Here is a 288,358-nt window from a genome sequence, read left to right on the forward strand (position 1 = left end):
CACACACATATACACACACACCTGCCCACACACACACACACCTGCCCACACACACACACACACAATTGCCCACACAGACACCTGCCCACAAACACACACACACCTGCCCACACACACACACACACACACCTGCCCACAAACACACACACACACCTGCCCACACACACATATACACACACACACATATACACACCTGCCCACAAACACACACACCTGCCCACACACACATATACACACACACACACCTGCCCACACACACACACACCTGCCCACAAACACACACACACACCTGCCCACACACACACACACCTGCCCACACACACACACACACATATACACACACACACACTTGCCCACACAGACACCTGCCCACAAACACACACACACCTGCCCACACACACACCTGCCCACACACACACACATATACACACACACACATATACACACACACACCTGCCCACACACACACACGCACACCTGCCCACACACACACACGCACACCTGCCCACACACACACACGCACACCTGCCCACACACACACACACCTGCCCACACACACACACACCCACACACACCTGCCCACACACACACACCTGCCCACACACACACACACACCTGCCCCCCCACACACACCTGCCCACACACACACACACCTGCCCACACACACACACACACACACAATTGCCCACACAGACACCTGCCCACAAACACACACACACCTGCCCACAAACACACACACACACCTGCCCACACACACATATACACACACACACATATACACACCTGCCCACAAACACACACACCTGCCCACACACACATATACACACACACACACCTGCCCACACACACACCTGCCCACAAACACACACACACACCTGCCCACACACACATATACACACACACACACACACATATACACACACACACACCTGCCCACACACACACCTGCCCACAAACACACACACACACCTGCCCACACACACACACACCTGCCCACACACACACACCTGCCCACACACACACACACACACATATACACACACACACACTTGCCCACACACACACCTGCCCACAAACACACACACACCTGCCCACACACACACCTGCCCACACACACACACATATACACACACACACATATATACACACACACACCTGCCCACACACACCTGCCCACACAGACACCTGCCCACAAACACACAGACACCTGCCCACAAACACACATCTGCCCACACACACACTCACCATCCCCCGGCTCCATTCCTCCTGCCTGCTCTGTCTCTTTTCCGGTGCAGCACTGCAGGCCGGGGCGCACTGCGTGACGTCACAGCTAGTAGACACAGCCGCGCACAGGGCCGTGTCTCCTAGCAGTGACGCGGCCGGGCCAGCACAGGGAAGTTAACTGCTGCAGTGCTGGCCCGGCCGATGAAGAAGTAGCAGCGGCCGCTGCTGGGGGAGCGGTCCGGGCCCCCCCCTCCCGCCACTGCTACCGCTATGTGCCGCGGCGGCCTGCACATATAATGAGGGCAATCCGGCATTACACACCCCGCCTGGAGCCGCAGGCCCCCTGCCGGCTCGGGGCCCCGGGCGGTCGCCCGGATTGCCCTCATTATAATCCGCCTATGTGCTATGTAGTCACAAGGGGTTTATCGGCCTGGATAGGGCCAGGTCTTAATATGACCAGCTGAAGAGTTAAGGCGGGATGGCTGCTCACCATATCTCCATCCCTGGGTGTGGTTCACATTGTAAAATGAGACCTGTTTATCTCACACGTGGTTCTGTGTATGGAGTAGTGTAGGCTCCCCTGGATTGTGTGGCTTTGCTAAAGGACTGAGAAGCTGGACTCTAACCTAAGCGGGAAAACCAGCACTATTGTATGGACTTTTGATTTATGTTTCACTTTGTGCCGGACAAGGGCTGTATTTAAGTTTTCCTGTGATGTGGTTTATGAGGACTGAAATAAACCAGCCGGATTTTTCAATAGAAATGGTTACTGTGATACCTCATATTGCTCTTAAGTGAGTAGCATTGCTACAACATACATAAAGCATTGAAACTTCAAAAGCGCTATATGTTCCTATGTGTGTAATTATTGTGATTTGAGTTTTAAACACAGTAGTCATATGGTTAGAACTTATTTAGTCATATGTGATTTCACTTGGTGTTTATAAATGGAACTAATACCCAACTAGTCAAAAAATTGACCTGAAGTAAAATTTTATTTTAATTGATATTCAAATGTTTTACATTTCTTTGAAGTCAGCACCATCAACTACAAGTATAGTCTTGGTCATAAATAATTTGAAGTGTAACGTTAAATTGTTGTTTTGCTTCTTATGAAGCTACTAACATCAAATGGGACAAAGTTCAGCTCAGTGATCAGCACTGTTGCTTTGCAGCACTGAAGTCCTGGGTTCAAATCCCACCAAGGACAATATCTGCAACGAGTTTGTATGTTCTTCCGGGGTTTGCGTGGGTTTCCTCTGGATCTTACAGTTTCCTCCCACACTCCAAAGACATACTGATAGGGAATCTAGATTCTGAGCCCCAATGGGGACAGTGATGATGATGTCTGTAAAGCTCTGCAGAACATGATGGCGCTATATAAGAAGCGCATAATAAATACTAAATAACCAAAGGAAAGTGCCACATGATATCACCTCTCTCTTAAAGGTGTTTGGATCAATTTCCTTTTGTTTTTATATCAGTGTGAAAAGAAAAGGAGATTGGTCCAAACACCCTTAAGAGAGAGGTGATATCATGTGGCACTTTCCTCCCCTGTAAAATACTTATAGAATTTTTCACCATGGTTGAGATGAACAGTGCCGGTCTTGTTACTTTTTTGTTTGAAGACACCAGCAAAGACTAGAAGAAAAATAGTCTATTTCAGTCATGGAATAAACAGCTCAGCTCTCCAGGCTAAGGGTGGGGATGGACAAGAGAAGAGTGCCGCTGTAAAATAGGACACGTCCTGTCAGTCCCTGTATAGTTGATGAACCTGTTCCCTGACATACATAGTAGGAATAGGAAGAAATCTAGAAACACTCTGATTTTTGGACCAAAAAACGAGAAAATGATATAAATGGGCTCAGCCTGAAATTAGTGATCAGCAGGCTCAGAGACATTGCTGTGTCATGGAGGAGGAGGAGGCTTTCCCAGAGTTACAGGAATGCACAGCAACAGCCAGGGTGTGTGTCTGCTGCTCACTGACTGACACCCAGGAGTCTATGGAGAAGTGCGGGACAAGCGGCAACCTGTGACATGAAAAGGTGAGATTCTTCAAAGCCTAAATCTAACAAGCGCCATTATTGTGGAATGCAGTTCTGATTCTTTTTTAACACAAAGCCAGAAGTGGATCCAACATAAGGAAAAGCGTAAGTCCTTCTTTTATCTCCATATTACCTTTGTCTCTACCTATGGCTAAAACACTGCACCAAAAAACTGCCCCAAATAATGAATGTGTGATCCAGCTTTATATATGCTGAGGGTAGGGGGTGGTATGAAGTTTTTAACATTACTTTTAAAAATCACAGCTTATTCTAAAGTTCTCACTGACTGCGGAGGAAGTTTTATAAAATAAAATGTAATATTCAGAAGTGTTTTTAAAAAAATGTGTAAAAGTCACTTTTGGCCTCTTTTTCGCCAATAGTATTGTCTGAAAGTGGTGATGATTTGCACCTTATTCATAAATCACATGTGTATTCTCTCCACTGAAAACACCGCAGCGACTAATGCCTTCCACTTGTATGATAACAGCTGACACTTCATTCTCCAAAGCTTCAGTCACGACCTGCAAAGTAAATATAAAGGGTGTATTCTGCTGTGACAGGTACATTGGAAGGAAGTACTCATACATACCTTCCATGCTTAGTAGAATAATTATTTGATAACTTGTTAGTTACACGTGTTCTTTAATTGCAATGTTCAGTGTCCTGTATCTGAATTATATAAAGTGTTTGGCTCCAATTCCCATATACCTATGCTTCGTTTTGGTGATTGGACCCTGAAATCGACTACGGGGATTCAGTTAATTGACATAATTGACTGCAGCCTTGTAGCGCTGGGGCCCTGGGTTCTAATCCCACCAAGGACAACATCTGCAAGGAGTTTGTATGTTCTCCCCGTGTTTGCGTGGGTTTCCTCCGGGTTCTCCGGTTTCCTCCCACACTCCAAAGACATACTGATAGGGAATCTAGATTGTGAGCCCCAATGGGTACAGTTCCCATAATGTCTGTAAATTGTCTAAATTGTAAAGCGCTGCGGAACATGTTGGCGCTATATAAATAAAAAGATTATTATTATTGTTAACTACTGTAAGGCTACATTCACACATGCTTTTTCTCATCCATGTGCTTTCTGTTTTTAAGACAGAAAGTACACTGACCCATAGTCCCCAGAAACATTACCAAATTTTTGCGCAACTTGTAGTTGTTCAAAAATGTTGCGAATTTTGCCATTTTTACACAACTGTTTGAAAAATGGTCAAATCTTCGCGGGGATGAGATGTGGCCGAGTGCAGCAGACAAATTCATTATAATTTATGCCACAAACTGGAGTAAATCGCAAAAGAAATGTACTTTGGTGACTGATGGCACATGGCAGCTGAAAGATGCATCAAATTGATTAAGAGGTGCATGCTTCATAATGAATTTGGCACATTTTAGTCGAGCGCACTGTTCATCAAGAGTCTTGATCAGTCGGGGCCACAGGATTTAATAGAACCATTCAGCCATCTTTTTTTTTTTATAATGGATCCATGTGTCTGTTCTGTTAATCTCAAAGCACCAGCTATTCTCATCTGTTTTCATGGCTGAGACTCGGCCATTCAAGACTATGGGTTAACGTCAAAAATGGATGAAATACGGGAAACATCCTTTTACCAGTTTTCAATCTGATACTTGGATACATTGCTAAGTGTCAATGGGAAAAATAAGTTCAAGCAGCTCACCACCTTCAGGTTTTAAAAAAGTATGAGAAAAAATGGATACAAAATAATTGGGAAAAACAGATGCAAAACAGATGACACATGGGAGAAAAACTGGTTTTGATGGATATAAAAATGGAAACAGATGTGTGAATGTAGTCTACCTCTGCCCACAGCAACATCTTTTAAAGAATGAGATTATCCTAAAGCCTAGAAAACCCTTCTCAGAATGAAGTGGCTCCAATCAGCTATTATCGCAGGAGAAGTTGCTTGTAGATACTCTTGAAGTATTACTACTAGTGATGAGCGAGCGTGCTCGTTAAACCCTTTCATTGAGCACGCTTGGGTGCTTGCTGAGTATCCTCGGCGTGCTCATATATTATGTTCGAGTCCCTGTGTCTGCATGATTTACAGTTGTAAGACAGCCTGAACACATGCAGGGATTGCTTGTTTGTTAGAGAATCATCACATGTGTTGAGGCTGTCTTACAGCTAAAAATCATGCAGACGCTGGGATTCGAACATAACATACGAGCACGCCGAAGATACTCGGCAAACACCCAAGAGTGCTCGGTTAAAGGGTTAAACGAGCATGCTTGCTCATCACTAATTACTACCATATTAATACCATGTTACCATATACATCATAGGGCTGTGAAGCCTGTGTGCACAACTGCAGAGATAAAATAATTGCCCATTTATGGGTGCCATCTAATACTTCATGAGTGACTGCCCAACAGTTCCCACAACACCCAAGGTAACAAGCTTTTATCACCAGATGATGCTGCAGGCAGTCAATCATGTGAGTGGAAAGGGGCGTAGAGATATTCCACACAGACTAAACCTATTTTATTAATTTAAAGAACGCCAACATATTCTACAATGCAGCACACAGATTGTCATAACTCATATCGGTCTCTGTCCCCATTAGGGCTCAGAATCTACAATAGAGAGATAGATAGATAGATAGATAGAGAGAGATAGATAGATAATAGATAGAGAGAGAGAGAGATAGATAGATAGATAGATAGATATCAAGCCTTACAGAAGCTTGAGTAGGAAAGTTCACGAGCAATACAACCTATACACCTTTGCCAATTTTGGACACAGATATTAACTGAGGGTATTTTGCTCTCACAATGGCAGCATTAACCGTGACTTGATTATCCCTAGTAATCATACTATGACTCCAAACGTATGTGTGTACAGCTTAAGAGGTTTTACAATGTACTGAATAGATCAGGTATAGGTATATATAATCTACTGGATCAGTAACAAAGTTCTTTACACCAGTCTTAATGTTTACTGTCATATTATATTAAAAGCACATCAAATTGCCATTAGATGAAGGAGCAGATGTAAACTATGACTGGCATGCCATTAGTCATGCAGGTAATGAGTTCAGTGCACTTATAAGGCCAGTAAACATGTATTTCTACGATAAACTGTAATAGGCCTCTCCTGGTTGTAAAGTAAAAAGATTAAGCTGGGTGTGATGTTTGGATGGCAACCAATTAAGTCATTCTTTTTATGACTGCTAAATGAGGTGTATTATATGCTGTAAATCTGCATCTTGGAGGATATTGCAGCCGTCAGAACTTTCTTTTCTGTGAGAAAGAAATTTTCTTTGTTGGAGGGATTATGTAACGTAATGGTCTCTTGTTGAGGCATAATGTAAGTCACTGGCGGCTTTTGATCTGCTCTTGTTATCATTGTGATGATTCTACGTTTGACAATAAAAAGAGTTAGTTCTTCTAGGATTCATATAACATTTACACTATTGTATTTCTAAGGCGCTCTATCTGATCCCAAGTAACTGGGGTTTAGGAAGGAGATGAGAAAATCTGTGGAGTCAGACAGTGGCATGGCGAGGGCAAGCACCCGTGGCACGCAAAGTCATTTTCACCTCCTTAACCCTTCAACCATTAGAGTTCCTGGAGTTCCTTGCACCAGTGTTGTAATTTGAGGAAAATACTGAGGTAATTATAGGTTGCGCTTTGACCTCCTGGATTTATTATGCTTTTTGGTAAAATATTAAAAATAACAGTTATATTTTTTTTGTTTTTTTTAAGTAAGCATAATCCCAGCACTAAGCCCATCCCTAGCCTTAACCTTAAACCTTACCCAAGCCCTAAGTCTAACCCTAACTCTTAACCAATTGCGAACATTAAGTTCAATTAAGGATAAAAAAAAGTGTAAAAATATAAAAGTAGTTCTTAGTAATGAATGAAGAAAGTACCGTATTCACTGCACTTGGTTCAAATTTTTCTTCATTCATTCAGTACATAAATGCTAGCCTTCTGTCATGTCATTTCTCTTTTTTGAGCGCAGCAGTGAAGTTTAGTTTGTGACTGAGATGACAGCTCACTTCATTATACTGAGCTTTGTTATCTTGCTCGCTGGCAATGCCGACCACAGCAACTGATGAGAAACTCCCCTTGCCTGTTGCGATAGCACTCACTGCCTGGGGAAGGGGTGATAGGGTGAAATTGTGCACCCCTATGGATTGCAGTGCACAGGGCAACCATCCTTCTACCCCATGTTTGCTACATTACTGAAGTTAGGTAACCAATACACCTACAACTCTCTAATTACTATACAAAGGTCAGCTGTCCCCATTCATTTCAGCCAATGATGCAATAGGTATGGAGTATCTGAGGGCATTTTGATCCCTTTTTCATAGGCTTATTCCACTCTACCATTGAAAAAAACATGCACACTTGAACAAGTAAGCATGTATAATTATGGTGGCATTTAGAGGATCAGTTGTTAGATAAATTAATATTTGGCCAACAGCTAATGTATTTAGCCAGTTTTAATTGAAAACTACTTTTAGACTTTTGTAATATCGACACATTTTAACATTGGAGAATCTCATGTAGCTCTACCAAACTATACTTAGATCACCACCATGAGCTTTTTAGTGAACTAAATGCCATTTGGTTAAACTGGAATAAAGGTCCATTTACACAAATTGACTGGTGGCACTAAATAACTGCTGATTAGAGACTTGTTTGCTGATTGACAGCCATTTAAAAGCCTGTTTACATAGGCAGGCCGCTCTAACAATGCACACTGAATGATCTGTAAAAGAGCGTTCAGGAGGCATACTGTAGGCTGCAATTGTTCTCAGCAGCGCCGAGTCCTGTTTACACAGGATGATGAGCTACTGAGAACCATAATCTTTTTTGTAGCACAAACATAATTTCAGCAGCCTGTTTAGACACTAAAGGAACGTTTCTACATGATAATGTTGCAGTGTAAGTGGACCTTAAAGGAGTTGTCCGGTCAAAAGTGATAAGTCTGCAATCACTCTGTGTGACTACAGACTTAGGCCTAGTGCCCACAAAGCAGAATGCCCCAGCGCAGGCATTGTGTGCGGCTGGGATTCTCTGGTATGAGACCCGATAATGGAGGGCATGTATGTGTTATATGTAGCACCCTGAGGATTCGGCTGCTACAGGGGTATTGCACCTCAAGCCAGAGGTGTGATATTCCACTCCCGGGTAAGGATGGAGTGTGGAACTGAGCTCAGTAGGCTGCATGCACTACACACATCCCATTTCCGAGGGACAGACCAATGGTACTCCCACTAGAGAAATGTGCAGGTACGACAGTGTCTGTCCCTGGCTGGAGTGGGAGGGGGTTGGAACATCCCAGTAGTGTAGGGGCAGATAGGGGGAGCAGTCTGGGTAGTGCTAGGAGCTCATTGGGTGCTGGTCACCTGAGCTCACACATAGAGGGAGTATATAAGGTGGGAACCATCTTAGATCAGGGTCTTTGTAGAGGTTTGGTCAGTCAGTCTGTCAGAGTGGAGTCAGAGGAAGAGAGCAGAGGAGAAGAGCAGCTCCAAGGCCCAGAGAGAGAGAGAGGAGAAAGAAGGACCCAGAGGGGGAGAAGAGAGAACTCCAAGAACCCAAGATTAGATCAGAGGGTGAAGAGTTGGCACAAGGGTACCGGATCCCAAGCTGGTGGAGGGCACTAATCCTCAGCCAGAGACCGGAGGTCGTGGGCAGGATCTGCCACGACCACCCACTAAATCCACCCGGAAGGCAGACCAGGAATAGGGTCAGGGAACCCAGAGACAAGGGTTTACCAACAAGAGGCCCGAGGGAGCCGGATTTAGGTGGATCCCTGGTGGGGAAGGCCAGAGAGAAGGAACGTCAGAAAGGGAGCTCAGGATCACGCTCCAGAATTACTTGGGAGTTGGCCGAGTCCAGGACCTGGTGGACGCAGCACGGCTCGGGCGGTCACTCAAGGCCGGAGTGACCAGCATAACAGCAGTAAGTAAAGACCCTGAACTGCACAGCCCGACTCTGAGTCTCATTACCATCCTCCCTGCACCTCCACAACCACCATCCTCTACACCTGACCCCCTGAGGCTATACCCCTCCCGTTGGGGGTTATACTACCTGAGCTGCACACACATCACCAGCCTCAGCGGACCCTGCTGCAGCGGCGGCCGTATTGACCATAATTCAACGGGTGGCGTAGTCGACATAAAAGAACATCTAGTAACATCTATAAGGACTGCCACACACTGAGCTTGACACCCTGGGCACGGACCGGGTCACCGCCACTCGGAGACTACAACCCCCATCCGATCCGGCTCCGGGTATCCCCCAAACAACACTGGCCCAGGGGCCGCGTCAACTTTGGCGTAGTCGGCAGGATAACGTGCCCGCAACAACCGGGTACTGCGTGCCTGAAGAGAAGTTCACCGTTACCTTAAAAAGAAGTCTCCCGCCGGTTCCGGAGGGTCCCCGCCAACGGACCCCATCACAGGTCGTTTCCCGCCGGTTGTCCGCCATTTGCAGCTTTTTCCCGCCATCCATGGAGTTTCCCGCCACTGGGAGACGATTCCCGCCATTTCCAAAGATTTCCCGCCTTGGAAGAGCGGACGCCATTATGGGCGTGCCAGAGGGTGGCAAGAGGCCACCTCCCATCGTGGGCCAGGTCGAAGAATGGCGCCAAAAGCGGAAACCGCGCCTACCAACAGAGACTGTGATGCTGGAAGTGTACATCAGTGTGAGAGAACTGCCCCTGGAACTGACAATCAAAAAGTTGCCCCGGGACGACCCTCAATGTGGGCGGAGACAGAACAAGAGAGCAAAGATGGGTGTCGCCTGGAGCAGTCTGGAGAGAGCGCACCCGGAGACAAGAAGTCTGGAGAGTAGTCCAGAGAGAGCCTACCCGGAGATGGAGGGAGAGACAGGCAGCACCGACCCAGTGGTCAGGAGCCTGCTACAAGCCACAACTCCACTAGGCCTAGTGGAGGTCCTGGCACAGCTCCCCCGAGACCGGGAGTGTGCACAGAGTGCGCTGGAGAGCCTCGCACGGAGGATGGCCCGGGTACAGCGAGAGACGTTGGCGGAGTGGAGCCGAGAGATGGCCCAGCAGACCGAAACCCGACAGCGGAGCACGCCACCCGAGACGAGGAGACAGACCGCCTCTGAGGATGGTGCAGGAGGACTGAAGGCCGGAGACGGCGCCGAGAAGGGAGCTGAACGGACGGAGGCAGGTAAAGGGGACGTCTCTACCCCGAGCCGGGAAACCGCGTGCCTGCCCCAGCTCCCCGTCGCAGAGCCCGAAGTTCCCCCTGCCGTGCCCGTCGCTGCATCGTCACCGCCGCCGACTAGGCCTCAACCGGAAACCGCGGCCGCGACCCCTGTGACGTCACACGCCTCGACCTCGAGCGTGGCCAAGGAGGAAATACCATCAGCCTGGTCGCAAGGCCCAGTACCCCCGGTCGCCGCAATTCCAACAGCGCCCCCTACCTCCGCGGAGCCACCGGCCTGGTCGCAGGGCCGAATAACCCAGGGCGCCGCCGTTCTTACGGTGCCCTTTGCCTTTAAGGTGCCCCAGGCCTGGTCGCAAGGCCTGGTCAACCCGGGCGCCGCTACCATCAACGCGCCCTCAACATCTAGAGTGCCGCACCTGGGTGAAAATCTATTTGCCCAGCATACGTGCCCGGATGGGCAGCCCTTCATATGGCCCCAGGAGTACATTCAGCTGGAACTCCAGAGAGCAAGGCCCATGTGCGAGCCCCTGATTCCGGCTCCGAAGCCTGTAAAGAGGACCTCACCCCCGCTAGAGGAGGCACAGTTTGAGTGGGACCCCACCGGAGAAGACCTCATGGGGTTCACTCAGGAGACTCGGGCGGCCGCAGCGGAGCGTGCAGAGTGCTGCCGCCAGCAGCTCGAGGTCTTCGAGAAGGAGCGGAGAGAGAGGCGGGTCCGGGAACAGCAAGCACAGATAAGGAGCGCGGAGCAGAAGAGCCGGACCAGGAGGAATCCCCGTGCAGCTCATGGTCCCCGTACCACCGGGACTGTGATAAAATTCAACCTGCAGCATGGGTGGGGCTTCATTAGAGACCATCATACCCCCGGCGACGTCTTTGTGACCCGCAGAGACGTAGAAAGCCATCTGCCGGAGGGACACAGAGGTCGTGACCTGTATGTAGGGGACGAGGTCACCTGCACCCGGCACAAGTGTGCCAAAGGACCCTACGCCCTCCATGTACATCGCCTGACGGAGGAGGAGCTGCGGTGTGAGGAGGAGCAGGAGGACCCGGACGGGTCTAAATCCAAAGGAGGAGCAAGAGGACCCGGACGGGTCTGAAACTGAAACCAACCAACAAGAAAGAGCAGGAGGACGCCGTCGTTGAAGTACGGTAGAGAGAGACTGTATAAGGTTGCCCGTCGGGGTACCAAGAACTGTTGCTGATTTAAATATGTCCCCGTTGGGACAAGAGTGAACTGTTAACCCGTGTGTTCCTATTCCCATTACCTGGCCGAGGACTGAGAGCGGCCATACCTCCCCTTGTATATAGTTGCGCTTCCTAAGGCGCCCCCTACCGGTTTTATAAGGAAACCGTTTTTCTAAAGAGACTGTCGCGCTTTTCCCGGTCACAAGTTGCACCGTGGCCGGAGGAGCAAGAGTGTTTACAAGGACGTTATTTATGAAGAGTTTTTATGAAAAGTTTTATGTGATGTTTTATATGTTTATGTTTATGAAAAAAAAAAAAAAAAAAATGTATGTTTTGGATGTTTTTATATCTTACAGCCCGAGGACGTGCTGTGATTTACCAGGGGGGAATGTAGCACCCTGAGGATTCGGCTGCTACAGGGGTATTGCACCTCAAGCCAGAGGTGTGATATTCCACTCCCGGGTAAGGATGGAGTGTGGAACTGAGCTCAGTAGGCTGCATGCACTACACACATCCCATTTCCGAGGGACAGACCAATGGTACTCCCACTAGAGAAATGTGCAGGTACGACAGTGTCTGTCCCTGGCTGGAGTGGGAGGGGGTTGGAACATCCCAGTAGTGTAGGGGCAGATAGGGGGAGCAGTCTGGGTAGTGCTAGGAGCTCATTGGGTGCTGGTCACCTGAGCTCACACATAGAGGGAGTATATAAGGTGGGAACCATCTTAGATCAGGGTCTTTGTAGAGGTTTGGTCAGTCAGTCTGTCAGAGTGGAGTCAGAGGAAGAGAGCAGAGGAGAAGAGCAGCTCCAAGGCCCAGAGAGAGAGAGAGGAGAAAGAAGGACCCAGAGGGGGAGAAGAGAGAACTCCAAGAACCCAAGATTAGATCAGAGGGTGAAGAGTTGGCACAAGGGTACCGGATCCCAAGCTGGTGGAGGGCACTAATCCTCAGCCAGAGACCGGAGGTCGTGGGCAGGATCTGCCACGACCACCCACTAAATCCACCCGGAAGGCAGACCAGGAATAGGGTCAGGGAACCCAGAGACAAGGGTTTACCAACAAGAGGCCCGAGGGAGCCGGATTTAGGTGGATCCCTGGTGGGGAAGGCCAGAGAGAAGGAACGTCAGAAAGGGAGCTCAGGATCACGCTCCAGAATTACTTGGGAGTTGGCCGAGTCCAGGACCTGGTGGACGCAGCACGGCTCGGGCGGTCACTCAAGGCCGGAGTGACCAGCATAACAGCAGTAAGTAAAGACCCTGAACTGCACAGCCCGACTCTGAGTCTCATTACCATCCTCCCTGCACCTCCACAACCACCATCCTCTACACCTGACCCCCTGAGGCTATACCCCTCCCGTTGGGGGTTATACTACCTGAGCTGCACACACATCACCAGCCTCAGCGGACCCTGCTGCAGCGGCGGCCGTATTGACCGTAATTCAACGGGTGGCGTAGCCGACATAAAAGAACATCTAGTAACATCTATAAGGACTGCCACACACTGAGCTTGACACCCTGGGCACGGACCGGGTCACCGCCACTCGGAGACTACAACCCCCATCCGATCCGGCTCCGGGTATCCCCCAAACAACACTGGCCCAGGGGGCGCGTCATATACATACCCCGGCCAGTGAGCGTTGCCTCGCTCTCCATACACTTGTACGATCGAGGCCGCGCCTTCTAGTCGGAAGTGCCCACTGGCCGTCCACGTCACTAGATGGGTCGTGGTCTCGCTTCATACAAGTGTATGGAGCAAGGCGGCTCTGTATGGCCGGGTCTCATACCGGCGAATCCCTGCAGCGCACAGTGCCTGCGCTGGGGGAATTCATATGGCTACAGTCACAAAGAGTGACTGCAGACTTTTCACTTTTGACCGGACAACCGCTTTAAGTTAATTTTTTTTGTCCTTAATGCAGATTCTGAATTACACCCATGTTAAAGCACCACATTGGAAACTGTAATCTACAATTACTTACCATCCATGGGATTAACCACATTCATTTTTTTTGCAGGAAAGTAGACTGAGCTAGGTGAATCTTTTTACACTTACTGTGACAATAAAGATAATTAAGGATATGCAAAGTGTTTTAATGCCATGAACTTGCAATGAATTTACTTCCTGCATTAATGGATGGAACTTTATCCAATTGAGACCCATACAGTATATAAAACAATATTGCATGCAAATCATTAACAAGAGTTATAATGCCATTTGTTAATATTTGCTTCTTAAATAATGTAAGTAAAGCAGGCGTAATGTGTGTACAAATTCTTAAATCCATATTTATATATGTTAGGATAGATGTGTGTGATTTACACAGATATGGGTGAAATACATATAGAAAATGTTAGGGTTTGCTTACTGTGGTTAACTTACGGCATTACACGACCACCAATCGGCTACATGTTTGCTAAATAGTGGTCGTTTAATACACTGTTTATACCGGCTGACTATGCACAGAACAATCAGTAAAAGTGCAAGCCACTCTGCTTAATAAATCCAAGGTGTTTTCCTGTCCTTCATCCTTTAAGGATCCGGACTTACGCAGAAAGCCCTGAAGTGGGGCCTCAGAGCCAACTGATGACTGGTGGAGCAAGCTGGCAGCAAAAAGGGTTGTCACGCAGGGTCGATACCAAGAGGTCACATCATGGTCAAAATCAGAATGATTTATTGGCATCAAAACTCCCAGGAATAAAATAGGACTGAAGCTGTCATGTGTAGTCCGCAATAAAGGCGCGGCGCTGCCCGGTGGCCGAAACAGAAGCTGAAGGGGACAGGAATCGGCACAGATGTTACACTACCAATTATTAAAACAAAGAAGCAGAAGCTCTAAGTCAAGCACTTTTCTCCTTCGCAACCAAAGGCTGTGTCATCGACTTTATATTGAGCCTGTCTCCAAATTCAGGGAGAGCAGCACTCACTTGAGGGATTCAGCCCTTCTGTTTTATTGATTAGTACCAGGCTGCCTCTAATCGAGTCTCAAGAAATGTAGGGACATTCCTTATAAAAGGATAATATTGTAACAGTTGAGAATTTCACATACATATTGTGATTCTTTTCATACGTTTCTCCCCTGTTAGACTAATGGGAATATCACATCCAATGTTAGCAGACTACAGTAGGAATCATATGCTGGTTTGCATGAGACTAAAAAGCACATGCTAGCACTGCAAGGCATGTTAGGAATACAAATCATAACTGCTGATGGTATCAATATAGATAAATATATGGCTATGGGGGGAAATACACTCAGAAAAGGCAATCAGGCACCAGGAGAGACAAAAAGTAGGGGACAGGTAGACATAGGTTAAAATACAAACTATGAAGGTAAATAGACACCAAGTGACTCAGTGTCATTAACCTAGACACTGACATAGAAAGACGTTAGAAGGAGTGATAAGAATTAGATAACGCATCCAGAGTGCATTCTACTTGTAATTGAGATAACCAAATATGCTGCCATTTCTAGAAATCTTTAAAACAGCCATCAGATTGTATAACCCAATATGATAATGGGACAGGTATGAGCAGGAATATTTGTATGATGTAGCCTAAATTTGACATGCTGTTCTCCTTCCGATCCATAAAAAATTCCTTGAGTCAGTTGTGCATAAGTAATAGGTAGATTTTTAAAGAACCTATTATATTTCCAATTTGCTTATGCCTAGGAAACATCCTCATTGTCAGTGTGGTGGCTGAGATAAGATCTCTGGGATTACATTGTATGCATATGTATGAATATCTTTAGATATGCATGTTCATACAATAAAGGTTGGTTAAAATCACCCAACTATCCTCATTAGATGACCTCTGATCTGTAAATATTTGTTTATTTTATTTTACTCACTTATATAGCACCATTAATTCCACAGCGGTTTACATATATTACAATCACTGTCTCACAATCTACATTCCCTATCAGTATGTCTTTGGAGTGTGGAGGGAAACTGGAGAACTCGGAGGAAACCCACGCAAACAGGGGGAGAACATACAAACTCCTTGCAGATTTCCCTAATGAAATACTAAATATTTACCAATTGGTGGTTGTTTAAAAGCCTATTTACACAGGCAGATCATGTTTAATGATGAGCACCGAACAATCTGTAATAGATCATTAGGGGTGCATAGTCTATCATTGTTCTCGGCAGCACAGGTCCTGTTTACACAGCATGGGGTGATGTGCTGCCAAGAACTATGATCATTTTGACGCACCCCCTGGGCCGTGGGGTACTCGGCAGCCGGGCCTCTGTGTATGCCGGTGGGGGATATCACGGTGGCTGGCCCGGTCCGTAACCCAGGGCGGTCAGTAAAAAGGGAAATTTATAGTTTATAGGGGATTTGGAAAGTTCGTGACGCCACCTGTGGAATGCGGCAAAAGGGTGCCGACGCGGCGGAGCAGTCCTCTGGAGCTGGTGTTACGGCAGCAGGGTTGGTGTAGCTCTCCACAGGTAGAGCTAGCTCCAGGGCAGCGTGGGGTGTAATGGATGGTGGTGCAGGGGAGAGACGGCAGGACGGTCCCGGAGGAAAGACGGACACTCACACGGGGGTAAGCTTCAGTACCTTTACTGGTGATGTTGCAGGCACGGTCCAGGGCACTCTGGGCGAAGGGCTCACTTTTGGACTCTCCCCAGTGAGCGGGTATAGGGCCTCCTGATCCGTGGTTTTACTCGCTAAGCTTCTGGCCTGCCTGGAACTAGGCCTAGCTTGGTTACCGTCTCTCTCTGCACCTGCTGACCTGGTGGTAGGGCCTTCTCATGGAGATCACTCTCCCTGGACGCTGGGGCCTCCGTGACTCCTAGCCCTGGTACTGTAATCAGCGTTTGGTGAACCAGGGACCTGTAGTCCTCCAGGGGTTCCGGTGGTTCCTACTGGGTGTAAAGGGTCCCTGTAGGTGCGGAACGGTGTCAGGTATATATCTCGGGGTGAGAGGGTATGCTCCTCTGCCCCCTCGCTACTTCTTCCTTCTCCTCTCGCCTTCGGCCCACTCAAGGCCCTCACTAGGCCTTCACACGTGCTGTAGGCCTTGGCTCGCCTAAGCACAGCAGCCAGCTTGCTGCCTCTTCGCTGCTCTCTGAGCGTCAGCACGCTCTCTGCTCAACCCTGAGCTCTGTCTCTGAACTCACTGACAGACTAAACACACTGAGCTGCCTGGCTCCACCTTCCATTTATATATGTCCCTAACTGGCTCCCTCTGCTGGTCTGAGGTGGTAGGGTAGAGGTGTGTGAATGTGTGAGGGCCTCTTGTGGAGAAGTCCATCCATGAACCCTTCTGGGATCTGTGGCACCAGTGCACAGCAGGGCGCCACAATTTCACCCAACGAACAAGCGTTTTGCACATTCATTGAGTGATTGGCAGCCTATTTGGACTGAAAGAATGTTGTGAAATGAGTGTTCATAAGAATGGTCGTCCATGATAATATTGGAAAAGTCAATGGATCCCAAGCCTACAATGTTCTGCGATAGTTGACTTCAGTCCATTTTTGCATCATTTAACTCACAGTAAGATCATTCATACATTATGAAAAAATGTACATGGCCAAAAACTATAATCCTTTACATCTCCAGGGAATCCAATTCCTGGACAGTCCATAAAAAAATAGCACTTTTCTGCCCTGTCCGTAAAAAATTTAAGACGTCTGTGATTTGTTTGAAGTTGAAGAAACTGATACAGATTATTTTTTCTGTAACTATCATCATTTTACAGTGAATGCAGCTAATGTCTTCATATCAGAATTATGGGCATGTATCACTAATAATCATAATGATTTATCATGGTCTTCCAATGTGCCTGTAAAAATATTGTCTATCCGTGATTTTTTGATAAGCTGTCCAGAAAAAAAATAAAAAGTCAGGTTGGCAACCCTGATCTCAGCTTTGTCACTGAGATTGCCTTATATATTTATAAGGAATACAATTGTTCAATTGAAGACTAAGACATGTGAGATTGTGTTAAATTAACATGACGTCTAGACATAATTCATTTTAATATAAATTATATTTTCCTTTAACTATGTACTGAGGAATGATTAAATTACACAATACTAAAGAGTCTTTAGATTATATTATAAGATTTACAAACATCATCTGATCGTAGAAATATTCAACTATTCTGAAAAACAGAGGATTTGCTGTTTGGCCACTTACGTAGAATATGTCACAAGATTGGCAATGTGCTACAATGGAGCATGGATATATCTGCAACTGTGTTCACAACAAGTCTGTGGTGCCGAGAGGCTGGGGAAGTCTCTTGGCATATGTGTATGAATATGGAATTCCATTGCACACAGTGCTACTGAGTCTCATTGTAAGGCCACGGCCCCACTATCAGTATTTGGTCAGTATTCGGTGAGTATTTTTTCTCAGGAGTGGGAGCCAAAACCAGGTGAGGAACAATCAGAGAAAAGGTAGAATAGAAACAAGTCACCAATTCTGCATTTATCACCCACTCCTGGTTTTGGTTCCCACTCCTGAGAAAATATACTGATCGAATACTGATAGTGGGGCCGTGGCCTAAAAGATAAAATGTTTACGGTGAAGTATATGTTTCATGTGGGACCTTCTTGGATTAAAAAGCATGGCAGATCATGTTGTTCAATATAGTTAATAAAGTAAAGCATGGTTTTGTATGCCAAAATAACCCTCTTTAATTACAGGCGTAGATACATAAAATACATGGTGGAAATTAATCCTAACACTGTAGTTAATATAGTATAATAAAAAAAATACCTTTAATGACAAGGATGAAAGTAGTTGACTTGAAAGATTATGGAGTTTGTAGGACGACTGATTCTCTTCATCAATTGTTATCCAGAAAAAATTGAAATTTGCTTTAATGGTTATTGGATTTTTTGTTGCTTTTTTATACAAATAATACAAATAAGTTTCTTCCCATTTAGCATGAAGACTTTAATTCAAATTATTCTCTTATTTTCTTAAACTTCTATTACACCAGACATCATGGAGTACAGTCCTATACCTTTTTCTTGGTTTTATATAGAGCTATAGCTATATGGTACACTAAACAATATTCTAGAATAAGGAATCTGCCAGTATGATTAACCCTCCTAAGCCATCTTAATGGACATGTAGGTCATAAAAAGTCGTAAAAATCGTGGATATCTGTGATCTGATGTCTTAGTCCAGAGAAAACCACTTTTTTTCTGAATATGTAAATGAGCTGTTAAGATCTATGGGTCACACACAGAGCTGTGTGAGAATCTGACTCCAAAGCTTAGCTTAAGTGAAAGGAGGCATTACTAGTGAGACATGTAATGACTGACAGTCAGCTCTCCTGATCTACATGTCTCACACTGGAAACTTCCCTTTCATTTAAATTAAGCTCCAGAGACAGATTCTATGAGAGATCTATGTCCGGCCCATAGATCTTAACAGCTCATTTACATATAACAAAAATGTGGATTTCTCTGGAATAAGACATCAGATCACAGATATCAAGGTGCCATTTTATTCAACTTCCCATGACCTAGGCAGCTTAGGAGTGTTGATCCTACTGACATATTCTCTTTAAATCTTCTTGCAGGTATATCTAGACAGCCAAGTTATGTAGACAGCCATAATTACTCTACACTTCTAAATAGGATATGTTTGTGAAATGCTAAAAATACTACTGGCTGGTGGACATGTTTGACAATTTCTCAGGCATTAATTACAAAGACTTGCTTGTTATACAATACTAGATTAATCAATAGTAATGCACACAATTGCCAGTAATATATACTGTTGATATAAATAGCAAAACACAACTTGTCTTTTGTCTTGGCCTGCTGTCATCATGCTCTTTCCAATTAAGACTTAAGTGAAATATGCTTCTTATTGCTGACTAAATAAATCCAGCGTTTAGTCTATTGTAATTATTATAGCATGTATGAAAGATTTGTTTCTCTATATATGTGTGTATATACAGTACAGACCAAAAGTTTGGACACACCTTCTCATTTAAAAATTTTTCTGTATTTTCATGACTGTGAAAATTGTACATTCACACTGAAGGCATCAAAACTATGAATTAACACATGTGGAATTATATACTTAACAAAAAAGTGTGAAACAACTGAAAATATGTCTTATAGTCTAGGTTCTTCAAAGTAGCCACCTTTTGCTTTGATGACTGCTTTCAACACTCTTGGCATTCTCTTGATGAGCTTCAAGAGGTAGTCACCGGAAATGGTCTTCCAACAATCTTGAAGGAGTTCCCAAAGATGCCTAGCACTTGTTGGCCCTTTTGCCTTCACTCTGCGGTCCAGCTCACCCCAAACCATCTCGATTGGGTTCAGGTCTGGTGACTGTGGAGGCCAGGTCATCTGGCGTAGCACCCCATCACTCTCCTTCTTGGTCAAATAGCCCTTACACAGCCTGGAGGTGTGTTTGGGGTCATTGTCCTATTGAAAAATAAATGATGGTCCAACTAAACGCAAACCGGATGGAATAGCATGCCGATACAAGATGCTGTGGTAGCCATGCTGGTTCAGTATGCCTTCAATTTTGAATAAATCCCAAACAGTGTCACCAGCAAAGCACCCCCACAGCACCACACCTCCTTCTCCATGCTTCACGGTGGGAACCAGGCATGTAGAGTCCATCCATTCACCTTTTCTGCGTCGCACAAAGACACGGTGGTTGGAACCAAAGATCTCAAATTTGGACTCATCAGACAAAAGCACAGATTTCCACTGGTCTAATGTCCATTCCTTGTGTTCTTTAGCCCAAACAAGTCTCCTCTGCTTGTTGCCTGTCCTTAGCAGTGGTTTCCTAGCAGCTATTTTACCATGAAGGCCAGCTGCACAAAGTCTCCTCTTAACAGTTGTTGAAGAGATGTGTCTGCTGCTAAAACTCTGTGTGGCATTGACCTGGTCTCTAATCTGAGCTGCTGTTAACCTGCGATTTCTGAGGCTGGTGACTCAGATAAACTTATCCTCAGAAGCAGAGGTGACTCTTGGTCTTCCTTTCCTGGGGCGGTCCTCATGTGAGCCAGTTTCTTTGTAGCGCTTGATGGTTTTTGCAACTGCACTTGGGGACACTTTCAAAGTTTTCCCAATTTTTCGCACTGACTGACCTTCATTTCTTAAAGTAGTGATGGCCACTCGTTTTTCTTTACTTAGCTGCTTTTTTCTTGCCATAATACAAATTCTAACAGTCTATTCAGTAGGACTATCAGCTGTGTATCCACCAGACTTCTGCACAACACAACTGATGGTCCCAACCCCATTTATAAGGCAAGAAATCCCACTTATTAAACCTGACAGGGCACACCTGTGAAGTGAAAACCATTTCCGGTCACTACCTCTTGAAGCTCATCAAGAGAATGCCAAGAGTGTACAAAGCAGTCATCAAAGCAAAAGGTGGCTACTTTGAAGAACCTAGAATATAAGACATATTTTCAGTTGTTTCACACTTTTTTGCTAAGTATATAATTCCACATGTGTTAATTCATAGTTTTGATGCCTTCAGTGTGAATGTACAATTTTCATAGTCATGAAAATACAGAAAAATCTTTAAATGAGAAGGTGTGTCCAAACTTTTGGTCTGTACTGTATATGTGTGTATATATATATATTTATAATGAGTGTATTATTACTTTTACCAAATTCACTTATGGTGATTTCCCTCATTTAGGAAGGTGATGGAAACGTGAGAAAGATGTTGGAGCCAGTTCACATTTGTTTCCAGAACATGGACGAGAAAGACATTTTAATTACAGAATACACAAATGAAGATAATAATGTTGACGTTTTTGACGTCAGCTTGTCTTCTCCTTCAGAAGCAAAGACAGATGAATTAAATTTTAATAGTGAAAATGATGGACCCAATTTAAATAATGAACAGGTCATATTGGATAATCCCAAGACTACATTAGAGAAATTGCACAGAAAAGTAAATATTCCTCCACTTATTTTAATGGAGACAGATGGAAACTACAGTACACCCTTTCAATTTGATAGACAAGCACCTGGCAGGATATCTACTTCCCCGACTTTGAGGAGGCTAAGGAAAAACACTATAGGATATTACACGTCATTGCAGGATGTTTTTGATGTCTCCAGGTTTCCAATTCACAAAGAGGAAAGTGTTGTGGTAAGTTATTCGGAATATCCTTGTGAATGTACACTGCATCTCTACCACTTTACCGTTAACGTGGTTATGTCATCTCCTCAGGACAATGTTTCTTGTGTGTCTCCGGACGTAGAAGACAGTATAAACACCTATGATCATTTAGTAGACCCTGCTCTTCACACTAATTATACGGATGATGAAAAGTCTCCTGATAACAACTACAATGGAACAGCTGCAACGGAAATCAAAGAAGATCCAGAAATACCAATCCATTGTGCCAAGGTAGAACATATTCTTTATTTAAAGAGAATCTCCAGATTTTTGGTACCCCATCAGAGATCAGCATGAAGTAAGGGCAGAGACCGTGATTCCAGCAATGTATCACTCACTGGACTGCTTGCTGCAGTTTTGATTAAATCACTGTTTTATTTGCTGTAGCTCTACCAGTTCTCTGAATGCTGTATAACCCCAACTGATTGGCAGCTTTCTGTGTACACTGTGCATAGGCAGAAAGCGGTTAATCATTGGTGGGGTGGAGTTATACAGAGCTTATCAATATGGAGGACTACATGGCAACAGGAGTACTAGTACTGTAGTGATAATCTCCTGCTATAAAACAGCAATTTTATCAAAAATATATTAAACAGCCCAGTAAGTGATACATCGCTGGAATCAGGGTCTCTGTTTGTACATTATCCTGCTCTCAGATCAGGTGGGAAAAACCTGGTGGCAGATTCCCTTTCAATTATGTTACACAGCTATACAGCTTTCATCCTTAGTGCAAAAATTTTCAGAAAGTATAAGAAAAAGTCAGTTTGGTATTAATTAGGCTTTGTTCATATATATCTGTTATTGGTACATTGCCATACCAGTTTTTGGTTACAATATATATGAGGACCGATCCAATTGATTTTATGGGATTTCTATGTTAGTGTCCCAATTCACATACAATTAAACAAATTATGACATTAGAAACAGATGCATTTAATTCTGGAACAATATGACAGTGAATGTAAAAACAGATACAACAGAGCAGATTAATTGTTATTTGCGTCAGTTTTTTTTACATCTGTCATTTTGCTGTCTTCAATATAAAGAAAAAGTCCAAATACATTAATTTTTAAATAGAAGTCAATGGAGACGATAACATTTTGTCCATACTGCCTTGACAGGCGCCATTCTGAGCCTCCATCAGAATTCCTAAAAAATTTATTGGGAAGGATAGTGCTGCATGCAATAGTGTGTAATGGAAGAAAAACCCTGACCATACCCCGAATAAAGTTAAAATTGACGATAGCACCAAAGTTGTACGGTTTTGCTAATAGTCTTACGTTTAATACTGCTGTTTCAGAGTATTGAATTTGGGTGATATTGGGTGGTGGTGGAGAGTTTACCTGCCAACATGGAGTTGGGTGGAGACCTTCACAAAGAGAGGCAGCTGCTGTTCGCAGTAATGCCAGGTCATCTGCCAAGTAAGCAGGGCTTTACAGAACAAGAGACCACAATTTAGTGTTGTTTTCCCTTTTTTTCTATAATCAAAATTGTAAAGGCTGTCCCTGTTTGTAGCCGGTCTGCATGTATCTCTGGCTCCTTGCCACTTTTTGTTGGAGCCCCTTATTGCTCACTGTTCAGACTTTATGCACTACTCCCTCCCATAAAATGTTTAAATACAACAGCGGAACATGAAATACTCAATTGTAAGTCAATAGGGTCTGCCAGCCTCCTTGTCCTGTGATGGAGCTGTCCATGATTCTGTTATAAGTGAAAACCATGATGGAAGTGTGAATAGAGCCTACCAGTATCTTAAATGACAACAGTATTTTTTATCATATTTTTCAGTTTATTATCTGTAGTTGAAAAAAAGTGTTTGGTGACAAGTTGTAGTAGATATGCAATCTTGGCACTCATTCAGACAAGTGAATGGTATCTGACTGCAAGAAAACGAACTTATTCCAGATGTAACTCGTAGACTCGCCAAAGGTCGACTTTACTGAACTTACCATACCTTACGGATCCATTATGCTGTAAGTTCAATTAGGTAAAACCAAATGGAATTCAAGAGTTACATCAGAAATATGGAAAGTTAAAGGGAATGTTTAGTACCTGTCATTTCTGCATTGGGTAACTGTCTTACCCAGGACCAGCACATAGCAACGTCTCACTGTGTCCAATGTCAGATCGGGCAGAAAAATAAAGTGCGGCCCACCAATTTATCTGCTTGAATAAGACGTAATATGCACAGAAAACACAGTTTGTATTCACTACTGTACGTTGGGAACACTTGCCAAGTGCAAAGTGCTACTGCAAACACCAAGAATAATGCAACCTGTACCGGTCCATATGTGTATTATTCCCCATGTTGCGACATATGGAAATTCAGTGATGATTGGGTCATCTTGTCGGAGACAGAAGAATGAGACCAGGTACTGCTCAGTAATTCTTCCACCGATCCAATTTCTTAATGCCAGTTCTATTTCACTTCTTGGCCAGACTGCAAAAAGCCACAACAACTTCAAATACCTGGCCACATAATCATGTCATAATGATTCATTGTGAAACCGAACCACAGTAGCTTTACCATAGACCGGTACAGAAAAGTCAAAGGAACGAGTAATGAATAGAGATAAACACATTCCTCCAAATGGTTTATCTGGTCCACTATCGGCAGAAAACATCTCCCCTGTATCTCCTCCAATACTATTGTCCTGTTCTAGCTCTGATGCCTTAAAATGACCAATATTTCTGTACCAACAAGTCAGACATGACTAAATACTTTATGTTTGCTTTGTTTTTCAGTTGAAGGCGTTCCACCAGTCACGGTAAGTGGGAAAAAAAAAATACATTATTTTTGCTCCATGAGTCACAGCACAGCTGCCAATTGTACCTGTCACTAAATGTTTGTAAGGAGATTCTGCAGTCAAGCTGCATTTTTCTCTTTGCCGAAGGTTAGAAAATGAAGTTGAAATCTGGGCTTGTGGAGCAATATATATAGTACTAATATTTAGTACTGTCCCAAACAGACACAGAGCACTCACACCAGACCCTGTCCCCAATGTGACTCACGATCTGATCTGGCTAAGGCCACGTTCACACGTTGGGTCAGTATTTTCCCTCAGTATTTGTAAGCCAGGAGTCGAACAATCATAGGAAAAGTATAAGGCGCTAATATCTGATAAGTCTTAATGCTTTTGTGCAAATCACTTTATCTGCGGAAAAAATTGTACTTGTGAACTACCCTATAGACTATCATAGATATGAGTGCTATCCATGAAAAACACAGAGAGCATTCATATGAGAAAACTAATATCTAAATGAGCCCTAAGGCTGGGGTCAGGCAAATGTGTAGAAAATCGCAGAAAGTTTCATATAGAAAACTCGGACGATTTTCATATTATAATCTTTATTTATATAGCGCCAACATATTCCGCAGCGCTTTACAATTCAGAGGTGCATATACAACAGTTATAATTAATAAAGTTAAAGATAATACAATAATTAAAGCAAAAATAATGACGACCCTGCTCATAAGAGCTTACAATCTACAATGAGGTGGGGGTGACACAAAGTACAGGGGCTTATTTACAATGATGGTCCAGCCATCTTCAGGGAATCTGGGATAGATAAACCCTGCATGAGCTCATCACCAGCCAGTATCTGTAGTGCTTTTGGGTGAGATGGAGTTTGATGGAGAATTATGTTCAGGGAAATAGTGATTGGGCTATAAAAATATAAAAGGACTTTGGTTAGGGAACGTGATACGTCACCCTAAACAGGTGTGGTTTTAGGGGGCGCCTTAAACTGTAAGTTGCGGTTCGTCCTAATTTCTTGGGGTAGAGGATTCCAAAGAATAGGTGCATCTCGGAAGAAGTCTTGGAGCCGGGAGTGGGAGGTACGGATTAATGTGGATGTTAGTGGAAAGTCGCTTGCGGAGCGTAGAGAACGGGTAGGACAATAAACAGAAATGAGGGAGGAGATGGAGGGGGTGCCGTGCTGTGGAGAGCTTTGTGGGTGAGAAGAAGCAACTTAAATGGGATCCTATAATGTATGGGCAGCCAGTGCAATAACTGACACGGAGCGGCAGCGTCCAAGTAACAATTAGCCAGATAGATGACCCTGGCTGCTGCATTAAGGATGGCCTGAAAAGGGGAAAGTTGAGTGAGGGGGGGGCCAATTAATAGAGAATTACAGTAATCAAGGCGGGAGTGGATCAGGGCAAAAGTGATGGTTTTTGTTGTTTCCATGGTGAGAAAGGGTGGGATTCTAGAGATGTTCTCCAGGTGCAAGCGACAAGAGAGGGCAAGAGATTGTACAATGGGAGGTGAAGGAAAGATTGGTGTCAAACACAACACCCAGACAGCGCGCCTGCTGGCTCGGCATTATTGTGGTGTCACACACGGAGAGGGAGATGTCAGATTTAGGGAGGTGAGTAGACGGCAGGAGCAGAAGAAGTTCAGTTTTGGAAAGGTTGAGTTTCAGATAGAGAGCGGACATGATGTTGGGAACTGCGGACAGACAGTCACTGGCGTTCTGTAGCACAGCGGGGGTGATGTCAGGGGATGAAGTGTAAAGTTGTGTGTCATCAGCATAAAGATGGTATTGAAAACCAAATTTGCTGATGGTCTGTCCAACTGGGGCTATTTAGAGAGAGAAGAGAAGAGGGCCAAGGACTGACCCCTGAGGGACCCTAATAGTGAGAGGAAGACATGAAGAAGTGGAGCCAGTGAACGATACACAGAAGGAGCGGACAGAAACATAGGAGGAGAACCAGGAGAGAGCAGTGTCCTTTATGCTGAATTTTTGGGGTTGTTGGATAGTGAGGAGATGAGGGTGGTGAAGTAGCTCAGTTTAGCGAGGTGAAGGACAGAGTTATAGGTTCTTAACATAAATTTTCATCCATATTGTCACTCGTGTGACATCCATTTGACATCTATGCTTTTACATCAGCATTTTAAAATGTACATGATCAAATACAGTTTCCAAGGTAAAGAATGGCAATGCATCCTTAAAAATCGTATGCTACACAGATGATCCGTATGAGAGCCGATTTTTTTGTGTGGGCCACACCCATAGACTTGTATATAAGATACTTGGAAGATGATAGTGCATGCTCCAATTTTTTCACACATCTGTATAATATGCTTGTCTGAATGAGCCCTAAGACTACATTCGAACATTTTTGAGACATATCCTAGTGCTGTCCGTTTTTTTCTTGGATGGCACACTGGCCCATAGAGTTTCCTTGATCCATGCACACATCAGTAATAAAAATAGATCCATATCTCTGGGCCATGAGACTTGGAGCGTCTCCCATTCTCATCCATTTTGAAGATCAGACCATTAAAGTGTATGGGGATCTGTGTGTATCGGATAACACACTGCAACAAATCGCAGCATCCGTACATCAAATCGCATTTGTCCATGCAAGTCAATGGCTCAGTCAAAAAAAATTGGAGAGCACTCGGATGTCATCTGAGTGTGGTCTGATTTTCACTGACAGAATGAAATTTTTTTTCCATCTTCTCAACATCTGAAAAATTGGATCACACGCTGATCAGAATGTGATTATCATAATCAGCTCGGTCCTCTCAGGTGAGAGAAAATACGGTTGTGTGACCCCCAGCCTAAGTCTGACTTTTAGAGCCTCTTGTAAGAACAGTCTCCTATCCCATTTATGGGAATCCAGAATATGAACTCTTGGTATAATTGGAACAAATATGTTGTTGGTTACAGGATCTGTGTGGACTGAATAACTGATAATAAACAGGCAACGCACAAACAGAAGTAAAATGGCAGCTTAATGTAGCATTGCAAATAAATTATCTCCCGTAATTCAAACAGATTGTATTTGCTGCTGATCTGTTGCCAGAATGGTAAAATACTGAGTTGCCTGAATGTGAAGTGGACTATCCAGTTATATGTGTACACAGCAGCCATATGTCTGCTAGAAGTTACATTAAGATTAAAATGATTTTCCTCTACCAAGAGCAAACAGTGAAAACAGCCCTCAGCCGCCACTTACCTCTCCATCTCCAGTGTCCGGGTGCCGCAGCCACTGATCCTTGGCATTGCTCTGCTGTGTACATCGGCATATACAGAATGCAGTGCAAGGCTTCCTGATAATCTGCGACTCACAGTATTTTATTTCAAGTATTTGGTGGTAGTTCTGCCAAATGTACGGCTCACTGCATAGATGATTGACTGTCACGTCAGGAAGGTGTTGTCTAGTTAAGAAAACCATTTTTATGACTCTATTTGAGCATTCTGGGTGAATAGTCTAAGTCTACTATACAAAACCCTTATTTTTAGACAGAATAAGAGAAAAAATGGCAGAGTAAGTGGCAACATAAAGTTTCCAATCTAGTCATACATTTCCAGGAGGAGGAGCAGAGAAACAACCCCAAGTAGAGTTCTAAACGATGATGCGATGGCATAAGAGCTGACTGGTCCCTCCTTGTTTAGGAAACCCTGTTGTTTATAAAGAAAATTTGCAGCTTAACCCCATGGAGACATCCGCTTACATGTGTGGTAGATCTGCGCCCGCTCCATACAACATGGGTGACAGTTGTGTGACACTGAAGGCAGCCTAGAGTAACTGCCTGTTGTTTGGCATCATAGGAGTTTGTGATTTATGCAATAGACTGCAATAGTATAGAATAGGTTCAAGTGCCCTAAAGGGACTAAGTGAAAGATGCAAAATAAAAAATCCTCCCCCAAAAAAAAAACTAAATAAAAAAATATAAAAGTTTAATCACCCCTCTTTTATGGAAATATAAATGTTTAATACTATATAGTGAAAAAATGACATATTTGGTATCAGTGAGTGAATCACTGTTCAATCTGGTGAAATATTAAAGTATTTATCTAATACTGTGAACACTGAAATGGGAAAAAAAATGAGATGGCAGAAAAACTTATACCACTGTCTCCCAAAAAATGTAAATAAGAAGAGAAACCAAAATGGTATAAATAAAAACTACAGCTCACCATGTGAAAAAAAGCCCTCATACAACTCTATCGAAAAAAAAATATATGATTCTCAGAATATGGTCAATAAATTACAATTTTTTGCAAGATTTTAATTATTAATGTCAAAGTGAGTCTTTCAGCCCAAACTGACAGTATGATTGATAGCACTGGTTTGCCTGAGCTTTCTCAGATAGTGTTTGCTCCAAGCTAGGGCAAAACTGCGCAGTGTGAACCTCTTAATAATAATAATTGTATTTATAAAGCGCCAACATATTCCGCAGCACTTTACAATCAAGCGGTGAAATACACAGACAATAACTTCAATACAAGGTATTAAACAGTTACATTAGGAGTCGGGGTTCAGCTCGCAAGCTTACAATCTACAAGGGAATAGGGGGAAAAATAGATGAAAAGTGCTTGCTATTTCAGGTCTGGCAATTATAATGAGTAGGGATTATCATTATAAAGCTGTATGATCCGGTCATCAGCCTGTATCTGTCTAAGTGCAGCTATCAAGTGCAGTTATCGTGTACATGGAGGGTGTGGAGACAGATTGAATAGGAGGATGCAGATTCTGAATAATATTTAGAAGGAGGGAACAGGGGAAAGTTAGGTTAGTGAGTTGAGGTGATAGTCCTGTCTAAAGAGATATGTTTTTAAAGTGCTCTTAAAAACGTGGAGGTTAGGTATCAGTTGGATCATCTGGGGTAGTGCATTCCAGAGAACTGGCACAGCACGAGAGAAGTCTTGGAGACGGAGGTGCGAGGTTCGGATTATGGAAGATGTTAGTCTCAGGTCAGTTGCAGAATGGAGCAGAGGCTGGAGTAAGATCTGTGGCGAGCCACACATAGATGCACCTTGCAATATGCGTCTTTCCTTATTCATTAAAGGAGTTGTCTGGTCCAAATCGATAAGTCTGCAGTCACTCTGTGTGACTGCAGACTTATGAATCCCATCAGCACATGCTCTGTGAGCTGTGGAGATTCGCCGGTTTTATAAGTAATACATACTTCCGGCCAGAGCCTGTAAAATGGGCGAGACCCTGCTCCATACACTTGTATGGAGTGAGGACACGTCACTAGTCGGGGTGTGGCCTCGCTCACAGAGTGACTGCAGACTTATCAATTTGGACTGGACAACCTTTTCAAGATGCAGACCTCTTAATGAATCAGGAGCTCCAACACGCCCACTCATCAAGACCAGCAAGAGGGGAAGAGAGTCGCCAGTCTTGATGATTCAGGGCATTGTGTCAACAGATCCCTCATATGACTATGTTATTGGAAAAACAAAAAGTTATGGATCTCAGAAGGCAAGAAGGAAAAAAAAAAACAAAAGCAAAAACAATTGGCTGCATTTCAAAACAGTTGATTAGTCAGTAATGTAGCTTTTTGGAATGTATGGGAGTACATATCTCTTGTCAAGTCATCCAAATAAGTGCTGCACCCATCTATTAAGTTAATTTTACATATTATTGCAAATCTGGTTTTACTAGAAAGAGACGGTAGAGAATTTGGAAGCAAATATTTCAAAATACATTTATTTTACTCAATTCCCTCGCAATTGAGAAAACATCATTCAAGTGACCAAAGTACAAGACCTGAGGGATATTCAGACATGGCGTGTTTGTTGCAGAAATCCACGTTCTTCCTATGAAAAAATAATAATGTAAATAGATGGAAGTCATTTAGGGTATGTGCACACAGAGTTTTTTCTAGGGAGTCAAAATAACAAGTTTTCTAGTGGAAACTGCTTCAGGAAATGTTTTTGAAGCGTATTAGGGCAATGTGCACACAACAACTTTTAAACTCAGGTGAACCTGACAAATTCTTCAATTCTGTTTTTTTTCCCTGAAGCCTTTCTTTCTTGCACCCTTTTCATTGGACAGTGCTTAGTTTGGAGTGGATTCCATCAGGATCTGCTTCTCATAAGTGACATGGACTTTCTTTTTTTCCACCAGACGTTTTTCAAAATCTGAAGCAGAAAAAAACACTCAAAACACTGAACTTATGACCAACAAAGTGGTTTTACATTAGTCATGAATAGAAAGAGACTTTCAAGCATTTTTTAGCAATTTTTCAGCAGTTTTTTGGAGCGGACCTAAATACTCCTCAGATAATGCTCTGTGTGCACATAGCTTTAAAATATATTCACACCACGTTTTTTTCATGGCAGTCAAAAACATACATTTTTCAAATGGTAGATGCTTCAAAAATTGTTCCTCATCTCTCTCTCATGATTTTTTTTAATCCTGAAGTATTTTTATAGCATTTTCTGTTGCTTTTTTGTTAACTTTTTTGTGTGTTTTTTAGGGCAAATTTCTGATTTTTTTTGGACATCCATTAAGTAATGAATAAGTTATAATGGGTTTTTTAAGGAAAAAAGGCTTAAAAAGCTCAAAAGGATGCCAGGTGTCTTCATTATGATTTTTTAACTTTCCCAGTGACTTCTGTTGTAAAGTATGGAGTGCCTTCCTAGTGGAAAATGTTAGAAGAACACGTTACTTTTTTTAAATGTTTTGAATTTTGAAAGACAGAAGCATTTAAAAGATACTGAAAAGTCTGCAAATATGAACAGCAAGTCATTTTTCCATAGAAATAAATAGGGCAAAACTTTTCAGAGTTTTGTGATCACTATTTCCAGCATTTTTCAGAGAGAGTCTGCTCAAAAACAGCCGGAAAAAAATGTACTGTGAACATACACTTATAGTTGCAGAAGATTCTGGAACAAAGCTGTCTCATGTGAAAATACATTGAAAGGTAACAGATTCCACAGATGACATATGTGACTGACTGAAGATAATGATTGCAAGCCCACATTCACATGCATACATCAGTATTTGTAAGCCAAAATCAGGAGTGGAAGAATCAGAGGGAAAGTATAATAGAAACAAGTCACCACTTCTGTATTTATCACCCACTCCTGGTTTTGGCTTACAGACACTAGAGTAAAATACTGACCAAATACTCAATGTGTGAATGTGGCTTAAGGTTGTTATTATAGAGGGAATATAAAAGTGTTTTTTGCTGTGCTTGTCTATACATATGGGGTGAACATAAGGTTCCTGATAAAGATTCATGTACATATAGTTTTGTCTTACTTGGAAGTGCGCTTAGTTTGCTCTAACATGTATGCACAAGTTTCTCTCCATTATATCTTATATTCAATACAACTCTTGTTCACACACATTTATCCATACAAATAAACGACATTGCAAAGCAAGTTAAACATACAATTGGTGTGGCATATTTATTCAACAAACAAGAAATATTGCATTATAATATTCCATCAATATTATGTTACATTTCTGCTATGTGTGTTTGATATGATATTTTTTTCAAGTTCCATTTAAAGGGCAAGTTTACACACCCCTGTTAAAATGCCAGGTTTTTGTCATGTAAAAAAACACCCCAACAAGAGTCATTTCAAAACTTTTTCCACATTTAATATCGCCCATAATCTGTACAAATCCATTGAAAAGCAAACTGAAATCTTTTCAGGTGGAAAAAGAAAAATAAAGATCTAAAAAATTGGGGCTGCATTACTATGCAGAATAGTTGCTGAAGTACTCTTTGAATTTATGACAGTATTCAGTCTTTTTGGGTAGGAGTCTATCAGCATGGCCAATCTAGAATTGGCAATCTTGCTCAATCTTCCATGTAGTAAAGCGCCAAATCTGTTAATGCAGGGGTAACTTCTGTGTACTGCCCTCTTCAGGTCACCCACAGATTTTCAATTGGTTTCAGGTCTGGCCTCTGGCTGGGCAATTCCAAAAGATTGATCTTCTTCTGGTGAAGCCATTAATTTTTTTTAATTGGAGGAATGTTAGGGTCATTGTCATGCTGGCAGGTGAAATTCCTCTTCATCTTCAGCTTATTAGCAGAGGCCTGAAGATTTTGATGCAAATTTGACTGATATTTCAGAACTGTTCATAATTTCCTCCATCTTGACTAAAGCCCCAGTTCCAGTTGCTGAGCCACAAAGCATAATGCTGCATCACTGTGGGCTTGGTGATCTTTTGATAACACTGTTCAACAAGGTTTTTGTTTCCTGCATGAAATTGGGTGAATCCTATCTGAATTGTCATGCTGAGTTCAGAAATAACTTCAGAATTGCTCTATCACGTAAGATTTTTGAGAAAAATGCAATCATATGTATGCACTATGCATTGAATACTGTCAAATTCGTAGTGGCATGTGATATTCCGAATGCAAAAGTCAGCAACAGCGATCAAGTGTAGAAATGTTTTGCCATCGATTTTCATTTATAATCACCGTCCGATGATTCACAGACAAGATTCCAACTATAGTCACCCAGCATCGAGGGACTCCACCTTCCATGGTACCGTTTCTCCATCTGGGAAATGTCTTCATGAATCCTTTCACCATGTTCATCACTTACAGTGCTGAGGTTTGGTGGGAAAAAGTCAATGTGTGAATGAAGGAAATGTATTTTAAGTGACATGTTGCACTTCATTGACTTGTAAGCCTGAAGAAGACTTTCAACCTGTTATTCGATAGGTATCAAAGGGTAGACATTTCTATTGTGTGTCAAGACAGCCTTCAAACTTAAGACCGATGAATCAATGAACAGTCGCCATTCCCTGGGTCATGGTCAACTCCAAGGACAGAAAACAATCCAGTAATATCACTGCAAAAAGTGAGACTGTCAGCTCGACTGAAATATATTTGGTCAAATCTTCATGACGACTGCGAAATGATGAAATTTTTGTACCTGGCTGCACCAGATTCCAACCTTGCAACCTTGATCCAAGAAGTTCCGTCTGACTCTTTGATAAACCCAAACCTCTGACCAGATCATTGAGTCTTGCTTGAGATATTAAACGTGGATCAGTTGATATTGATCTGAATCAGCAGCAGCTTCCATCTCTAATGAATCAACCGTCATTTCATCGTCAACATCTATTCTCCACCAGCGGTGGTTTTGGAACTGGCAGACTCTCATAGTGCGCCACTGGTCTAATTGCAGAAGCAAGGTTAGGATATTCAATAGATTTCCTGTTCTTAGAAAAAAAAACGGATACATTCGTCATACAGAAGTAACAATCTGTTATATGTTCCTTCTGCTCCTTCCAGATCATTGGAATGGCAAACGGTATCGATGGTTGCACACCCTTCCGCCAAAACCTCAAACTCGTAGCGCACGATGAGCAGCATATATGAGGAGCCCATGCTCTGTCTTGGTCAGCAATTTTGCATCCAATATATAACTCATACACATTCTTAACAACTGCAGTTATACTCGTTTTCTGGGCTTTAAGGGTATAATCTCCACATATATAATAAAAGAGGTCACTGCTAATGCGACATTGACGCGATATTCTGCAACTCGTTACTTATTAAACAGTTTCGCTCCTTATGAAATTTTCTGCAAAACAGAAGAAACACATGAAGACTACAGCGTCGTTACTGCTGCTATTATATAATGCTACTTGGAAATAGACCAAAGTCTGACAGTTGTGTCTGGCCATGCCTGAGAGTGCACAACTAATGCAATGGATGATTGGACAGAGCTTAAGTGCTGTATATTATAATAAAGAGAGTCCATAATATGAATTTAATTGGTTATTTCTACCAAAAATACACTTCTGAAATAAAAAGTTTAATATATGTGCCAATTTATTATGCACTATGTACAGTCCTTATCATTATAATCCTAAAATGAAAATATCTCGGAAATGGTACGTGCTACAGAAATTCTGATTACATTTCTGAAATCAGTGCCTAAAAATACATACAGTTAACATATTTTAAAACAGGAAACAGAAAAAAGTTAAAATTTGTTGGCCAGTGTATAATGCTTAGGGAGACTTTGCGCCAAACATACATTTTGCTAATGCTATAAATGACACAGAGTACGTCAGGGTGCTATTGCAGGCTCTTCAAGTTACCCTGCAAAATTGATGTGAAGGAGGCCTTGTACTGATATTCACCAAAAGCCTGTGTTATAATCCTGAGCTGCTGTCACAGTTAATCTGATTACTAACAAAACCAGTCAACAATTAAGCGTATGGATACATTTCTATACAGCGGCATCCATTACCCATAGGCTAAAATCCATATTCAACTATGCTATTGCATATTTTTTGTGTGGTATATTAATGTATACTGACCAGACAGAAGCCAACAGGAGACTCTTATGGCCTCCCTTTGACTTATGGACTTGACAAGACTTGTATTTTGGGAGAGATCCCGATGTGTGCATATACTCTGCTGTTACTATACTAGGGACTGGTCTCATGACCGTATCCATTAACGTACTAAACACAATGGCCCAAGAAATACACAACCATGTTTACCGTCTGTGGTTTGTGCAGGATAATGGAAGAATAATTGACTTACCATTGTTAGAATATAGTGAGAGTGGTTTCTGCCTGCACAGTATTTCATATTCAGGAATACTTTCTACAACAACATGCATTCAATATTTTAGACATAAATTTCAATTAGCCTATTTAGATCAAGCACTGCCTGAGGATTAGTTTCATAAATCCTACCCTTTCGCAGATTGAAGAAGACCGATCAGTTTTGACAAAAACAAATATGTCATAGTAGACAAAATTATACAAGTTACCAATTTTTGTTAGAGATATTTTCTGGATAAATTTCATCAAATGAAAATCACAAACATAGTGAATTAATTCACTAATGCAATCCAATGGCCACTTTTGGGATATGTCTCTTATCAGCTTTGCACATCTAGTGGCTATTTTTTTATAACCTAACCCTGCTTTGCTCTTCTCCACAACTTTATCCCTGACCTTCCTGGTGTGTTCCTTGGATTTCATGATGTTGTTTGATCCCTAATGATCTCAAACAAACCTCTGAGGCCTTCACAGAACTGCTCTAGTTATACTGAGAATAAATTACACACCTTTTAACTCAGTTTACTAATTATGTGGCTTCTGGAGGCAATTGGTCACTCAGCATTATATTTAAGGGCATCAGACTACAGGGGCTGAATACAAATGCACATCACAAGTTTCAGATTTACATTTTTAAAATATATAAAAAAAATGTATATTTCCTTCACACTTCACAAACACTTGATACCTTGTGTTGATATATCACATAAAATCCCAATGAAATATATTTAAGTTTTTGGGTGTAACGTGAAAAATGTCACGGAGTATGAATACTTTTTCAAGGCACTGTACATTACATTAATCTGCATCATTTAATAATTTTTGCTTAGATTTTGGTTGATTCTTAATTGCTTCACTTTAATCCATAATTGTGCTTGACTTATGAGAGCGTTGAAAATATTCACCTCTTGCTTCCCATCCAAATGTAATCAATCAGTTATTGTTAAAAGAATGTAAAAGAATTTAACCCCTTAATAACATCTGACGTACTAATACGCGTCTGTGCCCTGGGACTTAAGAGCCAGACCCGTATTAGTACGTCATGGCGATCGCGCGCGCACACAGGCTGTGCGGGCGCGATCGCCGCCGGGTGTCAGCTGATTGTCACAGCTGACACCCGGTACTATGTGCAGGGAGCGGTCACGCACCGCTCCCAGCACATTAACCCCCGCGATGCTGCGATCGAAGTCGATCGAAGTCGATCGCGGCATTGCGGGGGCAAGGGGAGGTGATCGCCGATACTCACCTCCTCTTCCGGCTTCCAGCGCAGTCTGCAAAGGCTTCCCGGGTGTTGCCATGACGACCCGATGTCGTCATGACAACATCCGGGTCACCAGAGAGCAGGAAGATTGCTTGGACATGCGCAGTGCATCTCCAAGCAATCTTCACACTGTGCACTTCTGACAGCCTTCATGGCATAGGGATGGTGCTCCATTCCTGTGCCATGCAGGCGATCAGAAAAAAAAAAGTGAAAGTCCCAGAGTGGGACAAAGTAATAAAGTGTATAAACTGTGTGAAAGTGGAAAAAAAAAAAAAAAAAAAATGTGCAAAAATATTATAAAAAAATAAAAAAAATAATACACCAAAAATAAAAATATAATGTACCCATCAATAAATATTATTATAAAAAAAATAAAAAAAAAACAATAAAAGTACACATATTTGGTATCGCCGCGTCCGGAACAACCTGACCTATAAAACTGTCCCACTAGTTAACCCCTTCAGTGAACACGGTAAAAAAAAAAAAAAAAAAACCAAGCAAAAAACAATGCTTTATCACCATACCGCCAAACAAAAAGTGGAATAACACGCGATCAAAAAGACGCATATAAATAAAAATGATACCGCTGAAAACGTCATCTCGTCCCGCAAAAAACAAGCCGCCATATAGCTCAATCAGCCGAAAAATAAAAAAGTTATAGCTCTCAGAATAAAGCGATACTAAAAAATATTTTTTTCTATAAAATAGCTTTTATTGTGTATAAGCGCCAAAACATAGAAAAATTATACAAATGTGGTACCGCTGTAAACGTACTGACCCGAAGAGTAAAGCTGCCTCATCAATTTTACCACACGCGGAACAGAATAAAAAAAAAAAAAAAAAAAAACAATTCCTGAATTGTTGGTTTTTGTTTATTCTGCCTCCCAAAAATCGGAATAGAAAGCGATCAAAAAATGTCACGTGCCTGAAAATGGCACCAATAACAACGTCAAGTCATCCCGCAAAAAACGAGCCGTCACATGACTGTCTGCCAAAATTTGGAAAAATTATAGCTCTAAAAATATGGCGATGCAAAAACTAGATTTTACAAAAAATGCGTCTTTTAGTGTGTGACAGCTGTCAGTCATAAAAACCCCATATGATTCTGGCATTGCTGTAATCACACCGACCCGAAGAATAAAGTCGTCTAATCACTTATACCGCACAAGGAACGGCGTCAAAAATAAACTCTTGAGTTAGGATTGGGCTAGGGTTAGGGCTGGGTTTGGGGCTAGGGTTGTGCTGGGGCTAGGGTTGTGCTGGGGCTAGGGTTGTGCTGGGGCTAGGGTTGTGCTAGGGTTAGGGCTGGGGTTGGGATTTTTTTCAAAAGTAAGAAAAAAAGATGACGATATGGCGACTAGTGTTGAGAGCAAGTGCTCGCTACTTGAGTTTGCATCGGGTGCTCTGGTATGCATTTAGTATCGTGGGTATTTGAGTGACATGCTCGAGTCTCTGCCCCATATGCTTCGCGGCCAAAAAACTTTACGGGGATTGCCTGCCATGCACGAGCGATCCCCGCATGTTTTTTTTTGGGTGTCTAATAACCGTGAAACATGCGGAGCAGGGACTCGAGCATGTCACTCGAGCACACGCTGTACATGGTGCATACCTGAGTACCCGATGCAAACTCAAGTAGCGAGCACTTGCGCTCAAGAATAATGAAAACTTATTCAATATGATGACCTAATGTAAACAAATAATGTGCCGTACCTCTGGGTTCAAAATGTTCACTATACACCTTAATAAAATCTTTGAGGGGTATAGTTTCCAAAATGGGGACACTTGTGGGGGAGCTCCACTGTTTAGGCACATCACGGGCTCTCCAAACGCGACATGGTGTCCGCTAACAAATTGAATGGAAAATCGGCTCAAATTGTTAGCGGACGCCATGTTGCGTTTGGAGAGCCCCTGTGTGTCCAAACATTGGAGCTCCCCCACAAGTGACCCCATTTTGGAAACTAGACCCCCCAAGGCACCTATCTAGATGCATAGTGAGCACTTAGAACCCCCAGGTGCTTCACAAATTGATTCGTAAAAATGAAAAAGTGAAAATAAAACACTTTTTCATTTTTATGAATCAATTTGTGAAGCACCTGGGGGTTCCAACTGCTCACTATGCATCTAGATAGGTGCCTTGGGGGGTCTAGTTTCCAAAATGGGGTCACTTGTGGGGGAGCTCCAATGTTTGGGCACACAGGGACTCTCTAAATGCAACATGGTATCCGCTAACAAATTGAATGGAAAATCGGCTCAAATTGTTAGCGGACACCACATTGCATTTGGAGAGCCCCTCTGTGCCCAAACTTTGGAGCTCCCCCACAAGTGACCCCATTTTGGAAACTAGATCCCCCAAGGCACCTTTCTAGATGCATAGTGAGCACTTGGAACCCCAGGTGCTTCACAAATTGATTCATAAAAATGAAAAAGTGTTTTTTTTTTCACTTTTTCATTTTTATGAATCAATTTGTGAAGCACCTGGGGTTCCAAGTGCTCACTATGAATCTAGATAGGTGCCTTGGGGGGTCTAGTTTCCAAAATGGGGTCACTTGTGGGGGAGCTCCAATGTTTGAGCACACAGGGACTCTCCAAATGCAACATGATATCCGCTAACAAATTGTCGGCTCAAATTGTTAGCGGATATCATGTTGCATTTGGAGAGTCCCTGTGTGCCCAAACATTGGAGCTCCCCCACAAGTGACCCCATTTTGGAAACTAGACCCCCCAAGGCACCTATCTAGATGCATAGTGAGCACTTGGAACCCCTAGGTGCTTCACAAATTGATTCGTAAAAATGAAAAAGTGTTTTTTTTTTCACTTTTTCATTATTACGAATCAATTTGTGAAGCACCTGGGGGTTCCAAGTGCTCACTATGCATCTAGAAAGGTGCCTTGGGGGGTCTAGTTTCCAAAATGGGGTCACTTGTGGGGGAGCTCCAAAGTTTGGGCACAGAGAAGCTCTCCAAACGCAATGTGGTGTCCGCTAACAATTTGAGCCGATTTTCCATTCAATTTGTTAGCGGATACCATGTTGCATTTAGAGAGTCCCTGTGTGCCCAAACATTGGAGCTCTCCCACAAGTGACCCCATTTTGGAAACTAGACCCCCCAAGGCACCTATCTAGATGCATAGTGAGCAGTTGGAACCCCCAGGTGCTTCACAAATTGATTCATAAAAATGAAAAAGTGTTTTTTTTTTCACTTTTTCATTGTTACGAATCAATTTGTGAAGCACCTGGGGGTTCCAAGTGCTCACTATGCATCTAGATAGGTGCCTTGGGGGGTCTAGTTTCCAAAATGGGGTCACTTGTGGGGGAGCTCCAAAGTTTGGGCACACAGCAGCTCTCCAAACGCAACATGGTGTCGCTAACAATTTGAGCCAATTTTGCGTTAAATTTGTTAGCGGACACCATGTTGCATTTGGAGAGCCCCTGTGTGTCCAAACATTGGAGCTCCCCCACAAGTGACCCCATTTTGGAAACTAGACCACCCAAGGCACCTATCTAGATGCATAGTGAGCACTTGGAACCCTCAGGTGCTTCACAAATTGATTCATACAAATGAAAAAGTGTTTTTTTTTTCACTTTTTCATTGTTACGAATCAATTTGTGAAGCACCTGGGGGTTCCAAGTGCTCACTATGCATCTAGATAGGTGCCTTGGGGGGTCTAGTTTCCAAAATGGGGTCACTTGTGGGGGAGCTCCAATGTTTGGGCACACAGGGACTCTCTAAATGCAACATGGTGTCCTCTAACAAATTTAACGGAAAATCGGCTCAAATTGTTAGCGACACCATGTTGCGTTTGGAGAGCCGCTGTGTGCCCAAACATTGGAGCTCCCCCACAAGTGACCCCATTTTGGAAACTAGACCCCCCAAGGCACCTATCTAGATGCATTGTGAGCACTTGGAACACTCAGGTGCTTCACAAATTGATTCATAAAAATGAAAAAGTGTTTTTTTTTTTCACTTTTTCATTGTTACGAATCAATTTGTGAAGCACCTGGGGGTTCCAAGTGCTCACTATGCATCTAGAAAGGTGCCTTGGGGGGTCTAGTTTCCAAAATGGGGTCACTTGTGGGGGAGCTCCAAAGTTTGGGCACACATGGGCTCTCCAAACACAACATGGCGTCCGCTAATTATTCAAGCAAATTTTACAATCAAAAAGTCAAATAGCGCTCCTTCCCTTCCGAGCCCTGCCGTGCGCCCAAACAGTATTTTTTCCCCAAATATTGGGTATCTGCGTGCCCAGGGGAAATTGCACAACAAATTTTGGGGTCCATTTTTTCTTGTTACCCCTGTGAAAATAAAAAAAATTGGGTCTAAATTAACATTTTTGTGAAAAAAGTTAAATGTTCATTTTTTTCTTCCACATTCAAAAAATTCCTGTGAAGCACCTGAAGGGTTAATAAAGTTCTTGAATGTGGTTTTGAGCACCTTGAAGGGTGCAGTTTTTAGAATGGTGTCACTTTTGGGTATTTTCTGTCATAAAGACCTCTCAAAGTGACTTCAAATGTGATGTGGTCCCTAAAAAAATGGTTTTGTAAATTTTGTTGGAAAAATGAGAAATCGCTGGTCAACTTTTAACCCTTATAGCTCCCTAACAAAAAAAAATTTTGGTTCCAAAATTGTGCTGATGTAAAGTAGACATGTGGGAAATGTTATTTATTAACTCTTTTGTGTGACATATCGCTCTGATTTCAGGGCTTAAAAATTCAAATTTTGAAAATTGCAAAATTTTCAAAATTTTCGCCAAATTTCCGTTTTTTTCACAAATAAACGCAAGTGATATCGAAGAAATTTTTCCACAATCATGAAGTACAATATGTCACGAAAAAACAATCTCAGAATCAGGGGGATCCGTTGAAGCGTTCGAGAGTAATTACCTCATAAAGTGACAGTGGTCAGAATTGTAAAAATTGGCCTGGTCATTAACGTGCAAACCACCCGCGGGGCTTAAGGGGTTAAACATGTCCATTGTTCAGTCTTATCTACAGTTAACCAACCAATCAAGTCCCAAAGTCCACGTTAATTTTTTTTGTTATTTATTAATCCCATATTAATATATCAATAGCATTAAACAATTTAAGATATTTAAAGCAGTTTATGAGATTAGAAAATGTTAACAATGCAATGTCAAAAAAGATTTTGTGTAGGAAAATTCAAATTTTTTTATGTTGAATACAACATAAAAAAATATTGAGTGTTGGAAAAACTTTATATCTTAAAAAGTATAATTTAAATTCACAAACCATGTCAAAAGGCTTTCATAGACAATAGTTTCAAATGACCTCTACATCCTTAATTATAGTTTGATTTCATATTGCAGTCCAGCCCAATAATTTCCTATGATAAATTCTTAAAATGATCAATGAACATAACCAAACCGTATATTTTCGGTCTGAGTGCTACCCATGGAAAAAACTGACCCCACATGGACAGCACTTGGACCAATATTAGTGAATTAGGCTATTCAGATCAACGTTTTTTTCATATGGACCAAATGTCCGGGTGAAGAAAACATAGCATGCACTACAATCTGATTTTTACAGATACATTGTAATGCTTAACATTGGAAACTGTTTTTGGTCTAGTAAATTTTATTCACTGCTGATGTATAAAAATGAATGACATAAAAATGGCATACAGATGAAAAATATTTTTGGGGGAGAAATTTTCTGTGCAAACTTAGGCTTACAAAAACAGGAAGATGGCTTACAAAAAGAGGAAGGGTCTTACTAATATTATAGAAATGAGAATGATTGTTGATAATTTAGTATGCATTGCTGGCAAGTTCTCAGCAGTTTGGAGGGTAGGTGGTTTACTTCCTTCCCATTCCTCCATCAATGTTGATAAGATATCTGGCTGGGTCAGAAAGCTAATGGTTCTCCAAATGAACAGAAAGTTACATATCACATTCTACTACAAATTTTCAATGACATGGTTGTGAATAATTTGGAAAACATCAGGAATTATACAGGCAGTCCTTGACTTACGAACATCCAACTTACGTATGACCCCTAGTTAAGAATGTCGGATGTTCAAAAAAAAATGTACTCACAATGTACTCTCCAGCAGCCCTCAGGTCCTCTTTTTTCTGTCGTCGATGGAGGTTTTTTAGGCCTTTTAACTATAGATCAAGACTCCCGGCCACTTAACTGCTGGAGCTCACTGCACATCATAATGTTGTATCATCATTCCAACCTTATGATGCACAATAAGCTCTGGAATGGACAAAGCATGGAAAGAGGAAGGCTAGACGGTGAGCAGCGGGGCAGCCAGAGAGGTGAGTATTGGTAAAAAAAAAAATAATAATACTCACATCACCTTTTCGGCTGACCCGTTGCCCACCATCTGGTCCTCTTCTTTCCTGTGTCATATCTTGCAACTCTAAAACAATGTCACAAGCAGGTGACCTTATGAACCACAGTAACCTCCAAAGGCTAGGCGTGTCCCTAAATCCTGGTCTATAGTGAAGAGGCCAGAGATGCTGCGTGCTATGGTGGAAAGAAGTGGACTAGATTGCGGGCGGTGATCATCTGGGTGGCTGGAGTGGTCAGTGGTGAGGTGAATATTAGTTTGTTTGTTTTTTCTGGCCCCGTTACAACCTACATACATATTCAGTTACGAATAAATCTACAGAACACATATAGTTCCTAAAGTAGAGACTACCTGTACTGATATGCAAACTCGGCTGATGATAAAATTATGTAACTTTGGTATGAAATTTATAATTTAAATGACAGGTACAGTAGGTACTCAATGTCAAGTATACAAAACATAAAAGCTTTCAAGGGAAAGCTAAGAATTCCAGACCTTTTCATCTTAGATGGAATTTTAATAAATAAGGAATACACAATAATCCCCATTCATTGGAATCTTTTGTGCTAGGAAGTATTCAGAGTAAAGCTTTCAAGTAACTGTGTTTAAAGTTAATTAACACATGTCAATCAGGGAGAATTAACTATGTAGAAATTACTTACAGTGTAAGACCTAGTGGAAAACCTGAACTTTTACATTTTTGCCTTGTTCCCTACTGTTACCCGTCGCTGACCAGATCTGGATAAAGGCATTTAGTGGTCCAATTTGGTAATAATAATATTGGTTTTACACCATTTTCTAGTTAAGACTTTTCCAAATTGTATACTTAATGCATGAACAATAATGATAATGGAGACATATCTGCTGGTTGGCTGCCGAAATGTAGTATATACACTGTAGGCTGATGACTTCCCTGTGGACAAGTGGGTCATACTATTTATTTTCAAGTCTGGTACAAGTACCAGTTTACGAGACTTTTTTATATAGTGAATTAAATGTGGATTTCATAGGTAATAAAAGTTAATGTGCACAATATATCATAGTAGACTTTTCATATGCAGACTGTTCTTTAAAAGAAATCTGTCATCGAGTTTTTGCCTCCAAATAAGACAGCAACATAATGTGGAGAAAGAGATCCCGATTCCATCAATGTATGATTTAATAGACTGCTTGCTGAGGTTTTGATATAATCACTGTTTTATCAGCAGGAGATTATCACTATAGGGCTAGCAAACCTGCTGCCATGTAGTCCAACCACGCCCCCACCACTGATTGGTAGTTTTCTGTATATGCAGAGTGCACACAAAAGCTGCAAATCAGTGATGTGGGCGGGGTCAGTGTTCAGAGAACTGATAGATCTGCAGCAGCTAAAACAGTGATTTTATCAAAACAGCAGCAAGCATCCCGGAAAGTAATACATTACTGGAATCAGGGTCTTTGTCTCTACATCATGCTGCTCTCAGATGTGGTAGAAAAATCTGGTGACAGATTCCCTTTAAGCATGATCCTCCAGTTCATATTAACTGATAATGTGAATATAAATAAGTGAAATATAATCTTCTTTTATTTTCAAAGGCAGAGTGAACGAAGACGTAGTTCTGTGGTATTAAGTATACCTGGACTGGAAGTATTCCCAGGAGATCTTTTGGTATCAGATGGCGCCTCTGACTACATGTATCAGGCTTCATGGCTTCCAAATAGTGGTATGAATATGTCAAAACTGAATCAGGTTATGGAGATTTATTTTCCACACTCATTGAATTGTGCTGACCAAGGAGCAGAGGAAATTGAGACAAATTGAGTTTTGGCTAATCATGATAGAGAACGCTTCAGAATTGCCCTAATGTAACCTACTTGCCCTCAGAATTTTTTATTATTTGCACTGATATGCCTCCAATTATGCTGACCATAGGTTAGGTTCAAAGTGCTGTGTGCGGCCCTCTCTTCTGCCAAGTCCATTAGTTCCTGAATATGTTACAGAACCCTACTTGATCTACCAACTCTATTCTCTATCCCTATAGCTTAATACAGGTGAAAAGGAAATTATAAATGCTGATTGTTTTTTCGCCATAAGCAAAAATATTATAAAAACATGAGCTCCTAGTTCTGCTATATCTGGGACGATCATCATAATGTGTTAGTTATTCCTGTTTATAAGCATTAAAGTGATTACATGAGATTTAAAACGTATAGATTTGTCCGCCAGTACTATTGTTGTCCCTGGGCTACGTCTATTATATGCTTATAGCCATTGCCTCCAAAATGGGTGGAATTGGCTACTTTGGACAATTCAACTATTGTGCATAATGTTACCTCTGAACCTACTGAGAACTACACATAACCAAGCATCAAGTAATGCAAGGGCTCTTATGGAAGGCAACCAACCATGTATGTGTGTGGATAGATACTAATCACATTTTATACACCTATTACTACTAGTGTAAAGTTCTCCATTGAAAAGCCAATATCGTAAACATATTCATGTCCATGTCATAGTACAAGCTGCTTTTCTTTTATTAAATAGACGCCAAGAAACCAAAGTGGCCTTTCTCTAAGAAAGCATCGGTAAGAATTTCATTTTTTGTCCATTTATATATTTTTCTACATTGCTTTAGGCCTCATTCAGACATCAGTTTTTCGTGTACGAGTTCTATCCATCGTTTTCACAAAACTCATACCTACTATGGTAGTCTATAGAGCTGTCCACAACCCCGAGTTTTCTGCGTTTTGAGTGGTCCGCACAAAATCACAAACCGATTTTGATTTGCGTCTCAGATCAATCTCACTAATGTAAGTCTATGTGTCCATGAAAAAATCAGACAACACTGGGAAGCCATCTTTGTACTGTCTGCATTTTATAGTCTGTTTGAAATGAGAAGCCTGAGAAAGCTTCACAATTTTTTTTATCATCTGAGAAAAATTGCTGAAACTCTGATGGTAATATAAGCAAAATAGCTGATGTCTGAATGAGGCCATAGTTCTCATAATGTTAAAAATACACTTTCTAGGCTCTTTGGATAATCATGGTTTTAGTTATGTGCTGGGAATCTGATCTCTCCTGACATAATTTAATTGATGTTTAAAGCTTATAGCAGGTGGTTGCAATTTCAATCTTTGAGCCACAAAACACATTTGTCCTCCTAGACATTATTGTGGCCTACCATGGAAATGCTTAAAGAGTAACCATTCTTATAATTTTCATTTTATAAATCTATAGTACACATGAAAATAAGAAACTTTGTAATATATCTTATCAGAGAAATCTGCTTCTTTCTCTACCAGGATTGATCAGTCATTATAAAAATTCTCACTTCTCAGGTAAAATCTGTATTCAGCGAAGACAGACTTTCCCTTTACTGAGATAGGAGATGGCAGCTGCTACGATTAGGATTATATTTGTAAGACGGGACAGAGCCTCTAGCTCCTCTCTACTTCTCTCTAAACTCTACATAAAATCTTATCCACAGGAACTGTCATCTCCTGTAATTTAACCCCTTTACCCCCGAGGGTGGTTTGCACGTTAATGACAAGGCCAATTTTTACAATTCTGACCATTGTCACTTTATGAGGTAATAACTCTGGAACGCTTCAACAGATCCTACTGATTCTGAGACTGTTTTTTCGTGACATATTGAACTTCATGATAGTGGTAAAATTTCTTCGATATGACTTGCGTTTATTTGTGAAAAAAAATGGAAATTTGGTGAAAAGTTTGAAAATGTAGCAATTTTCGAACTTTGAATTTCATGCCCTTAAATCAGAGAGAAACGTCACACAAAATAGTTAATAAATAACATTTCCCACGTGTCTACTTTATACCACAAGTTTGGAACAATTTTTTTGGGGGGTTAGGAAGTTATAAGGGTTAAAAGTTGACCAGCGTTTCTCATTTTTCCAACAAAATTTACAGTACCATTTTTTTAGGGACCACATCACATTTGAAGTCACTTTGAGAGGTCTTTATGACAGAAAATACCCAAAAGTGACACCATTCTAAAAACTGCACCCCTCAAGGTGCTCAAAACCACATTCAAGAAGTTTATTAACCCTTCAGGTGCTTCACAGGTATTTTTAATGAAAAAAAGTGAAAAAGTGGAATAAAAAAATGAACATTTAACTTTTTTCACAAAATTGTTACTTTAGATCCCAATTTTTTTATTTTTTCAAGGGTAACAGGAAAAAATGGACCCCAAAATTTGTTGTGCAATTTCTCCTGGGCACGTGGCTAGGGAAGGATCCGCATTTGACTTTTTGAATGTAAAATTTGCTTGAATAATTAGCAGACGCCATGTTGCGTTTGAAGAGCCCCTGATGTGCCTGAACAGTGGAAACCACCCACAAGTGACACCATTTTGGAAACTAGACCCCTCAGGGAACTTATGTAGATGTGTCGTGAGCACCTTGAACCCCCAGGTGCTTCACAGAAGTCTATAACATGGAGCTGTGAAAATAAAAAAAATCTAACTTTTTCCATAAAAATGATGTTTTAGACCCAAATTTTTTATTTTCACAACTGTACAAGGAGAAATGGACCCCAAAAACTTTTGTGCAATTTCTTCTGAGTACGCCAATACTCCATATGTAGGGAAAATACACTGTTTGGGCGCACGGCAGGGTTCAGAAGGGAAGGAGCACTGTGTGACTTTTTGATCGCAAAATTGGCTGGAGTTGAGAGCGGACACCATGTCACTTTTGGAGAGCCCCCTGATGTGCCTAAACAGTGGAAACCCCCCACAAGTGACCCTATTTTGGAAACTAGACCCTTCAAGGATTTTATCAAGGGGTATAGTGAACATTTTGAACACAGAGGTACGACACAGAAATTGATCACATTAGGTCATCATATTGAATAAGTTGTCATTAGTCTTAAGAGCAAGTGCTCGCTACTTGAGTTTGCATCGGGTACTCAGGTATGCACCGTGTATCGCGGGTGCTCGAGTGACATGCTCGAGTCCCCACCTCGCATGTTTCACGGTTGTTAGACACCCAAAACAAAACATGGCAGGCAATCCCCGCTCATGCATGGCAGGCAATCCCCGCTTGTGCATGGCAGGCAATCCCTGCAAGTTTTTTTTGGCTGCGAAGCATATGGGGCGGAAACTCGAGCATGTCACTTGAACATCCGTGATACTCTGTGCATACCCTATGCAAACTCAAGTAGCGAGCACTTGCGTTCAACACTAGTCCCCATATCGTCATCATTTTTTTTTCTTTACTTTTGAAAAAATCCCAACTCCCAACACAATGCTAGCACAACCCCTAACCCTAGCACAACCCCAACCCCAACCCTAACCCTAGCACAACCCTAAATCTAGCACAACTCTAACCCTAGCACTACCCTAACCCTAGTACAACCCTAACCCTAGAGTATATTTTTCATGCCTTACCTCCCAGGGGCGGTATAAGTGATTAGACAACCTTATTCTTCAGGTAGGTGAGATTACAGCGATGGCAGATTTATATAGGGTTTTTATGAGTGACACTAAAAGACTAGTTTTTACATCGCCATATTTTGAGAGTCATGTGATGGCTTGTTTTTTGTGGGATGAGTTGACGTTTTTATTTGTACCATTTGCAGGCATGTGACATTTTTTGTTCGCTTTCTATTCCGATTTTTGAGAGGCAGAATAAACAAAAAAACAACAATTCAGGAATTGTTTTTGTTTTTATTTGTTTTTTTTTTATGCCGTTCCGTGTGTGGTAAAATTGATAAGGTAGCGTTATTCTTCCGGTCAGTACGTTTACAGCGGTACCACATTTATATCGTTTTTTATGTTTTGGCACTTTTACACAATAAAAACTATTTTATAGAAAAAATTATTTTTTTGCATCGCTTTATTCTGAGAGCTATAACTTTTTTATTTTTCGGCTGATGGAGCTGTATGTTGGCTTGTTTTTTGCGGGACAAGATGACATTTTCAGCTGTACCATTTTTATTTACATTCATTTTTTTTATCGCTTGTTATTCCATTTTTTGTTTGGTGGTATGATGATACAACATTGTTTTTTTTTTGTTTGTTTTTTACCGTCTTCACTAAAAGGGGTTAACTTGTGGGACAGTTTTATAGGTCAGGTCTTTCCAGACCCGGCAATACCAAATATGTGTACTTTTTTTGTTTTCTTTTGTTTTTTTTCATAAAAATATTTATTGATGGGTACATTATATTTTTATTTTTTGGGGATTATTTTTTTCTTTTCTTTTTTTTAAAATATTTTTACAACTTTTTTTTTTTTATTTTTTTTTTCACTTTCTGACACTTTTCTTACCTTTACACTTATCCCACTATGGAACTTTCACTTTTTACATTCTGATCTCCTGTATAGCACAGGAATGCAGCACCATCCCTGTGCTATGCAGCCTGTCAGCGCTGCACAGGGAGAAGATACTTTGATAGCACACTGCGCATGATCAAAGTATCTTCCTGCTGTCTGGCGACCCGGATGTCGTCATGGCGACATCCGGGTCACATGACAACCAAGGGACCCGGCCACAGACACCGCGGGACGCCGGAGCGGAGGTGAGTATCGGCGCTTACCTCTTCTTGCCACTGGAATGCTGCCATTGACTTCGATCGCAGCATTTCTGGGGTTAATGTGCTGGGAGCGGTGCGGGACCGCTTCCAGCACATAGCACAGGGTATCAGCTGTGACAACCAGCTGACACCTGGCGGCGATCTCACCCGCACAACCTGTGTGCGGGCGAAATTGCTAGGGCATACTAATACGTATCTGGCCCATAAGGCCCAGGGCACAGATACATATTAGTACGCCTTGGGCCGGAAAGGGGTTAACAATCTGTCTTCACCGAGTACAGATTTTTGACCAATTTTGAAAATGAATGATTAGTCCTGGCAGATTTCTCTGATAAAATACATTGCAAAGTTTCTTAATTTCATGTGTACTATACATTTATATAATAAAAATTAAAGCAATGGTTACTCTTTAAAAGCAATTTGTCATTAGGATCAGCCCTCCTAAGCCATTTATATGGGCATGTAGGTCATAGAAAGCTTAAAAAAAAGATTCCTTAATATCTGCAATCCAGTGTCTTATTTCAGAGAAATGTATGTTTTTCTTACTATGTAAATGAGCTGTTAAGATCTATGAGCAAATCTCCATGAGCTTATTTTAAATTAAATGGAGCATTAGTAGTGTGAGTCATTTAGATTAGAAGAGCGGGCTGTCAGTCATTATGTCTTACACTGGTAACACTCCATTTCATTTAAAATAAACAATGGAGGTACACTCTTGGAGAGATCTATGCCCCACCCATAGATCTTAACAGCTCATTTACTTATTAAGAAAAATGTGGATTTCTCTGGAATAAGACAACAGATCACAAATATCAATGTATCATTTTATTCAATTTCCTATGACCTACATGCTCATATAGACGGCTTAGGAGAGTTGATCCTACTGACAGATTTCCTTTAAAGTTTTAAGCATCTGTCAAATGAATTATAGAAAGTGGTAATAAATTCAAGTGGAAAGAAGAGATGGATGAAAGACTGATAGAAATAGGGAGACTGTGTTAACAATAGTGAAGATTGACTTTGAAGTGGTATTTTGAGATTAGGCCTGATATATACATAGCAGCGGAACAGTTTTATATCCAACTGTAAGAATTTTCAGTTGTAATTTTATGTAATTGGTGGCCAAGTCAAACACTGAAAAAAAATTATTATTTGAATAGATTTTTTGAAGGAGGGATGCTGGTTTTAGTAGTCAAGACAGGATATAATGAGGTCAGGAGTTAGCATTTTAGTTGAGTCACGGGTCAAGAACTAATGATTGAATAATGTTTTATTTTTTATTCTTTCATAGTTCATCAAAGGCAAACAAAAGCAAAGTTCTGACTTGGAGAACTGTTTGTTAACGTTCAAGGTCTCAGATTTCACAGAATACGAATTCACTAATATTAAGGTATTGTAAGAAAATATTAACTGCCGTAGCCAATAGACAAGAGTGAATCGATTCAATACTAATCGAATTTGTGTCATATTTTTAACAATTTGCTGTACTGTGAATTTGAACAATTTGTGATTCATTTTTCTTGAATAGCCTGAAAACACCACTGCCTTTTTACACAATGCAGAAAATTGCATCAGCCAGAGAAGGCTCATATGAAATTGGTCATAGACGGGTGGGCTTCTGCATAATGACGTGCAAAAATCACATCACATGGTATAACACATCCAATCAGAAGGAACTATCATAGCCTGTATAAAAGCAGAGGCAGGAAATGCAGGAGCCATTTTGTGGTTAATCTGAATAATGAGAGGATGTCACATCTTAAGGACTGAAGGCCATAAAACAGTGATCAAGCTGTGCAGATAATTTATGATAGCACAGAATTGAAGAACAGTTATTAACTATTTACACATAGCCATATATGTTGAAATCCCTTTGATATTATTAAGGCTGTATTTGCGTTAAGGAGCTTGAAAGGAGTTGGATACAGTCCTCAGAGATCTCAGAGTGTTATATGCATCGTTTCAAAGCATCTTAAGTTCGATTCGCTGATGGTCTAGTTTTTAAAAAATATTTCGTGAAGCTGGTGAATTTAAATTTCAAATGATTTTCTCATCTCTAGCAGCCAATTATAAAAACCCTCTAAATTACTATGTAATTTTTATATGAAGTAGTTAAGATGTTACTTTCATATTAAACATTTAACTGATATATACAGCTTTTATTTTATGCTGTATGCCTCTATATAGTTTACAAGTGTATTTCCAGTCCATGATATCTTGCAAATAGGTGAGAGTAAACTTGGCACTCACCAATCTTCTGGAAATGTTTCTTTTATTAATTTAAATATTGCATTCAGCATGAAGGCTAGTGGTGGCTTCCTTCTTCTAATACGACATGATGGCCATTTCGCTTTGATTCAAGGGGAAAAAAAATGTCCTCTGTGACACAAAATAGCCATCGTGCCATAGTAGGAGAAGGAAGTTTGCTCCAGACCTCATGTTGAAAGCATAGTTTGGATAAATAAAAGAAGCATTTTCAGATGACTGGTGAGTGTCATGCCATGTCATGTCATTTCATCTATTTGCAAGGCATTCTCGACTTCTGTCTTTAGATTAGGCACCACCTGTTTTGTTTGAAAGCCACACTGACATCTCAATGGACCCTGCCCAATACTGCTGGTGTAATGCTGACTTCCTTGGTGTATAAAAAAAAGTGTTACACACCTGTCTTGGGTATCCTGGTCTCCGCTCCCTTCTCCTGAGTCTGCCACCCACAACGGGATTTGCTGGTTGTCCAGCATGGATCAATGACATTGTCTCCCTAGAACTATTTAGGGCCCATTGACGAACATCTGTGTCTTGGGATTGAGACTCTAGTGTTCCTTGTTTGGTCTTCTCTCCATTATCTCTACAACTGTGTTTTAGTTCACATCCATCCATGCAGGGTTCCACTACTTCAGTCTGTCTGCTCCTACGTTTCTAGCTAGTCCTAGTCCCCATGATTCCACGTGTCCTATGGAAGCAGCACCAACATCTGGGGACCGTGTGCCCACCCAGACAAGAAGCTTAACTGATTCACCTCACCTGGTGATCGCTTCCAAATTCTATTTCACGTCCAAGTGAAAGAGCAAAAAAGTAGTGTACATCTTCCTGATATTCAGCAAGTCTAGCTTCCACTTCAAAATTAGCAGTTCCTGTAAAACTTTTGATGTTAAAATATAGAACCAGTACTTAAAGTACAAGTACAAACAGGGCAAGTGGCAAAATATTACAGTATAATGCTGCCAATGCCAATATATTGCACACGTGTTTTGTTCAAAGTAATAGCCATGGCCCATATACAGAGTTTATCCTCAACATGCCCACATTAGTTTCTTTTTGCACTGTGACAAGTTAGTGATATCATACACCACTATGTGTGATTAGAGAAATAATGTATAAAAGTTCATCATCACCACCACAAGAGCTTTTCCAGATATGGTACGTTATTACTTAACTTCTAATTCTCCTCTTTCTGATCTATAGGATAAACCCTGGGATGAAATCAGAAATACACAGAACATCGAGAATAAACAGATAATAAGATCTTCAAACAGAAAAAGGCAAGAGGCAATATGGGAACTTTTCACCTCCGAATGTACTTACTTTTTAGAACATTTACTAGTTCTCAAGAAGGTGAGTTTGATGTAAGCTTGATATAATTATTCTGTGAGCGAGTATTCAGTATATATCGATTAGTGAGTTTACCTGGAACCCTAAGATTAACTGTTTAATCAAAGTTGGTATTGGTATATTTTACTCTGAAGCTGCAGTATTTCAGAGTACATATACTTTTAAAAGTTGACCGGGGACTATGTATCTCAGCTGACTGGTCTGAGGCAGATCCCCAGACAGCTTCTCCCCGTTCTGATCCCTTTGACTGACAGGTCTCTCCCTATGAACAAACATCAGGAGAGACCTGTTAGTCAAATGGAACAGGGTTGGAAGCAGCCGACGGGGACCTGCCTTGGACTGGTCAGCTGAGACACGTAGTCCGCGGACAGTCCTTCAAAGTATGTTAACTCTGAAACGCGTTTCATAGTAAACCATACCTGTCTGCACTCGCGCAGCTGGTGTCTGATTCATATTGCCCACGGTTTGAGCAGTATGAATGTGATGACAAGTTCCCTTTAGACCAATAATTGTATATAACCAATCTATTTTGTCAGTCTACTAAAGTCATTATGGCAGAGAGTCTGTGTGTCTCCTGGGTGACATCTTAATATTATAGGTATGTTATCACATTGTGTGATTTTTTTTATTCATTTATACATTTACTTTGTTACTTTTCTATTTAATATTCTAGATATTTTTTCACACACTAAGGCACTTACAGAGCAATGATCATCTGTTAGATGTGGATCCAGTTAGGCTCTTTGCCAATTTGGAAGAACTGAATCAGGTACCCTAATTTGTATTATTACATTGAAAGTATTCTTAAATGTGATTCACTGGTTGATGAATACTTGAAGTTGTTGTTTTACAATAGTTGAAAGTCATAGGTTGGAGAACGTTGTATTATACTATGAGGCTATTTTGGGTTTGGTCAAATATTCACTTCCTAGAATTGTTTGATATTTTACTTGGAATTTTTAATTATATATTTTTTTTCATCATTATTAGGAAAGCCTTAACTTTGCCACCAGCTTGTTTAACACTATTGAAAGCGAAGAACTTGGATATACAACCTCCTTCTCCTTATCACTAACAGTCTTACTAACAAAGGTCAGTTGAACAAGTGTTAATATTACTGAGCACAGAAAAACACAAAGCACAACTAAAAAGCGATGTTCTGTACAATGTGAAGGTGGTGACATGGACAATGCTCTTGATAACATTGGTACTTGAAGGGCTTGTCCAGACAGAAAATATTGATAGATCCTCAATATGAGATTGGTGGGGGCCAACACTCCATACCCCCACTGATCAGCTGAAAATAACTTTGGCAGTCATCAGATGCAAACATATTGAACAGAGCTGCTCAATGCAACTTCAGTGTGTAGCATTCACTGCATGGTCCTGCTGCACATTTCCCCAATGGAGCTGTTTTCAGCAGATCGAGGATAGAATGTCGGGTGTTGGACCCCCACTATCTCATATTGATTACCTATACTATTGAATATTGTTATTTTTTTTTCAAACAACCACTTTTGCAATCTACTGCCTCTTAAAATTTGCAGCTGTTCTTGAGATATTAACACTTTTATTTACATCTCATTGCCTGGGAGACCGACCACCTCTGCTGTCTGACTTGTAAGCACTGCACTGAAAATGTCCACAGGAGATAACAGCGCTCTACAGCATTCCTGGCTAGCTTGAAAACAGTGCTTACAAGTTCAGCAGGAAAGAGCTTGTAAGAACTGCATATGTTCTGCTGTCTAGCAGTGGGGGACTGCGAACAAAAGAAAAAAAATGAATATTTCAAGAATGGCTGCACATTTAAAAAAGCTAAATTACTTATATTTACAAGCACTATCTGACAAGACCCATTTATAAAGATGAAAATAACCCTTTATTTAACTTTTTTTTTTAACTCTTTTCTGATACAGAGGTCCAAGGTCCATTGATGTACAAAGGGTTAAATGCTAAAATTCTGCCTTCAGTGGGGGGAGCTTAAGAGTAATAATGCTATATGCTGTCAGCTTCTTCTAGGACTGCAAGTAGGCAGTGTTTCCATTCATATGCAAATGAGGCAATTGTGGCTGTGCAGCACCCGGCTGTGGCCACTATACATTTGATAGCACTGTACTGTGCAGCTCCGGAACTGATCACATCCAGCTGCCACTGTGAATTAGTTCATAAGCAAATGCAGCAACAGACAGAAGATGTAAAGGTGTCCATGGATTTACATGTTAAAGACTTGAATGTCCATATATGAGGTTGGGGGAATGATCTCTCTGTCAGAATCCCTTTATCATCCTTGTGATGGTAATGCTTTGTCATTTTTATGTCAGTCCACTCCTAAGTAGTAATAATGCATTTGTAAAATATACCATTGATTTGAATCATTTACCAATAATGTGACCAGTGATATAACCAAGTTTCATTTTTTGCTGTTGCAGTATTTCAAAGATAATCTCTGCTTGAGTCATCAAATTTACTGCCTGAATTACACGTCTGCAGTTATCTATCTGGAAACACTGAAGCAAAGAGATGATTTTGCAACATATCTAAAGGTAATGTATCTTTTAAATGTCAAAAATTATCATTGTGTCAGAGATGAGAGAAGGTAACAGAGCCACGGGCAAAATTGCACAAACTTGAAGTCAGCACTTATAATCTAAGTGATCCTCTCCACAGAGAACATTTTTTCTTAAAGTTCCCTCTGGGACTCTGCAACTGAGAAAAACCAGACAGGTCAGAACACCTGGCAGGTCCTGTTTAAAAGGATTGTTTGGTTTTTAGTAAAAAGATGTTTGCTGGACACCAGAAGCTGAATACCTTACTAGTTTGCTCTGTGCTCCAGATTTGACTCATGTTTTCATTTTCTGTCAGAAGCTGTGTATGAACGTATAAGCAGGGACTGATCATCTGGCAAATCTGGCAAATGCCAGACGGGCCTGTCCAGTCGTGGGCCACCTTGTCTGCTATGCTGTTAACAGTATCGGTATCCTCAAGATGCTGATACTGTTAACAGTTGTGATGGTGCACAAAGCTGCCAGCTCCATCACTTACCCCGGTAGGTTGCGGACTTCCTCTCCGTTCACGGCCTGCCGGAGGCCAGCACCAAGTAGGGGACGTCGGCTGTGCAGTGACATCACATCGCACCGCAAGCGTCCACTGTGAGAATAGATAGAAGAGGATAGAAGAGGAGACAGACGCTGAGGAGGACAAGGAGTCTGGATTAGGTGAGTATAAGGATTTTTTTTTATTTTTGGGAGTCTGTGGGGGACCATCATAATATATAGGGTGCTGTGGGTTGGACCATCATAGTATATAAGGGGCTGTTGGGTGGACCATCTTGATTTCCTCCAGGCAGGGTAATATTAGTAATATATCTCCATCTGGTGCTTGGAGACTGCATGGGCCTGTGTGCTTTCAAATGCCAGGGCTAAATTTCAGTCCCCGTCCGTTCCTGCATATAATTATACAAAAGGGTACACGCTAGCTGACGCTTTATCTGTTTTTTACTCTCTGCTGCTTGTACATACGGTGATGTTTGGAGCTTGCATCATTATTACACTAGCATACATACAGTATATAAAATATTGTTGTATCTCTTTTCACTTATATAATACACAGTTATAAATATAAACTGCTGCAGAAAAGGGCCTTAAAGGGCCCCATATACACTAGAGCATTGTCTTCTGTCTCCAGAAGTAGCCAATCATCTAATGAGTTGGCATTTGAAGGGAATCTGTCAGCAGGTTTTTGTTGCCTCATCTGAGAGCAGCATGATGTAGGGAAAGAGACCCTGATTCCAACGATGTATCACTAAGTTTACGGAGTGCAGCACTTGTGACACTATCAGAGTTCATAGATGTAGAATGCAGCTGAGCTAAGTAAGCTAACCCTGTCCACATCACAGCTCTCTGTGTACATTGTCCATTGACAGCGGCTTATCAGAGGAGGGGGCGTGGTCAGACCACTTGTAATAATCTCCTGGTGATAAAACATTCATTGTATGGAAACAACAGCACACAGTCTGATAAGTAACAAATTGGTGAAATTTGTGTCTCAGACCTTATCTCATACCTCAGATTACATAGCAAAAACCATCTGACAGATTCCCTTTAATATATCCCAACTCTTCCCCAACAGATGACATCGTAGCAAACAAGGCATGAACATGTTGACTTTTACCTCTTGATCCTTTGTTCTCAAGAGAGATAGCAACAACTTACTCCTCTCTCCCCAATTAGCCTTCAGCTGACGTCTGTTAAAGGCGTATGGTCACCTTTAGACCACGTTCACACGTTCAGTATTTGGTCAGTACTATACATCAGTATTTATAAGCCAAAACCAGTAGTGGAACAATCAGAGGTAAAGTATAATAGAAACACGTCACTACTTCTGCATTTTTCACCCACTCCAGGTTTTGGCTTACAAATACTGAGGTAAAATACTGACCAAATACTGAACGTGTGAACGTGGCCTAAGAGCAAAAGTGTCAATGACAATACAGTGCCTCTTACAATCAGCTGGACAAATTGCATACTGTGGACTACATGGCGGTGACCGGTAAAGATTTTATTTTTTATAATGCTAGAATGACAAAATGGAACATTTTATAATTATGCTGTACTCCGGACACCCATCATAACGGGGCATGGAGTACTGCCTGCTGTACTTAGAAAGAAAGTAAGACCTCAAAAAGTACATATTCCCCAGTAGGTAGGGGTCAGCCGAGCATAGAAAAAATCATCCGATATTGATCCAGAAAACTCGGAGGATTTTCATCTGTATTGTGCCCTCGGTGTATCTGTATTTTATATCCGTGTGACATCAGTGTACAATGTAAATTATCAAATTAAGTTTCCTATGTTAATAATGTCAATGTATCCATAAAAATCGGATGCTATATGGGTGCTCTGTATAGGATGTGGTTTTTTTTAGCATCCATAGACTTGAATGGATGAATTTCCTCTCCCAATTGGAAAACAATAGTGCATGCCGTGCTTTTTTCGCGTGTAGATGGTCCTTGTGAAAGAACTGTGGCTTGTACAGCAGCCTTATTGGATTACATTGGTCAGGGTGCTGTCTAATCCCCACTCAGACAGCAGCACACGTCTGCATATGGCCATGGTGAGTGTTTGAGGAGGTTTTTACATCAGTATTTGTAAGTTATAACCAGGAGTGGGTGATAAATACAGAAGTGGTGACGTGTTTTTATTATACGTTTCCTCTGACTGTCCCACTACTGGTTTTGGCTTACATATACTGAGGTAAAATACTAAACATGTGAACGTGGCCTACTACACTCATCTGAACGAGCCCTTAGTCATAGGTCCACTAAGTACTTCACTGGTACAAATGCTTTCAGCTCGACCCTACGCTTACTATGTTCCTTACAATTTTCCTTTGTTTTCATAGTGGTGTGAACAACAAGAACAGTGTCGGCGGCTGCACCTCACCGATTTGCTGGTAGCACCATTACATCGGCTGACCCGGTATCCATTACTCCTGAAGAACATATGGAAAAAAAGTAATGACGCTGCAGAGAAAGTGTCCATCTATTCCATGAAGGAGAAAGTTGAAAGTTCCATAAGTAAGTCAAGAATCTTTCTTGCTTTATGTAATTGTTTTATTGATTTCCCTGATATATAAAGCATGCATCACATACATAGCTAAGACCCTTTTTATTGATGTCGTCAATCCAAATGTAAAGCTCTGGCCATATAATGCTGCACATTGTTGGAGTTTTACTTGTAAATTGTATTATCAGAATACAACTATAATGGTTGATAAATATTCCCACATCCTATACATCAATGCATAAGCTGAGGCCATGCATGTAGCCCTCATGTAGGGGAAATACGAGCATGTGGTGGAGCCGTAATCTGGATCTTGGGGTATATTTCCACATCACAGATTTGAGGTTTTCTCATTCATTTGAATGGAGCTTGTAAAATTCATGAGCTTATTAGCATAGAAACAGCACAATTTAGATGAACTAGATCTTGCCTGAGCTCCTGTTAGCAATATGTAGAGATCTCCCGAGAGCCATACTCAGTAATAGACAGGTTCTGGCACATTCACTTCTATAGGAGCGTTTTCTAGGCTTGCTCTGTGATCTGTGCAGGGGTCACTGTACAGGGAGGAGGAGGAGGTGAGCTGTGACCATCACCTATTGTGACTGGTGTGATTTTGTGTTATCTAGTGTATATAGAGGTCCTATCTGTCTTTAGCCTGTCTGTGAGGATAATGAGATGGTTTTTGAAAAGTGATCTCTACAGAGCGGGAAGTGTCCAAACAGGGGTGGATTAAGAGTAGCCAGGGCCCCGGGCAGTTTGGAAGGCATAGGTCGCCAGCACCTGATGTATCACATGACATGTCACATGATCCCGTTTAATAGATCATGTGATAGGTCATGTTAGTAACAGATGCTTTGGTGCACATCCATACACGAAAACCGACAGATAGCTCAGCGCGCCACATAAATTTTTCCCTTATGTACAGCACCATACATAATAGAGCAGTGGTGAGAGACAGTGACTGTTCTGGAGGTCGAACCAATAGGCTGAAATTAATTCTGCTCAATATTACCATAGTATAAAAAATAATTATTATTAATAATTGTATGACTTAATATTGAGCAGAATTATGTATGCTGACATCCCCCTATATACAATATGAACCCCCACATAGCCCCCTCAATCAACAACCAAAGCGATCAACCTATGGGACCATTATATTGTACATGTAAACCATAAAAAAAAAAAAACTCGAAAAATTCTCTTTTTATTTAGTTAGTTTAAAAACCCCAATACATACAGACATAAATACACACACATAGCTCAGAAAAACAGTGATACAAAAAAGAACAGAAATGCTGGGAGTTGGGGACCAGTTTTGCCCTTCACAATTCCCTTCCTGACAGCAGATGTTGGCACCCTAAGCTGAAACGGTATGGCGCCCCCACTCCTCGTCGACTGCCCCTCTGTAGCCCGACCACTGCTCTACCTGACCAGGCATCCTCTATAAGTGAGCGGATAATATTTAATGAACATTTATAAAATATAGTTACTAGTAGCCCTTCAGATCATAAATGGCTAGTTAAGTGACAGTGCAATTAAATCACAAGACATCCATATACCTAACAATCAAGTTTCTATGGATATGGATTAATAATAATATAAATATATATATATATATATATATATATATATATATATATATATATATATATATATAGACCCTATATAGCCTGAACACTTGTGCACTTGCTTTAATGGCATCTTCTTCCGACACATTCTTTTCCTCCCTCTTTTGGTTATTCCGGGGGTTCATGAGGGAACTCCTTCAATCAGGACAAGAAAAGGAGACCATAAGCCATACTACAATGAGGATAACAGCTCACAGGCCCAGACAATATGACCCCACATAGCCCCTACATCAGGATCGGACTGGGGCACCGGGACACCGGCGAATTCTCCGATGTGCCCGGGTCCTCAGCGGGCCCACGAGCAGGACTCACAGGGCCCCTGGTAAACATGGCCGCCGGTGCTCCACACTGCAAGGGCCCGGAGGGTCAGGAGGGCCCTTGCATTGCGGCTGCTGAGGCTCCGGGGGGCCCATGGCCAGATTGCCCTCATCCTGTGCAATGGGCAGGGAGCAATCCCTCCATCTCCGCTGCTGACAGGAGGAAAATGTCAGCGGAGCTGGAGGGATCCGTCCTTACCTCTGCTTCATGCCCGCCGTTTCCTCCCTGACACAAGTTCGCGCCGCTTGATGATGTCATCATGCAGCGCGAGCCTGTGTCAGGGAGAAAGATGCCGGGCAGGAAGCAGAGAACGATGCTGCGGGGGAGCGTGCTGAAAAGTGTTTTTTTTTTTTTTTTAACTAATAGACTGGACTGGAGATGGGGAGAAATGGGGACAGCAATGGTGATGGAGGAGGTGGGGGAAGATGAGGTAGAGCAATTGTGATGGTGGAGGGAGAGCACTGGTGATGGTGGGGGGAGATGAGGGAGAGTGATGGAGGAGGTGGGGGGAGATATGCATGGCATGGTGATGGAGGGATATATGCATGGCATGTTGATGGAGGAGGTGGGGGGAGATATGCATGGCATGGTGATGGAGGAGGTGGGGGGAGATATGACATGGCACTGGTGATGGAGGAGGTAGGAGAAGATATGCATGGCATGGTGATGGAGGAGGTGACGGGAGATATGACATGGCACTGGTGATGGAGGAGGTAGGGGAGATATGACAATGATGATGGAGCAGGTGGGGGAGATATGGCAATGATGACTGAGCAGGTGGGAGTGATATGGCAATGATGACGGAGCAGGTGGGGGAGATATGGCAATGATGATGGAGCAGGTGGGGGGGAGATATGGCAATGATGATGGAGCAGGTGGGGGAGATATGGCAATGATGATGGAGCAGGTGGGGGGAGATATGGCAATGATGATGGAGGAGGTAGGGGGAGATATGGCAATGATGATGGAGGAGGTGGTGGGGGGAGATATAGCAATGATGGAGGAGGTGGTGGGGGAGATATGGCAATGATGATGGAGGATGTGATGTGGGAGATATGGCAATGATGGAGGTGGTGGGGGAGATACGGCAATGATGACGACGGAGGTGGGGCGATATGGCAATGATGATGGGGGAGGTGGGGGAGATATGGCAATGATGGAGGAGATATGACAATGATGGAGGAGGTAGGGGAGATATGGCAATGATGGAGAAGGTGGGGGAGATATGACAATGTTGGAAAAGGTGGGTGGAGAGCAATGATGGAGAAGGTGGGGGAGAGAAATGATGGGGATGGGAGGGAGCAATGATGGAGGAGGTGGGGGGAGAGCAATGATGGGTATGGGGGAGAGCAATGATGGAGGTGGGGGAGAGAAATGATGGGGAATTATTTGGATGCTATATTGTGTTAATATCTTGTCTGGTCATGGTGTGGTGGTATTTCTCCCTTGTATGTGGTATTATTCAGTCATTATGTGGTGGTAATATGTAGTCTGGTCATGGTGTGGTAGTATTTCTCCCTTGTATGTGGCATTATTCTTTCACTATGTGGTGGTAATATGTGGTCTGGTCATGGTGTGGTGGTATTTCTCCCTTGTATGTGATATTATTCAGTCACTATGTGGTGGTAATATGTAGTCTGGTCATGGTGTGGTAGTATTTCTCCCTTGTATGTGTTATTATTCGGTCACTATGTGGTGGTAATATGTGGTCTGGTCATGGTGTGGTGGTATTTCTCCCTTGTATGTAGTCTTATTCGGTCACTATGTGGTGGTAATATGTGGTCTGGTCATGGTGTGGTGGTATTTCTCCCTTGTATATGGTACTATTGGTGTTGGTATAGGGGATTGTGTTGCGTATGGGGGTCATTTCTTCTCTCTGATATTAATTAGGAGAACATTCTTTATTTCCATTAGTGATTAAATACTTGGAACAAGATGCACTTACAGGGGTTCTCCGGGGAAAACAAGTAATCACCTCTCCACAGGATAAGTGATAAATTATTGATTATTGGGGGTCTAACTGCTGGGACCTGCACCGATTGGTAGAATGTGGAGCTTTTATCCCCATTAGACTGGAGATCATGTGCGACTTGACCACTGATCCATTCATTCCCTCAGTGGCTGTTCTTGTTTTTTTTCTGGAAGCCCCAAAGAGAATGAATGGAGCTGCGGTCAGATGTCCCACCAGCTGCTGCATTTTAAAATGGGGATAAAACTTCCCCATTCTTCCGATAGGCGCATTTTCCAATGTTCGGACCCAAACGATCAATAAGTGATCACTGATCCTGTGGGTCCCATGGATCAGTGATAACTTGTTTTAACCAAAGAACCCCTTTAATGCAAACTACCGTAATTCTACATCCCAGTTATGGTGGTGCACAGTATATGTGCAGGAGCCTCCTGTGATTTACAGTCAACGCTCCACTATAACGGGGATATCGGCTAACAGTTATTTGCATATTGCTGTAGGGTGGGACCTGAGGATCAATTCCTTCTGTGGGCCCCAGACACCCCAGTCCGACACTGCCCTACAAACAATATGAGCCCCCACACAGCCCCGTACATACTGTATGAGCCTCCACATAGCTCCCTATATACAGTTTGAGTCCCCACACAGCCCCCTACATACAGTATGAGAGAAGGTGGGGGAGATATGACAATGTTGGAGAAGGTGGGTGGAGAGCAATGATGGAGAAGGTGGGGAGAGCAATGATGGGGATGGGAGGGAGCAATGATGGAGGAGGTGGGGGGAGAGAAATGATGGGGAATTATTTGGACGCTATATGCTGTTAATATCTGGTCTGGTTACGGTTAGGTGGTATTTCTCCCTTGTATGTGTTATTATTCGGTCACTATGTGGTGGTAATATGTGGTCTGGTCATGGTGTGGTGGTATTTCTCCCTTATATGTGGTATTATTCAGTCATTATGTGGTGGTAATATGTGGTCTGGTCATGGTGTGGTGGTATTTCTCCCTTGTATGTAATATTATTCGGTCACTATTTGGTGGTAATATGTGGTCTGGTCATGGTGTGGTGGTATTTCTCCCTTGTATGTGGTATTATTCAGGCACTATGTGGTGGTAATATGTGGTCTGGTCATGGTGTGGTGTTATTTCTCCCTTGTATGTGGTATTATTCAGTTACTATGTGTTAGTAATATGTGGTCTGGTCATGGTGTGGTAGTATTTCTCCCTTGTATGTGGTATTATTCTTTCACTATGTGGTGGTAATATGTGGTCTGGTCATGGTGTGGTGGTATTTCTCCCTTGTATGTAATATTATTCGGTCACTATTTGGTGGTAATATGTGGTCTGGTCATGGTGTGGTGGTATTTCTCCCTTGTATGTGGTATTATTCAGGCACTATGTGGTGGTAATATGTGGTCTGGTCATGGTGTGGTGTTATTTCTCCCTTGTATGTGGTATTATTCAGTTACTATGTGTTAGTAATATGTGGTCTGGTCATGGTGTGGTGGTATTTCTCCCTTGTATATGGTACTATTGGTGTTGGCATAGTGGCTTGTGTTATGTATGGCGGTCATTTGTTCTCTCTGATATTAATTAGGAGAAGATTCTTTATTTCCATTAGTGATTAAATACTTGAAACAAGATGCACTTACAGGGGTTCTCCGGGGAAAACAAGTAATCACCTCTCCACAGGATAAGTGATAACTTATTGATTAGTGGGGGTCTGACTGCTGGGACCTGCACCGATTGGTAGAATGTGGAGCTTTTATCCCCATTAGACTGGAGCTCATGTGCGACTTGACCACTGATCCATTCATTCCCTCAGTGGCTGTTCTTGTTTTTTTTCTGGAAGCCCCAAAGAGAATGAATGGAGCTGCGGTCAGATGTCCCACCAGCTGCTGCATTTTAAAATGGGGATAAAACTTCCCCATTCTTCCGATAGGCGCATTTTCCAATGTTCGGACCCAAACGATCAATAAGTGATCACCTATCCTGTGGATCCCATGGATCGGTGATAACTTGTTTTAACGAAAGAACCCCTTTAATGCAAACTACCGTAATTCTACATCCCAGTTATGGTGGTGCACAGTATATGTGCAGGAGCCTCCTGTGATTTACAGTCAACGCTCCACTATAACGGGGATATCGGCTAACAGTTATTTGCATATTGCTGTAGGGTGGGACCTGAGGATCAATTCCTTCTGTGGGCCCCAGACACCCCAGTCCGACACTGCCCTACAAACAATATGAGCCCCCACACAGCGCCGTACATACTGTATGAGCCTCCACATAGCTCCCTATATACAGTTTGAGTCCCCACACAGCCCCCTACATACAGTATGAGCCCCCACATAGCTACCCAGATACAGTATGAGAACTCACATAATTACCTATATACAGTATAAGCTCAACATAGCTCCCTGCACAGCCCCCCAGCATGCATCCCCATGTGAGTAACATCATCCCCTTCTCCATATAGGCACTCAGCATGCAGCCCTACATGAGTGACATTACCCCCTTCACTATGCAACCCCATGTGAGTAGCATCACTCCCTTCACCACACATCCCCCAGCCCCACGCAGTCACCTTGCATGCACCATCACGAGAGTGGCATTACCCCCTTCTCCACAATGCCCCTCATCATCACCCACCCCCTTCTCCACAATTCCCCTAATCATCATCACCCCTCTTCTCCACAATGTCTCTCATCTTCATTATCACCCTTCTCCACAATGCCCCTCATCATCATTATCCCCCTTCTCCACAATGCCCCTCATCATCATCTCCCTTCTCCACAATGCCCCTCATTATTATCACCTTACCCATGCAACCCTACTCAAGTAACATAAACCCTTTTCCTGTGAAAGCCCCCCAATAAGCAACCCCATACATGCTGCAGCGACCATTTCCCTGTACAACCTCCAACATGCAGCCCCCATATAGTGCCATCATCCATATTTCTTTGCACCCAAAATACATCCTCAGAGCCCTCACACCGAGTCCTGTGTCCTCGCTGCCAACTTCACACGGTTCCATGGTGCAGATCTAAGTCCTCTACTCTTCTCATTCCTTTCCATTCCAGCAGCAGCCTCAGCTCCAGCTCCTCCATGCTGCTTCCTGTTATTGGGTCTTCACTGGCCTGAAGGAGGCCCTGCCCCTTCCGGCGACATCACTCCCTCAAAAAATCAACTCCACTCTAGACAGCTTGCCGGGATGTGTGAGTGAGCCGCAGATGGCGGTGCACAAAAGATTATATGAGGGCAATCTGGCGATGGGCCCCCCACGGACCCTAGGGCCCTGGGGGTAGCCCAGATTGCCCTCATTATAATCCACCTATGTGTCCAAAGTAAAAATTTCAGAATTTTAGGATTTTGCTTTTAACATCGATAGTGATATGCGGAATACAAAAATGTTTAAAAAATATGTTTAAGAGGTTAATTGATCATTTTATGATGACATGTTCCCTTTAAGGGTTTGTGACCTATGTGGTCACACAGAGGGCAAAAGCTGGTGCTATAAAGGAATGCAACAGATTACATGCAACCAGGGTTATGACTTGGTTGGAATTATTTGGGCATCATTTTATATCAAAGTATTTTATTTTTGCAGTTTATGGAAGTAGCAGCACTGTATAGCAGTATTATTTATGTGACTATATGGAAATGTTATTTCTGCTCCATACTAAATGCACTTATGAGGCTCGGTTCAGACAAGGGGCATGGTTGTATCCTGCGGTTTAAAATAGCAAACACGGATAATAACATAAAAGTGTCAACACCCCTCACTCGCACCATGTGAACAGAGCATATTTATGTGCTGTATGGTAGGTGGTTTGTACACTGTATAGGTTAAGCACATGGAAATGGTGCCAACAGGAGGAATAGAACAGGGCATTATCCACTCTAAGGCCGGGTTCACATTAGCAAAGAGCATCAGAAGCTCTGCTGCGAGTGTGAGCCGAGTGTCAGTGCTCCGATCCTCTCTTTTGAAAGAATCGCCACACAGCTGCGGAGGAGACGGAGAAAGTAATTTCTCCATCGCCTCCATTGCCGGCGTCTGGCGGAATCGCACTGCACTCGGAGGACATCTGAGAGGAGTTTGATGTTTTGCATGCACCCATAGAGCTGTATGGGTGCGTGCTGTCCGATATACGCTGCCAATCTCAGCATGCAGCATTTTTTTTTCTCATGACGACTCTGCATGAGAAAATAAATGCTAGTATGCACTGCTCCCTAGTATAACATTGGAGTCAGTACTATCTGATGAAACATCGTATAGTACTAGTCCGAGTTATACGCTGGCAACACGCCAGTCTGAGCGAGCCCAAAGGCTGATGGCGGTGATTATTACCACTATGCACAGCAGAAAGTCTTTTCTGGGGCTCTTACTTACTGCAGCAACTAGAACAGCGGTGCTTAGGTCAATACGGCTAACATCTTAGAGCACCCTCCTTCTACATTGTCGCACACCCGCTTTCACTTGAATAGAGCTTTACTACATTATCAGATTCAACTATAAAGAAGTAAATCGATACAGCCCCATCATTCTGCTGATGATACATGGATAGGCTCTGATAAATCCCTATATACAGTGCTGTGAAAAAGTGTTTGCCCCCTTCCTGATTTCCTATTCTTTTGCATCTTTGTCACACTTAAATGTTTCAGATCACAAAACAAATTTAAATATTAGACAAAGATAACACAAGTAACCCAAAAATGCAGTTTTTAAATGAAGGTCTTTATTATTAAGGGAAAAAGAAATCCAAACATACATAAAAAGGTGATTGCACCCCCTCTTAAAACATAAATGAACTGTGGTTTATCACATCTTTAGGAAGCGGAGTTCAATTTCCCTAGCCACACACAGGCCTGATTACTGCCACACCTGTTCTCAATCAAGAAATCACTTAAATAGGACCTGCCTGACAAAGTGAAGTAGACCAAAAGATCCTCCAAAACTAGACATCATCTTGCGATCCAAAGAAATTCAGGAACAAATGAGAAAAAGTAATTGAGATCTATCAGTCTGGAAAAGATTATAAAGCCATTTCTAAAGCTTTAGGACTCCAGTAAACCACAGTGAGAGCCATTATCCACAAATGGCGAAAACATGGAACAGTGGTGAACCTTTCCAGGAGTGGCCAGTCGACCAAAATTACCCCAAGAGCGCAGCGACGACTCATCTAAGAGGTTACAAAAGACCCCACAACAACATCCAAAGAACTGCAGGCATCATTTATATCAGTTAAAGGTCAGTGTTCATGACTCCACCATAACAAAGAGAGTGGGCAAAAATGGCATGCATGGCAGAATTCCAAGACGAAAACCACTGCTGAGCAGTTTTGCCAGAAAACATCTTGGTGATCGCCAAGACTTTTGGGAGTTGTACTTTTTGTAAGATACATGTCCCATTACATCTGGCGTAGAAGTAACACAGCATTTCAGAAAAGGAACATCATACCAACAGTAAATATATGGTGGTGGTAGTGTGATGGTCTTTGGCAGTTTTGCTGCTTCAGGACCTGGAAGACTTGCTGTGGTAAATGGAACCATGAATTCTGCTGTCTACCAAAAAATCCTGAAGGAGAATGTCTGGCCATTTGTTCATGACCTCAAGCTGAAGTGCACTTGGGTTATACAGCAGGACAATGATCCAAAACAGACCAGCAAGTCCACCTCTGAATGGCTTAAGGAAAACAAAATTAAGACTTTGGAGTGGCCTACTCAACGTCCTGACCTTAATCCGATTGAGATGCTGTGGCATGACCTTAAAAAGGCGGTTATTGGATTGAAAACCCTCCAATGTGGCTGAATTATAACAATTTTGCAAAGATGAGTGGGCCAAAATTCCTCCAGAGCGTTGTAAAAGGTTCCTTGCCAGTTATCACAAGCGATTGATTGCAGTTGTTGCTGCTAAGGGTGGCCCAACCAGTTATTAGGTTAAGGGGGCAATCACTGTTTCACACAGGTTGCAGGTTTGGATTTATTTTTCCCTTAATAATAAAGGCCTTCATATAAAAACTGCATTTTGTGGTTACTTGTGTTATCTTTGTCTAATATTTCAATTTGTTTTGTGATCTGAAACATATAAGTGTGACAAACACGCAAAAGAATAAGAAATCAGGAAGGGGGCAAACACTTTTTCACACCACTGTATATATTCTTCTGCCTGGTTGTAGTGGATACCGCTGCAGGGTGACAATTGTTTTGAGACTAGATTAGTCTCTTCCATTAAATATGATCCACAATACCTGGAATCTGACAATGAAACAGAGTATTTTTTAATTTTAAATTGAAATTTTCTTCAAAATTTTGGCATAAAGTTCCCTTCCAGGGTACAGGAAGAATAATGGTATGAATAAGATGTATACAGGTACTTAAAGGTAATCTGTTAACAGGTCTTTGCTTTTTAATCTGAGAGCAGCATAATGTAGGGGCAAAAGTCTGATTCCAGGGACTTGTCACGTGCTCAGCAGCTTGCTGTAGTTTCAATACAATCAGTGTTTTATCAGCAGGACATTATCACTGCAGGACTAGGTGTCGCATGCCAGACAGTCCAGCTAATCAGTATAACTCCGCCCACCACTGATTGGCAGCTTATTGAAAATGCAGGATGTATACAGGAAGCTGCCAATCATGGATGTGGGTGGAGTTATAAACAGCATAGCGTTCATATCACTGCTACAGCTGTGGGGTGGGGAACCAGCTGTCAGACACAAGCGAGACTCCTTATGATGAAGATAAATACGGTTTATTACCATGTTTTCCTTCTCAATTTTTGTATACACAACACTGAACCAGCACTTGTGTATATACGGTAGATTAGGAAACACTGACTACACTAGTTCCTTTGGACCCAGTGACCATGGGCTCAGTGAGTGCAGGTAGGAAAAAGGAGACAGAAGGCTATATTTCCCCTGTAGCTGGGGCTAATATACCAACACCAGTTGAAGGGGAAATCAACAATAAAAATAAGGTATTAACATGTAAATACGCCCATCAAGGTCCAGTGGAGGGAACAGTGTGTGAAATAAATAAAAAGAAACTAAATAAATTAAGAAAAAAATTGCAAGTCTGAATCGCTGTTTCTACTCCCGCCCCTGTTGAAAAAAGAAACATGTAATATAAACATAATCATTTTTATAAAAAGGGAATGCAATTTAAAATGTTTTAAGTGGTCCTTTGTGGCTGTAAAAAATAAGAAGAAAATGTGAAAAAATAGACAAGTATTTTTGTTTTTCTATACATTTTTCCCCAACATTTAAATATCCAAATGAAAAAAAAATTACGCTGTTTAAAACAACATGTTCGATAAAACCCGAAATTGTGCCTGGTCAGGAATAGTTTAAAGTGTCCCGATCCTCAACTAATTAGAGTGAATCTGTAATAGTATTTCACAATAAAAACTGCATACATTATGACATAAATCTCAAACCTGATGAGGCTGTTGTGTTTACTTTGAAGCTACATGTCAGAATGGTTGAATATTTGTTATTTCTAGAGTTAGACTCATAAAATGCTCATTTGAGTATCCGGATTATATAGTCATTGTTACATGGATTTTCAAAGTAAATACACCAGTCTTATCAGGTATTAGACATCTGTTCATAATTAATGCAGTTTGTATCATGAAGTCTGGTGATAGATCTGCTTTAACATAAATTTCAATATTGCTCATGACAGAGGTAAATAATATCTGAATGATTCATTTGCAATTATTTGTTCTATTGTATAATAACGTGCTCTTAATAGGTAAACCCTTCCTGGGAAGGTTATGGAGTATTCATACCAGTTTAAAAAAAAAAAATCAGCACAAACCAGTATCTCAGGTCTGTGATGTGCCAGGGGCAAAGTGTCTGGCAGTGTTATTTACCCATGTGATAATGACAGACGCCCTCACAGATGGAGCATGTGCTTAGTCATCATAACCCCTCATGTAAATCGGGAAACAATAGAAAATAATGACTTTAATAAAAGCAGAAAAGAAGCATAAAATAGTGGAACAGACCAGCACTAAAACTACCTTAGGACACAATGCACTTTTCTTTTTAGAAGGAAGTAATATAGTGTAGCCCATAGGAATAGGGAGATGGACATACAGTACTGCCCACGTTTCTTCCTGAAGAAACAAGTTTAATGTTATGTGGTGTAGTGTGAAATGTGATGTATGATGTGAATTATAATGTGCCAAAAAGGTGTTTGTAATATTGATTGTGTGTGAAGTTTGACAGTAGGGATAGTGAGAGTTAATATTTGAGACTAGTCCAGAGTGGCAAGGGCTAAGTTGAAGGGAAAGTGACAATTTCCTATTAGAAAGTCTGATAGGGCCTGGAGTGCATAGAAAGAGGACCTAAGATCCATTGTGAGCAGTGTCGCATTCTGGGGTGTCCCTAAAGTGAGAGGAGACCAAAAGAAAGAGATAGCGAGATCCGGAGCAGAAGTGACAGAGAGACGGAGTGATGAATCGAAGACTGACAGAGGATGCCTAATAGTAAGGCCCAGAGCTTATAACTCCAAGAGGTAACGGGCCTAAACAGGACTGAGTACGTGAAACAAATAGATTGTATCAGGCGGGAGTTCCAGAGCATCAGCATCAGAGAAGATAAGTACCGACCATACTGGCACCCTAAGTGGAGAGAAAACATGGAACCGCGGGGCAAGGAAAGGACTCTTGCTAAGCAGAACTGTAAAGTTGAGCTGGATTGTGGTGAAGTAGTGAGAAACAGTGGAGACAGAGAACAAGTAGAGAGAGTAAAGAGGAAAGGTAAAAATAGAGCAAACGAAGGAAGGAAACTGCGTGGAAAATGCTTCGAGTTGTAAAGGAAACGTTCATAAGACTTTGTACCCGCTATTTCTTGTGTATAATCCCTACCAAGTTCCCATTAAGTAAAAAGTTAATTTTTAAATAGTGGTCTCCCTCATTGAAATGTGAAACATCTGGTCCTGGCAAGCCAGCAATATCAGTTACATGCGGCCTGCACAGGCGTAGCACCCTCACAGCACAAGTGCACACAACCAGTCTGGACCTCCACTTTCATGTAACGTCCAGGGGCATAAGAGACGAGTACCTCACCCACAGCTACCGTCCTGCGCCACGTTACATATCCTCACCAGTTCTGGAAAGTATCATGAATTGTCATTTCTCTCATGGTGTATAAAGAATTCCTTCTGTACAGAACAGTGGTAAAGCGCTTTTAGCTCTACATTACTCTAACATATGCCAGGAGGAGTATACTGTATATCTCTTTAATGGATTTTGATATAATATGTAGCATAAATTGCACATAGCGTATGACTGCAAATCTATGAAGGACAAGTCATTTTATATGTGTGTTGTAAATGTATCAGAGATGGTTAGGAGCCGCACTTTACACCACATGCAGTGTCCCAACCAATCTGATGGGCAAGCCACCGAAATATTAGTAGCTGGCATAATGCAATGATTTAATATCGCATTATATCTGGTTGAATAGTTTTGAAATGATCATTTTACTTAATGATTGTAATTTGGAGTTGTCTTTAATCTTTAGGAGATCTTGAAGGGAGAGTGAAATGGCTGGATAAATCTCAGAAATTCAGGCAGCTTCAAGATGTAATTGTGTGGCCTTGTCTATGGGAGAGAGATAAAAGATTCTTCATCCCAGAGGTAGGTTAATGTTTTAACGGGGTGGTCAGGTTTAGAAAAAAATATTAACAAATACCCTTTTAAAGGGAATCTGTCAGCAGGTTTTTGCTATGTAATCTGAGAGCATCATAATGTAGGATCAGAGACATTGATTACAGTGATGTGTCACTTACTGGGCTGTGTTTTGCAGTTTCAATACAATCAGTGTTTTATCAGCAGGAGATTAGCAGCACAGGACAACTGGTCTTATTACTCCTAGTCTATCCACATCCCCACTACTGATTAGCAGCTCTCTGTCGCTATACAATGTACACAAAAAGCTGCTAATCAGGGGTGTAGGTGGGGTCATGCACAGCGCAACATCTCAGCTCTGCTAGAACTGCAGCAGAGAAAACTGACTCTATTGTCACTAATCTACTCAGTAAACTAAGTGATACATCACTGGAATTGGAATCAGGGTCTATGTCCCTAACTCATGCTGCTGTTAGATTACATAACAAAACCTGCTGACCAATTCCCTTAGTGTTTTCCCTGCTTTACTAGTGCAGATTCCCCTTAAAGGGGTTGTCCTCTACTCTACCCTTTCTCATTCTTTATGTCCCCCCCATAAAATAACATCTACTGTATTTTTCGGACTATAAGACGCACCGGACTATAAGACGCACCTAGGTTTTAGAGGAGGAAAATAAAAATAAAATGTAAGCAAAAAATGTGTTCATGATGCACTTTTAAGGGGGAGGGGGTCTTCTGCTGACACTGGTATAGGGGTAATATCCCCCAATTCTGACAATATCCCCTATCCTGGTATATAAGCCCCCCCCTTCCTTTTATACGTGGTCCTCATTCCCATCCTGGTATGCCTGGCATCCCTCCATCCTGGTATGCATGGAACCCCTCCATCCTGGTAGGCATGGCACCCCTCATCCTTATCCTGGTATGTATGGCACCCCTCATCCCTATCCTAGTATGCATGGCACCCCTCATCCCTGTCCTGGTATGCATGGCACCCCTAATCCCTATCCTGGTATGCATGGCACTCCTAATCCCTATCCTGGTACGCATGGTACAGCAATCCCGATCCTGGTATGCATGGTACAGCAATCCCGATCCTGGTATGCATGGCACAGCAATCCCCATCCTGGTATGCATGGCACCCCTCATCCCTATCCTGATATGCATGGCACCCCTCATCCCTGTCCTAGTATGCATGGCCCCCTCATTCCTGTCCTGGTATGCATGGCACCCCTCATCCTTATCCTGGTATGCATGGCACCCCTCATCCTTATCCTGATATGCATGGCACCCCTCATCCCTAATCTTATATGCATGGCACCCCTCATCCCTGTCCTGGTATGCATGGCCCCCTCATCCCTGTCCTGGTATGCATGGCACCCCTCATCCCTGTCCTGGTATGCATGGCCCCCTCATCCCTGTCCTGGTATGCATGGCACCCCTCATCCTTATCCTGATATGCATGGCACCCCTCATCCTTATCCTAGTATGCATGGTCCCCCTAATCCCCATCAGGCTGCACATAAAAAAAATAAACACTCATACTCACCTTTCTTCTCTCTCCTCCATCGCTGCATCCAGTCTGCCCACACTGATCTCTCCATGTGAGTCACGCATGACGTCACTGCCATGCGCGGCTCACATGGAAAGATCTGCTGCTGGAAGTCACTGCTCCCCACGCCGGGACTGTGTGCGCGGGGAGCAGTGACTTCATGCTGCTTAATAGCCGGCACACAGCGTAGCCGCAACGCGGCTCCTGCTGCTGCCGGGCGATCGCGTGTGCCCGCTTATTAAAGGGCATGAATATTCACCCCTCTCCACTTTCATGGGCTGGAGAGAGGCTGAATATTCATGCCCTTTAACAACGGGCACAGGCAATTCCGGCAGCAGCAGGAGCCGCACTGCTGATACACTGTGTGCTGCTATTAAGGAGCATGAATATTTAGTGCTCCCCATGCCCCATGGGCGTGAGGAGCAGTAAATATTCATTTTCTTTAGCAGCGGGGACAGTGTAGGCTGCAGCGAGGGCTGCTGCTTCCTGTGCCCTGCTCCTCCACCGCTACCACTCCCCCCCACCCCACATATATATATATATATATATATACACACCCCCCAACATTCAGACTATAAGATGCACCCCCCATTTTCCCCCAAAATTTTGGAGGAAAAAGGTGCGTCTTACAGTCCGAAAAATACGGTAAACTTACCTTCAGTGCCAACGTCGTTCCAGCGGTATCGGCACTGGCTATCCCGGGGCTCATGTGACTTTGTTATGTCATGCGATCCCTGTTGCCAAAAAGTGCTGACTTCACTCACATCTTCTATGGATGTAATTGACATTCAGAGGAAGTGAGAGCTGTGGCTGCTCTCTCGCTTCTTCCCGATGTCTTATTTGTTCGAAGGACGGGAGGGTGAAGCCAGCACTGTTTGGCCGAAGTAAACATGTGACATAGCAATGTCACGTGAGCCCTGAGTGAGCCAGTGTCAACACTCCTGAAATGATGCCAGCACCTGAGGTGAGTATACAGTGGTATGAAAAAGTGTTTTCCTTCTTACTGATTTCTTGTTCTTTTGCATGTGTGTCACACTTAAATGTTTCAGATCACAAAACAAATTTACATATTAGACAAAGATAACAGAAGTAAACACAAAATGCATTTTTTTAAATGAAGCTATTTATTATTAAAGGAAAAAGAAATCCAAACCTACAGGGCGCTGTGTGAAAAAGTGATTGCCCCCCCCCCCTTAAAATATAAATTAACTGTGGTTTATCACATCTTTGGGAAGCTGAGTTCAACTTCCCTAGCCACACACAGGCCTCATTACTGCCACACCTGTTCTCAATCAAGATACATTACAAAGTTTATAATATTCACTTGTACTATTGATTTATTCAAAGTTTGTTGAAATTACAAATGTCCATTTTAAGATTAATGAGTGGGTAGCTCATCTTGGTATTCAGTCAGAGCTGTGCTAGGTGTTTTTAAGTCAACTGGACACAGGCATACATTGAGGCTGCAGAGCTTGTAGACCCATGGCCAGTCTTGTGCATTACGGTTCGTGCTTGGATAGAGTGTCACTGATGTCTGCATGAGGGAAAGAGGAACTATTGTTGGAAGATGAGGAAGCTGCTCCATTCCCCTAATATGATATAGTTCAAAGCTTCATGTTTTCATTTCTATGTTCACTTCCGGTCATAGCCATACTACATGTCCTGGTATACCACAGCTGTTGGACATTTCTGCCTTATCTACACCTAGTATTATATTGTACCAGAATTCTGTTTTTATATGTTACTTAGGGCCTGAAGCACTACTTTAAAGACACCAATGTAGAGACCATGCTGTCGTCACCCAACAGACACCTCCTCTATGAGGGAAGACTTACGCTCTCAGGTCTGTATTCTGGTGCATTGTACTCTACATAATGACATCATGTTAATTGGGTTTTTAACATTAGTACTTTTGTTTCTCTTCTTCCCAGAGAGCACACGTCTTCTGGATGTATATCTGCTTCTTTTTGATGACTTTTTGCTGATCACAAAAATTAAAAGAAACAAACGAGTATGTGAGATAAACTACTGCAGTAATCAACCTGATTTTTCATGGGTTATATAAATTATCATTATAGTGTTTCCCTTGTGATTGTCCAGCCTTAAGATGCAAGTCTGCAGTCACTCTATGTGACTGCAGACTTGTGAATAATCACATTGCACGTACTGTGCGCTGTGAGGATTCTCCTTCATCGGGAACGGAAGGCATGTGATGGCAAGTATGTGATTTGCATACATATTTTCATGTGCCGACTAGATGAGTAAGCACTCACTCAATGCAAGTGTATTGAGTGAGGCCGGACACAGTCTAGTCTGAATGTGGCCGGGAGTATGCAAACTGCATAATTACGTTCACTTAACCGCCTGCTCTCTGCACCAGAGGATCCTCACAGCGCACAGTACGCGCAATGTGAGGATTTAAAAGTCTGCAATCATATAGTGACTGCAGACTTGCCGCTTAAGGCCTGACAACCCTTTTAATACAAAACACTTACGGAATCATAAAAATTTGTCTTACAGAAATCATCAAATCTAGACGTTAGTACTATGTATCCATCTTTACACCCAGAGCTGCAGGCCATTATAAAAGATGGAGGTTATTGTAAGGTCCTGGACCAGCCAATTCCACTCGACAGGTTGACCATTAAAGGCATTGATCTTTTCCATGTGACAGGTAATATAAATTTAAATGTTTCCATAATTCCTCTATCAAGTTCCAAAATGACAAAGTTAAACTAATGATTAGTAAACTTTAGTTTGTATATTAGAAATAACATTTTTTAGAACTTCCCTGATATTACTATGTAGAATGTTCTCTTTCAAAAAAAGGAATGATTCATATAAAGGGGGAAAGCAGCTGCCAGGAATAGAAATCGCAGTTGGTTGTTTTACTGGTACTATCAGTAAAACCCAGGCTCAGGTTACAGGTGCTTTATTATGTTAGTGAACAGGCTATTATAATGTACTGACAGCCATTCATCTACACAATACTGGCACTGTAAATTGCAAGTTATTGTGCCGCTGGCACCAGAAAAGCATCCATAGGTTCTCTTTATCCCTTTCTAATAGAGGAAGCTGTGCTTACAAAAGGGAGTGATGCTAGATATACTGTAGGGAATTGTTAATAATGTAGTTCCTTTAAAAAAACATTTACTTTTTCTTGTGTTAGTTTCTTACAAATTAGGCACTGGCATCAAATAACAAGCAGGACTTTGTCTTGCCTATAATTGTGCAAGTTGACGTGTATAAAAGCACCCAAATTAGGAGCCCGCACTGTACCTCTTTGTGCCTCTCATTTTTCTCAGATCCTATGAGAAAAATGGAGGTTTACACCATTGCATACCTTCTCTGGGGGGACTATGGCTCAGTAGGGTGAACCATGGCGGCTTGGTGCCTCAATTAACAGGTCCACAGACGAGGCACTGGCAAGTGCATGAACCGTGACGCTGGCCATACATAATAGATGTATAGCTTCCAAAACCATTCATTTTGGCAAAACAAACTGATTATCAAATGTCAATGGGAGATTCCTGATTCTACCATGAGTTTAGGCTTTAGGGGAGATAAGCATAAGGCAGCTGGATTTCAACTGCTCCATCCTTGTGTTCTTAGGGAGATAAGTCACCAGAAGTATCACACAGCAGCCTACTACCCTCTTCCTATAGAGAACATATGCATGTTATGCCAAGCCAATTGTGAATATGAATGGGGGAGGTTGGGAGAGAGCTATCTAATGTGTATGGTCAACCTTAGACTTAATCTATAATACATTATAATACTATAATACATAATTTCACAATTTACTTGCCAATTATGAATTCATCCCTTGTCTCATGTCTTCCTGAGCAGTATATGGAATGAAGCATGCGATTCTGATCCAGCATGAGAATCGATATCAGCAGTGTATTGCTGCCTTCATTTTACAAGCAAATACTGAATCTGCTAAGGTTGGTTTCATGTCTCTTAAAATATGGAAGATAGAGTGTACTTTTTTGGCCAAAAAAAAACCACATCACTGTAAGGCCTCATTCAGATGTCTGATTTTCATGTGAAAGTGCTATCTGTGGTTTCCACAGATAGTCTATCACAGGTAGAGATGAGCGGTGTTCGACTAGAACTGTTCGCCAATCTCAAATTCGAGCTGTTTTGGGCGGTGTTCGAGTTGTTCGACGAACCCGAACGATTTGCAAAAAATTCGGCTGTTCGAGGTTATGTTCGATAACTGTTCGTGCACCAAAAGCTTGTCCTGCATGTCTGGCGCTATTTAGAGCACCAATCATGCAGGGATTGTCTGCCACTCACTGTAATGCCACAGCCATGGTGGTTGTGGCATTACAGTGATTGCCCAAATCGATGGGAACAGTGCCAACAGTGAAACATGAAAAGCCGGCAATTCAGCAGCGGCATACACCGGTACCCGACAATTTAGAACCGAAAGAATAGAGCTTCACACATAGATTAGATAGATAGAAACATGTCAGCCACATATATAAGAAGTACAGTGACAGTGTTGCTTACTGTACTTGTCATTTAGTGTAAAGGATTTATTAAAAAAAATAATAGTGTTTTCATGCACTGTCTCTTTAAAAAAGCCGGCCGGCAATTCAGCATCTGTACCCGACAATTTATAACAGAAAGAATAGAGCATCACACATAGATTAGATAGATAGAAACATGTCAGTCACATATATAAGAAGTACAGTGACAGTGTTGCTTACTGTACTTGTCATTTAGTGTAAAGGATTTATTAAAAAAAATATTAGTGTTTTCATGCACTGTCTCTTTAAAAAAGCCGGCCGGCATTTCAGCATCTGTACCCGACAATTTATAACAGAAAGAATAGAGCATCACACATAGATTAGATAGATAGAAACATGTCAGTCACATATATAAGAAGTACAGTGACAGTGTTGCTTACTGTACTTGTCATTTAGTGTAAAGGATTTATTAAAAAAAATATTAGTGTTTTCATGCACTGTCTCTTTAAAAAAGCCGGCCGGCATTTCAGCATCTGTACCCGACAATTTAGAATAGAAGGAATAGAGCATCACACATAGATTAGATAGATAGAAACATGTCAGTCACATATATAAGAAGTACAGTGATAGTGTTGATTACTGTACTTGTCATTTAGTGTTAAAATAAAGGATTTATTTAAAAAAAAATTGGCGTGGGGTTCCCCGTAATTTTAGTCTCTAGCGGAGGTTAAGCAGATGGCTGGGGCAGATGTTTGAAGCCTGGGAAGGGGGTAATACCCACGGAGCTTCCCAGGCTACTAATATCAGCCCCCAGCGGAATACCTAGCCTTTACTAGCTATTAAAATGGGGGACCCCCCCAAAAAAATGACGTGGGGTCCCCCCTATTTTAATAGCTAGCAAAGGCTAGGCAGACAGCTGGGGGCTGATATTAATAGCCCAGGAAGGGTGCCATGAATATTGGCCCCCTCCCAGGCTAGAAACACCAGCCGTCAGCCGCCCCAGAAATGGCGCATCCATAGGATGCGCCAATTCTGGCACTTAGCCTCGCTCTTCCCACTGCCCTGTAGCGGTGACAGTGGGGTAATAGGGCTGGGGTTGATGTCAGCTTATAATGCCAGCTGACATCAAGCCCAGGTTAGTAATGGAGAGGCGTCTATAAGACACCCCCATTACTAACCCCATAGTCAAAGTTAAAAGAAAACACAAACACCCAGAATAAAGTCCTTTAATTGAAATAAAGACACAATCCTTTATTGTTCTAAATTAAACCATACTTACCACCACGCCCATTCCAGCTGAAGCCAACGATCTCCTGCAATAAAAGTAAAATAATAAAGCAACCTCATCCTTATCTTTCCATGGTTCCCAGGACAGCTTCAGCTCTGCTACATTGAGATGACAGGCTGGACCGCAGCAGAACGCTGCCATCCATCCTGTCATCCCGCAGACACTGAGAAGCGCAGGCATGCTTGCGCTCCTCAGTGTCTCGCTGTGACGGCATAAAGATGAGCCGACAATGAACTCAGCTCACCTCATGCACGTCACTGACAGCGTGGGAGAATTCTCCTGCACTCAGCGCTTCAGCGTGAGAATTTTCCCACGCTGTCAGTGACGTGCATGAGGTGAGCCGAGTTCATTGGACATGAATGAGCTCACCTCATGCACGTCACTGACAGCGTGGGAGAATTCTCACGCTGAAGCGCTGAGTGCAGGAGAATTCTTCCACGCTGTCAGTGACGTACATGAGGTGAGCTGAGTTCATTGGACATGACCTCGGCTCATCTGGATGCCGTCACAGCGAGACACTGAGGAGCGCAAGCATGCCTGTGCTTCTCAGTGTCTGCGGGATGACAGGCTGGATGGCAGCGTTCTGCTGCGGTCCAGCCTATCATCTCGATGTAGCAGAGCTGAAGCTGTCGTGGGAACCATGGAAAGGTAAGGATGAGATTGCTTTATTATTTTTCTTTTATTGCAGGAGATCGTTGGCTTCAGCTGGAATGGGCGTGACGGTAAGTATGGTTTAATTTAGAACAATAAAGAATTGTGTGTTTATTTCAATTAAAGGACTTTATTCTGGGTGTTGTGTTTTTTGTAAATACTTTACTAGAAATTCATGGTGGTCATGTCTAATATTGGCGTGACCCCATGAATTTCGGGCTTAGGGCCAGCTGATAATACCAAGCTGGCCCTAACCCCTTTATTACCCAGTGAGCCACCGCACCAGGGCCCTGGATGAGTTGGGTACAGTGCCAGAAGATGGCGCTTCTATGAACGCGCCATTTTCCGGGGTGGCTGCGGACTGCAATTTGCAGCGGGGGGGGGGGCCCCAGAAAGCTTGGGTCTCCCTGCGCTGCAGATTCCAGCCCCCAGCTGCCTAGTTGTACCTGGCTGGACACAAAAATAGGGCGAAGCCCCACGTATTTTTTTTTTAAATTATTTCATGAAATAATTAAGAAAAAAAGGGCTTCCCTATATTGTTGTGTCCGGCCAAGTACAAATAGGCAGCTGGTGGTTGGGGGCAGCCCGTTCCTGCCTGCTGTACCTGGCTGTACTCAAATATAGTGCGAAGCCCCACGTCAATTTTTTTAAAAATTATTTCATGAAACTAGATGGTGGCCCGATTCTAACGCATCGGGTATTCTAGAATATGTATGCTGCAGACCCGGCGCAATCAGCAGAGCGGTGTTTAAATTTGGCGCCAAAATCGCTGACTGGTCGCGGCCAGCAACCGCGACCAATCAGCAAAGCGGTGTTGAAATTTGGCGACTATATCACTGATTGGTCACGGCCGGCGGTCGCGACTATTCAGCAGAGCGGGGTTTAAATTTTGCGCCAATAATGCTGATAGGTTGTGGTCGCGACCAATCAGCAAAGCGGTGTTTAAATTTGGCGCCAATAATGGTGATTGGTCACGACCTTAACCATTCAGCAGAGCGGTGTTTAAATTTGGCGGCAGCAATGTTGATTAGTCGCGGCCGGCGGTCACGACTAATCAGCAGAGCGGGGTTTAAATTTGGCGCCAATAATGCTGATTGGTCGCGGCCGGCGATTGCGACCAATCAGCAGAGCGGTGTTTAAATTTGGCGTCAAAATCGCTGATTGGTCGCAGAAGGCAACTGTGACCAATCAGCAGAGCGGGGTTTAAATTTGGCGCCAATACTGCTGATTGGTCGCGGCCGGCAACCGTGACCAATCAGCCGAGCAGGGTTTAAATTTGGCGCCAATACTACTGATTGGTCGTGGACGGCGACCGCGATCAATCAGCAGAGCGGTGTTTAAATTTGGCGCCAATAATGCTGATTAGTCGCGGCCGGCATCCGCGACCAATTAGCAGAGCGGGGTTTAAATTTGGCGCCAATCTCGCTGATTGGTCGCGGCTGGAGTCCGCGACCAATCAGCAGAGCATTGTTTAAATTTGGCGCCAATCTCACTGATTGGACGCGTCTGGCATCCGCGACCAATCAGCAGAGCGTTGTTTAAATTTGGCGCCAAGCTCGCTGATTGGTCGCGGCCGCTATTTAAATGTGTTTAACTTTAGCGCCAAGATCACTGATTGGTCGCGTGCGGAGAGCGCGACCAATCAGCTAATCGTATTGGTGAGGACCGGGGAGCGCCGCTGCCTGGTCGGATACTTCCGTTGCGAGAAGCCGGGAGATGAGCGACTGCTCGCAGCAGAAGTATCCCGACCCGCAGCGCCGCTCCCCGGTCCTCCCTTGACACCCTAGCCGCTGATGTGCCCACAGTATCCGCATGGTGTTACAAAGATCCGGACATTTGTGTTAAAAATCGCTGATTGGTCGCGGGCGCTGCCCGCGACCAATCACCGATTTGGGCGCCAAATTTAAATATCGGCCACAACCAATCACCAATCTTGGCTCCACATTTAAACACCGCTGTGCTGATTGGTCGCCGACGCTGGGCGCGACCAATCACCGATTTTGGCGCCACATTTAAATAGCGTCCGCGACCAATCAGTACAGCAGTGTTTAAATGTGGAGCCAAGATGGGTGATTGGTCGCGGAGGATATTTAAATTTGGCGCCCAATCTGTGATTGGTCGCGGCTGATATTTAAATTTGGCGCCCAAATCGGTGATTGGTCGCGGGCAGCGCCAGCGACCAATCAGCGATTTTTAACACAAATGTCCGGACCTTTGTAACACCATGCGGATACTGTGGGGACATCAGCGGCTAGGGTGTGAAGGGAGGACCGGGGAGCGACGCTGCGGGTCGGGATACTTCTGCTGCGAGCGCCCGCTCATGTCCCGGGTTCTTGCAGCGGAAGTATCCGCACAGGCAGCGCCGCTGACATCCATGCGGCTAGGGTGTGAAGGGAGGACCGGGGAGCGGCGCTGACATCCAATTGGTCGCGGCCGCTATTTAAATGTGCGGCACAAATCGGTGATTGGTCACCGTCTTGACCGCGACCAATCACTGATCTTGCCGCCAAAGTTAAACACTACTGTGCTGATTGGTCGCGGACACTGCCCGCGACCAATCACAGATTTGTGCGCCAAATTTAAATATCAGCCGCGACCAATCACCGATCTTGGATCCACATTTAAACAACGCTGTGCTGATTGGTCGCGGCCGATATTTAAATGTGGCGCCCAAATCGGTGATTGGTCGCGGTCTTGGCGCGCGACCAATCACTGATCTTGCCGCCAAAGTTAAACACTACCGTGCTGATTGGTCGCGGACGCTGCCCGCGACCAATCACCGATTTGTGCGCCAAATTTAAATATCAGCCTCATGCACGTCACTGACAGCGTGGGAAAATTCTCCTGCACTCAGCGCTTCAGCATGAGAATTCTCCCACGCTGTCAGTGACGTACATGAGGTGAGCTGAGTTCATTGGACATGAGCTCACCTCATGCACGTCACTGACAGCGTGGGAAAATTCTCACGCTGAAGCGCTGAGTGCAGGAGAATTTTCCCACGCTGTCAGTGACGTGCATGAGGTGAGCCGAGTTCATTGTCGGCTCATCTTTATGCCGTCACAGCGAGACACTGAGGAGCGCAAGCAAGCCTGCGCTTCTCAGTGTCTGTGGGATGACAGGCTGGATGGCAGCGTTCTGCTGCGGTCCAGCCTGTCACCTCGATGTAGCAGAGCTGAAGCTGTCGTGGGAACCATGGAAAGGTAAGGATGAGGTTGCTTTATTAATTTTCTTTTATTGCAGGAGATCGTTGGCTTCAGCTGGAATGGGCGTGATGGTAAGTATGGTTTAATTTAGAACAATAAAGAATTGTGTGTTTATTTCAATTAAAGGACTTTATTCTGGGTGTTTGTGGTTTTTTTTGTAACTTTGACTATGGGGTTAGTAATGGGGGTGTCTTATAGACGCCTCTCCATTACTAACCTGGGCTTGATGTCAGCTGGCATTATAAGCTGACATCAACCCCAGCCCTATTACCCCACTGCCACGGCTACAGTGCAGTGGGAAGAGCGAGGCTAAGTGCCAGAATTGGCGCATCCTATGGATGCGCCATTTCTGGGGCGGCTGACGGCTGGTGTTTCTAGCCTGGGAGGGGGCCAATATTCATGGCACCCTTCCTGGGCTATTAATATCAGCCCCCAGCTGTCTGCCTAGCCTTTGCTAGCTATTAAAATAGGGGGGACCCGTCATTTTTTTGGGGGGGTCCCCCATTTTAATAGCTATTAAAGGCTAGGTATTCAGCTGGGGGCTGATATTAGTAGCCTGGGAAGCTCCATGAGTATTACCCCCTTCCCAGGCTTCAAACATCTGCCCCAGCCGTCTGCTTAACCTCCGCTAGAGACTAAAATTACGGGGAACCCCACGCCAATTTTTTTTTTAATAAATCCTTTATTTTAACACTAAATGACAAGTACAGTAATCAACACTGTCACTGTACTTCATATATATGTGACTGACATGTTTCTATCTATCTAATCTATGTGTGATGCTCTATCTTTCTGTTCTAAATTGTCGGGTACAGATGCTGAATTGCCGGCCGGCTTTTGTAAAGAGACGGTGCATGAAAACACTAATATTTTTTTAAATAAATCCTTTACACTAAATGACAAGTACAGTAACCAACACTATCACTGTACTTCTTATATATGTGACTGACATGTTTCTATCTATCTAATCTATGTGTGAAGCTCTATTCCTTCTTGTCTAAATTGTCGGGTACCGGTGTATGCCGCTGCTGAATTGCCGGCCGGCTTTTTTAAAGAGAGCGTCTTCTGAGCAGTTTGTCAGCTTTTGGACACCTTTGAAGGTGTTTTCTATGTGTTTTTGTTTGCCTGCCATTGGTTTTAACGGTGTTCGACGGTGTTCTAAGGTGTTCGACGAACAGTTCCTCGAACATCCCGGTGTTCGACGAACCGAACCGAACCCGAACACTACGGGGGTGGCTCAACACTAATCACAGGTACGAGTCTATGGGGCCATTCACATGACCGTGATTCTGCAAGGACAGGGCGGTCCGCGGAAAATCATGGAGACATGTCTGATTTTGATCCAAAATTGGCAATGCAAGTCTATGGGTCAATTAAACAAAAGTGTAACACACTCAAATAACATCCAAGTGCAGTACAATTTTCATTGACTGTCATATAGAAGGAGGTGGAGAAACTTTTGTTTTTTTCTGCATCTAGGAGAAAAACTGATGACACTCAGGCTACATCAAAATCTGATCAAAATAATAGGGCCGTTTTTCTCGTACGTGAGAAAACTGGACGTTAGAATGGGGCCTTATTCATAGGCTTTGTCTGGCATTGCACTTCAGCCTTATTTGAATGGAGTTGGGTTGCAGTACCAGACACAAACTATGGACATGAGGGGTGCTGTAGGGGGAAAACAGACTGATTTTTCCAATCTAAGCTGTTCTCTGGCATGAACTTATGAACCAATGACATCAAATATTGACATATAGCTTGTTGTGGTCTACAACTTATAAAAGTAGAACTTTTAAAATATGTATAAAGACTTTCTAAATCTTACTAAATGTATTTCACAGAAAATGTGGATTTCGCAAGTTGAAACTGCCATCTCTTGCTACAGTGAAGCTTATGAATCCAACAGAACATCAGTATATGGTCATCCTGTGGAGTCAACAGAAATCTAGCCTTGTATCTCTATGCAACGGATTGAGATCTAGAATTAATGTAAATGTTTTCTTTCTTGTATGTGTTTTATCTTTGCAGAATTTGTAACATATTGAAAATATTGTGTAAGCTACATTTGCACTGTTTTTAACTTTTTGATAGTGTACATATTTGTAGTCATTTTCCTAATCTACAGTGTTTTTTTAAAGATAAAATAAGATTTTGCGTGTTCAGGTCAAATAAAATTACTCATGTTAAATACAATCCTCTGCTATCAAACATGAATCGTGTACTTATTTTCCGACAGTAAGATATTTGAACTTTAGAATCATTGAAAACGCATGAAGTCATAATACAGAAAGGTAACAAATAAAGCCAGAATGTTACTCTGCATCTTCCTCTCTATAATATTCCAGCCACAGAACATTTACTATAGAAGGATAGACAAATCCACCTTAAAAGAGTTGCCCCAAGACAAACATTTATCCTCTAGCCACAATGTGCAGTCATGGTCAAAGATTTTAAGATTGGCGCAAATTTTGGTTTTTCACAAAGTTTGCTTCAGACTTTTTAGATCTTTAGTCAGATGTTTCTATAGTTACTGAAATATAATTACAGTTATGTGCAAAATAATAGCAGTCTAATATCACTAATGTGTTTCATTACTGTTTTGGGCAGAAAAGAACATACAACATGGGAAAAAATTCATAACTAGGTGCAGACGAGTAATGGGCAACCAGCAGAATCAACAGTCATGACATTCACGCTGCTAATTGAGTATAATTGAGTCATTTAATGAAAGGGGTGTTCTAATTAATAGCAGTGCAGAGTTCAATTAGTGAGGTCATTCATTATGTGAAGAAACATGTGTCAATTATGGCCCTTATTTAAAGAAGGAAGGCAGCAAATGTTGTACATGCTAGTTTTAGGTATTGCCCAGTGAGTAAAATGGGCCGTTCCAGACATTGTACTGAAGGAGAAAGATCTTTGAAAAGGAAGTTAATTGGAGAGATGAAAACATATAAAAGAAGTGCAGAAAATAATTGGCTGCTCAGCAAAAACAATTCAAGATTTCCAATGCATTAAAATGGCAAACAAAACCCTAAACACGTGGTAGGAAAATAAATATTACCATCGACATTGATCATAACATCACAGGAATGGCAAAGAAGCATCCAATGATCAGCTCCACGGAGATCAAAGAAGATCTTCAGTTACCTGTGAGTCCTACAACAGAAGACACCAACATGAAGCAAAACTATTTGCAAGAAACCCTAGTAAAGTACCATTGCTGAAAAAAAGATGTGTTGAAAAGGTTTCAGTTTGCCAAATAACACATTGACTGGCCTAAAGAGAAGTGGCGCAACATTCTATGGACATATGAGGGTAAGATTGTTTTTCTTGGGTCTAAAAGCTGCAGAGTTTGTGAGACAACCCATAACGAATGAATTCAAGCCCCAGTACACTATGAAGACTGTTAAACATGGAGGTGTAAGCATAATGGTTTGGGGATGTTTCTCATACTATGCAGTTGGGGCCATTTATCGCATACCAGGCACCATGGACCAGTTTGAATATATCAGTATACTGGAAGAGGTCATGTTGCCTTATGCTGAAGAAGAAACAACCTTGAAATGGGTGTTTCAGCAGGACAACGACCCTAGACACACCAGCAAGCGGGCAACATTCTGGTTCCAGACCAACAAAATTGATGTTATGAAGTGGCCAGCCCAATCCCTAGACCTAAATCTGATTGAGAATTTATCAAGTGACCTAAAATTGCTGTTTTTGATACAAAACCTAAGAAATGCAAAAGAACTGTGGAATGTAGTCCAGTCAGCTTGGGTTTGAATATCTGTTCGCAGGTGTCAAATGTTAGTTGGCTCCATGTCACACAGATGTAAAGCAGTTATCAGAAATAAAGGTTCTACATCTAAATATTAGTTCAGTGATTAACGGAAAAGCTAAGTCTGTAAACAAATTTCAGTTTATCCTGGAAACAGGGATGGACTGGAACTGAAATTCTGCCCTGGCATTTGAAATCACACAGGCCCATGCTGTCCCTGTCCCCAAGCACTAGATGGAGATAAATTACTAATATTACCCTGCCTGGAGGAAATCAAGATTTACTACAAGGCCAATAAATCTAATAATGCCAGTAATACTGCTATAAAAGATGAAATAATTATAATATCAAAATAATAACAATATTGCATTATTACAGGCAAATACCAACAAACCATAACCAAATATTGCCAGCATATACAGTATGGATAATACCACCATACTGATTGTTAAAGGGGTGGAGGTTAAAGTTGGGCATTGGGAGCGGCGGTCATGTGACCCCAAGTATGCGATTTTCACACCTCCAACCACATTCAGTCTAATTGTACTCGACTTTGCTAATTTCACTTGTATTGAGCAAGGCCGTGCACGTCTGACAGTCATATCATACTTGCGGTGACATGATTAGGGGCGTAACTACAGTATGTGCAAGGGTTGCAATTGCACCCGGGTCCTGGAGCCTAGGGGGCTCCAAAAGTCCCTTTGGTTTATATAAAAAGACCAATGCTATTAAAAACTTGCAGTAATTGGGGGCCCCGTTAGAGCTTTTGCTTTGGGGCTCATGCTGTTCAAGTTATGTGACTGCACATGACCAACTCCCAGTGCCGGCACCAGAGAATCCTCACAGCATCCGAGCTCTGTGAGGATTCAGAAGTTTGCAATCACATAGAGTCACTGCAGACTTTATCTTCAAATTTAGACAACTACTTTAACCAAAAACACTGTACTAAGACTGATATTACCACCATGCAGTGACTATATAATGTTAATATCAGTTTTAAACCAGTGCTCTGCAGACCATATCTGTGTATATTGTGCAGGTCCTCACCAATGATGTTCTCACTGATTGTTGTCATTCATTTTCCCTTTACCTTTGCATTCGGTCCAGACCACCATGACCTCTTCTTCCATCCATAACTCATCCCTGTAAAATGTAACACACAGACATCTTCACTTTACTGATCTTCCAGGGACCTCCTCACATTCCCCCACCTCTACACAGACCACAACTTGTGATGACTTATAATAATTCCCCTGTGACTCTTTTAATAATGCTCCTCCTTACCTCTTATAATGATTCTATACCTCCTTATAATAATAAAAATATCCCATCCTTTCTTATATCAATAATAATAATAATGACTCCTTGCTTCCTGTTACGGATCCGGGTGGTGGAACCTCTGTGCTGTGGTACAAGGAGGGGCCCAGAGGGGCGTGACTAAGTATCAACTCAGACCGACCCTGGTCATACGGCGGCTAACGACTCCTTGACCAGGGAGGGACCGAGCAGAGGGACCAGTTGCTACTCTGAGGACGACCTTGTAAGAGAGCAGGTGGCTCCCACGGGTCAGCAGACTGGGACTGACCGGTATAGCGGATGGACACAACAGGCAGGCAGAAGTCTCTGGATAGTTGACGGGTTTTCACAGGTGGTCACGGCACGTGACGGCAGAGCAGGTTGAAGTCTCTAGATAACAGACAGGTGATTACGGCAAGTGACAGCAGGAGCCTCCAGGTAGGCTATCAGGTAACAGGCAGGTAGCAGGCGAGTGCTCCCAGGTGAGCGGGCTAGCAGGCACGGCAGGTAGCTGGCAGGTAATGGGCAGGAACAGGCAGGTAACAGGCGAGTGCTCCCAGGTGAGCGGGCTAGCAGGCACGGCAGGTAACTGGCAGGTGCTTCCTGGTAAGCAGGCAGACTTGCCCATAGACAGACTGGCGGGTAGAACGGAAGGCAGACTGTCGGGCTGGAGAGTAGTCAGACTGGCGGACTGGAACAGTAGTCAGGCTGGCAACTGGACCTGAGGGCTGAAGCAGAGGTAAGTATACTGTGCAACAACTTTTGCTCGGGCACCTCCATTTTAGAGGAGGTGCCTTATATATGGGAGGTCCTCCGGCAATTGGCCGGGGACTCCTTAGGACGGCGCGCGCGGCTCCTTTAAGAGAGAGGGAGCGTGCGCTCGCGCCCTAAGCGCAGTGCCCGGGAAGCTGCGCGTGCCGGCAGCAGGAGGAAGAGGAGAGCAGGAGGACCCCGCGCGGGGAGGTGAGAGGGACGGCGTCTCTGCCTAGCAGGGGGCAGAGACGCCGATGCTACACTTCCCCTAAAACTGATAACGATCCCCCCATTGTGCCTCTTTATAATTATCACCCTCTGTGCCTATTATTGTAATAATGCTCCTGAGCAAAGGCTTACATAGAAATAACAGGCGCCCCACCGAAAAAAGTCATATCATGTCATAATCAAAGAAGAGCATATCTCAAAAACTTTTTAAGAAACGGATAAGGGAATGTATTGCAGCATTTGGACAGTTATTTTGTCCTTACTGAAGCCCATAAGTGGTCTCACTCACTTTGATACCCCTTTCATGACCCACGTAAAGTATTATGCTCCCACAAAGTATGATGACCCTACAGCACCCCACACAGTAAGATTGTCTCCCCATCCTCCCATACCATATGGTATCCACCACAGCCCCCAATATAAAGTATGAAAGGCACCACAGACCTCACAGACCTATATAAAGTGTGATGTCCACCAAAGCCCCCTGTACAGTATGATTAGACCACAGCCCCCATACAGTATGATGTCCCCCATAACCATCCCATACACTATGATAATCACCACAGTCCCCAACATAATATAATATACCCTATAGACCTCCAGACAGTATAATGTCCACTACAGGCCCCCCTACACAGTATGATGTCCACCACAACCACCCTACACAGTAATATGGTCCTCCACAGCCACCCACACAATATGATAGAGCTCCCATACACTATGAAGATCCCTCATAACCCCAATACTGTATGATGGTCCTCCCACAACCCCCTATATAGTATGATGGTTCACATCACAGCCCCCTATATAGTATGATGGTCCCTCCAACAGCCCCCTATATAATATGATGGTCCCCCCAACAGCCCCATATCCACTGCTCAAAAAAATAAAGGGAACACTCAAATAACACATCCTAGATCTGAATGAATGAAATATTCTCATTGAATACTTTGTTCTGTACAAAGTTGAATGTGCTGACAACAAAATCACACAAAAATCATCAATGGAAATCAAATTTATTAACTAATGGAGGCCTGGAAAAAAACAACTACAGGCTGATCCAACTTTGATGTAATGTCCTTAAAACAAGTCAAAATGAGGCTCAGTATTGTGTGTGGCCTCCACGTGCCTGTATGACCTCCGTACAACACCTGGGCATGCTCCTGATGAGGTTACGGATGGTCTCCTGTGGGATCTCCTCCCAGACTTGGACTAAAGCATCCGCCAACTCCTGGACAGTCTGTGGTGCAACGAGTTGGTGGATGAAGCGAGACATGATGTCCCATGTGTGCTCAATCGGATTCTGGTCTGGTGAATGGGCGGGCCAGTCCATAGCTTCAATGCCTTCATCTTGCAGGAACTGCTGTCACACTCCAGCCACATGAGGTCTGGCATTGTCCTGCATTAGGAGGAACCCAGGGCCAACCGCACCAGCATATGGTCTCACAAGGGGTCTGAGGATCTCATCTCGGTACCTAATGGCAGTCAGGCTACCGCTGGCGAGCACATGGAGGGCTGTGCGGCCCTCCAAAGAAATGCCACCCCACACTATTACTGACCTATTGCCAAACCGGTCATGCTGAAGGATGTTGCAGGCAGCAGATTGCTCTCCATGGCGTCTCCAGACTCTGTCACGTCTGTCACATGTGCTCAGTGTGAACCTGCTTTCATCTGTGAAGAGCACAGGGCGCCAGTGGTGACTTTGCCAATCCTGGTGTTCTGTGGCAAATGCCAAGCGTCCTGCACAGTGTTGGGCTGTGAGCACAACCGTCATCTGTGGACGTCGGGCCCTCATACCGCCCTCATGGAGTCGGTTTCTAACCGTTTGTGCAGACACATGCATATTTGTGGCCTGCTGGAGGTCATTTTGCAGGGCTCTGGCAGTGTTCCTCCTGTTCCTCCATGCACAAAGGTGGAGGTAGCGGTCCTGCTGCTTGGTTGTTGCCCCCGTATGGCCCCCTCCACGTCTCCTGGTGTACTGGCCTGTCTCCTGGTAGCGCCTCCAGCCTCTGGCCACTACGCTGACAGACACAGCAAACCTTCTTGCCACAGCTCGCATTGATGTGCCATCCTGGATGAGCTGCACTACCTGAGCAACTTTTGAGGGTTGTAGAGTCCATCTCATGCTATCACGAGTGTGAAAGCACAAACAACATTCAAAAGTGACCAAAACATCAGCCAGAAAGCATTGGTACTGAGTAGTGTTGAGCGAGTATGTTCTATTATCCCTTTCGCCGATTACGCTCGGGTCGAGCTCCGAGTATTTATAGCTGCTTGGTGATATGGTTGAATTGCTCCCGTGTACATGATTTGCAACTGTTTGACAGTTTTATTACATGTGAGGAAGGTGTAAGAAATAGACATTCCTCACATGTAATAAAGCTGTCAAACAGTCGCAAATCATGCACACGGGAGCGATTCAACCATATCACCGAGCAGCTGTAAATACTCGGAGCTCGGCCCGAGTATACTCGGACAGAACATACTCACTCAACCCTAGTACCTGCAGAACCACTCCTTTATTGAGTGTGTCTTGATAATTGCCACTAATTTCCATCTATTGTGTATTGCATTTGCACAACAGCATGTGAAATTGATTGTCAATCAGTGTTGCTTCCTAAGTGGACAGTTTGATTTCACAGAAGTTTGATTTACTTGGAGTTATAATCTGTTGTTTAAGTGTTCCCTTTATTTTTTTGAGCACTGTAGTATGATGATCCACTGCAGTTCCTTATATATTATGATGGTACACCTCACAGCCCCTATATAGTATAATGGTACTCTCCAACAGCCCCCCATATAGCATGATAGTTCACCTCATAGTCCCCTATATAGTATGATGGTCCACCTCACAGGCCCCCATATAGCATGATGGTCCCCCCAACAGTACACTATATAGTATGGTGGTCCACCTCACAGGCCCCCATATAGCATGATAGTTCACCTCATAGCCCCCTATATAGTATGGTGGTCCACCTCACAGGACCCCATATAGTATGATGGTCCCCCTAACAGTACACTATATAGTATGGTGTTCCACCCCACAGCCCCTTATATATTATGATGGTCCAACTCACAGAGCCCCCCCAAAATAAAAAAAATCCCTATACTCACCTAATCCAGACTCCTCATGCTTTGCAGCATCTGTCTCCTCTTTTATCCATTCTCAGTGGATGCTCGCGGCACGATGCAATGACGTCATTCCACCGCTGATGTCCCCTGCTTGGTGCAGGCCTCCAGCCGACTGCAGACAGAAGGGATGCCCACAGCCTGCTGGGATAAGTGACGGAGCTAGCGACTTTGTGCTCCGTCACAACTGTTAACAGTATGAGCGATTTGAGAAGGCCTATTTTGTTAACAACGTAGCAGATAAGGCAGCCCACAAAAAGACAAGCCCTTCTGGCATTCGGCAGAATTGACAGATGGCCAGTCCGGCCGAGCCTGGAAATATTAGAGTTTGTAAATGAAAATGCAGACACTGGGGTATTTTTTAAAAAGCCTACTGTTCCTTTTTCTTCATTTTCAACTTAAAAATTGATATTTTGTTTCTGTTTTCATTTGGAATTGAATGTTCAGTGCTCCCAGTGCCTATGGGTATATGGAAATAGATGTTATGAGGATTGAGCTTGTAATCATTTGTTTTAAACACACTGCTATTATTTTGCCCATAACTGCATAAGCATTTCATACTTTTATTGACAAATTCATCAAATTTATGCAAAGACTCAATATTTAGAAAGATGTTTCCTTTTTTTCAATATGTCTAAATTCGCCCTGATGTGATGGATATCAGATTTGTGGGCCAAATCCGGACCGATGACGACCCATTCTTGTCTAATCAGTGCTAGATTAAAAGATCTAAAATCACTGAACTAGCAGAGTTTGCATCAGTCTCAAAACTTCTGGCCACAACTCTAAGGCCACGTGTGCATGTTGAGTGTTTGGTGAGATTTTTAGCTTATTATTAGTAAGCCAAAACTAGGAGTGGAACAATCAGAGGAAAAGTATAATAGAAACACATCACCACTTCTGTATTTATCACCCACTCCTGGTATTGGCTTACAAATACTGAAGCAAAAAAACTGACCAAATACTCAATGTGTGAACGTGGTCTTAGCGATATATTTCTGAATCCAGGGATTTTGCACAGATCAAAAGGATAGGGGACCTGTGACCTCTTTTTAAATGGAGCAAAGGTCACTTGCATTCAATACTGCTCTTTTCTAAAGTCTATGGGACTGGTGGGAAAAGTAAAGCACTGTACTCCACTCATGCTGCATTTACATTGAAAAATAATTCAGAAAGAGCGTTCCTAAAAATGCTAGTTTCATGATAATCGTTCAGTGTAAACAGGTAACCAATCTAATGAATAACAAAAACACTCGTCTGTTGGGTGAAATCATTTTTTGCACAGCACAAAAGATCATCATTCTCGGTGGTGCTGCGCCCTGAGTAAACAGTACTCATACTGCTGAGAACAATGGCGGCCTATGTGCCCACTGAACAATCTATTACAGATTGCTCATTGTTTACTTTGGTCGGCCTGTGTAAAATGCTATTAAACGACCAGCAGATTTACCGATCGGCAGCCGTATTGTGCAGTCATTCGATGCATGTAAATGCATCTTAACTCTGTGACCACTACTCTATACACAGGGGAACAAAGAGCCCCCATTCTTGTGAACGGTGAAGTTCCCAGTAGGTGGGATCATAAACGTATCCAGTGGATAGGTGATGTTTTTTGTGGCCCAACCCATTTTATCTCCTCAAAGGGGCTGTCCGGACTTTTTTAATATTGTGTGTGTGTATCTAGACTGCAGAATGCTGACAGTTTGTAATATACTCCCTGTCAGCATTCTGCACTGTTGCCTAGATGCCACACTTGGGGATGTAACCAGCGCTCTCCTGATTCTGGAGGAGCTGGTCACACCCAGTATAGAGTTTTCCTGTCTGGAGGAGACTGGATGTAACATTACAACAGACACCACGCCCCCAGTCTCTGCCAGCCCCTCGCCCTGGCTCCTCTGCACAAGCACTGGAAGCGATTCCAGCATTTGTATAGAGACTCTTCAGTCTCCTAATATCAGCACAATGCAGCTTAGTATTGAGGCAGCAGCACAGCTGATAGGATCAAGTGGTGTAATCAGCTGTTAGCTGTGAGAAGGCTAAGGGCAAAAGGGACTGTCCAATGAGCGTCTCCGTCCTCGGACTGAAGGAAGCGCTCATTTGAACAGGGAGGCCAGGGAGCCGGGAGTGCGTCTGTTACAACTCTCTGTTCCTTGGTCTTTTGCACCTAGCACTGTCACAAGACACATACAGTAGTGTTCAAAATAATAGCAGTGTCTTCAAAAAACATGAGTTAAGCACAGAATCTTTACACTAGTTTTTATTTCCATGCATTGGGCACATTGCATACGATTTTCTAATTCAAAACATGACAAGAATATATATAATTTTAACTACTACAGAAAATAACAAAAAATGAACATCGGGCTGTTCTAAAAAATAGCAGTGTCAGCATTTGTCTTTACAAACTCACAATATATACTCTTTCTTTTGAGGATTTAGCATTCCTGTGAATCACTAACCTAATATTTAGTTGTATACCCACCCACTGTTTTTTTTAGAACTGCTTCACATCTATGTTGCATAGAGTCAACCAACTTCTGGCACCTGTCAACTGTTATTCCAGCCCAGGATGCTTTGACTTCTTCCCACAACTTTTTGGCATTTGTTGGCTTTGCCTCAGAAACAGCATTTTTGAGGTCACCCCACAAGTGTTCTATCGGATTAAGGTCCGGGCATTGGGCTGGCCACTCCATACCCTCAATTTTGTTGGACTGAAACCAAGATTTTGCTCGTTTACTGGTGTGTTTAGGGTCATTGTCTTGTTGAAACACCCATTTCAAGGGCATATCCTCTTCAGCGTAAGGCAACATGACCTCTTCAAGTATTTTAATATATGGAAACTGGTCCATGATCCCTGGTATGTGGTAAATAGGTCGGGCACCATAATAATAGAAACATGCCCATATCATGATGCTTGCACCACCATGCTTCACTGTCTTCAGAGTGTACTGTGGCTTGAATGCAGAGTTTGGGGGTCATCTGATGAACTGCGTGAGGTGCTTGGACCCTAAAAGAACAATTTTACTTTCATCAGTCCACAAAATGTTTCTCCATTTCTCTATAGGCCAGTAGATGTGTTCTTTGGCAAATTGTATCCGCTTCAGTACATGTCTATTTTGTTTAACAGTGGGACTTTGCGGGGACTTCTTGCTAAGAGATTAGCTTTACACAGGTGTCTAACTGTCGCAGTACTCACAGGTAACTTGATTCCATTCAAATGGTAGTCTTCCATTTTCTTCCACATATTTCTGGTTTTGTTTTCCATTTTATAGCATTAGAAATCATTTTAGCTGAACAGCCTATCATTGTCTACACTTCTTTATAAGTTTTACCCCCTCCAAACAACTTTTTAATCAAAGTACATTGTTATTCTGAACAATGTCTTGAACGACCCATATTTCTCAGGTTTTCAAGGAAAAATGCATTACAACATGTGCTGGCTTCACCCTTAAATAAGGGCCACCTGACTCACACCTGTTTCTTCACAGAATGATTGACCTCACTTGAACTCCACACTGCTATTATCTTGAACACGCCTCTTTCAATTAATTATTCAAATACACAAACTCAAAAACATGCAGATCATGAATGCAGAGTCTGTTGGTTTTCTTATAATCTACTGCACCAACTGGTAAATTGTTTGACATGTGGTAATATAATTTATACCAAAAACAGTGATTAATCTGGTTAGTCATATTGGACTGCTATTATTTTGAAAACTACTGTACTTGCAGTACGTGTTGTGGGGGCGTAAATGGAAGCAAAGAATGACGTGTTCCCATGCTGGTGTGCTATTAAAGGGTTTGTCCAGTCTAAAGTCTGCACTCTATGTTACTTCGGTGCTGGCACTGGGAGCAACGACCATGTGGCCGCGAGTCTGTGATATGCAGATAAAAACAAAGTAGCACACTGCAACGCTAAGTATGCGAACATGAAATATATGAAATTTGAATAGCATTACTGCTCTAGAAAATAGAAATAAATGAGAAATCTAGGCCAATTTATGCGCTAATTCATGTGTACCTGGTAGCCACGTTAAGGAGTTTCTCTTCATACCAGGAACCTGCCTGTGTGAACTACTCTCTAAGAGACATAAGGTTGCTTGTGTATAGAAAGGCAAGAACCTGCTGCAATTAAATCATCTGTGGCCTAGAGGCGGAGTGCTTTGTTTTTTTTATTTGTATATGGAGGTAGCTGCTCCTAGTAAACACCTGTACACACCTATTTCTTGTTTTGGATGTGCCGGTCAGTTTTTTCTGTTTCTGTGATATGCATATTCCCAACCACAACCCGACTAGATGGGCACAGCCTCGCTCCATGCAAGTGTATTGAGTGAGGTTGTGCCCATCTAGTCGGAATGTGGCTGCGAGTATGCAAATCACATACGGTCACATGATCGCCGCTCCCGGCACCGGAGAATCCTGACAATATACACGCTGTGAGGCTTCACAAGTCTGCAGTCACTCTATGTAGCTTTAGACAGGACAACCCCTATATTATACTCATTGAAATTGTGAAAAATATGCAATTTTGCAATTGGTTTTCGTTTTTGTTTTTTTTATGACGTTTATTGTGCAGTAAAAATTGACCTGGAAATGTGATTCACCAGGTCAGTGCTACTACAGTGATTCTACTTATATTTTTAATGCGGAAAAAGAGGGATGTTTCGAATTTATTTTTAGAAACTTTTATTTATTTATTTATTTATTTATTTTTTTTTTTAAGTACCCTTGGAAGACTTGAACCTGTGATCATGTTTTCGCCTATACTGGTGATTCTCAACTCCAGTTTTCCTGGCTCCCTAATCGGTCATGTTTTCAGGATTTTCTTAAAATTGCACAAGTGATGACATGATTAGCTAGGGATTAGAAATTGCCACAGGTTCTTTCTATAAGATATCCACAAATTATGACCCTATTCGGGTGCCTTGAGGACTGGATTTGAGAAACACTAGCCTATACTGTATACCGCAATACTGTAAAAGCTACAATCTCCTATGAAGATCTGCTCCATACACAGACTGTAACTTGATAGTAGTAGCACTTCCTTTTGTCTCTAACTAACCACAGCCAGCATGAATCACAGTCTGGCTGTGCGATTGCAGTAAGGTATGTTATTCTCAGAAACATCCCTGCATTTCAGACAAAAAGTCTGAAGAGACGGCTATGGATACTTGGTATAGACCAGCTTCTTTGTACATCACTCCCCCATTGTTTGTGTATAGGGAGAGGCCTGTCAATCACCTAAAATGGTGCTGCTCTTCACACTAAGTTTTGTCTGAAACGCCAGAGCGTATCAAAGAAAACATACATGACTGTAATTGTGCAGCCAGGCTCTGATTCAAGCTGTTGGAGATTTGGGTTAGATGAATTGACTGACAGGTTCCCTTTAGCTGTAATGTGATCCGTTGACCGGCAGTCCGTTAACTGCATTTCTGAGCAAATGAAAAGTTGAAAAGGCAGTGGGAATTAGAATAAATGGCTCATAACTGGAGAAAAAAAAGCACATTTATCACTGATCGGGTTAGTGCACACTAGGGTGACAATGCATTCTGTAGAAAAAATAAAAATTTGTTTTAGTCAAAGTCTCACCCGCTATAATTGTTACACATAATGATCTGTAATATCCTTTAAAAAATTGTTTCTTTTGGTTGTGTTTAACAACTTCGCGCCAGAGCCTGTTTTTGCCTTCGTGACCGGGCCAATTTTTTCAATTCTGACCACTGCCAGTTTATGAAGTAATTACTCTGGAACGCTTCAACGTATTCCCCTGATTCTGAGATTTTTAGGGACCACATCATATTTGAAGTCACTTTGAGGGGTCTTTATGACAGAAAATACCCAAAAGTGACACCATTCTAAAAACTGCACCCCTCAAGGTGCTCAAAACCACATTCCAGAACTTTATTAACCCTTCAGGTGCTTCACAGGAATTTTTGGAATGTGGAAGAAAAAAATTAACATTTAACTTTTTTCACAAAAATGTTACTTTAGACCCATTTTTTTTTATTTTCACAGGGGTAACATGAAAAAATGGACCCCAAATTTTTTTGTGCAATTTCTCTTGAGCGTGCTGATACCCCATATGTGAGGGAAAACCACTGTTTGGGCGCACGGCAGGGTTCGGAAGGGAAGGAGCGCCATTCGACTTTTTGAATGTAAAATTTGTCTGAATAATTAGCAGACGCTATGTTGCGTTTGGGGAGCTCCTGATGTGCCTAAACAGTGGAAACCCCCCACAAGTGACACCATTTTGGAAACTAGACCACTTAGGGAACTTATCTAGATGTGTGGTGAGCACCTTGAACCCCAAGGTGCTTCACAGAAGTTTATAATATTGAGCAGCAAAAATAAAATTTTCACATTTTTCCCACAAAACCGTTTTTCATCCCTTAATTTTGCATTATCATAAGGGTAATAGGATAAATTGCACCATGAAATTTGTTATGCAATTTCTCCTGAACACGCTGATACCCCATATGTGGAGGCAAATTACTGTTTGGGCACATGGCAGGGTTTGAAAGGGAAGGAGCGCCATTTGACTTTTTGAATGTAAAATTTGTTTGAATAATTAGCGGACGCCATGTCACATTTGGGGAGCCCCTAATGTGCCTAAACAGTGGAAACCCCCCACAAGTGCCACCATTTTGGAAACTAGACCCCTTAGGGAACTTATCTAGATGTGTGGTGAGCACCTTGCACCCCCAGCTGCTTCACAGAAGTTTATAATATTGAGCCGTAAAAATAAAATTTTCACATTTTTCCCTCAAAAAATGTTTTTCATTCCCTAATTTTGTATTATCATAAGGGTAACAGGATAAATTGCACCATGAAATTTGTTGTGCAATTTCTCCTGAACACGCCGATACCCCATATGTGTAGGCAAATTACTGTTTGGGCACATGGCAGGGTTTGAAAGGGAAGGAGCGCCATTTGACTTTTTGAATGTAAAATTTGTTTGAATAATTAGCGGACGCCATGTCACATTTGGGGAGCCCCTAATGTGCCTAAACAGTGGTAACCCCCCACAAGTGCCACCATTTTGGAAACTATACCCCTTAGGGAACTTATCTAGCTGTGTGGTGAGCACCTTGCACCCCCAGCTGCTTCACAGAAGTTTATAATATTGAGCCGTAAAAATAAAATTTTCACATTTTTCCCATAAAAAATGTTTTTCATTCCCTAATTTTGTATTATCATAAGGGTAACAGGATAAATTGCACCATGAAATTTGTTGTACAATTTCTCCTGTGTACGCCGATACCCCATATGTGGGGGAAAACCACTGCTTTGGTGTACGGCAGGGTTCGGAAGAGAAAGAAGCGCTATGTTGGCTGGGATAGGCAGCAGTCACCATGTCACATTTGAAGAGTCGCTGACATGCCAAAACAGCAGAAACCCCCACAAGTGACCCAATTTTGTAAACTACACCTCTCAAGGAATTCATCTAGGGAAGTAGTGAGCATTTTTTAATTTTTAAATTTATACCATTGGGCAGTGAAAAAAGCATAATTATATTTTTACCACAAAAAAATGTTTTACCCTCAGATTTTACATTTTCACACAGGGCAATGGGTAAAAATGGTGCCGAAATGTGTCACACAATTTCTTCTAAAAGTGTCAATACCCCATATGTGGCTGTATCGTACCACTTAGCCATACGGTGAGATTTGAGGGGGAAGGAGTGCTATTTGACAATTGGAGAACAAATTATTGTAGAATAGGCATTTGGATTTGGGACCACAAAATTTTCTGAATTTCTTTTGGGGGGCAAGGACCATTTTGCTTTTCCAGAGCCTTTCTGCTACCAGTAACTTGGAAGTCCCTTATATTTTTAACAGATGACGGACCTGAGTGGGGAGTAGCTTTTTTTGAGGACTGAGTTGAAGCTTTTATTGGGAACATTTTACGTAACATTTATCCGGCGCTCTAGGCTGAGCACTTACATCGGGGTTTCCATCTAAATTTCCAAGTGATGTAATTCAGATGAAACCCCTGCAGGATCCATTCACTATAATGAGGCAGCAGAGTTACTCTGGACTCCGTCTGGCCTCTGTTTAGTGGTGTCCTTTTTTTCAGAAGTGCACAAAACTGTGGCCAACCGCACTTTTATGCACGCCTAAAACAAATGACACCGTGGGATCCCAGGCTAGACGGCGTCCACAGTGGCCTATATCTGCCTCATTACAGGGAATCTTCCATCATGGGTTCTGGCTGAATCACGTATTTCAGAGATTTACACGGAAACTCTGGTGTAAGTGCTCAGCGCAGAGCACAGGATAAATGTGAGCAGAGCCTTACTGGGATCTTTGGGAGACATAATAAACAAATCAGTAGCAGGTGAATAATATTTGTTTTATTTATTTTTTATGCCGTTCCTAGTGTGATATAACTGATTAGATTAATTTATTCTTCGGGTCGGTGCGATTACAGAGATACCAGATTTATATCAGGTTTTTATGACTGACAGCTGTCACACACTAAAATACGCTTTTTTTGCAAAATCTAGTTTTTGCATCACCATATTTTGAGAGCTATAATTTTTCCATATTTCGGCCGATAGAGTCATGTGACGGCTTGTTTTTTGCGGGACGAGTTGACATTTTTATTGGAACCATTTTTGGGTACGTGACATTTTTTGATTGCTTTCTATTCCGTTTTTTGGGAGGTAAAGTTAACAAAAACAAACACTTCAGGAATTGTTTTTTGAGGTTTTTTTTTTATGCCGTTCTGCGTGTGGTAAAAGTGATCAGGCAGCGTTATTCTTCGGGTCAGTACGTTTACAGCGATACTACACTTACTGTATTTTTTTTATGTTTTGGCGCTTTTACACAATAAGACAATTTTATAGAAAAAAAAATATTTTTTTTGCATTGCTTTATTCTGAGCGCTATAACTTTTTTATTTTTCGGCTGATGGAGCTGTATGGCGGCTTTTTTTTGCGGAACAATATGAAGTTTTCAGTGGTACCATTTTTATTTCTATTCTGCTTTTTGATCGCATTTTTTTTCCACTTTTTGTTTGGCGATATGATGAAAAAGCATATTTTTTTGCTCCGTTTTTTATTTATTTTTATTACGGTGTGCACAGAAGGAGTTAATTAGTGTGACAGTTTTATAGCTCGGGTTGTTTCGGACGCGGCAATACCAAATATGTGTACTTTTTTTGGTTTTGTAATAATATACGGATTTATTGGTTTAATATTTTATTTATTTTGTGATTTTTTTTTTTAATAGTTTAAAAACTTTTTTTTTACTTTTTTTTTACATTTTTACTTAGTCCCTGTATGGGACATTAATTTTTATTTTTCTGATCACTGATCTCATGTAATGTAATAGACATATATTACATTACATGAGATCTTCACTGACTGTTTCAGTCAGTCTCCTGTCTGGCATCAGCTACATACAGGCTGAAGCCAGACAGGAAGGACACCATATATGGCAGAGCTGGAGGCGGTCATGTGACCTCCAGCTGCCATAGCAAACCCAGGTCCTCAAACGAAACGGAGGTCTTCGGAGGTAAGACGACCCCCTCTCTTCCTGCTGTCTCCTATATGCCGCGATCACTATAGATCGCAGCATATAGCAGACAGCAAAGGGTTAACATCACTGGGACCTGATCTAATCAGGTCCCGATGATGTACCCTGTCAGAGCTAACGCTCTGCACCGGAATCGCAGTGCTTGCAGGACCCTGGGGGTCCTGAGCACTGCGAGACCACCCACCGTTTTTAAACGTCGGCGCTGCACAGAGCCCAGGCAGCGCGGACGTTTATCTACAGTGGGCGGTCGGGAACCGGTTAAAAGGTGGCTCAATGTTCTCAATGTCAGCCCTTGAACACTTATTAGCCGCTGAAATAAGATTTGGGTAGTTTTAATATAGAGCAGCAATAAGGGCTCCACCGCTCCTTGAAACTCTCTCCAATTTACTTATCTGTAATTTGTAAAGAATATTTATTATTAATATTAGTTTATATTTCCTGTTTCAAAGTATAAACTTGCCAGATTACAGACGACTTTCAGTATTATTCACTGTTTTAGGTAAGCCTAATCTCTAAATATTTGTGCAGCAGCCTACGCCACTCTCATTGTGTCTTTTACTGTTTAATTTAATTTTTGCCTGAAATTCACTTACTTTAATTTCTAATAGTAATTTGCAAGTGTTGTTGAGCAATATTAGGGTGATTTGCAGCAACTAGGGTAAAGTGATGTTTATGTCATTTGACATGACCAGTAGTAACATTGGTACAAAGGCTAATGCGTGCTTCCTTTTGCAACAGAAACTACAGAAAGAACTACAGAGTGTGCCGTGTAGGCACCACATTCATGAGCTAATTATTGAAAGCGTGTTTGATAAATTGTGGCCGGCAACAACAGGTCCAAATATAAAGTTGTTTGAGAGATTTTCGGCTGCCTGGAATCAACTGGATAAAACCAAGTTTTTGGCTGGAATGGAAGATGACAGTTTCAACTGAGCTAGGTCCACTTAAAAGGGTTGTCTGGTCAAAAGTGATAAGTCTGCAGTTACTCTGTGTGACTGTAGGCTTATGAATCCCCCCAGCGGAGGCACTGTGGGCTGCAGAGATTCGCTGGTTTCAGACCCAGGATAGGAGGGTATGTATGAGTTACATATACCCCCGGCCAGTGGGCGTGGCCTCACTCTCCATACACTTGTATTGAGCGAGGCCGTGCCCTATAGTCGGACATGCCTACTGGCAGTCTGCGTCACTAGATGGGGCATGGCCTCGTTCCATACAAGTGTATGGAGCAAGGCGGCGCCCACTGGCCGGTGGTATGTATAACATATACATACCCTCGGTTACTGGGTCTGAAACCGGCAAATCCACCGCAGTGTGCACGCTGGGGGGATTCATAAATCTGCAGTCACACAGAGTTACTTATCACTTTTGACCGGACAACGCCTGTAAGGAGTGTCTAGTTGAATTTTGCATCAACCAGCTTGACTTTCTTGCACAAAGCCATCCAAGAGTTCATTACAAGGAATTGTTAACACGGGCACTTCTTCACCGGCAAACCCAGATGTACACATCAACACTCCTGGCGCCTACCAGACCCAATGGATAGCCAAAGTGATATACGCTCTGAAGAGCTTCATGTTTTGTCACCAATTTCGTTTAACGTTATGTATTTGCTAACTTTTTCCACAGTTTTGTCACAACAACTGAAGTACTTCCTAGTGCCAGCAAATTAGATTCCTTAAGTCTCATGCACACGTTGCATATTTTTACTTTGCAGATTTGAAGCAGTTTCACATCAGCAGCATGCGAATTCTTTCAGCGTTTCTGCAGTTTTTCACATACTCCAATGCATGGGAGAAAATACTAGTAAAAAACGTCAAGATTTTATGCTGCATTTTTCCTCACAAGAGACACGTTTTTGGTGGAGAAATGTCTGCAGCACATACTTAAAGTGTGCCCATACACTTCAAGATATATTCCAAAGTTTCTTGCATTGGCCTGTAGTTAAATGGACTGTATGCAAATGTTGTTGACATGACAGTGAACATTTAAGATTTTGTATCGAATGTGACCTGTGGTATGGTCACTGATTGTTAGATAATTCATCCTTAAATGGATCAAATCTGCAGCAAATCCAAAAAATTCTGTAAAATAAAGGAAATGCTGAGGAATTGGACACTTTTAGAGTTTTTCTTTATTTTTAATAGAGTTAGAAACTCCGTAATGAGCACAGTAAACTCGCGACTAGTTAGAAAGAATCTATTTTATTTACCATTTGCTATACAGATTAGAAAACAAATAAATGTATCAACAAGCATCCTTCCATTCAGCTCAAGTTCGGGACCGGCGATATGTCTAGTCACAGATACATCTCCAACAGAAGTGCACACGGGAATAACAGCTCTCACAACGTAAGGCACCACTACATGAGCACAAGGTATAAACAACATTAAAAAAGGGTTGGGAAAGAAAACATGTCAAATACTCATGCAAAACCGTATACATTTCATATGATCCAGTTAAGTGTAGTGTAATGTGCATTATTTGCATTGCAATCCTTAAAGAAATTCACCATCACAAAGTGCGTAAAAACCCATAAGCAGCTACTCATTCACTGCGGGATGAGGAACACATCTTAAGTGTCAGGTTATTTGTGCAGTTCCCCTCCAAGTCCAGCAGTAGATACAGCGACTGGGGTACACTGCGGCTCCATGCAGCTTATGCTTAGTCGAGGTGTTGATCAAGTGCATCAGGATTATGAACATTATTAACCGTGTATTTTCTGGTATTAGTCTCCATACATTAAATAGTGGGATCATGCTTGTCGGTATACTGGTGGTCTTTATAAAAACTGCTAATTCACTAAAATCACAAAGAGGGTAATATGTCCAAAGAGTAATTTACATATTTTTACTACAATCTAACCAAGACTGATAAATGCAACATAATAAATGGTCAGATGGAACATTCTTATATATTTCATAGGGATCAAACCGGATCACAGTGATCCCTATAGTAGTGGCATGTAAATGTGGCTGCAAAGGGAAACCCCATCGCAGGAAATAGCTGGAAATCTAGTTTACTATCAGAGGGACAATGGTTCTTGTTCCCATCTTAGAAAAAGGTCAGTTGTAGAACCCAGGCCAACATGTAGTTTACTATTAACATTACAGCCCATATGACTGTCTTAGAGGGATCTGACCATTAGAAGTCAAGCCTTAAAGAGGTTGTCCACTACTTTTACATTGATGCCCTCTCCGTAGGATAAGTCATCAATGTCTGATTGGCCGGGGTCCAATACCTGGAACTCCCGCGGATCAGCTGTTATCGATGCCAGTGGCCAGAAGTACTTACTAACCAAGCTGGCCGACTACTTATAGTGGCTGACGCAGGGTACTACACATCAGTCTCATATTCAATTCAATAGGAGGCGAATGTGTAGTACCCCGCGGCGGCCACGCACCGCAAGTAAGTACTTCTGGCTGGCAGCTGCCAGCAGCGATAACAGCTGATTGGCGGGGGTGCCGGCCGATCAGACACTGAAGCCCTATCCTAAGGATAGGCCATCAGTGTAATAGAAGTGAACAACCTCTTTAAGTACACATCGAAGTCTACGAGTCTTATACATTTCTGTCTCAAAGACACTGAGGCCGGTTTGCTATTCTTAGAGCACAACTAGTTTTAAACTTGTCTGTCTAAAACCCCTCGATAAGAAAGAGGTACGCCAAAGTTTACACACAAAGTAAAACAAGAGTTGGTGTAAAGTTTAGATGGCAGTGTCCAAAGATGGGTCAAATTGATATTCCAATTGGTGTATTTTAAGTCTGTCCAGTCATATGCTGCATTTACACAAATCATTAACTGCCATTAAATGACTTCAAATGACACGAAAAGCCAATTTACAGAACAATCATTAAAGGGTTTCTCAGGGCTCAGAACAAAACTCTACAGCCATGGTATGTGGGCATATCTTTTATTGAGAAGATGAACGCGTCTAGTTGGCACACGGCCACAAATCGCTTACAAGCATTCACATGACCCCACGTACCGCACACTATCATGAGTCTGCAGTCAGAGTGACTTCAGATTTTTGTTCTGAGCCTGTTAAACCCATTTAACATGATCGTTCTGTTTGCATAGAATATCACTGTTCTCAACAGCACATGTCCTGTTTACACGGGATGATGTGCTGCTGAAAATTATCATTTCTAACAAGCCTAAAACTCATTTCACCTAACAAATAAGTGTTTTACTTGTTCGACAAGTGATTGTCGACCTGTTTAGATAAGCCGATAAAGAATGAGCATTACTATTAACGATTGTTACCCAATAATAGGTCTAAAGTGTTCCTTTTTTTGTTAAATCTACCTTGGATTCAGTAAATCTGCCCCAGCAGGAACCCCACGTGTCTAACCAATTCCCCCACCCCTCCCACAATTTTCATAGTTCATCCAGTGAATGTAACGAATCAGATCTAGTTTTTGTACATTTCCATATTATGATTCCATGAATGAGCTGTACTTTTCAGATGAATTCAGATGCCTAATTGGCAGATCAGGAAAAACAGTACTAAAGGATGGCTTTGTAAAAGGCTTTCCTGATCGCCCACGAGCATCGAATATGTGCATGAGGTATTAGGGAAAGCTTCAGAACGATGCATCCTCCTTTATATAGTCAAACAATACTGGCAAAAAATAACTCCAAAACACATACTTGTTCAGAAATAACTCCACCATTCATTTATATCTGTGAAGTACAAACCATATGTAACACTGCTCATGGTGCACTGGTCAATAATGACATATATACATGGAGCTCTGTATAACATGTGTTTATTACACGGATGGATGCAAGGCCCTGGATCAAAGCACTGCTCTCAAGGAAACAAACCTATTACACAGAACAAGGATGACTATCTGAGGCCCATGTTCCTTTCAGTATTTTACATATGTGTAAATCTAATACAAATAAATAAAATATGTAAATAAATGTGTATCAGATCATTTGTGTAGGCGACACAATTTTTTGTCCTTTTGTGCACACTGCTGGTTGCTTCCGCTTTCTATGGTTTTCTACACCAAATATCCAAACCAGGATTGGATCCATGCCGTAGATATTAGATATAATGCACTGGTTATATGTAATAGTTTTCCCTTGTGAAAGAATAGAGAGATCATGGTATATGGCAATAAAGTCCTAATAGCTTGAACTGTAATAATAAGACAAAGCCACAAACATAAGAGGCAGTGTTTCTGTGGGGAAGTAGATTTGTTTTTGTTCCTTTCATATAAAACACTTAGATCATATAGCAACAATGGGTTTTCTGATACTGAATGGGTACACTGAGTGATTTAGAGGTTAGGGAGGATTCAATGCTGAATGTCGCATGTTCTTCAATTCAAATTTTACTGTGCAAGTATAAATGGATCTGTGACATCCATACATAAAACCATTTTTGGGCATGAACATAGCAAAAACTATCAAACATGGCACAAAGGAGAAGAAAAGCAAATCATCCTCAACAGACAGGCCAAAAAGCTGATAGAACGATGCACAGTAGTGATCGTGCACCTGATACACTTCTATGGCCATATATTGTACACTCTGAATGGTACATCTGGGGTGACGGTATACAAGCCCACACATGGGGCAACAGCATTATCTATAACTCCTTAATATATTCTGCAGGCCGGACAATTGTTTGCAGCCCTGTGCCAACCTGGGGGTAAAAATCTGCTCTTAAACATTACTGGAAAATATTCCAACAGAAGGCGCACCTTCTAAACCAGCCATGGTATAGCTCATATGCATCTAAAATAAAAAATGAAGGCCGTTTTATGGTAAAAGACATATTGCCATCGTCTTGTTGCCCAATTCTTCCTAACCTACAAAATGTATTCGTAAGAGTGTTCAGATGAACGTATTTTCGGTCCAGACGAACAAAACATGGACCACAGTAAATGAATGGGCAAGTTCACATGAATCTTTTTTTTTTACACATGGACCAATGGTCCAAGAGTAAAAAAAAACAACAAAAGACAGTATTCTGAAAGTTTGTTTTGGATCAGACTCACTTTAAACTCTATGGGTACATAAAAGAAAATCGGATGTCATAAGTGACAGCATCCAGGAATCCAGTTTTTAAGGATCCATTGCCATTGTTACACATGAATAGGAATTTGGCCTCACATTAATAGATGATGATAAAATGGAGAACATACAGAAGAATTGTTAATTCTTTTACTGGGTGAAAAATGGACGATTTTTCAATCCGTTCTTAGGCTCCACTCACATCTTTTATGTTTAGAGTGTCAACGGGGTGTCCACAAGTCTGATGAATGCCAAAAGTGTATGGCACAAATAATGTAATATTAAAGTATGAATGACTGCAGGATCTACACAGTCTGTGATCTGTTACCAGGGGGATAAACAGCTAAGTAATGATTGCAAATTGCCTAATTTTACACTTGTAATGCATTGGAACAATAAAAATGTTGCAAGCGTGACCGTCCTGTAAAAGACTATAAAAACTTGAGTAATTCTGACACTACTTTGCTTTACTTGTACCCATTTAAAATTCCAAGATATTTTCTTCTTTATTCTTGAGTAAAACTAAACAGTGAACTATGGGAGCTCAGATAAGAGCAGTTTAGCTTCATTATCCTAGACAACGGTAACCATCAGAATTTAGAAATCAGGCATGTTTTATGCTCATTAAAACTGTTAAAGGGAATCTGACAGCAGGTTTTTTCTATGTAATTTGACATAAGCATAATGTAGGGGCACATACCCTGATTTCAGTGTTGTGTCATTTACTGGTCTGCTTGGTGGAGTTTTGACAAAATCACTGTTAGCTCTGCAATAGATCCGTCAAGTCTCTGAATACTGAGCTCTGTGTAACCTCACCCACACCACTGATTGGCAGCTTTCAGTGTATACTGTGCATAGGCAAATAGCTGCCAATCAGTGGTGGGGGGTGGGGTTATACAGAGCAGGAGGACTAAATGGCACAAGACAACTAGTCCTCTAAGTGATAATCTCCTGCTGAAAAAACACTGATTTTATTGAAACAGGCTGCCCAGTAAGTGACACACTGCTGGAATCAGGGTCTCCGTCCCTATATCATGCTGCTCTCAAAGTAGAATAAATAGCAAAATCTTGCTGACAGATTCCCTTTAAAAGTAGAATTACTCATTTTACACAGTATATTACAAAAAACAGCCATAAAACAGCTGTCTGCTCTAGATGCAGGGGTTCGAGGAGATGAAATTCTCTGCATATTATGTAAAGAACTGAATACACATAGTGAAAGAGGTAGTCAGCACGGTTTTGTTCATATATTAAAAACCTTGCAGAATCTTGAGGTCTTGTGAACATGGTGGATGAAGCCAGTGGTAGTGTAGTACTGCAATGACATAAGCAGAAGTGGAGTGGAGGTAGAAGAGGAGCAGTTCTCAGCGTCACAGCAGGTAAGCGCTTGGGTTGGTTCTCCAATAATATGTATACTGTGATGCCACAAGACATATCACCCATGGGGTCGCATTTACCAAGCACATATGGCACGTTGTTCATGGAAGGAAAAGATTTCTAGAAAAACAAATGATTCATTTTGATGACAAAAGATAATACAATGCGAGTCCCTGGAGTGGTTCAGGCACCTGGCAGATAATAAGCCTTCAGCCGCTGGAACTACAGATTTTCATGACTCAGAATATGTTCCTCTTGTAGCATTATGTGTCATTTTGAGGAACTGGCTGGTACATCAGTCAGATATCCCTTATCACTTGCCTTATCTGTGCCCTTTAGACTGGAACACCACTAATGATACAATCACATGCAAATCCGAGCAGCCACTTATCACAATAACTTTTCCCATTTCAGTCTCGAAAATGGAAAATGTCATGCAAAATAGAAAAATCATTAGGGTTGTTTTTGCACTTGTGACTATTCACTTATTAGGTAGAGAACATATGGATAATTGCTATACAAGTAATTTAGGCCAGCACCTCAGGATGAATAACATTCATCCCGGTTCATCAAGACTTCAAGAATGACGTGGAGTAAGATGCGCCAAATTCATTAAGAGCACTGGAAGAAATCTGACATCTTTCAACTGTTGTTCACCATTTCCATAAATGTATTCCAGTCAGGGGCTGGAGTAATTTATGCCACTTTTGTGCCGAACATTATGATGAATTTGTCGGGTGAGCTTAGCCAAGCCCCAACTTGCCCGAGCGCCATCCGGAAAACGGTCAAAAACGATTTGATGAAGTGAGGCCTAAGTATATGAAAGATTTCTGTATCACCATGACAAACCTAAAGGGCCACAACTGGGTAGTTTACATGACTTGCTGAAAAGTCATCATCTCTGGGATCCCAACTGTATGGAGATACTGAGGGTACTCTGTATACATGCATGTAGAATACATATAGGTTGTTCAAGCATGTGTGTACATCATACATAGCACTTCCATACATGTTCCCATCTTGGGGACCAGTAGATAAATCAATATATACATGTACTGATTTAACTACTAGTCAATATATATATACACAACAGATGTTTGAGGACAACCTTATGTGTTGTTAGCTAATTAAAACCCCGCTCCAGCGTTTGTTTTTTTCAATCCCTTTGTTAAGAATCACGTACGGAAGTTTAATGCATGCAGATACATACTCACCGGTTGGCATCTGCACCTGTTTTCAGCACCACTCCGACGCCACACAACTGCTTTTGTAACCTGCCAGATCCCCGTGTGTTCCCAAGTCGCTTTTCTCAATACATGTCTATGGGACTCAGTACCAAGCTATAAGCCACATTCTGAATTCCCATAGATGTGAGTTGAGAAGTTTTTTAATAAGTGACCCTCGCTTCACACAGCTGATCACAACTGCAGTCACATGGTGGTGCCAGAGTTTGGCTAAAAATGGGTTAAGACGGCTACCGGTGAGTATGTAACAACATGCATTAGGCTATGTGCCCACGATGCAGAAATACTCTGGATTTTTCCTGAGCGTTTCTGCATCTTCCTGGCAGAAAAAAAGCATGTGGATTGTACATGCGTTTTTCCTGCCAGGGACAAGCGGATGTGAAGCGTTCTTCACATGCATTTCCGCATGCGGGTTGTCAAGCGCTTTGCAGGCGATTTTAGCATCACTTGGAAAGTGCTTGACAACTTGGTCACACTAGAGGCATGGATTTATATAGTGTGATTGAAAGAATGGTAAAAAATAAATATATACTTATCTTCTGATGGCCCCTGGTGTCCTTGTCTCGGCTTGCCGGCAGCTCGCGGTAGATTTAAGGGCCTGCCGACGTCAGCGGGTCACGTGACCCGTCACATGACTAAATGACATCACCGCAGGTCCTTTAGTCTACCGCGAGCTGCCGGCAAGCCGAGTCAAGGACACCGGGGGCCATCAGAAGGTAAGTATAATGTATATTTTTTATTTTATTCTTTTTTTTTTTACAGGTTCTATGGTACCCGGGTCTGGAGGAGAGTCTCCTCTTCTTCAAACCCGGTTACCATCCGCACATTGAACGCATGTATTCCACATGTACAGATCCAGTGATGCGGATTCTATGTGTTCCAATGCAAGTCAATGGTGGCGAAAACACAGCGCTTCTGCAAAATAATTGGTAGTGCTGCGGATTTTTCCGCAATGATAATCCGCAGCGGAAATTTCCGCAGCATGTGCACAGCACATGCGGATTATCATTGGGGAACATGGCAGACCTTATACCAAGCATTTTTTTAAGCGTTTCTGCAGCGGAATTGCCGCTGCGGAAACGCTTAAAAACGCATAGTGGGCACACAGCCTTACACAACGACAAATGGAAAAGTCAGCTCACCCACCAGGAGACCCGATACAAGGAAGCTTTTAGTGCCACACGATAAAATACCATAGTAAAAAAAAAAAATCCAGCGTCAGCTTCTTCTAAAAAAACCCCCACTTCTGTATTGTAACTAATTAATAGTCACAACATCTTATTTGCCAATGACTAAAGAACTCTGTCTAACATGCGTTGTCATTTTGGTGATGGAATTTTTGACTTTTAATTACTTACAATAAAGAAGAGTTTATAATAGCAGACCCTGGCACTGGATTTCTACTTTACTACATGTATTACATTTAAATACCTGATCCCTAATAAAAGGATAAAAAAAACAACAACAAAAAAAACGTTGGAGTAGTGCTTTAAATTTCCTCTCGGTTTACGGACGATGTAATACTGGTTTCATGCAACAATTGATCAAAGTTCTTCTTAAAGAGAGTCTGTCACCCCCAAAATGCAATTTACACTAATCAAAAAGTCATATAGGGAACTTCGGCTCTTAAAAAAAAAAAAAAAAAAAAAAAAAAAAAAAAAAAAAATCATACCAGTAGTCTAGATTTCTCATATATATTTATCCAGAAACAATCTATATTATATTACTGAGGGTCCTCAGTGTACTCTTGGTGTGGCCAAGCTCTCCGTGCTCTTTTTGCCACCTCCCCCTAGTTTCACTGACAGCACTTGCTTGCCCAGAGCCTGAACTGAAAAGGCTGCATGGCTAAGTTTTCAGTTCAGGTAGCTCTCACTCTGGGCAAGACAGCACGTCAGTCATCATAAGGGGAGGGGGCAGAACAATGCACTGAGAGCTTGGCCAGACCAAGGGTGCACAAGGCACCCTCATTTGTATAATAGATAACATTTTTTTTATAACCACGTCTGAGAAAATTAGAATAGGGGGTGTGATTTCTGTTGGGACTAAGTTCTCTATATGACCATATGATTAGTTTAAATTGAGTTTTGGGGGTGACCGACTGCCTTTAAATCCACTGACTTTCACAACAAAGTCTCCCATAAGCAAGCCTATGAACCTATGACAGAGCTTTCCTTATTTAAATACACATTCTCGGTATGACTGGTAAAGGAAGAGATAGAGAAGAAAGTCACTTATGTGCAACTGTGCCATGCCAATGAAAGTGGCCAATGAGTACAGTTCACCATAGATATAAAGATTTAGTGACTATATGAAGACTGCTTTGCAATGCAAGGGATGAAATACGTAGCAATAGGATGTGCGGTGGTCTTGAAAATCAGAATTTTAGTACAGATTCCTTAAAGAAAATACTGAAAACAAACAAGAAAGCCAGAAAACAAAAGTCTATATCACAAACCATGCTGGTTGTTAGGTGTACAAGGGACAAGAGCCTTCACTCTATATCTAATATAGTAACAAGTCCACATAATATTTCACCAGGAGTTTATATGAAACATGACAGTGGTGACGATCATTTAATAAGGAAAGGTATCTGCTTTTGGCAGAAAAGTACAGCTAAAATACAAAGGGTGACCTATGACCAGATAAAGCTACATAAAAGTACAAGTGTAGCTTACAGGTAAGCTATAGCTATGAAGGCTTTAATGGTTGGGCACTTCATTGGACAATGCTGAAATCCGTTATTATCTTTATCGATGAGGCATTCCAGTTTCACAAAGCCAAACTTTAAAGGGGTTTTTGGGCTCAAAATAAACTTCTGCAGCTGTACTATGCATTTATCTGCGACTTTACTTTCTCCAGAATAAAAGTGAGAGAAGCAGAAGAGAATCTAATGGGCAGGTGACCTCAAGTATGCAAGTCACATACTCACGTGAGCACCCACTCATGCTGGAAATGGAGGGGAATCCACAAATTGGCAGTCACATAGACGAGTGCAGGAATTTCCCTACAGCTTTGTGTGCAATCGCCATATCTATTGCTAAGTGTTATCATTAAGTGGGAACTTGTTTTTTTATATTTCGAAGTTAAAGGTTGGCTATACTGTTAGGACTGTTCACACACAAGTGTTTGCTTTGCGGACAAGTTTCCTAGAGCCCTTGGTTGTGAGCGAACATTCATATGAATGTCTGTCTGCTCATTCATCTGCCTATGTAAAAGGGTCTTAGGTCTGCGCCAAACATTTCTGGCAGTGACCTACTATCTCCATCTGAACAAACGATTGTGCATGTTAGAATCTAACATACTTTCCTCCCTGTAATATCGGATCTCATGGGTGATATCCGATAAACTTTGGTTGGTGGGTTCATTCGATGATCATATAATGTGAATGGCCACGTCTTGTGGTCAAGAGATGGATACATTGGTATCCATCAAAAGTGCTATTTTTTCTTGTTTCCATTTTCAGACAGTATCCTGCACATAACACAAGGATTAAGCTGTATTTACAGAAGACCACTGCCGTTACGTCTACAATAATGTTCCTTTTTAGCTAGTTTATATGAATTAGGCTCTGTTCTCACTGGTGACAAGGGTCCATGCCATCATGTCTCAGGCCATCATGTTAAGGTTGCCCACTACTGGCAGATCTGCATAACTTGCTGCATAGAAAAAAATTAAATGGAAACCGGACTAACCAATGAAGAGTTAACGGAAACTGTCACTTAACGGATCAATTGTGACTTATGTCAAACTTATGCCAGTGTTAAGGAGCCTTAAAGTGTTAATGTCTACAACTGTCCTTCTGATCAAAACCGTTTTTACAGATTACTCCGTTGCAATGTCACAGTATTGGATATGGCAATCATTAACATTGCACCTCACTATCAAATGTAATTCCGCATAAAGCAGCTAATTTGCTTAAAAACATAACCAGACGTGTCACCATTGCACGATAAACCTGCTGCGAGACAACAGTGACCAAGTACAAAGTCTTGTTTTCCAGTCATCACCAATGGTATCATAAAAGACAAGGTCACATACACAGAAAAGATCACCCAAATAAGCCAAGTATGTAGTCGCGCCTTAGGACAAAGTACGGGTGAGGAATACAGTGATTTCAGCCATATTTCTGCAGTTATTCATCGTTAGACAGACACAAGTACACACGTGTACATAGCACAAGTCTCTGGGAGCCACAGATATTACACCACAGATATAGGCCACGTATCTGGATGTGCAAAGGACAAGAGGATGGTAGAATACTCCTCTCCATTGAGAAGTGAAATCTGCATTCATCGGTCCGCAGTGAGTGGACAGCATGCAGAGCCAACAGCTAGTCAGATGGATCAGTGCTGGGGACGAAATAAAAACACAACATCCTTCTATGGCATTACAGATTCACTCTCGTGCACTAAAACTACATTTTAGACTTGTGGTTACTGTCAAATTATGTATAAAAAAATACATTGTTACTTTTCTGTTATGCTACTATTTACAGGCGGCTGAGAAAGCAAAATTGGTGGCAGATGGCAAAAGATATGTGCGGGGCAGGATGCGTGTCTCATGAAAAATACAATGATTTCACTTTGTAGCAATAAAACAATTGAAAAAGGTCATTTTGTGTTTCCACATGTTACAATCTTCATCCAAAGGGATAAGTACTCTGAGTGCTTTATGAAGTGCAATAACAAAAATACTACATGGAATTTGCCTACACATCCGCTCCTATCCTTGCAAATCAGTAAAACATGTATTGCAGACACGGACTGGTTTTTTGGAGGAGGGAGTTAAGGCATTCTTCGAGGAACATTCTGCACAGAAGATATTTCCACAATGTCTACAGTGGTGCTGCAAAGAAATAGAGAATGAAAAATACATTAAATGTTAATAGCAGACTGTGACAACAGCGGTTAAACTACTTGAAAAACGGTTTCTGCATGTCTTCAGGATTTTGTGCTTCCTTCACCACTACTGAAAGTTATGAGAGAGGTAGAGTTTAGTTTGTGGTGCACAAAAAGCCCAAGATGAGACAAGTTAATTAGGAAATATGCATCTCTTAATCTGTTCCCAATCGCAGAGTCAGCAGTGACCGCAATGTCAGCCAAGGACCGACAAGCCCCTGCGTTAGGAGTCAGTTGCGGACTATGGGGAGAAGACAGAAGCAGCTTATTGCCGCTTCTGTCTTTTCTGTTTTAGGCTATGTAAGGAATAGAAGCATCGACAATGCAATATCTGATCACTAGTGATTTCTGGTAAGTAAAAATGGTGCCCTGCTCCACTCAATGCCTTTGCATTTCTCATAACCTCCCACTGCCTTGATTGACAGCATCTGCTTTAGAAGAATGAGGGCTGTCTGCAGCCACATCTCTTGTGAAGCAAGAGCGGCCACTCAAGGCAGAGGGAGGCGGTGGGATGAACGTCAGACATCATAGCTCGGCCACGCCAAGGGGGCTCCGAGCACCAAATTAGCATATTGGATTAAAGAGGATTTTCAGCACAAAGGAGGAACAGATTACTAAATGAAATGTATCATTTTCGTAGGAGACAAGTCCGCTCCATGGCTATGTGGTTAGCTTAAAAGACGTTTTAGGGAAGACAAACTCCCTTTATTGGCAGATATATAGACATTTCAGGACTTACCCTTCTTATTGTTACTGAAAATCCTTTCCCACACTCCATGCAGTTTTGCACGTCGTTGTCTTCAGTCCACTTCCTATTTAGTGCTTGACTGTGTTTTATCTGTAAAATGAAAAAAAAATTAGAACTGCCCTTTTTATGTACCTTACTCTACAACCTGGGAAATGGTTTCTACTAAAAAAAGCCCGAAAATTATTATTACATGCCTTATGCCAGCCATACAAATGTAATAACTTTTTCTCCTGTCTCTCCTATAGACATACAAGCTTATTGCAAGATAGCCTGTGTTTTAAAGGGGAGAGAAGATTAAGACATCTCCAGACATCTCTTTACCACGTCGTCTTTCACCAGAGAACTAATCAAAATGTTGGCCGATCCCACCGAGATTATAATATTATCACAATTTTATTTTTATAGCACCAACATATTCCACAGCACTTTACAATTAAGCAGAGACATGTTCAGAAGCTCTGGACAGTTCTTGATGGTCGCTTCACTCTACTACTTAACCCCTTCACGACCTTGCAAGTTTCCGTTTTTTCCTCCCCTTCTTCCAAGAGCCATATTTTTTTTATTTTTCAGTCCACATAGCCGTATGAAAGCTTGTTTTTGTGGGACAAGTTGTACTTTTCATTTTATCATGTGGGAAAAAAATTCCAACTCCGTTGAAATGGCAATGTTCACTATATGGTAAAACTGACATGGCAATATAATTCTCTAGGTCAGTACGATTACACAGATACCAATCATGTATAGTTTTTTTTTTTTTTATCATTTATGTGATGAAAAAAAAATGAGGAAATTTGTAACAAAATTAAAAACTTTGCTTGTGTCGCCATTTTCCAAGACCCGTAACGTTTCCATTTTTCAGGATCTGGGGCCAGGTGACTGATTATTTTTTGCGCCCTGAGCTGACTGTTTTACTGATAACATTTTAAGGTAGATACAATGTTTTGATAGCCTCTTATTGCAAAAAATCTTAATTTTTTTTTTCTCGTTACGTAGTTTACCAATTGGATCAATGTATTTTATGTTTTGATAGATCAGACTTAAAATCACAGCGATACCAAATATGTGCATTTTTTATTATGGTTTTATTTTTAATGGGATAAAAGGGGGGTTATTTGAAAGTTGTTTTTTTTTCTTCATTAAAAACTCTTTCCTCAATTTATACTGTTTTTGTTAGTCTCCTTTAGGGGACTTGAAGCTGCAAGCTTCCGATTGCTTGTGCTATACATACTAGTGCATCAGCACTGCTATGTATAGAGAAAATCATGATCTCCTATGAAGGCCAGCTACGGGCTGGCTTTCACAGGAGGATTGTAATGGTATGCACAGGGGTCTTCAGCAGACCCTCAGCTGTCACTGCAACCCATCGGCGCCCCGCGATCACGTTACAGGCATGCGCAGATGTAAACATGGAATTACATGCCCCCCATCCTGCAGGTGCGTGTTAAGTGCTGCTGTCAGAGAGATTGACAGCGGGGTTTAACAGGTTAATAGCAGTGGGCAGAGCTCCACTCCACCCGTGGCTGTTAAAGGCACATGATGGTTGATTAAATCAGCCATCATGAGCGGGGAAATGAATTTGGACATACAAGTACGTCAAAGGTCGTGAAGGGGTTACAGGTCACAATTTAGTTTATGGCAATGATAAGTGCATTAAAAAGAGCATTCTGTGATAGCAGTTCACTGCCTCATCACCTGTAGAGACTGATTTTCTCTGCCAAGCTCCTCCATGGCATATGTAGATTCATCAACTTTTTTCCGCAGCTCAACTACTTTGGCTTGTAGCTTTTTAATTTCCTCTTCACTTTTGAGATATCTGAAAGAATAGTATGTTTGTAAAATGAGCCTTTTCAACTGGAACAGTCACTATTACTCACTAGCTATGGGTGAGACGGGGAGATAAAACTAATATGCTTACGAGAGAGTGCATGGTGAAAGATGAAGCTAATAAATACAATGAAGACTTTACAGCCATCCCAAGAGGAAATTCTGTGTGAGCCTATTGGCTAATGAGATTAATAAGCCACCAGTAGCAATGAGAGAGGACTGGTTTCTAGAAAGTCTTTAGTGCGGCCTGAACTCCATAGTGCTCAACCTAATACCTTAGGAGCAATGTAGAGCGTGGTAGTCACCTCTCTAGAAGTGCCCGTCTGTCCTCCTGGTTATTTTGGACTGTTGCCTCCAGCACTGCAATCTCTCCACGTAAATCATCTGTTTGCTTCTCCAGCTCACCGACCCTTCGCTGGCTGCTCTGCCATTCCTTCTTCAGGGTTGCCAGGTTTTCGTTTAAGGCTGTGATCTGCATGTTCAGCTTAGACTCATTCTCTTCATGTTTCTTCTTTTGCTCCTCTTTTTCCTTTCCTTCCATTGTCTAAAGAAGGGGACACAGAACAGACATGATGAATTTTATATTTTTGCTTTTCTATTTTATCATAAAATTGCAATTTATGTGAATATGTGTGACTGGTGAACCGAAAGCAATATAACTCTGGTCAGTTACCAGTTTCTCTCTTAGGTCTGTATGCTGCTTCTTCCATTCTTCATCTTTTTTTTTCAGTTCATCTTTCAAAGTCTGCTGCTGATTCTTCTCCTGCTTAAGGGCTGTCACTGAGCTCTCCATCTTCCCCTGCAGCTCAAGTTTCTGCTGAATCAGCAGTTGTTTGGCTTCTTCCAAACTGTTGGTTTTCTGTTAGACATCAGAGATCATTCATTTTACAGCAGTGAAACCATGACATAAAGAAGACACTAATTTGAACTCACTGTCCGAAAAAATTACACTCATTTCAATATTTCCGCTTTAAACGAGCTTAAAAGAGGAACTGTCACAAAGTCCAAAGTGGCCAGTTCTTGTTCTTATTTTATTCCCAATGCTTCCAAGTATGCCACTTGGTTCTATTTTAAAATCCGCCATATGGTTCCAGAGATCTGGGCTTTTTTACTTAAAGGGGTTTTCCCATGAACAAAAGTTTATTTTAATCAATAGATCTTGGAATGATAATAAGTTCCACAATTGGATGTGTTTAAATAAAATGTTCCTGTGCTGAGATAATCTTATAAATGTGCCCCTGCTGTGTACGGTGTAATGGCTGTTTCTAACATTACCATTGGCTTCTCTAACAGCAGTTCTCCCAAACACAGCTCAGTGCCATCAGCTGGCTAAAATGTCCTGTTATCTATATATGCAAATATAGTAATAACAGTGTAGACTTCAGAACAAACCACTGACAGCTAAATGTATTACAGCAGAACTTGTGCTGAGCCTTATGGTTCTACCAATACTACAGCTCGGCTACTCACCAGAACTGACACCGTCAGAAACAAGAAGTAAGGAGACTGGAAACCTGTGTGCTGCTTAAGAGACAACTTTATATAATTGCCCACAACCAAAACAAGGGTCTGGTGCCCTGAATGGTATTAGCACCACGGACCTATTATGCCACTGCTTCCATTGAATTTAAATAGTAAAATTTTAAAGGGCAGTGGTCTCCCTCCTTTTATCTAATTTATTCAGATTACTTGTCATTTTACTTGTTTGTTTCACCCATAAAAGTAATATAAAAACAGACTAAGTGGTATACAGTAACCAATCATGACATTGTTGTCTTTGTTTGTGTTTTTCTGTTATTGGAGTTTCAAAAATCATTGATTCATATCTAAAATACATTTATATTTGATTTCCATTCATTTTAAACCCCTTAAAGGGGTATTTTCAAGTTGTTAAATTGTTTTAGTTAGTTAGCATCCAAATAAGCAAGTTTGCAATTTAAAAGTTCTCACTGCAGGAGAGTGACAGCAGGTAGAAAAAGCAAGTAGATTTCATAGTGTACAGCTGGTTTTCATAGAGCTCAGCCACTAGTGACTGCCCAGACCCGGGTCAAGAGTAGCAACTAGTTACATTTCAGTAGAGGGTATAAATCCTAATAATCCCAGTCAGCTCTCCAGTCCATTGATTTCTATACAGCAGTTAAGCAGCTCACCTCCATTCTATCTTTCAGCTCCTGACAAACTGCTGTTATAAATCCTCAAAATCACCAGCCCGCAACATAGGCTTTTCTCAGAGCAGGTCTCCTATATGGCTCACTTTCACTTTCCTGAGCTGTGTGCTTGTTCAAATGTCCTGTTATCTCTATGTGCAAATATAGTGATAACAGTGTACACCCCAGAACAAACCGCTGATAGTTGAAGGTGTTCTAGCATAACTTGTGCTGAGCTTTATAGTTCTAATACTACACGTATTCGTGCTACTCCCTAACCCTGTCACTGAAGGAACAGAGCTCACCCTGCAAGAAATCAGGAAATCAAAAATAATGGAAAGCTGTGTGCTGCTGAAGAGACAACTGGAGAATAACCCTTAGAGGCCAGGCAATCTTTGCGCTTTTGCTTTTTTTGTGTGTTTTTTTTCTCTTCCCTTCTTCCAAGAGCCATAACTTTTCTACTTTTCAATCGACGTAGCCATAATAGGGATTGTTTTTTCCAGGGCCAAGTTGTAGTTTGGGTAACATCATTCATTTTGCCATATAATGTATTGAAAACCAGGGAAAATAACAAGTGGGCTCAAATGTTGATAAAAAAAGATGCAGTACTGCCATTGTATTCTGGGTTTCGTTTTTACAAAGTTCATTGTGTGGTAAAAATCACCTGGCAATATGATTCTCCAGGTCAGCACAATTATGGTGATATCAATATTGTATAGTTTTGTTTTTTTTACTATGTTCCTATGTATTAAAAAAGAAAAAAAAAACAAAAAAAAAACAGTTTGTGTTTTCATTTTCTGAGACCTGCAACTTTTATATTTTTCATTGATGAAGCAATGTAATGGCTTGTTTGTTGCTTGGTATCCTGGCGTATTATAGGTAATATTTTGAGCTACATATAGAAGTGTTCAAAATAATAGCAGTGTCTTCAAAAACATGTGTTAAGCACAAAATCTTTATAATCGTTTTTATTTCCATGCATTAGGAACATTGCACACTGTTTTCTAATTCAAAGAGAAATGAAAAGAAATGTATATAATTTAACTACTTTACAGAAAACAATGAACATTTGGCTGTTCTAAAATTTAGCAGTGTCTGCATTTGTCTTTACAAACTCACAATATATACTCTTTCTTTTGAGGATATAGCATTCCTGTGAATCACTAACCTAGTATTTAGTTGTACACGCAGTTTTTTAGAACTGCTTCAAATCTATGTTGCATAGAGTCAACCACCTTCTGGCATCTGTCAACTGTTATTCCAGCCCAGGATGTTTTGACTACATCCCACAATTTTTCGGCATTTGTTGGCTTTGCCTCAGAAATTACATTTTTGATGTCACCCCACAAGTGTTCTATCGGATTAAGATCTGGGGATTGGGCTGGCCACTCTGTAAACTCAATTTTGTTGGACTGGAACCAAAATTTTGCTCATTTACTGGTGTGTTCAGGGTCATGGTCTTGTTGAAACACCCATTTCAAGGGCATATCCTCTTCAACGTAAAGCAACATGACCTCTTCCAAGTATTTTAATATATGCAAACTGGTCCATGATACTTGGTATGTGGTAAATAGGTCCGGCACCATAGTAAGAGAAACATGCCCATATCATGATGCTTGCACCACCATGCTTCACTGTCTTCAGAGTGTACTGTGGCTTGAATGCAGAGTTTTGGGGTCATTTGATGAACTGCCGGAGGTACGTGGACCCTAAAAGAACAATTATACTTTCATCAGTCCACAAAATGTTTCTCCATTTCTCTTTAGGCCAGCTGATGTGTTCTTTTGAAAATTGTATCCACTTCGATACATGTGTTTTCTTTAACAGTGGGACTTTGCGGGGACTTCTTGCTAAGAGATTAGCTTCACACAGGCATCTTCTACTGGTCACAATACTCACAGGTAACTTGAGACTGTCTTTGATCATCCTGCAGCTGATCATTGGCTGAGCTTTTGCCATTCTGGATATTCTCGATCCATTCGAATGGTAGTCTTCCTTTTTCTTCCACATCTCTCTGGTTTTGCTTTCCATTTTAAAGCATTGGAGATCATTTTAGCTGAACAACCCATCATCATCTGCATTTCTTTATAAGTTCTGTCCCCTCCAATCAACTTTTAAATCAAAGTACGCTGTTCTTCTAAACAATGCCTCAAATGACCCATATTTCTCAGGATTTCAAGGAGAAATACGTGTACAACATGTGCTGGCTTCACTGTTAAATAAGGGCCACCTGACTCACACCTGTTTCTTCACAGAATGATTGACCTCACTTGAACTCCACACTGCTATTATTTTGAACACACCCTCTTTCAAGTAATTATTCAAATACACAAACTCAAAAACATGCAGATCATGAATGCGGAGTCTGTTGGTTTTCTTAGAATCTACTGCACCAACTGGTAAATTGTATGACATGTGGTAATATAATTTATATCGAAAACAGTGATTAATCTGGTTAGTCATATTGGACTGCTATTATTTTGAACACTACTGTACAACCTTGTGTTTGCTTTTTATAGCATTTCTTTGGGTAGGTGTAGTGAAGGAAAATCGCGGTCCTGACATTTTGATTTTTTTCTTTATGAGTGTTACCATATAGGTTATTATATTTTCAGAAATTGTACTTTTTACAGACACAACAATGTCATATAGGTCTGTGTATTATTTATTAATTAATTTTCAGATAGGGAAAATGAGTGACGATTCAAACTTTAATACGATTTTTTTTTAAATATATATTTTTTTAATTATATTTACTTCACTTTTTGTCCCATTAGGGGACTAGCACCTGTGATTGTTCGATTTCTTGTATCATTTACTGCAATACCACAGTATTGCAGAACATAATAAAAATGTTTTCCTACAAGTACCAAAAACAGCAGTGGCAGGGACATTCAGCAAGATACCGGCTATAATGGCAATCCATTTTCGCTCTGCAATCGCTTACTTGGGTGATGGATGTTCCAGTTCCAGTTCCAGTCAATGCTGTATAACACAGCTGGCACTTGCCGTGTCAGTGCATGATATAAATCCACCCCTGGATCAAGATGTATTGGTACGTCATGGAGCTGGAAGGGGCCAACTGCATCACTCATATTAAGTACATTAAATCATCTAGTATGGTCTAGAATTACTTCCTATTAAAAGAATACCTTGTGGGTTTCTTCTCTGAAATTCTTTAATTCTTCTATCTTCTTTGTGAGTTGTTCTTCTAACTTACCCTTAAGGGCAGTTAAATTATTTCCTTTCACTTTTTCATCACTCAACTCTTTGTCTATGAGGGCCTGAAAACAGAACGAAACAAATATGGGCACAATGGTAGTGATATTGAGGTTTCACCCAGCAAATCACCTACTTCTTCTTAAGAGCTTCTCAAGAAGAAGTAGAAATCTCAGAAAATGTGTATTTATTTTACACTGTTCTTATCAATGCAAATTTTAAAGTCAACTTGTTAAAATAGTAATACATGCAGAAAAAAATCTTATACGAAAAAGTAACATACGGTAATGTGAGATCGCAAATGCTGGAAAAAGAGAATCTTAAAAAAATCTTTAAATATATTTTAAAATAAAGATAAGAAAAAGCAAACTACCTTCTGTTTTTGCAATTCCTGAAGACTTTGCCCATGTTCCTTTAGTTGGCTCGTCTTTGTCGATATTTCCTGCTCCATAGTGCCCTTCATTGTAGTTAACTCCTTGATCTGTTTCACTTGGCTACTTATTTCATTCCTGTTAGATTTCAGTTCCTCTTGGGCTAGAATTAGTTTCTCCTCTACAGACTGAAATGTATACATGAATTATGATCATCCACATGAATTGTCACTCATCAATCAATTTTGTTTTAAGTATCAGACTATGAGAATATTTTCACTTGATGTCTAAAATTTAAAAAAATGAAGCATTCACTATATTCATACTGAGCTGTATCTGCATTATACTGTAGCGAAGCCTGGACATAGACCAGTCTATGCTGTAATATTACAGGGAAGCAGCAGAACAAATCGGCTCATTCAAACGTCAGTTTTTACAAGTTCTAGCAGTGTTTTTCACAGATAGAACTGGTACCTGTTCATATATCTGTGCATTTTTACTGATCAAGTAGGCCACACAAAATCACAGAGACATGTCCGATCAACAGAGAGTGGGACAATGGTGGAGAGGCAGCGCTGGACCCTGGGAGAGTAATCAGAGGTCAGTCTGTTATTTTACACATAACTGAGCCAGTGGGTTAAAAAGTAGTGTAAGGAAAAACCCTATTTAAGGTTGCAGTACATTTAAGTAATAGAAAGGAACAGATCATATCCATTTATAACATTCTTGAGATTACAGTAGAACAATTTCATTTTTATTACCATGTTTATCTCTCGATCCTTGTATACACAATGCTGAACCAGCGCTTGTGTATACAGATTAAAAAGCACTGACAGTGCTTCCTCCTCCAGGCCCAGTGATCATGAAATAGCTGAGTGTAAGCAGGTAGCAGGAGCTGCATGGTCCTTGGAGACCTAGTATGCTCTGCTATGCAGGCAGGAGGCTTAATTTCTCCTGTAAATGAGACTAATATATCAGCCCCCATTATTGGGAAACTCAGAAATAAAAATAATGTATTGCATGTTAAAATACCCCCTAAAGGTCTTTTAAGCCCTTCACGCCATGGCCATTTTTCCTTTTTTTTTTTCCATTTGTTCTCCTCTCTTTCTTCCAAGGGGCCATAACTTTTTTATTTTTACGTTAATATAGCCGTATGAGGGCTTGTTTTTTGCGGGACGAGTTGTACTTTTGAATGACACCATTGATTTTACCATATAGTGTACTGGAAAATGGGAAAAAAATTCCAAGTATGGTGAAATTGCAAAGAAGTGCAATTTGACAATTGTTTTTTTTTTTTTTAATTATTTACCATGTTTACTCTATGGTAAAACTGACCTTACAATATTATTCCCCAGGTCAGCACAAGTACGTAGATACCAAACATGTATAGGTTATTTTTTTATTTGTCGCCATTTAGCCTATAGCATTTTCATTTTTTGTGATCTGGGGCTAGCTGAGGGCTTATTTTTGCACCCTAAGCTGACAATTTTATTGATACCATTTTGTAGTTTCGTTAGCTTTATAGTTACCATTCTGGAGTTTTATTTTTTCTCATTACGCTGTTTACCGGTCTGATTCATTTACTTTATATTTTGATAGATCGGACATTTCTGAACGCAGCAATAGCAAATATGTGTAATTTTTTTTTCAATTGTTTTATTTTCAATGGGGCAAAAGGGGAGAGATTTGAACTTTTTTTTTTCCATATATTTTTAAAAACTTTTTTACTTTATTTAATAGTTCCCTTAGACTTGAAGCTGCGATCATCCGATTGCTTGTGCTACACATAGCAGGGCTTCAGCACTGCTATGTACAGCAAAAATCACGATCCCCTGTGAACGCCGGCCATGAGCCGGCATTCACAGGAGATGGACAATGAGAGGAATTAGGGACTTCAGCAGAACCCCAGGTGTCATGACATCCCGATCAAGTGACAGGGGCGCTGATGGGTGGGATTTGTGACACTTGAATTTAACTGGTTAACAGCTGCGGATGGAGCACCGATCCACCCGCGGCTGTTAAAGATGCGGGCTCAGAGCCAGAGCCCGCATTAAGTTGGGACACGACATATGATGTAAATGTACGTCATACTGTACAGACCAAAAGTTTGGACACACCTTCTCATTTTAAGATTTTCTGTATTTTCATGACTATGAAAACTGTACATTCAGACTGAAGGCATCAAAACTATGAATCAACACATGTGGAATTATATACTTAACAAAAAAGTGTGAAACAACTGAAAATATGTCTTATATTCTAGGTTCTTCAAAGTAGCCACCTTTTGCTTTGATGACTGCTTTACACACTCTTGGTATTCTCTTGATGAGCTTCAAGAGGTAGTCACCGGAAATGGTTTTCACTTCACAGGTGTGCCCTGTCAGGTTTAATAAGTGGAATTTCTTGCCTTATAAATGGGGTTGGAACCATCAGTTGTGTTGTGCAGAAGTCTGGTGGATACACAGCTGATACTCCTACTGAATAGACTGTTAGAATTTGTATTATGGCAAGAAAAAAGCAGCTAAGTAAAGAAAAACGAGTGGCCATCATTACTTTAAGAAATGAAGGTCAGTCAGTCCGAAAAATTGGGAAAACTTTGAAAGTGTCTCCAAGTGCAGTTGGAAAAACCATCAAGCGCTACAAAGAAACTGGCTCACATGAGGACCGCCCCAGGAAAGGAAGACCAAGAGTCACCTCTGCTTTTGAGGATAAGTTTATCCGAGTCACCAGCCTCAGAAATCGCAGGTTAACAGCAGCTCAGATTAGAGACCAGGTCAATGCCACACAGAGTTCTAGCAGCAGACACATCTCTACAACAACTGTTAAGAGGAGGCTTTGTGCAGCAGGCCTTCATGGTAAAATAGCTGCTAGGAAACCACTGCTAAGGACAGGCAACAAGCAGAAGAGACTTGTTTGGGCTAAAGAACACAAGGAATGGACATTAGACCAGTGGAAATCTGTGCTTTGGTCTGATGAGTCCAAATTTGAGATCTTTGGTTCCAACCACCGTGTCTTTGTGCGACGCAGAAAAGGTGAATGGAAGGACTCTACATGCCTGGTTCCCACCGTGAAGCATGGAGGAGGGGGTGTGATGGTGTGGGGGTGCTTTGCTGGTGACACTGTTGGGGATTTATTCAAAATTGAAGGCATACTGAACCAGCATGGCTACCACAGCATCTTGTATCGGCTTGCTATTCCATCCGGTTTGCGTTTAGTTGGACCATCATTTATTTTTCAACAGTACAATGACCCCAAACACACCTCCAGGCTGTGTAAGGGCTATTTGACCAAGAAGGAGAGTGATGGGGTGCTACGCCAGATGACCTGGCCTCCACAGTCACCAGACCTGAACCCAATCGAGATGGTTTGGGGTGAGCTGGACCGCAGAGTGAAGGCAAAAGGGCCAACAAGTGCTAAGCATCTCTGGGAACTCCTTCAAGATTGTTGGAAGACTATTTCCGGTGACTACCCCTTGAAGCTCATCAAGAGAATGCCAAGAGTGTGCAAAGCAGTCATCAAAGCAAAAGGTGGCTACTTTGAAGAACCTAGAATATAAGACATATTTTCAGTTGTTTCACACTTTTTTGTTAAGTATATAATTCCACATGTGTTATTTCATAGTTTTGATGCCTTCAGTGTGAATGTACAATTTTCATAGTCATGAAAATACCGAAAAATCTTTAAATGAGAAGGTGTGTACAAACTTTTGGTCTGTACTGTATGTCATGAAGGTGTGTACAAACTTTTGGTCTGTACTGTATGTCATGAAGGGGTTAAGACCATATTGTGTGAACTAAATGAATAAATAAATAAAAAAGGAAAAAAAAATAAAATAAACACCACCAGTCTGATTTCCAGCAGTGCCTCTGTCAAACAAATATGTCCAATGATTTCCACAGTATGAGGAACACTATTTAAGATTTTTTTTTAGGTCCTTTGTAATCCAAAAGTAAAAAAAATAGACATGTATTTCCCATGTTTCTATACATTTTCCCCTGATGTCAGAGAAAAAAAAAGGAATATAAAAATTACAGAAAGCAAGTCCTATGTATCAAGAAAGAAAAAAAAGACAAAAATTTTTGAATATCCAAAACAAGATTTTTTTTTTTTTGAGCCGTTAAAAGCACATGTACAATAAAACGTGATAATTGTGATTGGTCAGGGGAGAAAATAGCCTGGTCCTGAACTGGTTAAAAGACCATAATCAACGATTTTCCTCCCTTCACCTCAGGTCTTTTTGTACTTCTATTTGATATTCAATAAGTGTTTTTTATTGTGTTCCATTTCTCACTTTTCTGTCAAAAGATGAAGGTGGAAAAGACTAAACTGTTCCAAGCTCATTTAACAAAGTGTGCTTACTGCATCAGCACTAACTAGTGTCGTGTTATGCCCCATGGTTAAGATTAAAGGTCTTAACATATAATATCACACAAATACAACCACACACTGAGCACGCTAAGGTATTTGGTGAACACACTGTTATATCTTTGTATATGTAAAAATGTATTTCTGCTGTCTGAGGTCTCTTTTTTATGCACGGATAAATAACTGCCCAAAATTTGACACATAGGTAAAGAATGCACTTTGGAAGGTTTTTGATTGGGTTCCAGTTCTTTAGGACCTACCATTCTCTACATACAAAAAAAAAACAATAAAAAATCAAATATTACTTTAAATCTCTCCAGGATGTCATTAGAAAGACGTAAAATTTCTGTGCATAATTAAACGGGTTGTCCAGTACTTTAGATTACCACCCCAATGTATCCCCCCAGGGCACCTAAGGATTTTTGTAATTAGCTTACGTTGCAGATACTGCCTGTGAGCCCACAACCCAGCAGCCACCGCGGGGACCCCAGCGCTGAGTCACGCCTCACTTGTTGTGTTGTCAGCGCGGGGTCACGTGATGCCTGTGAGCGGCCACCGATAGCGCCGCTCACAGGCATTATCAGCAACGTAAGGTATTTACAAAAATTCTTAGGGGCCCCCGGGGGGATAATTTGAGGGGGTAATATAAAGTACTGGACAACTTCTTTAATAAAAATATGTTGGCTTAAAGTTTTTAACCACACACAAACAGTGAAACTTAATAGGCCCAAGCAAAGCCGGGTAATCTAGGCATAGACTACATAAATATATAACTATATATATAGCTATATAAGTGTAGTCTACAGTGCAGTAATTGAGTTGTCAAATATTCAGTGTTCACACACACATCAGTGCACTAAGGGTGCTTTCACATTGCGTTCAGGTACCCTCTGTGTCTCTCGTCGGCTTACGTCCGAACCCCCTGCAAAACGGGATTCGGACATATAGCCGAAGGGGCTGTAGACTATAATGGTGTGGGCAGTGCGAACATGCGCTCCAATGTGCATCATTTTGAGACCTGTATGCCTACTGGAAAAAGACACCTAGACGTAATAGGCTGCATCTGGCTGTCTGCCACCAGTAGGTGTATACTCCTGAAAATGATGCACGTTAGAGCGCATGTTCGCTCTGCCGGCACCTTTATAGTCTACGGCCCCATCAGCAAGTAGATTCGAATCCCGTTTTGCGGGGGGTTCCGACGCAAGCTCTGACGGGAGACACTGAACGGCTACCTAAACGCAGTGTGAAAGCACCCTAAGAGTACGGTTGTATTTGTTACTTTGTATGTTCGCGCAGCCATCACTGCAACCTGCACCTTTATTTATTTCATTTTGCTAGGAAGCGTTGGTCAATTTTGTTTTATATGAAAAGGTTATGTCGTTTTTATAGCTGATTCGATTACACCTAAGTCTGTCCAATACAATTTTGGGCAAGAGGACATTGTTTTACAATCTTCAGACATACTTTAAGATCTTGTCGAAGGGCGGACACTTCAGACTCTTTTCCGTACATATCTGACTGTAGGTTCCCCAGTTTTTCCTGGAGGCCGTCACTGGCTTTCTGCAAATCAGACAGTTTTCCTTTTTCAGACGTCAGATCCCCAATTAATGTTGTGACCTGATGCTGTAGTGTTTCCTCTTGTTGCACCTGAAACACAAAATTCTGAACATTGAGTAAAAACTATGAAACTTTGGGCTATTTATAATAATGGCATGAAATGGGGAATAATAGACACCCATAAGTACATACAGAAAAATCCACAGACTAATTCCCTTTAATTGTACATTTTTACAAATAATGACCTTTTGGCATCATCACTGTTGTAGTGAATGATCATGGTCATGGTATTCATCAAAGCAATAAAAGGTTTTCAAAATCTACAAAACATGATGAGTGACTGCAAAGACATTGCAGGGTCAGTGAGCAAATACAGCGGAAGACACTGAATATTAGGCTAGGCTCACATTTGTGTTGGAGCACATTCAGGCAGAATAACACGGAATGCAGAAATATTCCTCCAGTCAAAAATTACGGAAACCTCCGTGTTATCCAACCGACCCCAATACAGGTCTGAGGTCCAGCAGGCGCCATGATAAGATTATAGATAATGATAACATTGTGGCTTCCATTACAAACTAGCTATGATTCAGATGTAAACAGGATTCTACAAGGGTGCCAAATGTTTCAGAATATTACCACCTTTTTAACCACTTAAGAAATTTTTCGCTTTTGCACATTCGGTTCTTGCTTCGCTTTTTGCAAGAGCGATAACTTTTGCATTTTTCCCGCTGACATAGCCATATGAGAGCTTGTGTTCAGCAGGATAAGTTGTAGTTGTAAATGACACCACTCACCTTTCCATATAATGTACTGGAAAACAGGAAAAATGCTAATTAAAAAAATGCACTTGCGCCACTGAGCTTTTTTTTTTTTTACGAGGTTGACTGTATAGTAAAAATGACCTGAGACCCGCAAGATTTTATTCTTCCATCCATGCAGATGGGTTTTTTGTGCGCTGAGTTGACATTTGATACCATCTTTGAGTACATATGACAGTTTAATTGCTTTTTATTGTGTTTTTATTTTTGGGGGAAGTGTGGTGACCAAAAAGCAGCAATTCAGGAATTTCAATAAATTTTTATTTTTGGTGTTTAACCCCTTTACCACTTTAGGTTTTTTTCATTTTTTGCTTCTCTTCTTCCCAGAGCCATAACTTTTTCTTATTTTTCGGTTAATATGGCCATGTGAGGGCTTGTTTTTTGCAGGACGAGTTGTACTTTTGAACGACACCATTTGTTTTACCATATAGTCTACTGGAAAACAGGAAAAAATTCAAAGTGCGGTGAAATTGACAAAAAAGTGCAATTCCACAATTGTTTTTTGTTTTGCTTTTTTTACCGTGTTCACTATATGCTAAAACTAAGCTGCCATTATGATTATCCAGGTAATTATGAGTTAATACATACCAAACAAGTATGGGGTCTTTTTTTAATTTAAGTGGTGAAAAAAAAAAAAGTCGCCATTTTCCGAGACCCGTAGCGTCTCCATTTTTCGTGATTCTGGGGCTAGGTGAGGGCTTATTTTTTGTGTGCCGAGCTGAAGTTTTTATGGATACCATTTTGGGGTAGATACGTTCTTTTGATTGCCTGTTATGGCAATTTATTGCAATGTTGCAGCGACCAAAAAAACCATAATTCTGGATTTGATTCTTTTTCTCATTACGCCGTTTACCGATCAGATTCTTTTTATATATTGCTAGATCGGGCGATTCTGAACTCGGCGATACCAAATGTGTGTATATTTGATTTTTTTTTTTTGTTTTATTTTGAATAGGGAGGTGATTTATATGTTTATATTTTTAAAAAAAAATTTTTTTTTACTTTTCACTTGCTTCAATAGTCATGGGAGACTAGAAGCTGCGAACATTCGATCGCCTCCGCTGCACACAGCAGGACTTTAGCCCTGCTGTGTATAGTAAAAGTGCTCACTTGCTGTGAGCGCCGACCACTGGGCACCCCGGCAATGACAGCTGCAGGGGTCTCCTGCAGACCCCGGGTTGTCATGCCAACCCACTGGCGACCCGCGGTCATGTGACATGGGCACCAATGGGCGGGACTAGTGAAGTCCTTCCGCCACGCCATGTTAAATGCCGCTGTCAGAGATTGACATCGGCATTTAACATGTTAACAGTTGCGGGTGGATCACGATTCCACCCACGGCTGTTAGGGGCACACGACAGCTGATCAGACCAGCTGTCATGAGCCCGAAAACATGCGGGCTCATCGCCGGAGTCCGCATGGAGTGCAGGGATGCGAACTTGGACACATGAATATATCCAAAGGTCATAAAGGCGTTAATGTATGGTTTCAATAATTTTATATTCTGATATATTGGACTTTTTTTTTTACTCGACGATAGCAAATATGTTGATTTTTTATATTTCATTAATCTCAATGGGGGGCCGGCAGGGGAATGAGATATATATATTTAACATATATATGGAGTATATACACACATATAATATAAGACACACCTCAAATTTAGAAGAGGAAAATAGGAAAAAAAAGAATTTTTAAATTTGAAAATAGGGGTCCGTCTTATAGTCCAAATTTAGCTTACCGGAGTATGTGGCGGTGCCGGTGGAGCAGGGTCATCGCTACAGGAAGCCTCACCATTAGTCAATTGTAGGAGCAAATGTGATTTTGCACCAAAAAAAGTAAAATTTATACTAATCTACAATAATTTATTTTCCAACACTTATAGATTTACTTAAAGGTTATAAGAGCTTGTGTGAAAAGGCAAAATAACACTTTACTATGGAGTGGATAAAAAGCATATGCTAAATAAAAGGTGTAAAAGTAAATTGCAAATACCTTCTCCTTTAATTGTCCACTAAGAGTTTGTATATCCTTTAGGTGTTTTTTCTTATCTTCCTCAGAAGACGACTGGATCTTTTTCATCTGTGTCTGAAGTTCTTGTTGAAGTTTTTCTTTTTCTTGCATTGAGCACTGCAGCTTTTCATTAATAGCTTGTATTTCAGTCTTCAGCTTGGTGGATTCCTAAAAATAGGTTCTAAAACATTAATATGTAGCTAATAAACTTTGCTTTAGGACAGAGTTCCCCAACCTTTCTGACCTCGAGAGTCACATTCAGCTATGAAAGAGGGTGAGCTCAGAGAGGGGCCCGAGCCACATCCAGCTCAGAGAGGGGCCCGAGCCACATCCAAATCCTGCCCTACTCACAGTAGTGACACCCAGAGCCCCCTATTACCGGTATAATGACAGCCAAAGCTTTTCCACTGAAATCTCACCAAGGCAGTATCCAGGGTCTCCTATCTTACCCCATTCAGATTTGCTCTTTTGTGCAGGGCTACCAAGGCAACATCTAGAGATCTGCTCTTAATAGCGGTTTGCTACACCTGGTGCTAATGCATCAAGCTGGCAGACAGCCACACATCACGGGCCCGCGAGACACACATCACGGGCCCGCGAGACACACATCACGGGCCCGCGAGACACACATCACGGGCCCGCGAGACACACATCACGGGCCCGCGAGACACACGTGGCTCTTGAGCTACAGGTTGGGGACCCCTGCTTTAGGCCAACTAAGCCATCTTGAAAATGTCAACAGATTTATACTTTCCAGTAACACATTATTATTACTACACAGTAATCAGGGAAAGAGCAAACACTAAAAATAAATGGCCAAATGACCATTTATCTGCATTCAGCAAAAAGAAAAGTTATAAATGCTGATCAATAAATTATATGTTACCACTGGAAAATACAGCTCATCAAACAAAGAACAAGTCATCATACCACTACAAAGTTATGGCACTTGGTATGGAAGACTGGAAAACACGGCTTGATCCATGGTTAAACCAATTAAGACAATTTTTTTTAAATCCCATAATCTTGAGGTATTAGCAGAGGCAAGTGGCAAATTCCTTCCTATATAACATGCACAGACTGCAACTGTTCAAGCGTTACATAAATGTAAAGGATCGGAGAGGGAAGAACAATCTAAAATAGACTGTTGCAGAACTTCAGCAGATACGCAGCCTTGATTAAAACACTTGTTTGCCTTCAGCAACATATAGAAGAGAGACTAAAGGTCTTACCTCCTCTTTTTCCGTCAGATGAGCCTTAAGCTGCAGAACTTCTTTAGCTGCAGAGTCTGTCTGGGCCTTCAGCTTAACTTTCAATTCATCACGGGACTTTTCCTAATAAAATAATGACACATCACATGTTCTTCAATGGTAACATTAATCAGAAACTATACTTTACATCTCACTGGCAAGTTTTCTGTAGCCAAACTAAAGGTGCTTGTTGAGTTATCTGCACATACATGGAATCAGTAGCTGGTTTAACATCTACCCGCAAATAAACATGCAGTGCCTTGAAAAAGTATTCATACCCTGTGACCATTTCCACATTTTTTCAAGTTACATCCACAAACTTAAATGTTTTTAATCTGGATTTTATTTGATATATCAAGACAAAGTAGCAAGTATTTGTGAAGTGTAAAGGAAATGATACATGGTTTTCTAAATATTTAAAAAATATACATCTGAAAATTGTCATGTGCATTTATATTCAGTTCATCTGAATCAATACTTTGTAGGATCACATTACTGCTGCAAGTCTTTTGGGGTATATCTCTACCAGCTTTGCACATCTAAAGGCTGACATTTTTGCCCATTCTTCTTTGCAAACTAAATCTAGCTCAAAGAGATTGGATGAGGAGCTTCTATGAACAGCAATTTTCAAGTTTAGCCACAGATTCTCAGTGGGATTAGTTCTGGGCTGTGACTGGGCCATTCAAACACATGAATATGCGTTGATGTAAAACATTCCACTGTAGCTCTGCCAGTATGTTTAGCAGTATGTTTAGGGTGGTCCTGCTGGAAGGTAAACCTACTCCCCAGTCTCATGTCTTTTGCAGCCTATAACAGTTTTTCCTCCAGGATTGCGCTACATTTAGCTCCATCCAACTTGCCATCAACTCTTGACAAGCTTCCATGACCATGTTGAAGAAAAGCATACCCTCTGCATGATGCTGCCACCGCCATGTTTGATGGTGAGGATAGTGTTTTCAGGGTAATGTGATGTGTTAGTTTTCTGCCACACATAGCATTTTTCCCAAAACATTCTACTTCGGTCTTATCTGATCAGAGCATCTTCTTCCACATGCAAGCTGTGTACCCTACATGGCTTTTTGAAAACTGAAAACAGGACGTCTTATGGCTTGCTTTCAAAAATTGCTTTCTCCTTGCTACTCTTCCATAAAAGAGATTTGTGGAGTATATGATCAGGTTGGAGTGTATTCTCCCACCTTAGTTGTGGATCTCTGCAGCTCCTCCAGAGTGACCATGGGCCTCTTGGTTGTTTCTCTGGTTAGTGCTCCCCTTCCTTGGGATGTCAGTTTAGGTGGAAGACCATGTCTTGGTAGGTTTACAGTTGTGACATATTCCTTCCATTTTTGGATGATGGATTGAACAATGCTCCGTGAGATGTTCACAGCTTGGGCTATTTTTTAATTATAACCCAACACTGCTTTACTCTTCTCTACAACTTTATCCCTGACCTGTTTTCTAAGTTCCTTGGTTTCATGATGCCGTTTGATCCCTAATGTTCTCAAACAAACCTCTGAGGTCTTCACAGTACAGCTGTAGTTATATTGAGAATAAATGATCCAGAGGAGGATTCAATTTACTAATTATGTGACTTCTAGAGGCAATTGGTCACTCAGGATTTTATTTAGGGGTACAGACTACAGTGGGTTGAATACAAATGCATCTATTTTAAAAATAAAAAGTCTGAAAATTATTTTAAAACCAAGTATTATGTCCTTTACACTTCACAAATACTTGCTACTTTGTGTTGGTATATCACATAAAATCCCAATAAAATACATTTAAGTTTGTGTGTGTAACGTGAAAAAATGTGGAAAAGTTCACGGGGTATGAATACATTTTCAAGGTACTGTACTATTATTGTATACCCAATTGTCGTTCTTACCAGAAGAGCACCTAATAATATGTTCCGTGCATAGAACAGGTGCATCTGTGTCATCAGCAGCAGGTGTCAGCTGTAACAGCCAACATTCTACTGAAACAGCCAACATTCTACTGAAACAGCCAACATTCTACTGAAACAGCCAACATTCTACTGAAACAGCCAACATTCTACTGAAACAGCCAACATTCTACTGAAACAGCCAACATTCTACTGAAACAGCCAACATTCTACTGAAACAGCCAACATTCTACTGAAACAGCCAACATTCTACTGAAACAGCCAACATTCTACTGAAACAGCCAACATTCTACTGAAACAGCCAACATTCTACTGAAACAGCCAACATTCTACTGAAACAGCCGGGATTGGAACATTCTCTGACCCTGGCTGTTTAATCCCTTAGATGCCATAGTCAATAGCAATTGTGGCATCTATGGAGTTTGGTATAAGGAGGGGTCTGCGTTTGTCAGGAGCCTAACAAAATATATACAGTGCTGTGAAAAAGTGTTTGCCCTCTTCCTGATTCCTTATTCTTTTGCATGTTTGTCACATTTAAATGTTTCAGCTCACAAAACACATTTAAATATTAGCAAAGATAACACAAGTAACCACAAAATGCAGTTTTTAAATGAAGGTCTTTATTATTAAGCGAAAAAGAAATCTAAACCTACAGGGCCCTGTGAGAAAAAGTGATTGACCTCCTTAAAACATAAATTAACTGTGGTTTATCACATCTTCGGGAAGATGAGTTAAATTTCCCCAGCCACACACAGGCCTGATTACTGCCACACCTGTTCTTGACCAGCCCGACAAACTGAAGTAGACCAAAAGATCCTCAAAAGCTAGACATCATGCTGCGATCCAAAGAAATTCAGGAACAAATGAGAAACAAAGTAATTGAGATCTAGGAGTCTGGAAAAGGTTATAAAGCCATTTCTAAAGCTTTGGGACTCCAGCGAACCACAGTGAGAGCCATTATCCACAAATGGTGAAAACATGGAACAGTGATGAAACTTCCCAAGAGTGGCCTGCCGACCAGAATTACCCCAAGAGCGCAACGACGACTCATCTAAGAGGTCACAAAAGACCCACAACAACATCCAAAAAACTGCAGGCCTCACTTAAGGTCAGTGTTCTTGACTGCACCATAAGAAACAGACATCTGCATGGCAGAGTTTCAGGATGAAAACCACTGCTGAGCAAACAGAACATAAAGGTTTGTCTCAGTTTTGCCAGAAAACATCTTGATGATCACCAAGACTTTTAGGAGAATACTCTGTTGACTGAAGACAGAAAAGTTGAACTTTTTGTAAGGTATATGTCCCATTACATCTGGCGTAGAAGTAACACAGCATTTCAGAAAAGGAATATCATACCAACAGTAAAATATGGTGGTGGTAGTGTGATGGTCTGGGGCGGTTTTCCTGCTTCAGGACCTGGAACACTTGCTGTGGTAAATGGAACCATGAATTCTGCTGTCTACCAAAAAATCCTGAACGAGCATTTCTGGCCATCTGTTCGTGACCTCAAGCTGAAGCGCACTTAGGTTATACAGCAGGACAATGATCCAAAACACACCAGCAAGTCCACCTCTGAATGGCTTAAGTCCACCTCTGAATGGCTTAAGAAAATCAAAATTAAGACTTTGGAGTGGCCTAGTCAAAGTCCTGACCTTAATCTGATTGAGATGCTGTGGCATGAACTTAAAAAGGTGGTCCATGCTCAGAAATCCTCCAATGTGGCTGAATTACAACAATTTTGCAAAGATGAGTGGGCCAAAATTCCTCCAGAGCATTGTAAAAGACTCATTACCAGTTATTGCAAACGCTTGATTGCAGTTGTTACTGCTAAGGGTGGTCCAACCAGTTATGAGGTGTAGGGGGCAATCACTTTTTCACACAGGGCCCTGTAGGTATGGATTTGTGTTATCTTTGTTTAATATTTAAATATTTTGTTTTGTGATAAGTAACATGTAAGTGTGACAAACAAGCAAAAGAAAGGAAGGGGGCAAACACTTTTTCACACCACTGTATATATGTATATATATATATATATATATATATATATATATATATATATATATATATATATATATATATATATATATATATATATATATATATATATATATTTTTACAAATACTAAAAATAAAAAAATAAATATATGGCTACATCATATCTGTAATAGCACAATGATAGCACATTAATAGAGTTGGTGAGAATCAATTCACATGTCCCATTCTACTGGCCATGACAGTGGCCTGTGACTGCTGCATGGTAGCAGGAGTACTGCCTCTTTACTGCTGACATTCGCGGATCTTCTTTTGATCAGCAGGCCTGGCGCGACATTACATTTAAAAAAATATAGTAATACAGTACTGTCCAAAAGTTTTAGGCAGGTGTGGAAAAAATGCTGCTAAAATAAGAAATCTAATTCAAATCAATATTTGGTGTGACCACCCAAACATCTTGGAGTACTATCCACAGATCATCTGTGGATAAAGACTTGAGCAAATCCTTCTGTCTCTTCATGTAATCCCAGACAATGATAAGGGCACTTTATAGGCTATACCATCACTTTCAGGAATCCTTGTTCTTCTAGCTGCTGAATAAATTTGGAGCCAATCACAACCCTCCCTGATGGTATTGCATGATGCATAAACATCTGCCTGTATTTCTAAACACTGAGGACAATTAATTCTGACCAAATCCCCAACTCCATTTGGTGGCATACAGCCCCAGCTTGCAAGAAAATTGTACCACTCTCCAGTCCCTTAACAAACAAACTGTCTTTGGTGACAGTCAAATATTTCAAATTTTGACTCATCAGTCCAAAGCATCTGCTGTCATTTTTCTGCACCTTGATTTCTGTTTTCGTACATAGTTCAGTTGCTTGGCCTTGTTTCCATATTGAAGGTATTTTTTTTTGGCTGCAATTATTTCATGAAGGCCACTTATGGAAACACTTGCCACACATCAGATGGGTGTAGGCTGGGTCCCACTGGTTACTGCCAGTTCTGGGTGGACCTCAACACTGCCCATTTCTTGTTGCTTCTTCAAAAGAGTTTGAACAGCACAACTTGAAACCCAAGACTGCTTTGAATTCAGAGCTTGGGAGAGACCTTGCTGATGCAGTATAATTACCTTGTTGCTGTGCTTAGTCTGTGACATGAAACGGTTTTCCCAAACCTCACCTGTTGTAGCATAGCTTGGCTGTTCCTCACAAAACTGTAAGCCTCCTACACAGCAGTTTCTGTTTCAGTTAATGACTATTTTAACCTACATATGAAAATGATCATTATCACCAATTTGGCTTAATTGGTTACTCATACACCTAAATATAATCCCACAAATTCCCTGACTTTCTAAAAGTATAACTAGAAGAACTGATGTTGTGTTAAATGCAAAGGGTCTTCACACTAAATTTTCTCTTTTGCCCATTCATTTTGCATTTTGTTAAATGATAGAAATAAGGTATCTATCGGAAGCATTTTATTACTCTGCAGCATGTCTTCCACACCTGCCTAAAACTTTTGCATAGTGTGTATACAAAAAGTAAGTAAACTGAACGTCAGCTTTAAATAAGGGGGTTGGTGGTTTATTCTGAGGTGCACAACAGATCCCTAACAATCTTTTATTTCATGTATTTCTTGTTAACAGAGTTGGTAATGTGAAGCAGGAGGTACAGAAAAAAATCTGTATATATATGTACAATACAGACCAAAAGTTTGGACACACATTCTCATTTAAAGATTTTTCTGTATTTTCATGACTATGAAAATTGTACATTCACACTGAAGGCATCAAAACTATGAATTAACACATGTGGAATTATATACTTAACAAAAAAGTGTGAAACAACTGAAATATGTCTTATATCCTAGGATCTTCAAAGTAGCCACCTTTTGCTTTGATGACTGCTTTGCACACTCTTGGCATTTTCTTGATGAGCTTCAAAAGGTAGTCACCGGAAATGATTTTCACTTCACAGGTGTGCCCTGTCAGGTTTAATAAGTGGGATTTCTTGCCTTATAAATGGGGTTGGGACCATCAGTTGTGTTGTGCAGAAGTCTGGTGGATACACAGTTGATAGTCCTACTGAATAGACTGTTAGAATTGGTATTATGGCAAGAAAAAAGCAGCTAAGTAAAGAAAAATGAGTGGCCATCATTACTTTAAGAAATGAAGGTCAGTCAGTCCGAAAAATTTGGAAAACTTTGAAAAAGTGTCCCCAAGTGCAGTTGCTAAAACCATCAAGCACTACAAAGAAACTGGCTCACATGAGGACCGCCCCAGGAAAGGAAGACAAAGAGTCACCTCTGCTTCTGAGGATAAGTTTATCAGAGTCACCAGCCTCAGAAATAGCAGGTTAACAGCAGCTCAGATTAGAGACTAGGTCAATGCCACACAGAGTTCTAGCAGCAGACACATCTCTACAACAACTGTTAAGAGGAGACTTTGTGCAGCAGGCCTTCATGGTAAAATAGCTGCTAGGAAACCACTGCTAAGGACAGGCAACAAGCAGAAGAGACTTGTTTGGGCTAAAGAACACAAGGAATGGACATTAGACCAGTGGAAATCTGTGCTTTGGTTTGATGAGTCCAAATATGAGATCTTTGGTTCCAACCACCGTGTCTTTGTGCGACGCAGAAAAGGTGAACGGAAGGACTCTACATGCCTGGTTCCCACCGTGAAGCATGGAGGAGGAGGTGTGATGGTGTGGGGGTGCTTTTCTGGTGACACTGTTGGGGATTTATTCAAAATTGAAGGCATACTGAACCAGCATGGCTACCACAGCATCTTGCAGCGGCATGCTATTCCATCTGGTTTGCGTTTAGTTGGACCATCATTTATTTTTCAACAGGACAATGACCCCAAACACACCTCCAGGCTGTGTAAGGGCTATTTCACCAAGAAGGAGAGTGATGGGGTGCTACTCCAGATGACCTGGCCTCCACAGTCACCAGACCTGAACCCAATCGAGATGGTTTGGGGTGAGCTGGACCGCAGAGTGAAGGCAAAAGGGCCAACAAGAGCTAAGCATCTCTGGGAACTCCTTCAAGATTGTTGGAAAACCATTTCCGGTGACTACCTCTTGAAGCTCATCAAGAGAATGCCAAGAGTGTGCAAAGCAGTCATCAGAGCAAAAGGTGGCTACTTTGAAGAACCTAGAATATAAGACATATTTTCAGTTGTTTCACACTTTTTTGTTAAGTATTATGATTCCACATGTGTTAATTCATAGTTTTGATGCCTTCAGTGTGAATGTACAATTTTCATAGTCATGAAAATACAGAAATGTCTTAAAATGAGAAGGTATGTCCAAACTTTTGGTCTGTACTGTATATACATACACGCTTACATACACATATAATGTGTGGCATTAAAAACAAAGGTGGGCCCTGAAAGCCCAGTAATTACTTAAGCACAGACCTTTAGGTGACAATATGCTTACCATGACTTGGATGAGTTCTTTTCCAGTCTGTCTTTCCTTTTCCATTACCTCTTTAGACTTTTCAAGAGACGCTGTTCTTTTTGTTAGCCTGTCTTTGGCATCTGTGAGTTCCTTCTGCAATGTTTCCCTCTCCAGCTTCAGTTTCTCCAAGCTACTGACAGCTTCTTGTTTGTGTGTTGATAATTTTTCAAGGTCTTGCTTCATCTTTTCTGCGGATTCCTTAAGACTGGTCAACTCTTTCTCTTGTTTTGAAATCTGCTCCTTGGATTGGATCAGGGCATCTGATTTTTTCTGTACCTCCTGCTTCACATTACCAACTCTGTTAACAAGAAATACATGAGATAAAATATTGGTAGGGATCTGTTGTGCACCACAGAGTAAACCACCAACGCCCTTATTTAAAGCAGACGTTCAGTTTTGTAAAGGGTTCGCCTATAAGGTCACTGTAATACTAAAGGGGTTGTCTACTTTAGAAAATCACTTTTCACAAGGATAAAACATAGGTTTCTGTTTGGTAAGGAGCTCCACTGGGACTCATCATCAATCATGAGAATGAATAGCCTTCAGTGATTTTTCACATACAATGGTGCTAAATGCCACCCAACTGTTCAGGAAACTGCATCTGGTCCCATTTACTTTAATAAACTGTGCTGCAGTTCCTTTGCAGAGTAGGGATCTAAGTGCCGCAGTGCAGGGAAAGGCTGAAAGGTCTGCAGAACTGAATTATCATTGTGGTCACTTCATTCTCAGGATCAGTAGTGGTCTAAGAGGGATGGACCTTCACAGAATAAGCACTTCACGGTGATTTGCCCTTACCCGGTACTATGACTAAGGGCCAATGCAGTCTGAAAAGCGTTAGTGTTGGGCTTTCTTCTTTTATCGGATATGATGTGGAATTACTTTTTAATGAATAAAAAAAAGAAAAATGTTGCATTTTAAAGTGAAATAGTATGCCTGTTTCCCTTCAACAGCCCAAACCTTTCTATAGATTCACTTCTCATCATTTGGGTATTACTAACAAATCTTCCCTACACTAGTACACCAAATTCACGCATCACGTTAATCCAAACTAAAGACAGTTGGTATGAATGGCTTGAAAATTATTTCCTAAAGAACTTTTTTAATAATAACACGGAGCTAGGATACTTCTACATTATCGTTTTTTTACTTACTATTACACAGTAATTTTAGCATATACAGTACAGACCAAAAGTTTGGACACACCTTCTCATTTTAAGAAATTTCTGTATTTTCATGACTATGAAAATTGTACATTCACACTGAAGGCATCAAAACTATGAATTAACACATGTGGAATTATATACTTCACAAAAAAAGTGTGAAACAACTGAAAATATGTCTTATATTCTAGGTTCTTCAAAGTAGCCACCTTTTGCTTTGATGACTGCTTTGCACACTCTTGGCATTCTCTTGATGAGCTTCAAGAGGTAGTCACCGGAAATGGTCTTCCAACAATCTTGAAGGAGTTCCCAGAGATGCTTAGCACTTGTTGGCCCTTTTGCCTTCACTCTGCGGTCCAGCTCACCCCAAATCATCTCGATTGGGTTCAGGTCTGGTGACTGGAGGCCAGGTCATCTGGCGCAGCACCCCATCACTCTCCCTCTTGGTCAAATAGCCCTTACACAGCCTGGAGGTATGTTCGGGGTCATTGTCCTGTTGAAAAATAAATGATGGTCCAACTAAACGCAAACCGGATGGAATAGCATGCCGCTGCAAGATGCTGTGGTAGCCATGCTGGTTCAGTATGCCTTCAATTTTGAATAAATCCCCAACAGTGTCACCAGCAAGGCACCCCCACACCATCACACCTCCTCCTCCATGCTTCATGGTGGGAACCAGGCATGTAGAGTCCATCCGTTCACTTTTTCTGCGTCGCACAAAGACACGGTGGTTGGAACCAAAGATATCAAATTTGGACTCATCAAACCAAAGCACAGATTGCCACTGGTCTGATGTCCATTCCTTGTGTTCTTTAGCCCAAACAAGTCTCTTCTGCTTGTTGCCTGTCCTTAGCAGTGGTTTCCTAGCAGCTATTTTACCATGAAGGCCTGCTGCACAAAGTCTCCTCATAACAGTTGTTGTAGAGATGTGTCTGCTGCTACAACTCTGTGTGGCATTGACCTGGTCTCTAATCTGAGCTGCTGTTAACCTGCGATTTCTGAGGCTGGTGACTCGGATAAACTTATCCTCAGAAGCAGAGGTGACTCTTGGTCTACCTTTCCTGGGGCGGTCCTCATGTGAGCCAGTTTCTTTGTAGCGCTTGATGGTTTTTGCAACTGCACTTGGGGACACTTTCAAAGTTTGCCCATCTTTTCGGACTGACTGACCTTGATTTCTTAAAGTAATGATGGCCACTCGTTTTTCTTTACTTAGCTGCTTTTTTCTTGCCATAATACAAATTCTAACAGTCTATTCAGTAGGACTATCAGCTGTGTATCCACCAGACTTCTGCACAACACAACTGATGGTCCCAACCCCATTTATAAGGCAAGAAATCCCACTTATTAAACCTGACAGGGCACTCCTGTGAAGTGAAAACCATTTCCGGTGACTACCTCTTGAAGTTAATCAAGAGAATGCCAAGAGTGTGTAAAGCAGTCATCAAAGCAAAAGGTGGCTACTTTGAAGAACCTAGAATATAAGGCATATTTTCAGTTGGTTCACACTTTTTTGTTAAGTATATAATTCCACATGTGTTAATTCATAGTTTTGATGCCTTCAGTGTGAATGTACAATTTTCATAGTCATGAAAATACAGAAAAATCTTTAAATGAGAAGGTGTGTCCAAACTTTTGGTCTGTACTGTATATAAAAGATAAAAAATTATTACTGCTTAAACTAAACTAGAGATGAGAAAAAAGATTTACAGGGCCCTGGTTCAGTGACCACGTCAGTAGTCCATGGCTGCCAGATCAAAGTCCTGCAAACTTTCTCCTACATGCAGGTATCTCTTCATATGGTAGGCCTGGTGTAAGATAATGAATGCAATCTGCAGCAATAACGACACTGGTCAAGACCTACTAATCAGAAGATGAACTGGGGTCCTAGGCAGGTAGAAGGAGGTTCACATGGTTCTGGTCTGGCTGCCATTGCTTACTGACATGGCGGCTGGACCAGGATCCTGAAAATCTTTTTGCTTAACTCTAATTATTATTATTATTATAGCGCCATTTATTCCATGGCGCTTTACATGTGAAAAGGGGGTATACATAGCAAAAACAATTACAATAATCTTTAACAATACAAGCCAGCGACTGGTACAGGAGAGAGGACCCTGCCCGCGAGGGCTCACAATCTACTCTAATAATAAGAGTTGATTATATGCAATACAATACACATGAAAAAAAGAACCCTTACATGACATACAAAATAATTAAAAAATAAAAAAGTGCAGCCATGACTTTAGTATGTTATATGAATTGACAATGGTGACAGTTCCTTACAGTGCCTTCTCATCGTCAAGCTGTTTGACAAGCTCTGCCACTTTTAGCTCTAGTTGTGAGCTCTGCTGCTTCTGTTGCTGAAGATCCTGTACACATTGCTCACGATTCGCTTTTACACTTGTTAGATCTACTTCCAGTTTCTGAGGAAAATACAATGTAAAACATATTAACAGCACCATATATAATGAAAAATAAAAAATGCTTAAAACACTACCAAGTAGTCACGGCACAGAATCCTATGTGGCCCCCATTCATATCAACACTACAAAAACAGCCCTGGTACAAAATACAGGATCTAAAATAAGGCACAATACTCTGTAAAATGCAAAAATAAACCCCCAAATATAGCAGGGGGGCGGGTAATAATCCCTAAACAGTTTTAGTTACACAGTACCGAAGATAAGGGAGGCAAGAAAAATTCTCACATTGGCCACAGCTAGGATGATAGAAGATGATAGGATGATAGAAAATAAGGTAGGAGATGATTTAATAGAAGCCAGCTGTGTTGATAGAGAACATGGCTAGAAGAGTGGTTGGGTCCTCACATGTAGCGGTGGCAATGGCCGTTTCCATGGCTATCAGCACATTTGGGGATCCATCACATTTAGCCTTCTAGCTCTGTTCTCCATCCACACACTTGAGAATAATCCTTTAAAGGGAGTCCATCACCCCCAAAATTAATTTTAAATAGTCTATAAAGTGTTGTACAGGACTTAGCCCCTATAACGACCATACTGGCTCTGTACCTTCTACTGGTACTGTGCCTGAGAAAATAACTTTTAATTCATATGCAAATGAGGGGACTTCAGTGCTCTGTGAGGAGAGCACTGTCATCAATCAGAATTGGGGGAAGGGCCTAATATGTAAATGAAGAGGCGTAACTGTGCACCACACTCTTGGCCATGCCAAGGATGCACGGAATATGATTGTAATAAACACTAGAAAGATAATGAGCGAGGGTCTTATCTTAGTTAAAATGAGGAACAGAGGCAGAGAAAATGCTCACCTGAAAAGGTTGTGACAGTCACAACCCCTGTGTTAGCTTGAAAAATTTGGCTGCTGAAGGTTTATAAAATGGTATATCATACGAAAACTGGAGAAAGGTGGAGGTGAATCCGCACTGCCAGCATAGTTGTTAAAAGGGCTAGGTCCCCTACAATAGTGTATGGAGCATTTAAAATGCATTTCGGGGGTGATTGACTCCTTTTAATTACTTGGTGTCCACCTCATAGTGGCAGCAGCTATAACCCACGGTCTCTGTGTCCCTCAATAACATGGACCAGAAAAACACTTTAGTAACAAATGCAACACACAACTGGAAAATACTTAAAAAAAAAAATAAAAATATCTCATAGTGAGATGAAGTAGTGATTAATTGAATTCCTCTAAAAGCAACAAAGTTCTGTGGCTAGAAATGCCACAAAAATAATCAAGGCTATTAAAGGGTGTTCTAATAATCATAAATGAGTGCATTTGCAAAAGAGCTTGTTAAAACAAGCCGCAGTTCTTGGAAACGCTGCTCTGAATCTGTCCAGATGGTTGGATCCAGCAAGATTTAGTGCTCGTGCACTCCTTCCATGCTGCAGAGGCAAACCTGCATCTGCATGCAGCATGGGAGAGCGTTCAGTTGTAAGCTACTGATTCAAGCTGCAAATCATCAGGAGCTGCAAACAGGGAGCCAAAGGGCAGAGTACTTATTGCGGTCCAGGAAACAAAAAAGTTAAAATGAGAGTAAACCTCTAAAAACAGAGTCAAAAGCTTAAAGAGTTGCGTGTAGAACTTCCGCAACTCAACTGCACGAACAGATGCAACCAATGGGTAGGTGTGGTACGGTTTCTGGGATGCAGGTGACGCGCCCCTGGGCCTGTGTCGCGCTGCGTTGCGCACGCGGGAGCTTACCTGGAGCCGGATCTCTTGAGGGTTATAGTCTCGTGGCGGTGACCCGGTCCGTGCCCAGGGAGTCAAACTGAGCGGCGATGTAACAGCGGTAGATGCAGGACGACTACGCCACCCGTTGAATGCAGCTATGGAGCTGCCGCTGCAGGACAGTCCGCTGAGGCCGGTGGATGGATGGTGCAGCGTAGATGGTATAACCCCCAACGGGAGGGGTATGGCCTCAGGGCAGCAGATGTGGATGATGGGGGTAGCAGGAACCACTCAGAGACGGTGCGGTGTAATCCAGGGTCTTTACTGGTAACAACGATAGACCCTCCCGGAGTACTTGCTAGTGAACGGGGCCTGGTCAGTCCTTGAGCAGATGGGATCTCCCCTGGCCAGGCGGAGTTGTAGGCCTCCCAAACTGACTGTACTCTTCTGGCTACCTTGCTAGAAGCGGATATAAGTAGCCCACGTCCCTGAGTGTACCGTGTGGTGCTCACCCGTATGGCCGGTGACTCGGGGCCTTCTAATGGCTTCCGCTCCACGATGGCGGTGCTGGTCCCACGCGTGTGACCGTGCCTTCGGGTTTCTGGGCCTGAGGACCTGAAATCCCCTGCCGGTCGGCTTCTGCTGCTGGGTAAGAGTTAGTCCCCACAGCCTCGGACGCCGGGTCCGGTAAGAAAGCTTCTCAGTCAGGGCGAGCTCTGCAGCTGCCAGCCCCTGACTCGTAGTAATATTGCTCCCAATGAGCTTCTGCTGTTTCTTCCTATGCTGCTTCTCTGTCTCTACTCTCCTTGACTGACTAACCCTGCCTCAGCCCAGGGTTTATACAGGGGAAGTTCTTCCCCTCCCAAGACTGGGCAGGAGGTGTGGCATGCACAGGATCCCTGACCAAAGGACCTCCCACCTGCTCTCAGACATAACATTACATTACTGTGGAAAACCAGACCCCTGGGGTGCCACACAGGCATGTTTTGAATGATATACACACCCCTTAAAGGGATTTTCCAAGAATGAAATAAAATGGCCCCGGTCATGACATTTAAATAGCAGCCCATCTTAGTCATGCGTCAGGACGGGATGCAGTCTGAAGAAACACAGCTCCCAATACCTGTGTCTCAACTGACAGAGAAGCTGTATCGTAAGCATACATTCCTGGAGCTGCTGGAGAAGTGTGTGACAGGAGACTAAGTAAATCATCTCCTCAATTGAATGAGCACAGAGGACTGAGGCTCAAGAAAAATAGCCTTTGTGCTCAGTCAGCTAAGCAAAAGATTTATTTCTTCTCCTGTCACTCACTTCTCTGGCAGCTCCCTTATGTGTGCTTACGATACAGCTTTTGTCAGTTGACACAATATTCGGAGCAGTGTTTCTTTATCCTGACAAGTGACTAGGATGAACTGCCATTTGAATTAGGTGATGGGGGCCATTTTATTCCATTTTTGGAGAATCCTTTTAAGCTGCCTTTTTTGTGCTAGGATGAGGCTTGCTGTAGTATTCTATCATGAGCTTTATGCACTCACCTTAATTTGTCCCTCAAGTGCTTCTGCCTTTTGTTCTAGGTTGAGATGCTTCTCCTTGTACTCTTTGAGAGTTTGCTCCAGCTGTGTACAGTGATCCTGCTTTTCTTGTAATTTTGCAGTCATTTGCTCAAGCTGAGCATTGACTTTATTTAATTCCTACTTAGAAAAGAAGAGTCTCAATAGAAAAATACAGCACAAAAGTACAAACCTATCCAGAACAAGTACACCCATACAATGTACATTATAGTTCCCGGTTTCATGCTTAGCGACATTAAAGCAATGCTTACCTGTTGCTTGTCTTGCAAAGCGTTTTGAGCTGTATCCAAATGATTCTGCAAGTCAACCCTCTGTGCAGTCTTCGCAGCTTCAGCAGATAACAAAAGCTCAGTCTTTGCTTTGATCTGAAATTGAGTGAACACAGACCACTCTTACGAAGTATATCAATTAAAAAGAATAGTTATACAAAAAGCCAATTCTTCTAAGAGACAAAGTAGCTGCCCATCTCCCAACACCTGCAATCATTTATCATTGAAATATTGGCACATAAAAAGTAGGCAGCACAGTGGCTCAGTGGTTAGCACAGCAGCCAGTGGTCCTGGGTTCAGATCCCACCAAGGACAACATCTGCAAGGAGTTCTATGTTCTCTCTTCTCACTTCAAACACAAACTAATAGGGAATTTAATTTGTGAGCCCCAGTGGGGACAGCGCCGGTAATGTCTGTAAAGCACTGTGTAATTAACGGCACTAAACAAGCAAGTAAAATAAATAAAAAGTAATGTCAGACCATTAATAGGCCATCCTGTTCTAATAATCATGTTTACAGACCCATTGAGGTCTACGGCAGTTATAAAAATGACTACAGAGATCCCCAATGTAAAGGGAACCTGTCAGCAGGTTTTTCCCATATAAATGGATAGCACTTGTCAGCTCCATGTGACAGCATTCTAGAATGCTGTATATATGTCCCCACTGCGCTCTCCATAAAACAAAAAATATAATTTATTATACTCACCAAGAGGGCAGTCCGGACTGATGGGTGTCACTGGTCTTGATCAGGCGCCTCCTATCTTCTTGCTTTGTGTGTATGAGGTGTTCTACGTCATCCACACAGTGTTCTCGGCATCCTGCGTAGGCAAGGAAATGTGATGCGCATGCGCCAGCGCACTCTGTCCTCTCCCCGCACTTGTGCACTACAGTACTTAGCTCTGCCACCGGCAGGGCAAAGTACGCCTGCACAGGAGCACGATGGAGGACATTGTGTGGATGACGTAGAATGGATGAGGCTGCGCTGCATTCATGCACAGGACCCTCTATTCAGGTATGCATCTCAGTATTGCCTCCCCTCTGTGATTTGCCCTCCATTACCATACATGACTACTTGCAACTAACTGATTGATTGCACGGGTATTTTATATTGCATATTTGGTGAAATCCCTCATACATGTGGCTATACTCATTGTGTTTTTGCATTTATCATCCACATTAAGCAAGAAGAGAGGCGGCGTCGGATCAAGAACAGTGACGCCCATCGGACAGGACCCCACGTAGGCGAGTATAATAAAAGCTATTTTCTGTTTTATAGATATATAGACAGCATTCTAGAATGCTACCACATGGAGCTTACAAGTGCTGGCCCTTCTTTATATGGGAAAAACCTGGCGACAGGTTCCCTTTAAGCTAAAAAAACAAACAAAAAAAAAACAAAAACTCAACAGTTGTTCTAATCATCAACCCCCACCAATTCTTATACAGAAGACATGCCAAAAATGTACAATTTGCCTGGGAGAATTCACTTTTAAATAGACCTTCTAATTTGAATACGAAGCAGTCATTTATAGTTTTTTTTAGTTTTCGTGTATTCCTCTCCATCTTCCAAAAGATATCATTTTTTTTAATTAGAAAACGGAAATGAAAATAGCTGTGAGGAGAAATGAAAAAAAAGCGGTTCTACAGTATAAGAATGCTGATAAAATACTTCTTTAGAATAATTAAAACATCATAAAATGCCAAAACCGGTACCTGCAGATCCAGCTGCACCATTTTTTCTTTGCTTTCATTTAGTTGACTGGTCAGTTCTGCAATGGTGGTCTCCAGCGATAAGACACGGTCTTGGGCAGCTCGAAGCTGTGATTTCTGTTCCTGCACTTGCTCATGTAAATCTTCTTGTGCTTGTTTGTGACTTTCTGATTGGTTCTTTAATTTTTCTGTTAGTTGTGTTAACTACAGGAAAAAACAAGGTCTAGAGTCTACATCTAATACTAAGATAAATCATTGATGACCAGCTCAACAAGCCCAATGGCATAGGTAGGCATAAATCTGTATCTCAACTTGGGTAGGGAGATTCAGCTTTAGCTTCACTTACTGACATTAGACAGCTGGATGCTTAAAGGGGGTTTCCACCTACAATTTTTTTTTTTTATTTATTTTTTTTAAGTTTAATCGACTTGCTCTTGTTTAAAATAACAATCAGATTTAGTTACCAACCCCTGCTCCAGGAATGCCTCTCCACCGCTGCTACAGATGATTTTTTTACAAGCTGCAGTGGTGATGTCAAGACTACGTGATTGTTGCAGCCCAGCTCAAAGTGCAATGATTGACTGCAGGTTACGGGCGCTTTAAAAAAACGATAAACGAAAATCCCCTTTCATTTATCATATGACCACACCATACCTGTTCCTGCAAAGTGTGGTTCTTCTCTTGGAGCTGGTTGAGGACAGCAGTTTCTCCTTCACCAGCTTGAATTTTGGCACAAAGGTCTTCCCTCTCTTTCTCAAGGACTGAAATATTTTTTTTGCTTTTCTCCAACAAGGCCTCAAGGTTTTGAATTTTTTGGTCTTTGTCCCCAATCTGCCGTAATACTTGCTCAAGGTCACTCTGAAAAAAAAAAATTACTCATTCGAAAATTATAGAAAAAAAAATACAAAGGACTTGTCTTTCATCACTCCAATAGTATAGACCTGTAATACAGAGTAGTATATTCAGCTGATAGATTTATAAGGGGAAGTTCACATGTTGTTGATTACGTCCCGATTTAAGTACGGATTGTGCAGAATCACCAGCAATGTATGTGAATCGGGGGGTTTTCATGGCCCAATCATACTCTCCAACATCATGGATTTCATAATCTGCATGTTCATGATTCAAGCTGATTTTGTGCTCGTCCAAATCCATGTGCAGACTCTTGATAGAAGTCATGAGCTTCAAGCACAAGTTTCTGCTCCAGATTTACCTATTGCAACATACCCTACCTAGGCTTTTCCCAATACATGCAAATTCCTGAATATGTCTGACTAGTAGAAGCAATTGAAAGCAGGGCTGTGGAGTCGGTAAGCCAAAACTCCGACTCCTCAATTTCCATGACACCGACTCCCTCATACATGGCTCATGTTTAAGTGATAAATTTACTGCAGCACAGATTCATCTCAGCTAAAAGTCTAGACCTTTAGATCAGGAATAGGACAGACATTTATAGGACATTTCATAACTTTCCCAAATTCTATGAAAAAAATATTCCCCAAAAACTGCATTGAACTACTGTACCCAATTTATTATATATTTTAGGAGTCTGAGTGGGTCCATTTTATACCGACTCCACAGCCCTGATTGAAAGCCCATCTAGTATTAGATTCTTGGCTCAATCATTTCATAAGGTCAAAATACCAAACAGGACATGCCAAACTGAAAAGAGTTCACTCTTCAGAGACACTTATTTTTAGAGAGCGGCGATCAGATAATAACTGAAAGAATAGGAGCCAGTCTCAGAGTAGCTCGCCATTCTGGCTTATAGCGGGAGAGAAAAGTGAAGGACTCTCCTCTACAATGTCCACAAATAAACCCTATATGCTATTGTAAAAAATGAAATTGGGTGTATATACAAAAAAAGGAAACTGCACATGAAGAAGGAATACGTTTTTATACATATGAAAACTATGGTAATAAGAATCACTTAAAACATAATAAGAGGTATTTGGACTTTGAAAAATCAACAATTAAAATACATCAAAATCATTTCAAGGAGTAACTAAACTTTTATTGTTTAAATTAGAAATATAATTGGAGTTAATTTTGTAATAGGGTAAATCACCCCATTGTGCTGCCTCCTGGAGAAAATAGGCTCTAAGGCAGGGGTCTCAAACTCGGCTGGGTATATGGGCCGCACATGGAAAAAATTTGAATTTGGGGGGCCGCATTCTTTGTTCAATGTGACATTTTTAGTGATACCATTTTTTTTGTATACACCTTTTGAACATTTTTGCCGTGTTTATTTTTTTATGGCTTGGGTCGTTATGGATGTGGCGATAATAAACGTGCACTTTTTTGTGTTTACTTTAGTTTACATATAAAACAGCATTTTTAGTGCCCAATATTTTTTCATGCTTTATTTTATTTTTTATTTTTTTTACAATTTTATTTCCCCCAATTGGCCACATACAGTAATACTGTCTTACAATTAGCATCATATAGTAATAATGGAAAACATCTTGTAGTAATGTTCCCCATCCAAGTCCCCATCTTGTACTAATGTGCCCCATCCAGGTCCCCATCCTGTGGCTATGTGCCCCATCCAGGTCCCCATCCTGTGGCAACGTTCCCTATCCTGGCGCCCATCTTGTACTAATGTGCCTCATCCAGGTCCCCATCTTGGGGCTATGTGCTCCATCCAGGTCCCCATCCTGTGGCAATGTTCCCCATCCAGGTCCCCATCTTGTGGCTCTGGTCCCCATCTTGTGGCTCTGTGCCCCATCCAGGTCCCCATCTTGTGGCTCTGTGCCCCATCCAGGTCCCCATCTTGTGGCTATGTGCCCCATCCAGGTCCCCATCCTGTGGCAACGTTCCCCATCCTGGCGCCCATCTTGTACTAATGTGCCCCATCCAGGTCCCCATCTTGTGGCTCTGTGCCCCATCCAGGTCCCCATCCTGTGGCTCTGTGCCCCATCCAGGTCCCCATCCTGTGGCTATGTGCCCCATCCAGGTCCCCTCTTGTGGCTATGTGCCCCATCCAGGTCCCCTCTTGTGGCTATGTGCCCCATCCAGGTCCCCTCTTGTGGCTATGTGCCCCATCCAGGTCCCCTCTTGTGGCTATGTGCCCCATCCAGGTCCCCTCTTGTGGCTATGTGCCCCATCCAGGTCCCCTCTTGTGGCTATGTGCCCCATCCAGGTCCCCATCCTGTGGCTATGTGCCCCATCCAGGTCCCCATCCTGTGGCTATGTGCCCCATCCAGGTCCCCATCCTGTGGCTATGTGCCCCATCCAGGTCCCCATCCTGTGGCTATGTGCCCCATCCAGGTCCCCTCTTGTGGCTATGTGCCCCATCCAGGTCCCCTCTTGTGGCTATGTGCCCCATCCAGGTCCCCATCCTGTGGCTATGTGCCCCATCCAGGTCCCCATCCTGTGGCTATGTGCCCCATCCAGGTCCCCTCTTGTGGCTATGTGCCCCATCCAGGTCCCCATGTTGTGGCTCTGTGCCCCCTGTGCTGTTCTTCACACACATAAAATAGAAAAAAAAAAAGATGATTCTCACCTGTCCTCCGTTCCCTCGGCGGCCTTCCTGCAGATGTGGCCCGCAGGCACAGACCCCTTGACGATCCCGACCTGGTCCAGGAGGAGCCGCCGACAGCAGCGCTGCATTGCCGCACAGAGACTGTCTCCCAGCACAGCATTTTCAATGTCAGCCGCCGGCCAATCAGAGGCCAGCAGCTGACATCTGCAATGACGTCATACTCGCTGCGCCGACACGCAGATATCAGCTGCTGGCCTCTGATTGGCCAGCGGCTGGCATTGGAAATGCAGTGCTGGGAAACAGTCTCTGTGTGGCAATTCAGCGCTGCTGTCGGCGGCTCCTCCTGGACCAGGTCGGGATCGTCAAGGGGTCTGTGCCTGCGGGCCGCATAAAGCAGCCTCAGGGGCCGCATGCGGCCCGCGGGCCGCGTGTTTGAGACCCCTGCTCTAAGGTGTGCAGGGAACAAAGAAAACACAATTCTTTAGCTGCAGCCTGTAAGCCTGTCTGTTACTGACATCTCTATATCAAGGGAAAACAGCTGCAAATTAAAAGAGTGAATGAAGAAACTGCAGTAAAAATCACCGTGCAAAATGAAGTTTTGGGTTTGTTTGGGTTTTTACCAAGCAAATACAACTGTAGTAGCAGAAGCTGGGGCACACTAGTGGAAACCACATTTGGATCACTTGTTATTCCAGGTTGTGTGTTCTTGACAGGAGAGGACATTTACCTGGGCTTCTCTCAGTTTGGATGTAGTGGTTTGCTGAAGAGTATGCTGTTCCTGATGCTGCTGTCGGATTTTCTCCAACTGATGCTGCAGATCAGCTGATGTAGAAGCCTGTTCTTTAACCTGAAATACAAAAATTCACATTCTAATTCTTCTATATCCATCATCTTTTTACATAAAAAAAAAAATCTAGATTTCACTATTTGAAATGTTTTCATCTAGGCATATTCTTTATAATGTAAAGAACAGGTATGGCTATCCAGAAAAGTAATATGGATGTTTACGTTCTGCAGGTTTAGGGCTGCATTTTAGCATAGGTAGTTGGAGTACTGAACACATTTTAAAGGGGTTGTCCAGGTTTAGCACAAAAGTCTGCAGTTACTCTATGTGACTGCAGACTTGTGAATCCTCACAGTGCGCGCTTTTAGGATTCTCCGCTGCCGATGGAGAGACCGGACGGTCATGTGACGACTAGTATGCAATAGGCATACTTGCTGCCACATTAAGACTAAACGTGCACAGCCTCGCTCAATTCACTTGTGTTGAGTGAGGCTGCTCACATCTTTTCAGAATGCATACGTAGCATACTTGCAGTCACAAGTCACGAGAATCCTGACAGCGCACGCAGACAGTGACTGCAGACTTTCATGCCAAACCAGGACAACCCCTTAAAGTCCGTAGGACAAGTAAAGCATGTTTCCCCAAGATAAAACCCTTTTTAAATGCCCCTATAAAGGAAACAGCTAATGTAAATATAGCTCTTCTTTGCACCTGCATTTTCCCCTTTGTTAACTCCTTTGATGTCACAGCCAGTTTTGGCCTTGACAAACCATATTTTTTTTCACTTTTTTATTATCATATTTCAGGAGCCTTAACTTTTTTTTTATTTCTTTGGCAACCTATTCATATGGGGGCTGTAATTTCAGGATGAATTGTATTAGTCAGTGGTAACATATAACTGATTGACAAACTTTTATAGACGCTTAATAGGAAGGAATATAAACAAAAAAAACAGCAATTCTGACACTGTTTTTCTGCATTTTAAATTTTACGTCTTCCTCAAATAAAGCGTTAAATAAAGTGTTGACTCCACCCTACCAAACAGCTTTGAGATGAACCTTCCCCCCCTCCACTGTGACCGCACAAATGCTCTTATGGATTCCTTAGCTCACCAACTCCTAGACCGGTGTGAAGAACGATAAGTGTGGCGACTAGCAGTGAAAAGCACTCGCTATCAAATTGGTTTATTAAATAGGTTACCAGAATAAGGATGAAAACTGTTATATCGCATATGTTGGGGAAGGTGATTTAAGAAACTTTCAGCTGTTTATGGATCTAATATATTACGTATTTGACTAACAATAACTAAAGTTAAGAACTGACGTAAGAGCAGCACAGGACTTCTAAATACACACATGGTGGAATATATTTTAATATGTTGACTGGAACATAAAACAGTTTACACAAGGTGAAAGGTTCAGACCTTCAGAAACTGGCAGTAGCTAGAAATATAAGTGCAGAGCAAACATTCAGACCTGCTCCTCGGCACGTGAAAGCTTCAGCTGCAAATCTGCCACCTGCTGCTCCTTGTCCATCAGTTTCTCAGCGGACAGCTGTCTCTGCTCCTTCAGCCTCCCATGTGCTTCCCCTAGCTGGCGCTCTGTCTCCAGTAATTTGCTGTGGAGCTAAAAACACAAAGTTGACTGCCATGTACTCTCCCCTATCTCCTATACAACCACACACATAAAAAAATGTATAGTTTTTTTTCACAATTTCATTAGTTTAAAAAAAATCTGAATTTTGTAAAAATAAAAAAAATAGTTTTGTATTGCTATTTTCCGAGGCCCGTAACTTTTTTTTAAGTGGTGTTGGGACTTGTTTTTTTATGGTACACACTATGCTTTGATTGTTTTGCAATGCATGTTTTAGTGTTATTGTGGTGACCAAAAAACTGCAATTGTGGCGTTTTAATTTCTTTCTCATAACGGTGTTTACCAATCAGCTTAATTAATTTTATATTTTGATAGATCGGACTCAGCAATAACATATATGTTTATTTATTACATTTCATTATTGTTAACTGGGGAAAAGGAGGGTTTATTGATTTTTTTCCCTGCTTTTTACTTTGTTAGTACCCTTAGGTGACTTGAATCTGTGATTGTTGGGCATCATAGAAGACTGCGATTTTCACTATATACAGCAAAACTTTGATCGAGTATACTATATACTACAGAAATGTCAATCACAGGCTGGAAATCATATGACAGGCACATGAGCCTTCAGCTGGCCCCCGATAGTGTCGCTGGTAATGGGGCCGAAGGGTAGAATAATTTAAGAGGTTAACAGCGATCAGCTTGTATACCAATAGCGGATGTTAGAGGCAGATGTTAGCTGTATAATACAACTGGCATCTGCCTGCTGTAGAGCAGGCTCTGCTCCTGAGCCCGCTCCAAAGTCAGACAAGCTCCATGACTGCCATATCCATCATAAAGCATGGAGGGGTTAAACAGGACTGGCTGATCCTAAACACAAGCACATATCCAATTATAAAAGGGTGTTCACACTTATGCAGCCACATTATATTAGTTTTGTTATTTTTATTTTACCCCTCAAAATGATTTCAGTTTGCTTCTCATTTAAATTGTACAGCGTATGGATGACATTAAAGGTGGAGTGGTTCTGAAATTATTCTTTTTGGTATGATTTTTTTTATCATGACAAAAACCTGGCATATTAACAGGGGTGTGCAGACTTGTTATATCCACTGTATATTACATTTGTTTATTTTAACGTGCAAGAAAATCATTAGACCGCCTGTGTATTACAGAGTATATATACATATATACTGTACACAGTGTTTTAATTCCCTTGAACATCTTTTATATGATAGCTATACAGTATCTGGGTAGATATAGAGGTGCTACTATTGTAGCATGTGAATTTGCACTAACACTACAGACGTTAATGAGAAACCTTTATCTTCTAACATAGAAGTGGTACAGGTTACACAGGGTGTGCTTACATTCTAATTTTGCTTATTCATTAAACACAGGTAAGATTGTGCTGAATAATTAAGAGTAACCCCAGTTCTAGAAAAAGTCTGTGTGCGAAAGGTGACGTCACGTGGTGGCGATCAAGAGATGCGACAAAGACCAGATGTGTGTCTGTGTGGAGCAAAGGGGCTGGAGAGGTGAGCGGTCAGGTGAACATTTTACTTTAACCTTTTTTCGGTCCCTTTACAGTGCAGGAAAATGGCAGCCAGCAACAACATTTTCCTGTATCTGATTGGAAGTGAATTAGAAAAAAAATCTGCATTTGGACCAATGCGGAGTTTTGTCAAATTTGAGTAGAATTCAATTCAATTCTAATTCCACTCATCTCTAGTGGATATACATATTAGATGAATAAGGACCAAACTTGATAATTTTGGTGGGACCGGCCAACCATCTAAGGTATATGGGAATTCTTCCCTAGTGTCAGATGCTCAGGCATGGTCAACCTACCCAAACCTTTTGTTCTCATGGAAGATAAGCCAGGATCAGAGAAATGTGGCCACAGCCTATTCCCTTCTACCTAATTGAGAAGACATGAATGTTGGCCGACCGGAGTGTGCATGAGTAATGAGTGTTGGTGGAATAGCCTTCAGATGGTTAATCTTTTAGATGATGGCTATGTAAAGTGTATGGCCACTTTAACTTGATGCGAGAATAGCACCAGCACTGCACCTTTAAAGGAACCATAGGGCACATTATGAGATGTACGAATGAATATCAATGGTAACTAAGAAATCTACTAAAAAAAAAAGAAGTTTCCTTCAGATGTTTGGATTACACTCCAATGTATTATTTAATATCAGAAGTAAATAAACCCTGTTTTTTAGAGGTAGACAGAATGTGTGCAATATGTCACCTGGTTAATCTCACTCTGCTGTTGTAGACCATGTTGCTCCTTCTCTTCCCGCTGTTGCTGAAGCTGTTTAAACTCAGCCTTGAGATTCTGGTGCTTAATCTCCACCTCGGATAGCTCTTCTTTCAGTTTCTGATTGGCTTCTCCTTTCTCAGCCACTTCTGTTTTGAGTGTCTGCAGCAGAGCTTCACTAGCAGACAGCCGTACCTGGAGCTGTTGGCACTCTACATCTCTATGATTGAGATTAACTTGCAGGTTCTTCCTCGACATAATCTCTTCATTTTGTTTCTCTTCCAACTGGGTGAATTCAAGTTCCTTCTTTAAAAGTTTCTCCACTAAGGTCTACAATATTTAAAAACACAAGGACAAATTAGTAATGTTGATTAAACCATAATATCCAGATCATTCAGTTCTAGCAGTTTTGAAGCTAAGAGCTTGATTAAAGATTACTCAAACTTTTTTTCTTATTTAATTATTGTTGATGAGTGTTTGTAAAGTTATCAATCTTTGTAATCTACCTTATTCTGATTCCTTCTCTCTGAAACATCATGCTGAATGTGCTATTTTAGCAGCATAGTTCATGCTCTTTTGGAGTCTGCTTTGAACTGTTGCTCTAGTAAGAAATTGTATGTAAACACCATTTACAAACAAACAATCTCACTGTCTGAGTATGGGGGAGGGGATCAGAGAAGCTCAGACAGAGTGTGTTTGTAAATAGTGGTGTAGCATGGGTTCTTGCTAGAGCAGTAGTTCAAAGCAGTGTCTAAAAAGCATGAACTAGGCAGCTAATGAAGCACTTTCAACATGGTGTATCAAAGAGAAGGAAGCAAGAAAGGTAATCGACCTCATTAGAAAGATTCAGATTTTTGCCAAAGTCAAGCAATAATTCATTAAAAAAGTTTAGTTACTCTAACTATTCGAGCATCTATTCAAGATTCTTTACATATACAGTACTATGCAAAAGTTTTAGGCAGGTGTGGAAAAAAATGCAAAGTAATAATGTTTTTAAAAATAGCAGTGCTAACAGATTATTTTTTATTAATTAACAAAATGCAAAGTGAATATCGGAAAAGAAATCTAACTTTTGACTTTAAGCGGTTCCAAACATCTTTGAGAACTATGCACAGATCTTCTATGGATGCCTGCATGTACAAATCCTTCTGTCTCTTCATGTAATCCCAGAAAGACTCAATGTTGATATCAGGGCTCTGTAAGGGCCATATGACATCCGGGACTGATTGTTCTTTTTTAAGCCGAAGATAGCTTAGCAACATTGGCTGTATGTTTTGGGTCGTTGTCCTGCTACACAATCAATTTAAAGCCAATCAGATGCCTTCCTGATGGTATTACATGACGGCTATTTACCAGCATTGAGGACAAGAAAGGGGCAGCATTTAGGGCCAAAGATACAGTGGCAAGCCAAAGAAACTTAGCCAAATCAAGCTATTTCCTTTTGAAATTAGATGTCCAGTAGCGTCATCAGTTCAGAAATGGTAGTAACCAGTGGGACCCAGCAACAGCCATCAGCTGTTCAAAAAAGGTCTGGCCAGAAGTGGTCTTCATGGAACAATTGCGACCAAAAACCATACCTTTTATGGAAACAAGGCCAAATGCTTCAGCTATGCACAAAAACAAAAACTGGGGTGCAGAAAAATGGCAGCAGATGCTACTAGTCTATTTGCAGAAGACCTTGAGAGTGGTTGAATTATGAGTATCTGCTGGAACAGAGACGTATGGTGGAGGTTTCTTGCAATTTTGGGTCTCCAAATCTCCAACTCCATTTGTGGAAATGGACAAGATTAATGATGTTCTCAATGCTGAGAAATACAGGCAGATACTTAAGCGTCATGAAAAACCATTAGGGAGTTATCAGACTGGCTCCAAATTTTTCAGGACAACCACTCAAGCATACATCCAATGTTATTAAGAACAATTTTCAATATGTAGAAAAACAAAAAGCTTTACAAATAGAGACAGAAGAATTTGTACATGGTTTCATCCACAGATCATATGTGGTTAGTTCTACAATATGTTTGGAACAAAATCCCTGCTGAGTTCCTTTAAAAACTGTGTGCAAGTGTACTTGATAGTTTGCTGCTATTTTGAAAGGTGGCCACACCAAATATTGATTTAATTTAGATTTCTCTCTGGTTCACACCTTGCAATTTGTGAGATGATAAAAATAACACTTTTATTTAAAAAAAACAACAACATTTTTCTCACTTGTCTCATTGGGGGACACAGAAACCATGGAATAGTCTGCTGCCACCTGGAGGCTGACAGTATTAATACATCTAATTGAAAATTGGCCCCTCCCCTGCAGACTATTCCTTGCCTGCTAGCATCAGGCTTTTAAGTTTTTTGTAGTGTCAGTTTTTTGTCTGTCAGACCTGTCTTAGGTTAGGCGTTAACAATTTTTCTTTTTTATGTTTCAGATGAATATCCCAGAGTAACAGAGTAATTGTGCACTTTGTTTCACCCACGTAGCGATGGAGAGTACAGGCTGTAATTGTTCAGTCCATATCCTCTCGCGTCTGTGTGGCCGGACCAACGGACGTTGACACAGTCGGTAGTTAGATATTGGGGGGGCAGAGGTCTGTAAGCTAACTATCTCTTGCCCGCACCCCTACATAGCGCACGTGTGAATGAAGCAAAAGATAAGAAGTTATGGATCTTCAGGACAGGTAAGAGAGCCCTTTTCCCCCATCCTCCCTCCCATTCCTTCTCAGGGTGGTAGCTTCTGGAGAGTTCATGGCTCCGGAGAAAAAAGGGAGTTGTGAGGGCACCTTTCCCTGCCATCCAGGGTACATGCAGCTTCTTGGGAGAGGTCCTGTATGGTGGTGATGTGTGCTTGTCACATTAGGTGTTTAATCTCATGGCCCAAGTATGCTCAACTAGGTGCAGCATGCACCTGTATATAAAACTTGAGTGTAACCTTGCAGTATTCACACACTAGATCACTTTTTATAATCAACTAGTTCACTGATCACACACCCCAAGCCAGTCATGGTCGCCTGCGGGCCTCACCTGCTGGTCAAATCAGCAGGTTCAGTGTGCAGACACCACTAATCAGTGGGCCAGGATATGTTCACCCTCTGACCAATTAGAGTTGGCCACACCCCCTCCTCCAGCGGGACCACACCCTTCCTGCTGCTTGGCCACACCCTTCCGCTTCCTGTGGTTTGGGCTCCATTTTCCCTGGGTATTCAACCAGGATGGGTCTTCTACCATTGCTCCTCGGCTTGCTCCAGTACGACTCAATGTACCGGCTGGCCTAGGCGCACTTGGTCACAATCCTGTTGGGCATCACCGTGATCTCTGACCTTAACGACCCTCGGACTAGGTAGGCTGTTTATGTTGGGGGATCCTACACTCGCAGTGTCCCAGCGGTTCCCCCTCTCTTCTATCACCATCTAGTTACCTAGTATGCTTGCATGTGTTGCAGGGTTGGGTTTCCCTTGGGCCAGGCAGTAGCATATAGCACTGCTGGTACCTCCCTTGTCCTCTGCCAATTGCTGCCCAGGGGATCCTCGGAACCCGAGTATGAGGATGTGTCCCTCTTCCTGCATGAGTCCCCAGCTCCTCTGTACCCTAGACCTTGGGTGCGGTTCTGGAACTAGCATCCAGGGCCTTTACCAAACTTAGTACTATGGCCAAAACCCAGTCTCTGCTCACTGCTTCACCTCATATCGTTGCCCGCAGTTATATGAAGTCATTGTTCAAGACCAAGCAAGCAGTTGGTAAGTCAGGCGATTAACACTAGCGGTGTCCTGGCAGCTCAGTCATGCCTATCGAGGCCGAACCTGGGAGGGATTGTGTTCGCTAGACTGCCCTGGTGGTGATTACGCACAGGTTCTCAGTCAGTCTGTGGGGATTTACACTTTTGCCACCGTCTGAACCTTTGTTGTCACTTGCAGACAACTCCTAGGTGGGCTGTAGCCTTGTCAAAATGGGTTGTGGGGGGTGAGCCAATGTTGCCAGTGTGATATATTCCTGGTTAGCAGTCGTGAGGAAATAGTTTCCTCCCGGTCTTTGGTACACTGTACACGTCAGATAGTCAGGCCTACCAACTGACGCTGTAGAGCTATTTGAAGCTTGCAGAGAACCCTGCAATCTATTCTGTCTACCAGCCGGAGTAGGACAAACCCACCAGCTGAGACCTTACAGCCAGGTGAATCCCAAAGAGGGCCCTGCAACAAAAAGGTTAGTCAGACCACCTTCCAGAGTGAGTCAAGACCCTCCAGCTGAAGCCTTACAGTTGGGCGAATGCCACTGAGAATCCTGTAACTCAAAGGTTATTTGGACCACCATCTAGAGTGAGTCAAACCTTCCAGATGAGACCTCACAGCCGTTTCCACAGATAATCCTGTAACCCAGACATTAGGTGGACCACCTCCCACAAGAGGTAAGGTGGCGCATCGCAGGAGTGATCCTGTTAGCACTCTACCTCCTTCCTGGGTAAGTCAGGCCCGGGGATGGGGGGGGATTATTATTATTATACAATAATCTTGAACAAAATGAGTCAGCGACTGGTACAGGAGGAGAGAGGACCATGCCAGCGAGGGCTCACAATCTACAAGGGATCTACAATCTACAATTCTCTCTATAGAGCGCACCGCATGTTTAGCAGTCTACAGGCGCTATAACCACCGCCCTCAGTGGCTCTGAACCCCCAGCAAGGACTTCTTTGGAGAATGTCAGGAGGGCGATTCGAACACCACGAATGGTATCTTATTGTGCTCTGGCTACTTTCCACAGTTGTTCAGATCAACCAATAGATTGCACTCAGAAGAATGTATTGTTCAGGCGAGTCAGACAGTATCCTGCTAATGCTCCCGTTTGTCTACAGCGGTACGGATGGTGAGTGCAGCTATGATGTGCTATCCCTTAGGGGTAGATTTGGGTAGTTCCAGTTTGGGCCTCTCAGATTGCTCATGTCTGCCCTTTCCCAGTGGGGGCAATTTTCTGGCAGAGCCCCTCAGCAGGACGTGACCACTCAAGAGAACCTGACTGTACTGGTGAGTCTGACCTTTTAACCAGTGTCTTCTCATTTTTAGGTCATATCACACAAACTAGCTATACGGCATGGAAACAGACCAGGCAAGGCTCCTTCTCTTACCTTAACTGGTTCAACTAAGTGAGATCCTATGACCACGGGGCATTTATTAGCAGCACGGGCACAGTCTACTAACACACTCCCCTTGAAAAAGCTATAAGTGGGCGAAACGCGCGTCGGGGTGAATGGTGGTGGCCCGCAAGAGTTCACGCTGACATGTGTAAGTGCAATTGCAAAGTTGGTGCGTGGTTTTGATTGCAGGACTTGGTTGCGGGGGTAGCATTGAGCTATATACATATTATTCTAATTACTGGCGTACCCTGAGAACCTGATCCGTATATTGATGCACTGTTATACTTTGATTCTTAATCTGATATATTGCCAGAGGCTAGAAGATATATTAATGTCTCTGACTAGGCTTTATAGAAAAGATTGGAATAAGAATACCTTACACAGCACTGGGCTCACTGCCATGTTTTGCCTGTTAATCCCTCTTTGTTATATATCTCTGTGCAGTTATTCTGTATTGCTGCATTTTACTGCATTTTTTGTCTACATTGTTTAATAAAGATTATTAGCTTTTTATTGAAATTGTCGGTGGCATTTTTTGTATGCTTTGGCATCCAAATATAGGTTTATAATTTGTGTAATCTACTGTATTATATCTTGAGATATTATTTATGGGGAGATTAAACCATGCTATATCTCCAGCCAATATGAAATATATATGTTTTTTTGAATATTAGTTTAAGCGAGATCCCTTGCAGGGTCGATCACAATAGCAGACCAGCCAGTACACTGATCTCTTTCCTAGATGAGTCAAACCACTGAACTCAGACTCATTAGTTCATAGTAACATTTAACCAGCCCTAAGTGGACCCTGACCACTTCCCAGGACAGATGCCTCTTCAGATAGGAGTCCGGCTAACAACCCTTAGTTTTTCAGATTACACAAGCATTGTTCTGACCATTTTTTTTTCAGCAGGCCAGCATTACAAGCAAGGACTTTTTGTACTGTTGATCAGGAAGGCAATCCAGTTGGCACCATAACCACTATCCAGGGCGAGTCACCATCTAGTAGATACTATTTGGTAGATGAGCTTGCACACATGGGTACTTTGGCCTCGTGCTAGGTGAGTCAGTCCAGCTAATTCATACCCCTTGGTATTTCAGGTGAACATGTCTCTGATCTCATCCTAAGTGGGTCAGACCTATCGACGAAGACCTTTCGATTTGTCGATGTAGTAGAGTTTTTGTGCACTTCTTCAACTTCGAGCCAGTGTTTTTGTCTCAGGAAAAGACCTCTGAGCTTAGTGCATCCCTCAAGCAATCCAGGTAGCCTTATCCATGCTTTTCCGCTGAAGAAAGAGGGCTCGATTCCAGCCTTTAGTAGGAACATTCTCGCCAATTCTAGAGACAAGGGTTACGGACTTACCCAGCAGATCTTTTTTTACTTGGGCAGCAGGTTTCTTACACTCATTTAGGCGTCTTCAGCTGATATGAGACATCAATCCTGGTGCACCTGGTCAACAGTCTCCCGAGTAGGGCAATACGTTTTTATTTGCACTGGGTGAATATTGAGACCTCTCTTTTGAGGCTGTTCGTTCAGTACTTGATTTTATCCTTTATGCTGTCTCTACCTTATCCTAGTCCTGTTCACCTACAGTCCTAGATGCCTGGGTTGGAGAGTACTTGCAGTGCTTCCATCCTTTCACCTCCTATGGGAGCCCTGGCCAAATCTCATTTTGGTGTTAATGCAGGCTGTTCAGACTATAGATTTGATTCGTTGCCTGGATCCCCAGGAAATGTGGAGATTTTACACCTCAGAGGGTCTCCCAAGTAGCCTACCGCCTAACATTAGAGCTTCTCCCGTAGGTGATGGGTCAGGGCAGATGTCTGGGCTCTTCCACATTCCAGAGGAATCTGGGTCTTTTTTTTAGTAGGTCAGAATTCTCTTTTAACAGCCTGGTCTGAATATGAACGCTCGCTTAGGACTTTGCAAATAATCCAAGAATCCAAGGCACTGTTTAGTATCCTTCAAAAAAGTTTTATTGGCACCAGTGTATACAGAAAAAAACGAACATGCGACGTTTTGGCCACACATGGCCGTTTTCAAGCAAAAAACAAGGTGTACAAGAATGTGTTTTTGGCATGAAAAAGGCCACGTTTTTTGCTGTGTATACTGGTGCCAATAAAACTTTTTTGAAATTACTACTCAGTGCCTTGAATTCTTGGATTATTCACAGTTTTTACAACCGCGTGGAGGGTTGTACCAAGTCTGCACGGGACACATCTTTTAAAGGACTCTGCAGTTTGAGCCCACTAGCAACTATATATCACCATATCAGTGGTCATAGCAATGGATACCAAAGGTTCTGCAATGCTCTGCAGAAGAGGAAAGAGACATAGAAATATAGTATAGTTTTTCTGATTTGCTAATTGGATGTACAATGGCATGTAAAAGTTTGGGCACCCCTGGTCAAAATTACTGTTATTGTGAACAGTTAAGCAAGTTGAAGATGAAATGATCTCTAAAAGGGCTAAAGTTAAAGGTGACACACTTCCTTTGTATTTTAGGCAAAAAAATAAATAAATTTTATATATATATATATATATATATATATATATATATACATATATATATATATATATACATACATATATATATATACACATACATATATATATATACACATATATATATATATATATATATATATATATATATATATATATATATATATATATATATATATATATACAAAAAAGTTAATGGACCGATGCAAAAGTTTGGGCACCCTTAGAGATTTTTGTGCTCAGGTAACTTTGAACAAGGTTTCTGACCTTAATTAGCCTGTTAGGGTTATGGCTTGTTCACTATCATCATTGATGAAGGCCTGGTGATGCAAATTTCCCAGCTTTATAAAAACCCAGCTTTTTCTAACCTTGTGCCAAAAAACAGCAGCCATGGGTTCTTTTAAGCATCTGCCTAGCACTCTGAAAATGAAAATGGTGAAGGCCCATAAAGCAGCAGAAGCTATAAGAAGACAGCAAAGTGTTTTCAAGTTGCCCTTTCCTCAGTTCGAAATATAATTAAGAAATGGCTGTTAACAGGAACAGTGGAGGTCAAGATAAGGTCTGTAAGACCAAGAAAAATTTCAGTGAGAGCTGCTTGTAGGATTACTAGACAGGCAAATTAGAACCCCCGCTTGACTGCAAAAGACCTTCAGAAAGATTCAGCAGACTCTGGAGTTGTGGTACACTGTTCTACTGTTCAGAGACAACTACAAAAATATGGCCCTCGTGGAAGAGTCATGAGAAGAAAACCTCTCCTGTGTCCTCACCATAAAATTCAGCATCAGAAGTATGCAAAAGAACATCTAATCAAGCCTGATGCAATTTCGAAACAAGTCCTGTGGACCGATGATGAGGTTAAAATAGAACTCTTTGGCCACAATGATCAAAAGGTAGGTGTGGAGAAAAAAGGGCACAGAATTTCAGGAAAAGAACATCTCGCCAACCATTAAGCATGGGGGTTGATCAATCATGCTTGGGGGTTTTGTTGCAGCCAATGGCACTTCCAACCAATTGAAGAGAGGATGGCTTCTACAAATAGATAATGAATAGGGATGAGCGAGCCCGATACACGGGCATTCTTTACATGTTTTGCGGCAGTGTATCAGCCATGATACATGCAGCTATCTGAGCATTTGACTCAAGCACGTCGGCTTCTCTATCCGAACCCGAGCACGCTCTGTAACTCCATATCAGAGCATGCTCGCTCATCCTGAATAATGACCCTAAACACACCTCAAAATCCACAATAGACAACCTCGAAAGGTGCAAGCTGAAGGTTTTATAATGCCCCCCACAGTCCCCTGATCTGATCATCATTGAAAATCTGTGGCTAGACCGCAAGATAGCAGGGCATGCAAGACGACCCAGGAATCTCACAGAACTGGAAGAATGTTCCAAGGAAGAATGGATGAAAATCCCTCAAACAAGAATTTAAAGACTCTTGGCTGGCTACAAAAAGCTTTTACAAGCTGTGATACTTTCAAAAGGGGGTGCTGCTAGACACTAACCATGCAGGGTGCCCAAACTTTTGCATCTGCTTTTCATTTTTGTATTTTTTAAAATGTAAAAAATTACAATATAGATTTTTTTGCCTAAAATACAAAGGAAATGTGTCATCTTTAACTTTAGGCTGTTTAGAGATCATTTCATCTTCAACTTGCTTAACTGTTTACAATAACAGCAATTTTAACCAGGGGTGCCAAAACTTTTACATGCCACTATTTGCTATTATTATTACTATTACTAATACTATTATCTACTACTATATAATAATTACTATTACTACTACTACATCTACTACATATTGGGATAGGATCTTGGAGATGGGAATACACCTTTAAGGGTCACTTTTCTGCTATTTAATTTAGCATGTGTTTCATTGGTGAAAATCTATGGGCATCTTTCGTATGGCAATATCCTTTTTTAATATTTGCATGCCTATATTGAGCTAGGACAGATTCCCAAGAGTCAGATTCCAACCTTGGCTTTCCTAGTCCAGCAAAATTTAACTTGAAGGCCATGGGTCAAGACTACCTTGTCCAGGTAGGGCGAACGTGTGGCCACCTTGTTAGTCCCCAGGATCCAGGAGATGTTTAGTGGAGCCTGTCGCCCTTCGGTCCTCCCTTTTTGCTGATCAGAGAGAACTCTCTATTTCGGCTTTCTAGTGATCTCCTTCTCTGGGACAGTAGTCTGGCGTTCGGGTCGGCTCTCTCCTTTCGCCTTAATGGGATTCTCCGCCTTTTCACCCAAGGCTTATTGGGCAGGTACCAGTGCTCCTCTATTCAGGGTTAGGGAACACTCTACGTGGACTGTAAGAGTTTCCAGGGCTGTTCTTCTCCAGACCTCAGTTCTGCAATTATGTAAAGTAGCATATTGGTGCATTTCTTTTCAAGGTTTTACAGAGTCCACCCCTTTGCTTCTGCAGAAGCCAGTCTTGGCAGGAAGATACAGCAGTCAGTAGTGGCTCAGTTGGCTGCTTGAGCAGGAGTGGAAAACGTCTGTGCTAACAGTATAATATTTGTTTTTTCATTCCCCCTTCAAGGGACAGTTTTGGGACGTCCCATGGTTTCTGGGTTCACCAATGAGACAAATGAGAAAAGTAGATTTTTGGAACTTAGTTTCTCGTAATGTTCATTGGGGGACACAGCACCCACCCTTGGCTACCCGGTCGGGCGTGGATTTACTTTGTTTTTCTCTCAAGATAGAATTTGATTATTTTCCTTTTAAAGTTGTAATTCTTTTTTGGGCTTCTCCTACTGCTTTCTCACTAAACAGAAGAGCCTGATGCTAGCAGGGAAGATATAGTCTGCTGGGGGGAGCCAATTTTCAACTAGATGTATTAATAGTGTCAGCCTTCAGCTGGCCGCAGACTATCCCATGGTTTCTGTGTCCCCCAATGAAGACTACGAGAAACAGATTTTATGGTGAAAACCAAAAATCCACTTTTACTTTGCAGCATTTTTTTCTACACATGCCTAAAACTTTTGCACAGTACTGTATTTACATTGATAAAATCAAATGAGTTGTTCTGCCATTGGTAGTGCTGCTCCCTTCCTCTCTTGAACCATGATGCCTGCACCTCTTTCCTGAGCGAGCCCAACTCCGACTGTTAGTTTCTTTCTTAATGTAAGTCTATGAGAGCCTTTTTCTGCGTCTCGTAGACTTACATTGACAAAGTGACTTTTGGCCCACACAGAAAAGCTGTTGTGAGCAGGCTAATCACAACTATTGTCACATGAGCCAGGGCAGAACCGAAGCTACACTGGAAACAGCAGAAGACAGGAACCAGTAACTACTTTAATGCATTACTGATCGTAAACAAATGGTGAAATAAACATATAAATGCTGGAATGGGACTTGCTAAATTGTTCCTTTATGTCCTAGGATTCAAGCTATGATTGCATTGATGAAGTCTAATTGTCTGACGGCAGCATACCACCTCATGTAATCAGGGACATGCTGGAACTGTAGGGAATGAATGCTAACAATTGTTGGTCAATCAGAGTACCAAAGATTGCTTCATGTAAATGGAGATGAAAGACATGCCATTGACTTTGCTATATTGACAAATCGGCACTCTGCCCATGTAAAGGGACTCTAAGGCCATGTGCCCACGCAGCGTTTTTGTAGCGTTTTTACGGCCGCAAAAACGCTTGTAAAAGAGTCTGCCATGCAAAATAATGTGAATTCGGATGTGCTGTGCACATGATGCGCTAATTAGCGCGCCGAATTGCGTTGCAAAATGCAGCATGACCATTTCGCGGCCATTGAAACGCAGCAAACCCGCAGGTATATGTGGATTTGCAGCGTTTCAATTAAATTCAATGGCCGCGAATTTGCAGCATAATCGCGGTGCGTGTGGTACCCGGGATGAAGAGGAGACTACAACTCCTCTTCATCCCGGCTACCACACGGTGAAAAAAAGAAATAAAGTTAAATAAAAAAAAAAAACCTGTGTATTCACCTCTCCGGCGGCCCCCGGTCTGCTCCCGGCGGCGTCCTCTCTCCTCAGTGTCCCACGGTGTACTTGCAGGACCTGCAGTGACGTCATTTAGTCAGCTGATGGGTGACACGACCGCTGACGTCAGCGGTCAGGTGATGGCCGCGTGACCATCAGCTGACTAAATGACGTCACCGCAGGTCCAACCAGTACACCGCGGGAGGCCGAAGAGATAGGACGCCGACGGGAGCAGATCAGGGGCCGCCGGAGAGGTGAATATACAGTTTTTTTTTTATTTTTAACTTTTTAATTCTTTTTATTTTTTTTACTATAGATGCAGCATTTAAAGCATCTAAGTTGGTCACACAATATAAATCCATCCCGGTTGCATGGTCAAGAACTTTTCCAAGTGATGCTAAAATCACTTGGAAAAGTGCTTGAAAAAACGCATCGAAAACGCTTCTCTCTGGCAGAAAAACGCATGTAAATCAGCATGCGTTTTTTCCTGCCAGAGAGGCAAAAACGCTCTGCATCAAATCTGCTACGTGGGCACATAGCCTAACACTACAATTTGTCAAAATAACAAAAATTAAAAAGGATTAAAATGTCAAAGCAGAGAGGTCAGAGTCCCCTCACATAATAATAGCATGCCTTGGATTTTTTCAGAGCTTCCATATAAGTGTTGGAGGGCATGACACATACCTCATTTTTCTGTGACTGCTCAGTCAAGGAACTTTTGAGTTGCTGTAGTTCTTGAACATACACAGCAACTTCCTGAGGTCCTTTTTCAAGCTCAGTTTTTAATTGGTTAATAGTGGCCTAAAGAAACAATAAGACTACATTTAAGGGATAATGCTATTAAGATCAAGCAATGATATATATCTGTCAGGTCTCATATCACTCTGAGAACAGGCATTTCATTCATTATTTTTGAAAAGATAAACACTCTGATCGCTGCTTGAACACAAGACCCTGAGAGTCCTACTTCTCAATACACCCCAAATAGAGTGAGTAACAGCACTTGTGCTTTCGGAGCATTTTAGGCATCCAATATGGATTTGATGATAATTGCTTATATTACTAAGGGATATTTAGACAGAATGATATCATACCCATAAATCCCAGCATTGATTCTTAGTATTATTACACTAGAAATCTCCCTTCATGGGCAGATCTAAATCAAAAAGATGATACCCCTGTCTCAAAAAAAAACAGGATGGGGAATTCACCACATGAACACTTATATAAATATAAAAGGTATAATTTTATTAGAATATTCAAATTAACAACCATTAAAAACACACAGTGCCTCAAATGTGAGGGACTGTGTGTTTTAATGGTTTTTAATTTGAATATTCTAATAAAATTATACCTTTTATATTTATATAAGTGTTCATGTGGTGAATTCCCCATCCTGGTTTGTTTTTTTTTGAGACAGGGGTATCATCTTTTTGATTTAGATTGCTCTTTCATGACACCTCTATTGTTATGTAGACCTTTTTTGACTGTTCTTAATGGACAGATGTAGATGTGTATGCGATGCATTAGTAATACAGACAGAAATGTTAGTGATCTGCAGATTTTGGGTTCTCTTCTCTCTAGTAAAGGTTCATCCTGGCGTGATAAAGGTGCTTCTCACTAAATTAAAATATTATCAAAAAGTTACTTTATTTCAGTTCTCCAATACAAAAAGTGAAACTCTTATTATATAGAGTCATTACAAACAGAGTGATCTATTTCAAGTGTTTATTTCTCTTACTGTTGATGATTATGGCTTACAGCCAATGAAAACACAACAGTATTTATCTCAGTAAATTAGAATAACAAAAAACAGCTGCAAAGGCTTCCTAAAGGGTTTAAAAAAGGTCCCTTGGTCTGTTTCAGTAGGCTCCATAATCATGGGGAAGACTGCTGATTTGACAGATGTCCAGAAGGCAGTCATTGACACACTCCACTAGGAGGGAAAGCCACAAAAGGTCATTGCTAATGAAGCTGGCTGTTCAGAGCATATTAATAGAAAGATGAGGGGAAGGAAAAAGTGTGGTAGGAAAAGGTGCACAAGCCACCGGGATAACCACAGCCTGGACTGTTGCTCAGAGGTCCAAGGTGTTGTTTTCAGATGAAAGTAAATTTTGCATTTCATTTGAAAATCAAGGTCCCAGAGTCTGGAGGAAGAGTGGAGAGGCGCACAATCGAAGCTGCTTGAGGTCTAGTGTGAAGTCTCCACAATCAGTGATGGTTTGGGGAGCCATGTCATCTGCTGGTGTAGGTCCACTGTGTTTTATTAAGACCAAAGTCAGCGCAGCCGTCTAGCAGGACATTTTAGAGCACTTCATGCTTCTCTCTGCCGACAAGCTTTTTGGAGATGGGAATTTCATTCTCCAGCAGGACTTGGCACCTGTCCACACTGCCAAAAGTACCAATACCTGGTTTAAAAACAACAGTATCACTGTGCTTGATTGGCCAGCAAACTCGCCTGACCTTAACCCCATAGAGGATCTACGGGGTATTGTCAAGAGGAAGATGAGAGACACCAGACCCAACAATGGAGACGAGCTGAAGGCTGCTATCAAAGCAACCTGGGCTTCCATATCACCTCAGCAGTGCCACAGGCTGATCGCCTCCATGCCACACCGCATTGATGCAGTAATTGATGCAAAAGGAGCCCCGACCAAGTATTGAGTGCATTTAGTGAATATACATTTCAGTAGGCCAACATTTCGGATTTTTAAAACATTTTTCAAGCAGTTATAAAATATTCTAATTTACTGAGGTAATGACTTTTGTGTTTTCATTGGCTGTAAGCCATAGTTATCAACATTAACAGAAATAAACACTTGAAATAGATCACTCTGTTTATAATGACTCTATATAATATATGAGTTTCAATTTTTGTATTGAAGAACGAAAATAAATTAACTTTTTGATGACATTCTAATTTAGTGAAAAGCACCTGTAAGTGCTGAGCTAGTCAGATGTCTCCTCACTGAAAACCCTATCCCCTTATCCAGTCTCACACAATGGCTGAGGCACTAAGATGGTAAAGTGATCACGGCACACTGACACAAAGTTAGAAAAGCTACTGAAGATCTCCTTCATCGTTGCTCAGATTTGTGTTCTAATAACTGTATACTGAGGCGGCATGTGAACATTCACTGAGAGGTAGAGAAAGGTAAGTAAGAGATCACTATTGCTTAACAGAATCTAACAAAAATTCATACATTTATACGTACTTCTGATTTCTAAAAGTTGAAACAAGACGTATGCTATAAAGTGTAACAGTCATTTGGTTGGAATATTGAAATATTACCCATGTTATTCTGCCACTTTTTAAGCTTCCCCCAGCTGTCTGATCGTCTGGTAGAACTACTCTGAAGAGCAGGAGATGTGTATTGTTCTGACTTTGCTCATGACTTTCTTACCCCTAGTTAAGGCTATGTGCCCACGTTGCATTTATGAAGCAGAAAATTTCTGCTGCATAAATGCAAGTCCTCTCCCGGAAAAACGCATGCGGAATTTCGCACGCGTTTATCGCGCGTTTATCACGCGTTTTCCACATGCGGAATTGCCTTGCGTTTTTTATGCATTGGACTAAGGCAATTCCGCTTGCGGAAACGCAAAATTAAATGACATGCTGCGGATTTTTGAACGCGGCATAAACGCTGCGGAAAAATCCGCAGCATGTGCATAGAAGTTGCGGAATCCCATTGGGGACCATGGGGTGCGGATATACATGCGTTTTTCAAGCGTTTACGCTGCGGAAATTCCGCAGCATATACGCTTGAAAAATGCTACGTGGGCACACAGCCTAACACCAAGCACAGCTTGAATTTACACTGCTAATGTGCTATGAGAAACAAAGTGGCAAGTGGAATACAGACAGTAGGGATATATAAGGAAGACTGGGATGAAAAGAGAAGAGGAGGGCATAGAACGGCTAAAGTGCTATACGAAACAAGGAGGCAAGTAGAAAAAAGGAGAGAAGTGGCAAACATGTAGGAGAGGACAGCGAGGGGAGGGGCGGGAGAATAAGTGCTGATATGATTTGATAAAGGAGCAGACAAGTGAAAATAACAGGGGAATCACTGAGGAGAAGCAGACCCTAAGCTTGTTGAAACAGCAGTGACAATTTAATGGAAAACTTAAAAATCCTAGGCTACATGGAAACAGTATTCAAGACTAGTGAGGCTATGTGTAGGCAGATGTGCATTTTGTAAACCAAAACATTTAAATGGTCACTGTTGTATAAAATAAACTTTTCATACATCAATAACACAAATAAAAACAAGTGAGAAAATACCCTGCAGTAAATAAATAAACAGCAATAGTGCATGAAAACAATACTTGGTGCTTAGTTAACATAATTTTGATAAAAAAAAAACTGTGAAAGCCATCCCACCGCGTCAAGGTGACCCTATTCGGGACGGTCCTAACCTCTAGTATGAAAACCTTACCATATGTCTAATGACATACAGTGGGGGAAAAAAGTATTTAGTCAGCCACCAATTGTGCAAGTTCTCCCACTTAAAAAGATGAGAGGTCTGTAATTGACATCATAGGTAGACCTCAACTATGAGAGACAAAATGAGAAAACAAATCCTGAAAATCACATCGGATTTGGAGAAAAAAATTTTTAAAAAATTTTTGGTGGAAAATAAGTATTTGGTCACCTACAAACAAGCAAGATTTCTGGCTCTCACAGACCTGTAATTTCTTCTTTAAGAGGCTCCTCTGTCCTCCACTCATTAACTGTAGTACTGGCACCTGTTTTAACTTGTTATCAGTATAAAAGACATCTGTTCGAAACCTCAAACAGTCACACTCCAAACTCCACTATTGTGAAGACCAAAGAGCTGTCGAAGGACACCAGAAACAAAATTGTACCCCTGCACCAGGCTGGGAAGACTGAATCTGCAATAGGCAAGCAGCTTGGTGTGAAGAAATCAACTGTGGGAGCAATAATTAGAAAATGGAAGACACACAAGACCACTGATAATCTCCCTTGATCTGGGGCTCCACACAAGATCTCACCCCGTGGGGTCAAAATGATCTCAAGAACGGTGAGCAAAAATCCCAGAACCACACGGGGGGACCTAGTGAATGACCTGCAGAGAGCCGAAACCACCGTTAAACAGGCTACCATCAGTAACACACTACGCCGCCAGGGACTCAGATCCTGCAGTACCAGATGGGTCTCCCTGCTTAAGCGAATACATGTCCGGGCCCATCTGAAGTTTGCTAGAGAGCATTTGGATGATCCAGAACAGTATTGGGAGAATGTCATATGGTCAGATGAAACCAAAGTAGAAATGTTTGGTAGAAACACAACTCGTCGTGTTTGGAGGAGAAAGAATGCCGAGTTGCATCCAAAGAACGCCATACCTACTGTGAAGCATGGGGGTGGCAACATCATGCTTTGGGACTGTTTCTCTGCCAAGGAACCAGGATGACTAATCCGTGTACATGAAAGAATGAATGGGGCCATATATCGTGAGATTTTGAGTGCAAACCTCCTTCCATCAGCAAAGGCATTGAAAATGAAACGTGGCTGGGTCTTTCAGCATGACAATGATCCCAAGCACCCCGCCAGGGCAACGAATGAGTGGCTTCGTAAGAAGCATTTAAAGGTCCTGGAATGGCTCCAGATCTAAACCCTATAGAAAACCTTTGGAGGGGGTTGAAAGTCTGTGTTGCCCAGCGACAGCCCCAAAACATCACTGCTCTAGAGATCTGCATGGAGGAATGAGCCAACATACCAGCAGCAGTGTGTTCCAACTTTGTGAAGCATTACAGAAAACATTTGACCTCTGGCATTGCCAACAAAGGATATATAACCAAGTATTGAGATGAACTTTTATAAGTGACCAAATACTCATTTTCCACCAAAATTTGAAAAAAATTTCTTTCCAAATCAGACAATATGATTTTTCAGGATTTGTTTTCTCATTTTGTCTCTCATAGTTGAGGTCTACCTATGATATCAATTACAGGCCTCTCATCTTTTTAAGTGGGAGAACTTGCACAATTGGTGGCTGACTAAATACTTTTTTTCCCCACTGTTTATGTGAATACGGGCCGAACAGGAAAGAGCCCCAGACTAATGGGACTCCCAACCATTGGGAGTTGTATAAATGTAATGTCCGTTTGTTTTTATCTTAGGTTTTGTCTGTTTAGTGGCCAATGTGATCATTCGCCTACATGTTGCATGCATACCAACTTATATTAGAGTTCATCTCTTTGGGTTTTAGTTTCAGGCTTTTGCACTCTGTGTAAATAAGGATGTGGCCTCCCTTTTCTTGAGCTGGACAATAGGCTTATATAGCTCCCTATTGGCTGCGTCTCAGTCCTTCTCGGCCCTTATTCATATTTACATCATTTGACTTATGGTAAGGTTTTAATGCTAGAAGTTAGGACCGTCCCGAATAGGGTCACCTTGACGTGGTGGGATAACATAATTTTGATTAAAAAACGTAAAAGTAACCCATGTTATTTTCATGCACTGTTGCTAATTTATTTACTGCAGGGTATTTGCTCACTTTGGTTTTATCTTAGGTTTTGTCTGCATTGATTTATGTTTGTAACAGTTTTTGGATGCAATGTGGTTGTCAGTACTCAGAATTCAATAATAAAGACTTATGAATTACCAACATGTAAACTCATTTATCAATGTCTGATGGTTCAAATATGCGGCAGTTATAGAATACAATATAATTGGCTTAAACCATTACCTTGAATGGGATTATCTCCATTAGCAAGCAAAGAGAGAAAATGACAAAGATGATGGATGAAAGGTGATGAACAGCAAATGAAGGCCAGCAATTGATCATTGTAGAGTAGAAAATAAATATTTGCAGTTTACAGTTTTTTCATATGGTGTACTCACATTGCGGTATTTTTTTTTTTTGGTCACAGCTCAAAATAAATAAATTAAACGGGAAAATGAACAAACGTTTGGGTGATTATCACTCTGTGACCAAGTTAAGAAAAATAAATAGTAAAAGACAATCTTTTCCATATCATCTTGGCCAGCTTTTTGATCAAATGTATCATAGAATATTAATCTTTGCTACTACTTACTTAACTGTGCAAATGTATAAGGTTCATTTTGCATTTATTGAAGCACGTTCCTGACATATGTGCACGGCCATGTTTTGAATTGTTAAAAGAAATGTATAGAATTGTTTCATGAAAGCGGATATTGCCTGGTATTAAATGTCACTCACAAACATAATGAACACAAATAACTCAAGCCTCAGAAGAGACAAGAAAATAGATGACAAATGGAGAAAAGAAAGGTAAGGAAGAACATATAATCACAATTCCCAAATGCGGCCTGATCCTAATTTTTGCAGACCAGCATTAAACGGCTTTGGCTGCAATGTAAAAAAAGAAACGAGTCTCCAATAAACTATACCCATGTAACAATGCAGATAGTATAGCTTGGCTCTAGGATGTCATTTTCCAGTACCCCCTTATTTACCTTAGAGTTAGCACTTTGCATTTGCAGTTCCTTGCACTCATCTTTCAGCTTCTCTGATTCTTTTTCACGTTCCAAAGAGGTTTTGTCCATCAGCGTCTGAACCTGGATGAGCTCTTTTTTCAAGACAGCCACATCTTCTATTCCAGGTCGTTGTAACTATGAGGCACAAAGACTATAACTAACATAAGGCTAGAAGAATTATCCAGAAAACAACGAGCAAACCATTATTCTACATAAAGAAATTAATTTCCGTTATGCAGATTTAAGCGTATTTAAGAGACATAATTAGAGAAAAATGGCTCAGGAACTTAGACACTACTTCGAGAGAAGGCTGCTCTGTATATGTGTACTTTAATCAATGAGTGTACATGCTGATCATGTCCAAGAAGAAGCTGAAATTGTGGGCGAAACAGAGTCAAGCTTTTCAATCAGCAATGCCACGTGTTGTTATTGAAGAACTTTTTTATTCACGTTTTTGTTCGCTGCTTACTTGATCCAAGTCTTCATCAAGACAAAAGGATGATAAATATCTGTAATTTTATGCATTTTTTGGTGTTATCACTTAGAAAGAACAATATCCAAAGACATTAAATGGGCGTCATTGCATGTTCTGTCCATCATAAGAGTGAAAAGGAAATCATTTGTTATATATGCAATAGCTGGACAGTTTATAAAGAAAAAAACAAACATGAAAAACATACTAGAGATCAATTCTAAAAAGTATGATACCCCATTATGGAGAGGCTACTTTTGAGTCTTAAGGTACTTTGTGGAATGTGTTGAGTGCTCGGTGATATGCTGCTGACTTAAGGGTGGGGGATATTATATTACAATACATTATATTATAGTGATATTAAAAATATCAGTTTTATTATGCGGGTCCATACAGTTTGGATGCAGTGCTTGTATGACTGAATAAATGTAATAAAAATTCTGATTTATACTGGCCAGATAGAGGCTAAAAAGTCACTATTTCTGCCTCCCTCTGGTACACTGGAGTCCATGAATACTGCAGTGGGTGAGAATGGCATTAGAACCCCTTACCGACATGACGTAATGATATGTCTTCTGTAGGCTCCTGTCTTTGATGCAGGTTCAGGAGCTGAACTCGCATCATTGTCAGTAGATGATAGCTCTGCCTGTGGCTGTTAACCTGTTAAATGCCACTGTCAATTTGTGATAGTGGAATTTACAGCATGCGGTCCAGAGGGCACGTTGTTCTATCAATCAATAGGCGCCCCCTATTGCAGACAGGCGCTTCCCGAGCTCACACAGCTCTGACCACACTCATGGGAAGCAGAATGATCTCACCCAGATGTCAGATCTATGTGAGTGCTGGGGCAAAATCACTGCACACGCTTCCCGTGCTTCTCAGCAATCTGCATCCTGCACTAGCTGTCAGGCCTGTGTGAGCGCAGGGAGTGTCTCACATACGTTGTGCACACTGTGGGTGGGGGAACTCTTTTTTATGATGTCAGGAATTGCACATGCTTGGCCAGCTGATCGGCCACTGGGAGGACGGATAAAACTCACAAAAGGAATAACGCCAGGGGGTGTATTTCAGAAGATAAAAGCTTGGTATTTTTTGAATGGAGCATGATTTTTAATAACTCTAAATTACAAAACCATTTATTTCCACGTTTTCTGCTTAGTTAAATGTATTCTTTATGATGGTAGAACCCCTTAAAATAATGAAAAAAAAACTATGCATGTATGTTTGGTATCACCATAGTTGATCTGACCTGGAGAATCATATTGCCAGGTGATTTCTGCCATATATATCGAACGCTGAAAAAACAGTGGAATTGCAATTTTTTTCCCGCAATTTTGATGCAAGTAGAAATTTTTATTTCGCTTTAAAATACATCGAAAGTACAACTAGTCGTGCCCTCATACATCTGTCGACGTAAGAATAAAAGACGAAGTTACTTACCAGTAACGGGATTTCTCAGAGCCGATGACGGCACCACGTAGAGAGGGGATCCGCCCTTCAAGGACAGAAAACCTACAGATAAAAGGGCGGTACCTCTCTCCCGCATCAGTTGTTTACAGAGTATGAGAGGACCACCAGGTTAGTAACACAAAATTTTACAATTTTAGAACTCGTCATAGACCGCACGTGGCTACAACAAGTAACTAATAAGTGTGCGCCGCACACGTGAAGGGAGGGAATGTACAGGTGCCGTCATGGGCTCTGAGAAATCCCGTTACCGGTAAGTAACGATGTCTTTCTCCTTCCCCCATGACGGCACCATGGAGAGAATTACAGAGAAGTGACTCATTGGGGGGGGGGGGGGGGACCACAGCTTCCAGACCCCTTCTCCCGAAAGTAAGGTCTGAAGAAGAGGTTAAGTCTAGCTGGTAGTGATTGAAGAAGGTAGAGAGGGAAGACCAGGTTGCCGCTCTACATATCTGCTCTATCATAGCACCGGCCTTCTCCGCCCAGGAGGCTGCCACAGCTCTTGTTGAGTGGGCCTTCAGTTTCTCCGGGGCAGCTTCCCCGCGTGAGGAGTATGATAGTGAGATGGCCTCCCTTATCCATCTGGCCAGCGTGCCCTTAGAAGCTCTCTTCCCCTTACGAGTGCCCTGAAAGCAAACAAAGAGAGAACTATCCTCCCTACACGCTTGTGTCGCCTCTAGGTATTGGATTAGGCACCTTCTGACGTCTAGTGTATGCAAGACCTTCTCTTTCGTGTTCCTAGGGTTGGGGCAGAAAGAAGGGAGGGTAATTTCCTGGGACCTGTGAAATCTTGACGACACTTTTGGCAGATAGGCGGGGTCGGTTTTCAGAGTAACCCTATCCTCCAAGATTTGTGTGAAGGGGGGGCCTGCCGATAGGGCCTGAATATCACTAACCCTACGTGTGGATGTGAGAGCTACTAAGAGCACTGTTTTGAGGGACAGAATTTTTAGGGGTGCTTCTGACAGAGGTTCAAAAGGGGCCTCCGTTAAAGCTGAAAGGACCAAGTTTAAATCCCAGGGTGTAGTATTTCGGAATGGGATGGGTCAGGATCTAGAGGATGCTTTAATGAACCTAGATACCCATCTATCCCTAGCCAGATCAAAATTGTAGAGCGCTCCCAGGGACGCAACTTGAATTTTTAAGGTACTTGTGGCCAGACCCTGCTCCAAACACTTCTGTAAGAATTCCAGGAGAGCTGACAATGGAACCTCCCCACCCAGCCTGGAACCTGAGACTGAAAAGAATTTCTTCCAGGTTTTCCCGTACAGTTTGGTGGTCACAGGTTTCCTACTTTGAAGTAGCGTGGTGATAATATTTGGGGAGAAACCTTTGTCCTTCAGAAGAGCCCTTTCAAATTCCAGGCTGTCAAGTGTAAGTTTGAAGCCCGAGGATGGAGAACTGGACCCTAAGAAAGAAGGTCCGGAAGCTCCGGAAGAACCCATGGGTCGGAGATTGATAACATCCTCTGCCACTAAAACCACGCCCTCTTTGGCCAAAAAGGGGCTATCAAGATTACCGTTGCTTTCTCTTCCCTGATTTTCCTCAGAACAGCTGGAATCAGAACGGTCGGAGGAAAAGCGTAAGCTAGAGGGTAACTCCACGGGATCATGAAGGTATCCACGGTTCCCTTTGGAGTCTAGGGAGCAAAAAGAGTGTGTTTTCTTGTTCCGATTGTTGGCGAACAGATCTATGGAGGGACGTCCCCACATTTGTACAATCTGCCGAAAAACTCACTGATTTAACTCCCATTCGCCCTGCTTTAGCTGTGTTCGACTCAAAGTCTGCGGTGCGATTTTCTATCCCTTTTATGTGTAGGGCTGACAGGGATTGTAAATTTTCCTCGGCTAAGTGAAAGATGACCTCTGTCGCCTGCATAAGGGAATGGGACCGTGTACCCCCTGGTGGTTCAGGTATGCCACTACTACTCGTTTGTCTGAAAAGACCCTTACGTGGTGTCCTTGTAGTGTGTGCATGAATTCCCGGAGTGCCCGCTCTACTGCTAGGAGCTCCTTCATGTTTGAGGATACTAGCTTTAGGAGTTCTGTCCAGACCCCCTGAGCTACAAGGTTGTTGAGGTGAGCCCCCCAGCCCCGGGACTTGCATCTGTGGTCAGGATTTGAGGTGTCGGGATTGTCCAAGGAATCCCCCGGGCTAGATTGTCTATGTTCCCCCACCACTCTAGGGAAAGTGTGGTTTCTGCAGATAGCGTTAGCTGCCGTTCTAAATGCCCTCTTAGGGATTTTTCTGCCTCTAAGACTTCCCACTGTAGGGTCCTGGTATGTATTTGAGCCCATTGGACGGCCGGGAAAAATGATGTCAGGGAGCCTAGAAGGGACATGGCTTTCCGTAGGGACATAGACGGGTGGGACTTTGCCCGTGATATCTGGCCTATCATTTTGTGAATTTTTTCTGTGGGGAGACGACACTCCTGTCTTTTTGAATCCAGCATGATGCCTAGGTATTCCGGTATCTGGCAAGGTTCTATTTTGGATTTTTCTAGATTTAAAACCCATTCTAAGCGAGTCAAAGAATCCATGACCTTTCCCAGATGGGATTTGTAGTTTAGGAAGGAGCTCCCTATTACCAAGAAGTCGTCTAGTTATGGGACGACCAGGGTGTTCTGTTCCCTTAGATGAGCCATTACCTCTGCAACAACTTTGGTGAAAACCCTTGGGGCTATGGCGATGCCGAATGGGAGGGCCGTATATTGATAGTGTTTGGCCACTCCACCCATAGGAACTGCTACTCTGAGGAACTTCCGGTAGTCTCTGTGTATCGGGACGTGATAATAAGCGTCTTTTAAATCCAGGACGGCCATGAAACAATCGGGAAACAGCATTTTTACTGATGATTTTATTGTTTCCATTTTGAAGGCTTCCACCTTCAAAAGTTTGTTCAGCTTTTCTAGATTTACAATCGTCCTGTACGTCCCATCTGTTTTTTTCCTCAGGAATAACGGAGAATAGTAGCCCTTGCCTTCCTTCCCCCCCCCCCCCGGGACCTCCTGAAGGACTGCCTTCTCTACCAGTCCCCGGATTTCCTGCTCCAAGGCCAGCTGCTCCTCATTTGAGGACCTTTCGGGGGTCACGACAAAGTTTTGCTGAGGGAATGTGAGGAACTGGAGTTTCAGGCCCGATTGTATTAGGCTCAGAATCCATGAGCTGTCAGATATTAACTCCCAGGCCGGGAGAAAGCCTGATAGCCTTCCCCCCACCCGGGGCAAATCCTCATTGGGGAAGCTTCAAGGGCAGGCCCAAATAGAAACTCGCCCTCACAGGGGATGGAGCACAATCTTGATTTAGTCTGTAGATCCCTGGGCCAAAATTTGAGCCAGAGGGCTCGTCTGGCCGCGTTAGCGAGCCCTGTCGCCCCAGCACCCAATCTGACGGAGTCCGCAGAGGCGTCAGCTAGGAAGACCGCTGCCCCTTTCAAGAATTGTGTCTCTAGATGTTTTCTGCTTCAGTTGCGTTTCAAGCTGATCCAGCCAGACCATTAATGACCTGGCCATACATGTGGCGGCTACCGCAGGTTTTAACCCCCCCCCCCCCCCAGCAGCTTCCCAAGAACCCTTTAGGAAGGTGTCTGCTTTTTTATCCATGGGGTCTTTTAATACGACCATGTCAACAAATGGAAGGGAGCATTTCTTTGAGGCTTTGGCTATGGCGACGTCCAGTTTTGGCGCTTTCTCCCAAAAGGAACATGCAGGGTCATCGAAAGGGTACTTTCGTTTAGGGGACAGGAAGCCCTTCCTCTCCGTTTTTTTCCACTCTTTCTTAATGAAAGAGAGAACATGTTCATTTTGTGGAAAAGATCTCCTCTTTTTTTGCTCTAGACCGCTGAACATTACGTCTTGGATAGATTTTTTGGGCTGGGGATCTGCTAACCCCATGGTAGATCTGACTGCCTTAATGAGGCGATTTGTTTCCTCGATAGGGAAGCAGCTCCGTCCTCCTCTATCTGTAGACGAGGAACAGGAAGATGAAGAGATGGAAGAGTCCGAATCCCTGCCATTCTCAGAACTGCTAGAACTGGACTCAGGGGATATGTTTTTAGTTTTCCTTAACCTTTTACCCCCCGAAAGGATTTAATGGTATCTTCGACCTGTGACTTAATTAGGTCTCTAAGTTCAAAGGCAAATTTCGGGGTTTCCTCGCATATAGTTTGCTCAATGCAGGAGCTGCAGAGTCTCTTATCTCAAGTAATGGGTAGGGCTTCTGTGCATAGTGCACAGGTCCTATTTTTTGTTTTCCCCGTACTCCTTCTTCCCTAATAAGAGACAAAAAGAGAGAGAGAGCGAGGGCCCCTAGTTACAAAGTGGACTTTCACGAAGATCACTTATCAACCAGACGGAAGAGCGGGTACCGGTTCAGGAGGTGGAGCCATCTTTGTAGACGGAGTCCTCCTGGAAGATGTTGAGGTGGAATATTTGCTGCGCTGCGACGATCTGCCGGAGAACCCGCTTCCACTGTTACGGCCCTGGTGCCTCGTTTCTTCCGGCTTTAAGAAGCAGCTTCTGGCGTCCTCCGCTGTCTTTTAAGGCACTGGGAGTCCCTCCCATAGTGCCTATGGTGACCCGGCGCCCCCTTCTCCCCCGCACCTGAGCAGACTGGCTACCCAGTCATGCACTGCGGCGCCGCGTCATCCGGAGGCGCCCGGCGCTCTCACGCATGCGCAGCAGACTCGGAAGTTGAAAGAACGCCGCCGGGCCGCGCTCTCACTTGCCGCAACCAGGGGGGTCCAGCACAGCACCTCGGCAGGCCCTGTCCTCTTCGTCTGGACCCCCGCACACCCTAAAGGCCCACTGACCCGAGCGGTGGCGCATCAGGGCACCACACCAGCCGAGGCAGGGAGCCCCCGCTGCCTGGATCAGACTGGCTGGGCCTGGAATCCCACGACGTCCATCTTCTGGCACCCAAAAGGTATGCCTCCTCCGGAACTGTAGGATCCCGTCAAGGACAGGAAACCAACTGATGCGGGAGAGAGGTACCGCCCTTTTATCTGTAGGTTTCCTGTCCTTGAAGGGCGGATCCCCTCTCTCCATGTTGCCATCATGGGGGAAGGAGAAAAAAGTTATGGTTCTGGGAAGGACAGGATAAAAACAAAAGCGAAAAAGTGGGAAATCACCATGTTGAGAAGGTATTAAATATTAAAAACACATCCTAGCAAATATGTCCTAATTATGCTAATGTTGGAGCAGCTACATTCAGAAATCAAAAAACTACAAAGTACAGCTAGATGGGGAAGGCGACAAATTGATATATATTTAGGCCTATGAAGCCAATTGACTGTGATACAAATATTTTGCTCCATATCACATGGTCATAATTAATCATTAATTAATCATTACAAGATTCAATTAGCTGCAATTTTAATATAAGGATTTCATGAAATATGACCATAACGGCATTTACCAGCTCAGTCTTCAGATCTTCTATTACACGTGACCTTATCTGTATTTCCTGGTTTAAACTTTTCACTGTCTCCTCGGCTGCAGCAAGGTGACCTTTTTCTTCATCACGTGACGCCTTTAACTCTGTATTAAAACATTAAAACATATAAAGCAAAAACAGGAATTTACCCATTAGTAGCATTAACCCCTTAAGAACATATGACATACATATATGTCATTTGTCGTGTTCCTGCCTTTGATGTGGCCTCGCACACGGAGCCTGCATCTTTCCCTGCAGATGATGGCTCTGCCCACGGCTGTTGACCTGTTAAATGCTGCTGTCAATCTCTGGCAGAGGCATTTAACACACACTGGCAGTGGGCTCGTCATTCCACGTGCCCATCGGCGCGCCCGTAACGTGATCGCAGGGCGTCGATGTGTTGTCATGACAGCTGGGTGTCTGCTGATGACCCTTGTGGCTGTCATTACGATCCTCCTGTGAAAGCCAGCCTTTAGCTGGCGTTCATAGAGACCTTGATTTTAGCTATACATAGCAGTGATGATGCACTGACTGCTATGCACAGCACAAGCGATCAGCCGGGGACTATTAAATACAGTAAAATAAAAAATAAAGTTTTAAAACATATGAAAAAAAAAAAAAAAACACAAAAGTTCAGATCACACCCCTTTTGCCTCATTAAAAGTAAAACAATTAAAAAAAATAAAAAAAAATGGTATCAGTAAAAATGTCAACTCAGGGTACAAATAATAAGCCCTCACCCAGCCCCAGATCATGAAAAATGAAAATGGTACGGGTCTTGGAAAATGGCGCAATTTTTTTTTTTTAAATAAAAAAAAAAAAAAACTATACGTGTGATAACTGCGTACTCGTACTGATGTAGTGAATCATATTGCTAGGTCAGCTTTATTATATAGTGAACATGGTAAATAATAAAACAAAAAAAAAAACAATTGTGGAATTGCACTTTTTTGGCAATTTCAACGCCCTTGGAATTTTTTACCCGTTTTCTAGTAAACTATGTGGTAGAATGAATTGCGTTAATAAAAAGTACAGCTTGTCCCGCAAAACAACAAGCCCTCATACGGCTATGTGGACGGAAAAATAAAAAAGTTATGGCTCTTGGAAGAAGGGAAGGAAAAAATGAAAACTTAGAAAAAGGGAGAAGGGGTTAAAACCTATATCGAAAAGAGGTAATTTAAGCCTTATAGCACATCTCAAGTGCTGTCAAAAATGAGGAGTATATATTCTGGCTATAACTTGGCATCTACCATGCTAAAATGTAAAACTCTTGGGATGGGAGTAGTTTGATGGTCTGAAGTAGTAGCTTGCAATCCAAATATAAATTCAATAAGATGATAAACCTTGCCATCCGTTATATACACACACAACACTTACCAACCAATTCTGTGGCCAGCTGTGCTGCTTTCTGCTCAAACAAGTCCTTCATTTGCTTCATATTAAAGATCTCAGTCCTGGCTTCCTCCAGCTGCTGCTCCAGGGTCTGGAGTTCTGTAAGGCATATACCTTTTGGTTATTTTTATATTCAGATGAAATCTGTCACTTACTTTTCTGTTATAACCCATAAAGTCATATTATGTAATGTACTCTAATTATAACAACTAAAAAAACCTTCCAAAGTGAGAAATTAATAGTTTGTCAGCTCTAGGAAACCTATTTTTTTTTATCACAAGGCTTCCTACCATTGGGGCCACAATTGGCCAGCTTTAATCAGTGGTGGAAAACTGGCAGCTCAATTTCTTTGTAGCATCATCACAGGGAAATTGACACCATTATACAGTGTCATTTAAATCAACAATTGTCCTAGGGAATGGGACACACACTTTATAGTTGTCCTCTAGGGATCCAGAACACAAGACCTGCTCTATTAATTCCTCAAATATTTGAAAGAGGTTCCTAAACCAGACAACGTGAGCTATGTGTTTTATTTTACACAGTTTATCTTATAAAATACTGATACATCACTAAGATATGACAATTTGATGATGGTGAAGTACCAACCTACAAGCCGTATATGTGCAGCACTGTTTCCCTTTCTAAGCTTTCCCTACACTTTGGGCAGATGATACTATACCCAATAATATACCAGTATTAGTATTATGGCTTAGTCATTAGTCAGAATATTAGCAGCATATTGCTTTTAAGTGACTTTTTGAAGGCGGATTGTTGGGCTTGTAGAAGTTTTATTGTCTGATGATAGTATAAATTCTAACACACGGTGATTTAAAATCTAAGTCTTTATTTGAAATCCATTAAAAATAAAGGTACAAAAGCATTTGATGCATTTCTCTTGACGGATAGACTCGAAACGAGTCAGAAAACGCTTTTGTACCTTCTTGATTTTTAATTGATTTGTAATAGAAACTACTGAGTTTTAAATCACTATGTGCTGGACTTAAAAAAAAAAAAAAAAAAAAAAAAAAAAAAAAAGTCACTCCGCTTCAATAATTGTTTGATGACCCCAATGGTCCCAATTTTTATATAACAAATATAGAGTGGACATCAGCTTTAAAAAGCATGGGAGAATTGTCATTTGGGTGGCAACCAGATAGCTTTTTCCTTCCTGGCTCAGTTCTACTGAGAAATCTCTCTCTATACATGAATAAAACAAAATGGCCAATCTAGCAGTTGGTTGGGACTTTGGAGGACCTCCGGGAAGGTACCTAGATGACCGGTCTCCTGGTTCCAGGCTTCTTTTCAAACTATATAAATGATGCAACACTTCGGAGTAAAAAATAGATGCCGGCAATAAGGAGTTCGTCCCCGTTTCATGCTGCTGGTCGTTCGGGCAATATGAACCATCTGACAGGTTCCTTTTAGGGTTATTCAGACGTCAGTTTTTCTCACACGAGTGCTATACATGTTTTTCATGATACCTATGATAGTCTAAGGGGTAGCTCACAAGTCTGCTTTTAACCTTGGACCGAGTGGTCCCTACAAAAGCATGTTGACTTGACTGATATTGATCCGAGTGTTGGATCAAACTCACAAATGCAAGTCTATGGGGCTGTGAAAAAAAATTGGACAAAACACAGATGCCATCCCTATGCGGTCCGTTCTTTCACAGACGGATAGGAGAAGATTGAGAAACATCCATTAGTTTGTTTTTTTTTATCTGACAAAAACGGAGGAAACTCTGTCCAAACTCTGATGACATTTGGACCATTTTTTGCGCGACAGAAAAATCACTTACTAGCCCTTAGGCTCAAATAGTACTGTCCAGACTGGATATAGTTGTATCCACTAATCAGATACGAGCAGGACTAGCTAGGTACCAGTGTATTATCGCAAATGTTCTCATTCATTTACAGCAAACTGTACTCACGCATGGGTATTCTGCACAAAACATGGGCATTCTAACAATGCCCACAAATTAAGGAGGAGCATCTGCCAAACTCTGGGAATATGATAGTCACCTGTAGATGATACTGTGGTCACTCCATCAGGTAATGAGTTCTGAAGAAAAAAAAAAAATAAAAAAAAGAGGAGAAAATAAGTTACAACATTGAGGAAAAGCTTTACTGAAAAGAGTTTGGGATGCCGTATAAAGAGAGGTGCAATGAAATCTGCAGATATAACACAAGAGTGACAAACAATGGTGAAGCTATGAATGTACATATCAGCATAAGTGGCAATGTGGACACCCTACTGGAAAGGTTACATTCACTAACACCATTTTTATATGTGAACGTGTGTGTACTGTTAGTAAAGTAGAATAAATTAGATTTAGCAAAGCAAAATGCAGCTGTAACTTTCTAAACCTCTGTAACATAATGTTGCAATTTGTTATAAAATGACGTGATCCCACATCAAAAATCTTAAAGGAATTACTTGCTTCAGTTGCTCTTGAACATTTTCCAACTCCTTCTTCAGTTCTTCTGCATACCATTTCTCTTCCTAAATCACAAAAAGGCAAAATATAGAAAAAGAATATTCATATTCTACAGGGTGAATGTAAAGTCTTTATATAGGAAACAGTGGGCCTCAGAGATTCCTGGGTATGTCTACTGTGGTCCCATGGATTGTACTTGAGGGAATAAAAATGGTGAAGGTGTAAAAGAAATTATATGAAACAAGAATCACCTAAAAATAATTTTCCACATATACTTCTATGCGTAACACAGATGTTTTAAAGAAATTAGACTTTGATGATCATTTCTCAATGGAACATCTTCTTACTGATGATTTTATACACAACGGTGTTCAAGACGGCAGCGTTCAAGAACAAGTTCGGTTGTGTAAATAACATTATGTCACCCTCAAAAATTTGTGTTTTATTAGCCACTTTTGCTTTTTTGTTAATTAAAAATAAAATACTAAGTCTGGCCCACGGAAGCCTCAGTGCTGGCACGGCCGGGAATTTACAGGTGAGTAATGCTTAGATTTTTATATTTTATAGCATTTCCTGATTAGCAGTTATATACATATATAAACCCTCCTCAATAACGAAATTACAATACCAAGAAGGAAAAGTTGTGGCATTATGGAAATCACAGAATGGATAGATAATTATAATGATATGCAAACGATGAAAACCAATCTTCAGAACATCCCAATTCATTCAGGATCCAGTATGAGCACTGTGCAAAGAAATACATGCATTTACACCTCGGCATGCTATCAGTTAGATCATTAATGGTTATCTGAGGAATGTTCTGCCTCCTTGAATAAACTTAGGCACACAAATAATGTTGATCCACTGCTGGCAGCTCCTTTTGGAATTGCTGACCAATGACGTCTCAGATGGGAGACAAGTCTGGAGATGCTGCAGCTTATGGTAGCACATTAGGCCACACGGGCTTCTCACAGTAGCACAACCAACATGTGGGCTAGTGTTGTTGTGTTGAAAAAAGGGACACTCTGAAGAAATGGCCATACCACTGGTTGCATGATTGATTCTTTCTGCATTCCATGTGAAATTTGACATCATACACTGAGCGTAGGACATCAAACAGTGTCTACACAAACCATCAGAAAATGTTAGCATAACACTGAGCTACGAGGCAGACGTCCAACCAGGGCTGTGGAGTCGGAGTCGTTGCTCATTTTGGTCGAGTCGGAGTCGGTATAAAATGGACCGACTCCGACTCCTAAAATATTTTTAGTTTCTGGGGAATATTTTTTCATAGGAATTTGGGAAAGTTATGAAATGTCCTATAAATGGCTGTTCTATTCCTGATCTAAGGCTACATTCACACACAGCGTTTTTGCTGCGTTTTTTGAGGATACGTTTTGCAGCTGCAAAAGCAGATCAGCTTTTTAAAAAACCACATCACCTGAAAGGTTTTTGAGCTCATAGATAATGTTTTCAATAGCAAAAGCAGATTAGAAAAACGCCGAACAAACTGACATGCTCATTTTTTGTGAGGATCCGTTTTTGAGCCCAAAAAAGGATCCTCACAAAACGATGTGTCTGAATGTCATATCTTGAAACCCATTGACTTTGCTGGGATGCCCCGGGACACTGCATTTTACTGCAAAAAACGGATCCGCAAAAACGCTGTGTGTGAATCATGGCCGTAGCCAGCGAGGGGGCAGGGGCACGCACCTATCAAAACTCACTTGTATGCTGCAGTGCTCCCGTCCTGCACTGGCTCAAGACTGCAGGGGGCAATCTCCCCTCCTCTGTCCTGTCTTCTGCCGTCTTCACCAGAGAGAAGAGGGGGAGGGGTGCCTGCCCCGCACAGGATCCGATTCCTGGGCCCCGAGCTGGAGAAAGTGAAAGTAGTACTGCTCATCTCTGTCACAGGGAGGTAACTAATGCTAATATTGTAGGTCATTATTATGTGCTCTCTCTACAATGTGTGTGAACTATATGTGCAATGTACTATTTGCTGTCTGTAGCTGTCATCTGTCTATCACACTCTATCCCTCCATCTATCCCTCTATCAATCCATCCCTCTATCTATCCATTCATCTATCCCTCCAGCTATCCATCATTATATTCTATCTAAATATCTTGATTATTGTATCATAAAAATGATTAAATATCTGATGTTCACATTGTACAACAATACATTTTTCACTTAAATATAAGCAATATATGTGGGAGTCGGAGTCGCTGTAAGGGAAATTGAGGAGTCAGAGTCGCAGGTTTGGCTTACCGATTCCACAGCCCTGCGTCCAACTACATGTTTTCTACTGACCTCAAAGACTATCATGGTGCAAAGCAAGCCAGCAATCAAAGCTGGAATGAAGATCTATTCTCTTTAGCGATGAGTCCTGCTTTCGTTCTGTAGACAATGACACTCCGAGATTGGCATGGAAACCATGTGGGCAATGTCATGAAGAGGCCTTTACGACATCTGGAATGTCATTTATCGGCAATTGCAAAGGGAGCAGCAAGCAGCAGATCTTGATTTGCATGTGCATTGAGTGTAGCAGAACATTCCCCAGACAACCATTAATATCATCGATAGCATGCGTGTAAATGTATTTAATTATCTATCGATACTGTGAATTCCATGATTCCAAAACTTTAATTTCTTGGTATTTAAATTTCAAAATTGAGGCGTAAAAGCAGTAGAGTAGCATCTAGTATATTCAATATCAAGTGACCATGTTCATTTTCCGCCTTCTTACAACATCCAGCAATGACGACCTCCAAATCCCTTGCATAGACATATCTAAAATACACTGCTCAAAAAAATAAAGGGAACACTCAAATAACACATCCTAGATCTGAATGAATGAAATATTCTCATTGAATACTTTGTTCTGTACAAAGTTGAATGTGCTGACAACAAAATCACACAAAAATCATCAATGGAAATCAAATTTATTAACCAATAGAGGCCTGGATTTGGAGTCACCCCCAAAATTAAAGTGGAAAAAGACACTACAGGCTGATCCAACTCTGATGTAATGTCCTTTAAACAAGTCAAAATGAGGCTCAGTAATGTGTGTGGCCTTCACGTGCCTGTATGACCTCCATACAATGCTTGGCATGCTCCTGATGAGGTTGCGGATGGTCTCCTGTGGGATCTCCTCCTAGACCTGGACTAAAGCATCCGCAAACTCCTGGACAGTCTGTGGTGCAACGCGACGTTGGTGGATGGAGCGAGACATGATGTCCCAGATGTGCTCAATCAGATTCAGGTCTGGGGAACGGGCAGGCCAGTCCATAGCTTCAATGCCTTCATCTTGCAGGAACTGCTGACACACTCCAGCCACATGAAGTCTGGCATTGTCCTGTATTAGGGGGAACCCAGGGCCAACCGCACCAGCATATGGGCTCACAATGGGTCTGAGATCTCATCTCGGTACCTAATGGCAGTCAGGCTACCTCTGGCGAGCACATGGAGGGCTGTGTGGCCCTCCAAAGAAATGCCACCCCACTCCATTACGGACTCACTGCCAAACGGTCATGCTGATGGATGTTACAGGCAGCAGATCGCTCTCCACGGCGTCTCCAGACTCTGTCACGTCTGTCACATGTGCTTAGTGTGAACCTGCTTTCATATGTGAAGAGCACAGGGCGACAGTGGCGACTTTGCCAATCCTGGTGTTCTGTGGCAAATGCCAAGCGTCCTGCACGGTGTTGGACTGTGAGCACAACCCCCATCTCTGGACGTCGGGCCCTCATACCACCCTCATGGAGTCGGTTTCTAACAGTTTGTACAGACACTGGCACATTTGTGGCCTGCTGGAGGTCATTTTGCAGGGCTCTGGCAGTGCTCCTCCTGTTCCTCCTTGCACAAAGGTGGAGGTAGCGGTCCTGCTGCTGGGTTGTTGCCCTTCTATGGCCCCCTCCACATCTCCTGGTGTACTGGCCTGTCTCCTGGTAGCGCCTCCAGCCTCTGGACACTACGCTGACAGACATAGCAAACCTTCTTGCCATAGCTCGCATTGATGTGTCATACTGGATGAGCTGCAATACCTGAGCAACTTCTGTGGGTTGTAGAGTCCGTCTCATGCTACCACAAGTGTGAAAGCACAACCAACATTCAAAAGTGACCAAAACATCAGCCAGAAAGCATTGGTACTGAGATGTGGTCTTTGGTCCCCACCTGCAGAACCACTCCTTTATTGAAGGTGTCTTGATAATTGCCAAAAATTTCAATCTATTCCATTTGCACAACAGCATGTGAAATTGATTGTCAATCAGTGTTGCTTCCTAAGTGGACAGTTTGATTTCAAAGAAGTTTGATTTACTTGGAGTTATATTCTGTTGTTTAAGTGTTCCCTTTGTTAGTAACCATTTGAGGGAGCTTAATAACGTTTGTTTATATACTAAACCCGATAACAACATTGTATGTAGTAAGCTGCCCCCAATGGTGACTGCAGTCGACCAGAGTGGTGTCATATAATCTGTATCAGGAGCAGAGGATTTGGAGTTCTGTATCTGAAAATTGGAGCAGTCAACAAAATAAGAACATATTAACACATTTACAGCACATCATTTTTAAATCGATTCAGAAAAAAAATTAGCAGCTATTCTAAAAATGGAGAACTATTAAAGAAGCACCCCAGGTTTTGTTTTTCCATTTCCTATGCCCCCATCTGTTCGTCTATTACACTCGGCAATTCTCTTATACATGGTGTAGTTACGTCCATGACGCCTTCTACTTCCCTTCAGACTACATCTTAGTTCCCACATTTAACCAGGCATTTCATTACTCTATGCTTTGTTATCAATCCCATGATGCATCAGTACAGCAGTACATGTGCAGCTGAAGTAAGCACCATCTTTGTATGCAATGGTAACACTATAACTTCCCTCTATTTTTGAATGAGCTAATATAATATAAGCATAGTCAGAGGGGCTGAACAGTCATCTACTACATTCTATCTGTGTGAGAGGTGCTGTTTAGTCTTCATTAGGAACTACGATAGGAGTTTCTGTCCAATCATATGGAGAACTTCAGTGGTAATTTCATCCCACAGAAACCCCTCGAGCCACCCTTAAGAGAACATAAAGACATTTTATTTCCAGGTCCCGGTGACCCAACTAAAGAAAAAATCTCCATGAATTTTCAGATAAAAAGCAGCAACTGAATAAGGTTATAAAAGCCGATTTCTACTTCTGGAGGACTAATGATAGAATGAATTAATTTTTTTAATTATTTTTATTCCTTCTGTTACTTTATTACCCATGGGATCTTCGCACACATTTATAATGGTATTCCTTTTAAGGGCATGTGCACACTTTTGGTATTTGCTGCAGATAAATTTCGGCAACAAAAACGCTGCATAAAAAAACCTGCCTTTTTTATGCCATTTAATGCGTTTTTTCCCAGTCATTAGAATGCTTGAAAAACACTGCAAAAACACAGAATTAATTGATGTGATGCAGATTGGAAACTTATTCAAATCTGCTAAGAAAACATAAGCAACATCCTAGGAAATGCTTCAGCTTTTGAGACAAAACTACAATTAAAAAACTTAACAAAAAACGCAAATACTTAACATGTGGACAAAATGTACTGAGTGCGCAACAATACAAGGTCTTATCGATGTATTAGGAAAATGTACGGCATTGTGCACAATCTCACATTTTGTCTAATAAGTAACTTATAGCAGACATAAAAAACTGTATTGACCTTAAGTGATGCTTGTAAGTCTTGAACTTCCTGTCGAAGTAGCAATAACTCCTCCCTTAAAAAAGAAGGAAATAAGCATGTTAGAGATTTTATACTGTATATGGTTCCGGAGAGGTATTACACAAGGCAGGCCAATCATGCTATGATAAAGAAGTTGTTCACTACTTGGACAACTCCTTGTCATCCCCCATGCTTTTCCCCGATAAAATAAAAAAACTTATACTCGCCTTCCGTGCCGGCTCTGCTCGGTATTGGCATTCGCGGTCTCGGGGTTTCCGTGCTGTTGTTGTGACACGTGACGCCGGCGCCCAATCAGCGCTGGCGTCACTGTCCCCGCCTCCTGTCGAATTGAACATGAAAAGGAAGTCAGAGAGCAGCCGTAGCCCGGATTTTCTCTTCATGTTAGATTTTTCCGAAGGCGAGGACAGTGACGCCAGAGCTGATTGGGCACCGTCGTTACGTATCATAACAGCAGCACATGAGCCCCGGGGACAGCGAGTGATGGCACCGAGGGAACGACGTCAGCACGGGAGGTGAATATAGGCTTTTTTATTTTATAGGGGCCAAACATTTAGATCAAGAAGGGGTTGTCCAAGCAGTGGCCAACCCCTTTAATATAAGGGGTTGTCCAGGCTACTTATACTGATGACCTATCTTTCAAATATGTTCTCAATGTCTGTTCAATGAGGGTCCGACACCTCCACCGATCAGCTGTTTTCAGATTCAGAAGCTGGATGCCAATACCTCTCTGGGCACCTTTAATTAAGCTCAATAATAAAGCTTTGTTTATATAACTATTGTAAACTAGCCTTAGGGTGTGTACACCATCAAAGGATCCCAGCATACCTGGCATATATGCCTACGGACTTCATTCATCTGATGTCCTTTTGGCCTCCCTCGGGCTGCTGTAAGCTTGTATACCCCAAAGTAGTAAAAAACTAGGGCCATTCCAAAAAAAAAAACTGTGCACAATAAATACCTACATTCAACACACATTTTTACAAGGGGACTCTCTGGGCAACGTATCCCACCATATGTCCATAGTGGGACACACTAAAGGCCACTGGAAAAAGGTATAGGTCATGAGGTCATGGTCTTTTACCGTTGTTAATGGAGAGCGATAGCTTGAAGTAAACAGTTCCATGTTCAAAAAACTTTGTAACTTCCTATATTGGTATCCTAACTCAGCCAAATCTCAAATTCAACATTACTCTGAATGAAACTACATGGCTATGTGAAGAAACGAATGAGCTTTTGTGCTTTGCATCAGAAAAAAGCAGACCCATAAATTCTAATGATGTAAAATGAAATTATGAAATCAATGCACATATAATTTTGAAACTATCGGATAACAAAAATGACATGAAAGCTGGATATGAATTAAAAAAAAATAAGAAAACAAAACTGAACAATTAAAATACCTTTCTGTAGAAGAATTGACCTCTCCTCCATGACCAGCGTCACTACATGGCTCGTGAGAAGCTTCATAATGCTTAAAAAGTTCTTCAGCTGTTCCATGCGATTTCATACAGAGAGGACAAATGAAGCCCTAGAAAAAAAAAGCTTTCCCATTAAATAACATTATTAATTTAAATTTATATAAAGCACAAGAGAAAAATAAAAGTAAATTACCTCCACCTTTATGAAAAAAAAAACTAAAATATTTTAGTTACATTGGTTTCAATCCTGAGTGCATGCACTTTACCATGTTACTAGATCACAAGAGTCAAGCTACTTTAAATGAAGCTTTTTATTTACTAACAGAGTAGGGAATTTATCAATGTAATTAAAACAGTTTCGGCAAAATGCTCTATGCCCGTATTTATGAAGCCTCTGTGCCACTTTCCAGCTAAATGCCCTATGCCTGTATTGATGAAGCCTCTGTGCCACTATCCAGCTAAATGCCCTATGCCTGTATTGATGAAGCCTCTGTGTCACTTTCCAGCTAAATGCCCTATGCCTGTATTGATGAAGCCTCTGTGCCACTTTTTCAACATATACAAATGGCGCAAAAAACAACACCAGTTTCAGCATAGCATTGTTTTAATTTACACTAGATTTATTACCAAAAACAAAATGGTGCACAATACACAAAGGAAAAAACACAAGTGTAATATTCACACAATGCACCCCTACTAAAGAGGACCTTTCACATGTTTGAGTTTGAACATGATACAGTGGGGGAAATAAGTATTTGATCCCTTGCTGTTTTTGTAAGTTTGCCCACTGACAAAGACATGAACAGTCTATAATTTTGAGGGTAGGTTAATTTTAACATTGAGAGATAGAATATCCCCCCCCCCCCAAAAAAAATCAAGAAAATCACATTGTATAAATTAGATACATTTTTTTGCAGTGAGAAATAAGTATTTGATCCCCTACAAACCATTATGAGTTCTGACTCCTACAGATCAGTTAGACGCTCCTAATCAACTCGTTGCCTGCATTAAAGACAATTGTCTTACATAGTCACCTGTATAAAAGACTCCTGTCCACAGACTCAATTAATCAGTCGGACTCTAACCTCTACAATATGGGCAAGACCAAAGAGCTTTCTAAGGATGTCAGGGACAGGATCATAGACCTGCACAAAGCTGGGATGGGCTACAAAACCATAAGTAAGATGCTGGGTCAATCAAAATCGATCTGGGGCACCATGCAAAATCTCACCTCGCGGGTTATCCTTGATCTTGAGGAAGGTGAGAGATCAGCCTAAAACTACATGGGGGGAACTGGTTAATGATCTCAAGGCAGCTGGGACCACAGTCACCAAGAAAACCGTTGGTAACACATTACGCCTTAAATGTTTAAAATCCTGCAGTGCCGGCAAGGTCCCCCTGCTCAAGAAGGCACACGTGCAGGCCCGTCTGAAGTTTGTCAATGAACACCTGGATGATTCTGTGAGTTATTGGGAGACGGTGCTATGGTCAGATGAGACAAAAATTTAGCTCTTTGGAGGAAGAAGGATGAGTACAACCCTAAGAACATGGTCCCAACCGTGAAGCATGGTTGGGGAAACATTATACTTTGGGGGTGCTTTTCTGCAAAGGGAACATGACGACTGCACCGTACTGAAGGGAAGATGGATGGGGTCAAGTATCGCTAGATTTTGGCCAACAACCTCCTTCCCTCAGTAAGAGCTTTGAAGATGGGTCGTGGCTGGGTCTTCCAGCAAGACAATGACCCAAAACATACAGCCAAGGCAACAAAGGAGTGGCCCAAAAGGAAGCACAGTAAGGTCATGGAGTGGCCTAGCCAGTCTCCAGACCTTAATCCCATAGAAAACTTATTGAGGGAGTTGAAGCTCTGAGTTGCCAAGCTCAGCCTCAAAATCTGAATGATTTAGAGATGATCTGCAAAGAGGAGTGGACCAAAATTCCTCCTGACATGTGCGCAACCCTCATCATCAACTACAAAAAACGTCTGACTGCTGTGCTTGCCAACAAGGGTTTTGCCACCAAGTATTGGGTGTTTGCCAGAGGGACCAAATACTTATTTCTCACTGTGAAATGCAAAAAAAATTATCTAATTCATACAATGTGATTTTCTTAATTTTTTTTGGATATTCTATATCTCAATGTTAAAATTACCCTACCCTTAAAATTATAGACTGTTCACGTCTTTGTCAGTGGGCAAACTTACAAAAACAGCAAGGGATCAAATAATTATTTCCCCCACTGTATACTGGCCATATTGTGGAGTAAAATAGTGTTTTTTTTTTTATTTGTCATCTCTGTTGAGTAGATATTAGCTTGTATAGTTTACATGCCAATTTCTCTTTCAGCCAAGGGGGCGCTAGCAGAGATTCATCTCTTGGGGCGAGTAATTTTTCCACTGCATGATGTTGACTAATTATAAGAAGGAGATATCATGAAGGGTATAAAAAAAAAAACACACGGCCCCCAGAGAATGTCAGACCTGGCTTTTTCAATGTGAGACATTTAGTGAAACACAGCCCTAATCTCCTCACTGATGTTACTACAGGCATCTACTGTGATTACAAGAGTGGGAGAGAAGTAGAGCAGAGATGTGTGTCATTTCAATACACCTCTCCATTTGCAGCTCTCATCCCATGGCACAGTCATTTATGTTCTACTCCCCATTCACCCCACACTTTCAGTTTCATGGGATGAGAGATCCAGATGCAAAGATGTTTGCAATAACACACAACTCTGCTTCAGCTCCATGCCTCCACTTATGACAGTAAATCCAGGCAGTAAGAACAGTGAGGAGAGCATGGCTGTGTGTCGTTAGCTGTGTCGCACAGAAAAAGCCAGCATGAGAGATCCAAGTGCCATGGGATGAGAGATCCAGATGTAGAGGTGTTTGTAATAACACACAACTCTGCTCTGCTCCCTGCTATGGCCATATTCTTTATTTTCCTCTGCTTGATGCCTCCTGCTGATGATTGGTCAACATCATGAAGTGGAAAAAATAAACACCCCCATAGATGAATACCTGAAAATTCTCCCCTGGTTGAAAGGGAAATTAGAATCTAAAAGTTTACAAGCTAATATATCTGCAACAGAGATGAGAAATGAAAAAATAAAAACTATTTTTTTTTCAGCTCTGCAACAATTATTCCATGATGTTTGCGGTTTGACAGGTTTAAACTGATAAAAGGTCCTTTTTAATAAATCTATCTTTTTATTTCACACATTTCAAAATCAGAAAAAAAATGAAATGTTGCTCGCAACCAGCGTGTTTGACCTTCAATAACGAGACATTTGGTCAGAACGGACCCTAACAATAAGCAGATTGTCCCACTGCTGGTAGCAATAGAAATGGCTGATCTTTGGGAGAACCAGGTAGAAGAGTTAAATTCACTAACACCACTTCTCTCTTCTCTACACACAGTGCGATATTGGAATGGTGGTCTCATTAGATTCAGCACTGTCCTTACAGTGACAATTTTAAATGGAACTGGGCAGATATCCCCTGTAAGGGTGGCCGCTGTTCGGCCCGATTTACAACAGAAAAGTAGCCAAGTCAAATTTATCCTAAATTAGGCATGTAAACCTTAGACAATATGTAGACCATTAAAACGCAAATAAAAAGTCGATTTTATGGTGTCACTACATTAATATGATAAAAAATAACCCAAAAAATTAAATAGCACCTTTTTTCATTTTTTTTTTTTTTTTGCAAAAGGAGTTTAAAAATTAAAAAACTAAAAACTTATGTGTATAATGATCACAAAATAAACCTGCACCATTTAAAAAAAAATCAAGTCACTAGCCGAGCTATAACTGTTGGCTAAAAACTACTAAATTGTGTCTCGTCCTGATGTCCCAAAATCCCTGGACTTGAAATATTTAGGCCAACATAAATGGAGAAATCCGTATGTACGAACAGCTAAAAGACCAGAAGCAGATGGAAAAATACAGGAACCAAAGCTCATGACTAAAAGAATAACTCAACCCTTGATGCAATATTTTTTACATATTTATCCATCTTCTTAGTTGCAAGCATATCAGTGGTAGTCCTGGTCCTGCGACCCCCAGCAATCACTCAAAACAACTCTTTGAAGAGGGCAGTATGAGAGACAGGAGCGCGCACAGGGTGGAGTACGGATACATGGAACGCGTAGGCTACTCCTGTCTTCAAAGCTGCACTCTTTTTTTGAGAAATCAGTGGGGATCTCAAGATCAGGACTCCCATCAATCAGCTTGCAGAGAATGAATAAAATGGTCAAAGGTTTAATTACTTTTAATAGAATGTGTGTAGGTTATTTCCTGAGAATGAGTTGAAGTCATGAAACAAATAATGATTCAGTTGTATAGAAGAACAAAACAAAAAAATGCCCTTTCGTATCTGCTTGTGTCAGTACAATAAGTAAATGATGGGGTAGCGTACAATGTAACTATTACCATTATTCTATTACCTCCTCACCAGCTTCCACATCTGAGTCACATCTTCCACAAAGGGAAGTTCCCAGAAGCTAGTTTCTACAGAACGATAAAGGACTACAGTACAAAGACTAATTCCTACCCAGGGAAGTGAAAGTAGTATAGGCTTGGTCTAAACATTTCAGCACTTGGCTGCATACAGTGGGTACTGAAAGTGTTCAAAGCACTTAAAATTTTTCACTCTTTGTTTCATTGCAGCCATTTGGTAAATTCTAAAAAGTTCATTTTTTTTCTCATTAAAGTACACTCTGCACCCCATCTTGATTGAAAAAAACAGAAATGTAGAAATTGTTTGCAAATTTATTAAAAAAGAAAAACTGAAATATCACATGGTCATAAGTATTCAGACCCTTTGCTCAGACACTCATATTTAAGTGACATGCTGTCCATTTCCTTGTGATCCTCCTTGAGATGGTTCTACTCCTTCATTGGAGTCCAGCTGTGTTTAATTAAACTGATAGGACTTGATTTGGAAAGGCACACACCTGTCTATATAAGACCTAAGAGCACAGTGGCCTCCATAATCCTTAAATGCAAGAAGTTTAGGACCACCAGAAGTCTTCCTAGACCTAGCCATCCAGCCAAACTGAGCAATCGTGGGAGAAGAGGCTTGGTGAGAGAGGTAAAGAAGAACCCCAAGATCACTGTGGCTGAGCTCCAGAGATGCAGTAAGGAGAAAGTGCCACAAAGTCAACTATCACTGCAGCCCTCCACCAGTCGGGCCTTTATGGCAGAGTGGCCCGACGGAGGCCTCTCCTCAGTGCAAGACATATGAAAGCCCGAATAGAGTTTGCTCAAAATCACATGAAAGACTCCCAGACTATGAGAAAGAAGATTCTCTGGTATGATGAGACAAAGATAGAACATTTTGGAGATAATTCTAAGCGGTATGTGTGGAGAAAACCAGGCACTGCTCATCACCTACCCAACACAATCATAACAGAGAAACATGGTGGTGGCAGCATCATGCTATGGGGGTGTTTTTCAGCTGCAGGGACAGGACGAATGGTTGCAATTGAAGGAAACATGAATGAGGCCAAGTATAGAGATATCCTGGATGAAAACCTCTTCCAGAGTGCTCTGGACCTCAGACTTGGCCGAAGGTTCGCCTTCCAACAAGACAATGACCCGAAGCACACAGCTAAAATAACAAAGGAGTGGCTTCAGAACAACTCTGTGACCATTCTGGACTGGCCCAGCCACAGCCCTGACTTAAACCCAATTGAGCATCTCTGGAGAGACCTGAAAATGGCTGTCCACCAACGTTCACCATCCAACCTGACGGAACTGGAGAGGATCTGCAAGGAAGAATGGCAGAGGATCCCCAAATCCGGGTGTGAAAAACTTGTTGCATCATTCCCAAGAAGACTCATGGCTGTTCTAGCTCAAAAGGTGCTTCTACTCACTACTGAGCAAAGGGTCTGAATGCTTATGACTATGTGATATTTCAGTTTTTCTTTTTTAATAAAATTTGCAAAAATTTCTACATTTGTTTTTTTTCAGTCAAGATGAGGTGCAGAGTGTACTTTAATGAGAAATTTTTTTTTTAACTTTTTAGAATTTACCAAATGGCTGCAATGAAACAGAGTGTAAAATTTAAAGGGGTCTGAATACTTTCCGTACCCACTGTATTTATTTCAATGGAGAGGGGAATCAGTGGCTGACAGGCACTTCTGAAGTCCAGTATTCCTCATACTTCTTTCTGGTTACCGCTACATACATTTAAAAAGGTTTTCAAGGACCCCAAAGGGGTTATTCAGGTTTATAAAGGTAATGACCCATCTAAACCCTTATACAGGTTAGATAGCTGTCAGCTGAACGATCATGTGGACTACATCTCTCGAGACATACGGTATTGTAGGAGTAGTCAGCTTGGCAGAACACTCCTGTGTTCTCTATGGGAGCTCATCTCCTGGAGAACTGAAAGACCAGCCTCTGGAAATCCAACAGGTTGATACCTGCTCACCCCTCAACATCATCTGTCAGGGGAGAGTCAAGGGCCCTCAAGCACGTTAGTCTATCATCGGGTTCAGTCGACTTTAGTTTTATGTGTATAGGGTATTAAAGGGAACCTGGAAGGTTATTAATGCCTTTAACCTGGAGACTAACCCTATATCTGCACGTTATGAAGATGTGTGGCTGCTGTTTGGAAAGTACGGCACCCGGGAGAAGATTAATTTTATTATTTCTCCCGAGGGCTGTCAGCTTTCAGTCACACAGGCATGCCCAGAGAAATTACCATCACCTGCATGACTGAAAGCTGGCGACCCTCAGGAGAGATAAAGTTAATTTTTTCCACTAAGTAAGGCAGTTACACTACAGTGGCCAGGCACCTTCATAACGATATTAACCAGCAGATTAACCCTATCTGCAGGTTAATAGTGTTATCGGAGATGACCAGTTCCCTTTAAAAGGAAATCTGTCAGCAGGTTTTTCTTACCTCATCTGAGAGCAGCATAATGTAGAGAAAGAAACCCTGATTCCAGGGATGTATCACTTAATTTACTGGGAGCATCAGTTGTGACACAATCAGAGTATTTAGATGTATCATATAGCTGAGAAAGCTAAACCCACTCACACCTCACCTTCTGTGTACATTGTCTATTGACAGTAATCTGCTTATCAGAGGAGGGGGAGAGTCAGACCAGGGCTCATGTGCACTGTGGTCCAGGCAGCAATAATTTCATGGAGATAAAACATTAAATTGTATGGAAACAACAGCACACAGCCTAATAAGTGACACATCCCTGAGATCCGTGTCTTAGCCCCTACATCCTGCTGACCTCAAATTACATAGCAAAAACCTGCTGATATATTCCCTTTAAGTACAGGTCATCAATATGAAAGTGGGGTGGGATTACTTTCAGCCCCTATTCACTTAAATAGGTAGTAGTTCAATCACTTGTACAGTACAGTACACTACAATATTTCTGTGTAGCCAATATGAAAGCAGAGGTGAAGGTTTCAGACAAAGTATATTAACATGTAGCTTTTTCCATTGAAAAATAATTTAACTTTATACAGTACCAGCAAAAGCTATAAGATTTCAGAAATCTCATGTACTTGTTCTTTTGTTTCCTAAGTGAATTTGAGCACCGCAGCGCTTTTTCAATCTGCAGCATGTTAATTCTTTCAGAATTTTTGCAGTGCTTTTGTCACCCAGGAAAGCAATATAAAACAGGTTTCGCTGTTTTTGGTGAATAAACCTTAGTGTATTGAAAATGTACTGTAGATAAGTCACACGTACTCCACACTCAAAAAAGCAGCTAAAAACCACCACAAAAATAGAGCAAAACCTGCGAGTTGAATGCAGCGTTTTGGTTTTTTTAGCCAATAGAGCAGTTTTTGGCTGCCGAAAAAAACGCTGCGTGTGAACATAGACTTATACTGTCCAGTGTGCTTCAGATTATTTAAGAAGCATTATGGCCAAGTTAGGTGACAGTAGTAAGGCCTGGGTAATGGTAGATTGGCAGAAATGGAGGGCAATAGTTAGATGTACTAAATATTCCAGTGTTACTGATAAGTCTCAGAAGCCTAGTTGCAGATTTAGCAGCATGTTGTGCTATTTTGTCCGGTAAAATTCTGGGCCCATGACAGTAACCTGATAGACCCAATTATAGTCTAGCATGAAGAGAGTCTGGCCGAGTTGCACAATGGAAATAAAAAATGCTGATGTGAACAGAGACAAGATTTCACTTATCGATAAGCGCAGATAACTATCATTTCATTTGGCTGTGAACCGAGGCAAGGAAGCAACGTGCCTTGTAATAAGACTAGGCATCCGAAAGGACGAGAAGCATGCTGCGCTAGGAGGCCTGACTGAACAGGAGATGCATTTAATTGGCCGTGAAAGTCAATTATTCACAGAATGTATGCATGTAAGACACAGTATTGCTACGATACTGCTTTCTAATCCTGGAAACCAAACTGTGGTGTTTGTGCCCAGCTTAGTAATATTCCAGGGATCTGTGCCAGGGACCAAAGAAAGGATTCTACAGTGCTGTAAGTGAGAATACACAGCAGAAGAATGCGCTATAATGTCCTCACAGGGTTAACATTTTTGCTACCAGACTGACTCCTTATTTGACTTCATCTCAAGAAATGACAGCAACGCAATTGATCACCATGTAAGAAATGCATTTTAAGTCTGCCTCTGGTGTAAAGGCTAAATTTAGGGAACTGTATTATAAGCAATTACCAAACAAAAGGTTATTCACCAAATCACTTGACAGCAATCCAGGCAGGCTGACAGCAAAATGTTTTACGAGTTACGTTTTCATCTGCCTTTGGGCTTCCATATTTGACTGTACATGCAGCCACTATACCCCAATGGTGGAACCTTGCGAGGAATATGCTCCGTCACACAGATACAGCTGTCATGTGGTGTCCAATCTTACTGTAATAAATTACATAAAGCCTCCTTTACTCCTCATTCACACGTCCGTGTTTAAACACGTACATGACTGTTGGAATAACACTTATTATTGTAAATATTCCATCAATTACTATTTACTAGTGTTTAAGAGTGCATGAGTTTCTGAATCCAGGAATAGTGTTATATTGCAAGTAAAGCACCGTTAAAAAAAAAACAAAAACCAGGAAGTTCCTGTTCACTGTGTGTGTAGCTGGAACACATTTTACTTTCACTTTGCAAGCTGACATACGAGACGCAAGATTCTAAACTATAAGAAATACCAGTTGTAAGATGTGTTATCTTTGTTCCTGAACAAACATATATTCACTGTTGAACGGCTGGACAGTACAGAGATTAATCTACGGCCAACAATGAAAAAATTTTACTGGAATCATCAGTGTTTAAGATCAGTGTGTAATCCGTGTGTCAATTTTCACAATAAGTCTGTCATCAGTGTTTTTCTGGGATGGATAAAGAAATAAATAAACTACAAAGCTTCTCCTATACTGTGCAATGTTAAACACGGACAGCACACAGACTGTACATTGATGCCAACCATGTGCTGTATGTTTTTTTCCCTAGAGCCATAAACTTGTATTAACCTCTGTCATTCGTGCTGCTGGAAAAAAACGGACATGTCTCGTGCATATTCTGAAGGGACACATTGACTGAGTAAAAACACGTTCAAGTGCATAGCAGCATATATTATAACGGGTATGTGTGGTATCCGTGACAGAAACGGATACCACCCGTACTGGAAACACGGACTTGTGAAGGACGCCTTAAGATGAAAGCTAAAATTAGACCAGCGTTGCTTTCCAGTTTCCAACGTTCAGAGTAGCAGCCACTAATTTCTGGGAAATCTGGTTGTAGACTTGTCCCTAGAAGCGATTGTTTACATTCTGAACCATTAGCATTAACAATATTAGCTTTGCCTATGGTACCGTATTTTTTGGACTATAAGACGCACTAGACCATGAGACACACCTAGGTATTAGAGGAGGAAAATAGAAAAAAATGTAAGCAAGAAATGTGGTCATGATGCACTGTTATGGGGGAGGGGAGTCTGCTGCTGACACTGTTATAGGGGTAATGTCCCCAATTCTGTACTAATATCCCCCATTCTGGTATATATGGCCCCCCTTTCCTGTTATACGTGGCCCCCATCCCCATCCTGGTATTCATGGCACCCTTCATCCCCATCCTGGTATTCATGGCACCCTTCATCCCCATCCTGGTATTCATGGCACCCTTCATCCCCATCCTGGTATTCATGGCACCCTTCATCCCCATCCTGGTATTCATGGCACCCTTCATCCCCATCCTGGTATTCATGGCACCCTTCATCCCCATCCTGGTATTCATGGCACCCTTCATCCCCATCCTGGTATTCATGGCACCCTTCATCCCCATCCTGGTATTCATGGCACCCTTCATCCCCATCCTGGTATTCATGGCACCCTTCATCCCCATCCTGGTATTCATGGCACCCTTCATCCCCATCCTGGTATTCATGGCACCCTTCATCCCCATCCTGGTATTCATGGCACCCTTCATCCCCATCCTGGTATTCATGGCACCCTTCATCCCCATCCTGGTATTCATGGCACCCTTCATCCCCATCCTGGTATGCATGGCACACCCTCCATCCAGGTATGCATGGCACACCCTCCATCCTGGTATGCATGGCACACCCTCCATCCTGGTATGCATGGCACACCCTCCATCCTGGTATGCATGGCACACCCTCCATCCTGGTATGCATGGCACACCCTCCATCCCCACCATACTATTCATTCTCCTTAATAGCGGGCACACTCTGTAGTCGCAGCCTCTGCTCCTGCAGCGGCTGGGCGATTGCGTGTGCCCGCTATTAAAGAGCATGAATATTCACTACTCCCCACGCCCATGGGAGTGGGGAGTAGTGAATATTCATGCTCTTTAATAGCAGGCACACAAGACCGCCGAGCTGCTGAAGGAGCCACGGCTTCTGCTGACACTGTACACCCGGTATTAAGGAGAATGAATATTCAGTGCTCCACACCTCCTTGGGTGTGGGGAGCAGTGAATATTCATTTTCTTTCGCAACGGGCACATATATAAGACGCACCCCCCACTTTCCTCCAAAATTTTGGAGGAAAAAAGTGTCTTATTGTCCAAAAATTACGGTAGGTCTGTACATCATAATGACGTTATATATATACATGGTGTGTCTGTAAAAAAGAACGTGCCAGAATAGTAAGTGACCATAAACAACAGGTAATAATCAAAGAAAATATTGAGCTGCTAGAACAATGTCAGCAACATATTCAAATAGTTTTTTAGAGAATCTTTACTGTTAGCCAGGAGAACAATTGCTCTCCAGTGGATGGCAGAAAGACCTCAAACAGTTAATAGATGGAAAACTCTGGTCAATACTGCTTTATCATATCAGAAAGTCATGTTTGATAATAGAGTATGTCAGCTTCATTTTGCAAGGTCTGAGGTCCTTGGTTCTCCTAACCATTTGGCCCTGAAATAATACAGTAGTTAAAGAAGTTGTCCACTACTTGGACACCTCCTTGTCATACTCCACGCTTGGCACCGATGAAATAAAAAAGCCTATACTCCTGTGCCGGCGCCATTCCTGTGTTGTCAGCACTCGCTCTCCCCGAAGCTCCCGTGCAGTTGTTGTGACACGTGAGCCCGGAGCCCAATCAGCTCTGGCGTCACTGTCTCCGCCTCCTGTCGAATTGAACATTAAGAGGAAGTCAGAAGGCAGCCGCAGCCCGGACCTCCTCTTCATGTTCAATTTGTCTGAAGGCGGATACAGTGACGCCAGAGCTGATTGGGCTCCGGGCTCACCTGTCACAACAATAGTACAAGAACCCCGGAACCGCGAGTGTTGCCACTGCAGCAACAGCGCCAGCACGGGAGGCAAGTATAGGCTTTTTTATTTTATTGGGGCAAAACATTTAGATCAAGAAGGGGTTGTCCAAGTAGTGGACAACCCCTTTAACTTTGTTTTTCTCTTTCCTTTGTCTGTGATTATCTCTTTCCTCTCATCGGTGTAGAGACCGAGATCTAGCACCTAGTACTCTCTGGCCTTTTCCTTGGGGGACTCTGTTAATCAGTCCAGATATGTTATTTAGCCTGAGAGTTTAATGCATTCATTTCGTTCCACACGTATGCCTTTGCAGGTAGCAACAATATGTTTTTATACATGATCGCTTATCTAATTGCATTTATGGTTTCTATTACTTTATTGCTGTTACTTGCAACATGGTAAATAAAACAGATAAAAATAAAATAAAATCAAAAGAAACTATTTGCAATGCATCAACGAAATGAATCACCTGCCAATAGATTCAGAGAACAAAAAGAGCCATAGAGAACCCACCAAATCTAAGAAAAACCACAACATGCAGATCTGGAGAAATATTTTAGGCTTTCAGAACAGGAGATTTGATTCAAGGAGGAACCAAACAGACCAGAAGCAATGAAGAGGAGCTATATAACTATGAAATATAGAGACCCACAGTTGCGTCGGGAGGATCACTGGATGGCTGCTGTCTCCTTGTTCCTGACTCCGCATGCTCGCTCTCGTAATGTTCGGCGAGCTCAGGGGCAGTGATATACATTTTCATGCATAAAGGACAGATGAATCCCTGTAGGACGAATATATAAAACTCCATACTCAATATGTTAAATGGTTAACTGAATTTTATAGGAGGGCCTTGTTTGATACCATGAGCAGGAAGAAATTATAGGTTCATGAGGACCACAAAGAATAAGAGACAGATTTTGGGGAAAAAACAGGTTCTCAAATACGCCTTGCAATTAAAGGGTTCTCCAAAGACCATTATAACTGCAAAAAGTTTGTAAAAAAAAAAACAGCAACTTATTATATTTCGACACCAGATATACATTTTTTTATTGTTTAAAGCTTGTTGCTTAGGAAAAAAGTCCACCTCTGCTAGACTGCAGCGTTGGACTGTCTTCCAAGGCAATGAGCGCACTGCATACAAGCTCTTTTCAATGAAGCTTGTAAGCACTGTTCTAAGGCAGACAGATTGCACTGTTAGCTCCTGATCCTGGCCCGCTTTAGTGCTTCTGTGCTCCTCTGATGCTGCAGAGGCAAAGCTATAGCCGGATCAGAGGCAGTACAGTTGTGGCCAACAGAGCAACAATGCCGATGGTCTAAACCGTCAATCAAGCGGCAAGCTGGGAGGCTGAAGAGTAGTGTGCTCATGAAGAATTACATTATGTTAGAATTAAAAGATAACATAAAATGTGTTAATATAACCAGCCATATAACTGGTGATTTTGTCACTTTTTGCATATTCTCAGGTCAAAGCTTTGTTATAAGCATTAGGACTTCATAAAGTAAGATCTATAGGCAAGCTATAAAGGTATACATGTAATTTACCTCTGAAGTGCTTTCATTGTTAACAGTGTTCCCAGGAGTTGCAGAAGATTCAGATTCCGCATTCTGAGCTCCAACTCTCCCAGGAGTCTAAAATAAAAGAGATAAAACATTAAAATCGCTAGAAAAAGGAGCAAATTAAGAATTTGTTTTTATTTCACAGCCGGAGTGGTGTCACTAATGCATGTTCCCTGCCTGTAGTAAAATACTTACCAGCCACCTTTTTATTCTGTTCTTGGTGCCACCTGACCTGTTCTGCTAGCTGTGACCTGCCGGATCGCTCCAGGTGTTTCCGGGCGAGCCGGAAGTCACTTCTCAATGTAAAAGTCTATAAGAACCAGAACAAGGCTCTCATAGAATTCATTTCAGAGCTTGTGGTCAGTCAGAAGCTGGGGTCACAAGATGGCCGACCAGGACAAGAGCAGAAGACAGCAGCTGGAAAGTATTTTACTAGGGGCAGGGAACATGCATTAGTGATACCACTTTGGCGAATAAAAAAGACCACCGGAGTGGTGGTTTCAATTAACACAACATAGGGAACATCCAAGAGTAAAATGGAGAATGTGCATATTGATATACAATATCAATAGATAAGTGTGGGAATCATTCAGCCATCATCTGCCTCTAACAGCAGCGGGTGGACAGGAGCTTTGCCCACGGCTGTTAAACTGTTAAATGCCACTCAGACAGCGGCATTTAATGCACACCGACAGGGGGGCAGTCCCGCGATGTGATCGCGGGGGACTGATGGTTTGCCATGACAGCCGGGGGAAACTGCTGAAGACCCCTTTACCTGTCATTACGATCCTCCTGTGAAAGCCAGCCTGTATCTGGCGTTCATAGGATATTGTGATTTTCACTATACATAGCACTGCTGGCATGTATAGTACGAGTGATCGGATGTAACAAATATAGTGAAAAGAAAGTGTTTTAGAAATGTGAAAAAATTTTTAAAATAAAATATATAAAAATCTCCTAATCGCCCTATTTTGCACTATTAAAAATAAAGCAATTAAAAAAATACACATATTTGATATCGCTGCGTTTGTAAAAGTCAGATCTATCAAAATATAAAATACATTAATCTGATCGGTAAAAGGCATAATGAGAAAAAAAATTTAAATGCCAGAATTACGTTTTTTGGCCTCTGCAGCACTGCAATAAAATACAATAATGAGCATAAAAAATAAGCCCTTACACAGCCCCATATCCTGAAAATTTAAAAAGTTATGGATCTTGGAAAACAAGCAAAAATTTTAAGATTTTTTTTTGCACAAATTTCCAAATTTTTTATTTTACCAATTAATTACATTAAAAAAAATACTATACATGTTTGGTATCTATGTAATTGTACTAACCTGAAAAAATCATATTGCCAGGTCAGTTTTACGGTATAGTGAACATAGTAAATTAAAATTGCACCCTTTTTCTTTGCAATTTTGATGGACTTGGAATTTTTTCCCCCACTTTTCAGGGCATCACATGATAAAATGAATGGTGTCATTCAGAAGTACAACTCATCCTGCAAAAAACAAACCCTCATATGGCTGTGTGGCCGGGAAAAAAAAAAATTATGGCTATTGGAAAAAGGGGGGGGGGGGGGGAACAAAAACGAAAATTGGCTGTGGCGTGAAGGAGTTAAGGCATGAAAGCTTGGCTCTGATTGGTTGGTATATGTCATAAGGCCAGTTCTCTTATTTCCTTAGAAAATGAAACAATAATCTGACATCAGGTATTAAAAAAAAAATAGAACATAGAATTTTGAAATGACTGTACAAGACCAGATGACCACCCAGATGAGGCTCAATTCTTCATTAAATGGATTTTTACACAATAATTAATATCAGCAGAACATGTACTAACGGCTCCACCGTTAAAGACCCCTGACCCCTATCCTAGCCCGACAACTGTGTGGTTGAGCTTCTTTAGAGCCTTACAAACTCTATAGTTACAGAAAAGCAAAGCGAAAGCTTGTCGGGGGCATGCCGTATACGAGGTATAATGTCCCATTGTGTGCCTGCTGTCTGTGGCTATGCGTCTCTCCTTCCATGTGTTTTCCCCTAGCAATAGGTTGGAGAGATATCTTACTGATCACAACTGCTGGGACCCCCATCAATCCCAAAATCAGGGATCTGGAACCATCCTCCTCTTAAAAGAAGCAAAAGTGCGCAAGCTTGACCTGAGCTCCATTATTGTCTATGGGACTGCCAGAGAAAACATATGACTGGAGGAACAAATTCTACATCCAGATAATGACCCCAAGTAAAAAGGCAAATGGTCCCTAGAACAATTGCTCTATTCCTCACCTCACAAAAGACTGCAGCTCTGGCTGATGCGACAACTGCTTTAAACATGGCTGGTACTTATCCCAATGTTACTAGCAAACCAGAGCTGCCCATACGTTCCCTTTAAAGGGGATATCCGGGACTTTGAAAAAAGAAGGCATGTATTTGCCAAGAGAGGCAACTTACCTGCCTGTTGTACCCGGCGGCGGTCATTGACTGCTCCTGAAAGAGATTCAGCTGCTCCCTATTAACAAAGCAGCATTTTCTCTTCCTGCTGACAGGGCGGGACTACTGGTGTCATGTTCATTGACAGCCGGCTTTCCCCAATTAGGCAGCAGAGAGACGGCTGTCAACCAGCATGACACCAGTAGCCCCAACCTGTCAACAGGAAGAGAAACTGCTGCTCTTTTGATAGGGAGCAGCTGAATGACTGGCAGGAGTGCTCAATGACCGGTGCCGGGTACAACAGGCAGGCAGTTGCCTCTCGTAACAAATACATGCCTTTTTTTTAAGTCCCGGATATCCCCTTTAAATATTCTATGAAGAACGAACAACAAAAGTAGAAACAGTTCTTATCTGGCGATCCGTATAAATGTAGAGGTCATGATGGAATCTAGACAAACCTAGAAACCGTGGGATAATTTAAGGATTTACTTTCAGAATTAAAGGATTAGCTTCCACTGATTTCAACAAGAATGTATCTGTATAACTGGGCAATAAAGTTGTGTTAATCACGTTGGCTAGTTGGCTTCATTTATTTAGCCCCGACAAAAAAAATGTAGAATAGGCAACGCTTTGTCAGTTTTTTGTATTGCTGTTATGTTCTGTTGGCTCATTTGTAAGAGGTGGCGCGCAAGTCATGAGTTATGTTTGGCTGCCGTGGATCACACATGACGTCTCTGGTTAAAACAAAGCACATCCATAAAGAAATGGAAAAAAAAGTCACTTTCATCATTACCCATTTAAGGGCCCCATTCAGACGTGGAATCTGGTCAGTGAGTGAAAAACACCTTTCCATGGGTTGTTTCTGCTATTGCAGCTCAGATCTATTCACTTAAGACTGTTGGTCAGTCCAAGTATAACTGAGCAAAGACATTTAAAATAGTCAGCAGCTCCATGATATTGTGTAGCTGTAGGAGCCTTAGAGACAGCCAGACTCTCCATACAGAAGGCAGAGTTGGCTTATTACCATCTCCACTTTCCTCATCGTTATATAAGCTGCAATGGAAGAGCATTTACGATCCAGTTTTGGAAGCACTAATAGTGAATACTCCTCCTGTCTCAGTGGCCGTGCGATTGTGAAAGAGGGGTACATGGTCAAATTAAGATGTCTCCGTATTCACTGACCGTGGGTCTCCTAAAGTGAACTCGACGGCCTCATAGGCATAAATGAGGCTGTTGAGTTCAGGTCAAGTGACCCTTGATCGGTCCATGCATCACAGTCTGTACTTGGACCATGATGCAAGGACAACTCAATTTGGTCTGAAAGTTGCTGGGGTTAACAAGCCCAGATCAGCTCTGCAGTAAAGGCAGGAGGATGCAATTGTCCTGGTATAGCTAATATGCCAGCTCTACTAATCAGCAATACACAAATGTACTTAAATGTTCACCAAAAGTCTTTTATGACCTTATGGGGATACAAGGTGTGAAATAAATGAAAATAAAGACACTGTCAGTCCAAACTACTGTTCCGATCCCTGCTATATAGAAAATACATGCCAATATATAGAAATAATTATTATTGAAAGGGGTATCCAATTTAAAATGTATTTTAAATAAATAACTAACAGACATGTTTTACTTTTTCTTTTATTTCTTTTCTCCCACTATCGAGAAAAAAATAAAAATTTATGAATGTGAAAAGGACATACAAAATTAGGCCATACATATCGCTATAAAAAGAGGCAAAAATTATATGAATAACTAATTGAGAAAAAAAAACGCAAACTCTTAACCAGCATACATGTAAAAAAGAATGGCTGGTCTTGAACTGGTTAATGGTGCTGCTGAACTAAAATATAAGACCCATTGGACAGGTGTAGAGTCGCTTCAGGGTTAAAACAGACATAATTCTCTATTTCTGCAAAAATTCTTCAATTTTAGGGGTTGTCCGGTGGTTGTCCAATGGATAGGTGATAACTTATTAATTGGTGGGGGTCAAACTGCTGAGCAAAAAATGATTAACTACTCACAGAATTGGTTATGAATGGAGATAAGTGGATCGCTTCGCACAACCCCAGTCGACAGGCCAGGATAGTGCTCTCTGGTCAGGGATCCCAGACTAATGACCTGGAATGTGGCCAGAGGTTGCGCAAAGCGATTCTCTCATCTCTAATTATGAATGTATGATCACAGGGGATCTTACTATTAGGACCCCCACTCATCATGAAAACAGGGGTCTTGTGTCCTCTGCGTGCGATTTACAGTCTGTGTGCTACTGTCGTAGTTAGCCATGCACTGCCAAATCATTCATAGCCTATAGATCTGATGGAGATAGTCATACTCTGTACTCAGCTATGTCATTCAGTCCCATAGCCATTGAGTAGAACAGTAGAGTATATGAGTGGCCATCACTCCATTCAAACAGGAGACACACGATCAGTGGTGGTCCCAGTCGTTTATGTTTATTACATATCCAACACACAGCTTGCATGTCTTCTAAACAGGGGAGCTGGGAATAATCAGCTTTATAATAATCACTTCTATTCCCTGAGACCAGTTGTTGAAATTGTGAATTAGATAAATGAGCCAATATAGCCAATGCACTGAACAGACAAATTCTAATGGATATTCAGCCATAAAAGGAATATGACAACTGTTTTTCAGAACGGTAGCCGCAGATCGGTTCCACTGCAATAATGTCTGCTTTGGGGATATTAACAAACAATGTGTGTCTCTGGTACAATGACTGTGCTACGCCATTACTGTCAACCTACTTTAGCTGTTTCATTACCTCATGAGCCATAAACCAAATCCCAAACTACGGTATATAAAGACTTATTGGCCATGAGTATCAGCATGGTATCAGATTTCACATCTTGTTTCTTCACCGATTAATATAACACAGGTAAGGCAGGTTATGGGAGCAGGCTTTTATACACTTACTGTACAGCTTATTTTTTCTAGACAGTTGAGTTCATTTTTTTGGGACATTGTTAGTTGAAGGATTATTCCTATCATAAATTATCACCCATCCAAAAGATCACTGGTAACTTGCAGATTTGTTGGGGGCCGACTGCATAGACCCGCCACCAATCTGGAGAATGAGACCTTTAAATGCCTCATTCTCCATGGGACTGCCAGAGATAGCCATGCACGGTACTCCAGCATGTCTGGCAGTCCCATGTAAGATGAAGGAAGCTGTGTATCACAGGCATTTCAGAGCCCTGTTCTTGAGATTGAGAAGTAGGACCCCCACAACATCCACAAGTAATCATCTATCCTTTGATATGTCATAATATTAAATATTGGGAATACCCTTTTAAGAGAACCAGTCACAAGAACCTAATGATCTAAGTTTAACTCGAAAACGATGCTAAATTTTAGATAACACACAACTTTAAGGAGGTTGTTCCACAATTACAGCTCATTGCCTATCCATAGGATAGATAGGTGGCTAATTGCTGGAGGTCCCACTGCTCGGACTACCACAGATCAAAAGGATTGGAATGCTGTGCCCTCCTATGTAACTGGAAAGGAAGATCCACTAGTCCCAGCAGTGATAGGTTATGAGCTGTAATTGTGAGTGAAAACATCTTAAGTCCCCAATACATATCAGATGGCCGTCAACTGAACAATGCTTCGGCTGATCGTCCGGCCGATGGACATCTCAGACAATTCTCGCATACACAGGACAGCTTGTTCGGCCAATTGCTCCAGTGTTCTCTGTGAGAAAGCCACTGGATGACATGTCGGCCGGCAGCTTATCTCCAGAACAATGTGATCAGCAGTCCGAAATCAGACATGCCCAATCAACGTTTCCCCCGACCATAAGCTGGACAGTGCTCCTATTCACATTAGATTGTCGGCCAAACCCATCAACATCAGCGGATTCAGACAACATTAGTCTAATGTATATGGGGCCTTAGTTCTTGGCATCCATGAGGTTAGGCAGATGTGTCTGCCACGTGGCTCCTCTACAACTAACTCCGCCAAGCAAACTAGAATTCATACTCCTATCACTATTTGTATTTCTATAGACCTAAGGGGGCCATTACATTTCAGGAGTTAGTTCTAAGTTTCCTGTATCCAAGCAACAACTTTATCAGGATAAAAAGAGCTTTTCCTAGAACCTAGCAATATAGATGTGATGTGACTGCGCTGTAACTGCAGAACACCATTCATGTTCCTAGGTGTACAGTGCCTGGGGTTTTTACACTTGTAAACAATTGAGCTTTTTCTGAATCCTAAAAAGCGTTTCCCTATTCAGGGCTCGCTCATTCTGGCGTAGTTTCTCTTATGTGACAAAATTGGGCTGATTATGCTAATGTCACTAAGCTCAAACTGTCAGAGTTTGAGCCTAGTGTCACCCATGAGAGAATCGTATCACAGGCGCGGAGAAGACGGATAACTAAATTTCTCCATCTTCTCCATTGAGTGTACGTCACACTGCACTTGGAGGACATCCGAGTGCAGTCTGATGTTTCACACGCACTCATAGACTTGTATGTGTGCACATGATCCAAATTCGAGAGCCACTCGCAGCATGTTGCAATTGTTTTTTCACGCTAAATCACAGACCTGTACTGCCCCATAGTATAACATGGGCCGAGTGCTATCCGATAAAACATCACATAGCACTTGGCTGTGTCATACAGCAGTGTGAGCAAACCCTTAGGCTGTGTGCCCACTATGCGTTTTTTAAGCGTTTCCGCAGTGGCAATTCCGCTGCTTAAACGCTTGGTAGAAGGCCTGCCATGTTCCCCAATGATAATCCACATGTGCTGTGCACATGCTGCGGAAATTTCCGCTGCGGATTACCATTGCGGAAAAAAACGCAGCACTACCAATTAATTTGCGAAAGCGCTGCGTTTTCGCCGCCATTGACTTGTATTGGAAAGCATGGATTATGCATTACTGCATCTGTAGATGCGCATTCCATGCGTTTCAATGTGCGGATGGTATCCGGGTCTGGAGGACAGAAGACTCATCTGGACCCAGGTACCATAGAACCTGTAAAAAAAAAATAAAATAAAAAATAAATATTATACTTACCTTCTGATGGCCCGCGGTGCGCTTGTCTTCGCTTGCCGGCAGCTCGCGGTGGACTGAAGGACCTGCGCTGACGTCATTTAGTCATGTGACGGCAGGTCCTTCAGTGTACCACGAGCTGCCAGAAAGCCAGGACGGATCGAATCAAGACTCCGGGGGCCATCAGAAGGTAAGTATAGATTTTTTATTTTTTACCATTCTTTACGGTCACACTATATAAATCCATGCCGGTTGCATGGATTTATATAGTGTGACCAAGTTGTCAAGCACTTTCCATGTGATGCTAAAATCGCTTGGAAAGCGCTTGTCAACCCGCATGCGGAAATGCAAGTGAAGAACGCAGGAAAAATGCATGTACAATCCGCATGCATTTTTTCTGCCAGGGGAGATGCAGAAACGCTCAGGAAAAAATTGGGAACATTTCTGCATCGTGGGCACAGCCTAAAGGTGGAATATAAAAGCTGAGGATAAATCACTAAGGAGGCATATATTTGCCTTGATGGTAAAGGTTGCATACACAAGACTAATGTGATTGTCTACAGGAGAGGCCGCCATTTAATTTGCCCTGCCACTGCCCTCAGATGTCACAGAAAAAGGATCTGATATGTTCGATTTCAACACGCCCAATCCTTTGTTCTCACGGGAGATAATCTACACGAGAGATGTAATCCAGCAATTTGGCAAACAAAACAGCAAAAAAATGCCTCAAATAAGAAAGGTTGGTATTCTAAGGGAAAAGTGTTTTTTAAGACAATAAAACCACAAGTGACCACCAATACCCACCAGTGTAAGAATAACATGTAGGGAATGGGATGCTGGCATTAATGTAGATCTGTCAACAGGTATTTGCTATGTAATCTCAGAGTAGCATGATGTAGGGGCAGACAGCCTGATTCCAAGGATGTGTCACTTACTGGACTGCTTGGTGTAGTTTTGATAGAATCCCATCCCTGGTTGCTCTATGAGGTTACACAGGGCTTAACGTTATGACTAGTGATGAGCGAGTATGTTCTGTTCCGAGTATGCTCAGACGAGCATCGAGTATTTACAGCTGCTCGGTGATATGTTTGAATTACTCCCGTGCTCATGATTTGCGACTGTTTGGCAGCTTTAATACATGTGAGGAATGTGTAAGAAATAGACATTCCTCACATGTATTAAAGATGTCAAACATTCGCAAATCATGCACACGGGAGCGATTCAACCATATCACCGAGCAGCTCGAGCATACTCGGCGAAAGGGTTAACAAAACATACTCGCTCATCACTAATTATGACCACTGCTACCTCCACAATACCCAGCCCTGTTTACACTGTACATTGTCAGTGAGTTGCCAATCAGAGGTAGGGGTGGGGTTACACATTAGCTTGACTTGCCTGCATGTGAGACCTAGTCAGGAAGTGATAATCTCCTGCTGACAATACACTGATTGTATTGAAACTAATAAGTGACATCTCTGCAATCAGAATCTCTTTCTCTATATTATACTGCTCTCAAATTAAATAGCAAAAGCCTGCTGACTGATTCCCTTTAAATGCAGATCTAGCACCGACCTTTCAGTTCACACACCAAACATTTCTAGCTAAGAGTGCCCCACCCATGCCAAATATCTAGGCTCTATTACTCATTACCTGACTCACCCAATACCAGACCTTTGCCCAATTTCTTCTTTATTTCAGCCCACAATTTACCTTTCCCGAGACAGGGACTTGGATTTTCATGCAATAAGAGTAGCCCTTGGAAGCGGAAATGAATTGTGTAATAGGAATAACACGCAATGTCTCATTGAACTAACTGCTGGGTCAGAGAGCAGTCGCAAGTCAGCAAATCCAGCTGTGAATGGCATTTCCCTGCGAGAATCCAGCAAATCTAAAGTCCACACGTTAGTCATACAATGGAGACCGGCCATAAACAGGCGCGGCCCTCCACTGTGCCACACATTGGTACACACAATACATCCTCAAGACCTGAGACTGGCATCATTGGTGGCTGGATCATGGGACTCTCACTAAGAATATTTCAGAGACACTCCAACTTGTTACCTCTGACACGTCTTTCCCTTCCAGAAAAATAAGTTCTGGATTATTAGACTTTTTGTATTATCAAATCAATTATTTGATTGATATATTCTATCTTAAAATGTCAGAACAGTACAAATCCCAGGGCTTCAACGCACTAATTCTAAGAAGAGGTAACCAAGCATGTGATTGGTTACAATGAAACCTTATGTTGAGCCTTGGCCGTTACTATATAACTAGCTCAGAATAATGGAAAGTAGCCGTTCACAAAGGCATATACATGCAAAGGTCAGAAAGGCAAACCTGATATAACTCGAATGCTCCTTTACATGTTTATAACCTTCCAATTGTACAGGGGTGTGACAAAGTGTTTGCCCCCTTCCTGATTCCTTATTCTTTTGCATGTTTGTCACATTTTAAATGTTTCAGATCACAAAACAAATTTAAATATTAGACAAAGATAACACAAGTAACCACAAAATGCAGTTTTTATATGAAGGTCTTTATTATTCAGGGAAAAAGAAATCCAAACCTACAGGGCACTTTGTGAAAAAGTGATGCCCCCCCCCCCCCAAATATAAATTAACTGTGGTTTATCACATCTTTAGGAAGTTCAATTTCCCTAGCCACACAAAGGCCTGATTACTGCCACACCCGTTCTCAATCAAGAAATCACTTAAATAGGACCTGCATGACAAAGTGAAGTAGACCAAAAGATCCTCAAAAGCTAGACATATCACTGCGATCCAAAGAAATTCAGGAACAAATGAGAAACAAAGTAATTGAGATCTATCAGTCTGGAAAAGATTATAAAGCCATTTCTAAAGCTTAGGGACTCCAGCGAATCATAGTGAGAAACATTATCTACAAATGGCGAAAACGTGGAACAACAGTGAACCTTTCCAGGAGTGGCTGGCCGACCAAAATTACCCCAAGAGTACAGCGACAACTCATCCTAGAGGTCACAAAAGACCCCACAACAACATCCAAAGAAGTGCAGGCCTCATAAGCATCAGTTAAGGTCAGTGTTCATGACTGCACCATAAGAAAGAGACGGGGCAAAAATCGCATGCAAGGCAGAGTTGCTAGACAAAAATCACTTCTGAGCAAAAAAGAACATAAAGGCTTGTCTCAGTTATGTCAGAAAATATCTTGATGATGGCCAAGACTTTTGGGAGAATACTCTGTGGACTGACGAGACAAAAGTTTAACTTTTTGTAAGGTATATGTCCCATTACATGTGGCATAGAAGTAGCACAGTGTTTCAGAAAAGGAATAAAATACCAACAGTAAAATATGGTAGTGATAGTGTGATGGGGTCTGGGGCTGTTTTGCTGCTTCAGGACCTGGAACACTTGCTGTGGTAAATGGAACCATGAATTCCGCTGTCTACCAAAAAATCCTGAAGGAGAATGTCCGGCCATCTGTTTGTGACCTCAAGCTGAAGCGCACTTAGGTTATACAGTAGGACAATGATTCAAAACAAACCAGCAAGTCCACCTCTGAATGCTTAAGAAAAACAAAATTAAGACTTTGGGTTGGCCTAGTCAATGTTCTGACCTTAATCCGATTGAGATGCTGTGGCATGACCTTAAAAAGGCGGTTATTGGATCGAAAACCCTCCAATGTGGCTGAATTACAACAATTTTGCAAAGATGAGTGGGCCAGAATTCCTCCCAAGCGTTGTAAAAGACTCATTGCCAGTTATTGCAGCTAAGGGTGTCCCAAACAGTTATTAAGTTTAGGGGGCAATCACTTTTTCACACCGGGCCCTGTAAGTTGGATTTCTTTTTCACCTAATAATGAAGACCTTAATTTAAAAACTGCATTTTGTGGTTACTTGTGTTATCTCTGTCTAATATTTAAATTTGTTTTGTGATCTGAAACATTTAAGTGTGACAAACATGCAAAAGAATAAGAAATCAGGAAGGGGGCAAACACTTTTTCACACCCCCGCATGTTATTAAAGGGAACCTGTCACCAGGTTTACGAAATGCACCACCTTAATGTAGTGTCACAGTACTTCAGCAACCTGTGTATAAGATCCAGGCTCCCTCGAATATCTAAGAAAACAACACTTCTAATCCTCCAGCACAGTATATCAGCGGTCCGATGGGAGATGCTGGTCTCTGCAATAGGCAGGCCACTTGCCTTACTGACGTGGCTGACGTCATCTAGAGTCTGCTGTGCCTGTGTAGTTCTTGCTTCCTACTGTGTAGGCGGGATATTTTAGCAGGGTGCGGATGACGTAGGAGACGTCTGCCACGTCAGTCAAGACAGGAGGATGGCGGCTGATAGGACAGAGGAGGCGCCGAGCACTGACCAGCAACACGCATAGAACTGGACAGTACCGATTTTGACACAGAGCAATTTTTCTTATTTCATCATACATGAAAAATATGCATTTTCGCAGTGTTCTGCACTTATTTTTGGTCGGTGTGTACGTTTTTAGAATGTTCATTGTATCAGTTTTTCGCAAAAATAAAAAAAAAGATTTCGAGCTTTTTGTTCTTTTTCTCCTATCCGTTAAACAGTAAAATACGGACAGCACATGGATGATATCTCCTTGCTATCCCTTTTTTTTTGCACAGGGGCAATAACTTAAATTTAATCTGCAAGACGGATCTATGTAGGACATACCTTCATTTTTGTTTTCGGTACGTAAAAGAGAACATGTGAAAAGAAACATTCATTGTCAAGAGAATGTGAACTATATGAAATAAATAACAGATAGCACAAGTACCTAATAAACCTGGGGTGTGAGATCCGGCCGAATCTACACAAATAGACCTCAGTAGAAGGGATCCTGGAGCCAACTCACATATTCAGAATTTGGTTAGGATTGCACAAGAAAAAATGTATTAAATCTGCTAAGGCTATGTGCAGACGTTTTTTTCGGGCATACAAAAATATGTTTTTCAAGCAGGAAACTGCTTTGTGGAGTTTTTCTTTTCCAGAAGTGGTGTTGAAGATGCCCTTTAGTAGAGGGTTCAGTTGAACGTGCACGTGTCTTCACTGGGGAGAGAGGAGTAGGTTGCGGCTCGATACCTCTGCCAGTGCTTGGTTCGTCTGATAGATGTGGGTCCCAGTTCTGGAACATGCACATTATTTTGAGAACATAGGGCCTCTGGCAGCGCATGCACAACATTCTCAAATCCGATTCAGACAACCCTCGTTCTTAAGATCCCAGAGGTGGGACCTGCATTTTTCAGACATGTTTGGTATATGTGGTCAATATGCCATTAATTTCTGCAGTGTTAATACCAATCTAAAGGGGTTGTCCACTACTTTTTATTCCCCATCCCCATGTATCCCCCGGGGGCCCCTAAGACTTCTTGTAAATACCTTGTGCTGCAGATAATGCCTGTGAGTGGCGCCATCACTGGCCGCTCACAGGCATCATGTGACCCCCGGCTGCAGCCGGCTCTGACATCCGCTGATGTCACAACAAGTGCTGGCAGCAGCCGGGGGTCACGATCTTCCTAGTTCCACGGTGGATGCCAGGCTGTGGGTGGAGTTACCCCCCCACGTCACACCCAGCATCCACTGCGCGATCTGCTTCTCCCCATTCATTGGGAAAGCACGCGGTGGATGCTAGGTGTGACGCGGGGGGGGGGGGGGGGGGTCACCCCTCCCACAACCCATCAGCCACCGCGGGGACCCCAGCGCTGAGTCACGCCTCGCTTGTCGTGACGTCAGTCATGTGATGCCTGTGAGCGGCGCTGTCAGCAACAGACGGTATTTACAATAAGTCTTAGGGGCCCCGGTGGGACACATTGGGGAGGGGGGGATAAAGTAGTGGACAACTTCTTTAAGTCTAGATCCTCTGCTTTAGGAGTACAAGTTCACTGTGAGTTTCATGATGTCACAGTGAAAGTCCCATTGCCAGAACACACAAGGCAAATAGGAAATAACTTGCTGATCGCTGGGATTCTGACCACTGGGATTCACAGCTTAAGGACCCCAAAAACAGAGCTCTGCATCCCAGCTCCATTCATTGCCTATGGGACTGTCGAGTACAGTGCAAAGCTATTTGCGGCAGTGTCATAAATTAAAAATGGACTGTGTATGGTATGCGTACTTTCTCTGATGGATAAGGTATAAATTAAGGGCGAGACTGCAAAGCCCTGATTTAAGGGTTCCAAAGCCCCAATTGCGGGATCTCTGGGGGTGCCAGTGGTCAGAATCTCAGCGATGAGTAAGTTATCCCCAATTACGTGGATCCTGTGGGTAGAGGATGGCTTGTTTCTTTTTGGAATAATCCTTTAGTACACAGAACAAAACCAAGATTTAAAAAGACAGATTGGTAAAATACTGCGCATCGTGAAAGTCAGTTGAACCTGTATAAACAGCAACAGAAAATAATCGAAAATAATAAGAGTCTTCAGCAACTAGCAGGTCATGTGTCCCACATCATGCGATTTCTTCTTGAACTTGTGCTGCTAGTCACTGCTCACGGACAAGCCATGAGGCAGGGTACTCAAATGTTCCAGGGTCAGATACCAAAAAAGGCACGTATTAAACTAAAGTGGAAAGACAAAGGCAAAGTCATGTCATGGTACGAATTCAGAATACTAGGAAGAAAGCGGATCAGAGCAAAGGGGCTAAGCAAACGGATAGTTAGAACAAGGTCTAAGGTCAGGCAACAACAGATCAACAAACAGAGCACAGAAATACAAGGCAAACCACTGTGCAGATGCTAGGTCTCACAGAGATCTGGGACTGATAGCTTAGCTAAGTAGCTGGATAATCACTTAGAACAGGGAACACCTGAAAGAAGCTCAGCAGCTCCCAGTCTCAGATTGGACAGCTGACTGTCAATCAAAATACCGACAGCTCAGCACGCCCCTGCACTAGATTGGACGACTGAGCTGTCACTCACTTCATCCAAGACTCAATGAATGGAGGAATCATGACAGAAGTGTATTAAAATAGAAATAATTGGCAAAGTTGTCTGTTAGTCATGTGACCACTGGGGTCTCCATTCACTTCTGAAACCAAAAGATCACTGCTGAGATTTTTTTAAAAAAATATTCAACTATTCAGCCCTAAGTACTGCTACTGGAAGGCTATATCCCTTTGCCCATTCCTGCCCCTCCCCCACCCATTACATTGTTGCAACAGAGATCAATAAAGGAAGATAACAGAGTTGCTTCATGCCTGATAGAGCAAAGCACTCTCCGTGACAGCCTATGTCCACGCCATCAGCTTTGTGTAGCAGCAACGTTGCCTCAATGCAACTAATGCTGCAAGATTTAACCAGTCAAAAGATCTTATTCTCCCCAAATCACAAATTTAGGTTATTCAATTAAAGGGGTTCTCCAGAATTAAAACAGACTAATGACCTATCTGTAGGAATTATGAAAATGACAGAATGAATAGACATGTTATTGATATGCAAATGGTGAAGAACTGGAAACAAAACATTTTGATTTATTTTGTATCGAATATGAGACCCACGTGCAGAAATGCACACAATGAGCAAGGTGGCAATGGAGGTCTACCTTTTCAACAATGATTCCCGCCAGTCTACATGTTGCTTGTGCTACTGTGATCAGCCTATGGGGCCTAAATGCGCTACCACGGCCTGCAGTGTCTCCGGACTAGTTTACCAACTAGCACATCTTGGACGTCATTGGTTGGCAATTGCAAAGGGAGCTGCCAACAGCGGATCTTGATGATGTATGTGCCCAAGTGCATTCAGCGTGGCAGAACATGCGTCAGACAACCATTAATATCCTGATTGGTAGCTAGCCAAGGTGTGTAAGTGAAGGTATTTTTGCATGTGGAGCTCGTACTCGATACTTAATAAATCAAGATGTTTTGAAAATGTTACCATTTCTTCATCATTTGCATAACATTAACATGTCTATCCATCTTGAGATTTCCATAGTTTTATGACGTTTACTTCTTGTTGTTGTAATTTCAATGGTGAGGAGAGTATGTAACATTCTTAAGTCAGAATCTATTACTGAAAGCAAAAGTGAAAAATGGTTATAACTCCCATAATCCTGCTAAATGCAGCAGGCAGACAGGAGAGCGAGCAGATGTGAGATGTCCTCCAGTAGTGTCCTACAGACAGTTACTACATCAGTCCTGCCATGCTGACTGCATCATACAGCACATCAGTGACAGGAAGTCAAAAACATGTGGACATCACCTGGAAGAAGGTGGAAAACCTACTTCTGCTCCTTGGGCTGGATTCACACATCCGTGGTTACTGCCCTGATCATGATGGCCCCATAGGCTTAAATGAGTATGGTGCGTTTGGGTCAGGAGTCCCTCATAGACACAACAACGCGCAAAGTGATATCAGGGCCTCATGTGACCGGGCAGGAGAGACGGCGGGGCCTCATGTGACCGGGCAGGAGAGACGGCGGGGCCTCATGTGACCGGGCAGGAGAGACGGCGGGGCCTCATGTGACCGGGCAGGAGAGACGGCGGGGCCTCATGTGACCGGGCAGGAGAGACGGCGGGGCCTCATGTGACCGGGCAGGAGAGACGGCGGGGCCTCATGTGACCGGGCAGGAGAGACGGCGGGGCCTCATGTGACCGGGCAGGAGAGACGGCGGGGCCTCATGTGACCGGGCAGGAGAGACGGCGGGGCCTCATGTGACCGGGCAGGAGAGACGGCGGGGCCTCATGTGACCGGGCAGGAGAGACGGCGGGGCCTCATGTGACCGGGCAGGAGAGACGGCGGGGCCTCATGTGACCGGGCAGGAGAGACGGCGGGGCCTCATGTGACCGGGCAGGAGAGACGGCGGGGCCTCATGTGACCGGGCAGGAGAGACGGCGGGGCCTCATGTGACCGGGCAGGAGAGACGGCGGGGCCTCATGTGACCGGGCAGGAGAGACGGCGGGGCCTCATGTGACCGGGCAGGAGAGACGGCGGGGCCTCATGTGACCCGGCAGGAGAGACGGCGGGGCCTCATGTGACCGGGCAGGAGAGACGGCGGGGCCTCATGTGACCGGGCAGGAGAGACGGCGGGGCCTCATGTGACCGGGCAGGAGAGACGGCGGGGCCTCATGTGACCGGGCAGGAGAGACGGCGGGGCCTCATGTGACCGGGCAGGAGAGACGGCGGGGCCTCATGTGACCGGGCAGGAGAGACGGCGGGGCCTCATGTGACCGGGCAGGAGAGACGGCGGGGCCTCATGTGACCGGGCAGGAGAGACGGCGGGGCCTCATGTGACCGGGCAGGAGAGACGGCGGGGCCTCATGTGACCGGGCAGGAGAGACGGCGGGGCCTCATGTGACCGGGCAGGAGAGACGGCGGGGCCTCATGTGACCGGGCAGGAGAGACGGCGGGGCCTCATGTGACCGGGCAGGAGAGACGGCGGGGCCTCATGTGACCGGGCAGGAGAGACGGCGGGGCCTCATGTGACCGGGCAGGAGAGACGGCGGGGCCTCATGTGACCGGGCAGGAGAGACGGCGGGGCCTCATGTGACCGGGCAGGAGAGACGGCGGGGCCTCATGTGACCGGGCAGGAGAGACGGCGGGGCCTCATGTGACCGGGCAGGAGAGACGGCGGGGCCTCATGTGACCGGGCAGGAGAGACGGCGGGGCCTCATGTGACCGGGCAGGAGAGACGGCGGGGCCTCATGTGACCGGGCAGGAGAGACGGCGGGGCCTCATGTGACCGGGCAGGAGAGACGGCGGGGCCTCATGTGACCGGGCAGGAGAGACGGCGGGGCCTCATGTGACCGGGCAGGAGAGACGGCGGGGCCTCATGTGACCGGGCAGGAGAGACGGCGGGGCCTCATGTGACCGGGCAGGAGAGACGGCGGGGCCTCATGTGACCGGGCAGGAGAGACGGCGGGGCCTCATGTGACCGGGCAGGAGAGACGGCGGGGCCTCATGTGACCGGGCAGGAGAGACGGCGGGGCCTCATGTGACCGGGCAGGAGAGACGGCGGGGCCTCATGTGACCGGGCAGGAGAGACGGCGGGGCCTCATGTGACCGGGCAGGAGAGACGGCGGGGCCTCATGTGACCGGGCAGGAGAGACGGCGGGGCCTCATGTGACCGGGCAGGAGAGACGGCGGGGCCTCATGTGACCGGGCAGGAGAGACGGCGGGGCCTCATGTGACCGGGCAGGAGAGACGGCGGGGCCTCATGTGACCGGGCAGCAGCGACGGCGGGGCCTCATGTGACCGGGCAGCAGCGACGGCGGGGCCTCATGTGACCGGGCAGCAGGGACGGCGGGGCCTCATGTGACCGGGCAGCAGGGACGGCGGGGCCTCATGTGACCTGGCAGCAGGGACGGCGGGGCCTCATGTGACCTGGCAGCAGGGACGGCGGGGCCTCATGTGACCTGGCAGTGTAGCGCTGGCGTCCCTGCCCTCTGCTAGGCAGGGACGCTGCTCCCCTCACCGCTCTGCTCCGTGCCCGGCGTCCTCTCCCCGCTCTGCTGTCAGCGCGCGCTCCTTCCCGGCGTCCTCCTCCCGCTCTGCTCTCAGCGCGCGCTCCTTCCCGGCCCCTGTGCTTAGGGCGCGCGCGCTCCCCTCCTCTTAAAGGGGCCGCGCGCGCCGTCCTAAGGAGTCCCCGGCCAATGGCCGGAGGACTTCATCATATATAAGGCACCTCCTCCAAAATGGAGGTGCCCGAGCAATGTTGTTTGCACCTGTGTCTCACCTGTGCTTCAGCCCTCAGGTCCCGTTGCCAGTTACCTGCCAGTTACCTGCCAGTTTCCTGCCAGTTTCCTGCCAGTTTCCTGCTAGTTACCTGCCTGATTCCTGCCTGAATACTTGTTACCTGTCTGCCAGTCTGAGGTCCGACGGTCTGCCTTACTACTCCTGTCAGTCTGTCTAAAGGACCAGCCTGCCCGCTCACCTGGGAGCGCATATCAGCTACCTGCCTGCTTGCCTGAGGTCCGACGGTCTGCCTTACTACTCCGGTCAGTCTGTCTATGGACCAGCTTGCCCGCTCACCTGGGAGCGCTTCTCCGTTATCTGCCTGCTTGCCAGCCCGGAGGCTCCGTTGTCACGTGCTGTGACCACCAGCTATCTCAGAGACTCTTGCCCGCTCACCTGGGAGCGCAACTCCGTTACCTGCCTGCTTGCCAGCCCGGAGGTCCCGTTGTCACGTGCGGTGACCACCAGCTATTCCAGAGACTCTTGCCCGCTCACCTGGGAGCGCAACTCCGTTACCTGCCTGCTTGCCAGCCCGGAGGTCCCGTTGTCACGTGCGGTGACCACCAGCTATTCCAGAGACTCTTGCCCGCTCACCTGGGAGCGCTTCTCCGTTACCTACCTGCCTGCCAGCCCGGAGGTTCCGCCGTCACGTGCCGTGACCACCTGCTATTCCAGAGACTCTCGCTTGCTCACCTGGGAGCACACATCTACCATCTGCCTGCTAGCCTACCCGGAGGCTCTGCCATCACAGGTCGTACCTACCCCTTACCTAGAGACTGCCACCCGCTCCCTTACAAGGGCCGCCCCCTTGTATAGTAGCTCAGAGGTTCCGCCTCCCGGACCCGTTACAGTTTGCTCGGGCCATGGAACCCGGTGGCACCCAAGCTCCCTCGCTCTCGGACCTCTGTCTTGAACTGTCCCGTCAGAGGTCCCAACAGGAGGCCATCCTGGGTCACCTGCGGAATGTTAATACTCGCCTGAACACTCTGTCTGATCCACCAACAACCTCCGCCAGTGCCATATCTTGCAATCCGGCAGCTCCGCTGCCCACTAATACTATGGTATCCTACCCCGGACCCCGGCTTTCTGCACCTCCTCGCTTCGGAGGCGACCCCGTCCAGGCTCGGGGCTTCATAAATCAGTGCACCCTGCACTTTGAACTTTTGTCCCATCAGTTTAATTCCGACCGGGCCAAAATTGCCTTTATCATGTCCCATCTCACCGGGGAGGCCCTGGCCTGGCTAAATCCTCTATGGGAGAGAGGAGACCCCCTGGTGTCCAACTTGCCTGCTTTTCTCTCGGCTTTCCGGAAAGTCTTCGACGAACCCGGACGGAAGACCTCATCCGCATCCTCTCTGCTACGCCTCCGTCAGGAGGGTCTCACCGTGGGCCAATATGCCATACGGTTCCACACCCTTGCCTCGGAGCTGGCCTGGGATAACGACGCTCTGGTATCCGTCTTCTGGGAGGGTCTGTCCGGTCGTATTAAAGATGAACTTGCTGGTCGGGACATGCCAAAGAGGTCACCCGTGAGAGAAGGATTCCACGTTTAGCTCCTACTTTCCAGAAACCCGTCATTCCCTCCATCTCTCCCCAGGTACACTCTTCTGAGCCTATGCAGGTCGACCAGACCAAGATGGTCAAAACCCGTCAGGACTCACGCCGTGCCGAGGGGAGCTGCTTCTACTGTGGCAGTAAGGAGCACCGGATCCGTGCCTGCCCGGAGAGGTCGGGAAACGCCTGTGTCTAGGTTCGCTCAGAGAGGTCCACCTAGACAAGAATAAATCCTCTCCATCCCTGCTATTGTCAGTTTCGATCATCTACGGGGAGAACCGTTATTTCGAACTAGCCCAACTTGACTCTGGAGCAGCCGGGAACCTTATTTCACAGTCCCTGGTTGAGAAATACCGCATCCCCACCAAACCTCTGGCTGTACCCTTGTCTGTCGCTGCCGTGGATGGGGGCCTCTTACCTCGCCCCATTCAACTCATCACCGAATCCATTACCCTGCAGGTGGGAATGCTGCATTCTGAAAGTATCTCCTTTCATGTTCTGCCTGGACTCTCTCACGCCCTCTTGCTAGGTCTGCCCTGGCTCCAGAGACATGCACCCGTGCTAGACTGGCAAACCGGAGAGGTCCTTCGCTGGGGACAAGACTGTCATAAAACCTGCCTGGTTCCCGTCCATCCCGTCCGTCCCTCTCCTACCCCAGCTAATCTACCTGGACTTCCGATTCCTTATTGGTCTTATGCAGATGTCTTTAATAAAAAGGAGGCAGAGACATTACCACCACATAGACCATACGACTGTCCCATCGATCTGCTACCCGGTACTACTCCTCCCCGTGGGCGTATCTATCCTTTATCTGCTGCTGAGACCCGGTCAATGTCCGAATATATTGAGGAGAATCTGGCCAGAGGATTCATCCGGAAATCTACCTCCCCGGCGGGAGCAGGCTTCTTTTTCGTCAAAAAGAAGGACGGCTCTCTCCGTCCCTGTATAGACTATAGAGGCCTAAACCTGATCACGGTGAAGAATAAGTACCCCCTTCCGCTCATTCCAGAATTATTTGATCGCCTGAGGGGGGCTAGGATCTTCACCAAACTGGACCTTCGTGGGGCGTACAACCTGGTTCGTATTCGTCAGGGGGATGAATGGAAGACGGCATTCAACACCCGGGACGGCCACTATGAATACCTGGTAATGCCCTTTGGTCTCTGTAACGCTCCTGCCGTCTTTCAAGAGTTGGTCAATGACATCTTCCGGGACCTTCTCTACTCCTGCGTAGTGGTGTACCTGGACGACATCTTGGTCTTCTCTCCGGATCTCCAGACTCACCGGAGGGACGTTCGTCAGGTCCTGCTCAGGCTAAGGCAGAACCATCTCTACGCTAAATTTGAGAAGTGCCTCTTTGAGCAGACCTCGCTTCCGTTTCTGGGCTACATTATCTCTCAGACCGGCCTACAAATGGATCCTGAGAAACTGTCTGCCATCGAGAAATGGCCCCGACCGGAGGGGTTGAAGGCCATTCAGCGATTCCTGGGCTTCGCCAACTACTACCGCCTCTTCATACCACACTTCTCTTCCCGGACGGCCCCAATTTCTGCGCTCACCCGTAAAGGTACTAATCCCAAAGAGTGGCCACCCGAAGCAGAGGAGGCCTTTCTTTCCCTTAAACAGGCCTTCTCTTCCGCCCCGGTGCTGCATCGCCCAGATGGCAACAAACAGTTCTTCCTGGAAGTTGACGCCTCCTCCTCTGGAGCCGGAGCGGTACTTACTCAAAAATCATCTTCCGGGAGGATGGTAACTTGTGGCTTCTTCTCTAAACTCTTCTCCTCCTCTGAGCGCAACTATTCCATAGGAGACCGAGAGTTATTGGCCATCAAACTGGCATTGGAGGAGTGGCGTTACCTGCTCGAGGGGGCTCTTCACCCGGTGATAATTTACACTGACCACAAGAACTTGGCTTACCTCCAGCATGCCCAGAGACTTAACCCGCGCCAAGCCCGGTGGTCCTTGTTTTTTGCTCGTTTTGATTTTGTCCTTCATTTTCGCCCGGCTGACAAAAACGTCAAGGCGGACGCCTTGTCTCGGTCCTTTCTGGTGTCTGATCTCGAGGAGGATCCGAAACATATCATCGATCCCGCCAGAGTAATGCAGGTGGCTCCCGTGAGTCTAAATCGTCTTCCTCCTGGTAAGACGTTCGTACCAGTACCTGATCGGGAGAAGATCCTACACTGGGGTCATTCGTCTAAACTAGCTGGCCACGCCGGTCAGAAAAAGACCCTCCAGCTTATTACCCGGCACTACTGGTGGCCTAACCTGCACAAGGATGTAATAGACTTTGTTTCTGCCTGTGTGTCCTGCGCCCGCAACAAAGTTCCGAGACACCTGCCGGCCGGCCGCCTCCTACCTCTGCCAGTACCTGCTGCCCCCTGGCAGCATATAGCGATGGACTTCATTACTGATCTACCCGTCTCTGCCGGTTGTACGGTCATTTGGGTGGTCGCTGACCGCTTCTCCAAGATGGCTCACTTCATTCCACTGCCAGGTCTTCCGTCTGCACCCGAGCTGGCTAAAGACTTTATCCGCCACATCTTCCGTCTTCATGGCCTGCCCCGTCACATCGTGTCGGATCGTGGGGTACAGTTCACTTCCCGTTTCTGGAGAGCCACTTGTAAATTGCTGGACGTCACCCTGGACTTCTCCTCCGCTTACCACCCACAGTCTAATGGTCAAGTGGAGCGGATCAATCAGAACCTGACCAGTTACCTTCGGCACTTCGTTAATGCCCACCATTCTGACTGGGTGGATCTCCTGCCATGGGCCGAATTCTCGTACAACAATCACGAGAGCGAGTCTTCCTCCAAATCCCCGTTTTTTGTAGTCTACGGTCAGCATCCTCGGATCCCGTTTCCCGTCTCCACCTCGGCGGACAATCCGGCTGCGGAATCTCTTGTTAACAAATTTTCCTCCATATGGGAGAGTACCCGGTCCGCACTCCTTCTGTCATCCGAGCGTATGAAAAGACACGCTGACAAAAAACGTCTGGACCCTCCTCAATTCCGCCCTGGGGATAAAGTCTGGCTCTCGTCCAAATATGTCCGGCTCAAGATCCCTTCCTATAAGTTAGGGCCTCGGTTCATCGGCCCACTGGAGGTCATCAGTCAGATCAACCCGGTGGCCTATAAATTGAAACTCCCGGCCAACTTACGGATCCCTAACTCCTTCCATGTGTCTCTCCTCAAACCTGTGGTGCTTAACTCTTTTTCCAAGTCTACAGGTACGCCTCCTGCTCCGGTTTCTGCTGAGGACGAGTTTGAGGTAGAGAACATTCTTGCCACCAAAAGGGTAAGAGGAAAGACCTTTTTTCTGGTAGATTGGAAGGGGTTTGGTCTTGAGGAGAGAACGTGGGAGCCCCGGGAGAACATCCATGCCCCTCTCATCCTAGCTAAATTTCTGTCTGGCCTAAAAAAGGGGGGGCCTAAAGGGGGGGGTACTGTAGCGCTGGCGTCCCTGCCCTCTGCTAGGCAGGGACGCTGCTCCCCTCACCGCTCTGCTCCGTGCCCGGCGTCCTCTCCCCGCTCTGCTGTCAGCGCGCGCTCCTTCCCGGCGTCCTCCTCCCGCTCTGCTCTCAGCGCGCGCTCCTTCCCGGCCCCTGTGCTTAGGGCGCGCGCGCGCGCGCTCCCCTCCTCTTAAAGGGGCCGCGCGCGCCGTCCTAAGGAGTCCTCGGCCAATGGCCGGAGGACTTCATCATATATAAGGCACCTCCTCCAAAATGGAGGTGCCCGAGCAATGTTGTTTGCACCTGTGTCTCACCTGTGCTTCAGCCCTCAGGTCCCGTTGCCAGTTACCTGCCAGTTTCCTGCCAGTTTCCTGCCAGTTTCCTGCTAGTTACCTGCCTGATTCCTGCCTGAATACTTGTTACCTGTCTGCCAGTCTGAGGTCCGACGGTCTGCCTTACTACTCCTGTCAGTCTGTCTAAAGGACCAGCCTGCCCGCTCACCTGGGAGCTCATATCAGCTACCTGCCTGCTTGCCTGAGGTCCGACGGTCTGCCTTACTACTCCGGTCAGTCTGTCTATGGACCAGCTTGCCCGCTCACCTGGGAGCGCTTCTCCGTTATCTGCCTGCTTGCCAGCCCGGAGGCTCCGTTGTCACGTGCTGTGACCACCAGCTATCTCAGAGACTCTTGCCCGCTCACCTGGGAGCGCAACTCCGTTACCTGCCTGCTTGCCAGCCCGGAGGTCCCGTTGTCACGTGCTGTGACCACCAGCTATCTCAGAGACTCTTGCCCGCTCACCTGGGAGCGCAACTCCGTTACCTGCCTGCTTGCCAGCCCGGAGGTCCCGTTGTCACGTGCGGTGACCACCAGCTATTCCAGAGACTCTTGCCCGCTCACCTGGGAGCGCAACTCCGTTACCTGCCTGCTTGCCAGCCCGGAGGTCCCGTTGTCACGTGCGGTGACCACCAGCTATTCCAGAGACTCTTGCCCGCTCACCTGGGAGCGCTTCTCCGTTACCTACCTGCCTGCCAGCCCGGAGGTTCCGCCGTCACGTGCCGTGACCACCTGCTATTCCAGAGACTCTCGCTTGCTCACCTGGGAGCACACATCTACCATCTGCCTGCTAGCCTACCCGGAGGCTCTGCCATCACAGGTCGTACCTACCCCTTACCTAGAGACTGCCACCCGCTCCCTTACAAGGGCCGCCCCCTTGTATAGTAGCTCAGAGGTTCCGCCTCCCGGACCCGTTACAGGCAGCAGGGACGGCGGGGCCTCATGTGACCTGGCAGCAGGGAAGGCGGGGCCTCATGTGACCTGGCAGCAGGGAAGGCGGGGCCTCATGTGACCTGGCAGCAGGGAAGGCGGGGCCTCATGTGACCTGGCAGCAGGGAAGGCGGGGCCTCATATGACCTGGCAGCAGGGAAGGCGGGGCCTCATATGACCTGGCAGCAGGGAAGGCGGGGCCTCATATGACCTGGCAGCAGGGAAGGCGGGGCCTCATATGACCTGGCAGCAGGGAAGGCGGGGCCTCATATGACCTGGCAGCAGGGAAGGCGGGGCCTCATATGACCTGGCAGCAGGGAAGGCGGGGCCTCATATGACCTGGCAGCAGGGAAGGCGGGGCCTCATATGACCTGGCAGCAGGGAAGGCGGGGCCTCATATGACCTGGCAGCAGGGAAGGCGGGGCCTCATATGACCTGGCAGCAGGGAAGGCGGGGCCTCATATGACCTGGCAGCAGGGAAGGCGGGGCCTCATATGACCTGGCAGCAGGGAAGGCGGGGCCTCATATGACCTGGCAGCAGGGAAGGCGGGGCCTCATATGACCTGGCAGCAGGGAAGGCGGGGCCTCATATGACCTGGCAGCAGGGAAGGCGGGGCCTCATATGACCTGGCAGCAGGGAAGGCGGGGCCTCATATGACCTGGCAGCAGGGAAGGCGGGGCCTCATATGACCTGGCAGCAGGGAAGGCGGGGCCTCATATGACCTGGCAGCAGGGAAGGCGGGGCCTCATATGACCTGGCAGCAGGGAAGGCGGGGCCTCATATGACCTGGCAGCAGGGAAGGCGGGGCCTCATATGACCTGGCAGCAGGGAAGGCGGGGCCTCATATGACCTGGCAGCAGGGAAGGCGGGGCCTCATATGACCTGGCAGCAGGGAAGGCGGGGCCTCATATGACCTGGCAGCAGGGAAGGCGGGGCCTCATATGACCTGGCAGCAGGGAAGGCGGGGCCTCATATGACCTGGCAGCAGGGAAGGCGGGGCCTCATATGACCTGGCAGCAGGGAAGGCGGGGCCTCATATGACCTGGCAGCAGGGAAGGCGGGGCCTCATATGACCTGGCAGCAGGGAAGGCGGGGCCTCATATGACCTGGCAGCAGGGAAGGCGGGGCCTCATATGACCTGGCAGCAGGGAAGGCGGGGCCTCATATGACCTGGCAGCAGGGAAGGCGGGGCCTCATATGACCTGGCAGCAGGGAAGGCGGGGCCTCATATGACCTGGCAGCAGGGAAGGCGGGGCCTCATATGACCTGGCAGCAGGGAAGGCGGGGCCTCATATGACCTGGCAGCAGGGAAGGCGGGGCCTCATATGACCTGGCAGCAGGGAAGGCGGGGCCTCATATGACCTGGCAGCAGGGAAGGCGGGGCCTCATATGACCTGGCAGCAGGGAAGGCGGGGCCTCATATGACCTGGCAGCAGGGAAGGCGGGGCCTCATATGACCTGGCAGCAGGGAAGGCGGGGCCTCATATGACCTGGCAGCAGGGAAGGCGGGGCCTCATATGACCTGGCAGCAGGGAAGGCGGGGCCTCATATGACCTGGCAGCAGGGAAGGCGGGGCCTCATATGACCTGGCAGCAGGGAAGGCGGGGCCTCATATGACCTGGCAGCAGGGAAGGCGGGGCCTCATATGACCTGGCAGCAGGGAAGGCGGGGCCTCATATGACCTGGCAGCAGGGAAGGCGGGGCCTCATATGGCCTGGCAGCAGGGAAGGCGGGGCCTCATATGGCCTGGCAGCAGGGAAGGCGGGGCCTCATATGGCCTGGCAGCAGGGAAGGCGGGGCCTCATATGGCCTGGCAGCAGGGAAGGCGGGGCCTCATATGGCCTGGCAGCAGGGAAGGCGGGGCCTCATATGGCCTGGCAGCAGGGAAGGCGGGGCCTCATATGGCCTGGCAGCAGGGAAGGCGGGGCCTCATATGGCCTGGCAGCAGGGAAGGCGGGGCCTCATATGACCTGGCAGCAGGGAAGGCGGGGCCTCATATGACCTGGCAGCAGGGAAGGCGGGGCCTCATATGACCTGGCAGCAGGGAAGGCGGGGCCTCATATGACCTGGCAGCAGGGAAGGCGGGGCCTCATATGACCTGGCAGCAGGGAAGGCGGGGCCTCATATGACCTGGCAGCAGGGAAGGCGGGGCCTCATATGACCTGGCAGCAGGGAAGGCGGGGCCTCATATGACCTGGCAGCAGGGAAGGCGGGGCCTCATATGACCTGGCAGCAGGGAAGGCGGGGCCTCATATGACCTGGCAGCAGGGAAGGCGGGGCCTCATATGACCTGGCAGCAGGGAAGGCGGGGCCTCATATGACCTGGCAGCAGGGAAGGCGGGGCCTCATATGACCTGGCAGCAGGGAAGGCAGGGACTTATATGACCGGGCAGGAGAGACGGCAGGGACTTATATGACCGGGCAGGAGAGACGGCAGGGACTTATATGACCGGGCAGGAGAGACGGCAGGGACTTATATGACCGGGCAGTCAGGCAGCAGTGAAGGTGGGGCCTTATATGACCGGGCAGTCAGCCAGCAGTGACACCGGGGTCTTATATGACCGGGCAGTCAGGCAGCAGTGACACCGTGGCCTTACATAACCGGGCAGTCAGGCAGCAGTGAAGGTGGGGCCTTACATGACCGGGCAGTCAGCCAGCAGTGAAGGTGGGGCCTTACATGACCGGGCAGTCAGCCAGCAGTGAAGGTGGGGCCTTACATGACCGGGCAGTCAGCCAGCAGTGAAGGTGGGGCCTTACATGACCGGGCAGTCAGCCAGCAGTGAAGGTGGGGCCTTACATGACCGGGCAGTCAGCCAGCAGTGAAGGTGGGGCCTTACATGACCGGGCAGTCAGCCAGCAGTGAAGGTGGGGCCTTACATGACCGGGCAGTCAGCCAGCAGTGAAGGTGGCGCCTTACATGACCGGGCAGTCAGCCAGCAGTGAAGGTGGCGCCTTACATGACCGGGCAGTCAGCCAGCAGTGAAGGTGGGGCCTTACATGACCGGGCAGTCAGCCAGCAGTGAAGGTGGGGCCTTACATGACCGGGCAGTCAGCCAGCAGTGACACCGGGGCCTTACATGACCGGGCAGTCAGCCAGCAGTGACACCGGGGCCTTACATGACCGGGCAGTCAGCCAGCAGTGACACCGGGGCCTTACATGACCGGGCAGTCAGCCAGCAGTGACACCGGGGCCTTACATGACCGGGCAGTCAGCCAGCAGTGACACCGGGGCCTTACATGACCGGGCAGTCAGCCAGCAGTGACACCGGGGCCTTACATGACCGGGCAGTCAGCCAGCAGTGACACCGGGGCCTTACATGACCGGGCAGTCAGCCAGCAGTGACACCGGGGCCTTACATGACCGGGCAGTCAGCCAGCAGTGACACCGGGGCCTTACATGACCGGGCAGTCAGCCAGCAGTGACACCGGGGCCTTACATGACCGGGCAGTCAGCCAGCAGTGACACCGGGGCCTTACATGACCGGGCAGTCAGCCAGCAGTGACACCGGGGCCTTACATGACCGGGCAGTCAGCCAGCAGTGACACCGGGGCCTTACATGACCGGGCAGTCAGCCAGCAGTGACACCGGGGCCTTACATGACCGGGCAGTCAGCCAGCAGTGACACCGGGGCCTTACATGACCGGGCAGTCAGCCAGCAGTGACACCGGGGCCTTACATGACCGGGCAGTCAGCCAGCAGTGACACCGGGGCCTTACATGACCGGGCAGTCAGCCAGCAGTGACACCGGGGCCTTACATGACCGGGCAGTCAGCCAGCAGTGACACCGGGGCCTTACATGACCGGGCAGTCAGGCAGCAGTGACACCGGGGCCTTACATGACCGGGCAGTCAGGCAGCAGTGACACCGGGGCCTTACATGACCGGGCAGTCAGGCAGCAGTGACACCGGGGCCTTACATGACCGGGCAGTCAGGCAGCAGTGACACCGGGGCCTTACATGACCGGGCAGTCAGGCAGCAGTGACACCGGGGCCTTACATGACCGGGCAGTCAGGCAGCAGTGACACCGGGGCCTTACATGACCGGGCAGTCAGGCAGCAGTGACACCGGGGCCTTACATGACCGGGCAGTCAGGCAGAAGTGACACCGGGGCCTTACATGACCGGGCAGTCAGGCAGCAGTGACACCGGGGCCTTACATGACCGGGCAGTCAGGCAGCAGAGACACCGGGGCCTTACATGACCGGGCAGTCAGGCAGCAGTGACACCGGGGCCTTACATGACCGGGCAGTCAGCCAGCAGTGACACCGGGGCCTTACATGACCGGGCAGTCAGCCAGCAGTGACACCGGGGCCTTACATGACCGGGCAGTCAGCCAGCAGTGACACCGGGGCCTTACATGACCGGGCAGTCAGCCAGCAGTGACACCGGGGCCTTACATGACCGGGCAGTCAGGCAGCAGTGACACCGGGGCCTTACATGACCGGGCAGTCAGGCAGCAGTGACACCGGGGCCTTACATGACCGGGCAGTCAGGCAGCAGTGACACCGGGGCCTTACATGACCGGGCAGTCAGGCAGCAGTGACACCGGGGCCTTACATGACCGGGCAGTCAGGCAGCAGTGACACCGGGGCCTTACATGACCGGGCAGTCAGGCAGCAGTGACACCGGGGCCTTACATGACCGGGCAGTCAGGCAGCAGTGACACCGGGGCCTTACATGACCGGGCAGTCAGCCAGCAGTGACACCGGGGCCTTACATGACCGGGCAGTCAGGCAGCAGTGACACCGGGGCCTTACATGACCGGGCAGTCAGGCAGCAGTGACACCGGGGCCTTACATGACCGGGCAGTCAGGCAGAAGTGACACCGGGGCCTTACATGACCGGGCAGTCAGGCAGCAGTGACACCGGGGCCTTACATGACCGGGCAGTCAGGCAGCAGTGACACCGGGGCCTTACATGACCGGGCAGTCAGGCAGAAGTGACACCGGGGCCTTACATGACCGGGCAGTCAGGCAGCAGTGACACCGGGGCCTTACATGACCGGGCAGTCAGGCAGCAGTGACACCGGGGCCTTACATGACCGGGCAGTCAGGCAGCAGTGACACCGGGGCCTTACATGACCGGGCAGTCAGGCAGCAGTGACACCGGGGCCTTACATGACCGGGCAGTCAGGCAGCAGTGACACCGGGGCCTTACATGACCGGGCAGTCAGGCAGCAGTGACACCGGGGCCTTACATGACCGGGCAGTCAGGCAGCAGTGACACCGGGGCCTTACATGACCGGGCAGTCAGGCAGCAGTGACACCGGGGCCTTACATGACCGGGCAGTCAGGCAGCAGTGACACCGGGGCCTTACATGACCGGGCAGTCAGCCAGCAGTGACACCGGGGCCTTACATTACGGCCTACACCCGCAGCATACAATGTGACCCTCAGTATAACAGGCCCGCACCGTCCACACCGCCTGCACAGGTCGTACACGGCCGGGCAGCACACACACCCTGAACTAGGAAGTGCCTGTCATTCACGTGTGGCGGCCATAGAGCAGTCTCACCAGCTGCAGGATCCTCCTGAACATGTCTCCTGTGTGCGCAGTGCGAGGACGGAGGCGGCTCTGACAAAGACTCCGACCGTCTCTTCTCTAGTCTGACCCAGGGAAATCACACAGACATAGGGACCGTCTCTTCTCGATCACTCAAACCAGCGACAATATTTACACGCCAAACCTCCTGTTCTGTCAAACGCTGAGCCTGCTCTCTCTGGCGCCACCTAGCCGTCAGTCCTCCCACCTCCTCCTGTGCATGTTGAGGATCCCTGCCCCGGAATGTGGAGCGGAAATAGAAGTGTGAGCATAGCAGTACAAAGGAGGACACAGCAATACAAAGCAGTGTACAGGAGGACACAGCAATACAAAGCAGTACACAGGAGGACACAGCAATACAAAGCAGTGTACAGGAGGACACAGCAATACAAAGCAGTGCATAGCAGGACACAGCAATACAAAGCAGTGCATAGCTGGACACAGCAATACAAAACAGTGCATAGCAGGACACAGCAATACAAAGCAGTGTACAGGAGGACACAGCAATACAAAGCAGTGTACAGGAGGACACAGCAATACAAAGCAGTGCATAGCAGGACACAGCAATACAAAGCAGTGTACAGGACACAGCAATACAAAGCAGTGTACAGGAGGACACAGCAATACAAAGCAGTGCATAGCAGGACACAGCAATACAAAGCAGTGCATAGCTGGACACAGCAATACAAAACAGTGCATAGCAGGACACAGCAATACAAAGCAGTGTACAGGAGGACACAGCAATACAAAGCAGTGTACAGGAGGACACAGCAATACAAAGCAGTGCATAGCAGGACACAGCAATACAAAGCAGTGTACAGCAGGACACAGCAATACAAAGCAGTGTACAGGAGGACACAGCAATACAAAGCAGTGCATAGCAGGACACAGCAATACAATGCAGTACACAGGAGGACACAGCAATACAAAGCAGTGTACAGGAGGACACAGCAATACAATGCAGTGTACAGGAGGACACAGCAATACAAAGCAGTGTACAGCAGGACACAGCAATACAAAGCAGAGTACAGGAGGACACAGCAATACAAAGCAGTGTACAGGAGGACACAGCAATACAAAGCAGTGTACAGGAGGACACAGCAATACAAAGCAGTGTACAGGACACAGCAATACAAAGCAGTGTACAGGAGGACACAGCAATACAAAGCAGTGTACAGGAGGACACAGCAATACAAAGCAGTGCATAGCAGGACACAGCAATACAAAGCAGTGCATAGCAGGACACAGCAATACAAAGCAGTGCATAGCAGGACACAGCAATACAAAGCAGTACACAGGAGGACACAGCAATACAAAGCAGTGTACAGGAGGACACAGCAATACAAAGCAGTGTACAGGAGGACACAGCAATACAAAGCAGTGTACAGTAGGACACAGCAATACAAAGCAGTGTACAGGAGGACACAGCAATACAAAGCAGTGTACAGGAGGACACAGCAATACAAAGCAGTGTACAGAAGGACACAGCAATACAAAGCAGTGTACAGGAGGACACAGCAATACAAAGCAGTGTACAGGAGGACACAGCAATACAAAGCAGTGCATAGCAGGACACAGCAATACAAAGCAGTGTACAGCAGGACACAGCAATACAAAGCAGTGTACAGGAGGACACAGCAATACAAAGCAGTGCATAGCAGGACACAGCAATACAATGCAGTACACAGGAGGACACAGCAATACAAAGCAGGACACCGCAATACAAAGCAGTGTACAGGAGGACACAGCAATACAATGCAGTACACAGGAGGACACAGCAATACAAAGCAGTGTACAGGAGGACACAGCAATACAAAGCAGAGTACAGGAGGACACAGCAATACAAAGCAGTGTACAGGAGGACACAGCAATACAAAGCAGTGTACAGGAGGACACAGCAATACAAAGCAGTGTACAGGAGGACACAGCAATACAAAGCAGTGTACAGGAGGACACAGCAATACAAAGCAGTGTACAGGAGGACACAGCAATACAAAGCAGTGCATAGCAGGACACAGCAATACAAAGCAGTGCATAGCAGGACACAGCAATACAAAGCAGTACACAGGAGGACACAGCAATACAAAGCAGTGTACAGGAGGACACAGCAATACAAAGCAGTGTACAGGAGGACACAGCAATACAAAGCAGTGTACAGTAGGACACAGCAATACAAAGCAGTGTACAGGAGGACACAGCAATACAAAGCAGTGTACAGGAGGACACAGCAATACAAAGCAGTGTACAGAAGGACACAGCAATACAAAGCAGTGTACAGGAGGACACAGCAATACAAAGCAGTGTACAGGAGGACACAGCAATACAAAGCAGAGCATAGCAGGACACAGCAATACAATGCAGTACACAGGAGGACACAGCAATACAAAGCAGGACACCGCAATACAAAGCAGTGTACAGGAGGACACAGCAATACAATGCAGTACACAGGAGGACACAGCAATACAAAGCAGTACACAGGAGGACACAGCAATACAATGCAGTACACAGGAGGACACAGCAATACAAAGCAGTGTACAGAAGGACACAGCAATACAAAGCAGTGTACAGGAGGACACAGCAATACAAAGCAGTGTACAGGAGGACACAGCAATACAAAGCAGGACACAGGAGGACACAGCAATACAATGCAGTACACAGGAGGACACAGCAATACAAAGCAGGACACCGCAATACAAAGCAGTACACAGGAGGACACAGCAATACAAAGCAGTACACAGGAGGACACAGCAATACAATGCAGTACACAGGAGGACACAGCAATACAAAGCAATGTACAGGAGGACACAGCAATACAAAGCAGTGTACAGGAGGACACAGCAATACAAAGCAGTGTACAGGAGGACACAGCAATACAAAGCAGTACACAGGAGGACACAGCAATACAAAGCAGTACACAGGAGGACACAGCAATACAAAGCAGTGTACAGGAGGACACAGCAATACAAAGCAGTACACAGCAATACAATGCAGTACACAGGAGGACACAGCAATACAAAGCAGTGTACAGGAGGACACAGCAATACAAAGCAGTGTACAGGAGGACACAGCAGTGCATAGCAGGACACAGCAATACAAAGCAGTGCACAGCAGGTCACAGCAATACAAAGCAGTGTACAGGAGGACACAGCAATACAAAGCAGTGCATAGCAGGACACAGCAATACAAAGCAGTGCATAGCTGGACACAGCAATACAAAACAGTGCATAGCAGGACACAGCAATACAAAGCAGTGCATAGCAGGACACAGCAATACAAAGCAGTGTACAGGAGGACACAGCAATACAAAGCAGTGCATAGCAGGACACAGCAATACAAAACAGTGCATAGCAGGACACAGCAATACAAAACAGTGCATAGCAGGACACAGCAATACAAAGCAGTGTACAGGAGGACACAGCAATACAAAGCAGTGTACAGGAGGACACAGCAATACAAAGCAGTGTACAGGAGGACACAGCAATACAAAGCAGTGTACAGGACACAGCAATACAAAGCAGTGTACAGGAGGACACAGCAATACAAAGCAGTGTACAGGAGGACACAGCAATACAAAGCAGTGCATAGCAGGACACAGCAATACAAAGCAGTGCATAGCAGGACACAGCAATACAAAGCAGTACACAGGAGGACACAGCAATACAAAGCAGTGTACAGGAGGACACAGCAATACAAAGCAGTGTACAGGAGGACACAGCAATACAAAGCAGTGTACAGTAGGACACAGCAATACAAAGCAGTGTACAGGAGGACACAGCAATACAAAGCAGTGTACAGGAGGACACAGCAATACAAAGCAGTGTACAGAAGGACACAGCAATACAAAGCAGTGTACAGGAGGACACAGCAATACAAAGCAGTGTACAGGAGGACACAGCAATACAAAGCAGAGCATAGCAGGACACAGCAATACAATGCAGTACACAGGAGGACACAGCAATACAAAGCAGGACACCGCAATACAAAGCAGTGTACAGGAGGACACAGCAATACAATGCAGTACACAGGAGGACACAGCAATACAAAGCAGTACACAGGAGGACACAGCAATACAATGCAGTACACAGGAGGACACAGCAATACAAAGCAGTGTACAGAAGGACACAGCAATACAAAGCAGTGTACAGGAGGACACAGCAATACAAAGCAGTGTACAGGAGGACACAGCAATACAAAGCAGGACACAGGAGGACACAGCAATACAATGCAGTACACAGGAGGACACAGCAATACAAAGCAGGACACCGCAATACAAAGCAGTACACAGGAGGACACAGCAATACAAAGCAGTACACAGGAGGACACAGCAATACAATGCAGTACACAGGAGGACACAGCAATACAAAGCAATGTACAGGAGGACACAGCAATACAAAGCAGTGTACAGGAGGACACAGCAATACAAAGCAGTGTACAGGAGGACACAGCAATACAAAGCAGTACACAGGAGGACACAGCAATACAAAGCAGTACACAGGAGGACACAGCAATACAAAGCAGTGTACAGGAGGACACAGCAATACAAAGCAGTACACAGCAATACAATGCAGTACACAGGAGGACACAGCAATACAAAGCAGTGTACAGGAGGACACAGCAATACAAAGCAGTGTACAGGAGGACACAGCAGTGCATAGCAGGACACAGCAATACAAAGCAGTGCACAGCAGGTCACAGCAATACAAAGCAGTGTACAGGAGGACACAGCAATACAAAGCAGTGCATAGCAGGACACAGCAATACAAAGCAGTGCATAGCTGGACACAGCAATACAAAACAGTGCATAGCAGGACACAGCAATACAAAGCAGTGCATAGCAGGACACAGCAATACAAAGCAGTGTACAGGAGGACACAGCAATACAAAGCAGTGCATAGCAGGACACAGCAATACAAAACAGTGCATAGCAGGACACAGCAATACAAAACAGTGCATAGCAGGACACAGCAATACAAAGCAGTGCATAGCAGGACACAGCAATACAAAGCAGTACACAGGAGGACACAGCAATACAAAGCAGTGTACATAGCAGGACGCAGCAATACAAAGCAGTGCATAGCAGGACACATTTATACAAAGCAGTGCATAGCAGGACACAGCAATACAAAGCGGTGCATAGCAGGACACAGCAATACAAAGCGGTGCATAGCAGGACACAGCAATACAAAGCAGTGCATAGCAGGACACAGCAATACAAAGCAGTGCATATCAGGACAGCAATACAGAGTATAGTACAGTAGGACACAGCAATACAAAGCAGTGCCTAGCAGGACACTGCAATACAAAGCAGTACACAGGAGGACACAGCAATACAAAGCAGTGTACAGGAGGACACAGCAATACAAAGCAGAGTACAGGAGGACACAGCAATACAAAGCAGTGTACAGGAGGACACAGCAATACAAAGCAGTGTACAGGAGGACACAGCAATACAAAGCAGTGCATAGCAGGACACAGCAATACAAAGCAGGACACAGGAGGACACAGCAATACAAAGCAGTGTACAGGAGGACACAGCAATACAAAGCAGTGTACAGGAGGACACAGCAATACAAAGCAGTGTACAGGAGGACACAGCAAAACAAAGCAGTGTACAGGAGGACACAGCAATTCAAAGCAGGACACAGCAATACAAAGCAGTGCATAGCACGACACAGCAATAAGAAGCAGGACACAGCAATACAAAGCAGTGTACAGGAGGACACAGCAATACAAAGCAGTACACAGGAGGACACAGCAATACAAAGCAGTGCATAGCAGGACACAGCAATACAAAACAGTGCATAGCAGGACACAGCAATACAAAACAGTGCATATCAGGACACAGCAATACAAAGCAGGGCCTAGCAGGACATAGCAATACAAACAGGGCATAGCAGGACACAGCAATACAAAGCAGTACACAGCAATACAAAGCAGTACACAGGAGGACACAGCAATGCAAAGCAGTACACAGGAGGACACAGCAATCCAACCAGTGCATAGCAGGACACAGCAATACAAAACAGTGCATAGCAGGACACAGCAATACAAAGCAGTGCATATCAGGACACAGCAATACAAAGCAGTGTACAGCAGGACACAGCAATACAAAGCAGTGCATAGCAGGACACAGCAATACAAAGCAGTGCATAGTAGGACACAGCAATACAAAGCAGTGCATAGCAGGACACAGCAATACAAAGCAGTACACAGGAGGACACAGCAATACAAAGCAGTGTACAGCAGGACACAGCAATACAAAGCAGTGCACAGCAGGACACAGCAATACAAAGCAGTGCATAGCAGGACACAGCAATACAAAGCAGTGCATAGCAGGACACAGCAATGCAAAGCAGGGCATAGCAGGACACAGCGATACAAGGCAGTGCCTAGCAGGACACAGCAATACAAAGCAGTGCATAGCAGGACACAGCAATACAAAGCAGTGCATAGCCGGACACAGCAATACAAAGCAGTGCATAGCAGGACACAGCAATACAAAGCAGTGCATAGCAGGACACAGCAATACAAAGCAGTGCATAGCAGAACTGAGCAAGACAAAGCAATGCATAGCAGGACACAGCAATACAAAGCAGTACACAGGAGGACACAGCAATGCAAAGTAGTGTACAGGAGGACACAGCAATAAAAAGCAGTGTAAAGGAGGACACAGAAATACAAAGCGGTACACAGCAATACAAAGCAGTGCATAGCAGGACACAGCAATACAAAGCAGGACACAGCAATACAAAGCAGTGTACAGGAGGACACAGCAATACAAAGCAGTACACAGCAATACAAAGCAGTGCATAGCAGGACACAGCAATACAAAGCAGTGCATAGCAGGACACAGCAATACAAAGCAGGACACAGCAATACAAAACAGTGCATAGCAGGACACAGCAATACAAAGCAGTGTACAGGAGGACACAGCAATACAAAGCAGTGCATAGCAGGATACAGCAATACAAAACAGTGCATAGCAGGACACAGCAATACAAAACAGTGCATAGCAAGACACAGCAATACAAAGCAGTGCATAGCAGGACACAGCAATACAAAGCAGTGTACAGGAGGACACAGCAATACAAAGCAGTGCATAGCAGGACACAGCAATACAAAACAGTGCATAGCAGGACACAGCAATACAAAACAGTGCATAGCAGGACACAGCAATACAAAGCAGTGCATAGCAGGACACAGCAATACAAAGCAGTACACAGGAGGACACAGCAATACAAAGCAGTGTACATAGCAGGACACAGCAATACAAAGCAGTGCATAGCAGGACACATTTATACAAAGCAGTGCATAGCAGGACACAGCAATACAAAGCGGTGCATAGCAGGACACAGCAATACAAAGCGGTGCATAGCAGGACACAGCAATACAAAGCAGTGCATAGCAGGACACAGCAATACAAAGCAGTGCAGAGCAGGACAGCAATACAGAGTATAGTACAGTAGGACACAGCAATACAAAGCAGTGCCTAGCAGGACACTGCAATACAAAGCAGTACACAGGAGGACACAGCAATACAAAGCAGTGTACAGGAGGACACAGCAATACAAAGCAGAGTACAGGAGGACACAGCAATACAAAGCAGTGTACAGGAGGACACAGCAATACAAAGCAGTGTACAGGAGGACACAGCAATACAAAGCAGTGTACAGGAGGACACAGCAATACAAAGCAGTGTACAGGAGGACACAGCAATACAAAGCAGTGTACAGAAGGACACAGCAATACAAAGCAGTGTACAGGAGGACACAGCAATACAAAGCAGTGTACAGGAGGACACAGCAATATAAAGCAGTGCATAGCAGGACACAGCAATACAATGCAGTACACAGGAGGACACAGCAATACAAAGCAGGACACCGCAATACAAAGCAGTGTACAGGAGGACACAGCAATACAATGCAGTACACAGGAGGACACAGCAATACAAAGCAGTGTACAGGAGGACACAGCAATACAAAGCAGAGTACAGGAGGACACAGCAACACAAAGCAGTGTACAGGAGGACACAGCAATACAATGCAGTGTACAGGAGGACACAGCAATACAAAGCAGTGTACAGGAGGACACAGCAATACAAAGCAGTGTACAGGAGGACACAGCAATACAAAGCAGTGTACAGGACACAGCAATACAAAGCAGTGTACAGGAGGACACAGCAATACAAAGCAGTGTACAGGAGGACACAGCAATACAAAGCAGTGCATAGCAGGACTCAGCAATACAAAGCAGTGCATAGCAGGACACAGCAATACAAAGCAGTACACAGGAGGACACAGCAATACAAAGCAGTGTACAGGAGGACACAGCAATACAAAGCAGTGTACAGGAGGACACAGCAATACAAAGCAGTGTACAGGAGGACACAGCAATACAAAGCAGTGTACAGGAGGACACAGCAATACAAAGCAGTGTACAGGAGGACACAGCAATACAAAGCAGTGTACAGAAGGACACAGCAATACAAAGCAGTGTACAGGAGGACACAGCAATACAAAGCAGTGTACAGGAGGACACAGCAATACAAAGCAGTGCATAGCAGGACACAGCAATACAATGCAGTACACAAGAGGACACAGCAATACAAAGCAGGACACCGCAATACAAAGCAGTGTACAGGAGGACACAGCAATACAATGCAGTACACAGGAGGACACAGCAATACAAAGCAGTACACAGGAGGACACAGCAATACAATGCAGTACACAGGAGGACACAGCAATACAAAGCAGTGTACAGGAGGACACAGCAATACAAAGCAGTGTACAGGAGGACACAGCAATACAAAGCAGTGTACAGGAGGACACAGCAATACAAAGCAGGACACAGGAGGACACAGCAATACAATGCAGTACACAGGAGGACACAGCAATACAAAGCAGGACACCTCAATACAAAGCAGTACACAGGAGGACACAGCAATACAAAGCAGTACACAGGAGGACACAGCAATACAATGCAGTACACAGGAGGACACAGCAATACAAAGCAGTGTACAGGAGGACACAGCAATACAAAGCAGTGTACAGGAGGACACAGCAATACAAAGCAGTGTACAGGAGGACACAGCAATACAAAGCAGTACACAGGAGGACACAGCAATACAAAGCAGTACACAGGAGGACACAGCAATACAAAGCAGTGTACAGGAGGACACAGCAATACAAAGCAGTACACAGCAATACAATGCAGTACACAGGAGGACACAGCAATACAAAGCAGTGTACAGGAGGACACAGCAATACAAAGCAGTGTACAGGAGGACACAGCAGTGCATAGCAGGACACAGCAATACAAAGCAGTGCACAGCAGGTCACAGCAATACAAAGCAGTGTACAGGAGGACACAGCAATACAAAGCAGTGCATAGCAGGACACAGCAATACAAAGCAGTGCATAGCTGGACACAGCAATACAAAACAGTGCATAGCAGGACACAGCAATACAAAGCAGTGTACAGGAGGACACAGCAATACAAAGCAGTGCATAGCAGGACACAGCAATACAAAACAGTGCATAGCAGGACACAGCAATACAAAACAGTGCATAGAAGGACACAGCAATACAAAGCAGTGCATAGCAGGACACAGCAATACAAAGCAGTACACAGGAGGACACAGCAATACAAAGCAGTGTACATAGCAGGACACAGCAATACAAAGCAGTGCATAGCAGGACACATTTATACAAAGCAGTGCATAGCAGGACACAGCAATACAAAGCGGTGCATAGCAGGACACAGCAATACAAATCAGTCCATAGCAGGACACAGCATTACAAAGCAGGACACAGCAATACAAAGCAGTGTACAGGAGGACACAGGAATTCAAAGCAGTACACAGGAGGACACACCAATACAAAGCAGTGCATAGCAGGACACAGCAATACAAAGCTGTGTACAAGAGGACACAGCAATACAAACCAGAGCATAGCAGGACACAGCAATACATAGCAAGACACAGCAATACAAAGCAGTGCATAGCAGGACACAGCAATACAAAGCAGCGTACAGGAGGACACAGCAATACAAAGCAGTATATAGCAGGACACAGCAATACAAAGCAGTGCATAGCAGGACACAGCAGTACACAGGAGGACACAGCAATACAAAGCAGTGTAGAGGAGGACACAGCAATGCAAAGAAGTGCATAGCAGGACACAGCAATACAAAGCAGTGTACAGGAGGACACAGCAATACAAAGCAGTGCATAGCAGGACACAGCAATACAAAGCAGGACACAGGAGGACACAGCAATACAAAGCAGTGTACAGGAGGACACAGCAATACAAAGCAGTGTACAGGAGGACACAGCAATACAAAGCAGTGTACAGGAGGACACAGCAAAACAAAGCAGTGTACAGGAGGACACAGCAATTCAAAGCAGGACACAGCAATACAAAGCAGTGCATAGCACGACACAGCAATAAAAAGCAGGACACAGCAATACAAAGCAGTGTACAGGAGGACACAGCAATACAAAGCAGTACACAGGAGGACACAGCAATACAAAGCAGTGCATAGCAGGACACAGCAATACAAAACAGTGCATAGCAGGACACAGCAATACAAAACAGTGCATATCAGGACACAGCAATACAAAGCAGGGCCTAGCAGGACATAGCAATACAAACAGAGCATAGCAGGACACAGCAATACAAAGCAGTACACAGCAATACAAAGCAGTACACAGGAGGACACAGCAATGCAAAGCAGTACACAGGAGGACACAGCAATACAAAGCAGTGCATAGCAGGACACAGCAATACAAAACAGTGCATAGCAGGACACAGCAATACAAAGCAGTCCATATCAGGACACAGCAATACAAAGCAGTGTACAGGAGGACACAGCAATACAAAGCAGTGCATAGCAGGACACAGCAATACAAAGCAGTGCATAGTAGGACACAGCAATACAAAGCAGTGCATAGCAGGACACAGCAATACAAAGCAGTACACAGGAGGACACAGCAATACAAAGCAGTGTACAGCAGGACACAGCAATACAAAGCAGTGCACAGCAGGACACAGCAATACAAAGCAGTGCATAGCAGGACACAGCAATACAAAGCAGTGCATAGCAGGACACAGCAATGCAAAGCAGGGCATAGCAGGACACAGCGATACAAGGCAGTGCCTAGCAGGACACAGCAATACAAAGCAGTGCATAGCAGGACACAGCAATACAAAGCAGTGCATAGCAGGACACAGCAATACAAAGCAGTGCATAGCCGGACACAGCAATACAAAGCAGTGCATAGCAGGACACAGCAATACAAAGCAGTGCATAGCAGGACACAGCAATACAAAGCAGTGCATAACAGAACTGAGCAAGACAAAGCAATGCATAGCAGGACACAGCAATACAAAGCAGTACACAGGAGGACACAGCAATACAAAGTAGTGTACAGGAGGACACAGCAATAAAAAGCAGTGTAAAGGAGGACACAGAAATACAAAGCGGTACACAGCAATACAAAGCAGTGCATAGCAGGACACAGCAATACAAAGCAGGACACAGCAATACAAAGCAGTGTACAGGAGGACACAGGAATACAAAGCAGTACACAGGAGGACACAGCAATACAAAGCAGTGCATAGCAGGACACAGCAATACAAAGCAGTGTACAAGAGGACACAGCAATACAAAGCAGTGCATAGCAGGGCACAGCAATACATAGCAGGACACAGCAATACAAAGCAGTGTACAGGAGGACACAGCAATACAAAGCAGTACACAGCAATACAAAGCAGTGCATAGCAGGACACAGCAATACAAAGCAGTGCATAGCAGGACACAGCAATACAAATCAGGACACAGCAATACAAAACAGTGTATAGCAGGACACAGCAATACAAAGCAGTGTACAGGAGGACACAGCAATACAAAGCAGTGCATAGCAGGATACAGCAATACAAAACAGTGCATAGCAGGACACAGCAGTACAAAACAGTGCATAGCAGGACACAGCAATACAAAGCAGTGCATAGCAGGACACAGCAATACAAAGCAGTGTACAGGAGGACACAGCAATACAAAGCAGTGCATAGCAGGACAAAGCAATACAAAACAGTGCATAGCAGGACACAGCAATACAAAACAGTGCATAGCAGGACACAGCAATACAAAGCAGTGCATAGCAGGACACAGCAATACAAAGCAGTACACAGGAGGACACAGCAATACAAAGCAGTGTACATAGCAGGACACAGCAATACAAAGCAGTGCATAGCAGGACACATTTATACAAAGCAGTGCATAGCAGGACACAGCAATACAAAGCGGTGCATAGCAGGACACAGCAATACAAAGCGGTGCATAGCAGGACACAGCAATACAAAGCAGTGCATAGCAGGACACAGCAATACAAAGCAGTGCATAGCAGGACAGCAATACAGAGTATAGTACAGTAGGACACAGCAATACAAAGCAGTGCCTAGCAGGACACTGAAATACAAAGCAGTACACAGGAGGACACAGCAATACAAAGCAGTGTACAGGAGGACACAGCAATACAAAGCAGAGTACAGGAGGACACAGCAATACAAAGCAGTGTACAGGAGGACACAGCAATACAAAGCAGTGTACAGGAGGACACAGCAATACAAAGCAGTGTACAGGAGGACACAGCAATACAAAGCAGTGTAAAGGATGACACCGCAATACAAAGCAGTGTAAAGGAGGACACAGGAATACAAAGCAGTGCACAGGAGGACACACCAATACAAAGCAGTGCATAGCAGGACACAGCAATACAAAGCAGTACACAGCAATACAAATCAGTCCATAGCAGGACACAGCATTACAAAGCAGGACACAGCAATACAAAGCAGTGTACAGGAGGACACAGGAATACAAAGCAGTACACAGGAGGACACACCAATACAAAGCAGTGCATAGCAGGACACAGCAATACAAAGCTGTGTACAAGAGGACACAGCAATACAAAGCAGAGCATAGCAGGACACAGCAATACATAGCAAGACACAGCAATACAAAGCAGTGCATAGCAGGACACAGCAATACAAAGCAGTGTACAGGAGGACACAGCAATACAAAGCAGTGCATAGCAGGACACAGCAATACAAAGCAGTGCATAGCAGGACACAGCAGTACACAGGAGGACACAGCAATACAAAGCAGTGTAGAGGAGGACACAGCAATGCAAAGAAGTGCATAGCAGGACACAGCAATACAAAGCAGTGTACAGGAGGACACAGCAATACAAAGCAGTGCATAGCAGGACACAGCAATACAAAGCAGGACACAGGAGGACACAGCAATACAAAGCAGTGTACAGGAGGACACAGCAATACAAAGCAGTGTACAGGAGGACACAGCAATACAAAGAAGTGTACAGGAGGACACAGCAAAACAAAGCAGTGTACAGGAGGACACAGCAATTCAAAGCAGGACACAGCAATACAAAGCAGTGCATAGCACGACACAGCAATAAAAAGCAGGACACAGCAATACAAAGCAGTGTACAGGAGGACACAGCAATACAAAGCAGTACACAGGAGGACACAGCAATACAAAGCAGTGCATAGTAGGACACAGCAATACAAAACAGTGCATAGCAGGACACAGCAATACAAAACAGTGCATATCAGGACACAGCAATACAAAGCAGGGCCTAGCAGGACATAGCAATACAAACAGGGCATAGCAGGACACAGCAATACAAAGCAGTACACAGCAATACAAAGCAGTACACAGGAGGACACAGCAATGCAAAGCAGTACACAGGAGGACACAGCAATACAAAGCAGTGCATAGCAGGACAAAGCAATACAAAACAGTGCATAGCAGGACACAGCAATACAAAGCAGTGCATATCAGGACACAGCAATACAAAGCAGTGTACAGGAGGACACAGCAATACAAAGCAGTGCATAGCAGGACACAGCAATACAAAGCAGTGCATAGTAGGACACAGCAATACAAAGCAGTGCATAGCAGGACAAAGCAATACAAAACAGTGCATAGCAGGACACAGCAATACAAAGCAGTGCATATCAGGACACAGCAATACAAAGCAGTGTACAGGAGGTCACAGCAATACAAAGCAGTGCATAGCAGGACACAGCAATACAAAGCAGTACACAGGAGGACACAGCAATACAAAGCAGTGTACAGCAGGACACAGCAATACAAAGCAGTGCACAGCAGGACACAGCAATACAAAGCAGTGCATAGCAGGACACAGCAATACAAAGCAGTGCATAGCAGGACACAGCAATGCAAAGCAGGGCATAGCAGGACACAGCGATACAAGGCAGTGCCTAGCAGGACACAGCAATACAAAGCAGTGCATAGCAGGACACAGCAATACAAAGCAGTGCATAGCAGGACACAGCAATACAAAGCAGTGCATAGCCGGACACAGCAATACAAAGCAGTGCATAGCAGGACACAGCAATACAAAGCAGTGCATAGCAGGACACAGCAATACAAAGCAGTGCATAGCAGAACTGAGCAAGACAAAGCAATGCATAGCAGGACACAGCAATACAAAGCAGTACACAGGAGGACACAGCAATACAAAGTAGTGTACAGGAGGACACAGCAATAAAAAGCAGTGTAAAGGAGGACACAGAAATACAAAGCGGTACACAGCAATACAAAGCAGTGCATAGCAGGACACAGCAATACAAAGCAGGACACAGCAATACAAAGCAGTGTACAGGAGGACACAGGAATACAAAGCAGTACACAGGAGGACACAGCAATACAAAGCAGTGCATAGCAGGACACAGCAATACAAAGCAGTGTACAAGAGGACACAGCAATACAAAGCAGTGCATAGCAGGGCACAGCAATACATAGCAGGACACAGCAATACAAAGCAGTGTACAGGAGGACACAGCAATACAAAGCAGTACACAGCAATACAAAGCAGTGCACAGCAGGACACAGCAATACAAAGCAGTGCATAGCAGGACACAGCAATACAAAGCAGGACACAGCAATACAAAACAGTGCATAGCAGGACACAGCAATACAAAGCAGGACACAGCAATACAAAACAGTGCATAGCAGGACACAGCAATACAAAGCAGTGTACAGGAGGACACAGCAGTACACAGGAGGGCACAGCAGTACACAGGAGGACACAGCAATATAAAGAAGGGTACAGGAGGACACAGCAATACAAAGCAGTGCATAGCAGGGCACAGCAATACATAGAAGGACACAGCAATACAAAGCAGTGTACAGGAGGACAAAGCAATGCAAAGCAGTACAGAGCAATACAAAGCAGTGCATAGCAGTGCATAGCAGGACACAGCAATACAAAGCTGTGTACAGGAGGACACAGCAATACAAAGCAGTACACAGGAGGACACAGCAATACAAAGCAGTGCATAGCAGGACACAGCAGTACAAAGCAGGACACAGCAGTACAAAGCAGTGCACAGCAGGACACAGCAATACAAAGCAGTGCATAGCAGGACACAGGAGGACACAGCAATACAAAGCAGTGTACAGGAGGACACAGCAAAACAAAGCAGTGCAAAGCAGGACACAGCAATACAAAGCAGTGTACAGGAGGACACTGCAATACAAAGCAGTACACAGCAATACAAAGCAGTGCATAGCAGGACACAGCAATCCGAAACAGGACACAGCAATACAAAGCAGTGTACAGGAGTACACAGAAATACAAAGCAGTGCATAGCAGGACACAGCAATACAAAGCAGTGTACAGGAGGACACAGCAATACAAAGCAGTGCATAGCAGGACACAGTAATACAAAGCAGTACACAGGAGAACACAGCAATACAAAGCAGTGTACAGTAGGACAGAGCAATACAATGCAGTGCATAGCAGGACACAGCAATACAAAGCAGTACACAGGAGGACACAGCAATACAAAGCAGTATACAGGAGGACACAGCAATACAAAGCAGTACACAGGAGAACACAGCAATACAAAGCAGTACACAGGAGGACACAGCAATACAAAGCAGTGTACAGGAGGAAACAGCAATACAAAGCAGTGCAGAGCAGGACACAGCAATAAAAAGCAGTGCATAGCAGGACACAACAATACAAAGCAGTGCATAGCACGACACAGCAATACACTTTAGCTCGATCCACCTGGCAGCAACTTTACCTCAATCCACTTGGCAGCAACTTTACCTCTTTTCACCTGGCAGCAACTTTACCTCAATCAAGCTGGCAACAACTTTACCTCAATCCACCTGGAGCAACTTTACCTAAATCCACCTGGCAGCTACTTTATCTCATTCCACCTGGCTGCAATTTTAACTCTTTCCACCTAGCAGCAACTTTAGGTCGATACACCTGGCAACAACTTTACCTCAATCCACCTGGCAGCAACTTTACCTCGTTCCACCTGGCAGCAACTTTACCTCGATACACCTGGCAGCAACTTTACCTCGTTCTACCTGGCAGCAACTTGACCTCATTCCACCTGGCAGCAACTTTACCTCGTTCCACCTGGCAACAACTTTACCTCGTTCCAACTCTACCGCGTTCCACCTGGCAGCAACTTTACCTCGTTCCAACTAGCAGCATCTTTACCTCTTTCCACCTGGCAGCATCTTTACCTCGTTCCCCATGGCAGCACTTTACCTCGTTCCACCTGGCAGCAACTTTACCTCGATCCACCTGGCAGCAACTTTACCTCGTTCCACCTGGCAGCAACTTTACCTCATTCCACCTGGCAGCAACTTTGCCTCGTTCCACCTGGCAGCAAGTTTATCTCGTTTCAAATTTACCTCGTTCCACCTTGCAGCAACTTTACCTCAATCCACCTGGCAGCAACTTTACCTCGTTCCACCTGGCAGCAACTTTACCTCGATCCACCTGGCAGCAACTTTACCTCTTTCCACCTGGCAGCAACTTTACCTCGTTCCACCTGGCAGCAACTTTACCTCGTTCCAACTTTATCTCATTCCACCTGGCAGCATCTTTACTACGTTCCAAGTGTCACCATCTTTACCACGTTTCACCTGGCAGCATCTTTACCTCGTTCCACCTGGCAGCAACTTTACTTCGTTCCACCTGGCAACAACTTTACCTCTATCCACCTGGCAGCAACTTTACCTCGTTCCACCTGGCAACAAATTTACCTCATTCCACCTAGCAGCAACTTTACCTCGTTCCACCTGGCAGCAACTTTACCTCGTTCCAACTGGCAGCATTTTTACCTCCTTCCACCTGGCAGCATCTTTACCTCATTCCACCTGGCAGCATCTTTACCTCATTCCACCTGGCAGCAACTTTACCTCGCTCCACCTGGCAGCAACTTTGCCTCAGTCCACCTGGTAGCAACTTTACCTCGTTCCACCTGGCAGCAAGATGACCTCGATCCAACTTTACCTCGTTCCACCTGGCAGCAACTTTACCTCGTTCCAACTGGCAGCATGTTTATCTCGTTCCACCGGCAGCTTCTTTACCTCCTTCCACCTGGCAGCAACTTTACCTCGTTCCACCTGGAAGCCACTTTACCTCATTCCACCTGGCAGCAACTTTCACTCGTTCCACCTGGCAGCAACTTTAACTCGATCCACCTGGCAGCAACCTTACCTCGATTCACCTGGCAGCAACCTTACCTCGATCCACCTGGCAGCAACTTTACCTCGTTCCACCTGGCAGCAACTTTACGTCATTCCACCTGGTAGCAACTTTACCTCGTTCCACCTGACAGCAACTTTACCTCATTCCACCTGGCAGCAACTTTACCTCGTTCCAACTTCACCTCGTTCCACCTGCAGCAACTTTAATTTGTTCCAACTGGCAGCAACTTTACCTCGAACCACCTGGCAGAAACTTTACCTTGTTCCACCTGGCAGCAACTTAACGTCATTCCACCTGGCAGCAACTTTACCTCGTTCCACCTGGCAGCAACTTTACCTCGTTCCAACTTTACCTAATTCCACCTGGCAGCAACTTTACCTCGTTCCAACTGGCAGCATCTTTACCTCGTTCCACCTGGCAGCATCTTTAACTCATTCCACCTGCCAGCAACTTTACCTCGTTCCATTAGCAGCAACTTTACCTCAATCCACCTGGCAGCAACTTTACCTCAATCCACCTGGCAGCAACTTTAACTCGTTCCACCTGTCAGGAACTTTACCTCATTCCACCTGGCAGCAACTTTACCTCGTTCCAACTTTACCTCGTTCCACCTAGCAGCAACTGTACCTCGCTCCACCTGGCAGCAACTTTACCTCAATCAACCTGGCAACAACTTTACCTCATTCCACCTGGAACAACTTTACCTCAATCCACTTGGCAGCAACTTTACCTCGTTCCACCTGGCAGCAACTTTACCTCAATCATCCTGGCAACAACTTTACCTCAATCCACCTGGAACAACTTTACCCCAATCCACCTGGCAGCAGCTTTACCTCATTCCACCTGGCAGCAACTTTAACTCGTTCCACCTAGCAGCAACTTTAGCTCGATCAACCTGGCAGCAACTTTACCTCAATTCAACTGGCAGCAACTTTACCTCATTCCACCTTGCAGCAACTTTACCTCAATCCACCTGGCAGCAACTTTACCTCATTCCACCTGGCAGCAACTTTACCTCAATCCACCTGGCAGCAACTTTACCTTGTTCCACCTGGCAGCAACTTTACCTCGTTCCAACTTTATCTCGTTACACCTGGCATCAACTTTACCTCGTTCCATCTGGCAGCATCTTTACCTATTTCCACCTGGCAGCATCTTTACCTCGTTCCACCGGGCAGCAACTTTACCTCGTTCCACCTGGCAGCAACTTTACCTCGATCCACCTGGCAGCAACTTTACCTCATTCCACCTGGCAGCAACTTTACCTCATTCCACCTGGCAGCAACTTTACCTCGTTCCATCTGGCAGCAAGTTTACCTCGTTCCAACTTTACCTCTTTCCACCTGGCAGCAACTTTACCTCGTTCCAACTGGCAGCATCTTTACCTCGTTGCACGTGGCAGCATCTTTACCTCGTTCCACCTGGCAGCAACTTTACCTCGTTCCACTTGGCAGCAACTTTACCTCTTTGCACCTGGCAGCCACTTTACCTCATTCCACGTGGCTGCAACTTTCATTCGTTCCACGTGGCTGCAACTTTAGCTCGATCCACCTGGCAGCAACTTCACCTCAATCCACCTGGCAGCAACCTTACCTCATTCTACCTGGCAGCAACTTTACCTTGATCCACCTGGCAGCAACTTTACCTCGTTCCACCTGGCAGCAACTTTACCTCATTCCACCTGGCAGCAACTTTACCTCTTTCCACCTGGCAGCAACTTTACCTCGTTCCAACTTTACCTCGTTCCACCTGGTAGCAACTTTACTTCGTTCCAACTGGCAGCATCTTTACCTCGTTCCACCTGGTAGCATCTTTTCCTCGTTCCACCTGGCAGCAACTTTACCTCGTTCCACCTGGCAGCAACTTTACCTCATTCGACATGGCCGCAACTTTGCCTCATTCCAACTTTACCTCGTTCCACCTGGCAGCAACTGTACCTCGATCCACCTGGCAGCAACTTTACCTCGTTCCACCCGGCAGCAACTTTACCTCGTTCCAACTTTACCTCATTCGACATGGCAGCAACTTTACCTCGTTCCAACTTTACCTCGATCCACCTGGCAGCAACTTTACCTTGTTCCACCTGGCAGCAAGTTTACCTCGTTCCACCTGGCAGCAACCTTACCTCGATCCACCTGGCAGCAACTTTACCTCGTTCCACCTGGCAGCAACTTTACCTCATTCCACCTGGCAGCAACTTTACCTCGTTCCACCTGGCAGCAAGTTTATCTTCCTTCAACTTTACCTCGTTCCACCTTGCAGCATCTTTACCTCAATCCACCTGGCAGCAACTTTACCTCGTTCCACCTGGCAGCAACGTTACCTCGATCCACCTGGCAGCAACTTTACCTCGTTCCACCCGGCTGCAACTTTACCTCGTTCCAACTTTACCTCATTCCACCTGGCAGCATCTTTACTACGTTCCAACTGGCACCATCTTTACCACGTTTCTCCTGGCAGCTTCTTTACCTCGTTCCACCTGGCAGCAGCTTTACTTCATTCCACCTGGCAGCAACTTTACCTCGATCCACCTGGCAGCAACTTTACCTCGTTCCACCTGGCAGCAACTTTACCTCATTCCAACTGGCAGCATTTTTACCTCGTTCCACCTGGCAGCATCTTTACCTCATACCACCTAGCAGCATCTTTACCTCATTCCACCTGGCAGCAACTTTACCTCGATCCACCTGGCAGCAACTTTACCTCATTCCACCTGGCAGCAACTTTACCTCGTTCCACCTGGCAGCAACTTTACCTCGTTCCAACTGGCAGCATTTTTACCTCGTTCCACCTGGCAGCATCTTTACCTCATACCACCAAGCAGCATCTTTACCTCATTCCACCTGGCAGCAACTTTACCTCGATCCACCTGGCAGCAACTTTACCTCATTCCACCTGGCAGCAACTATACCTTTTTCCACCTGGCAGCAAGATTACCTCGATCTAACTTTACCTCGTTCCACCTGGCAGCAACTTTACCTCGTTCCAACTGGCAGCATGTTTACCTCGTTCCACCTGGAAGCTTCTTTACCTCGTTCCACCTGTCAGCAACTTTACCTCGTTCCACATGGAAGCCACTTTACCTCATTCCACCTGGCAGCAACTTTCACTCGTTCCACCTGGCAGCAACTTTACGTCATTCCACCTGGTAGCAACTTTACCTCGTTCCACCTGGCAGCAACTTTACCTCGTTCCACCTGGCAGCAACTTTACCTCGTTCCTACTTCAGGTCGTTCCACCTGGCTGCAACTTTACTTTGTTCCAACTGTCAGCATCTTTACCCCATTCCAACTGGTAGCATCTTTACCTCGTTCCACCTGGCAGCAACTTTAACTCATTCCACCTGGCAGCAACTTTACCTCGATCCACCTGGCAGAAACTTTACCTCTTTCCACTTGGTAGCAACTTTACGTCATTCCACCTGGCAGCAACTTTACCTCGTTCCACCTGGCAGCAACTTTACTTCGTTCCAACTTTACCTAATTCCACCTGGCAGCAACTTTACCTCGTTCCAACTGGCTGCATCTTTACCTCGTTCCACCTGGCAGCATCTTTACCTCATTCCACCTGCCAGCAACTTTACCTTGTTCCACTGGCAGCAACTTTACCTCAATCCACCTGGCAGCAACTTTACCTCAATCCAGCTGGCAGCAACTTTAACTCTTTCCACCTGGCAGCAACTTTACCTCGTTCCAACTGGCAGCATGTTTACCTCGTTCCACCTGGCAGCTTCTTTACCTCGTTCCACCTGGCAGCAACTTTACCTCGTTCCACATGGAAGCCACTTTACCTCATTCCACCTGGCAGCAACTTTACGTCATTCCACCTGGTAGCAACTTTACCTTGTTCCACGTGGCAGCAACTTTATCTCGTTCCTACTTCACCTCGTTCCACCTGGCAGCAACTTTACTTTGTTCCACCTGGTAGCATCTTTACCTCATTCCACCTGGTAGCATCTTTACCTCGTTCCACCTGGCAGCAACTTTAACTCATTCCACCTGGCAGCAACTTTACCTCGATCCACCTGGCAGAAACTTTACCTCGTTCCACCTGGCAGCAACTTTACGTCATTCCACCTGGCAGCAACTTTACCTCGTTCCACCTGGCAGCAACTTTACCTCGTTCCAACTTTACCTAATTCCACCTGGCAGCAACTTTACCTCGTTCCAACTGACTGCATCTTTACCTCGTTCCACCTGGCACCATCTTTACCTCATTCCACCTGCCAGCAACTTTACCTCGTTCCACTGGCAGCAACTTTACCTCAATCCACCTGGCAGCAACTTTACCTCAATCCACCTGGCAGCAACTTTAACTCTTTCCACCTGGCAGCAACATTACCTCGTTCCACCTGCCAGCAACTTTACCTCGTTCCACTGGCAGCAATTTTACTTCAATCCACCTGGCAGCAACTTTACCTCAATCCACCTGGCAGCAACTTTAACTCTTTCCACCTGGCAGCAACTTTACCTCGTTCCAACTGGCAGCATGTTTACCTCGTTCCACCTGGCAGCTTCTTTACCTCGTTCCACCTGGCAGCAACTTTACCTCGTTCCACATGGAAGCCACTTTACCTCATTCCACCTGGCAGCAACTTTACGTCATTCCACCTGGTAGCAACTTTACCTTGTTCCACGTGGCAGCAACTTTATCTCGTTCCTACTTCACCTCGTTCCACCTGGCAGCAACTTTACTTTGTTCCTACTGGCAGCATCTTTACCTCATTCCACCTGGTAGCATCTTTACCTCGTTCCACCTGGCAGCAACTTTAACTCATTCCACCTGGCAGCAACTTTACCTCGATCCACCTGGCAGAAACTTTACCTCGTTCCACCTGGCAGCAGCTTTACGTCATTCCACCTGGCAGCAACTTTACCTCGTTCCACCTGGCAGCAACTTTACCTCGTTCCAACTTTACCTAATTCCACCTGGCATCAACTTTACCTCGTTCCAACTGACTGCATCTTTACCTCGTTCCACCTGGCACCATCTTTACCTCATTCCACCTGCCAGCAACTTTACCTCGTTCCACTGGCAGCAACTTTACCTCAATCCACCTGGCAGCAACTTTACCTCAATCCACCTGGCAGCAACTTTAACTCTTTCCACCTGGCAGCAACATTACCTCGTTCCACCTGTCAGCAACTTTACCTCATTCCACCTGTCAGCAACTTTACCTCGTTCCAACTTTACCTCGTTCCACCTGGCAGCAACTTTACCTCGTTCCACCTGGCAGCAACTTTACCTCAATCAACCTGGCAACAACTTTACCTCATTCCACCTGGCAGCAGCTTTACGTCGTTCCACCTGGCAGCAACTTTACCTCGTTCCACCTGGCAGCAACTTTACCTTATTCCACCTGGCAGCAGCTTTACCTCATTCCACCTGGCAGCAACTTTACCTCGTTCCACCGGCAGCAACTTTACCTCAATCCACCTGGCAGCAACTTTACCTCAATCCACCTGGCAGCAACTTTAACTCTTTCCACCTGGCTGCATTACCTCCTTCCACCTGTCAGCAACTTTACCTCATTCCACCTGGCAGCAACTTTACCTCGTTCCAACTTTAACTCCTTCCACCTGGCAGCAACTTTACCTCGTTCCACCTGGCAGCAACTTTACCTTAATCAACCTGGCAACAACTTTACCTCATTCCACCTGGCAGCAACTTTACCTTGTTCCACCTGGCAGCAACTTTACCTCATTCCACCTGGCAGCAACTTTAACTCGTTCCACCTAGCAGCAACTTTAGCTTGATCCACCTGGCAGCAATTTTACCTCATTCCACCTGCCAGCAACTTTACCTCGTTCCACCTGGCAACAACTTTACCTTGTTCCAATTTTACCTCTTTCCACCTGGCAGCAACTTTACCTCATTCCACCTGCCAGCAACTTTACCTCGTTCCACCTGGCAACAACTTTACCTTGTTCCAATTTTACCTCGTTCCACCTGGCAGCAACTTTACCTCATTCCACCTGGCAGCAACTTTACCTCATTCCACCTGGCAGCAGCTTTACCTCATTCCACCTGGCAGCAAGTTTACCTCTTTCCAACTTTACCTCGTTCCACCTGGCAGCAACTTTACCTCGTTTCAATTGGCAGCATCTTTACCTCGTTCCACCTGGCAGGAACTTTACCTCGTTCCACCTGGCAGCACCTTTTCCTCATTCCACCTGGCAGCAACTTTACCTCGATCAACCTGGCTGCAACTTTACCTCTTTCCACCTGGCAGCAACTTTACCTCATTCCACCTGCCAGCAACTTTACCTCGTTCCACCTGGCAACAACTTTACCTTGTTCCAATTTTACCTCGTTCCACCTGGCAACAACTTTACCTCATTCCACCTGGCAGCAACTTTACCTCAATCCACCTGGCAGCAACTTTACCTCGTTCCACCTGGCAGCAACTTTACCTCGTTCCACCTGGCAGCAACTTTACCTCAATCATCCTGGCAATGACTTTACCTCAATCCACCTGGAACAACTTTACCTCAATCCACCTGGCAGTAACTTTACCTCATTCCACCTGTCAGCAACTTTACCTCGTTCCACCTGGCAGCAACTTTTCCTCATTCAACCTGGCTGCAACTTTACCTCATTCCACTTGGCAGCAACTTTACCTCGTTCCAACTTTACCTCGTTCCACCTGGCAGCAACTTTACCTCAATCCACCTGGCAGCAACTTTTCCTCGTTCCACCTGGCAGCAACTTTACCTCGTTCCACCTGGCAGCAACTTTACCTCGTTCCACCTTTACTTCGTTCCACCTGGCAGCAACTTTACTTCTTTCCAACTTGCAGCATCTTTACCTCGTACCACATGGCAGCAACTTTACCTCGTACCACCTGACAGCATCTTTAACTCGTACCACCTGGCAGCAACTTTACCTCGTTCCACCTGGCAGCAACTTTACCTCGATCCACCTGGAAGCGACTTTACCTCATTCCACCTGGCAGCAACTTTACCTCGTTACACTTGGCAGCAACTTTACCTCATTCCAACTGGCAGCATCTTTACCTCGTTCCAACTGGCAGCATCTTTACCTCATTCCACCTGGCAGCAGCTTTACCTCATTCCACCTGGCAGCAACTTTACCTCGTTCCACCGGCAGCAACTTTACCTCAATCCACCTGGCAGCAACTTTACCTCAATCCACCTGGCAGCAACTTTAACTCTTTCCACCTGGCTGCATTACCTCGTTCCACCTGTCAGCAACTTTACCTCATTCCACCTGGCAGCAACTTTACCTCGTTCCAACTTTAACTCCTTCCACCTGGCAGCAACTTTACCTCGTTCCACCTGGCAGCAACTTTACCTTAATCAACCTGGCAACAACTTTACCTCATTCCACCTGGCAGCAACTTTACCTTGTTCCACCTGGCAGCAACTTTACCTCATTCCACCTGGCAGCAACTTTAACTCGTTCCACCTAGCAGCAACTTTAGCTTGATCCACCTGGCAGCAATTTTACCTCAATCCACCTCGCAGCAACTTTACCTCGTTCCACCTGGCAGCAACTTTACCTCATCCACCTGGCAGCAACTTTACCTCGTTCCACCTGGCAGCAACTTTACCTCGTTCCACCTGGCAGCATCTTTACCTCATTCCACCTGGCAGCAAGTTTACCTCGATCCACCTGGCAGCAACTTTACCTCTTTCCACCTGTCAGCAACTTTACCTCATTCCACCTGGCAGCAGCTTTACCTCATTCCACCTGGCAGCAAGTTTACCTCGTTCCAACTTTACCTCGTTCCACCTGGCAGCAACTTTACCTCGTTCCAATTGGCAGCATCTTTACCTCGTTCCACCTGGCAGGAACTTTACCTCGTTCCACCTGGCAGCACCTTTTCCTCATTCCACCTGGCAGCAACTTTACCTCGATCAACCTGGCTGCAACTTTACCTCGTTCCACCTGGCAGCAACTTTACCTCATTCCACCTGCCAGCAACTTTACCTCGTTCCACCTGGCAACAACTTTACCTTGTTCCAATTTTACCTCGTTCCACCTGGCAGCAACTTTACCTCGATCAACCTGGCTGCAACTTTACCTCATTCCACCTGGCAGCAACTTTACCTCGATCCACCTGGCAGCAACTTTACCTCGTTCCACCTGGCAGCAACTTTACCTTATTCCACCTGGCAGCAGCTTTACCTCATTCCACCTGGCAGCAACTTTACCTCGTTCCACTCTCAGCAACTTTACCTCAATCCACCTGGCAGCAACTTTACCTCGTTCCACTCTCAGCAATTTTACCTCAATCCACCTGGCAGCAACTTTACCTCGTTCCACCTGGCAGCAACTTTACCTCGTTCCACCTGGCAGCAACTTTACCTCAATCAACCTGGCAACAACTTTACCTCATGCCACCTGGCAGCAGCTTTACGTCGTTCCACCTGGCAGCAACTTTACCTCGATCCACCTGGCAGCAACTTTACCTCGTTCCACCTGGCAGCAACTTTACCTCGTTCCACCTGGCAGCATCTTTACCTCATTCCACCTGGCAGCAACTTTACCTCGATCCACCTGGCAGCAACTTTACCTCTTTCCACCTGTCAGCAACTTTACCTCATTGCACCTGGCAGCAGCTTTACCTCATTCCACCTGGCAGCAAGTTTACCTCGTTCCAACTTTACCTCGTTCCACCTGGCAGCAACTTTACCTCGTTCCAATTGGCAGCATCTTTACCTCGTTCCACCTGGCAGGAACTTTACCTCGTTCCACCTGGCAGCACCTTTACCTCATTCCACCTGGCAGCAACTTTACCTCGATCAACCTGGCTGCAACTTTACCTCATTCCACCTGGCAGCAACTTTACCTCGATCCACCTGGCAGCAACTTTACCTCGTTCCACCTGGCAGCAACTTTACCTTATTCCACCTGGCAGCAGCTTTACCTCATTCCACCTGGCAGCAACTTTACCTCGTTCCACTCTCAGCAACTTTACCTCAATCCACCTGGCAGCAACTTTACCTCAATCCACCTGGCAGCAACTTTAACTCTTTCCACCTGGCAGCATTACCTCGTTCCACCTGTCAGCAACTTTACCTCATTCCACCTGGCAGCAACTTTACCTCGTTCCAACTTTACCTCGTTCCACCTGGCAGCAACTTTACCTCGTTCCACCTGGCAGCAACTTTACCTTAATCAACCTGGCAACAACTTTACCTCATTCCACCTGGCAGCAACTTTACCTTGTTCCACCTGGCAGCAACTTTACCTCATTCCACCTGGCAGCAACTTTAACTCGTTCCACCTAGCAGCAACTTTAGCTTGATCCACCTGGCAGCAATTTTACCTCAATCCACCTGGCAGCAACTTTACCTCGTTCCACCTGGCAGCAACTTTACCTCGATCCGCCTGGCAGCAACTTTACCTCGTTCCACCTGGCAGCAACTTTACCTCTTTCCACCTGGCAGCATCTTTACCTCATTCCACCTGGCAGCAACTTTACCTCGATCCACCTGGCAGCAACTTTACCTCTTTCCACCTGTCAGCAACTTTACCTCATTCCACCTGGCAGCAGCTTTACCTCATTCCACCTGGCAGCAAGTTTACCTCTTTCCAACTTTACCTCGTTCCACCTGGCAGCAACTTTACCTCGTTTCAATTGGCAGCATCTTTACCTCGTTCCACCTGGCAGGAACTTTACCTCGTTCCACCTGGCAGCACCTTTTCCTCATTCCACCTGGCAGCAACTTTACCTCGATCAACCTGGCTGCAACTTTACCTCGTTCCACCTGGCAGCAACTTTACCTCATTCCACCTGCCAGCAACTTTACCTCGTTCCACCTGGCAACAACTTTACCTTGTTCCAATTTTACCTCGTTCCACCTGGCAGCAACTTTACCTCATTCCACCTGGCAGCAAGTTTACCTCAATCCACCTGGCAGCAACTTTACCTCGTTCCACCTGGCAGCAACTTTACCTCGTTCCACCTGGCAGCAACTTTACCTCAATCATCCTGGCAATGACTTTACCTCAATCCACCTGGAACAACTTTACCTCAATCCACCTGGCAGTAACTTTACCTCATTCCACCTGTCAGCAACTTTACCTCGTTCCACCTGGCAGCAACTTTTCCTCATTCAACCTGGCTGCAACTTTACCTCATTCCACCTGGCAGCAACTTTACCTCGTTCCAACTTTACCTCGTTCCACCTGGCAGCAACTTTACCTCAATCCACCTGGCAGCAAATTTTCCTCGTTCCACCTGGCAGCAACTTTACCTCGATCCACCTGGCAGCAACTTTACCTCGTTCCACCTTTACTTCGTTCCACTTGGCAGCAACTTTACTTCTTTCCAACTTGCAGCATCTTTACCTCGTACCACATGGCAGCAACTTTACCTCGTACCACCTGGCAGCATCTTTAACTCGTACCACCTGGCAGCAACTTTACCTCGTTCCACCTGGCAGCAACTTTACCTCGATCCACCTGGAAGCGACTTTACCTCATTCCACCTGGCAGCAACTTTACCTCGTTACACTTGGCAGCAACTTTACCTCATTCCAACTGGCAGCATCTTTACCTCGTTCCAACTGGCAGCATCTTTACCTCATTCCACCTGGCAGCAGCTTTACCTCATTCCACCTGGCAGCAACTTTACCTCGTTCCACCGGCAGCAACTTTACCTCAATCCACCTGGCAGCAACTTTACCTCAATCCACCTGGCAGCAACTTTAACTCTTTCCACCTGGCTGCATTACCTCGTTCCACCTGTCAGCAACTTTACCTCATTCCACCTGGCAGCAACTTTACCTCGTTCCAACTTTAACTCCTTCCACCTGGCAGCAACTTTACCTCGTTCCACCTGGCAGCAACTTTACCTTAATCAACCTGGCAACAACTTTACCTCATTCCACCTGGCAGCAACTTTACCTTGTTCCACCTGGCAGCAACTTTACCTCATTCCACCTGGCAGCAACTTTAACTCGTTCCACCTAGCAGCAACTTTAGCTTGATCCACCTGGCAGCAATTTTACCTCAATCCACCTGGCAGCAACTTTACCTCGTTCCACCTGGCAGCAACTTTACCTCATCCACCTGGCAGCAACTTTACCTCGTTCCACCTGGCAGCAACTTTACCTCGTTCCACCTGGCAGCATCTTTACCTCATTCCACCTGGCAGCAACTTTACCTCGATCCACCTGGCAGCAACTTTACCTCTTTCCACCTGTCAGCAACTTTACCTCATTCCACCTGGCAGCAGCTTTACCTCATTCCACCTGGCAGCAAGTTTACCTCGTTCCAACTTTACCTCGTTCCACCTGGCAGCAACTTTACCTCGTTCCAATTGGCAGCATCTTTACCTCGTTCCACCTGGCAGGAACTTTACCTCGTTCCACCTGGCAGCACCTTTTCCTCATTCCACCTGGCAGCAACTTTACCTCGATCAACCTGGCTGCAACTTTACCTCGTTCCACCTGGCAGCAACTTTACCTCATTCCACCTGCCAGCAACTTTACCTCGTTTCACCTGGCAACAACTTTACCTTGTTCCAATTTTACCTCGTTCCACCTGGCAGCAACTTTACCTCGATCAACCTGGCTGCAACTTTACCTCATTCCACCTGGCAGCAACTTTACCTCGATCCACCTGGCAGCAACTTTACCTCGTTCCACCTGGCAGCAACTTTACCTTATTCCACCTGGCAGCAGCTTTACCTCATTCCACCTGGCAGCAACTTTACCTCGTTCCACTCTCAGCAACTTTACCTCAATCCACCTGGCAGCAACTTTACCTCAATCCACCTGGCAGCAACTTTAACTCTTTCCACCTGGCAGCATTACCTCGTTCCACCTGTCAGCAACTTTACCTCATTCCACCTGGCAGTAACTTTACCTCGTTCCAACTTTACCTCTTTCCACCTGGCAGCAACTTTACCTCGTTCCACCTGGCAGCAACTTTACCTTAATCAACCTGGCAACAACTTTACCTCATTCCACCTGGCAGCAACTTTACCTTGTTCCACCTGGCAGCAACTTTACCTCATTCCACCTGGCAGCAACTTTAACTCGTTCCACCTAGCAGCAACTTTAGCTTGATCCACCTGGCAGCAATTTTACCTCAATCCACCTGGCAGCAACTTTACCTCGTTCCACCTGGCAGCAACTTTACCTCGATCCACCTGGCAGCAACTTTACCTCGTTCCACCTGGCAGCAACTTTACCTCTTTCCACCTGGCAGCATCTTTACCTCATTCCACCTGGCAGCAACTTTACCTCGATCCACCTGGCAGCAACTTTACCTCTTTCCACCTGTCAGCAACTTTACCTCATTCCACCTGGCAGCAGCTTTACCTCATTCCACCTGGCAGCAAGTTTACCTCTTTCCAACTTTACCTCGTTCCACCTGGCAGCAACTTTACCTCGTTTCAATTGGCAGCATCTTTACCTCGTTCCACCTGGCAGGAACTTTACCTCGTTCCACCTGGCAGCACCTTTTCCTCATTCCACCTGGCAGCAACTTTACCTCGATCAACCTGGCTGCAACTTTACCTCGTTCCACCTGGCAGCAACTTTACCTCATTCCACCTGCCAGCAACTTTACCTCGTTCCACCTGCCAACAACTTTACCTTGTTCCAATTTTACCTCGTTCCACCTGGCAGCAACTTTACCTCATTCCACCTGGCAGCAACTTTACCTCGATCCACCTGGCAGCAACTTTACCTCGTTCCACCTGGCAGCAACTTTACCTCGTTCCACCTGGCAGCAACTTTACCTCAATCATCCTGGCAATGACTTTACCTCAATCCACCTGGAACAACTTTACCTCAATCCACCTGGCAGTAACTTTACCTCATTCCACCTGTCAGCAACTTTACCTCGTTCCACCTGGCAGCAACTTTTCCTCATTCAACCTGGCTGCAACTTTACCTCGTTCCACCTGGCAGCAACTTTACCTCGTTCCAACTTTACCTCGTTCCAACTTTACCTCGTTCCACCTGGCAGCAACTTTACCTCAATCCACCTGGCAGCAACTTTACCTCGTTCCACCTGGCAGCAACTTTACCTCGATCCACCTGGCAGCAACTTTACCTCATTCCACCTTTACCTCGTTCCATCTGGCAGCAACTTTACTTCTTTCCAACTTGCAGCATCTTTACCTCGTACCACATGGCAGCAACTTTACCTCGTACCACCTGGCAGCATCTTTAACTCGTACCACCTGGCAGCAACTTTACCTCGTTCCACCTGGCAGCAACTTTACCTCGATCCACCTGGAAGCGACTTTACCTCATTCCACCTGGCAGCAACTTTACCTCGTTACACTTGGCAGCAACTTTACCTCATTCCAACTGGCAGCATCTTTACCTCGTTCCAACTGGCAGCATCTTTACCTCATTCCACCTGGCAGCAACTTTACCTCGTTCCACTTGCAGCAACTTTACCTTAATCCACCTGGGAGCAACTTTACCTCAATCCACCTGGCAGTAACTTTAACTCGTTCCACCTGGCAGCAACTTTAGCTCGATCCACCTGGCATCATCTTTTCCTCAATCCACCTGGCAGCAACTTTACCTCGTTCCACCTGGCAACAACTTTGCCTCAATCCACCTGGAACACCTTTACCTCAATCCACCTGGCAGCAACTTTACCTCATTCCACCTGGCAGCAACTTTAACTCGTTCCACCTAGCAGCAACTTTAGCTCGATCCACCTGGCACCAACTTTACCTCGATCCACCTGGCAGCAACTTTACCTCGTTCCACCTGGCAGCAACTTTACCTCAATCCACCTGGCAGCATCTTTACCTCGTTCCACCTGGCAGCAACTTTACCTCATTCCAACTTTACCTCGTTCCACCTGGCAGCAACTTTGCCTCTTTCTAACTAGTAGCATCTTTACCTCTTTCCACCTGGCAGCATCTTTACCTCGTTCCACCTGGCAGCAACTTTACCTCGTTCCACCTGGCAGCAACTTTACCTCGATCCACCTGGCAGCAACTTTGCCTCGTTCCTCCTGGCAACAACTTTACTTCATTCCACCTGGCAGTGACTTTACCTCGATCCACCTGGCCCCAACTTTACCTCGTTCTAACTTTACCTTGTTCCACCTGGCAGCAACTTTACCTCGATCCACCTGGCAGCAACTTTACCTCGTTCCACTGTCACCAACTTTACCTCGATCCAACTGGCAGCAACTTTACCTCGATCCAACTGGCAGCAACTCTACCTCGATCCACCTGGCAGCAACTTTAACTCAATCCACTTGGCAGCAACTTTACCTCGATCCGCCTGGCAGCAACTTTACCTCGATCCACCTGGCAGCAACTTTACCTCTTTCCACCTGGCAGCAACTTTACCTCATTCCACCTGGCAGGAACTTTAACTCGTTCCACCTGGCAGCAACTTTAGCTTGATCCACCTGGCAGCAACTTTACCTCATTCCACCTGGCACCAACTTTACCTCGATCCACCTGGCAGCAACTTTAACTCGTTCCACCTGGCAGCAACTTTACCTCATTCCACCTGGCAGCAACTTTACCTTGTTCCACCTGGCAGCAACTTTGCCTCGTTCTAACTAGTAGCATCTTTACCTCTTTCCACCTGGCAGCATCTTTACCTCGTTCCACCTGGCAGCAACTTTACCTCGTTCCACCTGGCAGCAAGTTTACCTCGATCCACCTGGCAGCAACTTTACCTCGTTCCTCCTGGCAACAACTTTACTTCATTCCACCTGGCAGCGACTTTACCTCGTTCCACCTGGCCCCAACTTTACCTCGTTCTAACTTTACCTTGTTCCACCTGGCAGCAACTTTACCTCGATCCACCTGGCAGCAACTTTACCTCGATCCAACTGGCAGCAACTTTACCTCGATCCACCTGGCAGCAACTTTACCTCAATCCACTTGGCAGCAACTTTACCTCGATCCGCCTGGCAGCAACTTTACCTCAATCCACCTGGCAGCAACTTTACCTCTTTCCACCTGGCAGCAACTTTACCTCATTCCACCTGGCAGCAACTTTAACTCGTTCCACCTGGCAGCAACTTTAGCTTGATCCACCTGGCAGCAACTTTACCTCAATCCACCTGGCAGCAACTTTACCTCGTTCCACCTGGCAGCATCTTTACCTCAATCCACCTGGAACAACTTTACCTCAATTCACCTGGAACAACTTTACCTCAATCCACCTGGCAGCAACTTTACCTCATTCCACCTGGCAGCAACTTTAACTCGTCCACCTGGCAGCAACCTTAGCTCAATCCACCTGGCAGCAACTTTACCTCGTTCCACTTGGCAGCAACTTTACCTCGTTCCACCTGGCAGCAACTTTACCTCGTTCCACCTGGCAGCAACTTTACCTCGTTCCACCTGGCAGCAACTTTAGCTTGATCCACCTGGCAGCAACTTTACCTCAATCCACCTGGCAGCAACTTTACCTCGTTCCACCTGGCAGCATCTTTACCTTAATCCACCTGGAACAACTTTACCTCAATCCACCTGGAAAAACTTTACCTCAATCCACCTGGCAGCAACTTTACCTCATTCCACCTGGCAGCAACTTTAACTCGTCCACCTGGCAGCAACTTTAGCTCAATCCACCTGGCAGCAACTTTACCTCGCTCCACCTGGCAGCAACTTTACCTCGTTCCACCTGGCAGCAACTTTACCTCGATCCAACTGGCAGAAACTTTACCTCGTTCCACCTGGCAGCAACTTTACCTCGTTCCAACTTTACCTCCTTCCACCTGGAAGCAACTTTACCTTGTTCCACCTGGCAGCAACTTTGCCTCGTTCCACCTGGCAGCAACTTTACCTCGTTCCACCTGGCAGCAACTCTACCTCCTCCCACCTTGCAGCAACGTTACCTCATTCAACCTGGAAGCAACCTAAGAGGTTGTCCAAGCAATCTTATTTTTGTTATTTTGTAAACACCACAGTAAATTAATTTTGGACCTTTTGTTCCCCTTTAATTTCACTTGGCAGTGGAAGCAACAATCACTATACCTCATGCCTCAGCCACAATAGAAATAGAGTCATCACATGTGCTTACTTCAGTTGGATGTGCACTTGGACGCACAAAAGAAGTGTGTTAGGCTGAGTTCACACAATGCGTATTTAATGCGTTTCCGCGGCGTTTTTGCAGTTGCGGAAACGCCGCGGAAACGCATTAAAAACGCATGGTAGAAGGGCAGCAATGATCCCCAATTGAAATCCGCATGCGCTGTGCCCATGATGCGGATTTTTCCGCAGCGTAAACGCTGCGCTCAAAAATCCGCAGCGTAAACGCTGCGCTCAAAAATCTGCAGCATGTCAATTAATTTTGCGTAAACGCGGCGTTTTCGCCGCCATTGACTTGCATTAGGACGCGCCAATTCCGCAAGACTGCATTTGTACTTGCGTTATTGGCGCGTTCTAATGTGCGGATGGTACCCGGGTGTGGAGGAGATGAGAGTCTCATCCACACCCAGGTACCATTAAAAAAGCTGTAAAACAAGAATAAAATAAAAAATAAATGTATACTTACCATCTGTCGGCCCGCGCACCGCTCCTGCTTGGTTCCCGGCACTTGCAGTGAGTTGTAGGACCTGCGCTGACGTCAGAGTCATGTGACGGGTCACGTGACGCTGACGTCGGCAGGTCTTTCTATTCAAAGTTGCCGGCGAGGGAGAATGGATTGAGCAGGACAGCGCGGGCCATCGGAGGTAAGTATATACACTCTCTCGGGTCACACTATATATATCTATGCTGTTTGCATGGATTTATATAGTGTGACCTAGTTGTCAAGCACTTTCCAAGTGATGCTAAAATCGCCTGGAAAGCGCTTGTCAATCCTCATGCGGAAACGCATGTGAATCCGCATGTATTCCGCAGGAAAAACGCATGCACAATCTGCATGCGTTTTTTCTGCCAGGGAGATGCAGAAATGATGCAGAAATTTTCTGCTTCATTTCTGCATCGTGTGCACATACCCTTACGGTGCAAAAGCAGGCTGGGTCCCTGCACTGCAATACACACCACCGGCCAATCAGAAGCCAGCAGCTGACGTTGGAGTGCTGGGCATAGACATCGCATGGCAGTGACGTTAGCTTACACACACAGTTTTGCCTATGCTGGGGCTACACGATGTTTGGTCACAACATAGGTCAAGCTGCCAAACGTCGCTCTGTGCCGCTGCTACATGGTAGCGTGATGCAGGTGAGTAGGGTCACATTATTACCCCTTCGGTGATGTGACAAATTCTGATTGTTTTTAATCTGCTTGCTGCGGTATGTAGGTTGGACGTAATGTGACCCTATTCACTTTATTTCTGCTGCTATATCATGTAGCAGCATATTACAATGATTATGCTGCACAACCTGCGCCATGGCCAAAATCACTGAGTAACCAGCATCAATATATAATAGTGTAATGTAGAGCTGGATAAAAAGATTCACAGGACTCCAAGGGAATCGGATCAGAGTCATACAAAGTTATACAGCCAGTCAAGAATTAATACAAGGGTGAACTAAGTGCTACATACATTCAAGCTGATGGGTCTGAATTAGAGATGAGCGGTGTTCGACTAGAACTGTTCGCCAATCTCAAATTCGAGCTGTTTTGGGCGGTGTTCGAGTTGTTCGACGAACCCGAACGATTTGCAAAAAATTCGGCTGTTCGAAGTTATGTTCGATAACTGTTCGTGCACCAAAAGCGTGTCCTGCATGTCTGGCGCTATTTAGAGCACCAATCATGCAGGGATTGTCTGCCACTCACTGTAATGCCACAGCCATGGTGGTTGTGGCATTAGAGTGATTGCCCAAATCGATCGGAACTGTGCTCACAGTGAAACATGAAAAGCCGGCAATTCAGCAGCGGCATACACCGGTACCCGACAATTTAGAACCGAAAGAATAGAGCGTCACACATAGATTAGATAGATAGAAACATGTCAGTCACATATATATGAAGTACAGTGACAGTGTTGCTTACTGTACTTGTCATTTAGTGTAAAGGATTTATTAAAAAAAATATTAGTGTTTTCATGCACCGTCTCTTTAAAAAAGCCGGCCGGCAATTCAGCAGCGGTACCCGACAATTTAGAATAGAAGGAATAGAGAATCACACATAGATTAGATAGATAGAAACATGTCAGTCACATATATAATAAGTACAGTGACAGTGTTGATTACTGTACTTGCCATTTAGTGTAAAGGATTTATTAAAAAAAAATAATAGTGTTTTCATGCACCGTCTCTTTAAAAAAGCCGGCCGGCAATTCAGCAGCGGTACCCGACAATTTAGAATGGAAGGAATAGAGCATCACACATAGATTAGATAGATAGAAACATGTCAGTCACATATATATATGAAGTACAGTGACAGTGTTGATTACTGTACTTGTCATTTAGTGTTAAAATAAAGGATTTATTTAAAAAAAAATTGGCGTGGGGTTCCCCATAATTTTAGGCTCTAGCGGAGGTTAAGCAGACAGCTGGGGCAGATGTTTGAAGCCTGGGAAGGGGTAATACCCACGGAGCTTCCCAGGCTACTAATATCAGCCCCCAGCTGAATGCCTAGCCTTTACTAGCTATTAAAATGGGGGACCCCCCAAAAAATAGACGTGGGGTCCCCCCTATTTTAATAGCTAGCAAAGGCTAGGCAGACAGCTGGGGGCTGATATTAATAGCCCAGGAAGGGAGCCATGAATATTGGCCCCCTCCCAGGCTAGAAACACCAGCCGTCAGCCGCCCCAGAAATGGCGCATTCATAGGATGCGCCAATTCTGGCACTTAGCCTCGCTCTTCCACGCTGCCCTGTAGCGGTGGCAGGGGGTAATAGGGCTGGGGTTGATGTCAGCTTATAATGCCAGCTGACATCAAGCCCAGGTTAGTAATGGAGAGGCGTCTATAAGACACCCCCATTACTAACCCCATAGTCACAGTTAAAAGAAAACACAAACACCCAGAATAAAGTCCTTTAATTGAAATAAAGACACAATCCTTTATTGTTCTAAATTAAACCATACTTACCATCACGCCCATTCCAGCTGAAGCCAACGATCTCCTGCAATAAAAGAAAAATAATAAAGCAACATCATCCTTACCTTTCCATGGTTCCCACGACAGCTTCAGCTCTGCTACATCGAGATGACAGGCTGGACCGCAGCAGAACGCTGCCATCCAGCCTGTCATCCCGCAGACACTGAGAAGCGCAGGCATGCTTGCGCTCTGCAGTGTCTGGCTGTGACGGCATAAAGATGAGACGAGTTCATGTCCAATGAACTCGGCGCACCTCATGCACGTCACTGACAGCGTGGGAAAATTCTCACGCTGAAGCGCTGAGTGCAGGAGAATTCTCCCACGCTGTCAGTGACGTGCATAAGGTGAGCTCATGTCCAATGAACTCAGCTCACCTCCTGCACGTCACTGACAGCGTGGGAGAATTCTCCTGCACTCAGCGCTTCAGCGTGAGAATTCTCCCACGCTGAAGCGCTGAGTGCAGGAGATTTTTCCCACGCTGTCAGTGACGTGCATAAGGTGAGCTCATGTCCAATGAACTCAGCTATTTTTTTTTTAATTATTTCATGAAATTCATGAAATAATTAAGAAAAAAAGGCCTTCCCTATATTGTTGTGTCCGGCCAGGTACAAATTGGCAGCTGGTGGTTGGGGGCAGCCCGTTCCTGCCTGCTGCACCTGACTGGACACAAATATAGTGCGAAGCCCCACGTCAATTTTTTTTAAATTATTTCATGAATTTCCTGAAATAATTAAAAAAAATTGAAGTGGGGCTTCACACTATATTTGTGTCCAGCCAGGTACAGCAGGCAGGAACGGGCTGCCCCCTACCACCAGCTGACTATTTGTACCTGGCCGGACACAACAATATAGGGAAGGCCTTTTTTTCTTAATTATTTCATGAATTTCATGAAATAATTAAAAAAAAATACGTGGGGCTTCGCCCTATTTTTGTGTCCAGCCAGGTACAACTAGGCAGCTGGGGGCTGGAATCTGCAGCGCAGGGAGGCCCAAGCTTTCTGGGCCCCCCCCCGCTGCAAATTGCAGTCCGCAGCCACCCCGGAAAATGGCGCGTTCATAGAAGCGCCATCTTCTGGCGCTGTACCCAACTCATCCAGGGCCCTGGTGCGGTGGCTCACTGGGTAATAAAGGGGTTAGGGCCAGCTTGGTATTATCAGCTGGCCCCAAGCCCAAAATTCATGGGGTCACGCCAGTATTAGACATGACCGCCATGAATTTCTAGTAAAGTATTTAAAAAAAACACAACACCCAGAATAAAGTCCTTTAATTGAAATATTATTATTGTTCTAAATATTATTATTGTTCTAAATATTATTATTGTTCTAAATTAAACCATACTTACCATCACGCCCATTCCAGCTGAAGCCAACGATCTCCTGCAATAAAAGAAAAATAATAAACCAACCTCATCCTTACCTTTCCATGGTTCCCACGACAGCTTCAGCTCTGCTACATCGAGATGACAGGCTGGACCGCAGCAGAACGCTGCCATCCAGCCTGTCATGCCGCAGACACTGAGAAGAGCAGGCATGCTTGCGCTCCTCAGTGTCTCGCTGTGACGGCATCCAGATGAGCCGAGGTCATGTCCAATGAACTCGGCTCACCTCATGCACGTCACTGACAGCGTGGGAAAATTCTCACGCTGAAGTGCTGAGTGCAGGAGAATTCTCCCACGCTGTCAGTGACGTGCATGAGGTGAGCTCATGTCCAATGAACTCAGCTCACCTCATGCACCTCACTGACAGCGTGGGAAAATTCTCCTGCACTCAGCGCTTCAACGCTGTAAGTGACGTGCATGAGGTGAGCCGAGTTCATTGGACATGACCTCGGCTCATCTTTATGCCGTCACAGAGAGACAATGTGGAGCGCAAGCAAGCCTGCTCTTCTCAGTGTCTGCGGGATGACAGGCTGGATGGCAGCGTTCTGCTGCGGTCCAGCCTGTCATCTCGATGTAGCAGAGCTGAAGCTGTCCTGGGAACCATGGAAAGGTAAGGATGAGGTTGCTTTATTATTTTACTTTTATTGCAGGAGATCGTTGGCTTCAGCTGGAATGGGCTTGATGGTAAGTATGGTTTAATTTAGAACAATAAAGAATTGTGTCTTTATTTCAATTAAAGGACTTTATTCTGGGTGTTTGTGTTTTTTTTAACTTTGACTATGGGGTTAGTAATGGGGGTGTCTTATAGACGCCTCTCCATTACTAACCTGGGCTTGATGTCAGCTGGCATTATAAGCTGACATCAACCCCAGCCCTATTACCCCCTGCCACCGCTACAGGGCAGCGTGGAAGAGCAAGGCTAAGTGCCAGAATTGGCGCATCCTATGAATGCGCCATTTCTGTGGCGGCTGACGGCTGGTGTTTCTAGCCTGGGAGGGGGCCAATATTCATGGCTCCCTTCCTGGGCTATTAATATCAGCCCCCAGCTGTCTGCCTAGCCTTTGCTAGCTATTAAATTAGGGGGGACCCCACGTCATTTTTTGGGGGGGGGTCCCCCATTTTAATAGCTAGTAAAGGCTATGTATTCAGCTGGGGGCTGATATTAGTAGCCTGGGAAGCTCCGTGGGTATTACCCCCTTCCCAGGCTTCAAACATCTGCCCCAGCTGTCTGCTTAACCTCTGCTAGAGCCTAAAATTAAGGGGAACCCCACGCCAATTTTTTTAATAATAAATCCTTTATTTTAATACTAAATGAATCATAGAATCATAGAATGGTAGAGTTGGAAGGGACCTCCTGGGTCATCTGGTCCAACCCCCTGCTGAAAGCAGGATTCACTAGATCATCTCAGACAGATGTCTGTCCAGCCTCTGTTTGAAGACGTCCATTGAAGGGGAACTCACCACCTCTCGTGGCAGCCTGTTCCACTCATTAATCACCCTAACTGTCAAAAAGTTTTTTTCTAATATCTAATCTGTGTCTCCTCCCATTTAGTTTCATCCCATTGCTTCTAGTCTTTCCTTGTGCAAATGAGAATAAAGATGATCCTTCTACAATGTGACAGCCCTTGACATATTTGTAGACAGCTATTAAGTCTCCTCTCAGTCTTCTTTTTTGCAAGCTAAACATTCCCAAATCCTGCAACCGTTCCTCATAGGACATGGTTTGCAGACCAGTCACCATTCTGGTCGCTCTTCTCTGAACTTGCTCCAGTTTGTCTGGAGCAAGTTCAGTAACCAACACTATCACTGTACTTCATATATATGTGACTGACATGTTTCTATCTATCTAATCTATGTGTGAAGCTCTATTCTGTCTGTTATAAATTGTCGGGTACAGATGCTGAATTGCCGGCCGGCTTTCTTAAAGAGACGGTGCATGAAAACACTATTATTTTTTTTAATAAATCCTTTACACTAAATGACAAGTACAGTAAGCAACACTGTCACTGTACTTCATATATATGTGACTGACATGTTTCTATCTATCTAATCTATGTGTGATTCTCTATTCCTTCTATTCTAAATTGTCGGGTACCGCTGCTGAATTGCCGGCCGGCTTTTTTAAAGAGACGGTGCATGAAAACACTATTATTTTTTTTGATAAATCCTTTACGCTAAATGACAAGTACAGTAAGCAGCACTGTCACTGTACTTCGTATATATGTGGCTGACATGTTTATATCTATCTAATCTATGTGTGAAGCTCTATTCTTTCGGTTCTAAATTGTCGGGTACCGGTGTATGCCGCTGCTGAATTGCCAGCTTTTCATGTTTCACTGTTGGCACTGTTCCCATCGATTTGGGCAATCACTGTAATGCCACAACCACCATGGCTGTGGCATTACAGTGAGTGGCAGACAATCCCTGCATGATTGGTGCTCTAAATAGCACCAGACATGCAGGACACGCTTTTGGTGCACGAACAGTTATCGAACATAACCTCGAACAGCCGAATTTTTTGCAAATCGTTCGGGTTCGTCGAACAACTCGAACACCGCCCAAAACAGCTCGAATTTGAGATTGGCGAACAGTTCTAGTCGAACACCGCTCATCTCTAGTTCTAAGGTGTTCGACGAACAGTTCGACGAACAGTTCCTCGAACATCCCGGTGTTCGATGAACCGAACCGAACCCGAACACTACGGGGGTGGCTCAACACTAGTCTGAATACCAGCCGAAGAAGGTTGCAAATTTTCCAATAGCTCCTGCTGATCGATTGGTCGAGTTTGTATAACATATGAAGCATGTATACAGTTATTTTTTCACATATAAAAAATGAAAACATATGAATAGAGATTGTTATAGATACATACAGTATTTATTTATAGTAAAATAGCAGCACTCCAGACGTGAAATAGTGAAGAAAACTGTTCTGTATTCACCCATTTATGTGCAACATTTTGGTTCTTCACACTGTGAGCCTTTCTCAAGCCATGAACATTTACTGTGCATAAACAAGGTATATATAGGGTACACCCCATAATCAGTGATTAATCACTATTAGTGTTGAGCGAGCACTAAAATGCTCGGGTGCTCGAAGCTCGGGCCGAGCTCGCCGTTATACTGGGTCTTCAACCCGAGCAACGAGCCCAATGTTAGTCTATGGGAGACCCGAGTATTTTTGCGGCGACACCCCCGGCAGTCTGTAGAAAGCCTAAAAAGTGCCCAAAATGATAGTGACAGTGCTCAAATGACATGGGGACAGCATGAGGATCGCCCCAGGAAGCACTTCTGACCCCCTGGTCACTGCTGTCAACAACGTGGTCAGAGGTATTAAGCCACTTTTACGTGCTCACAATAAACTGAAACTGCTTTACTGTGAAATATGTTAAGGAACATCTTTTCCAGGGTAAAGACTTGTGTATAAGGTAAAATAAATAACCAAAAGCAAAAATACTCCTCCACACCTTGGGCTATGTTCACAAGTAGCATTTTTTATGCGTTTTTGCACTTTTGTATTGCTTTCAACCGTGACAAATGCATTCACCGGGAAATGTCATTTTAACATTTTACAACCTTATCTGGCCATGTGCTGTGTGACACATGCATACAGTGCTGAAAAGATATGGGAACAGCATGAGGAAGACCCCTGGAAGCATCTCTGACACCCAGGTCACTGCCTAAAAGTGTGCAGATCAGAAGTGATCCTTGCCGCATCAGAAGATGCAGACTTGCAACTATCCCTGTGCAAGTCCTTGTCCCAGGGCAGTGTCCAATTGTACCTCCCCCATTCCTTGCAATGCAAGCGCAAGTATGCAGCCTGCCACCCATCCACCCCCAGGCTGCAATACCATACTGCTTGCTTGCACTTGAAATTGGGCCTTTTAGGCATGTGGAGGCGGAATCTGGCCAACACGTCATGGCTGCGTCGGCGGCTTGGTATCCATACTCAGTCCCCAGCCGCCCGGCGGCCGGGTGTCCACGCTTGGTCCCCAGCCGCCAGGGGGCGGCCGGATGTCCATACTCGGTCCCCAGCCGCCCCGCGGCCCGGTGCCCACACACGGTCCCCAGCCGCCTGGGGGTGGCCGGGTGTCCATAAACGGTCCCCAGCCGCCCCGATTTGTCCCAGTGCGCCTTATACACAAACGCGCATACCAAAACATTACCGGTGCCATCCCCAGTGCATTTAGTGAGAAGGACAGCCTAACCACAAACACGTGGACAAGTGAATGTGGCCAGGGATGGTCCATCTCACTGACGCCTTCACACTGGGTTTATATTGTGGAAGCCGGGACACAGTTGGACACTGGGATGCAACACGTCCTCCAGACATAGAGGATTGCGGGTCCTGGGTCAATCAGGCTTCAACACAAAGTTCAGAAGGTAGACAGCAGCAGTGGTTGGCCTCCTACACAACGAGTAAATTATTCATGTTCATGAGGCCATCCATCTCCTTGGCTTTCTGTTCCTTGGAATGCAAGCGCATGTATGTAGTAGCGGCTAGGCCTGAGGTGGTCAGCGTTTTGGCGCATATCCTACCTCCTCCGAGGATTGCTGGATGTTTTCCTACTACTATCCCAGTTCTATGACTCCCGTTAAAACAAAGCTTCAGGTGATGAATGATGGATGAGGTGGTGGCAAAGGAGAAAGAGCAGGAGGAACAGGGACCATTCACATCAATATCAGGCCAGTCAACCACACATGTCTTGTAGGATATGTTTCTGTACCAAAAGGAGCGGTTCGGCTACACAGATATAGGGCATACAGTGAGTGCAATGCCTACCAAAAATTTCGAGTCACTCCAATGCCCCTTGGAAGTGACATGGAGGTCAGAGGGCCTTAACTGAGCCGTTTTTTCCATTTATAGCAACTGGGTCTCCTGTACACTGTTGGCCTAAGCAGTGAATGGAAGAGTCGTGGAGGTTAGAGGTAATTAAAAACAACATTTCAATGCCCCTTTGAACAGCTGTGTAGTTCAGAGTGGTTTAACAAGACGGTTTTAATGCCCCTTGGAAGAGACGTGGAGGTCAAAGTAGCTTAACAAGATGGTTTTAATGCCCCTTGGAAGAGTGGTGGAGGTTACAGTGGAATAAAAAGACAATATCAATGCCCTGTGGAAGAGACGTGGAGGTCACAGTAGCTTAACAAGACCGTTTAAATGCCCCTTGGAAGAGACGTGGAGATCACAGTAGCTTAACAAGACAGTTTTAATGCCCCTTGGAAGAGACGTGGAGATCAGAGTGGTTTTACAAGATGGTTTTAATGCCCCTTGGAAGAGACATGGAGGTCACAGTAGCTTAACAAGATCGTTTTAATGCCCCTTGGAAGAGACGTGGAGGTCAGAGTGATTTAACAAGACGGTTTTATTGACCCTTGGAAGAGACGTGGAGGTCACAGTAGCTTAACAAGACGGTTTTAATGCCCCTTGGAAGAGTGGTGGAGGTTACAGTGGAATAAAAAGACAATATCAATGCCCCGTGGAAGAGACGTGGAGGTCACAGTAGCTTAACAAGACCATTTTAATGCCCCTTGGAAGAGACGTGGAGATCACAGTAGCTTAACAGGACGGTTTTAATGCCCCTTGGAAGAGATGTGGAGTTCAGAGTGGTTTAACAAGATGGTTTTAATGGCCCTTGGAAGAGTGGTGGAGGTTACAGTGGAATAAAAAGACAATATCTATGAACAGTGGAAGAGACGTGGAGGTCACAGTAGCTTAGCAAGACGGTTTTAATGCCCCTTGGAAGAGACGTGGAGTTCAGAGTGGTTTAACAAGACGGTTTTAATGCCCCTTGGAAGAGACGTGGAGGTCACAGTAGCTTAACAAGATGGTTTTAATGCCCCTTACAAGAGCCATGCAGTACAGCATATTAAAAACATTATTCCTATTATTGGGGAGTGGGTCTCCCATAGTCTTTGCCTATGCCTTCCAAGCAAAAGCTGCCAAAAATTAGGATGGAGGAACTTGCAATGCTGGCAAACAAGAGCCATGCAGTACAGCATATTAAAAACATTATTCCCATTATTGGGAAGTGGGTCTCCCATAGTCTTTGTCTATGCCTTCCAAGCAAAAGCTGCCAAAAATTAGGATGGAGGAACTTGCAATGCTGGCAAACAAGAGCCATGCAGTACAGCATATTAAAAACATTATTCTCATTATTGGGGAGTGGGTCTCCCATAGTCTTTGCCTATGCCTTCCAAGTAAAAGTTGCCAAAAATTAGGACGGAGGAACTTGCAATGCTTGCAAACAAGAGCAATGCAGTACAGCATATTAAAAACATTATTCCCATTATTGGGGAGTGGGTCTCCCATAGTCTTTGCCTATGCCTTCCAAGCAAAAGCTGCCAAAAATTAGGACGGAGGAACTTGCAATGCTGGCAACACGGACCACGGTCACCCTGGTGGTATAGTGGTGGTGGAGGCTGAGGATAAGGAGAAGAGCAAAAAACAGCCAAAATGAGGAAGCATATACCCATGTGTGGGTATGAAGCTGTGCATGGGAACACACCTCCCGAAATAACACAGTGGATTTGACTTTATGTTACTCTGCTGTTATTTGGTGGTGATGAGAAGTCTGGTCCAATCCAGCCCTTGTTCATTTTGATAAGGTTCAGCTTGTCAGCATTGTCAGTTGACAGGCGAGTGCGCTTATCAGTTATAATTCCCCCAGCGGCACTAAAAACACGCTCCGATAACACGCTAGCGGCAGGGCAGGCCAGGACCTCCAAGGCGTACAGAGCGAGTTCATTCCAAGTGTCCAGCTTGGATACCCAATAATTAAAAGGCACAGAGGAATCACGGAAGATGCTGGTATGGTCAGCAAGGTACTCCCTCACCATCATTTGAAACTTTCCACTCCTTGTGAGAGTACCCCGTGCCTCAGGGCCTGTAAGCTGGGCGGGTCTCAGAAAACTGCCCCAGAACGTTGACAGTGTTCCCCTGCCTCTGCTGGATTGGAGTTGCGTCTCTCTCGCCTGTACTCCTTGGTTGGGCAACGAACTGTGACCTCTGCCGCTAGCGTGTTCAGATGGGAATTTTTTTAACAGTTCTGCAGCAAGGGCCTTCTGGTACTGCCCCATTTTTGTAGACCTCTCCACCTCAGGAATAAGAGAGTGAAAGTTCTCCTTGTAGCGGAGGTCTAAAAGTGTCACCAACCAGTAATGACTGTCACCCAACATTTTGACAACGCGAGGGTCGCGGTTAAGGCAGCGTAACATAAAGTCAGCCATGCGTGCCAGACTGGTAACAGGCAAGACTTCGTGTCCTTACCAAGATGACGACTGACCATGCTCTCCTCCTCCTCCCCCTGTCCTCAGGCCACCCACGCTGAACCGACGTTATCACAGCTGTACAGGTACTACCGTCTACAGCGCATGATACCAGCTCCTGTTCTTCCTCCTCCTCCTCCTCTCCCTCATTGTCCCCCAATGCACGTTGGGATGAGATGAGGCTGGGCTGTGTGTAATCGCCCGCTACGGCTTCTTGATCCATCTTATAATACTCTGGCTGCAATGCCTCCTCTTTAATTCTCTGCAGAGAGCGTTGCAAAAGACAGGCAAGTGGGATGCTGACTCTAATGATGGCGTCATCGCCACTCACCATCTTGGTAGACTCCTCAAAGTTTGTCAGAATGGTACATATGTCAGACATCCAGGTCCACTCCTGAGGTCTTATGTGTGGAGTCTGACCTGAATATAGACGGCCTTGTTGCAGCTGGTACTCCACAACTGCTCTCTTCTGCTCACAAATCCTTTGCAACATGTGGAGGGTAGAGTTCCAACGTGTGGGGACATCACACACCAGTCGGTGTGCTGGAAGCTGCAAACGCTGCTGCAACACAGCAAGGGCGGCGGAAGCTGTAGCCGACTTCCGAAAATGAGCTGACAGGCGGCATACTTTGACGACCAGATCCGGCAACTCGGGGTACGATTTAAGAAACCGCTGAACCACGAGGTTAAGCACATGAGCCAGGCATGGTACGTGTGTGATCTCGCCTCACCTCAGAGCCGCCACCAGGTTACGGCCATTGTCACACACGACCATGCCTGGATGAAGATTCAGCGGTATCAGCCACAGATCTGCCTGCTCTTTCACAGCTGTCCACAAGTCACAAGCAGTGTGAGGTTTATCACCTAAGCTTATGAGTTTCAGCACAGCCTGTTGCCGCTTGGCGGAGGCAGTACTGCAGTTCTTCCAGCTTGTAACTGATGTGGTGATATCTGAGATGGAGGCTGAACATGAGGAGGAGGAGGAGGATGATGCGCAGGAGCTGTACACTGTGGGGGCAACTCTGACTGACATAGGGCCCGCAATCCTCGGTGTGGGGAGGATGTGTTCCGTCCCAAGGTCCGACTGGGTCCCGGCTTCCACTATGTTTACCCAGTGTGCCGTCAGGGAGATGTACCGTCCCTGGCCACAAGCACTTGTCCACGTGTCCGTTGTCAGGTGGACTCTCCCAGTAACTGCATTGTTGAGGGCACGGCAGATGTTTTGGGACACGTGCTTGTGTAGTGTGGGGATGGCACACTGGGCAAAATAGTGTCGGCTGGGGACCGAGTACCGAGGGACGGCCACCGCCATAAGGTTGCAGAAGGATTCCGTCTCCACCAGCCTAAAAGGCAGCATTTCCAACGCAAGCAGTCATGAAATGTGCGAATTTAGGACTGTGGCCTGTGAGGCGTTGGCTGCGAATTTGCGCTTTCATTCAAAGGTCTGGGATATGGACAATTGAATGCTGCGGTGGGACGTGGACGTGGACGTTGATGCTGTTTCTTGAGAAACTGCCATAACAAGTGAAGACTGAGAGGAGGGGGCATCTTTGCATGCAATATGAACAGGGGATTGTCTTGCACGCACAGCAGCAGGTTCTCTTACACGCACAACAGCTGAAGAAGCAGTGGTGACACCTGCTTACACTGGTTGTGGATAGTGTTGAGCATTCCGATACTGAAATATCGGGTATCGGCCGATATTCGCGGTATCGGAATTCCGATACTTAATTCTGATACTTTTGCAATATCGTATACCGGAATCGGAAGTTCCCATAATGCAATGAGCCATTTTCATTTTATTCAGCCAATGAGGATCCTAAGAAGTGTGGGCACATCCTGTTAGGCATGTAGGCATCTTAACTAATGGCATGGCTGTGATTGGCTGCTGAAATGATGTCATGATTCACTATAAAAGCCGCCGCTGCCATTTTGAGCTCACTCTGCTGTGAATTCAGTTAGGGATAGGACGCTGTTGTTCTGAGGGACAGTTTTAGCTACCTATTTGGTCTATTCTGCTTTACCCAAGCTACTTTATAAATCGCTGTGCCTTGCAGTGCTAGTGCACAGTTCTCTGAGCTGTTCACCGCTGTCTGCAAGGTCTCTGTGTGTGAGTGCAGCTCACCCTGTAGTGTGTGCTTCAACCACGTCTGGTTGTAGTGCACTCAGTGTGTGTCACTGCCTCATACATTGTCCTTTTTTGCCAATTCATAATTTTTCCTGATATCTCCTATTAGTGTGGTGGTTCCATCCGTATTCAGCTAAATTGGTTCCAAACACACTATATAGGAGTAGATAGAGAAATTTTTTTGGTCTTGCAGCGCTAGTGCACAGTGCTCTGCATCTGCACTGTTCACCGCTGTCTGCAAGGTCTGTGTGTGTGAGTGCAGCTCACCCTGTAGTGTGTGCTTCAGCCACGTCTGGTTGTAGTGCACTTAGTGTGTGTCACTGCCTCATACATTGTCCTTTTTTGCCAATTCATAATTTTTCCTGATTACTCCTATTAGTGTGGTGGTTCCATCCGTATTCAGCTAAATTGGTTCCAAACACACTATATAGGAGTAGTTAGAGGAGCCTTTCTGCAGCATTGGGCCCTGCAGCCCCAGCCAGATTAGTATTAGCCTATTTTTTGTAGCCTCATCTATTGCATTGTAGGTTACCTTCCTACATTGTAATAGCTACAAAAAGTTTGTGATACTATCATTATTACATCTTTAGGCACATCCAGTGTCTTTTTGTGACAAAAAAAACCTAAATAAAGTTCACCAAACACTCCACTTTACAGTTGTGTAGGCCACATTAGCTCATATTAAAGTCTAGTCCACACTTTATAAAATTAGTGTTTCTTATACCTGTTAGCAGCTGTTCAGGAATAAGCACACTAAGCCCTTAGTACTTTTCTGCCTATCTTTATCAGTCTACCAAGATGAAGAAGGCAGGGAGTAAGGCATGTGGTCGTGGGCGGGGGCGTGGGCGTGGAGTTTCTGCAGGGAAAGGACATGAGGATTCTGTGCCTGCAGGGAGAGGACGTGGGGATTCTGTGCCTGCTGCGGGCACCAGTGACTCAGCATCCCCCAGTTTTACCAGGGAACAGTCCTTTATGCGCAGCTTTGTAGGAGCTAGCCGTACCCCACTGCTGCGCGAGGACCAAATTGAAGCCGTTGTCGGATGGATGGCAGCTAACGCATCGACTTCAATTAGTTCCAGATCCTCTCAGGTCCTGAGCACTGAAGAGCACCCATCTGTCTTTTCACCACCTGCCAAATTGCCCAGGCAGTCAGAGAGCCCTGGACAGGAGCCATCTCTACTTCTGTTCTCTGAATCTCTTGGCTTGGAAAGAGGGGGCCAGCCAAGCAGAATTCGAGAATTTGAAGAAGAGGTAGTATGCAGTGATGCGCAACCGTTTTGTCTCTCTGAATCTGAAGAGGCGGGTGGGCCAGTGCCTATGGTCAGCAGCACACCTCAGTACGCATCTGATGATGAGACTCAGGTGCCACTTTCTGGTGCGTACTGTGCTGTCGAGACTACCCAGGAGAAGCAGTTGTTTGAAGAGGGTGGTGTAGATGATGAGGTCCTTGACACATCATGGCGTGAGGGACAGGAAGGTGGTGGGAGCAGCTCTGAGGAAGAGATTCCCCGAACAGCCCAAAAAGGAGGGAGAGGGAGGGGGCAGACTTGGTTGCCTGTAGCCTCCACTTCAGCACCCATTAGGAGCATGGCTCTTCCAAAATCCAAAGCGGGCGCTCCCAAGACTTGCAGTGCCTGGTCCTTTTTTGACACAGTTGCAGATGACATTTGCTTTGTCAAATGCAAGCTGTGTAATCAGAAGGTGAAAAGAGGGAAAAGTGTCAGCAACCTCAATACCACAAATATGTGGAAACATGTGCGGACCAAGCACGTGGTGGAGTTACAAAAACACACTGAAGACCTAGGCCAACCTACAGCGCCACCTACCACCTCTTCAGCTCGTGTTGTAGCCTCTTCCTCCAGCTCACACACAGCTGGTTCGGCTTCCTCACAGGATCGCCATGGAAGATTCTCTGGCACTGTTGTACAGAGACACAGTGTAATTCCACCCACAGCACCACTTTCCCAGTCATCCTCACACTCCCAGGCCAGTCTACAGCCATCGTTAGCACAGGCATGGGAGAAAAGGCGCCCATACTCGGCAAACCACCCCCGAGCACAGGCTCTGAATGCTGGCATTGCTAAACTACTGGCCCTTGAAATGCTATCATTCAGGCTGGTGGAGACTGACACATTCCGTAACTTTATGGCATTGGCAGTCCCACAATACAACGTGCCCAGCCACTTTTATTTCAGCAGGTAGCTGTCCCTGCCCTGCAACATCATGTGGAGGGAAAAATTAAACATGCGCTACAAAACGCCGTCAGTAGCAAGGTCCACCTGACCACCGATGCGTGCACCAGTAAGCATGGACAGGGACGATACCTTTCCCTCACTGCCCATTGGGTAAATGTTGTGGAGCCGGGTACAGATCTTGAGAGGGGCGCTGTACGTGTTCTGCCAACTCCAAGGA

At 43.9% G+C, this 288,358-nt stretch overlaps 2 protein-coding genes across 9 annotated transcripts; one reads left to right on the forward strand and one right to left on the reverse strand.

The window, feature by feature from the left end:
- Positions 1-2,833: 2,833 nt before the first annotated feature.
- On the forward strand, positions 2,834-85,262 carry PLEKHG7 (pleckstrin homology and RhoGEF domain containing G7). Of its 2 annotated transcripts, XM_073651651.1 has the most exons (19): positions 2,834-3,269; positions 3,350-3,374; positions 21,262-21,720; positions 21,802-21,981; positions 24,496-24,518; positions 44,198-44,325; positions 45,147-45,187; positions 50,447-50,545; positions 52,621-52,770; positions 53,441-53,536; positions 53,758-53,859; positions 55,197-55,310; positions 58,168-58,342; positions 71,776-71,891; positions 75,184-75,277; positions 75,366-75,445; positions 75,955-76,108; positions 77,284-77,381; positions 84,896-85,262. In XM_073651651.1, exons 1-19 carry the CDS (start codon positions 3,262-3,264, stop codon positions 85,001-85,003), a joined length of 2,250 nt encoding a protein of 749 aa, XP_073507752.1. In that variant the 5' UTR covers positions 2,834-3,261; the 3' UTR covers positions 85,004-85,262. The 2 variants fall into 2 exon arrangements, with proteins under 2 accessions (XP_073507752.1, XP_073507753.1); XM_073651652.1 differs by lacking the exon at positions 3,350-3,374 and having other exon boundaries at positions 2,844-3,269.
- A 26,808-nt stretch (positions 85,263-112,070) lies between these two features.
- Positions 112,071-238,831, reverse strand: EEA1 (early endosome antigen 1). 7 transcript variants are annotated; one of them, XM_073651655.1, is made up of 30 exons: positions 238,615-238,831; positions 208,689-208,775; positions 207,799-207,927; positions 195,379-195,506; positions 193,958-194,012; positions 188,247-188,312; positions 187,832-187,871; positions 185,793-185,906; positions 184,398-184,519; positions 177,024-177,179; positions 170,246-170,362; positions 157,974-158,312; positions 155,600-155,749; positions 154,068-154,187; positions 150,511-150,714; positions 149,860-150,060; positions 148,127-148,240; positions 147,840-147,995; positions 144,439-144,578; positions 140,975-141,293; positions 133,620-133,721; positions 132,370-132,555; positions 129,461-129,643; positions 123,634-123,819; positions 123,194-123,325; positions 118,568-118,753; positions 118,200-118,438; positions 117,763-117,883; positions 116,062-116,160; positions 112,071-115,269 (listed from the first exon to the last, which is right to left on the reverse strand). In XM_073651655.1, the coding sequence occupies exons 1-30, from the start codon at positions 238,636-238,638 to the stop codon at positions 115,147-115,149; spliced, it is 4,338 nt and encodes a 1,445-aa protein (XP_073507756.1). In that variant the 5' UTR covers positions 238,639-238,831; the 3' UTR covers positions 112,071-115,146. The 7 variants fall into 7 exon arrangements, with proteins under 7 accessions (XP_073507756.1, XP_073507754.1, XP_073507755.1 ...); XM_073651653.1 differs by lacking the exon at positions 238,615-238,831 and adding an exon at positions 217,874-217,918; XM_073651654.1 differs by lacking the exon at positions 238,615-238,831 and adding an exon at positions 211,157-211,198.
- Positions 238,832-288,358: the final 49,527 nt, after the last annotated feature.

This window comes from Phyllobates terribilis, unplaced genomic scaffold (genome assembly GCF_046119375.1).
Source record: "Phyllobates terribilis strain yellow unplaced genomic scaffold, ASM4611937v1 Scaffold_11__3_contigs__length_659146591, whole genome shotgun sequence".
In the NCBI taxonomy this organism is placed as follows: Eukaryota; Metazoa; Chordata; class Amphibia; order Anura; family Dendrobatidae; genus Phyllobates; species Phyllobates terribilis.

What these genes read in the sequence shown, in the direction of transcription:
- PLEKHG7 (XM_073651651.1), top strand. An exon ending in TAACAGTCTTACTAACAAAG is followed by an intron (nt 53,860 to 55,196) that starts GTCAGTTGAACA and finishes TTGCTGTTGCAG; the next exon opens with TATTTCAAAGATAATCTCTG. An exon ending in AAAGATTCTTCATCCCAGAG is followed by an intron (nt 71,892 to 75,183) that starts GTAGGTTAATGT and finishes TATGTTACTTAG; the next exon opens with GGCCTGAAGCACTACTTTAA.
- EEA1 (XM_073651653.1), bottom strand. Translation starts at nt 217,903, where the DNA reads ATGAAAATCCAAGTCCCTGTCTCGGGAAAG. An exon ending in ACTTACAAGCATCACTTAAG is followed by an intron (nt 188,313 to 193,957) that starts GTCAATACAGTT and finishes TTTGTGATTTAG; the next exon opens with GAAGAGAAATGGTATGCAGA. An exon ending in AAGATCTGAAGACTGAGCTG is followed by an intron (nt 177,180 to 184,397) that starts GTAAATGCCGTT and finishes TGTGCCTCATAG; the next exon opens with TTACAACGACCTGGAATAGA.